Source organism: Clupea harengus, chromosome 19 (genome assembly GCF_900700415.2).
Source record: "Clupea harengus chromosome 19, Ch_v2.0.2, whole genome shotgun sequence".
Lineage (NCBI taxonomy): Eukaryota > Metazoa > Chordata > Actinopteri > Clupeiformes > Clupeidae > Clupea > Clupea harengus.
In genome coordinates this window covers 26858042-27130643 of record NC_045170.1, presented here as the reverse complement: position 1 = coordinate 27130643, position 272602 = coordinate 26858042, and the positions used below count along the sequence as shown (strand labels likewise).

Here is a 272602-nt window from a genome sequence, read left to right as displayed (position 1 = left end):
TAGTGAAAGCTCCCTCAGTGGCGAAATGCAAGGGGCTGGACTGACCTGATCCACCAATCAAAACGGAGTCTTATCATTTGAACGCGAGTTGCACCCAAGCTTCCGAGTATAAAAAAAAACCGCAGGCGCTCACCCTGAGACAACACTCTGCAGTTTGTTCAATTTCTCTTGTTTCCTCTATCATTCAGATATTCATTGCTTTATAAACAGTCTTTTTAAAGACTCACTCCTTCCTTAGTAATACCTTACTGCACTTGCAGTAGGTCTATTCGTAGCCTATTCTAAGGAGTAATTTGCTCCACAGTCTTTTGAAAAAGCTCGAAGCTAGCTACCTTCTTCCAACTGCAGCTAGCCCTTTTCTCCTTAACATCTACCTTTACATTTTTTGATCATCCACCGTGTTGCAACAAATAAAACACCAGCACTTGAATACTATTTTGTGCTGTCCCTGTCTACATTGTGTACAGTTCGTTTTGTTAGGAATCATTGCCTAGCACAGCCTTATCCATTATTCGTGTGCAAGTTGTTCACAACCACACATACAAGAACACGACGTTGAAATTAGAACTTTATTACCTTCACATACATTGTATCAGCAAACAAACACAACTATGGACACGTTTCTGATTCGTAAAAGTCAGAAAGAGAAGCCTGTGGACTTCTTTAAACATAAACGTGATGGCCTCCAGCAACAACGAACCACCATCTCCAAGCAGTGTCTGGAGGCATCTTATGTAGTTGCTCATAGAATTGCTAAGCTTGGCAAACCCCATACAATTGCCGAAACACTGATTTTGCCGGCCGCGCAAGACGTGTAGAATAATGACAGGAGCTAAACTCAGCTCAATACCTATGTCAATATCTCGCTGAATATCAGAAATCAGTTTGGGTCCTACAAAGAGGACTACCGTTCATTCGCCTGAGTTCGGGATCCATTTCTCTGCTCAGCAGACGAGCTGCCAATAGACATGAAAGAGCAGCTGAAGAGTGACAGTAGACTTAAGCATCTCGCCTCTTTCGTCATTCTGGGTAGCAATGATCAGCTTTGCGACATAGCCTTAAAAATGCTCCTCATTTTTGCGTCGACATATTTGTGCGAGGCAGGCTTTTCAAGACTGACTGCGCTCAAAACTAAATACCGCAACCGCACACAGATCGAGGATGACCTGAGGATATGTTGTTTGTCAAACATTGCCCCAAGATTTGAGGACCTTTGCAGTGCAAAGCAGGCTCATGTCTCACATTGACAGACCTGTAGTTTTTTTTTTTTGTAAAGTTCACAAGAGGCCCATAATAATAACAGTATCCTAATGAAAGCACTTATTATTATTATGATAATATGATAATAATAATTATAATACAATAATAATAATAATTGGTCGATAATCATTAATTATAATAATAACATAATGATGGGGATACTATTGAATAGCCTACTAATAGGCCTACTATTACTGATAATAATAATAACAATAATAATAATAATAAATAGTTATAATAATTGTCTGTTTGGGCCTAACAATAACAATAGCCTAACCTTGACATGTCAGGCCTATCAATAACAGTATGCTATCTACGGTATCTATCTATCTATATATGGTGGTGTAGTTGAGGGCGGTGGCGGCGGGCCGCGGGCGGCGCTGGGGATGGGGGGGCCCCAACTACCCCTAACCAGCTTTGGGGGGGCCCAGCTTGCAAAAGTTTGAGAACCCCTGGTTTAGATACATGATAATAAGATGTTTAATGTTTAGATACATGTAGTATATGATGATAAGATCTTTCATGTTTAGATACATGATGATAAGATGTTTAATATTTAGATACATGTAGTATATGATCATAAGATGTTTCATGTTTAGATACATGATTATAAGATGTTTATTGTTTAAATACATGTAGTATATGATGATAACATGTTTAATGTTATGATACATGTAGTATATGATGATAAGATGTTTCATGTTTAGATACATGATGATGAGATGTTTAATGTTTGTAGTATATGATGATAACATGTTTAATGTTTTGATACATGTAGTATATGATAAGATGTTTCATGTTTAGATACATGATGATAAGATGTTTAATGTTTAGATACATGTAGTATATGATGATAACATGTTTAATGTGATGATGATAACATGATTATAAGATGTTTAATGTTTAGATACATGTAGTATATGATAAGATGTTTCATGTTTAGATACATGAGTCAAGCTGCTGTTCCATCACATTTCAAGACCTCCATCATCATACCTGTGCCAAAGAAACCGGCTCCATCCTGCTTCAATGACTATCGCCATGTGGCACTGACCCCCATCATAATGAAGTGCTTTGAACGGCTAGTCATGTCTCACATCAAGTCCATCCTCCCCCCCACCCTGGACCCCTTTCAGTTCGCATACCGAACGTTCCACAGAGGACGCAATCTGCTCTGCTCTCCACCCAGCCCTCACCCACCTGGAAAAAGCAGACTCACATGTGAGAATGCTTTTTGTGAAGTCTGTATGCGTTACACGCTGGTTTGCCCCTAGCTGACTACGTACTCCGGTAAGAGAGTAGCCACAACCTTCAGGTGTAGTAGGTTTATTGGTGTTTAACCTCCAGCGGGTTAACCGAGTGCATTTGGTGCTTGCAAGAGAATAATCATACATTAAAAGAAGTATTTGTACATGTTTGTGTGGTTTCTGTAGAATAAACAAAATACAGAATGTAACATAAATATACATAATATATACAATATACTACACTATTCAAAAGTTAGACTTGCAAGAATATTTCCAGATATAAACCCTGTGTGTGACTGATGCAAACAGGCCCCTGCGACCAACGGCCATATGTTATGGTCTTGCCCAAAACTTACGGAGTTCTGGGATTCCTATTTCAAAACAATTTCCCAAATATATAACTATCATATTCAGCCATCATCTGCAACTGCCATCTTTGGTATCACACTGTGTTCAGAAGAATCCAATCCACCAGCAAACCTACAACGGGTCATTGCTTTCTCCTCATTATTGGCTAAGCGTGCCATTCTTTTTAAATGGAAAGATCCAAAGCCTCCAACACATAGTCAATGGATAAGAGACATGATGCAAAACATAAAACTAGAAAAAATAAGATGTACACTGAATGGCTCAATGAAGAAATTTCATAAAACATGGGATCCTTTTATACAACATGTAAATATGTTACCTGGCCTAGAACTGTAAATATATATTGTATTATATCTTGTCACTGTAGTATATCTTGTCACTATTGATCTGCCCTACTCATATACCGAAATATAGGGTTATGAATATATGAAATATATATATGAGAAATATATAATAATAATAATAATAAATAGTATATAATAATATTATATGAAATATATATATATATATATATATATATTTGAATATAAATAATAATAATAATATATAATAATAATAATAATAATAATAATAATAATAATAATATATGAAATACTGGGATGCTGTTTTGTTTTGTCTTGTTTTTTTTTTTTTTTTTTGTGTTCTTGCTCCCTTAGGTATGTCTGTCATTTGTCATGTGAGGTGTCAATTGTTGTTGTAATATAATTTTATATCATATAACTTCTAAAATGTATTGTCTGTAAAGTGGTAAAAAATCACAATAAATAAAGTGTTTAAAAAAAAAAAAAACATCTTATCATCATGTATCTAAACATTAAACATCTTATCATCATGTATCTAAACATTAAACATCTTATCATCATGTATCTAAACATTAAACATCTTATCATCATATACTACATTTATCTAAACATTAAACATCTTATCATCATATACTACATTTATCTAAACATTAAACATCTTATCATCATGTATCTAAACATGAAACATAAAACATCTTATCATGTATCTAAACATTAAACATCTTATCATCATATACTACATGTATCTAAACATTAAACATCTTATAATCATGTATCTAAACATTAAATATGTTATCATAATATACTACATGTATCTAAACATTAAACATCTTATAATCATGTATCTAAACATTAAACATGTTATCATCATATACTACATGTATCTAAACATTAAACATCTTATCATCATGTATCTAAACATTAAACATCTTATCATCATGTATCAAAACATTAAACATCTTATCATCATATACTACATTTATCTAAACATTAAACATCTTATCATCATGTATCTAAACATTAAACATCTTATCAACATGTATCTAATCATCATCATATATCTAAACATTAAACATCTTATCATCATATACTACATTAAACATCTTATTATCATGTATCTGAACATTAAACATCTTATCATCATATACCACATGTATCTAAACATTAAACATCTTATCATGTATCTAAACATTAAACATCTTATCATCATATACTACATGTATCTAAACATTAAACATCTTATCAACATGTATCTAATCTTATATATAATCTTATTATGTATCTAAACATTAAACATCTTATTATCATGTATCTAAACTAGTGCTGTCAAACGATTAAAATATTTAATCGCGATTAATCGCATTTATGTCATAGTTAACTCAAAATTAATCGCGATTAATCGCACATTTTTATCTATTCAAAATGTCCCTTCGTTTATTTATTTTTTCCATCATTTTATTTTTATTTTAATGCCCTTATCAACATGGAAAAGTTGATTGGCTTGCTTTATGCAAATGTTTTATTTTATTGAAAACCAATAGTGCCAAACAGGGCGGTACAAAATAAAATTATAAAGTGCACATTTCAGGTAAACAAGGACTCAGCCTATAGTGCAGTTAAACCATGGCTTAATATTTTCTTTTTTTCAAGTTTGCTGAGAACATAGCAGTCAGGCCTCTTATTTCAGAAACATTGCACCGTAACAGTTAGGTTACCAATAAAAGGTAAGCCTACTACTTCTTTGCTTTCAGCCAGCTGCCTGTTGACATTTTCAGACAACAGTGAAGCTCGCTTCTTTTGCACAACACAACTTTTAAAAGTAAACATTCCATTCAGAAGCTTTTTATCATCCATTTCGCCGTATCGCGCTCACCATTCACTCAAACCGTAACGTTAGCCTACTACACAGTTTGCGAGGCCAAAAAGAATGTAAATCTTAAAAAAAAAAAATTAAAAAAAAAAAAATCGCGTTAATCTCGCGATAAAAAAATTAACGGCATTAAAATGGGTTTGCGTTAACGCCGTTAATAACGCGTTAAACTGACAGCACTAATCTAAACATTAAACATGTTATCATCATATACTACATGTATCTAAACATTAAACATCTTATCATCATATACTACATGTATCTAAATATTAAACATCTTATCATCATGTATCTAAACATGAAACATCTTATCATCATGTACTACACGTTTCAAAACATGAAACATCTTATCATCATATACTACATGTATCTAAACATTAAACATCTTATCATGTATCTAAACATTAAACATCTTATCATCATATACTACATGTATCTAAACATTAAACATCTTATCATCATGTATCTAAACATTAAACATCTTATCATCATATACTACATGTATCTAAACATTAAACATCTTATAATCATGTATCTAAACATTAAACATGTTATCATCATATACTACATGTATCTAAACATTAAACATCTTACCATCATACACTACATGTATCTAAATATTAAACATCTTATCATCATGTATCTAAACATGAAACATCTTATCATCATTTACTACATGTATCTAAACATTAAACATCTTATCATCATATACTACATGTATCTAAACATTAAACATCTTATCATCATGTATCTAAACATGAAACATCTTATCATCATGTACTACACGTATCAAAACATGAAACATCTTATCATCATATACTACATGTATCTAAATATTAAACATCTTATCATCATGTATCTAAACATGAAACATCTTATCATCATGTACTACACGTATCAAAACATGAAACATCTTATCATCATATACTACATGTATCTAAACATTAAACATCTTATCATGTATCTAAACATTAAACATCTTATCATGTATCTAAACATTTAACATCTTATCATCATATACTACATGTATCTAAACATTAAACATCTTATAATCATGTATCTAAACATTAAACATCTTATCATCATATACTACATGTATCTAAACATTAAACATCTTATAATCATGTATCTAAACATTAAATATGTTATCATCATATACTACATGTATCTAAACATTAAACATCTTATCATGTATCTAAACATTAAACATCTTATCATCGTATACTACATGTATCTAAACATTAAACATCTTATCATCATGTATCTAAACATTAAACATATTTTAATCATGTATCTAAACATTAAACATGTTATCATCATATACTACATGTATCTAAACATTAAACATCTTATAATCATGTATCTAAACATGAAACATCTTATCATCATGTACTACATGTATCTAAATATTAAACATCTTATCATCATGTATCTAAACATGAAACATCTTATGATCATATACTACATGTATCTAAACATTAAACATCTTATCATCATATACTACATGTATCTAAACATTAAACATCTTATTATCATGTATCTAAACATTAAACATCTTATTATCATGTATCTAAACATTAAACATCTTATCATCATGTATCTAAACATTAAACATCTTATCATCATGTATCTAAACATGAAACATCTTATCATCATGTACTACACGTATCAAAACATGAAACATCTTATCATCATATACTACATGTATCTAAACATTAAACATCTTATCATCATATACTACATGTATCTAAACATTAAACATCTTATCATCATATACTACATGTATCTAAACATTAAACATCTTATTATCATGTATCTAAACATTAAACATCTTATTATCATGTATCTAAACATTAAACATCTTATCATCATGTATCTAAACATGAAACAGCTTATCATCATATACTACATGTATCTAAATTAGTGCTGTCAAACGATTAAAATATTTAATCGCGATTAATCGCATTTATGTCATAGTTAACTCAAAATTAATCGCGATTAATCGCAATTTTTTATCTATTCTAAATGTCCCTTCGTTTATTTATTTTTTCCATCATTTTATTTTTTGAATGCCCTTATCAACATGGAAAAGTTGATTGGCTTGCTTTATGCAAATGTTTTATTTTATTGAAAACCAATATTGCCAAACAGGGCGGTACAAAATAAAATTATAAAGTGCACATTTCAGGTAAACAAGGACTCAGCCTATAGTGCAGTTAAACCATGGCTTAATATTTTCTTTTTTTCAAGTTTGCTGGGAACATAGCAGTCAGGCCTCTTATTTCAGAAACATTGAACCGTAACAGTTAGGTTACCAATAAAAGGTAAGCCTACTACTTCTTTGCTTTCAGCCAGCTGCCTGTTGACATTTTCAGACAACAGTGAAGCTCGCTTATTTTGCCCAACACAACTTTTAAAAGTAAACTTTCCATTCAGAAGCTTTATATCATCCATTTCGCCGTATCGCTCTCACCATTCACTCAAACCGTAACGTTCGCCTACTACACAGTTTGCGAGGCCAAAAAGAATGTTTATCTTAAAAAAAAAAAAAAAAAAAAAAAAAAAAAAAAATTCGCGTTAATCTCGCGATAAAAAAATGAACGGCGTTAAAATGGGTTTGCGTTAACGCCGTTAATAACGCGTTAAACTGACAGCACTAATCTAAATATTAAACATCTTATCATCATGTATCTAAACATGAAACATCTTATGATCATATACTACATGTATCTAAACATTAAACATCTTATCAACATGTATCTAATCTTATATATAATCTTATTATGTATCTAAACATTAAACATCTTATTATCATGTATCTAAACATTAAACATCTTATCATCATATACTACATGTATCTAAACATTAAACATCTTATTATCATGTATCTAAACATTAAACATCTTATTATCATGTATCTAAACATTAAACATCCTATCATCATGTATCTAAACATGAAACAGCGTATCATCATAAACTACATGTATCAAAACATGAAACATCTTATCATCATATACTACATGTATCTAAACATTAAACATCTTATCATGTATCTAAACATTAAACATCTTATCATCATATACTACATGTATCTAAACATTAAACATCTTATCATCATGTATCTAAACATGAAACATCTTATCATATACTACATGTATCAAAACATTAAACATGTTATCATCATATACTACATGTATCTAAACATTAAACATCTTATCATCATATACTACATGTATCTAAACATTAAACATCTCATAATCATGTATCTAAACATGAAACATCTTATCATCATATACTACATGTATCTAAATATTAAACATCTTATCATCATGTATCTAAACATGAAACATCTTATGATCATATACTACATGTATCTAAACATTAAACATCTTATAATCATGTATCTAAACATGAAACATCTTATCATCATATACTACATGTATCTAAATATTAAACATCTTATCATCATGTATCTAAACATGAAACATCTTATGATCATATACTACATGTATCTAAACATTAAACATCTTATCAACATGTATCTAATCTTATATATAATCTTATTATGTATCTAAACATTAAACATCTTATTATCATGTATCTAAACATTAAACATCTTATCATCATATACTACATGTATCTAAACATTAAACATCTTATAATCATGTATCTAAACATGAAACATCTTATCATCATATACTACATGTATCTAAATATTAAACATCTTATCATCATGTATCTAAACATGAAACATCTTATGATCATATACTACATGTATCTAAACATTAAACATCTTATCAACATGTATCTAATCTTATATATAATCTTATTATGTATCTAAACATTAAACATCTTATTATCATGTATCTAAACATTAAACATCTTATCATCATATACTACATGTATCTAAACATTAAACATCTTATTATCATGTATCTAAACATTAAACATCTTATTATCATGTATCTAAACATTAAACATCTTATCATCATGTATCTAAACATTAAACATCTTATCATCATGTATCTAAACATGAAACATCTTATCATCATGTACTACACGTATCAAAACATGAAACATCTTGTCATCATATACTACATGTATCTAAACATTAAACATCTTATCATCATATACTACATGTATCTAAACATTAAACATCTTATCATCATATACTACATGTATCTAAACATTAAACATCTTATTATCATGTATCTAAACATTAAACATCTTATTATCATGTATCTAAACATTAAACATCTTATCATCATGTATCTAAACATGAAACAGCTTATCATCATATACTACATGTATCTAAATTAGTGCTGTCAAACGATTAAAATATTTAATCGCGATTAATCGCATTTATGTCATAGTTAACTCAAAATTAATCGCGATTAATCGCAATTTTTTATCTATTCTAAATGTCCCTTCGTTTATTTATTTTTTCCATCATTTTATTTTTTGAATGCCCTTATCAACATGGAAAAGTTGATTGGCTTGCTTTATGCAAATGTTTTATTTTATTGAAAACCAATATTGCCAAACAGGGCGGTACAAAATAAAATTATAAAGTGCACATTTCAGGTAAACAAGGACTCAGCCTATAGTGCAGTTAAACCATGGCTTAATATTTTCTTTTTTTCAAGTTTGCTGGGAACATAGCAGTCAGGCCTCTTATTTCAGAAACATTGAACCGTAACAGTTAGGTTACCAATAAAAGGTAAGCCTACTACTTCTTTGCTTTCAGCCAGCTGCCTGTTGACATTTTCAGACAACAGTGAAGCTCGCTTATTTTGCCCAACACAACTTTTAAAAGTAAACTTTCCATTCAGAAGCTTTATATCATCCATTTCGCCGTATCGCTCTCACCATTCACTCAAACCGTAACGTTCGCCTACTACACAGTTTGCGAGGCCAAAAAGAATGTTTATCTTAAAAAAAAATATAAAAAAAAATTCGCGTTAATCTCGCGATAAAAAAATGAACGGCGTTAAAATGGGTTTGCGTTAACGCCGTTAATAACGCGTTAAACTGACAGCACTAATCTAAATATTAAACATCTTCTCATCATGTATCTAAACATGAAACATCTTATGATCATATACTACATGTATCTAAACATTAAACATCTTATCAACATGTATCTAATCTTATATATAATCTTATTATGTATCTAAACATTAAACATCTTATTATCATGTATCTAAACATTAAACATCTTATCATCATATACTACATGTATCTAAACATTAAACATCTTATTATCATGTATCTAAACATTAAACATCTTATTATCATGTATCTAAACATTAAACATCCTATCATCATGTATCTAAACATGAAACAGCGTATCATCATAAACTACATGTATCAAAACATGAAACATCTTATCATCATATACTACATGTATCTAAACATTAAACATCTTATCATGTATCTAAACATTAAACATCTTATCATCATATACTACATGTATCTAAACATTAAACATCTTATCATCATGTATCTAAACATGAAACATCTTATCATATACTACATGTATCAAAACATTAAACATGTTATCATCATATACTACATGTATCTAAACATTAAACATCTTATCATCATATACTACATGTATCTAAACATTAAACATCTCATAATCATGTATCTAAACATGAAACATCTTATCATCATATACTACATGTATCTAAATATTAAACATCTTATCAACATGTATCTAAACATGAAACATCTTATGATCATATACTACATGTATCTAAACATTAAACATCTTATCAACATGTATCTAATCTTATATATAATCTTATTATGTATCTAAACATTAAACATCTTATGATCATATACTACATGTATCTAAACATTAAACATCTTATCAACATGTATCTAATCTTATATATAATCTTATTATGTATCTAAACATTAAACATCTTATTATCATGTATCTAAACATTAAACATCTTATCATCATATACTACATGTATCTAAACATTAAACATCTTATAATCATGTATCTAAACATGAAACATCTTATCATCATATACTACATGTATCTAAATATTAAACATCTTATCATCATGTATCTAAACATGAAACATCTTATGATCATATACTACATGTATCTAAACATTAAACATCTTATCAACATGTATCTAATCTTATATATAATCTTATTATGTATCTAAACATTAAACATCTTATTATCATGTATCTAAACATTAAACATCTTATCATCATGTATCTAAACATGAAACATCTTATCATATACTACATGTATCAAAACATTAAACATGTTATCATCATATACTACATGTATCTAAACATTAAACATCTTATCATCATGTATCTAAACATGAAACATCTTATCATATACTACATGTATCAAAACATTAAACATGTTATCATCATATACTACATGTATCTAAACATTAAACATCTTATCATCATATACTACATGTATCTAAACATTAAACATCTTATCATGTATCTAAACATTAAACATCTTATCATCATATACTACATGTATCTAAACATTAAACATCTTATCATCATGTATCTAAACATTAAACATCATCATGTATATAAACATGAAACATCTTATCATCATGTACTACACGTATCAAAACATGAAACATCTTATCATCATATACTACATGTATCTAAACATTAAACATCTTATCATCATATACTACATGTATCTAAACATTAAACATCTTATCATCATATACTACATGTATCTAAACATTAAACATCTTATCATCATGTATCTAAACATGAAACATCTTATCATCATATACTACATGTATCTAAACATTAAACATCTTATAATCATGTATCTAAACATGAAACATCTTATCATCATATACTACATGTATCTAAACATTAAACATCTTATCAACATGTATCTAATCTTATATATAATCTTATTATGTATCTAAACATTAAACATCTTATTATCATGTATCTAAACATTAAACATCTCATCATCATATACTACATGTATCTAAACATTAAACATCTTATTATCATGTATCTAAACATTAAACATCTTATTATCATGTATCTAAACATTAAACATCCTATCATCATGTATCTAAACATGAAACAGCGTATCATCATAAACTACATGTATCAAAACATGAAACATCTTATCATCATATACTACATGTATCTAAACATTAAACATCTTATCATGTATCTAAACATTAAACATCTTATCATCATATACTACATGTATCTAAACATTAAACATCTTATCATCATGTATCTAAACATGAAACATCTTATCATATACTACATGTATCAAAACATTAAACATGTTATCATCATATACTACATGTATCTAAATATTAAACATCTTATAATCATGTATCTAAACATTAAACATGTTATCATCATATACTACATGTATCTAAACATTAAACATCTTATAATCATGTATCTAAACATTAAACATGTTATCATCATATACTACATGTATCTAAACATTAAACATCTTATCATCATGTATCAAAACATGAAACATCTTATCATATACTACATGTATCTAAACATTAAACATCTTATCATCATGTATCTAATCTTATCATCATGTATCTAAACATTAAACATCTTATTATCATGTATCTAACCATTAAACATCTTATCATCATGTATCTAAACATTAAACATCTTATCATCATATACTACATGTATTTAAACATTAAACATCTAATCATCATGTATATAAACATGAAACATCTTATCATCATGTAACTTTGACCGGTTGAGCAAAAAGGGCGGGAAAGTCATTTGCTAGCCTTGTTAGATCCTGACTTAGACTGTAGATGAACCATAAAGTGTTTGAAGTTTTACAGGCAAAAATAGAAAAAAATACTATGAGGATATTGGTAACTTCGACCGGTTGAGCAAAAAAGGCGGGAAAGTAATTTGCTAGCCTTGTTAGATCCTGACTTAGACTGTAGATGAGCCATTAAGTGTTTGAAGTGTTACAGGCCAAAATAGAAAAAAATTGTATGAGCATATTGGTAACTTCGACCGGTGAAGCAAAAAAGGCAGGAAAGTCATTGGCTAGCCTTGTTAGATCCTGACTAAGACTGTAGATGAGCCATTAAGTGTTTGAAGTTTTACAGGCAAAAATAGAAAAAAATGATATGAGCATATTGGTAACTTCGACCAGTTAATCAAAAAAGGCAAGAAAGTCATTGGCTATTCTTGTTAGCTCCTGACTAAGACTGTAGATGAGCCATTAAGTGTTTGAAGTGTTACTGGCCAAAATAGAACAAAATTGTATGAGCATATTGGTAACTTCGACCGGTAAAGCAAAAAAGGCAGGAAAGTCATTGGCTAGCTTTGTTAGGTCCTGACTAAGACTGTAGATGAACCATTAAGTATATAATAAAGGAGGGAAAACTCACTGGAGGCTAGCCGGGCGCTGTCCTCTCGGTGTGTCTATCTGTCTGTCTGTCGCAGGCACTGGAACTGCGTAGGCGTGGCTTCTGGACACTGAACTAACAAGCAAACACACACAAAATCAGTTTTAAAAATGTTTTAAAAAAAGGTATTTATGCATGTATTTATTCATTTATTTATTTATATATATTTAAATATATAATAAAGGAGGGAAAACTCACTGGAGGTTAGCCGGGCGCGGTCCTCTCGGTTTGTCTATCTGTCTGTCTGTCGCAGGCACTGGAACTGCGTAAGCGTGGCTTCTGGACACTGAACTAACAAGCAAACACACACAAAATCAGTTTTAAAAAAAAATACAAAAAAAAAATAAAAAAAATGAAGGTATTTATGCATGTATTTATTAATTTATTTATTTATATATATTTAAATATATAATAAAGGAGGGAAAACTCACTGGAGGTTAGCCGGGCGCGGTCCTCTCGGTTTGTCTATCTGTCTGTCTGTCGCAGGCACTGGAACTGCGTAAGCGTGGCTTCTGGACACTGAACTAACAAGCAAACACACACAAAATCAGTTTAAAAAAAAAGGTATTTATGCATGTATTTATTCATTTATTTATTTATATATATTTAAATATATAATAAAGGAGGGAAAACTCACTGGAGGTTAGCCGGGCGCGGTCCTCTCGGTGTGTCTATCTGTCTGTCTGTCGCAGGCACTGGAACTGCGTAAGCGTGGCTTCTGGACACTGAACTAACAAGCAAACACACACAAAATCAGTTAAAAAAAAAATAAAAAAAATGAAGGTATTTATGCATGTATTTATTCATTTATTTATTTATATATATTTAAATATATAATAAAGGAGGGAAAACTCACTGGAGGTTAGCCGGGCGCGGTCCTCTCGGTTTGTCTATCTGTCTGTCTGTCGCAGGCACTGGAACTGCGTAAGCGTGGCTTCTGGACACTGAACTAACAAGCAAACACACACAAAATCAGTTTAAAAAAAAAGGTATTTATGCATGTATTTATTCATTTATTTATTTATATATATTTAAATATATAATAAAGGAGGGAAAACTCACTGGAGGTTAGCCGGGCGCGGTCCTCTCGGTGTGTCTATCTGTCTGTCTGTCGCAGGCACTGGAACTGCGTAAGCGTGGCTTCTGGACACTGAACTAACAAGCAAACACACACAAAATCAGTTAAAAAAAAAAGTAAAAAAAAAAAAAAAAAAATAGGTATTTATGCATGTATTTATTTATTTATTGATCGTTATTTAAATATATAATAAAGGAGGGAAAACTCACTGGAGGCTAGCCGGGTGCGGTCCTCTCGGTGTGTCTCTCTGTCTCAGGGGCGGTTTTTCCTACAGGCGGTATAGGCGGTCGCCTAGGGCGCCACTCAGAGGGGGGCGCAAAAAACTGCGCCCAGCAAAAAAAAAAAAAAAAAAAAGAATTGTGTTTTTTTTTTTGCTGGACAGAGTTTTTTTTGCGCCCCCTTCTATATTTCCAACCAAAATTTTGACATAAAAAAAATAATCTAACTGTTAAAATGAGCCAAAAATCGAAAACGGAAGAGGTACGTACGTCCTTTGTGTTGTCAGAACATGCGAGCACAGTGAGGCGTTTGGTTAGAGTGTGTGTGTGTTCAAGAAACTTTGAAGAACAAAATAATGAAGAGGCAAAAGCCATCCGGGGCGCAATTTATGAAGAAAAGAAAGGAAGAAGAAGAGAAACGTGCCAAGGAGAAAGGTAAATCCTTAAATCCTGTTCTAGCCTAGAATGAATTCCAGATAAGAAAACGTTCACGAATGCGTGAATTGCCCCGGCACTTTAGTGGAGTTAAGAAGAAAAGATGTACCTTATCATTGAAAGTTTTCCTACTCCCTGTCACATAGTTCTTTAAGGATTTTACAGAGGCGGTATATAAAAAATGATATGTCCATTTATTCTACATTATACAAAAAAGACATGATTAAAATAGGGGCGCACATATAAAGCCAATAGCCAATGCAACAACACTACACATATCTTACTCGTTGCATAGCACACCCATTAAGGAAGCCAAACACGGCAACTTCAGTGAGGAATACTGGTAAAAATCCAAGTGTTGTATTGTCAACTTTAGCTAACGCTAGCTAGCCAGTGACTTGTGACGTTCCTTGTTATTGTCATTCAGTCGAAACATCAGTTCAAGTTCAGCTGTACCGCAATTTGCGTAATTTTGCGTCATAAAAGTTTGAGTAATCAAATTTGGACAGCTTTAGTTTTGGTGGAGCGAGCTAGCCAGTTTAATTAGACATGATTAAACTAATCAAGAGCTATGCATCTTGGAATAAAAAAATGCCAGGCTGTCCAAATATACCAAAATGCTTAATAGCTTACATTTAACAAATGATGATAATACATACTTTTGTTATATCATTTTAGATTAACTTCTAGAAGACTAAGAAAACATTATTTGCAGGCGATTGGGAAGATGACGTGGAGGTGTGTGTGTGTGTGTCCATAAACATTTGAACAGGGGGCGTGGCCGGAGCGTAGTCCAGCACAGGCGTGACGTTTTCTCAGTGATTTGTTCTTGAATTAATGTTTGTTCATCGTCGCGATCGTTGTTGTGTTTATGTGAAAGAAATTCAGTCTTACAGGGCAAAATAGCGTTTGAAAGTTGCAATTCCGTTTTCGTGGGGGAAAAAAATATTTTTTATTTGGGGGGGGGGGCGCCAGGAGTGAAGCTCGCCTAGAGCGCCAAATGTGCTAGGGCCGCCCCTGCTCTGTCTGTCTGTCGCAGGCACTGGAACTGCGTAAGCGTGGCTTCTGGACACTGAACTAACAAGCAAACACACACAAAATCAGTTTAAACCGCCAAAGTTTTCTTAGCTGTGCACTGATTCTTAAATTGAACGCGCTTTCTCATGCACCTGAACTTGCATACAGAAACGCCCCGCCAGCTCCTTATAAGGGCATGCTATTGTAATGTGTGCACTCCACAGGCAACACGAAAGCAACTTCAGACTGATCAAAATCATGTCAAAGTGGAAAGCGAGCACCGGTAAACGAAGTAAACGCACACCTAATTTCACCTGTGCATAGGTGAAGGTACTGTTGCAGAATGTAGATGTGTCCATTCTATTCCACTATGGCTATATCCACGCGATTTAGTTTAGTGCTTATTTATTTATTCACTGCCATTTGCAGTGTTCGTATAGTTCTTTTATTTATTTTAGGACATCTACACTGACCGTGGTTACATGGATTCGAATAACTGCCTTAGTCGGACTGAAATCGCATTATCCGTTTCATGTAAGCACCTTAGTCGGATCGTAGTCGGACCGCACATAGTCGGACTAACACCCCTGGCAACTGATTTCACAGATTAAATCGGCTTTTTTGCCTTTACTCAGATAGGACAGTAGAGCGAGACAGGAAGCGAGCTGGAGGGAGGGATTGAGAGATGACCGCAAGTCAGACTTGAACCTGAACTCTTACCTGTGTTCCCGTCTTACCCATTCATGGTGCAGGGTTGCTGCCGTTTGCGCCACAGCTCCATCCCTAAAACAGTCATCTGTTGAGGATATTGCCATTTGTTTTGAAGTGAAATGCTCTTACCCGGTAGGAAGAAATATCTTGTCAAACTAAAAACAAGTATATATTGCCTTGATTTAAGATATTTCATCTTACTAAGATGGTGTATCCTAATAAGGTACTATAACCTGTTACTGAGATTTTATTATTGGTTCTGAGCAAGTTAGTGCTTGGAACTAGTTTCATCACCACTGGCAAGTACAAAACTGCTTTGTCAAAGTCAGAATCAAGACAAATGTACTTGAATTTGAGCTTAGATGCCCATTGTTTAAAGAAACAATGTTAAGACTCGAACCACATACACATATGTCTGACCATTGGACCCAATGATTTGATCTCTGATGGCAAATTAATCACTTAACAGCATTAAGTGATTAATTTGCCATTTAGGTGTAACACTGCGGTCTCTATTATCTCAATGATCAATTGCACATATGCATTGACTTCAAAACTCTCCAAAACAAATGGCAATATCCTCAACAGATGACTGTTTTAGAGATCGAGCTGTGGCACAAGCGGCAGCAACCCTGCACCATGAATGGGTAAGATGGGGATACAGGTAAGAGTTCAGGTTCGTCCGACTTGCGGTAATTTCTCAATCCCTCCCTCCAGCTCGCTTCCTGTCTCGCTCTACTGTCCTATCTGAGTAAAGGCAAAAAAGCCGAAAAAATAAAGCTTGAAAAATAATAATTAGAAATAAAAAAAATCGCTGAATTTAAGCAAATTGTCCAAGATATTGAGAAAATAATTCTTACAGTATCTAGGCAAATGTACTTGTTTTTATTGTAGCTTTACTGATTTCAAGATAAATTGCCTAGCATGTAGACTCATTTCAAGATGATGGTGCGAGCATCTGCTGAATATAAGAACTAGGGCTGTCAGCGTTAACGCGTTAATCTATGCGATTAATGCGGCCGCGATTAACGCGATGAAATATTTTAACGCAGTTAACGCAACTTAAAAAAAAAAAATAATAATTAATTTTTTTTTAAACTTTAGTTTAGTTAGGGCTGTGTAGGCTACGGTTAACTCGCCTTGCTCCTATATTGATGTCAGGTGAAAACTTATGAGTGAAACAATAATACACAAGAAACAAACACAGCAAGTTACTATTAGATTCATTACACCAAGAATCAGAGCAACAACAGATTACAACACAGCTGGCTAATAAGTGCTAACGTCTGCCACCAACTGGGTAATGATTGAATGGTGTGCTAACGGTCACATATTAGAAGGTAACGTATCTAAATTAATAAAAATTACATTTTACGTTACAACGAACTAACACAGTTCATAGAATTTAAACATAGGTCAGCATATTTATCACAGTGTGAGACAGCTAAATAACTTAGTCATCGTTTTTGAGCGTGCAAGGGAAAGCATCATTTAATAGAGGCTTACTAGACATGTGCGTTACTAACTGTCACAGTTGTCAAAGTAAAAGTCTGTCAACAGAAATAAATACAATAGTGTGTGCGTGCAGGGATGGATTACCGAACGGGCTGAACGGGCCCAGGCCCAAGGGCCCCTGAGCTCAGGGGGGCCCTAAACCAGAGCCTCTGCGTGAAGTCGCTGTTATTAACTTTGCTTGCTGTCAATTGTTTTTAGACTTTGTATTTGTTAATATCAGAAGTGGCTTAAATGTATCTCTTATTTGTGGTTGGAAGCGGTGTATTTTGTTACACGTCCTGACCAATGGTTTCATAATCCGTCCATGTGTGCGTGTCCATAGCAACAATACACTACAACATGAAACATTAAATCACTCCAAGCAATATACATTTGCTGACCTAAATAAGATGCTATTTGTTTTTACTTGAGGTTATTTCAATAATTGACAATTTTAAGCTTGGCCTACCATGTTATGGGAGCGATGAGGGACAGGTGGGGCTTGAAAAGCTCCCCTTGTTCAAAGTGGGGAATGACAGAAAAAGTTTGAGAACCACTGTGGTATTTGAAGATGGAAAGAGATGAGGGATTGTTGGGCGGAAAGTCTCTGTTTAAGAGCCAAAATCATCATCATCATCATCATCATTGTTTATTCAGGGAGAAATTGACTGAGCACAGGGCTCTTTTGCAGCAATGCCCTGATTGAGGGCACATAGTACAGAAGAACAATACACAAACAAACCACAACAAAACAAAACAGACAAAATAAATAAAAAATTTTTTTTTTAAAAACACCAAACAACTCAGAAATTAAGCATAAAAAATAAATAAATAAAATAACATAAAGTAAAAAAAATTAAATCAGAGAATCATTCAAAACAACAGCATTGAGGCACATCCTTATTATCTAAAAGGCTCTTAAATTGGTTGACAGACAAATACTTGGTTAATTTCAACTCCACTTGAATAGTGTTCCATTTATGGGAAGCAAAGAACTTAAAAGCTATTTTACCTATATTAGTTTTTGTAAGGGGGATTTCAAGGGAGATGAGGCTCTGTGACCGTGTATTATGACAGATGGATTTTAATTTTAAAAGTGACATGAGATAATTAGGCAGTTTTCCCACTAAGGCTTTATAAACAAATAAAAGACAGTGTTTTTCCCTCCTGTCCGCTAGAGGGGACCAACCAACATTCTTGTATAAGTTACAGTGGTGGGTCCTGAAAGCGTCTCCTGTAACAAAGCGAATAGCACTATGGTAAACAGAGTCCAGGAGTTTTAAGGAACGACGGAATGACGGAACAATCGACAAAACTGAAGTTGTATGTAGCATTTGTCAAGCTGAATTTAGCTATCACAGAAGCGGCTCGTCTTTAAGTTATCACCTTAATTCAAAGCACATTAACGATATTACGATTTACCGTCGAGGGGCATCATTGTGTTTATATTTTTATTGTATTTTTAAATACAATTAAACAACAGTGTCTAAAATTCACGCTGTATGAAGTGATTATTAGTTAATTTATAAGATTTAGTTTTAAGAAGAAAAACAAACTTTTAATCGCGATTAATCGCGATTAATTCATTTCAAAATGTGCGATTAATTAGTTAATTTTTTTTAATCTATTGACAGCCCTAATAAGAACATTTTCCTACATATTGAGAAAATAATTCTTAAATCTTTTGGGTATATAGGCAAATGTACTTGTTTTAGTGTAGCTGTACTGATTTCAAGATGATGGTGCTAGCATCTGCTGAATATAAGCACCGTTTTCTACATATTGAGAAAAAAATTCTTAATTTTTTTTGTATTCAGGCAAATGTACTTTTTTTAGTCAAGCTTTACTGATTTCAAGATAAATTGCCTAGCATGTAGACTCATTTCAAGATGATAGTGCTAGCATTTGCTGAATATAAGCACATTTTTCTACATATTGAGAAAAAAATTCTTAATTTTGTTTGTATTCAGGCAAATGTACTTGTTTTAGTGTAGCTGTACTGGTTTCAAGATAAATTGCCTAGTATGTTGACTCATTTCAAGATGATGGTGCTAGCATCTGCTGAATATAAGCACCGTTTTCTACATATTGAGAAAATAATTCTTAAATCTTTTGGGTATAGAGGCAAATTCACTTGTTTTAGTGTAGCTGTACTGATTTCAAGATAAATTGCCTAGCATGTAGCCTCATTTCAAGATGATGGTCCTAGCATTTGCTTAATATAAGCACATTTTCCTACATTTCGAGAAAATAATTCTTACATTTTTTTGTATTTAGGCAAATGTACTTGTTTTAGTGTAGCTGTACTGATTTCAAGATAAATTGCCTAGTTTGTAGACTCATTTCAAGATGATGGTGCTAGCATCTGCTGAATATAAGCACCGTTTTCTACATATTGAGAAAAAAATTCTTAATTTTTTTTGTATTCAGGCAAATGTACTTTTTTTAGTCAAGCTTTACTGATTTCAAGATAAATTGCCTAGCATGTAGACTCATTTCAAGATGATGGTGCTAGCATTTGCTGAATATAAGCACATTTTTCTACATATTGAGAAAATAATTCTTAAATATTTTGGTATATAGGCAAATGTACTTGTTTTTGGTGTAGCTGTACTGATTTCAAGATACATTGCCTAGCATGTAGCCTCATTTCAAGATGATCGTGCTAGCATTTGCTGAATATAAGCACGTTTTCCTACATACTGAGAAAATTGTTCTTAAATATTTTGACAAATGTACTTGTTTTGTACTTGTTTTTGTCTGGCCACACTAGTTTTAAGATATATTTGGGTTCTTTGAGGCTAGATATTTTTACTTTTTTCACAAAGTCTTGGTAAGTCAAATCTTCCTGTTCTGTTGGCAGATAATTTAGCTTATTTTAAGTGATATATACCCCATTTTTTAACTTTTTTTTCTTGTTTTTGAAGGCTGATTTTTTGCAGTGCATTCATACATTGGTTGTCATGGTGATGGTGCCTGGTATGACTGCCTCGGTGTGTTGGTGCACACTTCTGTGTTTGTTTTTAGTCTTTAATTAGTGTTTAATTCTGTTTATTGCGAATCAAATCGGATTATTTTGTCTTATTGTCACAAACTGTGTTAGTTTTAGTCTTTAATTCTGTTTATTACGACTCAACTCGGATTTTTTTTAGATTTTTCTTATTTTGTTATTGTGTTGCTATGGCGATGTCACAGATTATTTTTACGAGAGATGAGATACTTAACATCAGGGACTCAACACCATCTGATTTATGTCCCAATTTTCTCGCCTCTCCCGTGGATTTACTAGACCTACTAATCCAAGGCCTTGGCCACACAGTGAGAAGGAGACAGAGAGGAAAATGCGCAGGAGCCCTGGTGCGATTTAGGAAGAGAGGTGTGCGGTCGCCTCTACCGAGTATTCTTCTCTCCAACGTCCGCTCACTGTGCAACAAAATTGATGAACTACGCCTTCTCATCAGGACTAACAGGGACTTTTCTCTTTCTTCTGTCTTGTGTTTTACGGAATCCTGGCTGACTGAATCCACACCGGACTCTGCAGCACAGCTGACCGGCTTTCAGCTGTTACGTGCAGACCGCGATCCGATTCTTTCAGGCAAATGAAAAGGCGGAGGGATTTGTTTCTATATAAACCAGTGTTGGTGCAATGACGTGAAAGTGATATTACAATCCTGTTCTTCCGACTTAGAATCATTTTTCATCACCTGCAGACCGTTCTACTCTCCCCGTGAATTCACTTCTTTTATTCTAGCTGGAGTTTACATCCCACCGCAAGCTGACGTGCGAGAGGCTCAACGTCAACTATAGTATTAGGAGTGGAGAGTAGGAGAGATAATACATACTCTCCTGTTATTGTCATTGGAGATTTTAATAAGGGCAACCTCACTCACGAACTCCCGAAATACAAACAGTTAGTCAAATGCCCGACCAGGGAGGAGAATACTTTGGACCACTGCTACAGCACCATCAGCAGGGCTTATCATGCAGTTTCACACGCTGCTCTGGGGCTATCCGACCACGCTCTTATTCACCTGATCCCGGGTTAGAGACAAAAACTTAAAATGTCTAAACCTGCTGTGCGGAGAACAAAAAACTGGAACAACAGAGAAGCTGTGGAGGAGCTGCGTGGCTGCCTGGATGACACAGACTGGGACATTTTTAGAACTTCTTCCAGCAGTCTGGACGAATATACAGAGGCTGTGACGTCATACATTAGCTTCTGCGAGGACAGCTGTATTCCAACACGCACCAGGGTTATCTACAACAACGACAAGCCTTGGTTCACTGCAAGACTCAAACAGCTTCGTTTGGAGAAGGAGGAGGCTTTCAAGAGTGGGGACAAGGATAGGTACAGACTGGCGAAATACTCTTTTGGCAAAGCGATTAAGGAGGCCAAACGACAGTACTCTAAGAAGTTGGAACATCAATTTGCAGCCAATGACTCCTCGTCAGTCTGGAAAGGCCTTCAGGTGATCACAGGCTGCAAAACCAAATCCCCCCACTCTATGGAAGACCTTAGACTGGCAGATGATCTGAATGACTTCTACTGTAGATTCGACAGACAATGGACCAGTCCTAACCCTGTCCCCACCACAGCTATCACATCTACTCTTCCCAGCCTGGACAAAGACTCCACCCTCTCCCACAGAATTATCCCAGACAGCCCTCTCCCCCCCATCACACCTCTCTCCATTCAGGAGAGGGATGTCAATAAGCTCTTAAAAAGACAGAACCCCCGCAAAGCAGCTGGACCAGATGCTGTCTCTCCCTCCACACTAAGGTACTGTGCGGACCAGCTGTCTCCAGTGTTCACGGACATCTTTAACACCTCACTGGCTGAATGCGTGGTCCCTGCCTGCTTTAAAACCTCCACCATCATCCCCGTTCCCAAAAAGCAGAGGATCACAGGCCTTAATGACTATAGACCAGTCGCCCTGACCTCTGTGGTAATGAAGACCTTTGAGCGCCTCGTGCTGACCCACCTCAAGGCCATCACCAACCACCTCCTCGACCCACTGCAGTTTGCCTACAGAGCCAACAGGTCTGTAGATGACGCAATTAACATGGGACTCCACTTCATCCTCCAGCACCTTGATTCCCCCGGCACCTACGCCAGGATCCTGTTTGTGGATTTCAGCTCCGCATTCAACACCATCGCCCCAGCTCTCCTCCAAGACAAGCTAACACAGCTGAGCGTGCCTGAGCCCACCTGCAGGTGGATCACTGACTTCCTGTCAGACAGGAAGCAGCGTGTGAGGCTGGGCAAGCTTGTCTCGGAGCCCCGGACCATCAGCACTGGAGCCCCACAAGGCTGTGTGCTCTCTCCTTTACTCTTCTCCCTCTACACCAACAACTGCACCTCCAGCCACCCCTCTGTCAAACTCCTTACATTTGCGGATGACACAACCCTCATTGGACTAATCTCCAATGGGGACGAGGCAGCCTACAGAAAAGAAGTTGACAGCCTGGCTTTCTGGTGCAGCCAGAATCACCTGGAGCTGAACGCCTGTAAAACAGTAGAGATGGTAGCAGACTTCAGGAGGAGCCCAGCCCCAACCATCCCCCTCATCATGTGTGATTCCCCAGTTAACACTGTGGAGTCTTTCAGATTCCTGGGAACAATTATGGCACAGGACCTAAGGTGGGCGGAGAACATCACCTCCACAATCAAGAAGGCCCAGCAAAGGATGTTCTTCCTTCGGCAGCTAAAAAAATTCAACATGCCGCAGAAAGTGATGGTCGAGTTCTACACAGCCATCATTGAGTCAATCCTCACCTCATCAATTACCATCTGGTTCGCTGCCTCTACTGCAAAAGACAAAGGCAGACTGCAGCGGATCATTCGGTCAGCCGAGAAGGTCATCGGCTGCGACCTGCCGTCTCTCTTAGACCTGTTCCACTCCAGGACCAGCAAGAGAGCATGCAAGATCATCGCTGATCCTTCCCATCCCGGTCACCACCTATTCCAAAGACTCCCATCTGGCAGAAGGTTCCGGGCTATAAAGACCAAAACCTCGCGCCACCTGAACAGTTTTTTCCCCACGGCAGTGGTGCTCACAAACAAGCCCCCTGCATCACACTGACTCTGGGTTTGCCAATTCCAATTCACAATTATTTATTATTATTTAATATTCTGTATTTGTCTTTTATTCTTGTTTTTGCTATTTTGTTGTTATGTTATGTGTTTTATGTCCTATGCACCAACTACCAAGATAATTTCCTGTATATGTAAATATACTTGGCCATTAAAAGAGCTGTGATTAAAATGTGAATAACGACAGAATAGCGTTTTGCTGGCGTGTGGGTTTTATGGTCAAACGGGTATAAAACGCTGGAAAATCATATTGGATTCAGTTGATCTGAACAGTGAACATCATGCCGCCAAGACGACGAAAAGGTGTGAGGGGGGCTTCTGCTACTAGCGCTGCTGCAAGTAAGAAGATGATAAATGCTGCTGAAAGTAAGAAGAATACAAAGCCTCTTTCACTAGCAATGTCTTCGGACGAGGATTTACTGTTATTATTACTGTGATTTACGAAATAACGGGCGTTATTCCTGGGGGTTTGTTTTATTAAAATAAATGATTTAAATGTGACACTGAATTTGTGTTTCTCAATGTTTATTATTAGAAAACATCAACACATCCACACACATTGTCCATGTCACAAGAGTCTTCATATCATATCCATCTGCCATGGAACAGCACCAGCTATAACAGTGCTCAGCTATGTTCAAGTTCAGTACATCTACTTCATGCTGGGCTCAAGCAAGCATATATACCCTCCACTCCGCTTTTCGCTAGATTATGCAATGACCTTGCATGACATGATAGCATGGAATATGTAGATTTATAGTGCACAGAAAAACGTTTGCAATGATGTAAGTTGCGGTTGTTGATCACGTATGGTTAATAACATATTAATTGTAGAAGGGACATGATCTTCCCTTGGTGAAAAAACTTTCGCTGATATCTTCGTACGAGAGATGGGTTAGGTGCCCGGGATCAAAGAGGACGTTAGTAGGCATGTCCAAACTAAGAATCACGTCCCAGGATTGCTGCGCACATAAGTTATTTCGGGTGCATCAACTGTACTCAGTCTACCCTACCCACATGCATGGACGTTCGGGAAACGCTAAATGACGCTCATTGGACGCCATATGACGTTCATTTGACGTTAGTCACACGCTGCGTGCGCTAGGGGTCCGTTCAGTGGTCGTTGACAGGTCGCCAGTGAGTCGTTCACTGCAAGGCAAACGATTAATAACAACCAAGTAACGCTAGGGTAACAACTGACTACGATCGCCAAACGCGTGCAACGTTAATAAAACGCTCCACGAACGTTCTCCAGCGTTTAAATTAAACGTTGAGGAACGCTGGTCTCCATGAGAACTTTTGTGCATGATCAAAAAAAATAAATCGGACCAGCGTTCTCCGCCGATCACCGCCGATTACTGACGATTACAGCGTTCACCAGCTTTCACACAACGCTCTTCTGGCGCTATACCAGCGGCCATGGACGATTACCAACGTTTCCTCTAACGTCATAGAACGTTGACCAGAACATTATGGTGTGACGGGGCCTTTAATAGCAGTTGGCAAACAGCTTTTAGATGCGTTACCGCCCCCTTCTGACTGATGTAGAGCATTACTAACTACTAATTTCTTCTAATTTTAAACAGACACAAACACAGTGTGTCCATTTTTTTCTGTTGTCATACTTTCTGTTGTCCTACACTGTTGCTTGTTGAAAAGAGTGCTGACTATTGTTAAATGTATGCTGTACAATTATATATTAGAGTAGTATTTTAATATCATTAACTATGCCAAATGATGTTTCTTTGCAAAGTAACTTAAATGTATTTGTAAATTAAATGTTATCTAGATAGATACATGTGCACACACAAGCTCTCAGTTTTGCATTTCACAAGTAGTTTTGTGTAATTTCATATAACATATAATATCATTAACTCAATAATAATACAATCTGTCCAACTATAAAGAAAAATTTAGCTTTATGAATTTATCTTCTAGATTGAACCCACAAACCATTACACTGATGTGAAAGTCCCACTGCCATCCTATGGATTATCTTATGCCGAGGGCAAAACAAAAAGCTTTCATTTTTTATTTGACCTTAATTTCCACCTTTTATGATAAAGGAACATGGGTATGATGAAAAGGTACAGGTGAACAAAATATGTGAACTTCGCTGAATGACATCTGATATTTTCATTTTCAAGTGGAAAATTTGAGGTCAGGCTAAAACATTTAGATTTAAAGAGAAACATTTTCTTTAATTTTATCCAGCACATACATGTGGAGTTACGGTTAAAGGCACAGTCCTGATTCTAATCCAGTGCTCTATCAAATTGAGCAACTTGCTCCACGTGGTCCTTTAGCTGTCCATTCAGTGTGGGCACTCAAAAACACTGTACTGGCTCTGTAAATGGGAAGCTAACTAGTAGCCTGCACCAACAATGTAACGCCAAAGCTTGGTATAACAGTGTTTGGGGTGATGTCACTACCTCATCTACAGTCCTCCATGTTGAATTCTTGCATCTGGCTGAGTTTCATCTAAGCTGTGTTGAAGTATTCGCAACAAAAACATACAATATAATGTTGATTTTCATGTGTACACATCTGAATATATAGCCATATTCCTTTTTTTATTTCATCACTCATAATGACAGCTATAATTAAGGTCTTAAAATCTAGCTTCCACAGTCATGTTACAACAATAATACAAGCAGCAGTTATAGATCACTGTTAAACCTCTGTGTAAAATGGTTCATCACAAATAGACCTTTGATTAGATTGCATATAAAACAGACAAATTAAGCAAGTTACATTTACTGTTAGCACAATGCCCAGACAATATAGCTAAAGAAAAAACACAGAGCACCAAGCCATTAGACACCAGAACACCTCTGGGGTATGGGAATGACTCCTGTTTCAGTTATGCCCAGTTCCATACAGCCATTCTAAAAAGGGGTACATGGCAGCATGTGGATGAGCGTGACAACATGGGCAGACATTTCAGATACCTTTCTTGTGCAAGTCTTCTTAGGTCCTCCTCCCATGACTGAAAATTATCTGAAACAGTCCACATAGATTGAAAAACCTACAACCTAAATTGATTAAGCTGAAAATGTACATGTAGTGCTGAAGTCTCCCTCACTGTCTACACAACATTCTTTATATTTTATTAAGACTGTTTCGAGAGTTGGAATTGCCTATGTATGGAAAATGTTTCCTGTATGGAAAATGTTTCCTTTGAGTGAGGTGAACATGAAAGGTGCAGCACTGCAAAACAAACCATTGTGAACTGATGTCAAGTGATTGTTTAACATGTATTTGAACGTGGCAATGTCAGGTGTTTGGTGTGCTTGCTTCATTATTGCTTGTGATGAGATGTTCAGCTGTTTTACTCTCTCAGTGTGAACCACCAACCTTGCTTCAATGGATGTGGCCGGACATCTGTACCCAAAGGTGTCCACAAGGAGGCGTGTAATGCTGCTTGCTACTTGGCTCTGTGGGCGGCGAGTGTGGATGGGAAAGCTGCCTGCAAGAACCTGAACTGTTGTCAGAAAGGAATGTGTCTCTGTTGAAATTCAGGGCCATTTTCAAGGATTCAGTAGTATGCATGGGTTTTATCAGTCTGCATTGAATTCATTGGACCCTGCTGACAACACTCAGATCTGAGGAGTGTGTGTGTGTGTGTGTGTGAGATTAGTGAGTATGCGAAGGCCATGCTGAGGAGCATCTGATGCTGCGTCATGACTATGACCAATAACAATTATTTTGTATTTTTTTTGGGGGGGGGGGGGTAGGTATAATTGGGTATCATTAGCATAGCAATGGATGTTAATACCATGCTTCCATGCAGCACGTTAATAAGGACATTATGTTAAATGTATGTTGGAATTAAACATCAGTTAAATAATAAATATTCTGGGAAGATATCCCTGCTCGCTTGTGTTAGCACCCTACACGATAAACAGCAGAGTGTGAGATGTGAACTTGCAATGTTTATGTCTCTTTGTATTTCCTGGACTAAAAGACAGTGTGGCATCATGTGGCTGATTTTGCTACTGTTGTTGGTTTTGCATGAGAGATAAGTATAACATGTGTCCTGTTAACACTTTCCCCTTATAGCCCTGCATACATGACAAGTAGAGGCCTTTTTCTCATTTCCCCACGGAAGTGCACTCTTTGCCTTCTGCATTTGTTGAAAGACAAAGAGAGAGAGAGAGAAAGAGAGAGAGAGAGACCAGCACTGATCAGAGAGAGAGAGAGAGAGAAAGACAACAGCACAGATGGAGGCAACAGCCCACCCAGAAAGCAGACGCTCAGCTGGACTTCCTCAAAAATCCTAATGGCTCTTATTTACATTTATTAGTTTCAGTGAAAACTCTTTACAAATACAAACTAATAAAAATTCAGACTCCTATTTTACCCTCACAAGCATTAAAATGACTAATATTCATGACTTGTATAGTATGTGAATGCATTTCATTTATTGAGAGATATTCATTAGGCCACACAGTAAAGAAAAAAATGGTGGGTGGGGATTATTTTTTATTTCCTATTTATTCATTAATTTATGTATAATGTATTCAGTAAAGGCCACATGCACAAATATGTATTTATTTATTTTATTTAAACTGCACAAAGTATGGCAATATTTGGGTAGTAAGGAGTTAAGACATACATGATAACCAAAACTGGTTTTCAAATGGATAGGTTGTTGTGCAACATAGCTTCTTAAAGGCATAGTGTTTATTAAAATAACATCAGTTAGCATTTCATTCTATTGTTTGCGACCTTGTGACACTAAATTAACTGAAATTGAATTGACCACTGTCGTCATCTGTCTGTATTATGGTTTGTCCACGCACCGTAGTGTAGGTTTGAGTGCTCTCACCACCAATCTGAGAGGCAGCACATTAGTGAAAGTCTGGACGGAGTTGCAGTTGTGCAACAACTGTGCGGGAACAAAAATCCCGCCCACTTCCTTGTGTTCCTGGTGAAAAGTTTGTGCAGGCTACAACATGACTTCTCTCAACTTGACAGGGAAGACTTTTCTGTAAATGTGAAAGGACAGACCTTGCTTTTCCTACTGTGAACTGTGCATGTAAACTGTAAGTAGACATATGTGAACATTACTGCTTATTGTTATTATCTTCACTTTGTAATTAATATCTTCAGAAACTAACATGACCAAACAATTGTTAAAGTAGGCATATCCTGTATCTGTATTTTGGAGAACTTAGAGAATGGAACATAGCACTTGAAGTACAAACCCTACAAAGCAAGCTCCTTACTTCACTTCTATTTTATTTGTAATGGATGCAAAACAGTGTTTTAAGAAATACCAGCACATAGCGTAATATGAATATTACGAAATCTACAAATATTCTATACACCAATGATTGTCTTGGAGGGGTAGATCAAATTGATACAGTCATAAGCAAAGTAAATACCATTGACCTATGGTCGTGAGTGTAAACTTGAGATTGAGTTACTGAGACCAGAAATGAACTGTTATTTATTTAAGAAGTTATGCTTTGTTTGCAGTCATGTAGGCTGTTTATTATATTTGCATGTATGCATATATTTACAGTTGTTGATGTTCTTTTTACCATTAGTTAACTTTTTTGACCTTCTTGGCAGCTTTCCGCAGCAGTGTTCTGTATGTTGCCTCAGCCACCAGGTCCATTTGGCATATTTCACATGCGCACGCCCTCAAAACTATGTTACGCAAAGAAGTGTATCAAGTGTAACCTTTTTTTTGTTGCTTCTTCTCATCTCACCCCTTTTTGCTAAAATGTGCTGTGGTACATCACCAAAAGTACTCTTTACACCACTCTTCCATAGACCCACTTGTAATTAGTGTGGGCCCTCAGCATGGGAACACCAGGGGCCCAGAGTTAGGTTTGATCACTCTGGAGTGGCCCCAAAAGGGCACATGCATTTCAAAAGTATATAAAATATTGAATAATAACTCATATATATATATATATATATATATATACAATATATATATATACATATATATATATAGTTAAGGTATTTAAAGTAACACTATGTCAATTTGACACTTTTTGAGGTATGGTTTTATAGGCAACTAGTTTTTGTACCACCAATTAATTTTGATAGCATATGGGCATGTGAAGGACAGATAAACACCTGTGTCTTCCCCACTAGCCATCCAGGATACCGGTAAGCCTTATGAAGTGCTGTGTTCCGGGCTGGAACACCCTGCAAAAATGGAAGAAAAGCTTTCACAGCATGACATTATACTGCCAAAATACACCAGTTAGTGTGTTGGCAAGCTTCTATCAGTGTCAACTGGGCTGTTGGTGGTGTAAGGTTTTTGCATGCCTTTTGTGATCTTGCTCATTTTGGAACAGAACACCTTTAAGAGATGCTTTTTGACATTAGATAAAACAACAATCTTTAAATAGTAAGATTAAAACAAAGTGCAAATGTAAAATAAATAAAAAGACTTTCTGTGGCATTTAGTCCAGTGCTTCTGTGGCTTTCAGTTGTTCTTTAATGCACTTTCAGAAGATAACTCAAGTGTTAATCGCTTCTTTTCAATGTTTGTCCATATATTAAAGCAATAATTATTTAAAAAACATAAGAAAATAAGAAAATTAAAAAGTTGGCCATTACACTAGACACGTTTCAGTCCTCGCATATTTTTCAGAGGATTGAATCTTTCCCAAAAGTCGACGATTACTCATCAAGTAGGCATGAAAGTCCTTGCAGGTCATATACTTGAAATTGTACTGCGTATCGTACCAAAGCCTCAAAATGATCGTATTTGGAGGAAAATTACCGTACACTAGTCAAACGCATACAATACAGATATCTTTCTACACAAATAGACCGACATCAGCCATAACACTCGAGACATTTGCCTGTTCGTCCGCTCGCGACACACACCGAGTCACTTGAGACACACGCACACCGATACAGACACACACAGACAAACACACCTAGAAGCCGCTTTACAATAGAGACAGTAGCCGCGCCGGCTGATAAGATCATACTGAGTTGAGGTCATGGGTGACTTAAGCGTAAACTCCATGTTCACCTTCTAATATCAAGCATGATTGGCTCAAAGGATGTTAAATGAAAAGCATTAGATGTATGACTCAAATCTAGATCCTTGCTGGTTACAACGAACGACTATTTGTCACAAGTGTCACACAATTCTAAAATGATCGTACATTATATATGATTTTTTCCATTATTGATCGCACATCGTACAGAGGGCGTGGAAGTGAGCAGGGGGAGGACGTAATAACTAGTTTGTGAAAGACCCAGAGAAACGCAACACCAGGGGCGTTTCTAGGATTCAAAGAAAGGGGGGGCTTAGCCCCAAGGGGCATGTTTGCGCGCTGCAATTTTTTTTTTTAAGGCCCATTTGGGGCTGCGGATATCCATTGTTTCAGACAGTTCATAGATTGGTTTAATCAGAAAGAGTGTGATTTTGCTCTGTAGTTTTGCTTGCATTCAGTATAACACAAGAGACAGAATGACAGGGTCATAGTGAAATTTGACAACACAAATATACCAGCTGTGGTGAAATGACCTGTTCTGAGCACCAAAACTGTCCTGTGGGTAGCTCTTCAGCTTAACCGGTCTGGGCCCTGTGTCTTTTTCACCTAAATCATTAGTTGCTGCAGCTGCTTGGTCTGTCTCTTCCTCTCTCTGACTCTCTGCCTCAGCCTCTCCTTCTGCATGACCCTTTAAGATAAGTTCAAACATTGAAACATTAACTGATCGAAATCCAGAAGCCAATTTTATGACTTGGCATAAAAATATCATGTAATAATCTAGTTTAGGCTAACCCTTGGAGTAGCCTAGGCCTGACAACAAATGCCTATACATTTCTACCACAGTAGAAGAAAATTTAAAAAACTCCACTCATTTCCTTCTAGACCTGTAGACCACTAACCTCCATCACACCGGCTCCTTCAGCCCTGTCAATCTCCTGCTTCTCTCTCTCATCTGACTGGGCGGAGCTACCACCTCTCCTAAAGAATGTTCTTATATCCATCTGGTCAATGAATTGGATGATATACCGGTACAATAGCGTTATGAGGGACACTATGACATTTAGTTTTCACTAGCATTAACTGATTATAAATAACAACATTCTATAGGGACTGATAATATTGTTTTGAAATACTAGAGAGATATATCAATGCAAAGAATAGAGAGATAGTTATTTCTTGTATTTCGAATTCGCTCGTTCACACTCTTGCTAACTGGTGACAGTTTCTAACAAAGTAGCAAGCTAGCTTGGTTTTAACATAGCCCACTACAATATTCGCTTTCATTTGCCTCATATCAAGTAAACCTAAAGCAGGTAACACTCGTTAACAACTACAGATAGCCACATTCTATAACTTCTTGTACTTACAATTTCACTCCGTGCATAATTTACTTTGAACTCCTTGTATATAATACTGGCTGTCGTTGACGAGAGACGGTACTAGTGCCCGGGGTTTATATCGTAAAGTATGATGAAAGGCTGTTGGAGTATAATTTGAAGGGGGAGTAAACATACAAACCAGAACGCACGCATATAAGTAGCATGTTAGAGTTATAATTAACTTTTTTTATTAATTTTTTTTATTAAAATTTTTTTTAAGCCAATAATGCCAAATGATTTGGGGGGGCTGAAGAACATTTTAGGGGGGCTTCAGCATAAGAGGACATCTGGTCACCCTACCAGTGTATTAGCCCAGCATATCAGGCGATTAACGTTAGTAAGATCTAAGGTTAGAATTACTTGCAAAGTAAATTAATGTATTCACATTCAACATGACAACACAGGTCTTCTCCCTTGACCGCAATCAGAAATGTTATAAGGGATGTTACTATCCATGTTAATGTGGAGTATGTTTCCGTCACTCATTCATAACTAATACAAAATTCAGTCAAAGTAGAAACGTACATTAAGAGTTGTTTATTAGCTTACTAAACTTAATCTCACATTGCCGTCAGAGTATCAGTATCTGTGGCATGGCTCGAAACCGTATGAGCAACTCAGGAAACAAACAGGGGTTCTTATAGATTTAGCCGGTCAAATTAAGAGTCCCATAAGTGCATTTCCCCTAACTGACATAACACATAAAGTGAGTATAATTGACACAATAAGAATACAAATCAGCAACATAAAATAATACAAATAACAATGGATGAGAACACATAACTCAACACCCCCACTTGTTCTCATTATCTCAAGCCATGTTCAGTGTGACATATACACATTTAATTTCCAAACATACAACTTTTAAACTTGACAATTTTAACTTTTGATAAAGGCTTTGTTAGTATGTCTGCAACCATGTCTTCTGTTGGACAGTACTCAACATGTATTCTTCCCTCACTGAGTGCATCACGAATGAAGTGGTATTTAATATCAATGTGTTTGGACCTCAATCTATTCACTGGGTTTCTACTCATTGCAATAGCCCCCTGATTGTCACCATAGATCTTGGTACAAGTGTAAGCACTGTTGTCCGTACCATTTAGCAGTTGAGTTAGGTACATTCTTTCTTGAGTAGTGTTTGCTAGTGTTGTGTCTATTTTTAAGTCTTTTGCAACTTTCACAATCAGAAACTCAAACCCAGGACGTGTTGTTCCAACAGATTTACTGTAGTAATTAAGCCACAATAAAGAGATGAATTTCCAGGAAAAGATCTGCCAGATACACTCGGGCTAACATATTTCAAGTTACCTAACACCTCCCACCTTTACCCTGGTTGGTTGACACCTATAGCCTATTGGGTTTGACCCCTCATATGACCCCACACAAATATATTCAGCCTCACAGGTAGATAGTGCCACTGTTGGCTGTTTTCTAGACTTCCAGGAAATTGCGGGGCCTTGTTGAGTCAGGCTGAAACAGTACCCTGTTGTGCTGCGTCCATCCTTTACAGAGGAAGCCCAGTCAGAATCACTGAATGCTATTAGACTCAAAACCTCATCCGTTTTCCTAAAACAACTCGTAATCAAGTGTGCCCTTAAGGTATCTCAGGACATGTTTAGCAGCCACTAAGTCCTGTGTTTTAGGTTTTGCTAGACTTTGTGACAGTTTACTCACTGTCCAGCTGATGTCTGGTCTGGTACAGGTCATTGCATAGATCAGGCTACCAACAATTTCACGATAATCTTTGGGGTTTTCCTATTTCTGCTGTTGATGAACTTTCCCTCAGTACAAACATTACAGTCTAGTTTGGTAGTACTAGTCGCCTCACTTTAATGCTACGTTGATCATCCTGGTTCCGTCAGCCAGTTCCATGTAATGGGACTGGGTTGAAGCTCTCATCGAATCGAAAATGTTGCTGCACAGTCTACCATTAGTCCATTTCTTTTAATGTTGTCTGTGAGAAACGTTTGACTGACCTTGAACACAAAAGTTTCATAATTTTCATGATCTTCTTGTCTTTCTGCTGTTTGTTTCGCTATACAGGGCGATAATTCTGGGCTTACCCTGACTCACGTAGTGACTTTAAAGTTTTTGTAGAGCTTTCCTGCCGTCAACCATTGCCTCTCGCATCACCAGCAAAAGGCTTTTGTCATCGAGAAACTGGATAAGTTCGGCGTAGCACTTCTCATTCTTTCCTTTGTCGATATGCTCGTCAGTTGACACTATTGTCTCTTTTAAACCCATTATTCTCAGATGTCCAAGGAATTTTACCTCCCAAAGTCACCATCGAAGACTAGCCGTTGCCATCTCCCTCCAGAAATGTTGGCGCGCCTGGGCCCATAACCTGTTACAATCTTTTCTCCTCTATCCATGTTGATGTGGAGTATGTTTCTGTCATTCATTCATAATTAATAAAAAGGTCACTCAAAGTAGAAACATACATTAAGTTGTTTATTAGCTTACTAAACTTTATCTCACAGTACCGTCAGAGCATCAGTATCTGTGGCATGGCTCAAAACCATTAGAACAACAAAGGAAACAAACAGGGGGTATAGATTCTTATAGATTTAGCAGGGGTCAAATTAAGAGTCCCATAAGTGCATTTCCCCTTTAACTTACATAACACGTACAGTGGGTATAATTGAAAAGAAATAAGAATACAAGCCTTATATAGCCGACCAGATACTGTGTGTGGAACGGACTAACCTGGACTCTTTAGTTATTGTCCTCTGCGACTTTAACAAAGAAAATCTCCCCAAATACAGACAATGTATTAAATGCCCGACCAGAGAGGAGAACATTCTGGATCACTGTTACACCACAGTAAGCAGTGCCTATCACACCGTCCCCGGGCTGCACTGGGACACTCGCACTACGTTATGGTCCATGTGATTCCTGCATACAGGCAGAAACTAAAGCTCTGCAAACCTGTTGTGAGGACATCAAAGCAGTGGACCAGTGAAGCTGTGGAGGACCTTCAGGCTTGCTTGGACTGTACCGATTGGGAGGTTTTGAGGACAGCTACCAACAGTCTGGATGAGTATACAGAGGCTGTGACATCTTATATCAGCTTTTGTGAGGACAGCTTTGTTCCATCACGCACCAGGGTGAGTTATAACAATGACAAACCCTGGTTCACAGCCAACCTCAGAAAGTTAAGGTTGGAGAAGGAAGAGGCGTTCAGGAGTGGGGACAGAGACAGAGACAGAGACAGGTTTTTAGAGTCGAAATACAGGTTTAGCAAAGAGGTGAGAGAAGTTAAACGACTGTACTCTGAGAAACTCCAACACCAGTTCTCAGCCAATGACTGCCTCTGTCTGGAAAGGGCTTAGGCAGATTACAAATTGTAAGCCTAGAGTCCCCCATTCCACTAACGTCTCACGCCTGGCCAACGACTTGAATGAGTTTTACTGTCGCTTTGAAAGACAATGGGACAGTCCTGACACCATCCCCTGTGACACCACCCACCAGCTCCAGCCCTTCAACTGCACCTCCCCCACCATAGCAAAGGCCTGCACCTTTCCACAACTGCCCACCTCAGAGCCCCCTTCCTCTTCCCCTACCACAGTGACGACTCTCTCCATCCTCCTCCTCTTCAGGAGACAGAACCCCCGCAAAGCAGCCGTGCCAGACTCTGTCTCTCCATCCAGCCTGAAGTACTGTGCTGATCAGCAGTCTCTGGTGTTCACAGCCATTTTTAACACCTCACTGGAGACATGCCACATACCAGCCTGCTTCAAGACCTCCACCATCATCCCCATCCCCAAAAAACAAAGATCACTGGACTCAATGACTACAGACCAATCGGCCTGACCTCTGTGGTGATGAAGTCATTTGAGCGCCTTGTGCTGTTCCACCTCAAAGCCAACACTGACCCTCTCCTGGAGCCCCTGCAGTTTGCCTACAGAGCCAACAGGTCTGTAGACGATGCAGTAAACATGGCTCTTCACTTCATCCTCCAGCACCTGGACTCCTCAGGAACCTACGCCAGGATCCTGTTTGTGGACTTCAGCTCTGCCTTCAACACCATCATTGCTATAGGACAAGCTCTCCCAGCTGAGTGTGCCTGATTCCACCTGCAGGTGGATCACAGACTTCCTGTCTGACAGGAGGCAACACGTGAGGCTGGGGAAGCATGTCTCTGACTCCCAGACCATAAGCACCGGTTCCCCTCAGGGCTGCGTTCCTTCCCCTCTACTCTTCTCCCTGTATACCAACAGCTGCACCTCCAGTCACCAGTCCGTCAAACTCCTCAAGTTCCATGAGGCGTGCAGGTAAGATTGTGGCTGACCCCTCCCACCCTGGACACAAACTCTTTGAGGTACTTCCCTCACACTACAAGACCAGCTTCTTCCCTGCTGCAGTTGGCCTCATCAACAAGGCCCGGGACCCCCCGCCTGACATGGACTCTTATCCTGCCCCCGCGCCTCAAGTCTCAAGATCTAACTCATGTGTTACATTAACACACATTACCTTGCACATTGCACTCTTGTTTTGCACATTCCTGCATAGACTGCACAGCTCCTCCACTTCATATTCTGTAAATATCTTTTAATATTTTAATATATATACTTACTCGGCAATAAAAACAATTCTGATATTCTAATAATTTGTGTTGGAACATCCAGTGCGACAGCTGATCCATTGATAGATACATAATAAACATATAGGGTCCGTTCAAATTGGGTTAAAATGCAGTCTAACTGGGAATCTAACTGGACAGCGAGGCATCGAGGGTTGTTCGAATCGTTGTTTAATCTTTTCCAGTTTAATAAGATAACTTATTAAACAGCTCCTCAGAATCTTCCAAAAAGTTTTGTTGATTTGAATGGGCCACCCCAACATTCGGAGGTCTGATATTTCTTTATATTGACTGTTGCGAAAAATGTATGACTGTTGTCATTGGCAACGGGTTATGTGCTTCTAATTCACATCTTTCATATCATTCTACAAGTAGTCCGGTCATTTAAAGTATTGGAAAGTCATTGTAACTTGAAGTCAGCGAGTAATGGGTTGCTACGCAACACCTGAACCTTTAAAGTTATATTTGCGCGAAGAACAATTTTTTCTTTGCTGAAATCACGAAATGGCAACAAAAGGAATTTTGGAGGAATGTGATGCCTATTCATTCAATGCTGTAAAACATAATGCTACAACGCTAAACTAATATTATCCAATTTGTTACCCACATTAGAGAAGATTACATTTTGGACATAGGGAGGATGTTAAACTGTAGCACATTTAGTCATTTAGCAGACGCTTTTACCCAAAGCGACTTACATATGTGCGACTTACAATGTATACACATTTTACATTTTTACACTGATGGCACACTGCACATCAGGAGCAATTAGGGGTTCAGTGTCTTGCTCAAGGACGCTTCGACAGGGAATCGAACTAGCAACCTTCTGATTACTAAACGACTTCTCTACCACTGTACCACTGTCGCCACACTTTGCTAGCAACTTATCTGCAGAGTTAGCACTGTTTCTGGCTCTCAAAATAAATCCTTTCTACGAAAACAAACCATCCCATTTCAATCTACTACAAATCTTCTCACCTCAGTCTATCCACCAGTATTTTATTTATGTGACGACAAGTAAATGCAGTCCTCTTTTCTGGTGATGCCGCTTTTGCAGTCATCCACCTGCCAACCAGCACCCCATACGTTAGCTAATTTGTAATAATGCTTGTGAACACATATATGATGCCAACTAGTCGATGTGTCCCAATTACTACAACTGAAAAAAAGTTAAGACTAAATGTTAAAAAAATGCTTTTTTCACGTTAATGAACATAATGAAGCCCTGTGTTGGTGAGGTAGTGTGTGTGACTCTCACACAGTTGCAGTTGAACTCTCACACTCCTCTTTCACGAGGTGTCTGCTTTTAGTGTTTCCTATTTGTGGTCACAGTGGTCAAATATGTGAGTTTGTTTCTGATGACTATCATAGTTTCTGATTGATGTGAGCTAGCAGCAGTGGTTTCATACATTTTATGGTGAATCAGGTGGTGGTTAACTACTGAAACCGAGCACTATGTTGGATCGCATACTCAGATAGAGCACTAACCCTAGAACGAACATTCTGGAATAGTTCTGGACTCTGACCCGACACAGATGTCTGATCGCACATCCAGATAAAGGAATTATACTTGGACTTGGGTGGAGTTTTGTTTATTTTGTTTATCTCCTCCCATAAGCCTTCCGACATAATGTCAGTCTGTGTAGATCACATGTGTTTAGACCTCAAAGGTCAAGTGGTCAAATAGACTTATTTGATTATTTAAAAAAAAAAAATCATGTTGAAGTTATTTTGCAAAAACAAGCCCTGTGACATATGAAGGAGGCCAGTCTGTGTGCCCAACAGGAGTTTGGACCTCAAAAGGTCAGGTGGCTAAATAGATGTATTTGATTCAGAGTGAGCCCTTGCTCCATTGATGTTCCATTATTTCTCAGGATTGTTTAAAGGAATCGTTGTATGCCCATTTTCCCCCAAGTTGACAGTTGAGTTCCTTAGGGTCTTAATGAAATGTCTGTAACATACTTTGGTCAAAATACCACAATGATCAAGAAAAATAGCATCCTTCTCACCCTGTCTAAAACAGCCGTGGTCAGAGCAAATTGTACTCCATTGACATCCAAACCCATTACTGTACAAGTAAGCATTCATCCAATAGGCTAGCCTAAGGGCTGCAGTGGGCTGCAGATGTGTTGCGTGTTGTACTGTGTAGGAGGGCCTTTGGGAATACCGGGTATACCGGGTAGTGTGCTGTCCTCAGCCAGTTGTGCACCCTTGCTATCTAATAATACTAATTAACCAAACATAAATAAAATACCCCTTCGTCTCCTTCTATATCATATTATGCTAAGGCATTAATACTGATAAAGTGTACAAATTGCCTGACTTTCAAGCTGACAGTCAATTTTGATGGCCTTGATGGTTTTATTGGAAATCTGTTTTTCACAGGAGAGAATCTGTGTTCAAAGTTTAAAAGATGTGTAACAGATCCTTTGTGTTGATTCTACATGAATTCTGTGCTTGTACATTACATTTCCATTCATTTTAGATTAATAACAGGGTTAAACAAATATTGCAAATTGACAGACTCTGATGGTCCCCAGCACAGAAATTATTGAAATAAAATCAAATGAAATTGAAATGTAAATTTACAGTGATCATATCATAATACAGTAGATAGATAGATATATACTCTATTAATCCCGTGGGGAAATTCAGGTATCTTGCAGCTCTCATATTTACAAGAATTACAGACAATACGAAACAAACAGACAAACTATCTCGTAGATGGATAGATATATACTCTATTAATCCCGTGGGGAAATTCAGGTATCTTGCAGCTCTCATATTTACAAGAATTACAGACAATACGAAACAAACAGACAAATACAATACAATACGGTTATGTACAGTGTAGATAAGATATATGGTGCAAAACAGTCATATAGTTAGAGTTTTATGACAGCTGGGACAAAGGACCTCCTAAAACGCTCAGTCCGAGAACGTAGCTTATTGAGCCGCCCGCGCTACGGAGGCTGCTGGACTGTCCTGCCAGGACATGGGGAGGGGGTGGTTTGACATTGCCATGAGGTCCAAGAGCTTGCCCCGCATCCGGTTCTCCACCACAGACCCCAGTGAGTCCAGGCTCTGCCCCACCACTGAGCCCGCCTTTCTGACCAGCTTGTCCAGCCGCCCAGTGTCCCTCTTCGACATGTTGCCTCCCCAGCAGACTGCAGCATTGAAAAGGACGCTCACCATCACTGACTGATAAAACATGAGCAGCATCTCCTTGCAGACCTCAAAGGACCTAAGTTTCCTCAGGAAGAACAACCTGCTCTGTCCCTTTTTGTATAGTGCACCTGCGTTAGCCGACCAGTTCAGCTTGTCGTCCAGATGCACCCCCTGGACTGCGATGTCCTTGCCCTGGATGTTAACAGGCTGGAGATGTGGCTTAGTCATACGGTAGTCAATGACCAACTCCTTTGTCTTGCTTGTGTTCAGAAGAAGGCCGTTCCTCTCGCTTCAGTCGCACAAGGCTCTCGTCAGGTCCCTGTACTCCCCCTCCTGCTCCTCCCTCACACACGCCGCTATGATGATGATGAGGCCGCTGAGTCAAACCTGTTGTAGAAGTAGTTGAACTCATTGGCCTTGGCCACATCAGGGGCTGTAGCCAGACTGCCCTTCTACTTGTAGCCCGTGATGGTCTTCATTCCCCTCCACACCTCTCCGGTGTTGTTGTGCTGCAGCTTCCTTTCCACCTTCTTTTTATATTCCTCCTTGGCCTGCTTCAGGCTCCTCTTCAGCTCCCGTTGTACGAGCCTGCGCTTCTCCCTGTCACCCTCTCTGTATGCTGCCTTTTTCTGATTCAGGAGCCTCTTGAATGTCACAGGTGATCCAGGGTTTATTGTTTGGAAAACAGCGCACAGTCCTCGCTGGTACAATCATGTCCCTGCAGAATGTCATGTAGCCAGTGTAGCATTCAACCCTCCTGTCGACTTCCGTGACTCCCCTATTTCCCTCTGTGTCTTGCAGTACATTCCAGTCTGTGCATTCATAGCAAGCCCGCAGAGCTTCTTTAGCCTCTGGTGTCCACTTCCTGAATGTCCGGGTGGTGACAGGCTGCCTCACAACACAGGATTTATAGGAGGGCTGGAGGAGGACCAGGTTGTGATCTGATCTGTCGAGTGGTGGGAGGGCTGTAGAGGTGTACGCCTCCTTTACATTTGCATACAGTAGATCGAGGGTCTTATTTTCCCTGGTGGGACAGTCTACATACTGCACAAAGCCAGTTAGATGGGAGGAGAGACTGACGTGGTTAAAGTCTCACAATGGCTGCATCAGTGTGCTGGGTCTGTACTCTCGCGACAGTCTGGTGGATGACGTCACACGCCACTGCCGGCACAGCACGTGGCTGGATGTAAACAACAATGGCGGCCATGTGAGAGAATTCCCTCGGAACATAGTACGGTCTGAGCCCAACTACCAAGAGTTCAACGCCCTGACAGCAAATCATCTCCTTCACAGTGATGTGACCTGGGTTACACCACCGATTGTTCACATACAGAATCAGGCCCCCACCTTTGTTTTTGCTGCACGTTCTGGCGTCTCTGTCCGCTCGCACCGTAGTGAAGCCGGCTATTTCCAAACAGGAGTCGGCAATGTCATCGTTCAGCCAGCTCTCAGAAAAGCACAGACTGCACAACTGTACTGCCTCCAGCTCATCGCACTTGTTTGATAGGAGTTGACATTTCCCATAACTATCGAAGGTAAGGACGGCTTGTATCTCATCCTCTGTGTTGTTAGCTTAGCCTTCCGCTTAGCTCCAGCTCTGCACCCGCGGAAACGGCTTTCGAAGCTCCGTTGGGATAGGGAGCTGGTTTAAAAAAACACGTCTAGCTGGCCAAGTGAGACCATGCAAAAACCATTCACCTGTAGGTAGATCAGTACACTATCCCAATACAAACAAACTCATCACAGTAGAAAAAAGTTAAAGTCGAGAGAAAGGAGGAAAACAGTAAAAAAAATGAAGAGCTGCTAAGACAGCTGCCACTCACAGCGGCGCCACGTCACAAAAGACTAATCCGTTGAGAGAGAATATAGTAATGATAATCCCTATGACATAATGCCTATGGCATCATCATACTATAAGGAGCTAACATAATAAAAAAATTGGACCTCATTCTCGAAGATTTTTCTTAAATATCTTCTTACAGACTTCGAAAGACCAACCTAAGAAAAGATCTCCGCCGGATTCATAAACGCCTGGAAATGTGTTCTTAAACCACCAAAGTGTCCGTAGCTGTGCACTGATTCTTAAATTGAACGCGCATTCTCGTGAACCTGCATTTTCATACAGAAACACCCCTCCAGCTCCTTATAAGGGCATGCAACTGAACAGACGTCTGCACTATCCACTGACTCCAGAGGCAACGCAAAGGCAACTTCAGACTGATCAAAATCATGTCAAAGCGGAAAGCAAGCGCCGGTCGAGTGCAGACCTACCTTCACCGGTGCAGAGCTGGAGGTGCTGTTGCAGAATGTAGATGTGTCCATTCTATTGCACCATGGCTATATTAACGCGATTGAGTTTAGTGCTTATTTATTTATTCACTTACATTTGCAGTGTTCGTGTAGTGCTTTTATTTATTTTAGGACATCACGATGCTTCATAGAATGCCTCGATGCCTCGTAGAATCATGACTATACATGTGAAATGTTTGAAAAGCGTAATTGTTACGTAATTGTTAATGATACAAATATTCTCGTATTTATTATTATTATAATTATTTAAATCCAAGGATGTCTGTAGAGTTGATGTGAACGCAATCAACAACGATTTCTCAAAAATTCAGCCCTTAACCCTTTTATCACGGAGCGGCCCCGTGGGGCATCTGGTGTTTTTTTTAGGAATTGCATTTAAGAAAACTCTGGGCGATTTACGACTGCTATTTCGCGTTCTGAACTTCTTCTGAAGTTCAGAACGAATCCTGGATGAGAAAACTTTCATGAATGCCAAATTTGTTCTTAAAACAGCGGAAGTGGAGTTCAGAAGAAATTCCTTCTTAAATTCTTCTTAACTGCGCTCGAGAATGAGGCCCATTGTTAAAAATGTACCAACAGAAATAGACATTAACGTCAGACTGAGTTACAGACAACAAACAGGACGGATCCAAATAAATTTTTCATCGTACCGAATTCACTCTTGGTTTGTAAAGGGTAATAAGAACACATGTGCGTGACAAATTGGTGTGCAAGGGACTTATTGTCAAAGGAAGGAAGGTTTTTGTTGAGGAAATAAGTTATTGTAACAGTGTCCATTTTGCTGTGTTTAGGATGTGACTGAGATAATGACAGCTGAAAAGACCGAACAGAATCCATCAAACCAGGTTGGGAGGGCTCCCTCTCCACCTCGGGGTTTCTTCTACAACATAAAGGTAAAACACGAATACACAGGAAATCACAAGATATAAGTCCTACAGTAATATACATGTGATTTACTGTTTACAGATAAGGGTGCATGCACACAGTATGCATAGTGTACCATGAGATATTGATACTTTATATGCCTCGTTTATAATTGCTATTGCTACAGATATCTTAAATCTTGATAAGGAAGTAATTCTTAGATAAATCTCACCATTTGTACCCGTTATTCTGATTTGATACCAGGCTAGGTATAAAGGCAGAATATTCAGATAGGAATGTGCTATATCGGTGCAGTGTAGAGTAGAGTGTAGTGTAAGTAGAACTTATTTAGGATGGGTATTTACATGTTTTACTTTTCTATGATGCTTTTACTACAGTCTTATCTGGCCTTCAATTCAATACTTCTTTTTAACAGGAACAAATCTTGAACAGGACATTAGCTCAAAGGGGGGACCCATCTGCTTAGAGCTGACTGGGTAGAGAGATAGAGATAGAAAAGGGAGAGGATGGCAGAAGTGAATGGAGGAGAAGAGAGAATCAGGAGCAATCAGATGGATTCATACATGTATCAGAGGAGAAAACATATTGCGGCACGCGGCATATATACATGGTACATACATGAGTCCAAGAAACACAGAAAAAGGTATATGAAATATACAGAACAAATAGTGGATAAAAACGAAGAGAGCCAGTAGTCGTTTTGGTTGTAGAACAGTTTAGTGGATATAAAGTGTCCTCATAAGGTTACTATTATAATGATAGGCAGAGCAGTGAAGCAGAAACCGTGTCAATGATGTCATTTGTTTATATTACGTATAATGCTTTAATCACCACTGACCTTCCCAATGAGAAAGAGGAGCGAAACAGGTGGGTGTAAGCAGGAGAGCAGGCCTTGAGATTTAGGCCTAATTGGTGAATTAGTGAGTTTGGCGTAAGTTGTCACAGTGACCGGGAGTCACATGTGTTGCGTTCTCTATTAAAAGCCCTGGGTGTCAGGGGCCGGAGTCAGGAAACAAACCCGGGCCTGCTGGATTTCGGGTCCAGTGAGGAACTCACTGAGCAAAGTAGGAGGACCCAAGTGGATGTGCAAAAATGTGTTGTTTTTTTTTCTCCAAAAAGAATAGGATAATCCAAAAGTCAGAAGAAATTGGCAAAAGTCAGAAAGAGCTCAGAAGTTCAGAATCGGAAGGCAAAAACAAGACAGGCAAAAACAGCTAAGTTAACTTTAGCAAAACAAGAGGCTAGGAATTCACAAGACTTACAAAAACCACAAGGACTGCGGCTGGAGACTAGGCAGCTGGAGACAAGGGAACTCAAGACTAGAACAAGAAAACAAAACGCCAGAAAGCAATACGACAAAGACACAGCAATGAGCCTGAAAACCAGCCAGGTATTAACAAGCAGGTGGAACAAAACAATGGTGGGGAAACAGAGGCAGGAAGTACACACACACACACACACACACACACACACACACACACACACACACACACTAATCCTAACAAAATCACATGTACACACAAAAGGCAAAGAGTGTTTTTGTTGGCGGCCTCTAGAGGCCCGAAGGTCCCATATCATGACAGTCCTGAACTGCCCGCATTTCTTGCACGTGTTGTGCAGTACATTGCGGGTCCATTGTCCGACTGGAGCAGGAGCAGCAGAGGAGAGGCTGGCACCCAAAGCCTGTGGAGCAGCAACCAGCACAGGCCCCTATGAGGTCACCGGACCCAGCATGAACAGCTGAGGGCCCAAGGGTGGAGCAGGAAAGGGCTCCCGCTGGGGGCGCGACCTCACAGCCACCGGTGTCGCGACTGTGGACAATACCTTGATCTTCACCTGTGCCTGGCCCACGGTGCTGCCAGCCGGGTGGTGCTGGTGAACTGGGCCTGGTTGGGGGGGAGGTGCAAACAGTGGGCACACATTAGCAGGGAGGAGAGGGTCAGTCGCCACAGACAAGCGGCTGGGCAAGTCCAGTCCCTGTATCACCACCACGCGTGTTGCGGCTGTCTCCAGCCAGTTAAGCACTGTTGTGTATCCTGCCATCCCTGCCATCCTAACTCAAATCCGCATGCATCATGTCAGCCAACCTTAACTAAACATAACATAACAAAACTAAATGCTAATAATATTCCCACACACCTGCCAAGGCAGCCTCCCTCTCCCTTTCCCTCTCCTTATATATCCTATTGCTAATGCCTATATTGATACTGATAAAATGGCCATATTAACTAAGGTTAACTCCTAAAGGACTACCTAAAAGTATCTGTTTATAAAATTGATGTCTACTAAAGAAGTGCTTCTCTCTCTTATAGCATGATCCAGTTGCTGATGGATGTGGAAACATTGCTCCTCACCACCACTGCTCCTCATTTACGCATATGGACAGCCAAACTCGACCCACTCACTCTGTCTTCTTTTTTTCTCTCCTAGTCTAGACTATCTTCACTATGGGACGCTGCTGTAGTCTCTCCACCTGATCTACCTGTACCCTCGGCCCGCATGCACCCATCACCACCGTACACTTACTCTACCCCATACCCTATGCAAGCATTTATATGCCATATATATTATTGCCACCACCGACTTGTTTTTATGTTCCTCCTTTTCTTACCCCTGTAACAGTAACCCTATGAGCACACTGTATACCCACAAAGCTGTTTTTGTATGTATCATATATATACCATATGATGTTTCTATATATATTATGTACTTCTACCACATGCATGCTGTGTACGTCTACCACTTGCTGTTTCCCTTCCTCTTCTGCCACACAAGCCCCCCCTCCCCCCCCCCCCACACACACACACACGCCCTTCCTATCTCCTCCCAGCCGACCTCAAGCAGATGGGTACCCCCTTATGTGCGGTGGTTCTGCTTAAGGTTCCTTCCTGACAAACAGGGAGTTTTTCCTTGACCCTGTCGCCATTGTGCTTGCTCTAAGAGGGTTCAGGCACTGGGCTCTGTAAAGCGCCTTGAGACAATTTGATTGTTTTGGTGCTATATAAATAAAATGTAATGTAATTGAATTGAATTGAATTACATTGTAATCTCACCTGCCATATTCATTAAAAGGGATTGCTCGCCAGTGCTATTGCTCGGCCTTAACCAAACCTTTCACTTTGGCCCCGGCTCTGCCCATTTTGTGCCTTTGACCTTTGACCTTTCTCTCTGTATCATCGTTTTTTGTGCAACACTGCAGATGCATCTTTCTGCCGGCCATTTTCACCCTCAAACTAGGGGCCAATGTTTGTAATTGTAGTTCAACATAATTGGTACATTTATAAATGATTTGTAAGCTTTGGATAAGATCATCTGCCAAGTCTGTTAAGTGCTTAATGTACTTACTGTACTTACATCTGCTAAGTACTAACTCCTACTAAGGTCTAAGTAATAACTACTACTAAGGTCTAAGTAATAACTCCTACTAAGGTCTAAGTAATAACTACTACTAAGGTCTAAGTAATAACTCCTACTAAGGTCTAAGTAATAACTACTACTCAGGTCTAAGTAATAACTCCTACTAAGGTCTAAGTAATAACTCCTACTAAGGTCTAAGTAATAACTCCTACTAAGGTCTAAGTAGTAACTACTACTAAGGTCTAAGTAATAACTACTACTAAGGTCTTCTACTAAGTAGGTTTTTCTTGCCACCATCGCCTTAGTGTTTGCTCTAGGGAGCTCAGGTTCTGGGCTTTGTAAAGTGCCTTGAGATCATTTCAATTGTTATTGGCATTATATAAATAAAATGTAATTGACATGAATAAACTTGAAATAATATTTAGGGGTTGACGTGAAACATGGGCGATATCATTATTTCTACTACTTCTCCATGGCTTGGAGGGACTGATTTTAGTAAAGCTTGATATTCTTATAGTTTTAGCCATGTTTCAGTCAAAGTATGGCAATACATCTTTCATTCAATCCAATATATTTATCCAATATAGGTGAAATACTGTATATGTGCTGCTAAAATGTGGTTGAAGAAAGTTTGAAGGGTTCCAACTGCTGTGTCAAATGAATTGGAAGAAGACACAATTTCTCTGACATATCAAGATGAAATCCAGTGAAGATGAATATTAATGTTATAAAGCATACACATTGGCTCATGTTCAGTCAAGAACTGTTCAGATGTGTTCTTATGTACATTGAATTAGCTTTCAGCTGGTCCTATGCAGTGTGCCATGGGAATTGGAATACATTTTTAAGCTTTCATTGAGATATTCTTTTGTATTCATTTAATATTTATATTGATATTGAAGTTTGTGTGTTTTGATTATTTCACAGTTATTTGTGCTTTGTCATGGAATACTACAACTAGCTCAGCTTCTGGTATCTGGTTACCTAAAAGCCTCAATATCCACAATTGAGAGAAGATATGGTTTTACGAGTCAAAAATCAGGACTTCTTGCTGCTTTTAATGAGGTAAGCATTTGATGATCTGATGATGTACTTTGAAGACTGAAGAACATGTCATAATATTGATTTATTTTCCTCCAGAGTAAGTCAAAAAAGTCTTCAAAAACCCTATTCGCTCCCCTTTTAGTAGTTCAGGGACGTAGGTGTTAATGTTAAATAGTCGCTTTAGAACTACTTCCATTCTTGCATCTGACTGACACTTCTCTATCCCGAATCAGTACAGTTATCTGAAAGGACTGGCTCTTCAAAGCTTGAATTAATAACACAGCACTTTGCAGACACACATGCAGACATGTCAGCCCTACTGCTTACACAAAGAGTCAACCAAAGGCTTTTCACTCTGCTGCAAACCTTTGCTTATTCGCCAACCTAACCTATGAGACTGAGTTGTCAGGGTATATAGGATATTTTTATACACTCTCAAAAAGTGTCTATCAGAGACTGTTACCTCAACATTCTGAAATGGGGGTAATAAGAGACAATAATAACACCTTTCACTCAAACTCCAAGATCAAAGGGATAGGTCAAGAAGTCATGTGAAAGGTCAAGTAGTTTTGTGTCAAGCATGTTTTGAGCGTTTATGATTGATGGCTTTAGGCTTCAAGTTGATGTGTGTGGAGTGTGGCGAAGTGAGAGGTTTTGGCTGGTGTGATCCGATTGGAACTTTTTATTTGTTAGGTAGGGATTCCGGCTTCCCTATGTGTCTGAGAAAGAAAGCAGATGTGGAGGAGTCTGTTGCGAGGTTGTGTTTATGAACTTTGGGATACACTTTGAATGAATGCGCTTGTGTTTTTTGGTGAGCATGAGGAGGAGAGCTTGGGGAGTGTCTGAGACGTCAGGCTGCACTCTTGGAGGGAGATGGGGGCGGAGGTATTTTTTTTTAAGATTTAATTTCTGGCTTTAACCGGACAGGATAGTGAAGGTAGACAAGAAATGAGCAGGAGGGAGAAGGGGAGTGGCCGCAGGTCGGATTCAAACCCGGGTCCCTGTGGACGTTCAAGCCCATTCATGGTCGGCGATGCTGCCTCTTGCGCCACAGCTCCCCCCACCCCTCTCCCCGTGAGAACTTTTTGACCTGAGTTTCTGAATTATTAATATTATTATTTTTTGGGGCAGTTCAGCTTACAGAGCCAACAGACACTGACAGGTCTTTGGTGGATCCGGCGCCTACGTCCCGTCCCCCCTCCCCCCCAGTGGTACTGGAATGGTAAAGCTTCGCCCTGGTAACCCCATGGGTCCAGATTCACCCGGCATTAGAGTGTTCTGCTCGTTCGGGTATACCCAGAGCTCCCCCCAGGAACCAGGGCTGAAGGATCACCCTGTTCACATGCCCCTGAAGGTCCCCACCCATCACCTGGCACTACATGTCCAGCTCCTCCAGGCACAGAGCTCAGACAGTCTTTGACTGCCGTGTCATTGAGCCAACCAATCCTTTTTGGGGACCAACACGACCGGGGAGGCTCATGGGCCCTCAGACGGCTCTATCACTCCCCACTGCCTTCATTTATTTGAGGCACTGTTCTGCAGCCAGCTTCTGAGAATGTGTTGAGCACCGCACACGCTGACGAATAGGGGCTACGTCACCTCTGTCTATATTGTGCGCACTAATTGGGACTGACTGCCGCTATTGGGGTGGTCCAGTGGTACAGGAGATAAAGAAGTCGTTTAGTAATCAGAAGGTTGCTAGTTCGATTCCCTGTCGAAGTGTCCTTGAGCAAGGCACTGAACTCCTAATTGCTCCTGATGTGCAGTGTGCCATCAGTGTAAATGTAAAATGTGTATACATTGTAAGTCGCACATATGTAAGTCGCTTTGGATAAAAGCGTCTGCTAAATGACTAAATGTAAATGATCGCGAGAGGTGGCAAAGGCAGCAAGATGACACTCCAGGGCGACCCACAGCATCTGCTTTTCTGACTCATAGACTTGCATAGGAGCCTCACGCTCAGAGATCCTTGTGGAGGTATCCAGGACTTGCATAGGAGCCTCACGCTCAGAGACAGAGACAGCAGATGGTGACTGCTGCCAGTGTGAGGCTTTGGAACCAGAACATGCACTTGGGAAGACTGGACAGTGAGAGCCAGGGCAGCAGGAAGGGTCTTTTTGATTTTTTTCTAAAATAATTTCGATTTTTTAAAACTTTTTAGAATGATTACAGCCAGACTACTACTAGCATGTAAAAAAAAAGCAGTGGAACAGTCTTAAAAGCATGCCTATTAACAAGGTGACAGGATGTCTAACCAATCAAATCTATGATTTGCTGTGTGGGCGTCTGGAAAGGGGTAGGCTATGCAAAGTCAAGTTCTAGGTTGTTAAAGTCTAGATTCTGCGCCAGATGGCTCTCTATTGAGAGCAGTGCCAAACCATCAGTCCGTCTTGAGGTATGGTAGAGTGAAGATAGTTTTTTATGAGTTTCATCTTACTTTAATTAGCTAGCTATATTTTTTTAATATTTTGCCAGCTGGTAGATGTCAACTTAAAGTTACAAATAGCCTATTGTAGTGGCTAGCCAGCCAGTCAGGTCATGTTAACCTGTACAGTAGGAGAGTTTTTGTGAGTTGACATTTTGACTGTTCAGTTTTGTAAATAAGGGGGTGTGGACGAAATAATCTACGGTTAACCTTAAGACCAAACCATTTTACAATATAATGCAAATGTTTAGGCTACATATTTAAGCATGAAGATAAATTAATTGATGGCAAGCATCATACAAATATATGCAACAAATAATGAAAACACTTTTTAAAAACATATATGTTTGTCTAAATATTTCACTAATCAATGATCAACATTTATGAGTGAGGATCTCTCTCTCCACATTTTGTGTTTTTTTATATTGGCAAGTAAATGTAACATTAACAATCACATTATGTTCTTACAGTTACGGTTTAGAAACATAAACAAATATTTTTGGGTATTTCAAAACGTTTTCCATGAGCGTGTCTGAAGTCCTGGAATTCCCCTAACATCCTATTACCAACAGAGCCAAAACCATTGATGCAAGCTAGCGCAGTGGGAGAAAAACAACTATTGCAACACTGTTTTCCTGGAAGTTGCAGTGTACTGGCCTATTCACATGTTTGTGTTGAGCAGCACACATCAGTGATCAGTGTTATGAATATAACGATGGTATCCAACTTTGCAATAATTAAACATTACTAACAGCATAGTGTGTAGGCCAATTCCACTCTATTTTGCTATTTCAGCTAATTGTGGTGTATTTAATTTGGTGAGCATGGTAGTATTTGTGAGTGTTTTTTTTTTTGGGGGGGGGGGGGGGGGGGGGGGGGGGGGGGTCTTGAATGTCCATTGGTGGCTCTTGACTGAACTGAAAGGGAACCTCAGAACAATTATGTACCCCAGAACAGAAATTTGATTGTTATTATAGCAGAGTATTGTTGTATGTACAAATTTCATAAATTCATGAATATGTAAGGCTACATCAGTGTATACATGTTGCAGTAGATTCATGCCAACATGATGTTCAAGTCTCTGTAGCAAAATATGATGATCTATAGTGTCGAAGGCAGCACTAAGGTCAAGTACCAGCCAGCCAACCAGTATTGAAATGCACCCATGATCAGATGCGATTTGTAGGTCATTCAGAACTTTGACTAAGGCTGTTTCAGTGCTGTGATGAGCTCTAAAGCCATATTGGAGGTCTTCTTTGATATTGCTTTTATGTAGAAAGGAAATAAGTTGCTCTGCTACTACTTTTTCCACACTGCAGCAGACTTTCTATTATTCATGTCTAGATCTACTGCTCTGCCAGACATGTCAAATATTTAAGTAGATTCATAATGGGCAATTATGGGAAAGCAGTGCTCTGTCAAAAACCAAATGGTATAGCATATAGCAAATTGGTAATTTGAAAGCTTCTATCAAATGTCTAATCCCTTGTATTTTTGTAGGTGGGGAACACAGTTCTCATTGTGTTTGTGAGTTTCTTTGGTAGCCGTGTGCACAGGCCTCGTTGCATTGGTATTGGAGCAATGATAGCAAGTGCAGGTGTCTTTGTCATCGCACTACCTCATTTTCTCAGTGCACCATACAAACACTCAAACTTCATGAACAGTGAGTGACATGTACAAAGCACTAGATTTCATAGATTTTATAAACACATACTTGAGCTCAAAATCCTGCATATATAAACATATTCTTCTGTTTTGTAGGCACCAAAAACAACAGCTCTGAAATATGCCAAACAAAGGACCTTTTAAATTCTGACTGGCCACACCAGAACTGTAGCCAACAGGACACCATTGTTCATGAGGACGTTTTTCCCATACTCCTCCTGGGCCAGTTACTTTTGGGAGTTGGCGGTGTTCCAATTCAACCCTTTGGAATTTCATACATAGATGACTTTGCCAGTAGGAGAAACTCACCTTTCTATCTAGGTAAGAGCAACAATTCATTCCAGTGTCTGTCTAGGCAGTTACAAAATGTAGCAACTTACGAACATCCACAGTTTCACAGGGTTTCTCTTTGTTAGATAGCACATATTGCAGAGAGATAGATGGGTGTCAAGGGTGGAGAGAAATAGACCTGAAACTGACACGGAGACCTAATTTAGTTTCATAACTTTAACTGTACATTGGCTTGCTATACTGTGTATACAGTGTGTATGTGTTGATTTTACTAAATGCTATTCAACTTTAACGTAAGATTAGAGTCAGCAACAGGATGCCTCAAATCTTCAGATGCTGCCACCCACCGTGCAGTCTAGCCTCAAACCTTCAGATGCTGCCACCCACCGTGCAGTCTAGCCTCAAACCTTCAGATGCTGCCACCCACCGTGCAGTCTAGCCTCAAACCGCTGCTAACTTCATCTAGCCTCAAACCGCCGTTAACTTCATCTGAACTGAAGTATTCAGTATACTGTAACTGCGCTCACTACAACTGCCTTTAACATTACTTCGATTCTGGAAATACTTCCCTACCTGAATTCTCTATATATTCTCTGTCATCCCTTCACTCGTGTCACACTATATAGACCACCTGCCCCCCCACACGGAAATAATAGCCTAACAGCCGCATTCCAATCACCAATAGACTCTATTGGGTTTTCCCAACATGTAAACACACCAACTCATTGGCATAACCACATCATTGACCTTGTATTAACATATGGCTTAGAAATTCACCACCTAGAGTTCTACCTCAAAATGCTGCCCTTTCAGATCATCACCTAATAACATTCAATTTGCAATTAGAACTCTGCGCAACATCAGAATTAACTCACTTCTACAGCAGTTGTTTATCCGACAAGACTACACCTATTCCTGGCACTGAAAGGAAAAAATGGAATTCCAACTGGATAACAGCATGGTGACAATAGGCTGAAAAGCATCAACAGACTTAAGCCTCACCATAGTTTAACAGGCCTGTGATAAACTTTGAATAGGCATTTTGAAAAAAAACACCCCAACAGCTAATTTATGACAGCAGATTCAATATTTGACATGTCTGGCAGAGCAGTAGATCTAGACATGAATAATAGAAAGTCTGCTGCAGTGTGGAAAAAGTAGTAGCATACTCAAATTGAGACATTCCTCTTCAGTACATCTCATAGTCAAAAAAACTCATCAAAAACCTGTCACCTGCAACATTCTTCACTCCTCCTTGCTCGCCATGTTGTTGTGTTTAGCAGGAGTGGGATACCGACAGCGCATGTTGTACTGTATAGAAGGGCCTTTACGGATCCCAGGTACAGCATGCTGTCGCCAGGCAGTTGGGCACTGTTGTGTATCCTGCCACACTTACTATGCTTTTATAATTAAAAATCCCCATGCACCAAGCCCGCCAACACTGGGCGACAGTGGTACAGGGGGTAGAGAAGTCGTTTAGTAATCAGAAGGTTGCTAGTTCGATTCCCTGTCGAAGTGTCCTTGAGCAAGGCTCTGAACCCCTAATTGCTCCTGATGTGCAGTGTGCCATCAGTGAAAAATTTAAAATGTGTATACATTGTAAGTCGCACATATGTAAGTCGCTTTGGATAAAAGCGTCTGCTAAATGACTAAATGTAAACTAAACATAACTCATCACAACTAAACACAAATAAAATCTCTTTTCCCCCTCCTTCTATCTCTACCCGGCTGGCTTCTAGCAGATGGGCCCCCCTTATGTGCCGGGGAGCTGCTTAAGGTTTCTTTCTGATGAAAAGGGAGTTTTCCCTTGCCCCTGTCGCCATTGTGCTTGCTCTAAGGAGGTTCAGGCCCTGGGCTCTGTAAAACGCCCTAAGACAATTTTATTGTTTTGGTGCTATATCAATACAATTGTATTGAATTGAACAGATAACATGATTTGAGCAGAATATCAGATCAACAACTCAGACAACTTTTTCTGTCATTCCCCACTTTGAACAAGGGGGCCTTTTCAAGCCCCACCTGTCCTTCATCGCTCCCATAAAATGGTAGGCCAAGCTTAAAATGGTCAATTATTGAAATAACCTAAGTAATAACAAATAGCATCTTATTTAGGTCAGCAAATGTATATTGATTTCATGAGTGATTTCATGTTGTAGTGTATTGTTGTTATGGACACGCACACATGGACGGATTATGAAACCATGGATTAGATGGCTTAAATGTATCTCTTATTTGTGGTTAGAAGCGGTGCACTTTGTAACAAAGTGCACCGCTTCTAACCACAAATAAGAGATACATTTAAGCCACCTCTGATATTAACAAATACAAAGTCTAAAAACAATTGACAGCAAGCAAGTTAATAACGACTTCACGCAGAGGCTCTGGTTTAGCTGAGCTCATGGGCCCTTGGGCCTGGGCCCGTTCGGTAATCCATCCCTGCAAGCACACAGTATTGTATTTCTTTCTGTTGACGGACTTTTACTTTGACATCATACTCGTCTCGTGGGATAGGGAACAACTGTGACAGTTAGTAACGCACATATCTAGTAAGCCTCTATTAAATTATGCTTTTCCTCACACCTTCGAAAACAAAGACTACGTTTTTTCGCTCTCTCATACTGTGATAAATATGTTTAAGTGACCTATGTTTAAATTCTATGAACTGTGTTAGTTCGTTGAAACGTAAAATTTAATTATTATTTATTTAGATACGTTAATATGTGACCGTTAGCACACCATTCATTCATAACTCTGTTGGTGGCTAATAATAGCACTTATTAGCTAGCTGTGCTGTAATCTGTTGTTGCTCTAATTCTTGGTGTAATGAATCTAATAGTAACTTGCTGTGTTTAGTTAAGATACCTTCTAAGTATTTTCCGTTTCTTGTGTATTATTGTTTCACTCATAAGTTTTCACCTGACATCAATAAAGGAGCAAGACGCTCGCTACCTGGCTCATGAAATCAAGTTTGGCTGACTGTCAACACACTGGACGTGTAAAACATGTAGCGAGAACAGTACACAGCCCTAACTAAACTAAACTAAAGTTTTTTTTTAACTGTCGCGCTGCAATTAATACACCGACATCAATCAAAATCTATTGTCTATAAAGGAAAGCATTGCCATAGATCAGGGCGAAAAAAAAATAATCTCCTGTTCATCGCGCCCCACCTGTCACGTCTCTGCGCCCCACCAGTGGGGCGCGCCCCACACTTTGAGAAACGCTGGGCTACACCATGGCTAGGTAGCTTGATAACATCCTCTATAACATAATGATCTAAAAGGGCACTCAGAGAACACAGATGTAGTGGGTTCTTACTTGGCCCATGCCACACCCCAGATAGCAAGCATATATCGGTTCTCCGGTCGATTTTTTTTAACTTTTTGTAACTTACTAGCGGTGTGCAAAAGTCCAGCAGACCACCAGCTCTCCCAACAGTGGTCCATCAGCCTTTTGCTACCAGGGATCTTTTCACCAAATTTCATGGAAATCGGGCTGGTCATTTTTGCGTAATCCTGCTTACAGTCAGACAAACAAACAAAACTACCTTGGTTGAGTTAATTACTGTATTGTGTTTTTTTTTTTTTACAAAAACACCCAAACACAAAAGACACCAGACACAACTGTTGGAGTGTTATGTTGCCTACTCCAATAGAACACCAAGGAAGGAGGCTGCCCGTCTGACCACCTCTATGAAATGTTAACAAGGACAAGTTCATGTAGCCTGTGTCTGTTCTGTTGTGAAGAAGCCCTCTCAGGGCTGGTGTTGGTGTGTTTTACTACTGGTGAATGGTTGTTTTGTAGGTTCTTTTTGGCTGCCCACATGGTGTCCAGGGTTCGTATCCCAGTTTGTTGCCTTCATACTAAACCACCCAGGGACATGCACAGGAATTTTGAAGGGCCATTGCTCTGACCTAAAAAAAAGGGCACCCCCGGCAAAAAATTCAATCACATGAAGAACTGAGAAGAACAGGGTCTTTTATTAATAGTAATAAATAAAACACTCAAATACAGCAATTCATTTGAGCATGGCATCATTCTGTGGAGAACATTCCAGCCAGGGGTCATCATCATACTAGTGGGCTTGAAAAGAGCGACCTTCTGGAGTTTTTTGGGAACTTCACAATGGGACGGCAAGGCCCGACTGAATGTGAACATTTGATAAAGGCCTGGTTGTGTTTAAGATTATTGCTCTGTACATGAGCTGGATCTGTTGGATTACTCAATCTCAGCAAAAAATCTAAATCTGTATTCATGGATTCTGCCTCACTCTCCATCTCAATATCCTCCCTTGTTGGCATCCTGTCCTGACTTTCTGTGTCGTCTCTCCTTTCCCTGTTTTCCAAGACCAGTGGCGGTGCGTCAATACAGGGCGCAAGGGCGCCGCCCCTCCTAAAATTTTGAGATGAAAAAAAAAGAAAAAAAGTAAAAAAACATTATATACCAAACAATTAAAATAGGAACTGTACTGTGTTAACGCATTACATGTGTGTGTGAGACCGTAAGCCCCTGCCAACAACCACTTAAATGTGACCAAATATAATATATTGCCATTCGTTATCACTGAGATAAGCCCCTCCTCCCTGGAGGGGCGCCGGCCAAATGGAAGTCAATGGGAGCTCTCATACTTTTCTGCAACATTTGAGCAAGGACAGCTTCTCATTGGCGGATGAAAGTTCGATCCTGGGGCGCAAAATTTTGCGCCCTGACCAATGACATCATTTTTTATTTCAATGCGACTGGACTATTCGTCGAATCAGAGACCTTTATCATTCCCTCACATCCCATATACATCTCACGTATCTACGAGAGCAACATAGCTAGCAGAGACTTTGATTCTGTGAGTATGCCGACTGAAAACTTTCGAATCGACGATCAGATGTCGATAAGAAGAGACTGAAAGACATGGGACCCGAACGTCCGGATTTAAAAATGCAGCAGCAGAGCATCGACCGCGGGAGGACGTACACCCGTAGCTTCTCCTCAAGCCTGTATGCTAACCGGAGCTGGTTAGCTGGTTGTTCAGTGAGTGATGCGTTTTTTTGTTTTCCCTGCCTGTTGTTCCAAAGTCCTGGGACTGAAACAATCTGGACTGCAACGGGGATGAGGGATCTAAAGCACTTTAACGATAAATGTAAGAAGCACGAATCTTGCCGCAGCCATCTAACTAACAGCCTGAAGCTAAGCCTCTTTGGAAGACTGAGTATTGCAGAGCAGTTGGACGAAGGGTACCAAATTGGCATTCGAAAACATGTAGTATCATCCAGTGTTTCTGAATCTATTCTGCTCTAAACCTCTAGTATAATCCAGTATTTCTGAATCTATTCTGCTCTAAACTACTGGTATCATTCAATCTTTCTCACTCTATTCTGCTCTAAACCTCTACACCCTGTGTGTTTTTAAAAAAAAATGTTTTTATCTACTCTGTTTTAAACTTGTACACAATGTTTCTGAATCTAGTCTACTCTAAACCTCTACTACCCAATATTTAAACCTCTGGAACCCAACCCAATGTTTCTTAAACCATTCTGCTCTAAACCTCTCATGCCCAATTTTACAGTTTGTTGAGAGTTGTTAGTGGACAGTGTTGAGCACTGTGTTTTCATGAAATAAATCTTTTGTTTTTTAATATATTCTACTCAAAACCTCTCTTGTGTTTTTGTTTTCTCATTGTGGAGTGCTATTTAAATCGCACTGCCCAACTGCGCCTATAGTCTATATATGTCTATGATTGCGCCCCCCCCCCAAAAAAAAAATCACCAGCCGCCACTGTCCAAGACGGTTCTGTTCTCATCTGGGTCTGGCTCTTTGTCTTTGTCTGTCCAATTATATAATATTGTTATTACCATTATCATTACTTTTATAAGGCCCACTAGAAGTAGTGGTATGTTATTTCTGTTCTGCTCAGGCAAGATCTTTGAAAGGATCTCTTAAATAGCCTATACTTTTTTTAAGATTACAATTATTTAGCATATGGCTCTTTATCCCTGTACTTTCTAGCATGGTCATTTAATCCCATATTTGGTGATCAGTCTACCTGTCCTATGTGTCTCCTGGTCCACATTTGTCTCTGGTCTGGAGGCTTGTGATTGCTCCTCATCTTAAATGTAGTGTATTTATAATAAATTGCCATTAGTAGGCTTAAAATATTAGTTTGAAAATATGAGCCTGTTTCACATTAATGAATTAGCCTACACATTGTCATCTTTATCACATTGCAATGTCTCTGTCTCACCTGCTGGTTTGCTTTTTTGTAACCAACTCTGCAAAGATGTGCTCCCCTTTGCTGCCTCCTTTAGCTGATTCTCTCTCTCCTGAATCCTTATCTTTTCCATAGGCATTCTAGCTTCTACCGCACTCTACACTTAACAATACCCAAAACAGTGATAGGATTTAGGCATTTAACCATTTACCATCCACCCTTTACCCTGGATAGTGTGTGGCGTGCCATTGTATACATAAGATACATATATACAAAGGATAACAAGTTGAGTTGTTGAGTTACGGTATGTCAAGGAAAACAGAAAGCTTTGTGTATATTATTGTATGCCCCTAATGCACATACAAGAAGATTGTTAGGCATGGATTAGGAAAAACATGAGTATTATTTTCTCCCTTGTTTTTAGGCATCCTTTTTGCGGTGACTGTGATTGGCCCAGCTTTCGGGTTCATTTTGAGTGCACTCATGCTACGTTTCAATGTGGACATTGACAAGCTTTCACATGGTAAGTCTGTGCTATTTTACTGTAAGTAAGCAACTACCAGTATGTTCTGTTTTGTAAGCATAAGGGCAAAGATGCACCAAGCCAACTGTAGAAAACTAGCTTTGTTTGGTTCAAGTGTATATATACAGTATGTAACCCTTTGGGTGTATAAAGTTACAATTTTAAGCTTATTAATTTATAAATAGAATTAAAAGGTGTGAAATATATTGTATCGTATGTTGTAAAAATGCTTTGATTTAAATGTGTTTTATATTATTTGTATGCCACGGACCAATCAGAGCGTGAGGTAAAATGTTAAGGGGTTAGGCGAGAGTGGAGAAGAGAAGATGGAAGAGAGCGGACACGGTTAGTCCAATGTCATTATTTGCGAGAAGAGATTTCACTGTTAATAGCTCCATCTCTAGGCTATTGGAGTGGAAGTTTACTGACATAAGATGTCGGATAGATAACTACGTAGTGAATGACAGTGTGTATCTATGAGTTTAGTGAGTAGAAAGTAGTGTAGTAGTGCAGTCAAGCGCCAGAGCCATTTTAGCTAGCTGACCTGCATGAGGCTGCCTAGGCACAATTGAATGTTAAACGGTAATTCACCGTGTAAGTGCTTGGACTTTGCAAAACCGATTCGACTGGACACCGGTGAGTTAGCTGTTCGCTTGGATAAGGCGAACAGAAGAATGAGCTCGACTGAACAGCCAATAGTTCACTAGTGTGCACGAGGAGCAACGTGGCTGCTTGTTTCAAGCAACTCGATGGAACTCCGCTACAATTCCACTGCAACCAGGTAACTGGTCTTGCCATTATTTTGGTTTTGCTTGCTTGAGTGAAGCGGCCGTTTAGTTTGTGGTCTCAACGTACTCTTAACAGGCCTGCAACACATTTCTGTAGGGTGGTTTGCCGGCATAGGGTACATTTTCTGTTGCTTGACTAACAAAAAAGGTGTTTAGTGTTGGACTAATTACATGTTAAGGACACTTTGTAATGTGTTTGGTTTGCCATTGGGTATATTCTGTATAGTGTATGCTTGAGAGTACAAGGCTTGGTTTAAATAAGGTTTGCTGTTAGAAACTATTTTAATTGATATTTAATTGTATTGTAATAAAATGTATATTGTTGGAAAGTATTAACTTTTATGTTTATTATATTTGATGGAGTGCCATTACTCATTTCAGGAGTGTAAAGTTAGATTGTGCTTTAAAATAACTGACAGGCGCTATATGAAGAGAAGTGTATCTTCAAAAACATTGTACATTTATTGTAGTTAAAGGATCATACATTTGTGGGATGAGCATCACGGCTTATTATGTGGGTAGCACCCAAGTAAAATTTGCCAAAATGATCTGCCAATGCTAAACAGTGTATTCTCCTGTTGATATTGATTCTTGTTTTGAGTTGTTTGGTGGATTGGATGATTGTTCCTTGTTACTGATAGAGAGTTCAAACAAGACATATTGGCAATTTTACACTTTATTCATTCAATACACCGTCAGGAGCCTCAGCAGCGGGTGGAAGATCCATACGCAGCCACAACAGCCTGGCACCTCCACCTCTTGCTGGTCACCAACCTGGTCACACGTTGCTGTGGATGAGTCGGAGGACACTCTAACACGTACAGCACGCCCAAGCTGATCCCACAAGTGTTCACATGGCAGGCCATTCCATTCTCTCCCTGACAGTGTATTAAATGAATAAAGTGTAAAATTGCCAATATGTCTTGTTTGTTCCTTGTTACTGATCGAGAGTTCAATCATCCAATCCACCAAACAACTCAAAACAAGAGTGAATACCAACAGGAGAATAAAGAATTTTGAAGAATGTTACTTGGGCGCTACCCACATAACCAGCTGTGCTGCTTATCCCACAAATGCATGATCCTTACAAGTTGGGCATCATTGTAAAGGTAAATTGGCTTTCCAACGATATAAAATACAATGCCAATTAGCATTGTAACAACAGAGAAATAATCGACCGAACAAATTTCAAAACTTTTTTTGACGAGTTTATATAATATTATATATATATATATATAAATACTAGGGCTGTCAAAGTTAACACGTTAATCTATGAGATTATTGTGGCCGAGAAAATATTTTAACGCAGTTAACGCAACTTTGTTTACTTCCGGTGTGCGTTGACCCCTGACACGAAACCGCCACGTGCCTGCAGTCAGTTAGATAGGAGAGACCGATACGGTAGTTGAAGATGGAGAGAGCTGAGGGATTGTTGGGCGGAAAGTTTCTGTTTAAGAGGCAAAATTACGGAACAATCGACAAAACTAAAGTTGTATGTAGCATTTGTCAAGCTGAATTTAGCTACCATTTAGCTGAATTTAAGAACCATTTTATAAACACTGCAAATGTTCCACAAACGTTCTTACAACTAAACAAATCAGGAGTGCATCTGAACCTCCTGGGTGGTACACTTACTAGGGAATAAGCAAATTCAAGTCTGCACAACTCCCAGACTTACAAAATCTGTACAGTGGGTCAAATGGCTTCTTATCAGAGGACCTATCTGTAATCTTACACCAAAATACTTCCTTTGTTTGTATTCACAGCAACCCCCATGCATTGAGTGCTATCAGACACAGCATGGCCTGGCCAATGTTCAACTAATGACCATATCCTGCATTCCTTTAACGCTTGGTTGCTTGCTACAACCTCCCCCCTTGTCACAAAGAAAACACAAAGGATGTTTGTTTGATCTGACCCATCTTCTTGAGGTCGGCCGGGAAGAGATAGGATGGGGGGAGGGTTGTCTGGCAGAAGGGGAACGGAAACAACAAGTGTTGTACACAGCATGCATTTGGTAGATGTACATAATATATATACAAACATCATATGGTATATACATGATGCATACAAAAACAGCTTAGTGGGTATACACTGTGCTCATAGGGTTACTGTTACAGGGGTAAGGAGAGTAGGAACAGAAAAAACATGTCGGTGGTGGCAATAATATATATGGCCTATAAATGCCTGCATAGGGTATGGGGTAGAGTAAGTGTACGGTGGTGATGGGTGCATGCGGGCCGAGGGTTTCTACAGGTAGATCAGGTGAAGAGACTACAGCAGCGTCCCATAGCGAAGATAGTCTAGACTAGGAGAGAAAAAAGAAGACAGAGTGAGTGGGTATAGTGTGGCTGTCCATATGCGTAGATGAGAAGTAGTGGTGGTGAGGAGCAATGTTTCCACAGCCATCAGCAATTGGATCATGCTATAAGAGAGAGAGAACATTTTTGTTTTGTTTTAGGTAGTCAATTAACAGTAGGCAATATGGCCATTTTATCATTTAATATAGGCATTAGCAATGTGATATAAAAGGAGAGGGAGAGAGCTGCATGGGTAGGTGTATGGGAATATTATTTAGCATTTTGTTTTGTTATTGTTGTGGCGAGATTGAATCTCCCTACACCTTTCTTTCAATCAGAAGACCGGAGACTGCTTGCTGGAATCTGGAAGTTTATTATTGTAATCAATAAGCTACAACAAGGAGAGATCCATGGATTGTCTCCAAGTGTGAACGCTCTGCAGGCTCTTTTATACCCTTAAGCGTATGTGTGTCTTGTGGTTATTCTTGTATGGCTGTTTACCTGAACTACCTATCTAATATTAGCCTATATGTTTCCTTATATGAGCTCTTTTGTGAGCGTTATCCCCTCACGAGGGTTCTGTCTCCAAGGGCGCCTGGTGGGGCCCCTGCAAAGTCAATTATCTAGTTTTTATATCTTTCTCAGCTGTTCAGCCTATGTAATTGTTAAACAAGGCCTTCCATACTGCTGAATCAATCCATGTATCTCTTAGTTTAGTTTAAATATCCTACATATTGTTTAGTTATGTTGGCTGGCATGGTGCATGCAGATTTGAGTTAGGATGGCAGGTGCCTAACCGGCTGGAGACAGCCGCAACACGCGCCATATGCTGTAAAGGCCCTCCTTCATGATACAACATACGCTATCTGTAGCACAGTTTTATGGATTTGGGGGATTTTGTATGTGTTTAGTTGTGATGAGTTATGTTTAGTTATGTTGGCTGACTTGGTGCATGGGGAGTTTTAGTCATAAGCTTTGTAACGGTGGCAGGGTACACAACAGTGCCCAATTGGCTGGTGGCAGCCGCAACACACGCTGTATGCTGTACTCGGGATCCGTAAAGGCCCTCCTTCACGATACAACATACGCTGTCTGTAGCCCAGTTTTATAGATTTGTTTTTTTTTGTATGTGTTTAGTTATGTTTAGTTGTGCTGGCTGGCTGGCCCGACAGGTGATGGGGTTTTTTTGGTCGCAATTACTTGTGGCTATAGGATGCACTAAAGAGGATTGTCTTTAGTCTTGATTTGAATATGGAAAGGGTGTCTGCATCTTGGATGAGTGAGTGTACGAGCAGCAGCATTCTGCTGGAGGCTCTTTATTGAGTTGTTGCTGCATCCAGGCAGGAGAGCATTGCGGTAATCTAGTCACGATGTAATAAATGCGTGGATTCGTTATTCTGCACCTGGAGGGATAGGATCTGTTTTATGTGTGAGTCAAGTAGGAGGTCTTGGTTGATAGGTACAAGGTTTTTGATGCTAGTATTGGGTGTTAATGAGATGACATTTAGTGTCATTCTCAATTGATCGGGGCCTACAAGCATAACCTCAGTTTTATCAGAGTTAAGGAGCAGGGAGTTGTTAGCCATCCAAGATTTTACATCTTGTAGGCAGTTTTCTATCTTAGGTAGATGTACAGAGGTTAAGTAGGGTGGAAGAATTCGTGCCACTCCTGGGAAGGTTCACTACTGTTCCAATTTTTCTCCATTTGTAGATAATGGCTCTCACCGTTGTTGGCTGGAGTCCCAGAGCCTTAGAAATGGCCTTGTAACCCTTTCCAGACTGATACATGACAATGACTTTGTTTCTCATCTGTTCTGGAATTTCTTTAGATCACGGCACCACTGCTTTTGAGACCTTTTTGCCTACTTCACATTGCCAGACAGGTTCTATTTTAGTGATGTTTAGATTCAACAGGGCTGGCAGTAATCATGCCTGGGTGTGTCTAGTGAAATTGAAGCAAATTATCAATTCAATTTGGTTAATTGGTTGATTTAGTAACTAAGGGGGCAATTACTTTTTCACATAGGGCCAGATGGGGTTGGATAGCTATTTGTGTTCAATAAATGACATCATCATTTAAAAACTGTATTTTGTGTTTACTCGGGTTATCTTTGTCTAATATTAAAATGAGTTTGATCTTAAACATTTAAGTGTGACAAATATAAAAAAATAGAACAGATAATGGTCCTAATATATGAGAGAAAAAAGAGACGGGTAAGAAACAGAATATCAGAAGATTTGTCATACAAAATGAATAAAAAAACAATGCTCTGCCAATTATTTAAACATCTTATTAAAAAAAGAGATGGGTTAGAAACAGAATATCAGAAGATTTGTCATACAAAATCAATAAAAAAACAATGCTCTGCCAATTATTTAAACACCTTATTCTATGGCATGGCTAACCAGGGTGGTGGGTGGTCTGTTCCTACTCCCCTTACCCCTGTAACAGTAACCCTATGAGCACAGTGTATACCCACTAAACTGGTCTTGTCTGTATTATGTATTTACCACCGGATGTCTGTATATATATTATGTACATCTACCAAATTCAGGCTATGTACAACACCTGTTGTTTCCCTTCCCCTTCTGCCACACAACCCTCCCCCCATCCCCCCTTCCTATCTCCACCCGGCCAACCTCAAGCAGATGGGTTCCCCCTTATGTGCCGTGGTTCTGCTTAAGGTTCCTTCCTGACTAACGGGGAGTTTTTTCTTGCCCGTGTTGCCATTGTGCTTGCACTAAGGGGGTTTCAGGCTCTGGGCTCTGTAAAGCGCCTATAGACAATTGTATTGTTATGGCGCTATATAAATAAAATTGAATTGAATTGATCCCCTCTGGAGTACAAACCCAGTGATGGGGCATGGCCTTTGATACCAACATGGTGTCCAAGTCTCTGTAGTCAAATCAAATGTTCTACAGTGTCCAAATCAGCACTAAGAACTACAAGAACCAGTATTGAAATGCATCCATGATCAGATGCAATGAGTAGATCATTTGGAATTTTGACTAAGGCCGATTCAAATTGTGATGGGCTCTAAAGCCAGAATGGAGATCTTCTTGGATGTTGTTTTTATGTAAAAAGGAAGTGAGTTAATTTGCTATTACTTTTTCAAGTATTTTGACAGGAAAGGGAGGTTGAATATAGGCCTATAATTAGCCAGGTTATCGGGATCAAGGTTAGGTTACAGAGGGACTCACAGTGCTTCCTTCCAGGGTCATGGAGAGGGAGGAGATAACTGCGACAGGTTATAGGAACAGTGTTTGACTGCATTGTGGATTTTTGTATGTCTAGCGAAATTGTTGGAGATAATTTTTGAACACTGTTAATGACTTAAGAATATATTAATAAAGCTCCTTGTATTAATAATTACCTTGTATGAATCATGTGCTTATGTAAGCAGGAACATGGCTTTGATTATTTGGTGCTGACACCATATAGTCTGCATATGAGTAAAGGCTGAGATATGCTTCTACGACTGCGTCGAAGCAACTGTGTGGTCACAGTAACGGAGTCGAAAACCTTTTGAAGTTCTCCTTCGGTTGGTGGGTGTCGCAAAGTAGTTCACCACCAGAACCGTACCAGAAACGTTTTTTTTTTCCGAAGACCAGGCGACGCTGAAAAAAAAAGATGGCGGACCAAACTCCGTAGATGGTCGTATTTGTACATAAAAGTTGTTTGTTAGGGAGTTACCGAGAAGTAGACACTGTGCAATGTAAAAACCCCGTTTTTAGCTAATTGTATTTCTGACACTGACTTTTACTAGGTCAACATGAGATGGGGATGTGCCTTCTGTGCCTGGAGAATGAGGTGAGTGTGGCTGGTAGTTCAGACATGAACTTTATAGTAGTCTTGTCAAAACAACGGCTGTAGAAGTGGATTGACTCCAAATGTCTGCAGAGTTCTAATTGCATTTTGAAAGTTATTGAGTGATGGGACAGTATTTTGAGGTAGAAGTATTAGATGGTCGATTTCTAAACCATATGGTAATACAAGATCAATGGTGTGGTTGCAGTCATGAGTGGGCGTGTTTACATGTTGGGAAAACACAATGGAGTCTATCAGTGATTGGAATGCCATTGTAAGACTATTGTTTTCTTTGTCCCTCAGGATGTTAATATCTCCCTCTATAAAAACTTTATCGGAATCAATAACCACGGTTGATGGGAAGTCGGATAACTCTGATAGTAATTCAGTGTGGCCAGGGGGTCTGTGATTTTCCAGTTTGGGTATATAAGATGGATGAGAACTTAAAATTATTTAAATTTAAAGTCAGGTCTTGGGGAAATTCCTAGGTTGGCAAGGTAAATTGTTGTTATTCCACCTCCACATTCAATACTGCAGGGCATATGGTATTTAACATGACTTGGAGGTCTTTGACTCGTTCAAGGCAAAATATCCGTCTGGTTTTAGCCATGTTTCAGTTCGAAAAATTATTTGAAATTTGGTTGTCTGTCATCAACTCATTAACCAGTGCAGCTTATGATAAGTACCTTATATTAATAAGAACCAAGTTTAGGTTTGTATTGGTAGGGTTTTGTATCCATAAAGTCTGTATCTTTATCAGAGATTCCTGTCTTATGTCTGATTACTGTGATTGGAGTAGTTTGCTTAAATGCTCTGGGTATGGATACTGTTTGTATGTGACTAAGTATGGGCAATGATTCAATTGGGGCAGTTGTGATTTGTCCAGGGCTATAGTGTTACCTCCTGGTGTTCATTTTGGATTGTCAGCAACCTGCTTCGGCTGGGTATGGCGTTAGATTTCTAAAGAGAAACAGCACCCTACTGGGAAGTGTGAATGCCGTCTCTCTGTGGAGGCCCTCCAGAATATTTGCCAGTTGTCAATAAAGCTTGCATCATTACATGAACACCATTCTGATAACCAGGAATTGAGTGATGACAATCTGCTATACATCCCATCACCACGGTTAATGACTAAGGGAACAGAACATACAGAATCTGACATTTGCTGCTTGGCTAGAGTAAACGCTGACACGAAATTAAGCTTAGTGATCTCCGGTTGCTGCAAGCGGACATCGTTTGTGCTGGTGTGGATACGAATTTTGAAGTATCTGTTTAGAATTTGCAGTCAGTTTAAGGTATGGTTCGATGTTAAAAACTCTAGCTCCAAGAATACAGTTGACAGTGGCCATAAGAGTTTCCACCCTAATGTTTCTCTGAGCTGAACCGGCAACTACCAGAACTTTATCAGCATCAGTGTTGCTAAGGGGGGAGAATCTATTAGAGATGAGAGCTACACCGTAAATCATTCTTGTATTTCGTTGCCAAAGGCTTGCTAGTAGGCTGAGTTCTGTTGGTCGACTGCAACCGCATCTACTACCGGAGTTTCACTAACTAATGTTAGCGAGCTAATTTGGTCTACATTGTGAAAACACGATTCAAGCTAATTTGTCCTTATCTCCAGACTAGCCAATAATCTACATTTGTTATACGTATTATGACGCTAAAGGAGGCTGAGAATTAGGCAAACATATTTCACAGTCGGCTAACAGACAGACACAGGACGAGAGGGAGAAGCCATGGCACACACAGGTAAATTATCCAACCAGTGATAGCTAGCTAGCATCACTGATGGGGATTGGCAGGGAAGGAAGAAATTCAATAGAAATTCAGATATAGAAGTAATTACAATGTAATGTCACAAGCAATTGTGATAAGAATTGGCACCAAAACATTTTTGTTCAGAAGCACCTAGCAGCGTACAGCGTACTCTGTCGAAAAGGAAATGATGCAATGCGCCTGCTGCAGCCGAGGAGAGGAAATGATGCAAGCGTCTGCTGCAGCCGAGGAGAGGAAATGATGCAATGCGCCTGCTGCAGCTGAGGAGAGGAAATGATGCAATGCGCCTGCTGCAGCTGAGGAGAGGAAATGATGCAAGCGTCTGCTGCAGCCGAGGAGAGGAAATGATGCAATGCGTCTGCTGCAGCCGAGGACAGGAAATATTCTATTGTGACTAACTTCCACCTGTACAATCTGAATCTGGGTGCAGACTTATCTTCAACAATTAAACAAATACAAATATGTGATGTTGGGTTTTCATGCAATATGAATTTGTTCTTTCAGATTTCAGTGTACCATTGTAATAGGAATTTCTTCCACCAACAGTAAATATTGGTGTGCATAAAAGGTAGAAAGACTTCACAAATGCATTGGAATTTGGAGCTGTGGTGAAGATCTAAAATGTTGCCAGCAATAAAATATCACAAATTTTGTGTAAATTTAAAGGGTGAAATAGTTTACATGTACATATTGTTATATAAATGTGTCAAGTTTGTGCACTGATTATATGAATAAATATTGTATAAATATTTCTTTTGCACAATATGCTTTGCTTTTACCACACCATGTTGAGATTAGGGCAAGATTTCAAAAGAGCGCTTCTGTCGGAAACATCCCCTTCTGATTCTGACAACTACCATCTGATTTCCAACAGGCATACAGCAGTGGTTACTTTATGTTCATGTGGTTACAATATGAACTTTACTTTTATCATTTAGCTGATGCTTTTCTACAATGAGACTTACTGTGTAGCACACAATAACACTTTCCATCAGTGGGTGTGCTTCCTAAATATTGAACCCATGACTTTAGTTTTATCACACTAATAGTAACACTGATGCTTTACCAGGTGAGCTACAGGAACAAGAGCTACAGCTAGGAACCATAAGTCAACTTCATGAACAGGGCGTGTTTGGGGCAGTGTCTATGTGCTGGTCTTCACTCATGACAGCAGTTACACCATTAGTGGTATTATGGTATAGCAAGTATACCATTATCATTTGAAAACATTTTCTCTTTCCAGATGACATCAGAATAGATCGAGATGACCCAAGATGGATTGGTGCCTGGTGGTTGGGATTCCTAGTGGCTGCTTCGTTCCTCTTCCTCAGTTCCGTGCCTTATCTCTTCTTCCCGAGGACCATGCCAAAACAGGTAGATAAACAACTGGAAACATCTGTAAGCAACCTTGGCACCTGGGTTGACATTTGCAGTAACAAAACCTTGTTGACCTGCTGACACTGCTTCTCAGAATACGTAGGGCTTTATTGAAAGCAGAGATGGGGACTTGAGTTGCACTTGAGTCGTTCACACAGACTTGAGACTTGAAGGGTGAGGGTTACACAGACTTGAGACTCGACTGGAGATTTGGGACTTGTGAACAATCTTCATTTAGTTTTTTGTCTGATTGAAAGGGATATAGCCAACTATGTAAGAGTTAGATATTGATGGATTTTACATACCAAGCCATGCCAATAGACCCCCATGTCTACAGACATGGCCAGATGTTTGGAGCCAGGCATATTAGCATTTAGATAATCGTGGTCAACTAGACCCCTCTGCCTGGCATTCACACCCCACATTTCTCCCTCCTCTCATTCCCCCACCTCCTAGCTTGACCCCCAGACATGGATACCCCCCTTCCCCCAAGCAGACATTTCGCCCATGTCCTCTCCCCCACGGAAAGAGTGACATCAAGAACCCACACCACAGCATTTCATGAATTATGCCGTTGTGTTAATTCTACCCTATATAAACTACGTAGTTCTGTAAGGATGTTGAAGAGTATTCTCGTGACTTGTGACCGTGCAATCCAAGATTACTGTGCAGATATTCCGAAGCTAAAACTTTGTTCTTTCTCTAAGCCGCCTTCCCGGGTTCTCTTACTACTACCAGCTAACTTGAACCAAGGATACGACTTTGGCGTTTCATAAAAGATTTGCAAAGAACAGCATACTCTTTCATAAGGGATGCACCTTTTGCTTACAAAACTACTCAGACGAAACAATGTAAAAAGACGGAACAGAAACTTGTTAAGAAGCATCATGTAGTTGCTCTCTAAAGGAGAGGGGGCATGATGTAGCTTGTTACCAAGACCAATGCAATGGATTTTCAAGACCAAGACACACACACACACACACACACACACACACACACACAGAGTCTCTCTCTCTCACACATCACACATCACACACACACACTCACACACACACAGAGTCTCTCTCTCTCACACATCACACATCACACACAAACTCACACACACACACAGAGTCCCTCTCTCTCACACATCTCACACACACACACACACACACACACACACACACTATAGAGATATTACCTTGAAGTTATAGCATGGCTTGGTTGAGTCTATTGAGTGGTGGAAAGAAGTAGTTCTATAAACAAGTCACTTATCGTGATTAAAATGTATATGCAAATTAACATCAGTGTGGCAAATGTTTAAGGTGAATCAGTGTAACTTGGTAAGGTAACTCCGCTTTGTGTTGTGGTTGCAATACTAGCCATTTCTGCTACTTGAGCCCATGTTGTACCAACACCAGGGATAACCCTATCTCTCTACCATAGGTGCACAGTTTCTGGGGGAAAAACAAAAGGACTAGATCATTACTGAAATAAACCAGCCAACAAGAAACACACACACACAAAAAAAACTAATTTTAAAGTACAGAGTACCAAATACTGATAACTACTGGACACTGATAATCAGCAGCAGCATAAAAACACCAGTGACAACACAAAAAAAAACAAGCGAGCAGGCAAACAACAACAAAAATAAAGCTCAACTGCATAAACCAAATACTGATGATCACTGAAAATCAGCAGCAGAAAAATACCTTCCTGCTTGTACAAACAAATAAAGGAGGAAGTTACAGAACAGGAGCAAACAACTAGATGGGGTTTCCTACCAGATGTATGAGGTGGCAGATGCACTAACCAAGACACAATCAACCATAATCTCCAAAGAGATAACCAAATAAGTGAGGCCATGCCACAGATTATTAATCACACAGGGAAAAAACAAACAAACACCAGAGGAACAGATAACCAAGGTAAAGCCATCAGAGGAACAGATAAGTAAAACAGCACCAGAGTATATACCGATCAGGCAATGGCCATTGGAGTAGACAGGACAGAGAGAGCATCTTTTGTTTACTCGTGGTCTGGCTGCTACTGGGGATTACCTGTAGGCAGAGAAGGAATACTGGCAAGAATACAGGTAGACAGGACTCACCAATCTCTCACTATATTTAGACTGACGAACCAACACGAAACACAAGACTGAACTTAATGACCAAAAAGGGGAAACGGATAATAAGCCACAGGTGAACTAAACAAGGGGAATTAACAAGACGCAGGAGAAACCAATCAGGCAGACAAACAGGGTATTTAACAAAGCAGGGCCCTATTCTTCGTAGCTCGCTAAACGGTTTAGCGAGCTAATTTTCAGGCTAAGATGAAAAACGCCCCTCTTTTTGGTTCGTGGAAGCAACTTTCGATAAATCGCCATAGTTACATATCAATTAGCACTAACCTACTCCAGCGCAGGCTAACTTAAGTGTAGCTGGATAAGCTTGCCACACCCCCGGAAAAAGGAGGGATCCCATTGACCAAGGAGCCATATTAGATAGTTAGATTAGCGTAGGGAGAGAGTTCTTTGCAATCGCCAAGATCCATTATTCCATCATGATGAGTTCTTGTATGAGCGCTACCGATTCAGCCAACAAGGAATAATTAATTTACAAGACCTTCTCGAGTCATTTATTGCGAACACCACAGTCGAACATTGACTGATTTTTGCAGTGTCCGCGATGCGGAGAACAAAGCACTCATAATTATATGACAGTGTTATTAGTACACCATAGCATATCATTATTGTAGAAAATGATTAATGTGAACTCATGATAAGAAGAGAGAAATACACACAATTTATTTTCACTGCTTCAATTTATTGCATTTGTTATTAATACATTTACATTTAGTCATTTAACAGACGCTTTTATTCAAAGCGACTTACAAGGAAATGTAAAACTACACAGAGGTAGGAGGTGAGAGGAATCGAACTAGCAACCTGCTGTACCAGTTCACACTTGCCGTCATGTATTCATACATAGATATCATCCTATAGACATCCCAACACACCGCTTCTAGTCTTGCTCTCACAGCGGTGGCGGTGTTGAATTTTGCAATGATTATGGTCTTGTATTTTTCATAAGCGTTCATGTTCATCTCCTGCTCGCCAGCGGAGAAAAAAAGAGCCCTCTTCTTTGAGAACCATTAGAAAATCATTGTTTTGGTGATCGACCTTTCCTGCCTTTTGAAGTAGGACGTGCACGCGCAATTGCCATGATAAGTTTAGCCTGGTTGAAATTAGCCACATGATTTGGATGCGGACCAGCCTTTGAAGAGCCAATATATCCTGTTCTCAATCAGCTCGCTAATGTTAACGGGCTAAAAGGACAATTGATTAACTTAGCTTCAGCCCTACGACGAATGGGGCCCAGGTGAGACAGAAAGTGACTGAAAAAAACAGGACGTGGCAGAAAGCAGGTGGGGGCGGAACTCAAGATGACAACAAAGAAGCACATGGCATAAACAAACAAACACGGGAAAGCACATGGCGGGAACAAGGAAACACAAAACAAATACAGAGCACAATCCTGACATATATGAGGTCTTGATGAGTTATGGTTAGGGTTGTGCTTTTTGATATTCTTGGAATTACAAGGAGACCTGCACTCTGGGAACTAAGTGATATTTGTGGGCAATAGGGGACAACTAATCCCTTGAGGTAATTTGGAGCTAAAGCGTTGTATGTTAGAAGGAGTACTTTGAAATTAATTCTACTTTTGACAGGGAGCCAGTGCAGAGAGTACAGGTGAGATATGTTCATATTTCTTATGTCTAGTGAGTGTGTGAGCAGCAACAATGAAACCTCTGGTGTTGGTGAGTTTCATGTAGCTCGCTGTGCCATATCCTACCTCACTGGCATCACAGAAATGATGCAGCTGGGCATCGCAAACTTCTCCAAAGTCCTGTGGGTGGTAACATCTTCTGAAGTTCAGGCTTGTCAACTGGTTCAGACCACCGATCCATGTCTCCCATCTCTCGGCAACAGTGGGCAGAATCTCTGAGTCCCATCCATAGCTTCCTCTGCAGAGTTCTTGCATTATCCTCTTTGCTGAAAAGACCATAGGTGCGAGAAATCCCGAGAGGATCGTAACCAGAGTTGGCGACTAAGAGTATGCCCCGTCGTGTGTAAGGCTGTTGTTTCAGAGAGATATTAAAACATAAGGTGTCTGAAGCGATGTTCCACTGCATGGCAAAAGTGCGCTATAGTGGCAACTCACTATTCACCAGGTTAACATTCGCAATTTCCTTCAAGGCTCTGTCTTCTGGGATTGAGGCTAGCACAGATCTGCTGTTGCTCACCCATTTCGTTAATCTGAAACCTCGTGTAGCACATGCTTCTCTGAGTTTACTGACCAGACGAATGGCTTGTCTGTCAGAGGTAACAGATTTTAGACAGTCATCGACATACAAATTATTTCTGATGGTATTCAGAACATCCATGGCCACGTTGCCCTCATTGTCTATGGCTGTTCTCTTCAAAGCATAGTTGGCGCAGCTTGGTGAGGACACAGTGCCCAATAGATGCACTACCATTCCGTACTCTGTGTGGGGTTGGTCGACATTGCCATGAGGCCACCATAAGAACCGCAAGAAGTCAGCATCATTTTCAGGGACTCGGACTTGATAGAACATCCCCTCAATATCTGCCTAATAATATTTACGATCTCCTTCGGAATGTGTGGCTGGTGATTTGATTAAGGAAGTTGATGTTTCCGTAACTTCGGGGAATAAAGTTTTACTCACGGACCACAGCTCGTAGGATGCGTCAAACAATCCTTCCAATGCATTGTCTTTGTATTGGAAATTCAAAGCTGGCAAAGTCCTTTGTTTGCGAGGGTTGCCTGAGACTGATACGGATAGTTTTCCGGCTGATACAAACTGTTTGTTGACTGATACGGACAGTTGTTTGACTGATATTGCGGCATCCTACGCGATTTCGTTCGGATCCACTTTGGCGAGGGTAGACAGATGTTTAGAACGTGCGGGTGAAGTTAAGTAAGTTATGTTCGTAACGTAGGGTTTACATAATCTGGTTTAACGCCACCGTCAAAAAACTGTGTCCCTCTACTCCCGCCAGTTGATTCAAACCCACCACCTGTTTCCTGTGTGTAAAGGTAAATCTCCAAAAAAGGCGGAGCTTAGACACCCAATCCTACTTAACACTAAGCACCCCGTGACACAGGCTATACTAAACATCACAGTAGAGCTTAGATCATAATACTAATAATATTCATAATACTAGAAATGAGCAAATAACATAAATATCATAAAAAAAAAATATCATAATAAATATCATAAAAAAATCATAAACAGCAGAAATGGATCCAACATACACTATAAGGAGAGCATTGCAGTATTCTAGTGTAATAAAGCGAGGATTAGTTTTTCTGCATCTTGGAGGGATAGGACTTTTCTGGTTTTGGCAATATTGCGTAGATTAAATTATGTCTGAGATCTATTTTATGTGTCAAGAAGGAGGTCTTGGTTGATAATTACACCAAGATTTTTGATACTAGTGTTGGATGTTAATGAGATGCCATCGAGTGTGGGTAGATGGCTAGATAACCTCACCCAATTGTTTAGGGCCTGCAAGCATAATGTCAGATGTATCATTACTTAAAGTAGTGTCTCATTCAATAAGGCTAGTGCATGTTTAAGTGGTTTTGTGGAGATAGGGTCAAGTAGGCACATTGATGATTTAGATGAGATCAGGGAATTTAATTCAGGGAGGTCAATGGGTGTGAAGGATTCCAGGAGTGCACCAGGATGTGGGGGTGTTACAGAGGTAGTCATGGTGATTCTAGGAGTGCACCAGGATGTGGGGGTGTTACAGAGGTAGTCATACTGCATCCTGGAAGGGCTGTGGGGTCATGGAGACTGTCAATTTTTTTCTCTTATTGTTAAAATTGTATTATTGAAAAATGTCATGAAGTCGTTACTGGTACAGGTTATAGGAACAAAATGTTTGAAATTGTATTGTGGTTTTGTGTTAGTCTAGAGATGGTGTTATAGAGAAACCTTGGGTTGTTTTTATTATTGTCAATCAATGAAGAATAGTAGGCTGATTTCGCATCAAAAAGTGCTTGTTTATAGCTTACAAGACTATCCTTCCACGCCAGGTAATACCTCTATCAGTGTGATTTACAGTGTGCTTAGATGTTCTGGGTAGAAATACAGTTTGTCTGTGCTTGGGCAATGAGTCTATTGGGGCAGCAGAAGTTAGTATAGGGTAGTAGATCTTTTAGATTGTCAGCAATTAGCCTTGGCTAGGTGAGGAGCTAGATTCTTTTAAAGGAGACTGGTGACAGCACCTCTCTGCAGTAGCCCATGCTTCCTCCAGAATGTTGGCCAATCATCGCTGACGTCATTGCATGGGCACCACTCTGAAAGCCAGTTGCTTGTGATGTTATAAAAATGTTGGTGACATTTTTGGTCACCTTACAGACTAGAGACACTTCTCCTGTTAGTCAAGCGATCTGCTGGTCAATGAGCCTTGATTCTGGCATGCTGGGACCAAAACCTGTCTGCTTTATGCTGTCAGAGCACAAATGTAGCTTCTAACTGAGGGGTATCGTAATCCAGAACTGAAATGCCAACACTGAAAATAAAGAAAGGAGACAATGGTGCTTAATCTGTGGTGTGAAGAGTCTTTAGGTGTGAGGTAATACATGCAGACAGTACACCTTGATTGAATTTTCAGTTCTTAAATTTTGTTTTAACTAAATGCTAAATAATATTCCTATACACCTAGCCAGGCAGGGTTAGGCACAGTGATATCATTCAAATAGACTAATTTACTTGAATTGTTTCATGAAACGCCCTGACATGTTCTTGGATGCTGTAGATGAGTTGGCATGGAATGACCTATACTCTTAGGTCAGAACTGTTTTTGTAGAATGTGCTTGAAATGATGGTTAATTTCAAAATTACAGCTGTCCATAGCAACACTTTATTTTGACTACACAGGAATCCACATCAAATGAACACAACCCCAAACTGGAGGATGAACTCAAGGTTGAAAGACCAAAACCTGACCAGATGCAGAAACTCACCCTCGTGCAGTTCATTAAAAGTAAGTTGTTTTTTTATGTAAAAACCTACAGCCATAAAATCAATTGAAATTGTCCTTAGGGCGCTTTACAGAGCCCAGAGCTTGAACCTGAAAAAATGTGTTGTGTGAAAATTAAGCCTGTAAAGAAAAGTGTGTATATATATAATTGCAGTACATCAAAAAATCTCATATTGGTGACATGTAATCCATTAAGTAAGACAGTATTAGGCAGTATTCATGCTGGATTCATTGTACCAGGGAATGCTATGTCCTGCAATTTTCAGGTGATATGACTGGCCAGTTTGTGTTTGGGTTGAAAATGAGAATCACATTGTTTTGCACAAGGAACTTTCTGGACCAACTTATTTTGTTTTATCACCAAAATGATATGTGTTACATTTAGTTTTGGGAGATTTGGAAGACACAAGCCAATGCCTTTTTAGACGCCGCTGTCAAGCATGTTACAAAACATAAACATATTTTCTTCATCAATTGCGCTCATACATTTGCATGCCAGGGCAAAGTTTGCCCGCAGTAGAGTAGCATTAATAGCCAGCTAGCAGAACTATTCTCAAGTGGGCAAAGCAAGCAGCACCTGCTGTCAGCTGAGGCAGAGAATGAAGACAGGATTGATGAACCTCTACTCTCGTCTCAAGTCAACAATCTGCTATCGTAAGCGATTGTTTTGATTGTTATAAGAAACCCAACGTTAGTTACAAACGGTTGCATTTGCTAATGGGCTAGAGATTCAACAAGTGGGCTTACGATAACAGCAGCCCGAAAAACTAGCTTTAACGTTTTCAGCTTACCAACAAAGTTATAGGGAACAAATATTATGGGCTTCTAGCTAACATAATGTTTCTGCGCTTGTGTGCGTGTCTCTCTCCCTGTGTGTGTCAAAATTTGTGTTTGGTGGATTATTTCTCTGTTGTTACAATGCTAATTGGCATTGTATTTTATATCTTTGGAAAGCCTGTTTACATACCTTTACCTTACCTTATTTACCGTTTCACCCGCTAATGAGGCTCCTAGTGGTGTATTACATGAATAAAGTGTAAAATTGCCAATATGACTTGTTTGTTGCTTGTTACTGATCGAGAGTTCAATCATCCAATCCACCAAACAACTCAAAACAAGAGTGAATACCAACAGGAGAATACACTGTACCTTTAAATCAACATTATGCAGGCTTTTACAGTTGTAAATGTATGTTTTTGTAGGTAGCTAGATTTTATTACATCCTCAAATCATTTTGATGTTCACACCTGCCCTATGGTGTTTTGTGCGCTCATTGAAAAAATACATGAAAATGTAAAAAAACGCGTTTTCATCATGACGTTGCTGAACATACCATCAAGACACATCAGCAAGAATGCTCACAAGCTTTTCTCAGTGCTACTGGTTATGTTGCTGCTGATTGCAAGGCATGTCTGTTCACTTTAGAGACTTGGCTTACTTGTTTTAGACAAAAAACTCTGCCATGCCTCTTTAAAATCTCAAGAGTCTGCTTCTTTTAGGTTTCCCCAGTACTATGATGAGAACACTGCGGAACCCCATCTATCTCCTCGTGGTGCTGGGTCAGGTCAACCTTGCTGCCATGGTGGCTGGCCTGGCTACTTTCATGGCTAAGTTCATTGAAAAGCAGTTCACTCTAACAGCCTCATTCTCCAACATGATGATTGGTAAGTCTAACGGAACCATAATGTAACAATTTTTTGTGTCAGTGTACAATAGAAAAAAATGCATTTACATTTATACAGTTACATTTAGAAATACATCTGTACATTTGTAAAAAAAAGATAGGAATTGTATGGTAATACAAAACATGCTTTTGTAGATATAATCTCTACTTCCTTTCTTTTCCTCTCTTTGTTTATGTTAAGCATCTTGTCTCTTTTTAAAAGTACTCTTTGTGTTTTAGGAGGTGTGAATATTCCCGCAGCTACTCTGGGCATAATGACTGGAGGACTAATTATGCGCAGACTAAGCCTATCTGTTAGAGGCTCCGCCCTAATGTGCACCGTGTCTGTCCTGGTTTGCATCATGTTTGCTGTGCCCCTCCTTTTCATTGGTTGTCCCACACAACCAATTGCTGGACTGAATCTTTCCAAGTAAGTATCTCATTTAAATTGGGGTTTTGTAATCCTCCACAAATAAAATCTATGTCATATGGTGACATTGTTGTATCAAATACTTCTGCCTCTTAGTCCAAAAATATGAAAGTGTGACTGGACCTGCTGCCTACTGATCCCGTTAGGAGACAGGTCATTTATTTGCTCAGTGCGAGGATGTCTGGGATTTGTGTACTTTCTCCACTTGGATACAATATCACATGTGTCAGTGATCCATGCTCCTGTTTTCTGAAAACAATATTTTTTTTTCAGAACAGTTTAACATGTTTCCATTAGTCAGACATGTTTCTTTCCCTTTAAGAAAGGACGGGATAGGAAAGGGAAAGGGAAGACTGACTCAAATTACATTGATCCTCTAAGATGTCATCTGTTATAAAGTATACCTTTAAAGTTGGTAATAGATATGGCAGACTTTATCACAGAAATCAGCAATATGCTGAATCTATGCTCACAACCTTACACCTACTTGAAACTGTTCCCTTACACTTTTTCCAGACAAAAGGATTCCTCTGACTGCAGTGTGCAGTGCTCCTGCTCAGACGAAGCCTTTAATCCCGTTTGTGGATCCAATGGTGTGGAGTTTAGGTCTCCGTGTCATGCTGGCTGCAGAACGGCAATATTTGATGACAACGGCAGGAACATTGTAAGTGTATACCTTCTTTCCATCCATGATGAAAAGGTAGAAGCAACTTTCATTTTGTATTTTAAATGAATACATTAAGAATGTATTACTTTGAGGTGGGGGAGGGAAGGTAGAGTATGGGAGGTGTTAGGGGTTAAGAAAGAAGGTGATTTTGAGCTAGTACATCAAAAGGGTTTGTCATGTCAGAAATAGAAGCGGATCTTGCCCATGGTGTCCCTTGGAATTTCAGCATGTGGTAATTAACTAATGTTACTAAGTCAGAACATTCTTCAATGTAATTCAAGTTAGAACAAAAATGTCATATATTTATTTTGAACTCCACAGAACTACACGGACTGTGGATGCATTGGGATGCAAAACACTCCAAGTTCTGCTGCGCCCGGTGACTGTGGCAGCAATTGTACCCATCGTCTCCTTCCCTTTATGGTGTTGTCCTCCCTCACATGCGCCATCGCCTCTCTCTCCCAAACGCCATCCTTCATGATGATACTGAGGTACCACCAATACACCCTTGCATTCCATGTGTACAAAAAGTACCTTTACAAACCCACCAACACCACATCAACTTATTTAACATGTCTTTGGCCCCTTATTTATGTATCCTTTATATACAGTATACAACAAACCTGAGTACACCGCTGGTCAATATTCTATCACTAAAATGTGAAATGTAAATATAAATGTTAAAATACCCCAAAGGTCTTCTGTTTGATTCATATCGGGATGCATACTTGGCCAAGACAAAGTTTGCATTCTTTTCTTCTTCAAAAACTCCTATGTGATTTGTGTAGTGCCTTTTGCTGTTGAGACCCTCCTATTGAATAATCTTCTTATCTCCATCCGAGAAGTGTACATCCTTTCCATGTTTAAGCCAGGACTAAAACACTCCTCTTTGGTTAGGAAATACAGCACCCTGCAGCACCTACTGTATGTTGTGTTATGCTGTGGATGCTGATGAAGTGGCTGCATTACTTGTTGTTCCCTTTGGGTGCCTAAGGTGACCAGGGCTCATATCCCAGTTTCCTCCCTTACCCTTCTGGGTTTGTAACTCCGGGGGGGGTCATCTGACCCTAACCACTTCCCTTATCCTATCGAAAGGTTGCTGGTTGGATCCCGACTCCTCCTGACCAAGAGCCAAAGTGTCCAAGGTGACTCTGAACCCCACGCTGCTCCCGATGTGCAGGATGGCCGCTTGCACTGGAGCCTCCGCCATCGCTGTGGGTAGATGTCTGAGGCATTAACATGTAAAGTGCCTTGAGTGCTCTATGAGTCCAAATGCAGGCCATTTACCATTTAAGGAAGAAAATGTGAAAATGTTGCAGTGGCCAAGTATACCACGTGATTTCAAACCTATTGACCACTTATGGGGAGAAAAGAGTAGAGAAAAGTTGATTAACACTCCCCTTTAAACATCAAAGCTCTCAAGGTGGTCATCCTTCAGAAGTGGAACTGGATAGACATGACAGAGTATTGCAAACTTTAACACTGAATTTCAAGTAGGGTCAGTGCAGTACAGTCATACAGATGTTTCATTTTGTCCTACAAGGAGGCCAAACTTTCCCTAGCCTGCTCCCCAGCCACTTACAACCGGTGCTGAACCCATCAATGTCAATTAGTCAATCAGATTCCGAGAGGGTTTGGGCTGTGCCACTGGATAATATAGAAGAGCTAACGGCCAACAGATTGTATGCCCAAAATCAAGTTTGTTCGGGCTCAACCCGGTACTCTCTAACTTCTGTGGCAACCATGACCCTGTCGAACAGCTCACTAAGTGTTCAATTGGCTTGTTGCTGTGCCACCAAGTCGCTGTGAGAAACAGACAAGAGAGAGTCAAGTATTGACACAGAGGAGGCGCCACTCTCCTCTGTGCAACTCTGATCAGACTATGGTTCTGCTGCCCACCAGCTCCCTCCAGCTTTTACCAGGCAGAAATGGCACAGGGAGATATAGGCCTAACACGGGGAGAACTAACACCCAGAGAGCTGACAGGACTAACATTCTTGATAGAAACAGCAAGCGCAGCAGGCATAACCTGCAAACTACCGGCTACGTCCTCCTACCGCTTACCTGTTGTCCTACATTTTCTGCCCTCTCCCCTATAGCCAGAATTATCTCGAGCCCTGAACTCACAACCACCACGGTGCATCAACACAAACGTGTCTGCTATAGCAGCGGCCTCCGCAGAAGTCTTCCCTTTATGTTCCCTTATCGGTCACTAAGTAACTTGGAACAGAGTTTTTAAATTGCTCCAAAAAAGTCACACAACATCTGACAAAGTACGAACCTCCAGTGAATGTATAACTAACTCCCTGGCAATCTCCATGTGAGTGCCTACCAGATTTCTCCCAAGACCTAAACTTTAGGCAATAAGCTTCTGAAGGCAAGCTAAAAGATTTAAGCAGCGATTTGATAGTCAATACAGCTACTTTACTTCGACAGCAAAACTATCCTAATGTTACATACCATTGTAGACAATGTCTCCCAAAGAATCAGATACAGTCAATCACAAAAATGCTGCACCTGACTAACTACAATCACGTGCCCACGTGATGGCAATTCCACAACACTCGATACAGTTTTATTCATAAACTCGGGTCTTCGCCCATCAAATAATGGACCAGAAAAAGACGAGCCATCATTAGTCACAGCTAAGAGCAGGGTGGGTGTGGTAGAGCGAGAGTGAGAGAGAACGGGAATGTATACGAATATTTTGGATGTAGCGACTTGAGAAAAGTTATGTTGCTGTAACATTGAACCAGTGTGTGTTACGAATTGGTGGTGATGTACAGAACTCAAATGCACGACTCAGAACTCAGCAGTAGAATGAAAGGGTTAACGTTTTACTAAGCAGGATTCGGTACACAGGTAGGCAGTCCAAGAGCAGGCTAACAAATCCAAATAGGCATAGGCAATAGAGAAGTCGTCGTACAGGCAATGGGTCGAAAACACGAGTAAATTAAATAACAATGAGAAATCGCTAATCACTGGGAACACTAGGAAAAACACAAAACATACCACGTAACATACAATGACGAGAACGCAACGAGAAACAAGAATACATGGACTATATACACACACACAACAGATAACGAGGGACAGGTGAGGAATGGGGGAGGATTTAAAAAGGGCAAAGCACACCGGGCCCAGGTGTGTCTCATGCAGTAGACAGCCCTCCATTCACATTTACATTTAGTCATTTAGCAGACACTTTTGTCCAAAGTGACGAACAAGGGAGAGAACAGTCAAGCTACAAGCAATAGAGACCTAGTGTAACAATAAATACTACTTTACATAAGAAATAGAAAAACGAAATAGAAAAGAAAAAAAGAAGTGCAGGAATGTAACTGCTGTAAGTGCAAGTTAAGCACTAGTCGAAGTGCCAGTTAGGAAGGGAGGTGGTGGAGGGGCTGTCATAGCAAAGACATGCACAATTGATTCAAAACAAAGTTAGTGGGTAGAGTTCGGCTGCCAATGAGTAAATGTACTTAATGGATATGGTGATGAGGAGCAATGTTTCCACATCCATCAGCATTTGTGAGCAAAGGTCACGCTATAAGAGAGAGAAAATATTGTTAGTTAACATCAATTTGATGAGCAGATAAGGAGATACATTTAGGTAAGCAATTAACAGCAGGTATATGGCCATTTTATCAGTATTAGCAGTAGCAAAAGGATATAGAAGGAGAGGGAGAGGCTATCTGGCAAGGTGTATGGACATTTTATTTACATTTAGTTTGGATGAATTATGTTTAGTTATGGTTGGGTGTGAAAGAGTATGCTGTTCTTTTACTCTGTGAAGACTGGGTGGAAACGCCAACTGAAAGATGATTCTGTTCCTGGCGAATCCTTGATGAAACGCCAAAGTTGGTTCAAGTTAGCTTGCTCAGAATAAGGCACTTGGGAAGGTGGCTTAGCGAAAGAATACGTTTATTCCGATTATTTGGTTTCTATCTTCCGTGTCCAATCCAGAGGTCCAATCAGGAGCTGTAATAACAGCATCACTATGACAACTCACTCACTCAATGTTGGCCGCGAGCTCGCTGGCAACAACGCAGGCAGATCGATTTGTGAACGGTATCTGTTTCTCAGCAAACAAAAATCATGGCGTGCTCTAATCCCGACAAAAAACGAAAAGTTGATTCCAAAAATCGCGAAGTTAATAAGGATTGGACTGACAAGTATGCATTTGTGCTGCCAGTGGGGAGCACAAAACCAATGTGTTTTATCTTCAACGAGACGGTTGCCCTTGTCAAAACTGGTAACGTGAAACGTCACTATGAAACATAGCATGCACACACTTCGAACAACATTACCCCCAGAACTCTGAGGTAAGGTCCAGAAACCATCTGCAATCATCATACCAAGCAACATGCAGTGTAATAGTTAGATCAGCCACACAACAAGAGCGTGCATACCTCAACATACTGTTGTGAGTCCGCCTTTTCAACCATGAATATGGTCAAAAACATATACAGGAGCACACTCACTAATGAACACTTCATCAGTGCCTCTGCCTGGCCTTCACACCTTTTATGCCTAAGTTTAAAGCACACAAAGGGTGTCACCTTTCACACAAATAAAGCCAGACCACATCACCTTTTGTGCATAGTTTGAACGTTTTTGTAGGAGTTATGTTTTTGGATTTAGACCGTCACTGTTCCGGACCCTGGACTGAATGGAAATTTGGCGAATGGACCTTTTGGGTTTCTAATTGAGCACCCCTGCTTTAGAGGAAGTGGATGATATGTCTGCTTGGAGGGAGTTTGAGGTGGTATGTATGTCTGGGGGTCAAGGTGTGAATGTGGGGGCATGAGAGGTATTGCCAGGCAGAGGGGTCTAGTTGAAATGCTAATATGTCTGTCACCAACCATCTGGTGTGGCTGAAGCTAAAAGAGTGGGGGGTTTATTAATATTGTCTGAACAGTGCCCAGTGGCTGGCGGCAGCCTATCATGCCTGGCAATTGAACTGAAAAAGTTCGGATACAGGCCTATTTATTTTCGTGGGTAGGCCTGGAACAAAACAGACACAGCTAATGCCTTCGATACTAGTCGCGGAAATCCTCTATGATGGGCTATAAAGGTGTCTTCATTTTGTCAATTATTAATGTGCTACATTAAAGTGGCATTATGTAGGAATTGCTAATCGCTAACGAGATGCTACTAAACCTAGAGAAACCTCTTGAAATTTGCTTACTTTGACACTATGACAAACTAGTGAGTCAACAACTTTCCTAACACAATCAAACATCAAGCAAGTGCAACACAAGACAAAGCAAGACGGCAAATAAGCTACTTACTAGTTCGGCAGACAGTAGTAACCGGGCGGCTTCAGGCAATCCTACATAACGCAGTAATATGCCTACGGACCCTGGTATGGCAATGGCACGGAGGCGATTCTCCATATTAAACGTCATTGTAGCGCCCCAATTTTTTTTCAGCTGTTATTTTAAGGTAAAACTGCTAACCCTAACCCTGAAGTACAATTCCTACATAATGCCACTTTAATATAGCTCATTGCACCATTTGTTGATGTGGTGTGTTACGAGCCAGCTCAAGGCACGAAACAAGAAGGGGAGGCCACGCAGAATTTAGGATAATAATAATAATATATGTATTAATGGTTTACAAGTTATATAGTTATCTAATAATTATAGCAAACGTGTGGTGAAGATCAGTGTTGTGAAGAGAAACAAAAGATGTAATGTAAAGTCAGGTAAATGGTAATATAAACAAACAACGACGATAATCCACAACCAACGACACTCCAAAACCAACGACAATCCAAAACCAATCTCTATCCAACTCCGACGACCAACCCAACGCTCTCCCGACTTCAGTCTGATCAGGGCTTTTGTAGCCCAACCAATCATGGGTCACACCTGGGGTACACCTGCTTCCTATTACCTGCTAAGGAAACAGAGACAGAACAGATATGCAAATATCCTGGGGTGGGGCCTAGACCCTCCAGGGTCGTAACAGGTGCGACTCCTGTATGTGATCTACTCATATTAAATATGTCACGTAAGAACAGGGAGGTTGGACTTTTAGTTGCTTCTTGTACGTGCTGTACGTGCCCGGGTGTTGGAGGGCCAAGGAGGCTTTCTTGATGCCCAGGGGCCCTTCATTTCATAATCTGCCCATTCTTATTCCCTCACTTTGTGTTCATATTATGCACCACTATGCGGTATGTCTAGTTAATGACGCATCTTTCTATGTTGTCATTAACTACATGTTTAATATATTTCAATTTGATAATTTTTCAGTTAATTGTGGAAGTGATCATTGAAAAATAGAAATATATTGTTCGGTGTACTCATTTATGCTGTATACTATAGCCACATAAAGCCATTACATATGGCGTGCAGGGCAGAGTGCTTGTGACTTGTTTTCAAGCTTACATTGCTGTTGCCCTACTTGAGTATTGCTTCTAGATGTCTCTTTTTTATGTTTCAGGACAGTCACTCCAGAGTACAAATCTTTTGCCCTTGGAGTTCAGTTCATGCTCTTCCGAGTGCTAGGTGAGTAACAAACATTATTTTCTGGACATTTCCAGTAAACAACCAAACAAATATTAAAAGAAGCTGGTTCCATGGGTTGATGCAAAGCACTAGACCATTCAGATACACCAAAAATGTGTACACTTCGGGAGTCACGTGAGACCGCGGAACGAGATGGACGTGTGAAAAAGCTGCTCTGCACAAACCCCCGAAATTAATCTGAATATATGCGTCAACTGACCCCATAATAGTGTTTAATAGTATTTAATAGATGCGGGAATACTACTACACGTGAATTAAACGTTTAGTAAAAGTTAAAACAAGATAACTATGAGTGTAACTTCGAAACTGAGGGCTGCTAAGCAAGGCGTTAGCCATGCTAACACAGGGAGTGGAGTCAAGGACTCAATTGGGGCTGAGACCAAGCCAAAGGAGTCGAAAACCGTTACTGCCATGACACCGCCTGGGTTTGCTGAATTACAGGCAGCACTTGAGAAAGCGATGGATGAGATGGCCCGGTTCAGTGGCACCTTAACAACCTTGCAAGCTGATGTTACAAATGTCAAGACTACTCAAGGTAAAATGAAAACGGATGTTGTATCTATTTTTCAACGACTGAATGAGGCTGAAGGTCGTGTTTCTGTATTGGAAGACGAAAATGAAGGTCTGAAGCAGCTAGCTCAAACAAGTGCTAAAGAGTGCTCAGAGCTCCGTGGGATGATAACCGACATGGCCAACAGAGAGAGGCGCCACAATGTGCGAATCTTTGGACTGAAAGAAAATAAAGAAAGTCCGTCAAAACTTCGTGAGCGTGTGATGTCCTTTTTCTCTGAGGCCTTGGAAGTGGATTTAACAGACTCTGAGCTACAAATGGTACACCGAGCCTCATCCAAAATACCAACTGGAAATATGCCGCCTCGCCCGGTCATTATCCGCTTTCAGAATCTTTTGGAGAAGGAACGTGTTTGGGCAGCAGCGAAGGCAAAGGCTCGGGTAGGTGATGGAATTCATTGGAACGATTCTAACATCTCTGTATTTCCTGACATGACCAAGGAGGTCGCTGATAAAAGAAAGCAGTTTACCGAAGTCAGGAAGAAATTGCACGAGCTGAATGTTCGTTTCACATTGGCATTCCCGGCCGTTCTTCGTTTTACGTGGAAGGGAGAAAGGGTGAGCTTTACGGAACCCAGCGGAGCTTTGGAGCTGCTTAGCGAAGCGGGACTGCAGTCAGGGAAGGACGGCTCCGATTAAACCTAAGATGGAGTTGCAGGAGTGAGCGCGTCACTTTTGAATATGTTTCTATGGAGTTGTATCTGCTATGGCATATTGAGCTGAAGACAAAGGACAGAACAGGGATTTATTTTACTTCTGGCATGGACTTGGGTCTTGGATTCTATTTTCTTTTTTGGTCTAAAGGGAGCGCATATGTTGTGCTCAATGGTAGCCTTGGCTACAAAGACCAATGTGAGTATTAGGCTCGGTACATATAGCCCAATTTTGTTTTCATTTAGCTTATTTTCATTTGTTTTTCTGCTCGTGTTCGTATGGTTATAGGCCTAACAGCAGCATTTTGACATGAGAATGTGATGGCTTGCCAATGATAATGTCTGGACAAAATTTGAGTTGTATTAAGAGTGGTAGTATTTTGCAAATGTTTACTGCAGGGGTGACATATCAAGATAGGGGGTTGGGCAGAGTCTGGAGGCATCTGGTTGTTGCGCCTTACGGACCATGTGTGGGTGGGGATATTTCTTTGCAAAAGGAAGTTTTGAGGGATTGGGGTGGAGGGTCTTGGGGGTTGTTTTAAGTGTTAAGTGTTTTAAGTTTTGTTTTAAGTGTAGGATTAGGTTTTATGTAGCATGCACAGCACAGAAAGCAGATGGGCATTCTCCTCTTGTATGGTTACACATGCATCTAAATGATGTTAGCATTACCTAATGGCTAAAGTTATAAAGATCATTACATGGAATATCAATGGTTCCCAGAATCCTGTAAAAAGAAAAAAGTGGTTAAGCTATCTGAAAACCCATCAAACAGATATTGCTTTAATTCAGGAGACTCATATGGAGGGTAAAGAAGCAGATAAACTCAAACGAGACTGGGTAGGGCAGGTATTTCATAACTCCTACAGTAGTAAGAAAAATGGAGTGGCAATACTGGTGCACAAGAGGTTAAACTTAGTGATGCTCAATCAGAAAAAAGATGATGAGGGCAGGATGATTTGTATTCACGCTGCCATTGATGGTGTAAAGATTAATATCTGTAATGTTTATGCCCCAAACAGGGATGATAGCAACTTTTTTCACATGGTTAATAAGACCTTGGGAGAACTTGATGATGCTCAGACAGTTATAGGAGGTGACTTTAATCAGGTACAAGATGCTCATCTAGATCGAACAACTTATCATAAAACAGTGCCAAAAGATAGATTGGCTATACAGCTGATGATGAAGGACCATGGTCTGGTAGACATATGGAGGTTGGTCAATCCCAGAGAAAAAGAATACACCTTCTTTTCACATGTGCATAAATCGCACTCAAGGATTGACTATTTTCTAGTTTCAAGAAAATCGACTGAGATGGTAGGTGATTGTAAGATTGGAGCTATAGCTCTGTCTGACCATGCTCCAGTAGAGTTGATTGTAAAGCTGAAGTCAAGTAGGTCTACTGGAAACAGATGGAGACTAAATGCCTCTCTTCTCCAGGACCCCACATTTAAGACGTCTTTGGACATCTACCTTAGGGACTTTTTTGATCTAAATGTGGGGTCAACAAAGAGGATTGCAAGTGTGTGGGAAGCCTCAAAGGCATATATCAGGGGATATCTGATCTCGCAGTCCAGTTATAGGAAGAAAATGGCCAATTTAAAGATTAAAGATCTAGAATCTCAGATTAAGAATAAAGAAACTGAATTGGCACAATGTTATAGTGAACATAGATTTAAAGAAGTCTGTAATTTGAAATATCAGCTTAATGAGATTTTTAATAAGAAAGCAGAGTATGCCCTTTTCAGGTTAAAGACCAACTTTTATGAAAGTGGAGAGAAAGCTGGCAAGCTGTTAGCCACACAATTGAAGCGAAAGGATGCTAGCCTCTTAATTCCAGCCATCAATAATGATAAAGGGGAGGTGTTAACGGACAATGTGGAAATTAATAGGATATTTAAGGATTTCTATGAGAACTTATACAGATCAGAAATGTCTGTAGATCAAGCTAAATATGCAGATTTCTTTTCTAAAATAGATATTCCCGAGGTGTCCCAAACACAGGTAAACATGTTAGACGCACCTATAGATGAATCTGAGGTTAGAGCAGCTATCTTGACAATGAAATCTCAACGGTCACCTGGTTTGGACGGCTTTTGCGCGGAGTACTATAAGGTCAACATTGACCTGCTGGCACCTATTCTAACGAAGGTTTACACAGAAGCACTGGAGGTGGGGCTACTGCCCCCTACTTTCAATGATGCAGTAATAACTATATTACTGAAAAAGGAAAAGGACCCATATGAACCAAGTAGCTACAGGCCAATTAGCTTAGAAAACGTGGACTGTAAGATATTGTCTAAGGTGTTAGCAATGAGACTTGAGAAAGTTTTGCCAAAAATCATCAATGAGGACCAGGTTGGTTTCATTAAAGGCAGATCATCTGCTGATAACCTTAGACGCCTATTACATCTTATGTGGATAAATCACAAAAAGGAGGCTCCTATTGCTGCTTTTTCCCTTGACGCCATGAAAGCATTTGATAGGGTAGAGTGGGGGTATTTGATATATACTTTACAGGCCTTTGGCTTTGGGGAAGGATTTATCAAATGGGTAAAGGTTCTGTATTCTGCACCACGGGCAGCTGTTCTCACTAATGGTACCATGTCACCCTTCTTTCATTTAGGACGGGGGACTAGGCAGGGTGACCCTTTATCTCCCCTACTGTTTACCTTGTTTGTAGAACCACTGGCAGTGGCTATAAGAGACGATTTAAATATTAAAGGTGTGATGGCGGGAGGTCAAATGCATAAGATGTTTCTGTATGCAGATGACATATTATTGATATTGTCAGATCCAGCTTCTTCTATTCCAGGTGTTATGGATATTATTGAGAATTTCTCAAAAATGTCAGGTTACAAAATCAACTGGCAAAAATCAGAAGTAATGCCTGTCTCTGTTGGTTGTTCAATTGCAGATATTGGGGCATTTCCATTTACTTGGATACCATCAGGAATGAAATATCTGGGCATTAGATTAACCACAGACTTCCAGACGCTTGTACAAATTAACATGGATCCAGTCCTTCAAAATATCAAGACCAACTTTGCCAAGTGGAAAATGATAAATTTATCTCTATGGGGCAAAATAAATACAGTTAAAATGATGGTCTCTTCAAAGATTAACTATATATCTATGATGATTCCTTTGACTATTCCTGAATCGTTGTTCAAACAATACAATGATATAGTTAGGGATTACCTATGGGATGGGAAGAAGCCCAGGATCAGTTTGAATAAGTTGTTTACTACAAGGGACAGAGGTGGACTGGCTTTGCCAAATATAGAGCTGTATAATATCTCCTTTGAACTGGTCAGATTGTGTGAACACTGGTCGGAGAGGGACTCGACATTGGGGTGGCTGGAAATTGAGAAGTCGCTGACCTTCCCATTTAGTTATATAGATGCTTTGTCTCAAAAACTAGCAAATGCCCACCTAGTTAATCCTATTCTTCAGCATTCAAGGGATGTCTGGAACAAAATCCACAAATTGCTTCGTATGTCTCAATACAAACAGAGTTATTCATCCATTTGGGAAAACCCTGCGGTTAAGATAGGGAAGAAGACAGTCTTCTGGAGAACATGGTATACTAAGGGAATTGCCACCATCAGAGATGTATTTGAGGAGGGAATATTGTATTCATTTCAAGGGCTAAAAGAAAAATATAATCTAAATGATAAAGGGGACTTTTGGAAATATCTTCAGTTACGCAGTTGTGTATTATCTACAGGTTGTAATACAGCACAAGTTGAAAGTGTCCTGCAGAATTTCTTGAAGCTTCCCAAGATGGTGCAGTCATCTTCTGTTTTCTATAAAATGGCTGCTAATGCTCTGTATGGTGAAAGTGAAAATCTGAGGATTATATGGCAAAAGGATTTAGGCATTGAAATGGAACAAGAGGTTTGGGAGAATATTGTGCATAACATGGGTTGGCCAGTGAGAGATATAAAGACCAAATTTATACACTATAAAATAATTCATAAATATTACTGGACTCCAGTTAGACTTAAGAGGCTTGGTTTAATTCAAAGTAATGAGTGCTGGAAATGTAAGAGCTCCATGGGTACTTTTCTGCATCTCATGTGGGACTGTCCACTGGTCTCCCCTTTTTGGGCTCGAGTGATTGGGACTATGGAAGAGTGGCTGGAGCAGCCCTTGCCAAGTTCACCTCGTTTATTCCTACTTGGCGATAAAACGGTGCTAACAGCTGGACTTTCAAAGGCACAGTTGGGGCTAGCTCTCGCGGGCTCCCTTAACGCAGCCAAAGTTATTCTAAGGAAATGGAAGATTACAAGTGCGCCATGTTATAAGGACTGGATTGAGCTCATGACGAGTACAGCCTCTTATGAACTAATGCTGGCCAAGGTGGGAGACTCTGTGTCAAAGTTCTCTGCTATGTGGGATAGTTTCCTGACATATATTAAGGATGGGGGATAAGTAGGAATGATGTTAAGATAGACCTAATGTACTGTATATCATGGTATGTGTCATGGGAGGAGGAGGTATTGTGATCTGTATCGCGGTGCTGCTGTGTTGTGTTTGTGTGATTGTCTGTTTTTGTTTTTTTTGTGTTTGTTTTTTGTTTTGTGTTTGTGCTTTGTAACAATGTCCTTGTGGGATATGGTATTTGGAGAAAACATGGATACTTATGTCATTGTTATGTTGCATTGTGTGTCAAAATAAAATAAAAAAATGTGAATAAAAAAAAAAAAAAAAAAATGTGTACACTTCTTCTAATAATTGTGTCCAGCTGCCAAGAACAATATACAATCAACTGTACAAAATGACGCCATCATATTTCCATTGCCAGACTTTTGCAGTAGAATGGTTCATCCCAAGTCAGTTCAATCAGTGAGTTCAATGTCTGTGCTATGAGGTTCTGGTAATTGTACAGGTAAACCTCATTTCGTTTTGTAATATTTTTTCTTTCTTAAAATACAATTATATAATATATAACAACCATTATGTGGTAATATAGTGACCATTTATCCTGAGTGTCCCTTTGTTAGTCACGTTGTTGGCGTTGACTGGGGGTTCTTTGACACTTGCGGTGTTAAAATAAATGATATCCAAAGCGGTCCAAGTACAGTTCCAAGTGGTTGGTTTATTAACAAAATGGATGGTACAACTTGTGGGTAGTAAATAAATCAGTAAACAAAGTTTGAGAGCACAAAAAGCAGCGAGAATAATCAATCAGCAAGGTCAAAAGCTGTGTGCTCCTAGTCAGCCGCACCTCCCACAGGTCACTCTCCTATTTATTTGCCTTTTGACCTGTAGAGGGCACAAATTCTCAGACAATAGAAATAAATGCATTAAAATAACGTATAAAATAAATACAGAAATGGCTCCTACATAACCGGCCCCTAATTGTATTTGGTAAGCAAAACAATTACGAAATTAAATAAAAATGGGAGCCTTGAAGTCATTACTTTTCTATGTATCAAAATGTATTAAAGACAAAATAGAGTGTACTAGACCATTGTCATCTTGAGTCGTCAAGCTTTGTCTTCATCACCCTCTAGTATCAAACAGAGCTTTGTGATGGGTCTTTTCATGATGCTGCTTTGGGTCTGCTCCTGCTGCTCTCTGAAGTGCTTTAGCAGCTCGCCACGGTTACGGGACCTGACCAGCTCACGTGGGTACGCATATTCCGTCTTCTTGAGAGTCATACCAGTGGGCACGTCCTGCCTGAGCTCCTGCAGGAAGCCGTGGACCGTGGACCGTGTCCCCACCTGGGAGGACAGACTCTCCTTCTGCTGCTGCAGGGTGAGGCGATCATGGCCCAACCGCTCCTTATCAGCAGTCACAAGCACCTCCACGTCGGCGCACTGACTAACGAGGCACTCGCTCAGCTGCTGCAGCTCCTTCTCAGCACAGGAGATGTCATTCTGTTGAAGGCCCCGCTGGGCTTCCATGTTGGCCTGAATGAGGGTGACCTGCACCTGGGTCCTGGATTCAACCTCAGCCTTCACTGTGGAGCACCACTGGATGGTGCCATCTTCTAGAGTGGAGAGGGCTGTCTGGACGGAGTGGCAGTAGCCCTTGGACTCCTCTATAGTCTGGCTCAAGTCAGCAGTTGCTCTTTGGGTTCCAGAGATCAGCTCCTCGGCGCTCCCTTCCCTTCCCTGTGCCCCCCGCACCACTCCTTCAGCCTCAGAGCATTTCCTCTGCAGAGTACTCTGGAGCTCCTGCACAGGCAGCCCCAAAGCATTAGCTGAGCTCAGGAGGCCATCTGCGTCCTCCTGCACCTCCGCAGCCAGCAAACTAATTTGCTCATTCAGCTGCTCATTCAGCTGCTCATTCTGCTGCTCATTCTGCTGCTTCTGCTGCTTCAGCTGCTTCAGCATTGCGTTCTGTTTTTTTGAGCTTTGGCTGATCTTAGTCTTCATCCTGTCCAGCTCTGCTTGAAGAGAGTTGATTTCATCCACAGCAGTCTGTCTCATGGTAGCAATCGCTTGAATCTGGTCCTTGGAATTTGTCTTCAGGTCATTCCTCAGACACACCATCTTCTCAAGGAGCCCATGGAAGGCCTGTAGCTGCAGTTTAAAAACATCATGTCGCTCCAGAATTGCGCTGAACCCTGGCATTGATTGTGCCATCAGGACCTCTTGCAGATGGAGTCGGTGTTCATCCAGTGCGTTGTGCAGAACTTGTTTGGTCTCCTGACACAAGTTGGTCTGCTCCAGTATCTGGGCCTCGCACTGCTGAACGCTCTCCTCCACGGCACTCTTCACGTTGACCACGAGAGCCTCCGTGTCCAGAGCAGCCTGTGTGCAGGCCTCAGTCACCATCCCGTGAAGTTTGGATGTGGTGTTGTTGTAGTTATCCACCATAGCCAGGTGTTTGGCATTGTTCTCTTGAATGGACATCTGCATCTGGCTGCAGCAGGTGTTTATCCGCTGGGTGAAGCCCTGCTGCACAGTCGAGTTGTGCTCCTCAACCTCTCGCTTCCTGTCCAGTTTGGAGTGGAGGCCCGACACATCACTGACACTGACCTCCGCTGTGGTGAGGAGCTGATTAGCAGTGCTATGCAACGCTTCCTCTGCGCTTGCAAGCTCTGAGGCAATAAATTGCTCTTGACTGAGCTCGTCCCTTGCCTGCTGGAGGTCTTCATGGACCTCCTGGAGATTGTGACTAGCCTCTTGGAATTCCTCTGTGCACTGGTCAAGTTGCAGTTTGTTGACTGAAAACAGCCCAGTGACACTCTTCAGCTCTTCCTCTATGGCTTCAATTCTATCGGCATACTCAGTGATCTGTGACTCCTGAGAGGCCAGTCTACTGTTTAAGCTCTCAAAGTTCTCAGAAGACAGGTAAACTCCATGCTTGTCACGAGTGGCAGTTAGATCACGTTTCAAGCGTTTAATTTCCTCTGTATACTCCTTGATAAGAGCCCTCTTGGTCAGTTTCTGGTTAACTTCAGGTTTGTTCATAATGTTCTTTGCACGACATGCATAGTCCAGCGTGCTCATAGTTTCCTCTTGGTTGATGGAGGCCGGGGAGACGGTGGCGATGATGGACGTCCTAGTGTGACCACCCAGTGAATCCTGCAGGATGCGGGTGAGCTTAGACTCCCTATACGGCACGTGTGGCGTCTTCTCCACCAGCGCGGTGATCACCCGGCCCAGCGTCAGCAGAGACTGGTTAATGTTGCCCGCCTCACGGGCACGCTTGTCCACTGCCCCGGACCGGCCGACATTCTCACTGCTGGCCAGATCCACCAAGTTAAGTTTCCCAATCTTCACCAACTCCTCTCCCTCTGGGGTGACCTCCCTCATATGAATTGTGACCGTGAAGACAGAGTGTGAACGACTTGAAGTACGCATTAATTAAAGTGCAGGCTGTTTTCCTCTTGGCAGTACCCCTCTTCATAATTTGATAAACCTCGTTCTTATTGTGCACAGTGATCTCCTCCAGTCCCTTCACAATGACGGATCGCTTGTTTCGAGGATCGTCAAAGAGCTGAAGGCGCTCCGACATGTCAGAGCAACTCAGCAGGTCAAACAGTTCTTCATTGTAGATCTCGAGCAAGGACACCTTGACGGAAAACTCAATCCCACTAGCAGTCAGCTTCTCGAAGATCTGATGCAGAGTACGTGGAATAATCCCAGCAAGAGGATCCTCCTCCCATGTGAACTCTTCATCAGGAGATCTCTCCCCCTCCATCGTGAAGGTTTTTCCTGTACCAGTTTGACCATAGGTGAAAACGGTACAATTGTAGCCCAATATCACTTCGTCTAAAATAGGACACACGACACTTCTGTAAACATCAATCTGCTTTGCCGACGGTGCAAACACCATGTCAAATGTGTAGGTCTTCCTGGCACTTTTGTCTGCAAAACCTCCAGTTCGAACAGCTACTTCTTTTCTGTTTTGGTCGCAATCGAGAACTCCATGTGAGCCAGTCTTGCGATGCGTCTTCCGATGCGTTGAAAGGCCTGCATCGTACAACCACTTGGATGTTTTTGCCCTTTTCGTCCCGTTTGCTACAACACACTTGCGAACTCATTGTTAAAGAGTGCCTAGTATTATCCGGTTTCACGTGTCAAATGAACAAAAAAAAGTGAATTCGTGAGACCGGTATTTGCACCGGAATTGTAAGGTACCTAAGTACCCCCAAAGTAGTGGTGTAAATAGATGACTGACAGATGCTTCCCGGTCCCGTTAATTTACGGAGGAATGCTGATTAACTGAATGCTAATAACGTTCAACTAAGCACAAACAGCAGACAGCTGTTTAAAATGGTGTTCTGATTAACTGTCTCCAAGCGCCGTATTTGTTCGCTTCCGCAAAAGAAAACCGTTTTAAACAGCTGTTATTAGCATTCAGGAGCACACAGCTTTTGACTAATATAGTGACCATTTATCCTGAGTGTCCCTTTGTTAGTCACGTTGTTGGCGTTGACTGGGGGTTCTTTGACGCTTGCGGTGTTAAAATAAATGAAATCCAAAGCGGTCCAAGTACAGTTCCAAGTGGTTGGTTTATTAACAAAATGGATGGTACAACTTGTGGGTAGTAAATAAATCAGTAAACAAAGTTTGAGAGCACAAAAAGCAGCGAGGCCTATCCTCCAGCAAAATAATCAATCAGCAAGGTCAAAAGCTGTGTGCTCCTAGTCAGCCGCACCTCCCACAGGTCACTCTCCTATTTATTTGCCTTTTGACCTGTAGAGGGCACAAATTCTCAGACAATAGAAATAAATGCAAGCATTAAAATAACGTATAAAATAAATACAGAAATGGCTCCTACATGGTAATATAATAATCTTTTCATCTACCCTCTAAATATATTGTTATTTTAGTAAAAGATTTTCGCTACTAGCCATTGCAAAGATAAATATAATATTTAGTACACAATTTCCACTCAGTGTTATGTTGTGTGGGATTGGGCTCTAAATGTTTAAGATGAATTGTTAATCGATCCTCTGCTGACCTGGAACCATAAACGATAATCTGACACTATCTGAAACTATGCAGTCATCTGGCATATTAGTTTGAGGCTGCCCCCTAGTGGACATTATCTATTGGCAGTGTCCTCTCTATTTCACGGGATTACAAAATACCATACAAAGTCATACCTTATTTGACAGTTTTGTGACAGCATGAACTGAACCCTGCTTGCCTACAACTAAAAGTCGTGGCACGCCACTGATATATACATCATTCTCCATAACTCTGCTCCAGTTTTTCTATTTTGTCTTGGCATGTTGGTGATCTTCAGCTTCTCGAGAAAGTTAACCACAGAAGATATCATTATTGATAATGATTCTGGTTCTTCTAGAACTTAGTGTTGCGTTTGACGCCATAGATCATCACATTTCGCTACGACTTGAACGACATGTTGGTATCAAAAACTGTGCCCTATCCTGGTTTAGATCTTACCTTTCTGACCATCTTACAGTCTGTGCATGTCCACAATGAGCAATGAGCCACTCAAACACTCAAGAGTAAGTTATGGAGTTTCCCACGACTCTGCAATTGGACCTTGGCTCTCTCTTTTCTACATGCTACCCTGGCTCTAGGTGCTGTAATAAGGAAGCGTGCCATTAACTTCCATGGCTATGTTGATGAAACCCAACTTTACCTATACATGAAACCTGATGAAATTACACAACTAACTAAGATGGAAGCTTGCCTGAAAGATGACTAACAACTTCCTGCTCCTTAAAACTGAGGCCCTAAACAATTGAGAAGGAGTGCATTTGAGCAGGTAATAGAATTCATCTGAGAACAGATGGTCTTAAGTCTAGATTGAAACTGGCTGCAGTTGGAGTACCTTTGAACCTTTTGAGGTTCTTAAGCTTGAGCAGCAAAGCAGCTAAACGCTGCTACATCACGTTTAGTTCCGACAGATTTTTCCCTTGTGATCTAAGAGGTCTAGCAGGTGTGTACTGCTGAAACATATCTGAGTTCAGCCTAGTTCATTGATGAAATTCAGCTGACATGGTGGACGATAGATATAGATTGCCATCAGATGAGTTCCACCAACCACCTTAACTACTTTGAATACTATGCAGTCAAGGTGAATCATGACACCTGCCCCACCTCCAGTGAGAAGCTTGTGAGTTGGTCAAAGTGTGTCGCGCTGTTCTGTTCCCTGGCGTGATCCAGGTTTCAATGAGGGCTAGCATCTTAACAGGTGATGGGGTATAAAAGCTTAAATGAAGCAGACTTTGTTCTCTGCAAGTTGCCCATTTCAAAAACACACCACCCACTAACTATAGATGTACTCAACCCGTTATAATGGTTGTATTCTTTGTGTACTATACAACATAGCCTTTGGTGTGTGTGTGTGGTGTTCTATTCTAGTCATTTTTGAAAGCGGAATTGTTTAGGAATCTAGTCACTAGTCTACTAGGATGGTCACCAAATAATTGTAGTACTGACTACATTATTGTAGATATCCATTTTTCACTGTTAATGTTGCCAGATTTTGAGAATCCAGAAAAAAATGTGGACTTACATTCAGTAGAAGACTTCACCAGCATAGGCATGAAAATTGTTTTATGAAAATATAATGCACAAATATTTTGTCTCTTCACAGCCTTTCTGCCAGCTCCTGTCCTGTATGGAAAGGCCATTGATACGACTTGTATTCTGTGGGGGGAAAAGTGTGGGAAAGCAATGGCATGCCAGTACTACGATCTGGATACGTTCAGACACAGGTAAGCTTCTACCCATCTCTGCAAAACAGATGGAAAAACTTTTTTTAAACAATTACAAAATCTTACTGTAATATACAAGCAATTTAAGATATACTAAGATAAGACTACAATATATTGGATTTGATTTTAATAAGTACTAGCATGTACCCTCTCCATATAAACAGAGAGAAAAACCTGCCTGTGGAGAAAAGAGTAATCACAAAGAACCACACATGCAAACAAACACAGACTTGGCTGAACTTGAAACTCGTCGCCTTCGGCCAAATGATATGCATTGACACAATTCTGCTCACTAGCTAAACAAAACCAAGCTATTTGTAAATATACATTAAAATTCACTTACTATTACTGTTATTACAACAAGAAATGATCTTGTATAAACCAGAAATGGGCATGTGTGCACACACAAACACACACACACACACAAACAACTGAGGATGATGGGAGTTCTCGCTCCTCCTCGCCCAGTAGCTGCCTATCCAAAAAGCCCTCTTCTTTGAGGTCCATGCCTTCCTTGATGGTCCTCAAGGTCATGCTCTCCGATATGCCCAAACTCATCAGTAGTGAGCCTCTTCATCCATCTCAAATAATTAAAAAAACTAAACGCATAATTGTAAATTATTGACTTTGTTTTATTATACATCACATCCACATAATGTTTCTCATCACTAATCCTGACCCTTTTCACTAAAAGCTTGGTCACTGGAGGGATGACTGAATGCTTGGTTTGTGTTGAACACTTTGCGAGACTCTAGCAGGGGCGGAGATCCCATTTCGCTGTAGGGGGGGGACAATACACGGTTAATATTTCAGAGAGTAATTCCTGTGGGAGGGGGGGACACAGGAAAATTGCAGATTATTGTATATTATTTATACAGTAGAACCTTATAGTCCACACTTTATGCAACCCCTACTTACAGCACATATGAGATTTAAATAGTAACATGTAGGATTTAACCATTTAACCATTTTCCAACATAAGTGACATGTTTTTTTGGTGTTCTGTTTCAGATTCTTAGGACTTCAAATATTCTTTTTAGTCGGGGGTATGGTCTGCTTCTTCCTCTCGTTCATTGTCCTCAACAAGACTGCATCAGAGCAGCTACACATCAACCAACCAAAGAGTTCAATTGAGAGGGAAGATGACAAAGGAAATGAACTGAGTAATCAGCTATTATGTGAGCAGTCAGATATTCATCATAACTTGAAGACTAAAGAGTGATCATAAATTTGCATTTGAAAAAGAGATAAGAGACTGATGCTCAACAGTTTAACACCCGTAAAGAGTCCCCTAAGTCTCAAGCATATGATATAAGTGTTTGTTTGCTGACACATTGCTCACCAGAATTAAACCTAGGGATAATCAAGAACCAATGCATTCATGCTTTTCCCCACAATCTGTCTAATGCTGATGCTTAATTATGCTGTGCAGAATTAAAATAGATTTGCAATATGCATACATAACAGGCACACAACATCATTGCAAGAAGAATTGCTATTTAAATGTATTAAATTATCAGTGGTGGAGGAAGTACTGAAGTTTAGTACTTAAGTAAAAGTACAAGTACCCAGGAAAATAAAAGTAAAAGTAAAAGTACTACATCAACAATCCTACTTAAGTAAAAGTAAAAAGTACTTACTTTTAAATTTACTTTAAGTATTAAAAGTAGTAAAAGTACTCACGCAATGGGTTGTCTCTCAATGTCTAGGCTGTGCCATTTTGATAAAGAAATAGCTACTGGTAATAAATGCCTCTACAGATTTCACTACTAGTAATAATTATAAGCAACAACATTTGTTAATTGGAAAGGTTGGTGTACTTATTGTGCCTACCATCTGTAATACTGTTCACACTATATCTTACAATTCTGCGGATGACAAGTTATATACCAGGGATTATTTGAAAAGTTAATACCATTAAGCCAAACCAATAAAGACACCATGTGATCTTTAAATCTTTTATTTAATTGTAAAGGTGTAAAAAAGGGAAACATGGAACATGAAAAACAAATGTAACTGTAAAACTGGACAGAACAAGGCACGCTAGCTTGACATAGCTAACCTACCAGCTTTATTTACATTTACATTTACATTTAGTAATTTAGCAGACGCTTTTGTCCAAAGCGACGTACCTTTATCTTACCACTACGTTAAATATATAATGAAGATGAAGATACAATCATGTTTTTGATGCTATTGCTGTATGTCAACATGCATTTCGCTAGATATCATTATAATATCATGTCAGTAAACGAATTAAATACATATATCAATATTCAAAAGTCAGGGACAACTTAGCATAGCAATCACTCTGCTTACCTCGATATGCTACTTTAAATTTGAGGGCGAATAATTGAAGGCTAGCAACTCCTTTTTTTGAGGGAGACAGGAAACGCATTGACACCTCCAAGAGTCATTCATTCCGCTAGTGCTGCTGCCAAACGCGCACTCTGATATCATTGGAGTTGATAGAGCCACCTGATTGGTTTAAACTTCCAAAACAGCAACGCAATCCATAGTTTTGTGTAGGCAACATTTTGGCGAAACTGTTCATAAAATGTAACGAGTAACAACACATATTGTAGAAATGTAGCTGAGTAAAAGTATAGATAATAGCTAAAAAATGTAATGGAGTAAAAGTAAAAAGTATGCACTATTTTTTTTACTTAAGTAAAGTACAGATACGTGAAAATTTAGTTAAGTACAGTAACGAAGTAAAAATACTTCGTTACATTCCACCACTGTAAATTATAGGTTTGTATAGTGTATATGGGACGGGTAACATTATATTGATGCAAGGGTGTGTCGTTGAATTTGACAGACATCAATACATTCAATTGTTATTTTGAACTAATTAGAAATTAACCCAGCACAGTCTAAACCACCACAAACAGAAACACTCAGCATCCAGTTAATGTTGAAGTGGCAACCTAAAAATACAGACAATATTAATGTACTTCGATTGTTGTGAATTATTATCTGTGAAATTATTGTGTGTTTGTACTTAAAGCCCAACAACGGAGGATTTGGCATGGAGATCCCCTTAAGGTAGTTACGGTAGTTAACGTTTACGCTGCTGTCGCTGTCGTAGATGTTACTTGCCGCTTTTGATAGCTGGAAAAAGGACCAATTCAGTATGTTTGCAGCTACAGCTGTACAAATGTTTGCACAATCACAGCACACAAGTCAAGTAACACACAAGTATCATGCTAAGCTAACGAAACCTGAACCAGAGACAATATGCTGCTAACACCTGGCTGTAAGGGAATGCTAACGGACAGCTAGTCAACTATTGCTAAATTAATTACAAATCCTGGAATATCCTGACACTAGAGGAACTTGGGTGGCAGGCTAGCCAACATACTAGCTATCACAATAATAATACAAAGAAGCCGACGCGAAAGCAGTTATTACTAGCTTCGATATCCAAGCGTGTTACAACAAGCTTGCTAACATCGCTAATGAGATGTCTTGCTAGCGGCTAAACCTAGCGAAACCTGTTGAAATTTGCCTACTTTGTTTATGACAAACTAGCGAGTCAACAACTTTCCTAACACAGTCAAACATCAAGCAAGTGCAACACAAGACAAAGAAAGACAGCAAATAAGTTACTTACTAGTCCAACAGAAAGACAGCCAGCTCTGAATTTGACTTGTGTCTCCTACCTGGCGGCTCCAGAAACTTACATAGCGCAGTAATATGCCTACGGACCCTGGTATTGAAATGAAACAAAGGCCATTCTCGTTATTAAACGTCATTGTAGCGCCAAAAAAAAAATGTAAGCTGTTATTTTAAGGTCAAATTGCTCCATAGTGTTACTTTAAGAAAGCATTGCCTATGTATCAAGCTTACATTTATGTACATTCAATATTTTCACCTACAGGTAAATGTATAAAAACCTTCCTTATTTCAAGCTTTCAAGTCTGTCATTGGTGTTACTCATTTCATAGCCGTGGGGGTGAAATATTGGTCTGAGACATGGCAGCCAATATGTTACAATTACATTTTTCTCTCCAAATTGTCGCTGGTGTTACTCCTCTTCCTGATTAGACCGATAACACCAGTGACATTCCTGTATAATTGAACCACATAAAAGCTGCAAAAAGACATTAGGAGGAGAAAAAAAAGTTTATGAGTTGTTTAACTGTTTTCAGCTATTTCTTATGCTGACATTTGTGTCATTGGTCTTATATTGATCACGGTTGTTGCCACATGTTTTTTCAGTATTTTTTGTATTACTTTCTTCGATATTTTGTTTGTTGATTTATACTAACTCTAAAATATCAACTAATGATTACATAATTAAAAACGTTGTTTGTTTGACAGAAAAGAAAGATGGTGCAAATCAAATTAATTCACACAACGTTGTTTAAACATGTGCAATTGTATTAAAAATGTGAATAATCAAATATTTGTCTTGGTCTTATCATTCCACTACTCTGCCTTTAACTAAATATTCAGGATCTAAGGAGAAAAAATATTTTACACTATAGGAAACAAATAAACAGCAGATACATTCTTTAATTTTTTTTAAATACATTAAGCTCTACTTTTAGTGGATTCATCAAGTTTAGACGTTAGTTTTTGCTATTAAATAAGTTTTAGGTATGTAAGAAGGAATACATTTCAGCCGATTTGTATCACCCAGATTCCACCGTTTCTGTAGAACGACCCAGATAACAAATATTAGCACCCACACGGCATATGCACATGATTCCATGCAACATGGAGGTATATACATGAAGTATACAGAATGAATAATGGCTAACATGGAGAGAGACAGCATTCAAAGTGTTAAAACAGCTTAATGGGTATACATTGATGTCTTCATAAGGTTACTATTATAAGGATAAACAAGGATAGATAAAGGGAATGATCATTGCACATTTATGCCGGGCACCGCAACTTCTTTTTTAGGGTGGTAACGTGTTGATTACACATTTCAGCTAGCTAGCAGTTTTGAGGATGAAATAGCTTGAGTCCATTTTAGCCACCATAGTTTCATCACACTTCTAAAAACCTTAGAGAATATTTAAAATTGACAACTTGACACGGTCGCAAAATACTGCTTTGCCTGATTGGATTTCATTGAAGTGAGTTCACATATGGTGTGTTGCTGCCAGCTAAGCTTCACGCCAAGATGCTAGCTATCAATTAAAAAGAAATGGCGCTAGAATCCATGACATTGACAAAGGGAAACATAAGACAACTTGCTATACTACATTCAAAGTATTTAAATTAATGATAATAATAATACACTTTATTTGTATAGCACCTTTCATGCAAAACAATGTAGGTCAAAGTGCTTAACACCCAAGAAATTACATGTACAAAGAAATTACATGCATAGTGATCAACATAAAAATAGACATCAAATAAACATAAAACATAAAAACTAGGATAGAGTTCATAAAGATTTAAGATAAAAAATAGAATACATAAAATGCATAACATAGGATAGAAAATAAAAGATCAGAGTAAAACAATTCAATAAAAATATAATTAAAAAGATTTATATATATATAGTTTGAAGTCATAGCTAGTTAAAGGCTAAGGTTAAGAGATACGATTTTAGTTTTCTTTTTAAAATGTTTAGCGAGCTGGCTTCCCTCATGTCTATAGGCAGTATGTTCCATAGCGTTGGGGCGTAATTAACAAAGGCTGCATCACTAATTTTCTTACGGCTGTTGCTGGGAACCTCCAATAAACCAGCATTAGATGATCGCAGTGTTCTTGAAGGCAAGTATTTGACAAGGGAGTTTGCAATGTAACTTGGTCCTAGCCCATTGAGGGCTTTGTATATAAGATACCTTAAAATCAATTCTAAATGTTACCGGAAGCCAGTGCAGAGCAGCTAAAACTGGACTAATGTGCTCTCTCTTCTTGGTTCAGGTTAATACCCGAGCTGCAGAGTTTTGAATGAGCTGAAGTCTCTCCGTTGTTTTTTTTTTGGGAAACCAGTTAGAATTGCATTACAATAATCAAGCCGGCTTGAAATAAAGGCACAAATCAGTTTTTCAGCATCTTTTTTATTTATAAATGGTAGTACTTTAGCTGTTTCTAAGGTGGAAAAAATATGTTTTTGTCACATTGTTAATGTGAGACTTGAAGTTTAAATCTGAATCTAAGATAACACCCATATTTGTATCCTCAGATTTAATCCAGGGAGTTAATTTCCCCAGATTATTAAACAGCATTTCTCTTTTTGTTTAAGGGCCGACTAGTAGGATCTCAGTTTTGTCCTCGTTTAACTTTGAGAAATTATTACTCATCCACTTATTTATAACCATTAAGTTCAGTTCAGCTTGCAATTATAAGGGTGGCAGCCCTAGTTGTATCCTGTCATAATTTGATGATAAAGAAACATGCTATTTGATTCTTTGGGCCTCAGGACAAGACACAGGAACGCAGATTCCAGATTCATTTTTGTGGACAAACAGTCAAAAATGTGTTGGTCAGTCAAATGATTGGAAAGGCATGTCACCATCACTGAACGCCTTTTAGGGAGCTGTTGTCACACAATTCATTTAGGGAGCTGTTGTCACAGTTCTTTTAGGAAGCTGTTGTCACACAGTTCTTTTAGGAAGCTGTTGTCACACAGTTCTGTTTGATGAGGTAGGTTGGGTGTGGGAGGAGTTGGTGCATGGAGTTTCACCAACTACCACTGTCCCAAAGAGCTTTACAGAACCCAAGTTGCTAGGTCAAAAATCCAAATTCATTCATTCATTCAAAATTTGATGTCATCCACACATATTTTTTTCTCATATTACTGAGAAAGCAACACCTGCTAAGTGACAGAATAATAACTTGTAAGTGGTTAACGCTGTACTCCACTGAAGGTCACCATGGACAGCAATCTCCCATGGACAGCAACACAGCCTGCTGCCAGATAAAGAGCCAGTTGCTCAAACCAGCCAATCAGCTTCTCACAAAGAGGAGGTGGAGACACAGGCCACCCACCCACACATTCATTCTCACACATATAGATTTGCATTCCTTTGCCTTGCCTTTACTCTTATTATCTGTTTTCTTGATGAGATGAAAAAAGAGAAAGGGAAAGAAGTGAAGAGACTGACAGTAGCAGTGAGCAACCACAACATGCTCACTAACACTAGCATGTTAAACTCAAGTTTCTGTCTAGTTCCTTACGTATGACAGAGAATGTGTGTCAGGAGCAGGAAGCGACCATAAGGGTCACACAGTGTGGGAGAGGAGGGTGTATCATAAGGGTCACACAGTGTGGGAGAGGAGGGTGTATCATAAGGGTCACACAGTGTGGGAGAGGGGGGAGTATCATAAGGGTCACACAGTGTGGGAGAGGGGGGAGTATGTTGCCTTTCACCTAAAGAAGCAGACACATGACTCTCGGTCAGGAGTGCCCTTAAAATAGAACACACATTCTATGCACACCTTGTGTTAAACTCTTGCATTTAGTCAAATATCTAGATATCCTTCAAACCAACACATCAACTGCTAATCAACTCATGTACCATTTAGGTAATGGATGATTATTACCTCTACCAAGGAGGTTATATTTTCAGTTTGGTTTGTTTGTCTGACATGTCAGTGTGTTTGTCAGCAGGATTATGCGATAACTCCCGAGCCAATTTTAATGAAACTTGGTGGAGGGGTGTAGCAGGGGCCAAAGAAGAACATGTTGCATTTTGTAGTGGATCCAAATCACACTGTGGATCCACACATTATTTGTCACTTTTGTTAACATTGCATGCTAACATTTGACCTTGTCGGAGGTCTGTACTCTGCCTTTCTAGTTGGACATAAAATCAGTGGCTATTTATACACCCAGACATTGTTCTGAGGTATAATTTCCACACGTTGTCAGCCTTGTGAGAGGTATGCTTGTTTCTACTGAAAGACTGCCAAGACATTATAATTGTTACACACACACACACACACAAAGATATATTAAAAGCAGAAGTACTAGACAATATAACAGTTTTATGTAAAAATCGTCGTAATTTATTTATTAGAAATAAATGGACAGGTGTATAGGACAAGCATTAAATGTATTTTGAACAAGCTGAACAGTCGAGCCTGTTCAGTAGCGTCGGGAGGGACGAAGGTCTTCATCTACTCTGCTTTCACATAAGACCGCGTGCACACAACATCGCCCAGTGTCAATACCTGCAAGAATAACACAAAATAAATGTTCAAGAATCTGTGGGATACTGCAATAGCATTCAAATATGTTCATTAAAATGCTGGTAGATGAGATATTTATCAAAGTAGCATTATTTCTAGTACTGATATTTAGTCATTTGGCTGTGGAAAATGCGACACATTTGTTGCGTCATAGCCTAGAAGACAGGGAAGTGACGTGTAGTTCTTACAGGGCCCCTTAAATGATGAGAGATCACAGTATGGAGATAGCTCCTTGTAATTGTGAACTTGCATTCCTTTTGCATCTCTTTTCAATCCTCTTGTTTGTCTGGCCTTTGGGAGTGTTTGTGTATGTTTAGAAATGTCACATTCTATTTACCCTTCAGCAGGGAGTTTGGATCATTCCAGTAAAATAATGCATTCATCAACAATGTGAGATTCTAAAATTCCACTGTAGATATTCTTTAGAACGTGAATTCTACAACATTCTACACATCTACAAACGCCTGTGCCCCTTAATAAACACTTACCAGTGTGAGCGTCTGTACCCCTTACTAAACACTTACCAGTGTGAGCGAGTTTCCGCTGACCTCCCTCACTAAAGTCGTCTCCTTGCCATCCCATTTCTGAACATGGACCAGCTTGCCACCATCTAGTGTCAACAGGGACTAGAGACACAGTTACATACCTTCATTCATTTGGGGTTGAATAGAAAACATAGAAGTTCAATGTTGAATAGAAGTTCAAATATAAGTTCAAAAACATTATAAAACACACACATACATTTGATTACATCAATTTATTTCACAGCACAAACTTCAAACTTTCCGGCGCATGTTTCATTTTTGTCAATAACAATCTATGTTACAAATGCAAATATAATGTAGCCTATATAATGTACATCTAGGCTGACAAAATAATGAAAATGTCCACAAATCTGTGTGACTTATTAGGATATCATCCTGGGGTGGTCATTTGGATGGAAGGTGGGCAACTACATTGAATATGGAGATATCCAAATCCTACCCATCTACCATAGTTTAGGTTGCAATTGCAACTTTGCCTCATGATCGCGCTTGACACTACACTATTCTAATTGGATGCAACCCAAAATGTAAAAAAGCAACCATAGGTATGAAACTAAAGGAACTAAAGCTTAGTCAGGAAAACAAACATTATAGCTTTATAACATTACAGCTGTAGAAACGTGCACTTTTCAAATGTTCTGAGACTGGACTAAAGAAATGTATTGTTTACTGTTTTTAGCTAGGTTGCTCCCATACACTGATTTATGTTTAGCTATAAATAAGCAAATTTCAAGCCGATAACAATGAATTTCCATTACGAAAAGTGAATGCACTACTTGCAGAATTAGAAGCACAAAACTCCTTGCCAGTGGCAGTGGTCATTAATGTTTTGCAGTGGTCATTATATTCAATTCAACAGAACTTTTTGCAACATTCTGAGGAGCCGGATAATAACATTATTTAATTACCTCTGTGTGGTCTGGATTAGGCCAGGAAACAAAAGAAAATTGTAACTGCCTTTATATAGCTTTTGCTACCTAAATATTATGTAAATGTAAAACAATGGAATGAGCTTGAATACGTTGCATCTAGTGTGTAGGTTAATGGTCCTTAGTCTGCAGTCTTAAGTTGGTGGTTAGGGCTATAAGCCTGCATGGAAAAGTCTGTGTCAGTAATTTACTACTTCATCAAATCAAGACAGTGAGCTAATGCGTAGATACAGTCGGTTGATCTATAATGACATTTTAGCTCCTGATGAGAAACTAAGATACTTAGCTAAACTGGATGGGTTACTGGCTCTACGTTATATCTGCTTGGTGACTTTTCGTCACATTCTGCCACTTTCTCCGCAGAGTCCTCTAGTTGTCTATTCTGTTTGTGCACGCGGGTGTTTGTACACAGTCCCGGCTCTGTAAATGGGAAAGACACAACATGGCTCGGACCCAGTTCAATACACTATTTCCAGGCCATCAACAGTGATGCTTCAGGAGCACTGGAGAGAGAAGTGTACTTGATTAGAGGGGTATATCTGATTCAACCGCAGCAAAGTACAATTCAAAGGACATTTTAATTATCAGTTCATTCAATCAATCAATATACTATATTTCCTCTATTTGCATTTAAATATAATTTACAATCTGGTTATCAGCTTTCAGTGTCATGCTCCAAGTTGAATCTAGCTAGTGCACAACTATTTGAATTCTATAGTTGGAAATCCATCTAGTTCAGCTATGTTTTGCTTTAATAGAAGATCTTTGAGAAAAGTTATATTATTATTGCCAGGTCTGCAACAAAGTTTTGGGCTTGTAAGTCTCTAATGCCTAGCCATTGTTTAAAATATTAGGATATATTGATTTGCTTGTGCTCATACCTTAACTTTACGGTCATCTGCAGTGGTTTCATCAAACTCTTCTCCCAGTTTAAAGTTGACCTCTGTGCTCTTAAAGGTGCTTTCAGTCTTCAATGTGATGACATCACCCTCCATGGAGATGATGGTGGTAGGCTTGGTCATACCACCAACCTGCCGTGTGGCAAAGCCCACCCCTAACACAGAAAAGAAGTTGCTCACATTCTTCTCTAGGCTGTCTCTTTTAACACATTACCATGCAGGCCGAAGGCACATAGAATATGCTTACTTAGAACAAAAGACCGTGTTTAATTTGCATGTGTGTCCGTCCTGAACGATCATTACATGACACTGAAGTGACAGAGTTTGAACAATTTTTCAGTGGTGATGTGGACCAAAAATGTAATCAGGGCTAGGAAGAATGATGGATACTGTCTTTTTCACCCACACAAAACACGGCCTCTCCCTTACCCTATCTCCATTTCAGTCTAAAGTTGACTCTTTTTTCCCCTCTAAACATGTATACATGTTTGTACTAAACATTAAAAAGTCACTCAACACAGGCACTGCAAACCAGAGCAGGAAACTCTGCATGTGTGTGTCATGAACGTTAACAAGAACTAGGCATTGCAATTTTTAAAGGGAACCTCCGCTCACTTTATGCAGTTTCTCATGTTCTGTCACTTAAACTGGTTTTTTGGGGGTTCTTGAATTTCCTTACACATACGTACACACAGAGAATGCACAGAACATAGGCTTATAGACACACTTTGTCCACATGTGCTCACATACACCAGCAGGCATACACACATTTAGTCTTTTATCATGTCCACACACACACACAGAACCACATATATAAACACCCACACTCACCAAGTGCTTTCATGTAATCATCAAAATTCTTGCTTTCCTTAAGGTTCCATGTGCCAACAAAAGCTGCAGCCATGTTGTGACTTGTATCAAGAGTACGAGAGAAGAGAATGAGAGAGGAGAGGAGAGCGGGGGAGAGACAGCATCACAGAAATACTTGAACACCACTGGTTGGTTAATACCGGCTGTTTGTGATGTCATCTGCCTGGGTGTAAGGGCAGAGGGAGGAGCTAGAGAGAGGAAGAGCAGGAACAGGGGAGAGAAAACTGAACAACTGAACCGGGGGAGGGGAGAGAGACCTGTCAGAGTTTTAGAGGAGCTGAGGGGGAGAGAACAAGAAGACACACTGGAGCGGGGGAGGGGAGAGGGACCGGTCTAAGTCATATAAGAGAGGAGGGGGAGACAACAGGAAGAAAGTAAGAGAAAGGTATAGCAACGATGGGTCATTCAGTCACATACACACACACATTAAATACACTCAACCACAGTCACACCCCCACATAAAACATGCAATGTTGACACAATTGCCAAATATTAGTCATAGTTTTACAGATGCTTAAATGTATTCTTATTCTCTTCTCGGAGTTTGTCTTTGTACGTAAATAACACACACACACATACACACTCAGCATACAACATAATGTAAACATTTGCATACAAATTCATACATGGAAAAAGTAGACAAATGAATGTGAGATGTTAAGTTTATTTACCAGTGATTTTAGAACAAATACACACATGACATGGTAACTTGAGCTAAATGGGTCATTCTACAAAAGCAGTAAAAGTGTTGTCACTTACTTTTGCAGACACCAAAATCCTTTTAGTTGACCTAATGATCACATTAATTATATATTGTAATGATAGAGCAACTTAATTGCTTCTCTTTGGCGTCTTCATTTATTTAAGCGTACACAGGGGCGTAACTATAGGCGGTGCAGCCGGTGCCGTTGCACCTGGGCTCGTGGTGCGCAGGGACCTGTAGCAGGGCACATATATATATATATATATATTATTGCTGTCAGTTAAACGTGTTATTAACGGCGTTAACGCAAACCCATTTTAACGCCGTACATTTTTTTATTGCGAGATTAATGCGAGATGTTTTTTTTTTTTATACGGTTATCAATACGGTTTCAGTGAATGGTGAGCGCGATACGGCGAAATGGATGATAAAAAGCTTCTGAATGGAAAGTTTACTTTTAAAAGTTGTGTTGTGCAAAATAAGTGAGCTTCACTGTTGTCTGAAAATGTCAACAGGCAGCTGGCTGAAAGCAAAGAAGTAGTAGGCTTACCTTTTGATGGTAACCTAACTGTTACAGTTCATTGTTTCTGAAATAAGAGGGCTGACTGCTATGTTCCCAGCAAACTTGAAAAAAATAAAATATTAAGCCATGGTTTAACTGCATGGTTTAACTGAGTCCTTGTTTACCTGAAATGTGCATTTTATTTTGTACCGCCCTGTTTGGCAATGTTGGTTTTCAATTAAATAAAACATTTGCATAAAGCAAGCCAATCCACTTTTCCATGTTGATAAGGGCATTAAAATAAAAATAAAATGATGGAAAAAAAAGATGAAGGCACATTTAGAATAGATAAAAATTTGCGATTAATCGCGATTCATTTTGAATTAACTATGACATGAATGCGATTAATCGTGATTAAATATTTTAATCGTTTGACAGCACTAATATATATGTCTCAGGATGGGCATGGGTATTGCGTCTGACAGAAGTCTAAGGCTCATATTTTCGCCTCTCAGATACGCTTGTGTTCAAAAATGTACTGGTATTACACTATTGAAGGTGTCTAATGCTATATATGCCCTTAAAAAGGCAAACTTATCTCCGTCATGGTTTTTATGATTTTTGGGAAAAATTGTAGCAATCTATAACAAAATGATATGCTTATCCTACATACACTGTAGAAACTATTAAAAAACTATTAAATTAAATGAAAAATGTCTTATTTTCTTTGGTATTTTTGTCAGATTTGCAATGATGATTGCTGGGTAATATGTATGTTGTCTAATGTCAAGTCTTTATTTGATCATGTGACGATACAATACGATATAGCTAGTTTAGGCGCAAAATCTGAACGCCAAGACCAATTAGCTGACTGAGCACAAACAATGCCTTTCAAACATAAAAGTGGTGATGCGTGATTTACTTTTTCAATGGACAGGATAGCCAATCCATTCAGCCTCTCCTGCTCCTCAGGTAGGTCTTAATGAGTGTCAATTTGGAAAAGGATCGCTCGGCTGTTGCCACTGTCAGAAACAATAGCAGGGCAGTGCACACCTCAGCGAAGGTGAATTTTACGGAGTGATAATCCACAATCAGGATCTTGGCAAGTTGAGAGACTGAGGACTGCTGAGCAATCTATGCTTTAAAGCAGGCCCTGAATGATAGGAGTTGTGCACCAAACGTTATTCCTATGTCCCTGTTGTAGTGGTCAGACTGACGTTTTGCCTGGTCATATAGCTCATTAAGTCCATCATTTGTTTTACTCATTTCATAGCCATGGGGTGAAAAATGTACATACAATGTATTACACTTAACTATTAAATGATTTGGTATGATTGAGGACATGTGCTCAGACACACGGCAGCCATTCTGTTAACAAAAACTTTTTTCCAAATTGTAACAATGTGTGTAAATGTTTTATTTACATACAAAAATGATGGTGCAATGAAATAAATTCAATGTTATTTAAACATGTGGAATTGTATTTAAAAATGTAAATAATCTATGAATCTTTGATCATTCTTTTCATTCTACTTTGTCTTTAACTAAATATTGAGATTGTAATATTTATTTTTTGTAAACATTTAATGTTTTTTACATAATGGGTAACACCAACGACAAAGAAAAGACACATTAAGTCTTCAATAAAATGTATACAAATGTTGAATATCTTATTTTTATTCATAATAATTATGATAATAATATATTAATAATTCACTCATTTCTGATGCACCCTTACTCATTTTGTACTGGTCTAGCCAGCATGACACACATAGTTAATCAACAAACCCTGATTATCAGTTAGTCTTCCCCTATCTGATATAGTGATGTTAACTCCCCATATCTGTTGTTAATTAAAACACATAATTCCATGAGCTTTAACTAGCTATAACTGTTACACAACAATGAGACTACACGATTTTCAAACATGGAGCAACAAGCTAAAGTGCCAAAAACCTCCTTTATGGACAGCGTGAAAGGATCCATACATTCCACTACAGCTATCAAAGTTAAATCAGAGAAACAACAGATATTTTGAATATACTCTGCAAACTGCAAGAGACAAATATCATATAACTGTTATATTCTTAGACACCAACATGCATGACACATGACTCCAGTGAAACTGCAACATCTCAAATTATCCTGAATTATTTTGTGTTAAAAAAAATGCTTGTGACTATTGAGGAGTGTACAAAAACGTTTACATTTAATATGTGTATATGTAACTTCTGTTCAAAATGTTCTATCAATACACTGATGAAACGTATTTTTGTGTCTACGATTCAATCTGCCATATCCCCAGTTTTTTTTACTTAATTCTCTCCAGAGAATTTGTCACATAGGTTGATTTTGGCCAGAAAAGCCAACATTACCAGTTTCAACTCAAGTGCACTAATGCTTCCAGAGATACAGCACTTTCTTTTAACCATGGTTTTTTGGGGGGAAAGGGAAGAGTAGCACTGAATATGAAGTGACACAACTCAGCTACTAGCTGTCCATCAAATCAACTATATTGCATTTGAGGAGTAAATAAATTAGCATTTGATTCTTTCTGAGGATTTATTCTCCACACTGGTTCACGGTTACAGCAACATACATCTCTACATCTGATTCATCGTATACATCCAATCGATTCTTTAGCATCAGCGCTCTCTCTCACTCCTCCACCAGCTGTAATCCCACTGATCTGACCGTGGGTTCCTGTGGACAATGGCCCCTGCTGCACCCACCAGGCAGAACTTTAACTGAATGCCCTTGGTCTCTTCAGTCCAGCGGTTGGCCTTCGCACAGCTCTCAAACAGCTGCAGGAACGCCATCATGCTGGCCAGGACGCAGGGTGGGGATTCTTTCCCTGGAGTCATATTCATCCTCACTCTCAGAAGAAGCCTGGTGGCATATGGAACCGGGCTGGCGCGCACGTGATTTATGTGGCTCATATATGGGGAGAGGGGGCTGTAATGGATGAGCATATTTAACATTCTTGAGTGAATTGCCATAAGGGGTGTGTGACTGTGGGCCCGTGGGGTGTGGGGGATGACAGGTGACAGAAGTGCTATGAATGAAACTCCCTGAGTGAGCAGAGGCAAAGGGGTTAGTGCTGGGAGTTGCAACCGTGGCAATTAATGGCATTGCCGGTGTGTAACCACCATGACGATGTACTGTATGTGTGAACATAGTTCTTTACATCGCACATCAGCCCCATAGTCTCTTTCCTCATCGGCTTTAAACGGGTTAGTGTCTGATAACATAAATGGCCTGATGGGTACATAACATGTCTCACTTGCATTTCCTGTCAATGCATCAGTCTGTTCATCACATGAGAAAAGGTTATCGAGCCCCTCGTATTCATTTCAGTGCAAACAGTCAGTTTTTAATTCAACTTCCTCCATTCCAGTGGATGACATTGGACCGGTAGAGTGGCTGGTCACTTTCCCTTGTAAACTTTGTTTAACGTTCAGTCACAAAGCACTGACTGGGGGTCGCCATCTTGGCTAACGTTTTAACGTTGTATAGGAAAACGCCACTGTTATGCTAACTGCTCCGGTTTATCTCACCAGATACTTTCACAGTGTGCTCACCACAGCAGATATCGTTGTATTATTCAGTCCCTTCGTGGTCGCCCGTGTTAACCCTTCCTGCTCTGTCTGTCCCTGACCGTAGTCGGAGATTACAAAGGAGACTTAGTTCACTGCCCCAGGGCCGAAGTGTTGCATAGTCTTAACTCCGGGGTTAACTCCCTTTCCTAAATGAGCATTTGATTCTTTCTGAGGATTTATTCTCCACACTGGTTCACGGTTACAGCAACATAACTTTCTCTACATCTTATTCACCCGTATACATCCAATCTATTCATAAGCATCACCGTTCTCTCTCACTCGCTCTGCCACACCCACCCTGCTGCTCTGAAAGGGGCTGCACCATTATACACTTTACCTTTAACCCACTCCACATGAGAAGGCTAATATAGCTCTAATATGCTATTCGTGCCCCATCACCCACCTTTCAGACACACTGAAATATAGTTCAGCTATTGCCATTTCACACTCTTGCACAACAGGAACTGCTATCAAGCCCCCTTCGTGTGAAACGATCTTCCTGCCTCCATCCATAAATCTAGACTAAAGACATTCCACTTTCGTGCATCCTAAAGTCATGAATAATGCATCCAGATCTGGCACCTGTCGCAACACACTTCATTCTTCTTGTCAGCCATGTTGTTGTGTTTAGCAGCAGTTGGCTACAGACAGCGCATGTTGTACTGTGAGGGCCTTTACAGATCCTGGGTACAGCATGTGGTGCATCAGTACACTGTTGCTGTATCCTTGTACAACTAACATTTCCAAGCACCATGCCAGACAACATAACTAAACATAACTTTACAAATAAAATATACCCATATACCAAAATTCCCATATACCATGGTTCTTTTTACCTAGTTTAATGACTAGTACTTTTTTCTAAGTGAATTTATCTGTGTTAAACTCCCATAAAGGAGATTTGCTGGGAGAATTAAGCTATAAGGCTCTTCAATTAGTAACTTTACCACTTACTCTGATTTAAAGTAACACTATGGAGCAATTTCACCTTAAAATAACAGCTTCAAAAAGGAAGGTTTTTATACATTTTCCTGCAGGTGAAAATATTGTATGTACACAAATGTAAGCTTGATACATGCAAACAATGCTTAGGCATTGCTTTCTTAAAGTAACACTATAGAGCAATTTGACCTTAAAATAACAGCTTAAAAAAATGTTGCGCTACAATGACGTTTAATATGGAGAATGGCCTCTGTGCCATTGCCATACCAGGGTCCGTAGGCATATTACTGCGCTATGTAAGTTTCTGGGGCCGCCAGGTAGGAGACACAAGGGGATAAGTCAAATTCAGAGCTGGCTGTCTTTCTGCTGGACTAGTAAGTAACTTATTTGCTGTCTTGCTTTGTCTTGTACCCGCTCACTTGCTTGATGTTTGACTGTGTTAGGAAGGTTGTTGACTCACTAGTTTATCATAAACAAGGTAAGCAAATTTCAACAGGTTTCGCTAGGTTTAGCCGCTAGAAAGACATCTCGTTAGCGATGTTAAGGCCCCGTCACACCATAACGTTCTGGTCAACTTTCTCTGAACGTTCTAATTGTTCAATTTTCGAGCGTTCTAGGGTGAGGTGGACACATCTCGCGTGTGACTAACGCATGACTAGCGTGTGACTAATGCATGAGGAGCGTGTAACAGCGACCAATTAAGACACCCCTGAAAACTATTAGCGTGTGACGACGTGTCACTGGCGCGTGACGAACGATTAGTCAATGTTAGACGAGCGTGTGGAGCGTGTGACTAACGTGTGAATAACGACAGAATAGCATTTTGCTGGCGTGTGGGTTTTATGGTCAAACGGGTATAAAACGCTGGAAAATCAGTGGATTCAGTTGTTCTGAACAGTGAACATCATGCCGCCAAGACGACGCAAAAAAGGTGTGAGGGGGGCTTCTGCTACTCGCGCTGCAAGGAAGAAGAATGCAAACACCACAGACGAAGAACACCACCACGAGGAAGAGCCCATCCGAGGTGTGACACACCAGAAATACTGACTTATTCATATAATTATACTATGATATTGAATAACAAGTGAAAGTTAATTGTTTAATGCTTATTGTTTACCTGTGTAATTCCAGTTGAAGGCAATCATAGCCAAAACTCAGGGGGACCTGGATGAGGCCGAGCAGGCATTAATACTTGTGTGAATGTGTGATTATTGTAAGGTCTGTGTTCTGTCCGTCTGTAATTTCTGAGTTTGTCTCCCTTGTGTTGTCACTTGTTTGTTCCCGCCATGTGCTTTCCTATGTTTGTTTGTCTAGGCCATGTGCCCTCTTGTTGTTGTCCGTGTCTCCACCCCTCACCTGTTCCCAATCTCCCGGTTTGTTTGTATTATTGGTTTCACCTGTGTCCTGTTAATTCCCCTTGTTTAGTCCACCTGTGTCTTTGTCTGCCCCGCCTTGATTGTTCTCACCTGTCCCTCGTTATCTGTTGCCTGTGTGTATATAAAGTCCTTGTTTTCTTGTTTCTCGTTGTGTCTTCGTAAATTGTTGTTACCTGGTATGTTCCTTGTTCCCCCCCCCCCCCCCCGCCCCCGCCCCCGCCCCCGCCCCCGCCCCGCCCCGCCCCGCCCCGCTGTTCCTCGTGTTCCTAGCGATTAGCGCTTCCTCCTGGTTAATGTGATTACTCGTGCTTCTGACCTCTGCCTGTACTACGACTATTCTCCTGCCTTTTCCCTGTTTGGATTGTTTGCCACTCTTGGACTGCCTACCTGTGTACCGAACCCGGCTAGTAAAACGTTTAACCCTTTCAACCTACCCCTGTGCTGAGTCGTGCATTTGAGTCCTTCACATCACCCACCATTCGTGACAATTATGATTATTATTTCCTTTAATTATTTAATGTTATATTGATTTACTGTTATTATGACTGTGATTTATGAAATAACAGGTGTTATTCCTGGGGTTTTATGTAATTCAAATAAATGATTTAAATGAATTTGTGTTTCTTAATGTTTATTATTAGAAAACATCAACACATCCACACACATTGTCCATGTCACAAGAGTCTTCATATCATATCCATCTGCCATGGAACAGCACCAGCTATAACAGTGCTCAGTTATGTTCAAGTTCAGTACATCTACATGCTGGGCTATAGCAAGCATATATACCCTCCTTAGTCTTTCTGGATCCTCCATAGTGGGTGTTCTCTACGGTAGCCCAAAATCAACTGAACCCTGCTTAAAGAGCATCGGTTTGTATAGGATAGACTGAGTACAGTTGAGACACCCATTTAAACCCATTGATAGTGGATTGAAAATCCAGGTTATATCACAATCAAGCTGTATCAACTGTACCCGATCTCCCACCTTGCTTATTTAGACCCCAAGATAAATCATTCTTATTACTTTCATGTTTGAAAAGACACCCATTAATATAGGACAGTTCTAATATCAAAAATATAACATTTTATTTTCATTTGCTTTGTTTGCTTTGACTTCTAACCTGCTTATCACGGGTACAGTTGAGACATTCCCTTGATTTTGGATACATTTAAGTTTTTCTAGGTCTTATTTGATTTTCTAAGTATATTTATTTGATTCATTAAATGTTTTATAGAAATTGCAGAACAGCTGGATACATATTTGTACATTATTTTCGATTTGAACATTTTCTATTTGAACATTTTGTGTAGGGGAAATTTCAAAGTTCTCAGTTACAAAGTGTTTTTTTGGAGAGAAATGCTGAATAAATGCATCAAGTTTTCCAAATTAATTGTTTGAATAGTCGTGATTTCAATATTGACCAAAATAATCGTGATTATGATTTTTTTCCATAATCGAGCAGACCTACAATGTAGGCAAAGAACTCAATAGTCTGTTCAGAAGATCTTAACGCAGGGCGATTGATCTCGGCAACACAATGCTAACGGATTTCGAACAATACACCAGGGATTTCTCAACAAACTGTAGGCTACTAGCCACCGGCTTGCCTGTTCAGCTGTGCATGAGAGGGCTTTGATGTCTTGGCGTTGGGCTTGGCCTGTAATTCCCAAATCCTTAAGCAGCCTGGTAGTTGTTTTACCCACAAAGCCTCTGCAGCCGACTTCCACCGGGCAATACTTGGCTTTCCAGCCACGTTGCTCAGCATCAGCGTACTTAAGGCTCTTTCGTTCGTAGGCCTCCTCAACAGCATCCTCCCAGGGCATGGTCAGCTCCATTGTGTACGTCTTCTGAATTGAGGAGGACCAGAGCACGAGGTCTGGTCTGAGGTTCGTAGTGGTGATCTCTGGTGGGAAGCAGAGACTTTGAATCAGATCCATCACGAGCCTTCAGTCTTGCCCTCCTCCCAACTGACCAAGGTCTGATGTTGTACTGGCCTTGGTCTTGGTTGGCTTTGCACCTTCACAGACGATGGTCTGCTCTCTCCAAGGCCAAAGCCTCCTCTCCCCTGTTGCACAAGGCCAATGATGTCACAGTGCCTTAGGTCTGCCTTTGCCTGCTGTGTAGCTGTGCTTGCGGTCCATTTCCTTCCGGTCGCCAGAGTAGGAGCTGTTTGGGCTACACATGGGTCAAAGGAATCAGTCAGTGTCATTTCCAGCCTTACTTTGGAGCACTTGAATTCCTCTATAAGACTGGACACAGGAAGCTCCAGAATGCCTCTTCCATACAGCCCTATGTTGCTGAAGCACCTGGGAAGACCAAGCCACTTTTTGGCAAACAAGCTGATCAACCTCTCCAGTTTTTCAACCTTTGAGATAGGGACCTCATGGATGGTAAGCCGGAGTGGAAGACCGAATTGAAGGCACCAGAACTTTAACCTGCCAGGGAGTAGGGACTAGGTTGATACTCTCAAGGCCGCAGATTGTGTCCTGCCTAAGTTGTTCCACTTGATCTTTGTCCTTGAGGTTGGCATCGTACCAATGCCCTAGACTCTTCACTGGCTTCTCCGACACTGTTGGTATGGGTTCCTCGCCGATGTTAAAGCACTGCTCTGACAGCTAGCCCTTGACAACTGCTCCTGGATTTGCTCTGCGTTATCTTCATCTGGGCCCACTCAATGTTCTCCTGGAGCTTTTTCAGAAGTCATCTAGTGCATGGCATGATTGTTGTGAGTGTGGTCATGTCATCCATGTACGCTCTGATGGGAGAGAGACGAAGACCAGCTTTGAGCTGCTGACCTCTTGCCACCCATCTTGAGGCTCGGATAATGACCTCCATTGCCATGGTGAAGGCCAGAAGGGAGATGTGAGCTACTACGCTGAAGAAGATCTTGGCTTCAATGTTTAAGAGGGTGACGTGGCGAAACTGGCTGATGTCAGCAGCGTCCTTCTCCTTAGGGAAGTTTTGGAACGGTTTGGAAAATGCAAATAAAAAAAGAAAGCAGTGATTTATAAATTTACCTTGACTTGTATTTCATTGCAGACAGTATGAACACAATATATTTCATGTTTTGTCTGGTCAACTTAATTTGATTTGTAAATATACATCCATTCCTGCCATTCAGGCCAGCAACACAATCCAAAACATTTTGGGACGGGGGCAATTTAGGGGTAGTAATGAGGTAGAATAATTAAATAATGATGTGATTTGAAACTAGTGATGTCAACAAGTCATTGTAATCATGATTTGGTACAGAAGCAGCATCCAGGAAAGGCCTAGTCCTTTAGGAGCAAAGATGGGTCGAGGATCGCCAGTTTGCCAACAAATGCATGAGCAAATTATTGAAATGTTTAAAAACAATGTTTCTCAAAGAAAGAAGGAAGGGATTTGGATATTTCACCCTCCATGGTGCATAAGATAATAAAAAGATTCCTTGAATCTGGAGGAGTTTCAGTGCGTAAAGGGCAAGGACGCAAGCCTAAGCTGAATAACCGTGATCTCCGATCCCTCAGACAGCACTGCATCAAGAACCGTCATTAATCTACGTATATATATTCATATATAACCACATGGGCTCAGGATTACTTTGGCGAACCTGTCAAGCACTTCAATACGTAGTAACATCCACAAATGGCAGTTAAAATGTGACTGTGCCAAAAGGAAGCCTTTTGTTAACCATGTCCAGAAGTGCCGTCGACTTCTCTGGGCTCTGAGGCATCTGGGATGGTGTGAGAAGGTGAAATCCCTCCCCCTTCTCACTGTGGCTCTAACCTGTCATTCACACGTACGCGTTGGAATGCGTTGATCCAACGGATGGCGGAGGCGGAGTCTGGCGCATGGGGTTGTGTTGATAACAGAGACGTTATAGTGAGATTGACAGGTCAACAAACCAATCACGCCACTAGCAAGCTGTTTACCTTGTGAGTAGTAGCATGCTAACATTAGATAGGTGGCTCAGACACCTCGCAAATCCTATCAGACGTATTTTTCCGTTACAATAAAGGGTTTTTTACATTGTACAGTGTTTATTTCTCGGTAACTTAAAAAAAAACTAAGCAAAAAAAAGTCTAACAAACAACTTTTAGGTACAAATACGACCACGAGTTTGGGCCGCCATCTTTTTTTTTGAGCTTCCCGCTCTTTAGACGTGGGCATAAACGCGATCTGATTTGCTAGCGCCTGTGCTGTCAGTTATGCATGAAAGGCAATTTGATTGGCTGACGCATGCGTTGCCTCTCGAAAAGTTGAAAATGTTTCAACTCCATGCCTGCAGGGCATGAAACGCAACACAACGGAACCCAACGGAACCCAACGGAGCCACAATTCAGTTTGGCTAAGGATGACATCACCCCATTCAAAGTGAATTGGCGCATTCCAACGCGTACGTGTGAATGGCAGGGAAGGGGGAAGAAGGAATGGACCCCCCTTCCTAAATGGTTGGGTCTGGGTTCCCCCACCCCTGTGGAGGGGTCCAATTAACTTCAATTGGACCAATTTAGCCCAATGGGCGGCCTTACTTAAGGTGCAGAGGAGAGGACAGACTGAACATGCTGGAAGGAAGCTTGGACAAGGTACTAAACGAAACCTGAGCAAAGAGTGGTATCTTGTCTGGTATAGGGCTTTAGTTTGTTCAGTCTGAGTTTATTTGTTTTGCGGTTTTGAATTACCCGGCTGTGTAAATAAATATAGCTATTTTTAAGAAAGCCACTGTCTCCTGCGCCGTGTGTTCCTACCTACCAGCCTACACCCCACATCGTGAGATGGCCGGCTCGGGCCGTTCTCACAGCTGGACCATCACACAGTGGAAACGTGTATTGTGGTCAGACGAATCAGTATTTCAGGTTCAGTCATACATTAAAGTCTGTTAAACTGTTGCACAACAGACCTTAGCAACCAAAGTAAGGAATAAAACTTAAGGTACCTCTGTCTATCTTAACATGGCCGAGTTTATGGCAATAAATGAAGCAAATGAACACATCCCACAAAGTGTTCCACGACCAGGATTACGATGAGCAATTGATTTGACTGGCAGTCTATTCATGATTTGGCTGACTGTCTACTGTTAGATCACCCAATTAAATTAGTTGTTTTTTTATTTTTTATTAAGCAAGCGAAATACCTCCGGAAATCAGTGCATTACAAAGACAACAAACAGCTTGGCAGTGGCATGGAAAGCACACTTGTTTTGTCACCCGCGGAAGAGGGGGATGGGATGAGAATTGGCTCATCATCATTTTAAGGAACCAGGGGCCAGTTGTACAAAACACGTTAAGTTTTCCCCTTAAGTATGAGACTTAAGGCTTAATTTTTTTAGTAACATCCACAAATGGCAGTTAAAATGTGACTGTGCCAAAAGGAAGCCTTTTTTAACCATGTCCAGAAGTGCCGTCGACTTCTCTGGGCTCTGAGGCATCTGGGATGGTGTGAGAAGGTGAAATCCCTCCCCCTTCTCACTGTGGCTCTAACCTGCCATTCACACGTACGCGTTGGAATGCGTTGATCCAACGGATGGCGGAGGCGGAGTCTGGCGCATGGGGTTGTGTTGATAACAGAGACGTTATAGTGAGATTGACAGGTCAACAAACCAATCACGCCACTAGCAAGCTGTTTACCTTGTGAGTAGTAGCATGCTAACATTAGATAGGTGGCTCAGACACCTCGCAAATCCTATCAGACGTATTTTTCCGTTACAATAAAGGGTTTTTTACATTGTACAGTGTTTATTTCTCGGTAACTTAAAAAAAAACTAAGCAAAAAAAAGTCTAACAAACAACTTTTAGGTACAAATACGACCACGAGTTTGGGCCGCCATCTTTTTTTTTGAGCTTCCCGCTCTTTAGACGTGAGCATAAACGCGATCTGATTTGCTAGCGCCTGTGCTGTCAGTTATGCATGAAAGGCAATTTGATTGGCTGACGCATGCGTTGCCTCTCGAAAAGTTGAAAATGTTTCAACTCCATGCCTGCAGGGCATGAAACGCAACACAACGGAACCCAACGGAACCCAACGGAGCCACAATTCAGTTTGGCTAAGGATGACATCACCCCATTCAAAGTGAATTGGCGCATTCCAACGCGTACGTGTGAATGGCAGGGAAGGGGGAAGAAGGAATGGACCCCCCTTCCTAAATGGTTGGGTCTGGGTTCCCCCCCCCTGTGGAGGGGTCCAATTAACTTCAATTGGACCAATTTAGCCCAATGGGCGGCCTTACTTAAGGTGCAGAGGAGAGGACAGACTGAACATGCTGGAAGGAAGCTTGGACAAGGTACTAAACGAAACCTGAGCAAAGAGTGGTATCTTGTCTGGTATAGGGCTTTAGTTTGTTCAGTCTGAGTTTATTTGTTTTGCGGTTTTGAATTACCCGGCTGTATAAATAAATATAGCTATTTTTAAGAAAGCCACTGTCTCCTGCGCCGTGTGTTCCTACCTACCAGCCTACACCCCACATCGTGAGATGGCCGGCTCGGGCCGTTCTCACAGCTGGACCATCACACAGTGGAAACGTGTATTGTGGTCAGACGAATCAGTATTTCAGGTTCAGTCATACATTAAAGTCTGTTAAACTGTTGCACAACAGACCTTAGCAACCAAAGTAAGGAATAAAACTTAAGGTACCTCTGTCTATCTTAACATGGCCGAGTTTATGGCAATAAATGAAGCAAATGAACACATCCCACAAAGTGTTCCACGACCAGGATTACGATGAGCAATTGATTTGACTGGCAGTCTATTCATGATTTGGCTGACTGTCTACTGTTAGATCACCCAATTAAATTAGTTGTTTTTTTATTTTTTATTAAGCAAGCGAAATACCTCCGGAAATCAGTGCATTACAAAGACAACAAACAGCTTGGCAGTGGCATGGAAAGCACACTTGTTTTGTCACCCGCGGAAGAGGGGGATGGGATGAGAATTGGCTCATCATCATTTTAAGGAACCAGGGGCCAGTTGTACAAAACACGTTAAGTTTTCCCCTTAAGTATGAGACTTAAGGCTTAATTTCTTACTAGTTGAGGGATTTTTCTTTTGGGTGTTGCAGAGTTCCTTACAGCCGTAAAACTCTACAGTTACATGGGGAAGATCTCACTAAGGCATTTAGCTAGCATGCTTAGTATCAAACAAGCTCCAAAAACATATTTTGTTACCTTGGCTAATTGTGGTGTTGTGTGAATTTGGTGGCTGTCAGGGATGAAGTTTGACAAACTTTTCGGATACAAACATACTGGACAAGGTGCAGAAACTTCTTAGATGCTTTTCACTATGCATTTTAAGTTAGCCAATGCAGGATGAGGTTTAGCCTAATGCCATGATCAACAGCATCATCTCAATGTATATCGACCATTGGCCGCCCTGTTCTCTAAATATCGGCATCGGCCATTGAAAAACGCATATTGGTCGACCACTACTATATAGCCTACCTCCTTAAGTTACCCGACACAACCAGAACATCATCTGCAGTACTGGCATTATTTAATCCACAGGTGTGCTGATATCTTCATCTGACAATTACAGCTGTATTGTCCTGAAGACTACATATGAGCAGATATTTACACACAGACTTGCAATCAGATAACTTAGCTGGCTAGCAGGTGGTTTGCTAGCTTTGCTATACTAGCTAACTAGCAGTTGCTTGAGTCAATTCACCTTGAGTTATCTTGTCATCTAGAATCTCCACAACATGATGTTATGTAGAACTTATTATACGGCTCCTCAGAATATTCCAAAAAGTACCGTTGATTTGAATGGGCCATCCCAACGTTCGCAGGTGAATATTGCTTGATATTCACCGCTGCGAAAAGATATTGACCGCTGTCATTGGCAACGGGTTTTGTGCTTATAATTCACATCTTTCATATTATTCCGCAAGTATTTAACGTAACAGACTCATTGTAATTTGAAGCTGCGCGTCGGGGTGCTGTTCGCCCCGTCGGAATTTATTTTTGGATAATGACCTCCGGACAATACATTATCCCACACTGTAACGTCATAAACTATAATTTGTCAGACCTCCATTGTATTTACTGTCGGCTTTCCAGGTTAATTTATAATACCTTATGTTAGCTTGCCAGCTTGCCAAGGTTAGAATAGCATGCAATCTAAGGATAGAATGCAAAGGCAGTAACTTGTTAGCTGACATCCTTACTTACATGAATGGACACAATCAAAACATCAACTGAAATATAAACTTTAATAAATCCACAAGCATGCTCATATTTTCATCAAACAAATACAACTACAATTAAGCAATTTCGTCAAGTGTCCACAAATGGAATTTAAGTCACTGCCACTGTGTTTCCTGGTCGGGCAAAATAAGCTTCCACTGGACAAATGACGATACTTCAACGCTAGACTTTCATTCATTTTTCAATGGCAAAATCAACGATTGAAAACACCAGTTCAAACAAAACAGCGGACCTATCATTTGGCTTAGTACAATCATCCACAGGCATTAAGACGGACCTGTTAGTGCTGAAGTGGAATTGATACAGTGAAAACCGTGAGAGTTGAAATGGTTCCAAGAAAACGGAATTAAAATTATAAGGACAATGTGTGATTGCTAGCACAGCCACATAATTACTATTATTATTATTGTTAAGAACCATTAGCTATACTAAATAGGTATACGAAAGCCCATTTTCTGCAACTAACACTTCTGCGTTTCAGTGGGACAAAATGTTAGCTAGTCATGTTATCATGTTTTAAAAAGTTAATTCAATCCTATTGCGATTATGTTTGTGCTGCTGAAAAAAAAGTTGTGCTGTTGAAGGACGCAATAAAATTGGCCTTCTTTGGGCTACTTGAGTATCTGGAGCAGCGCAAGGCAACTGTGCAGGAGGATAAAAACATTGGAATCTCTGGTTTGAAAGATAAATGCCTCCCAGGTCCTCAACTGTGATTATAGGGTAAGTCGCTGTGATTCTAGGGAGGGAAAGTGAAAACCTACGCCCCTAGTGGTTGCATTCCTAATCCTTAGTTGCATGTATCGGTTGAAACAAAAGGAGCAATTTCAAAATTAAAAAAGGCAAAATATCCCTTGAAATGTTCACAGTTATATTATTACTGTACAAATACTAAAAAATATTTGTTTTCGATAACTTAACTGCTATGGTTTGGCAGTACTTTTTTGAAAATCCAGTCTATTGGGTTTTTCACTATACAAATCAGCATTTTGATCAGCTCAGTGAGGCATGCAAACCAGTTGCGTCACCTATACGACATATTCATTGTAGTTCCTTCTCACCTCGTTACAAAAATTTTGAAAAATATACTATTATCACCAGAATCAATAAGGTGTATTTCAAAGCATATGTCATGGAAGTCATTCCACTGACATTTTGATGTGGAACGAGATGTATGTTTTCTAAAACGTTTCTATGGAAAATCCTATTCATTTCGTAAAGCGTTAGAAATGCCACCCACAAGGGGAGACTCAATTGTTTTTTCATCTGTATAGTCTGGAACTTATTCAATTCAATTTTATTTATATAGCGCCATAACAATACAATTGTCTCTAGGCGCTTTATGTCTACTTATGTTTGCAAGATGGAACAATCGGCCATTCTAAAGGGCCCACATCAGAAACCTAAGTGCGATGACATTAAAAGGGACCATTTGTTTGAAGTGTAGTGCTAGAGATAGATGAAGCAATACAAACAGTGGTAGCAATGCTAACAAATCTAAAATAATTAAAGCAGGAGCAAGAAGAATTATTAATTGACAAAGACAATGTTGTCTTATTATTATCAGGTTTTGGGGGAATGCCTAATATATCAGCTTGCATCGTTAATAGCAAAGTACAACGATAAGTGGTAGGAGTGTAAAAAATAACCGATACGTATCGATATCCGTTTTTAGCGTGTAAGATACGACTACATCGATGCGTGTCGGGTATCGGTATTAAAATGACATGAACCGGTCTTTGCCCAATTTAAAAGTTATGAACCGGTTCACAAGCGTTTGTCTCTCCGTTAAATTGCTACGCAAAACACTCACTCGCTGAACTGGTGCATTTTATCTCAGTCAGAACAATGACAGCCTGTCATTGGCCAAAGCCCGCATAGCATAACCCTATCAGGCTGTATTCTCACAAATAACGCCCGAGGTACATGGAGGTATTATATAGACCTGGAGAGAATGACAGATTACAACTCCCATTCATTTCAATGGCCAATGCTATGCTAGCTACTTCAGCCAAGGAAGAGAAATCGTTGTTGATTGCGTTCACATCAATTCTACAGACATCCTCAGATTTAAACAGTTATAATAATAATAAATAGTAGAATATTTGTATCATTAACAATGATGTTTAACATTTAAAGTCATGATACCGAGACCGAGGCATCGTGATGTCCTAAAATAAATAAAAGAACTATATGAACACTGCAAATGGCAGTGAATAGATAAATAAGCACTAAACTCAATCGCGTGGATATAGCCATAGTGGCAATAGACACATCTACATTCTGCAACAGTACCTCCACCTCTGAACCGGTGAAATTAGGTCTGCGTTTACTTCGTTTACCGGTGTTCGCTTTCCGCTTTGACATGATTTTGATCAGTCTGAAGTTGCTTCCGTGTTGCCTGTGGAGTGTGCACACATTGCAATTGCATGCCCTTATAAGGGACGCAGGGCGTTTCTGTATGCAAGTTCAGGTGCATGAGAACGCACGTTCAATTTAAGAATCAGTGCACAGCTAAGAAGACTTTGGCGGTTTAAGAACACATTTCCAGGCATTCATGAATCCGGCGGAGATCTTTTCTTAGGTTGGTCTTTCGAAGTTGGTAAGAAGATATTTAAGAAGACACTTGTTCGAGAATGAGGTCCATTGTTTCCTCACAACGCAGTGTTTTCAATTATTGAACTGCATCGAATCGCACTGAATCGTTTTTTTATCAACATGCATCTTTTCTTGTATAGATAGATAGATAGATAGATAGATAAATACTTTATTAATCCTGTGGGGAAATTCTGGTGTCGTATCGTGCCCATGTATCGAGATACGAATCGGATTTACTTTTTCATGAGAGATTCACACCGCTAATAAGTGGTCAATGCTGGTTGGTTTAAGGCTAGTTCAATGTCTACACACTAAAAACAACACCAAATGGAGTGAGGCCTATTCATGAAGTGAATTTAGGGTGTGGTTATACCCTAAGGCTACTTCAATAGGCTCTGCCTCCCCTGACCGCACGTCTGTGGTTCGTCGGTGTTGTGGTAGTTGTCAGGGTACGACTACTGGCTACTTTTCTAGCTCTGTTGAGTTGATTAGGCCTACTTCAGATAGATTTTTCAAAGCTGGTCAAGTGTGTAGCCTAGGCCTACTGCTACATCGCAGTGCAGACCAGTAAGCCAAAAAAGTTAATTTCGAGCCCTGTATGTGTGTGTATATATATATATATCTATATATATAGATATATATATATATATATAAACCTTATACACACTTGGAATGAATGTTATGCTGATCAGCTCTGCTCTGCTCAGACGCACCTCTGTGGGTTACAGCCAGACTTTTGGCAGAAATGTGTAATGTGTGTGTGTGTATTGGAGCCTAAAGGCTTCCACACTCATTCAGAGACACCATTGGATGAGATAGGATAAACATCCTTCCTTATTTTGAAGGCATACGGGCAATATGATTGTACAGCAGCATCTATCTGCAGACAGCTGTAAGTTCCTGGTAAGGCGGTGGTGTTGAAGTGTCAAAGGACAGCAGCCTGCGGTTGGTGAATTCGCTTTCTTTTATTTCTTTTAGACTGAAGACTTGGATAATCAGTTCAACTGTAGTCCACGCTTATGAGACAGCACGGTGCCTGAGAAGGGCAGTCTACAGCTCATGCAAACGTAGGATACAGAGAGAATCATCTGGTTATCCAGGGAAGAATTCATCGCAAAATGCGTCCTGGATTCTCTATTCGCGTGGCAGATATACAGACGGAGGCAGCGACTCTGGTATAACCAGGTCTTTACGGCAACCAGTATAGCTCAATGTTAGCAGTTTGTGTTAGCAGCGAACGTGGAAAAAACGGCGGATCTCTACAGATGGATTAACATACTGTGAAAAATATGTCTACCTATAATCGAGTGGCAACGTCCAAACAAATCGACAACAAACTTTCAGGACTGTTTTTTGCATTGGGACTGAAATAAGAACAGCAGGACCTCTCCGGCTTAAAGCATTTCAAGCTTTGCTTGATTGACTTTCCTTGCAAATGCTGTAATTCAAAAATTAAACCCGCATTGCCCCTAGCCATTTTGACTGCGTCGACTTCAGACTCAGAGGTTGTAGCAATCTCCTTATCTGACTTTGGTCGGATGCGTGCCAACAATCGTTACTTTGCTATCAAGGGTGCAACATCCTGTGCAAGCCGAGACGTTGTTTAGTTAGCAACCCCCATATTGGATGACTGATATGTGTTGCTACTGTTGTAATAGCTGGTAACCTATCGGACGTCCCTATGTCTAACATTAATGCATCTGACATAGAAGGTGTAAATGTACATCTTATGTCCGTGTATAGACCTAAATATATGATCTGGTAGAAATATCATATCGAAACGGATGGCCTTCGGATTCCGGGTTCGGTTGAAGAAGTGTGGAATATCTTGGATTCATTCAAACGTATGATTCATAGCCGTTCATAGCCGGTCATAGCTTAAGAGGATTGCTTATTTTCAGCGTCGAGTGGGCATTTTGGTTTGGATGACACTGCAATCTGTCACCATTTCTACATTTGGAGTTAACACGTAAACTAAGCTAGGTGTTTGACACAACAGGGAAGGTGGAGCATTGTCCGTCGAACGTGTTGACGCAGTGGGATTTGTACGTCTGGTCGGCCTTCCCTCCCGCCCTTCCCGCGGTGACGGTGATGGGTCGGAAGCGGTGTGTCGGTGCAGATTGTTCCAAGATGGCGGCCGGGTGCTGCGGGGTGAAGAAGCAGAAGTTGTCGGGATCCCCTGGGTCTGGAGGTCCCGGCGGGACGGCTAGTGGGGTAGCTGGAAGCGGGCACTGTGGATCGGACTTGGGGATTGGCTCGTCTTCTGCTGTTGCGGCAGGGAACGTGAACCGAGTCAACGGCCTAAACGGCCTAGGGGGGCCAGGGAGTAGTAGTAGTAGCAGCAACAGCAACACTCTGTCCCCTTCCTCGGGAAGCTACAACTCAACTGCCCTCTCTCCTCACCTCAGCCCCGGCTCTAGTGGATCTGGGAGCGGGGGTAGGAAAATGGTCGTTTCAGCTGAGATGTGTTGCTTCTGTTTCGACGTCCTTTATTGTCATCTCTACGGATACCAACCTCCTCGGACACCCAGGTTTACAAACGACCCCTAGTAAGTATGCTAACAGTTCGTTAGCTTTCCCCTGTTACGTGTAGACTTCACTGCCAGTTTCAATTCGGGTAGCTAATTTTTATTTTTACTTACCTGACCAACCTTACGGTCCTTTACCAGTTATGCTTAATTTCTGTATGCTTCCTTTCTTTCAGCAAAGGTAACGTGGCTGATATGCTAGCTCGATAGTTAAATTCACCATTAAGCCTTTTCGTGTTAGCAGTGAGTTAGCGGCAATCATGCAGTGTTTCAGGTTAGTGTGTGTTTTTGCTCTGTGTGGATACCATAGCCATCTGTGAAATTGTAAGAATCAATATAATTTATTGGTGCCTAGAGAACGGGCGATATGGTTAAACACTTCGCTACCGTCTTACTGAGGGGATTAACGTCAAAATGTATCTAATGAAAAAAGCTAACCAGTTCCAATAATTGATTGTTGCCCAGCTTTTGGCCTAGCGGGTTGTAGTTGAGAACACCACTGTTCAAGATTGTCCTTGTAATGGTTGCTCGCAAGCTAATTAAACCAGGGCGACACTAAGATTATGTTATGTTGATGTAACCGTGATATGATATTATCGGATGTTAACTAGAAAATTACAATTAGCTCCTAAAACTAGCCTTGTAAACGAAGTTGTTCTATGATAGCTAAGCGGCTACACTGCTGCTGTGCTATCTTGCCCGCTAGAAGCTATATGCTATAAGCTATACATTTAAGTAGAACTTTCCCCTATCAACCTTAAACCAAAAGAGGCCGACTTTCGTCCAATCGGTGGAAAATAAAAGCATTTAGCCATCTGCCTATATTAGTGTTCTGTATTAGTAATGTGGGTTTCTGATTTGACTCTGACATGTTAGCTAGCTGCTTAGCTAACTTTTGTTATGTTCTTGGTTAGCTTGCTAGCGCCATTGTTTTCACAGAGAGAGATTAGAAACAAGACCCCCTCCCCCCATGAATAGTTTCACATTTCTATGAGGAAATGTTTTCTGGTGTTCAGGTTGGGGGTCAATAAAGAACTGTCAGCCCATTGTTTACAGTTGTATTTTAATAACTTAAGTGTCGCCAAAGTTAATTCCCGGACAAAGCGATTTTTAAAAGTGCATCTAAAAATGACCACATACCGTTGTTCTGGTTTTGCCGTAAATGCATTCCTTAATTTATGATCTATTCATCTCCAAAATACTACACAATCTGTAAATATGACTTCTGCCATACCTTTTTGACAAGGAATGATTCATTTTTTCGGTCGGACACCTGTTTTAGCAGAACAGAAGTTTTCCATTTTTCTGGGCCTGATCACTTCATGTGTGATACCGCGATTCACCTCTTCAAGAGCTCCTCATGAATATTCACTCAGAATTTGAAGATAATAAGATTTTAGCCAAAAGCTTTTTAGAGGGTTATAAATAGTAAACAAAGTACACATACCATCGTCAGGGAAGAGTTAACTTATAACATTTTCATGGGGATTGGACCATTTTTATCAGATGGTAAAAATCAAACAACTTTGTTGCCCGGAGAGTTTATGTTTTCAAGAAATCGAAGTGGTGTACATTGAGAGGTCTCCATAACATTTTCAGTGCTCATACCATCTCACCTGTTTTTTCGATGCGCCTCAACCACCCATTTACGTTTATAGGTCTTTCGTTGTTAACTTATTCTGGTAGTGAATCCATCGCACATATGGAGCAGAATCCTCCTCATGAAGAAGCCACTGACATTACACCGAGCAGAGCTGACCTCTTTGGACTAAAAGTGTTGAGGAAAAGACAGCTATAACTTTCGCAGTTGATTTCTCTGGACAGTATAGAGGATGACCACTATACTTTTCATATTTCAGTTCAAGAATAGGATCCGTGTGTAGTACAACTTTAAGAATTTCAGTTTCTAAATAGATTATGTAGGACTACAGCAGATACAATTAGTATTTCCATACCTTCAAATAAATTGTCCAAACATTAAACACTAAATGTTTTTTTTGTAATGTTCTTTCAAACTTGTATCTTTAGAATATCCAATAAAACACTAATATCCAATACCCTGCTTGTTTTTAATTTAAATTCTTGGGGGGGGGGGCGGCATAGTGACACAATACTATGTGCACCTATGAAAACATACATTATAATGGTGGCGAAAAAAATAGAGTATGGGGGTCTGCTGGAAGTTTTTAGTGTTTGCATTTTAACACTTCCTGGTTCCAAAGAAAAAATCCCTATGGTATAAATGAATGGGTTTTCACAGTATCGGCGATACAATGGCAGTAGAAAACCTAGCCAGTCTCAGTCTGTCTCTTAAAAATGAAGAGAGTGCTACCTAAATGCTAAAGCAGAAAAAGAATGTACTACATGGTATCCATGGTTACAGACAACTCTTAACTCACACCCCACGGTTTCTTATGAAACTTAACGTTATAGTTCTACCGCCTCAAACTTCTAATTTAGTCTCCACTTTAAGCTGAGGTGGTTGTAGTGAGAATACTTGCATTCCCTGATCGGTAAAGCTAGCTATGGTTAGCTTCAGCTCACCTTATGAAATTGGTGATGCAGTCTGTTATTTGCTTGTAGCAGAGGGATAGCAGCAGACTTATTTCAGAGCTATACTGTGTCTACGGTCTGTACAGAGATGACATACACATTTAATGAACATAATCAAATGAATGGTCTCGAATGCAATTATTTAACTGCCTTGGGTGTTATTTCATTGATTTTTCCAAAACCCCCTTAATTTTCTAATCGTGATTTTATTTTTAAAACTGCAAAAACATGCAAAAACGCTAGTCCACTGCATACAAAATGACGGTCACTCCCACATCCTATTGTCACGACTATCAGTGCGGCAAGCACTATAGGGAGAGAGAGAGAGGAGAGACTGTGACCAGACAAATTAAAAACAACATGTTATAGTAGTCAGACATCAAAGATAGCAGAGGCACGAGAAGTTGTACAGCATGTCATACGAGAGGCCCTTGGGAACATAGACCTATAGCAGCATCATGAGGGTGGTCTGGATAAGGGTTCGGGCATGTCTATTGAATTGGCAGATGACATGGAGGGGGGGCATCTTATAGGCTATATCTATAAAGGTACTGTAATGTTTTCTTTAGGCTCTACTTTCTTTGATATTTGAGAATAAAGCCTTTTTGGCTCTGTGGCTGACACTCCTTCCAATACACAGGCATATTCATCAGTTTTACGGCTCAACTTAATCTCTGGGGAAATCCCTGCAAATAAGCAATGACCGTGGTTACATGGATTCGAATAACTGCCTTAGTCGGACTGAAATCACATTATCCGTTTCATGTAAGCACCTTAGTCGGATCGTAGTCGGACCGCACATAGTCGGACTAACACCCCTGGATAATTCGATCCGATCCAGTTGATAGTTCGACTATTGCGGCATGTAACGGTGAATTGGATAAGGAACTGGACTTTGCGTCTTTGCGCATGCGCCCTCTCTCCCTGCCAGGTCGTGACCCGGAAGACAAAAGAGGGATAAGTTGTCTCAACTCACAAGCTTATTCTTGTTGATTATGAACAAACATAACAGAAGAGGTCCGAAGATATGAGCACCTTTACAACCCCTCCCTGTATAAGGACGTTCCACATTGTATTTGCTTAAAACAACAGCAGTACTGTCAAATCAGCTGTCACTCGGCTATTACCTGACCAAGGTTCCATGGCAATGTTCCGAAAGCCCATTTTTCCGACAGCCCGCTGTTCCGAAATTGTGAGTACAGCAACGTGAACCACTATAGCCCACATGCACATCCCAATGAATCACACAATCATAAACATATAAATGCCTTTATTTCACAAGCATTAACTTGAATTCAGAATATTATTATACACACATGCATTTGCATCGCGATGATACAAATATTTATGATTGCCAACGCATGCATGCTTTGTCAGTGCTTGACAAGATCTGCGTAATGTCCTGCGACAATCTGCCGGTGATTTCCTTCGCATGAGTGGTAGCCTACCCCATATTCAAAACCAGAGTAGGCTGTTAACAAATATTGCCTAGGAAAAGTTATATGCGTGATAGCCCGGTGAGTGTCTCCGCTCTGCTGTGCAAACGAAATGCTGTGTGTGTTTTGTGCCACTAAATTTTGCCAGGGGGACTATTTTTCGGAATATTGAGATTTCGGAATATCGGGCTTTCGGAACACTGGGCCGTCTCCCCTGACCAATACCTGTCAAACTCGGTGATACTATTCACAACTAATATGTCCTTCATTTTATCAAATATGATGAAATTTGGTATTGTGCCCGCGAGGCACGCGTGAGTTTAGTTTTGTTCAGTTATCTGGCGCTGAAAAAAACCACGAATAAGTACTGTCAAATCAGAAAGCAAATCAGCTGTCACTCGGCTATTACCTGACCAATACCTGTCAAACTCGGTGATACTATTCACAACTAATTTGTCCTTCATTTTATCAAATATGATGAAATTTGGTATTGTGCCCGTGAGGCAAGCGTGAGTTGAGTTTTGTTCGGTTATTTGGCGCTGCCCTCTAAAGACAGAGACGTGACAGGTGGATCGAGATATTTTCCCGTAAATACCTTTACCTAAATACCTTTATAGACAACATCGATCATACACTCCCATTGCACTCAAACAACCACACTCAAACGAGGAGATATTGTATCAATTAGCCTATTATGTATTGTATTAATTGCACAGAGTTCCAGTGGCGCATGCAGCCGTACGCACTGTGCGTACCTTCTGCTACGCGAGAAGAAGAAGAAGAAGAAGAAGAAGAAGAAGAAGAAGAAGAAGAAGAAGAAGAAGGAAAAAAAAAAAAAAAAAAAAATTATATATATATATATATATATATATATATATATATATATATATATATATATATATATCTCATGAACACATATTTATTACAATGGGGAAACTATAAAATCGGAGTACAGACAACTAATGCCCAGCGTTGACGATGCAGATACAGAGCTGGAAACGGCTAAATGAGTTTCGCAGTGAACTTTATCAAGCCCTGGAAACTTCGGCAAATTTCTACCCAAACATTCATTGCGTCCTGAAGGTCTTGTATCTATCTACGAAAAGACTGACTGGACTTGCTCTCATGAATATTCACACAGATTTGGAAATCGACAGCGAAGAAGTACTAAAACAATTTGATGCAACTGGCAGAAGGGCAATGAGTTTAGGCTGTAACCCATTATTTGCGCGCGTGTGTGAAGGTGTGTGCGTTTCTCTCGCCTTTTATCTTTCACCTTTGAATAATGTAACTTATAAACACATCGGCCCGGCAGAAACAAACAAACAAACAACCCAAGAGGCAACACACATTTCTGGACCGATGAACAGATGCGATTCATGCTCAATCAACTGTTGTTGTTATTGGTAGTGGTGAAGAGGTCAAGCGGAAAGGGCTGTATCACCACTAGTTGTAATGAAAACAGCGCCACCTATCGTATCGGATATGACATGCTTTCGGCCAATGATTCGATTTATTCACTGCCATGTATATTGGGATAATAGCACTTGCCCCAAAAGATAGCATAGTCCGACTAAGCAAAGATTCGAATTATACCATCATGTAAACACACTGAATGACAAAGAAAGCACAGGATCGTTGCTAGAACAAATACACAAGGCTCACAACAGGGGGCCACCAAATGACTGGCCACATAGTGGTGCATAGTGAAAGTGTAATGGGGGTATGCTCCCCGGGCATACAGTTTATTGAAAATGCTGTAGTCCAAATCCAAACATGCAGTGGCATTTATTATAATTATTTAAAAAAGAAGTTGGCTCACATTTACAGAATTAGTTGCCTAGATCTGATATTGCTGGCTGTAGCAATTAAGGTAGAGTAACATTTCAATTGGTTTTATTTGCTGCCTATACAGCCTAAAACAATCTAAGTCTACCCGGAATGCCCATGTCAAAGAATAGGAAACGCACACATTTCGCTGATCGTTTTTACAGGCATAAAAGGGATACACTTAAGAAATAAAAACTGTATTTCAAAAATTAGTTATTGTGCCATATACAGGCCGCAATCGTATGCCACTGAAATATATATATAAATATATGTATATGTGTGTGTTATATTAGGGATGGGCATAATTAATCGACGATCGATTAATTGATCATTAAGAATTTCCTCGATGAAATTATTTTTTCATCGATTAAAACTAATGCATGTTCTGTTGCGTAGTGTGCGTGTAATTTATTTATTTTAGGGCTGTCAAAGTTAACGCGTTATTCTATGAGATTATTGTGGCGAGATTAATGCAATAAAATATTTGAACGCAGTTAACGCAACTTTGTTTACTTCCGGTGCGCGTTGACCCATGGCACGAAACCGCCCGTGTCTGCAGTCAGTTAGATAGAAGAGACCGAGACGGTAGTTGAAGATGGAGAGAGCTGAGGGATTGTTGGGCGGAAAGTTTCTGTTTAAGAGGCAAAATGACAGAACAATCGACAAAACTAAAGTTGTATGTAGCATTTGTCAAGCTGAATGTAGCTATCACAGAAGCAGCTCGTCTTTAAGTTATCACCTTAATGCAAAGCACCCGACAGAAAGCAGTCCCAGGTTAGATGGTCGCCAACCCACACTCCACGACTTCTCTAGGAAATTAACTAGACCAGTCCGTGAAAAGGTTACCAACGCTGTAGCAGTTTAGGTTGCCGGTGACTGTCGGCCCATCAACATAGTTGAAGACGGTGGGCTGACTGAGGTGATTCGAATTGCTTCAGGGGACAATTCTTACGATTTACCGTCGAGGGGCACCATTGTGTCTCGCATACATTCCTTGTATGACGGCGAGAGAGCACGAAAAAATACAATTAAACAACTGTCTAGAAATACACGCTGTCTGAAGTGATTACTCGTTAATTTATAAGATTTAGTCTTTAGAAGAAAACAAACTTTTAATCACGATGAATCTAGATGAATGAATTTCAAAATGTGAGATTAATTAGTTAGAGAGAAAAAAATAGTTGTGTTTATGAGCACCGGCTTCTAGCTGTTGGCTCCGCTGCTTAAGAGTACAGCAGCGCATATTTTCAAGTGTAACCATTGAACGGATCACCGTTTAAACTGGCCACAAGAGTGTCCATCTTGTAAGTTTAACTGCCACAAGAGTTGTTCATCTTGTAATAAAGATCTCAATGAGGAAACACGGCTGTGTTTTCTTATTTTCACTGCATTTTAATATAGCCTATAAATAGTGAATTTTAATATAAAAATATTAATGATTAATCGAAAATCGATCGTTAATTCTCCCGACGATCGATTAAGACAATTTATCGAATGCCCATCCTTAATATATATATATATATATATATATATATAAAATTCATATATTTGTATTCACTTCATATTACAATGAGTTCATATTGGACACGATAGCAACTATGAACCGTTAAGATGGTTCCCTTAGCTAGACATAGCCAGGATAACTGGCATGTGACCTCACACACCTCTTGCGGAGTTTCGCGCTCCATAGCATCCCGTTAACTACAGTTTGGTATACGTACACTTAGACCCATTTGCTCACATTTCCAAAACTGCCAGTTAACTCACTCAACAAAATATCTGCCAACAACCAATCAAATTTCTGCAGTCAGTATTTGCCAGTGTTAATGGCAGTTCATCATAACTTCATAGACTCCTTCATAATGGCACATGGAAGCTTTGTACCAAAAGTGAACCAAATCGGCCTCATTTGGGTACTTTAGCTTTATCTCTCTCGAACTGCATTGGAACAAAAATAATTTTTCCTTCTGATTGTCCCAAATCAATTGGGACCATTCCTGCCAACTTCTGACCCTGAAATGTCTTGCCATTTCAAGTTCATGAAAGGGGCACGAAAACAAACTTGACGGCGGCCCTTCATATGATTGACATTTGGTGTACATCATCTCTATACCATTCTGACAAAAATCCTGATCCATCAATCTGTTTCAAAGTGTGGCCCATAATGACTCTGTTCAATATCTTGTAAAGGTACAATCTAAACAAAACGTGGTACTCCGATCACTATGCTATTCTTTGGATGTATGCCCAATTCCATCTATTTTGTCCATAGGGGGCGCTGCAACTGACACATTTCAATATCTCAAGAAGTGTGATCTAAAATTTTGAAATTTGGTATGGTTATACTGGGCATGTTTGTTTTTCAGTGCCAATTAGCCTGCTCAACAAATTGGCTGCCAACAACCAATACAATTTCAGCAGTCAGTATTTGTGAACAAGCTAATCAACACTGCAGTATCCTCAAGCACCTGCCAGATTGCTTATTTGCATTATTAACGTTAGGAGTTTACACAGACTTGAAAGTATCCTTGCGCGGACACAAGATTGCTTACAGCTGTTCATACAAGTGAAATGGTGGAATGATTCCAACTTTGGCTACTTGGGGTGCTTTGCACATGCTATCTGGCCCGGAGCTGCTTGTGGCTATTATTGTAATGTTTTCTTATTATTATTCTTGATATTTTAGTAATAAAATCTTGGCACTTATTTTTGTCAATTTTCGCCTAAATTTACATACCCAAATTCCAAGGCCTACTTTTCAGTCTTACCATAGGATGGCGGTAGATTGCAGAGGTCACGTTACAGATAACCCCATAAAATATGAAGAATTACTACTTGCATACCTTAGATGCTATCTAAATTGTCTGAAAGATGTCGATAACCTTCCTAAAATTAAGGCGCTCCTTGTTTTTTTTTTTTTTTTTTTAGATCTAGATTACTGTGGATGGAAGTGGGTAACGGTACGGCCAGGTTTTTCATAGAAATGTCTCAATCAAAAGTGGTTTAAGTTGAAATGGAGGAATGACAATGTTTATATTATTTTTGAATGATTTATCATGTGCATATTGTGCAAAATTGAGGATTACCGTCAAATCTTGGAGTGGTACAAAGACCACATAACCAGTGTTTTCCGCATAAGGAATGATTGTAGCGGCCATGGCAACAGCACTTGGTGCATATTTTCGTTGTGACAGACTGACAGGACAGTTTACCAATCCAATTGGAGTCTTTAGTTCCACATAGATGTATCTCGCTGTCTGGTTGGGTTTTCGTGATGACTGAGGTGTCACTCTAAAGCAGAGATGACGGGCGTACTATCAAGTTGCGGTCAACCGGGACCAATTTATATTTAATTGCTGTGCATGAAATGCCCTGTACTGTTATTCCTAGGCTGCTTGTCCGTGTTCGTCTGACCAATTTCTGCCATTAATTCAGCTCGAAACCGCTTAGCGTAGTAACTTTGTTCAAATGTTGTCGCGTAGGTCTTGTGAAGGACACTTCAGCTATTTTTTTCTGAATCTATACACTAAGATATAAAAGAAAAACTAATGAAACTTCTCCCATAGACTTACTTTGGGCCATTGTGATTATAATAGCACCTGTGCTTCACTGATGGTTGTGCAAATTCCAACGCTCCTGTTCTCTCTGTCCCTCTCCATTTAGCTGTATAACTAGGAATATTGAGACACCTTCCATTAGCTTTATCCATAGCCACGCTTGTTCATTCTTTTCTCCTTTCTTGTTATGATCACTCTGTCCATCAATTCCCACAATTTTTTTCAGCTTTTTGTGACGTCCTTTTCACCAACATGACTACACTAGTTACCGGCATAGCAACCACCTTAATTACCATAGCAACAACCTAGCGACCACTACTGTAATGACAACCTAGCAACAACCATAGCAACCACCAGGACTACCCTAGCAACCACCTATCAACCGCCACTATAATGACAATCTAACAACCACCATAGCAACGACATGACATCCTTAGCAATATCCTAGCAACCACTTCTACTTTTCCTTTGCTTGCACTGATATTTCCTTCAGGAAATCCATATCTAGTTTTTAAATGTCCCTTGATTTTCTTGGTTTGTGTGGATTCATTATAGATAAAAATATGGATTATTTGAAAAAGAAATATCTCAAAAAAGTGATTACGATCTTACTTTACAGTGGATATTTAAGGGTAGTAATTTAAGTAATTTCTACCGTTTGTTTCTACCGAACTAATTTTACTGCACATCAAGATACATGACTCCTATAAACTTCTATTAAACTTTGAAAAAATATATAAAAAAAAAGTTATTTTGAGAACAGTGTTTTGACATGCAGAGTCATAAAGCCAATGGTGTTGCCATTCGATTGACATTAAGTTTGTGAAGTGAAAAATGCAAATGCCCATAGTCATATTTAATTCTTGGAGCATTATTGTTTAATTTAAGGAGGAATATTATTCCAATACCTTGGTGTCAGATATAGATCGAAAGAGGTTCTAAGGAAGTTTGACAGTGATTACATTTAAAATATCATATGAAAACTGTGGCAGGCCAAGCCTTTATAACAGGTTAATGCAGGTATATTTAATATTGTACACGTTTTATGGTTTTATGCTTACTGCTTCATTTTCTAATTTTGTTATTATAAAACATTTAAAAAATATAAAAGGAGTAAACAGCTTTGGACAAAAGGGTCTGCTAAACACCTGAACTATAACTCTGTACATGGGAAGCAGATTAGTAGCTTGATAGTTTTTTCCTTTGTATGTCGCTTTGGATAAAAGTGTCTGCTAAATTATGAAATGTAATGTAAATGTAGATTATAGGAAATAGGTCCAAATAAGTGATCCCATCCAGCGATACATTGAGGAATTGCTCCAGGCGCCATTTCCAAGTGGTTTATTACCAGCCTATTACCAAGTCCATGAATGTAGGCAAAGTTACAAAAATGATTAGGATGCACTCCCCAAATTTCACATAATGACAACCGGTCATAGTTAAAACAGATAAAGGTTGCATTGACTGACATCAATGGAACCAATTTTTTCAGTATTTCAGCGCATGAAGCAGCTCAAAAGCTCAAAAACACTGAAGTCAACCGGAGAGGCGCTACTCTCTTTCTATACAGCTCTGGATAAAACAGGTTTGTTGCATTCCTGTCTTGGTCTTGTTGTCTTGGTCGAAACTGTTACACTCCTACACAATTTCCTCACAACTGATCTGATCTCATCAAACTTTCAAAAACTGCAATACTGGCGAGCTGACCTGTGTTCTTTTTTCATCTTCACTCTCATTCTACGCTGCTTATATTATACAACTTAACAATACAGCTGATAAATGATTGCCTGTTTGGCACAGAGCATAATCAAGGTATGCGATTCGTTATTTCAGGGACGAGCCAGGGTCGGAGCAAGCTTGGGGTTTGTAAATGCAACTGAACCGAACGTGTTGGCTATTCATTAGGTGCTTTTCTGACGAATTTGCAATTAACTAAATAAACCTAGCTTTAATCTAACAATGTATTAACAATCTTACTGATATTGAGGAAGTGTCTATCATAATTTGTATTACTATTTTTTTTTTTATCGCCCGAGCTTTCCATCTAACTTACAGTTGAATATTTATCCCACCAGAAACAACAAAGATCTCCTACTTTGCCCTTTAAAGCTGTCCTTTCACCCAATTCAATACCATAGCCTTTTCAAATGTTTGTTTACCTGCTGAAAAGCCATTGTGAAGGGTCTTTAAATGATCCTTCAATCATATTGTGTGATCATTCTTTTCTATGATACTATTGTGACACTTGAGCGGCCTGCACTGGAGGTGCCAAAACTCCAGAATTTAGGGCCAATGATTTTCCGCGATAACGGAAAACGGACGGAATTCGCGGAATGACTCTTTGAAACGGAATTGCAGCTTTCAAACGGAAACACCATTTTGTGCATCAAAATCGCCCAAATTCCCCTGTATTTTGTCCTGCAAGACTATTTATTTCAAATAAGCACAACAACGATTGCAAGGATAAACAAACATTAATTAAAAAAAAAAAAACATTGAGAAAATGTCACGTCTGTGTTGAACTCCGCTCCGGCCACGCCCCCCTGTTCAACGGTTGACGCTACAGCCTGTCGCATTAATTCGCTCATCTTCCCAGTCACCTGCAAATAATGTTTTTTTTACATTTACATTACATTTGGTCATTTAGCAGACGCTTTTTTCCAAAGTCTTCTGTTCTGTTGATGACTGGCAAACAACAATCTTAGAAGGTTTGGGTCACCTGTGGCACATATTATTTACTCATTTTAAGCTATCAATCTACCTCAAGGTGAACAAAATCAGCTGAAACGGAAAAAACGGAATTCACTAAGTGCATTTACTACTTTTTAAGGCATTTGTGGCTCTTGGAAACTAAACAAATTTGGCGCACACATCATACCTGCGAAAAATCGAAGAGTAACGTGCATGGGCTTGGCCATGGTCAAGGAGTTCCATAGTGCCCCCGGACATGAGCAGTGGTGGGGAAGAAGTTGCTAGGATATCCATGAGATTTAGTATGGTTATTGCTCTCAACATATCAGACAATGTTCACAACCGGAACTCAGCCATGTTGGATGGTATGCAGGATTTTAACGTGGTGTTTTAAGGGTCTTATGATGTATACGAATGACACACTTCACATGCATTTTTCTTAGGACAGCTTTTGATTTGATATTGCAATTCAGCATAGGTGTGCCTAATTGATTCCACAGCGCCCCCTTGGTTTGAAATTGGATATATGACTCTTTTTGACACCCTTGGAATGCTCAAACTCTGTCATCAAAATTTGGCAAAATTCTTTAGTCATTTGCCTTTGGTGTGGCCAGTGGACTCTATAATTTAAGACTCTTTTGAAACCATTTACATAGTTCATTAAATTCCTTTGAAATTTGGTTGGTATTAATTCCAGACATATTGTGAAGTAATAATGGGTACCTCAAATGAAGACGTACTGGCGTAAATTGATCCGCTTGGGACACAACACCAATCCAGAGGCAATAGTCTCCATGATCAGGACACAGTTGCTTTGACATTCATTCATTTTGGCATGAGCATGGCTGTTATCATTTTGGTAATTTTTTACCAGTTTTGAGTTTGAGTGACTCAACCCAACATGTAGTCATGTGTGTGAGGATGGTTTGCCAGAATGTATCAGATCGGAATAAGTAATTGGCAAAGCTCTGCTATGACCACAATACTGCTATGTAATGCAGTCCTGCTTACCGAAACATTTTATTCTCCTATTTTAACTAGTATATAAATAAATTACTATGGCGATCATATTTTAGTACACTAGCCATTTAGGCCAGAAGCACAATTTATGGGATTTTCGATCACAACACAAAGGTTTCCATGTACAACATGAGATTTTCCATGTCATCAAATTTAAAAAGATAAGTAGGTGATGTACAATCTTTACTTGTGTCTGTGAGTGTATTTATATTAAACACTATTGCAAATGTAACCGTTAAAACATCATAAATCTATCTGGGTATAAAAAACGTCAATATAGCTGCAAGCGGCAATAATCGGGCTCCAAGGAGAAAGCTAATGGTGGAATTAAAAGATGTTTAGTGGCCTCCACAGGAGCAATAAGCCATGGAATTGTAGGATATGTAAAAAAAAATTGGTCAAATAGACACAATTTCAATATGGAAGAGTAAACCGTTCTGGATACACAGCAATGCATTTGTTAGTGCGCCCCCTATTTACAAAATGTGGTTGTCTGAAATTTGATTGCTCCTTTGCAGCCATTTTTGTTGAGTGATCCAATTAGTAGTTCAGGTTATGCTAGCATAAGTTGGCAAGTACAACTACACTAAATTTCAAATTTATAGCTGAAGTGTTTTTTGAGATACTGCAGTGTTTCAGTTACAGCGCCCCCTTTGGTCGTTTAAGTGTAGTACATTTAATGAAATATGAACTTTAACACAAGATATTGGTCAGAGTCAATAGGGGCCACAACTTAAAGTTTAATTGGTCCACTTTAAAAACGGGTTGAAATAAAATCTTTTTAACAACTTTTTATCAGCATGGTCTGGCGATTAGACACCAAATCTTGTGAGTTTGACATGTCACTTTCTTGCCCTTTTCACAAAGTTAAAATGGTGGGAAATGTTGGGGGGTGGAAATTGGCAGTTATAGGCCCGTTTCATTTGTGAGAATGGGTTGCCGAGATGAGACCAAATGTAAAAATACGTACTGCAGCAACCTCTTGCGGCTGATTTGGGTCCTATTTGGTGCTGTTATGAATGAGTCTATAAAGTTCCATATTGATTCGCCCTCACGCTGTCAAATATAGGCTGCTGAATTGGCTGTATATGAGTAGAAGTATACCAGATCTCAAGATTTTGAGCTCAACGGAAACGGAATGGCACATCAAATTTTTTTTTTTTTTTTTAATTTGAAAATGACGATAAAAATGTGGTGGGCTGAAATTGGCAGGCACTTCTACGGCAGAAAAAGGAGTGAAAAATAATCACACAAGCAAAAGGGTTTCAGCACCTTTTCTGCGTTGACCCCATAAGAAACCCTTACGCTAAACTCAAGTGCATATTGAAACAACAGACATATTCACAGGTTTTGTTATCATTCACATCGAGAGACTAGAGCACCAGTTCCTCTCTCACGATGCCCTGGTGTCGGTCTTCACTACTACACTTTGCCCCTGAAACCATTGATGTCAGGCCTCTCCCATCTGCCCCATGTCTGGTTTATCCTGGCTGTAACAGGGGAACCCTTAGTTTATTAGTATTATTATTATTATTATTATTATTATTATTGTTATTATTACAATCCTTCACAGTCCACAACATTTAACATGGATTCTGCATTCTTACCTCCTGAGCCAAAAAACATCCAATTTCACATTGATGTTGGACTATAACACCGTTATAGTGGGTCATTTCTCAATGGCCTTCACTGACTGTAGACTTCAGTAGTCATCTGAAAGTTACATTTGAAAAGAATGATATACCTGTGCAATTGAAGAGCATTTCCCCAAATTTGAAATATATGGATTCAATTTGCAATATTTTATGAAGTGACTAATGTTCTCTTTCCCATCCCCGCAGTCCACTGTTCGTCACTTGGAAAATTGGCAGAGACAAAAGGTTGAGGGGTTGTATAGGTACATTTTCTGCCATGAACCTGCACTCAGGACTCAGGGAGTACACCCTTACTAGGTAAGTATCCTCCTCAAATCATTTATACTGACAGCCTCTGGCATACAAAAAGTTTGACATGTGCTTCCTTTAGATGTGTTCACAGCAGACCTGTCAGAGGCACTTTTGTATGAGCAACTATGCAAACTTCCTCTGCAGTGAATGTGTCTATCTTGCACATTGAGCATTTTATTCTTAAATTAATTCTGGCCATTTGCTATGGTTTCAAAGCAACCTTGTCCAGCCATGATTAAAACCTGTACTAGCTGCACAGGTCCGTAGTATTTCGATTACAAACTTGTCTACTTAGCAAAAGGACATTATTACTAGCTTTTTTGTCGGTGAAATAAACTGTTGGTGGAATCAATCACTATTGTGTAATGTGAGAATTTAAATGATTTGCATGCCCTGAAGATGGTGTCCCATGAATGTGCAATACACAAAATAGCTCAGGTGCTGTGGGCTATTGGACTTAACTGCTTGAATGTAATATTAACTTTTGAAAACAATGCATAAAGAAGGTTTAGGGAATGGTATATACTGAACATGTTTACCACAGGCTATTCTTGAGCTCTGATTAATAACTCTTAAAACAACAATGAAGTGGAAATGTTCTTTTTCAATACTTTTGCCTTAAAGATCCTTGATTTTAACCCATTACACTTTGAATTCAACAAAATTCTCCTCTCATATCTCTAGCTGGCCATACAGTGCGTTCTCTCAAAATACTCTGCTGGTGTTCGTGCATGGTCCTGGCTCTTTAAATGGAAAATAAAACAGTGGGTCAGACTGAGCCGTACAGTATTCCAGCCAGTTAACAATGTTACTGGAGGAGTACAGAAGGAAGGGCGTTTGATTGGCAACAACCAGGATCGAGTGCTGTACCTTTTAAAATGAAATATTTCATGGCAGATCTAGGTTGACACAAGAGGGAGGTGTGTATTGGATTTTGTGTAGTTAATAGCTACAATGGGTACATTCAATGTTTTTGACATTATTATACTGTAACTAAAACAATGATTATTGTAATGATATTATAATGAATTTCAAAATAGAAGTGGTTGACAAATAATTTTGTTGGTTGGATTTGTTAGAGGATCCATATGCAATGGTTTCCGAAAACAAAGATGTTTTAACGCAATGGCAAACCCATGTCAAAATGGATGGTAGGAGTGCATAATATTACAACTGAAGTACCACTTTCTTACAAAAATCTCAGCTCTTCAGTAGAACAAGTAGATTGTAGCATGCGGGACGTAGCTACTACAAATTAAAAGGCAATGCGTCTAAACGATGGGGTTGGTCTTAGGACAGAGATCAAAGCATAAAATGAATGATGCAAATAGAGCAAAATACAGAGATATCCTTCATGAAAACTTGGTCCTGAGCACTTAAGACCTCAGACTGGGCCGAAAGGTTCACCTTCCAACAGGACAATGACCCTAAGCACACAGCCAAGACAATGCACCCCTGCTTGGGGACAACTCTGAATGTCTGAGTGGCCCAGCCAGACCCTTACTTAAACCCTGAAGATGGCTGTCCACTGACTGTCCCCATCCAACTTGACAGCGCTTGAGAGGATCTGCAGAAAATAATGGCAGACAATCCCCACATTCAGGTGTGCAAAGCTTGTCTCGTTATTCCCCAGAAGACTCAAGGCTCTAATCAATGGCACTTTAGCGAAGTACTGAGCAAAGGGTATGAGTCTATGATATTCCATTTTTTTCCTTTTCAATACATTTGCATAATTAATTTATACTCATATTTATTGCGTGTAGATTGCTAAGGGAGAATCTATGCTTTTAGCATAGGGTTGCCACAATAACAAAATGTTAAATAAAAATGGGCACTTTATTTTGAAGATCTGTTGGGGAAAACTGCAGCCCCATCCCACAGTAGAAATTAGCCTTGATGTTCAGTTAAGGTATCATGTTTTATATTCTGGGTGCCAAGCACCTACTAACTACTACTAGTTCCCTCATACCTCACCAGATACAACACTCCTTTCTGGTCCTTGATGCAATCCACTACAGCGAGCGTGCCTATGCACAACACAGTGAACTGTGAGAAGGCCAGGGTAAAGGTCTTGAAGATGATCAGGTTATTAACTAAACATGGTTAACTGCTTATTTTCATCAGTAGATTTATTCAATAAACAGAATCCCTGACGAGTACCAATCATTGCTGAGGCAACATAACTGGCAAAGGAAGTGAATGTATCCATTAGCAGCACTGCTGTGGCCTCCATAATTGCCTCTGTGATGGTAGAGAAGTCCCCTCCTCATGCTCAGAACCTTAACATACTTTACTTCTGCTTAAAAACTGGAGAAAAACTATAGTGACAATTGGGCATACCCCTAAACTAGGACTGCAATGTTATGCTGAAGTCCTACAGTGCACACAGCAAGTCCATCACAATTCAGTTAGAGCAAACATAGGCTAGAGATCTTACCTTGTATCTTTCACCTTTGGTTGTCAGACCTGTTTTAAAATACCACACCACATCCCTTCAAACTGACTGTTATATTGTTTATCAGGATTGCCGATGATTTTGAGCCTGTAAAGAAAAAAGAAAAGGTTTTGCTCAATTGGATTCCATGACAATCTAGTGTTATTTCTATTGAGATTGATATAGCCAACCACACAAAGACCTACATTCTGGTGAATTTATTTTGGACTAGAATGTACGAGATGCGATCAAAAGGTTCAGAGACGGCATCTATAAAAAGCAAAAACAGTACTTGATTTAAATTTGGCCCACATCATCTTCGAGGTGGTCACCCTGTACAGCAATACATTGCTCCGAGTGCTCCTGCCATGCTTAGAACACTCCTTGGATATCCAGCACCTTCTGCAATGCACTTTGGATCTTCTCCAGTACATATTTATGTAGCTAGGTTAGCAATTTCTTTAGTTGTTTAATAGGCTTAATTTATTATGTCCTCTCTCTATCTGCTTTCACTATTGTTAACACTATGAACATGTTAAGAATGACTCCCTTGCTACATACATACATATATATAAAATACAGTTTATACTTTAATTTATTCTTTGTTGAGGCTTAGCTTGCCGATGGCTTGCAACTAGCTTTTCCAAGTCAATGGCTGAACTACCATCCTGAGTTGACATTACAGAGATATATCCAATCAGCTGTTTCATTAGCTTCTATTCGCATCTGTCACACACCATTCACGCAAATGTTCATGAAGGCACTGAATTTTAATTGGCAGGTCATTCCAGTTGCTAGCTTATCTTTCCGTTGGAGATGAAGCTACCTCTCCGTCCCCCATAGAACTCTTACCGTTTATTTACATTTACTCTGGTCGGACGGCCAAATGCCTTTTAATGTTAATTTGGCTTTGCAGAAGTGCTTAGACGCTGGGAAACCCAGACCAAAGTACTCCAGACCATCTTTTCCTCGTGCCTCACAAAGTTTCTTTTCAGATCCTGTGTTGCACACCTCTTCAGTTTCTTCGCGATTTCTTGCATGAAATATCCTCAACTTCTTAGAATAATAATGTATTTCTGAAGAAAGCCCTTTTTTTGACCATGATCAAATCCACATTTGGTACTTCAGGTACTCAAGTAAGGCAAATAAAGATGGTTTTATTGCTTCCTTAAACAGCATAAGAGTGTTCAGATGAACAAACATGATTGGGTTTTTTAATGAAGTAGTCTTTTAAACACGATGATAATTTATGATCTATGGCACTGTATGCCATTGCAATACAGGAGTGAGGATGGCAGAAAATAGGCCTATTACGCCTCTGTAAATATTTTATTCAGAAACAGCAGTTTCCAGAGGTAATAGTCCTTTACAACATTATCAATGTATACTCAATATTCCAGTCAATGTTACTGTACTTGAAAGGACAAGAGAACCCGTCTAATGAGGTGGCGTACGCAGAAACGAGGGGTCCAAATACTGAGCCCTGAGGTACAGTGCATTCAGAAAGTTATTAGACCCCCTTTGATTTTGTTAAAATTGATTATGAATTTGTTCCCTCATCAGCCTACTCTTAATACCCCATAATGCATAAACAGGATTTTAGGCATTTGTGCAAATTTATGGATAAACTGAACTATCACACTGACATAAGAATTCAGACCATTTACTCTGTATTTAGTTGAAGCATCTTTGGCAGCAATTGTGAAAGTGAAGGGGTCTGAATACCTTCTGAATGCACTTTACTTAACTGGAGAGGTGATGAGATCTAGACACGTGTCCCTGCCAGAGACGATTCAAGCACACTTGAATGTGCCGTTGAATGTTGAAACTTCCTGAGGACCACTGCCCACTGTGGTTGAACTTAAATCAAGCAGATTCAGTACAGCATTACATCTGTATAACACATTTTTATTTTCCATTGCAAGCAAATTGTTTTACTCTCCCTTATTTACAAAAAGACAGTGAGGTACACCTAAACTTAAAACACCTTCAAACATTGGCACAGTTATTTTAGCCCTTTCATGCCCAACACATTGTTACTGTGTTCATTTCAGCTGTCCCACCTGCAACAGCCAGTTGAATTTGACATAGTATTGAACATGGATCAAGTCATTGATTCTCAGTTTGGGACTAAAATGTTGACCATGTACCGTATGAACAGATCAGATGGCACTTTAGTCATTGTTCGTATTGAAACACTAGCCAGTTGAGGAGTCTTTGACTGAAGCTCCTGTCATCCATGCCCGAACAATGAACCCTCTTCCAAAGTCACTTGGATCTTTTCTTGGTCCAAAATAATGACCTGGGTAGAGATCAGGTATTTAGCAAACGCTTTTGTCTAAAGTGACTTGCAGTGGTCAGGGATTGCTTAGAGCAGGGGTTCTCAAACTATATGGGGCCAGGGACCCTTCATAGGGCAGAACATTCTCATAGAACAACTTCATAATCGCATCCCAAATTAGACCATATAGGCTTATAGGTATTTGTAATGTTATATGCTTTTGGACTCTTTTACTCTAAGATCATATAGTACTTTATCTAAAACTCGTGCGATATGTCATTTTACTTCGAGGATGGCTGCGTAGCATCCTTGGATGGAGAGGTTGACACCGAATATGTCGACCAGATAGGCCAATTTGGCAACGTACTCAGGGTCGGAAAAAAACTTTGCGATGACGGACTTTTCCGTTCTCAGAAATGTTGACACCTTGCTGCTTAGCTCGAACATCCGCTGAAGCACCTTTCCACGGGAGAGCCACCTCACTTCAGAGTGATAAAGTGTGTCGTGGCCCGCATCCATTTCCCGACAAAGTTGCCCAAACAGACGTGACTGCATTTCCCTCGACTTCACAAAATGAACTGCAGCCACAGCTGTATTCAACACAGAGTGCAGGTCTGGTTCCATACCTTTGGAGGCGAGCGCTTGCCAGTGTAGCATACAGTGCACAGACTTGACGTTAGGGTTGACAGCCTTAATCCGAGCGATAACTCCACTCTCGACCCGTCATCGCTGCCGCTCCTTCAGAATTTTCCCTTCCCATGGGTAGCGGACAAGAGCGATCAGTTGAGCTGCACTAGCTATGTCTGTAGATTCGCCCAGCTAAATGGAAAAGTGATCACTGGATCGAATACTATCCAGAAGCTGTGACGGGATATCAGCTGAGAGGTCATCAATCCTCCGTCTCACGGTGTCGTTGGAGAGAGGTACGCTTTTCAACTTATTAGCCGCCTTTGTTCCGAGGATAGCCTCACATATCCACTACTGCTGGAAAAATCAGTTCTGGTGCTATGGTATGTGCCTTTTTGAACTTAGGGATCCGCTGGGCTACCAAATAGGAAGCCCTCTGTGCCCTCTCTGATGTAGTTGCCAGGTTGGTTAGCCTTGTTCGCTGATGGAAATATTCCTCGCCTTTTCTGATGAAGAAATCCTTGGGATTGTTGCTGTATTCAGGGTGCTTTGTTAGCAGATGCCGCTTTAGCTTGGCCAGTTTCATAGCCTCGTTTGCTAGCACCTGGAGACAGATCACACACATTGGCTTCGCCCCGCTGCTTTCAATGAAGTGAAATTCTATATATTTTGTGACATATTTTCTAATTTTGCTTGGTTTGGGAGTGTCGCTACTTGACAGTTTCCAATATCTATACATTTTTATCACTGATAGCCTAGGCTACTCACTGCCTTTCATTCACGTAACCAAAAGTTAGCTTCTGAGTAGATGGGTCCCCCCTTATGTGCCGTGGTTCTGCTTAAGGTTCCTTCCTGACTAACAGGGAGTTTTTCCTTGCCCCTGTTGCCATTGTGCTTGCACTAAGGGGGTCCAGGCTCTGGGCTCTGTAAAACGCCTTGAGACAATAGTATTGTTATGGCGCTATATAAATAAAATGTAATTGAATTGAAATTGAATAGTGTTTTGACAGATTGACGTAATGTAATAACAGTTTCTATTGGCCCAAAAATAAAGCAGGTGACAACGCGTTTGTTTTATTGGAACTGTCCATGACTTTTATTAATTACATTTGCAGTTGATGCCTGAGGAAAGAGTTTTGATAAATTGACGTAATGTTACAACACAGTCTATATGTCCACCGTTAGCGTGCGGGCGTAATGAGCACAATGAGTTTGCGCAAACAATACTGGTCTGTAACTTTTTTTCTCTACATAGGCTACCGGTACATAAGTTAAATATTTTGTTGCAAACTATTTCAAGGAACCCCAGGCAATGTGTCCCCTGGGGGTCCGTGGACCCCACTTTGAGATCCACTGGCTTAGAGCACAGCAACACTAACCACTCTACCACCAACAACACATCATTGTTCCATGTAAGGATGAATAAGACTGGTATGCTGTAGACTTGATTGTTATGTTGAGGTGATTATTATTATTATTATTATTATTATTATTATTATTATTATTATTATTAATAACCCAAAAACATTAGGGGCTATGTCCGATTTAAACGATGATTCCTGCTATGTAAAGTTTTACAATGCAGTTAGGAGATGTGAGTATATTTTCATTTAGATAGGAGCCTTATCTGGCTGCCATGAGGCTACCAACTGACGCGGCATATAAGGATTTTTTTTTTATATTCTCAGGAAAATGGGGCTTTTGTGTCATCATGGCTAGACTCAGTGGCTAGGCCATCAGTTGTATGTTCAGGCAGACCAAAAGTGACAACATTATCAGAGGAGCAGTATATCAAGTTGTGTTCACTGAGAGATAGAAAAGCAACTATATAGAAGGGAAACAAGGACAGGCTTATAGGGCTGAACGATTTGGGGAAATAATCTAATTGTGATGTTTCCCCCCAATATTACGATTACGATTTAATATATTAATATATATATATTTTTTTATCCAAATTTTTAATTTAACAAATCGTAATGAATGATTTCAATATGACCAACACAATATTAGATACATTTAGTGTAAAATATTATTTCCCACAATTCATTTTTTTATTTAACTGCTCATTACAGAATCAAGAACAACAAATCGGTGGCTTTGCCACTGTGCATTTAAGTAATTTAAACAAAGTCATTGTAAGAATAAACACAAGGCATGCACTTTTTAAACACTGCAAAATTTACCATCTTAAGAAAAGAAAAACAAATATTATAATATTTACATTTTTTTAGATCACGTTTTTAATCGCGAACGTTGCGGTTAGAAAAGCGCATTCTATCATATCGCGATTAAATCGCAAATGCAATTAATCTTTCAGCCCTACAGGCTTAGGTATTTCACAGTGGCCTTTTTACTGATGAATCCAAGTTTAAGTTTTAAAGAGAGATTTAAAACAGGAAAGTGATTCCACGGGTTATCAAAACAATCGTGAGACATGGTGGTGGGAATGTCCAAGTTTACACCCTGGCAAAGGGGAAATACCACTCCAATCTTATAAAAATGCAATACTCTCTACCTTGCGTCCCTTTGGAAAAGGGATTCATTACAACAGCAGGATACAAAAACACCTAGTCTAAGTCTACTTTGAGAAACCTGAATGCATGCTAAACATTCAACTTTTTACCCTATTTTCGCTAGTGGTCTGGGACTTTGGACCCCACTGTGTGTGTGTATGTGTGTGTGTGTGTGTGTGTGTGTGTGTGTGTGTGTGTACACTGTAGGTCAAATGTTTGGAATGACGCATATCTTTGTTTTTGAAAGGAAATTACATATTCTTTTAAATGGATCAGAAATATAGTGAAGACATTTCTAAGAAAACAGTATATCCTGTGCGAGAACACGAGATGTATGATCAAGCAACTGCTGTGACCACCAAAGGTTGGCCAGCATAATCTCCAAAATGGTAATTTTATCATGGTAACAAAGGAAAGGTCCCCACATTGGTATTGCTCAGACACCTGGGATCAGAAAGCAAACTGAGGTGTGAGTGACTGCAACCAGTCATAATATGGGAATGGGGTAGGCCATTGAGAACCATCTCAGGCAATGGTCTCAGAGAAACCTGATAATCATACAGAACAACTAAAGGTTGCCAGGTTTGCATTAGAACCCTAGCTCATTTACATTAGAAGCCTAGGAGTTGTCTTAAACAGTATATATGACTAGAGTTGGAGATGCTTGTTAAGATTTGCACAGCTGAATCCTGAGTGATCCATGTGCTTCGTTACTACACTTTACTGGAATAAAGACAGATTGCTGAATCAACCACAAAAAAAACTTCCTTAAACTTACACATTTTTGATGTTGTAATTTTCTATTACAGCTGGAAATTGATGATTATTTTTGGAATATTATAGATTTTCTGCAACCATCCCTCCTGTGTTTCAGTGGCACATAACCTAGCTATCATTATCATGTTAAGGCTAATTTTGTAAATGTTTGTGCAACTGGAGATTTAGCTCAAGAAGCATTGGCCTTTAAAGCCCAGCTTGTCTGGATTTGATTACGGTCTAAAAATAGGTTTCCTACAAATACGTCTATAGAGAGTATCAGCACTGCAAACAGTTGTATGCAAAAGTGTGGGCACTCCTTTTTTTTGTGTGAAAATAAGTCAATAAAAGGTGCCTGACAAGCCTCAGTCCCCAAAGAGACCGTAAAGTGGAAGGGTAAAAGTACAGAACATTAATATTGAAATATATTTTAATTTTTAAATGTTTTAGTTTTAACATTAGGTTTTTTGAGGTGCCTTGTAGACAGGGCTCGAAATTGGCACCCGCCAAGCGCCAATGGCGTGTAGATTTTTGGGCTGGCGACTAAATTGTGTCCGATGCCCCGCCACTTGGCGAGTGACATTGCGGAGTACAGCTCCCGACTACCGCGCCCGTCATGGTTAAAAATAGCTTGCAACGCCAACACGAACGGTGGGAGAGGGGCAAGGGTTACATAAAGTTCTTAGAATTTTTATACAACTATAACAATTTGCGCACGAAAACAATGTTCTATTATTTTGCCATCGAATACAAAGTTATAATATTTTGCCCGCGAATACAACGTTTATAAAGTTCTAATATTTTGAGTGCGAATCAAAAGTTGAAACAGACTTAGTTGACCACACGCAAGTTAACGCAGATAAACGAAAGCTAAAATAATGTGGCGATTCATTGCCGGTGCATCACCTCCAGCAAAGGTGCCGCGAACATCTAGGGAGGAAGAAACAACAGCCACAACAGCAGCTACAGCTACCAAGGAAATGTTGCAGTAGGTGGCTCATTGCGATTAATGGGAAGCCAGAGCAGTGGCTGTCGCTACACGATGGTAGTCCTTTGGGGGATCGTAGTCCCTCACATTGCGCACGCGTCATTTTGCATGACCATTTATTTAAAAACAAAGAAGATGTCACAGTGGACAAAACAGATGAGGTGGAGGATCAAAAAGTCTCTCCCCAGTTTCGTTTCATATGTTGACGTAGAGCCTTATGCTGTTAGCCGTTTACAACATAATTAAATATAAAATTAAATATACCCACATTATGCGTTAAGACAAGCCCCATATGTTGACTTTTAAACCGTTTACAACATTATTAAATATTACGTTAAATAAACCTACATTATGCGTTAAGACAAGCCAGATATGTTGATGTTGATGTTGAGCCTTATGCCGTAAACCGTTTGTGTCTGAGCATGCGCAATGTGAGGGACTACGATCCCCCAAAGGACTACCATCGTGTAGCGACAGTGGCTGAAATATGTTGACGGTGATAAGCGTAGAAGAAGAGCAACGGCAGAACAAGCATAGCCCCGACCGGTGGGCTCTCGCACGCCCCCTTCATTGAGGCAGAGGTACTTTTTGTCTCCCCTCTGTTTTTTTAATGCGGTTTTATGTCAGATCAGCAAGACTATGGTGGCTATAATCTTCTTTTGAATATGTTTGCTATATTGTTAGTTGGACAATATTTATCTATCATATAGGTGTCATTTTAAAGCTTAATTTTGATTTTTTTTGTAGGCCTAATGCCACGCTTCTTATGAGGTTAAATTAATTAATCTGAAGTATATTTCTAATAGCCAACTCTTGAATGTGCTTTGATAAATTGTGGTCATGTAAAAGTTAATTAAATAATGTATCTCTATAGTTTGGATGAGAAGAACAGACTACATCAACGCCAGCCAGCCAGCCACCCACCCAGCATAACCAAACACATACCAAAAACCCCAAATCTATAAAACTGGGCTTCAGACAGCGTATGTTGTATCGTGAAGGAGGGCCTTTACGGATCCCGGGTACAGCATACAGCGCGTGTTGCGGCTGTCACCAGCCAATTGGGCAATATTGGTTGATTTTGTTTAATCCATTCTGAGAGTGATTTACAATGATACTAAAATCATAGGTAAAGGTTGTTTATGTCAAACAATGTCAGAGTAGGTCTGAAATACCAGGTTTAATTTTGGCCGGTAAAAAATATGATTGGCTGGTAATTTTTTTCATCTACCAGCCATGTTGGCTGGTAAGCCAAAAAGTTAATTTCGAGCCCTGCTTGTAGGGCTAAACGATTTGGGGAAATAATCTAATTGGTGGCTTTGCCACTGTGCATTTAAGTTATTTAAACAAAGTCATTGTAAGAATAAACACAAGGCATGCACTTTTTAAACACTGTGTGCAAAATTTACCATCTTAAGAAAAGAAAATATAAAAAGAAATAGTATAATTTTTTTTTTTTTAGATCACGTTTTTAATCGCGAACGTTGCGGTTAGAAAATCGCGTTCTATCATATCGCGATTAAATCGCAAATGCAATGAATTGTTCAGCCCTAGTGCCTTGACATTTTTATATTTTCCCCCCATCTTTAAACATGGATCCCAAAGTGCTACATATGCTATCATTTAGCACAAACTCTGCAACAATAATTTGAGTCATACTCCGTTACAGGTTGGTAGAATAGACAAGGTGCGAGTCCCCACTGTCAAAGGTAATGGCCCATCCGTCTGGAGTCATTGTGGCCCTCTCTGCCCCATACACAACAATTATGCAAAGTAAGTGTGAATTGTAGTAGCAATAAAGGCCTTTTGAGTTTATTGAAAAAATGCTGTTGTTAAAATCCAAACATGCAGTTGATCGAATTATAGATTAAAGTTGTAGCTCCATATTCCAAATAAATCCCATTGTCCTTTGGAATTTAAAGAAAAAAAGTTCTCCCCATGTCTAGGCTTCCACGTTAGCACCTCTCCTTCAATGGAATTTCTCATCTTCTATCATGTACTTCCGAATGGCAGGGTTTGCCTCAAAATGTGCCTCAATTATACTTGAGTAGTTTTGTTTACAATGGACATTCTGCTGCGTGGTCTGTCCCTCTTTCCTCAAAGGCACATGGAATGCCAGTTTTGCATGTGAATACTTTCCTACTGGTGCTATGACAGAGATGTTTAGGGACTTTTCAATTATTGTATTTGTCAGTTTATTAATCTGTTTATTAATCGGGAGGAAAAGCCTTTAAGATTTATTGCAACGCTGTTGCCACTTTGGTGTGATAATGTGGTCTGAAGATTGGATTTGAGGTTCCAGATAAAACATCCCAAAGTAATGTAGCAGATTGAAGGATTCACAAAAAGAAACTTGTGAACATTGTACCCACAAACTGATTTAGAACTATGTTGGGTTCTTTTTATATTGCATTACTACTTCGTGTCTAGTGATTTAGCTGACTCATACATTTCCAAACCATCCACACTAAAAACATCAAGAAAGTATTTTTTTTATAAATATTTGGTAATGAAAGATCGTCTGTTATCCTGAAAAGATCACATCAAATTTGTCTGTAGAAAGACAAAGTAAACAATTATTTCCTTTGTACCTTTTGGGCTGAGTAGACAAATTAATGTTCTGTTTTTACTTCTAAAATTATGAGTTCTACACTACTTCAGACAGATATGTAACAAAGACAAGCATTTCTATGATTTCAAAAGCACAAACCTTTTTATCAAGCCTCTCTCAAATGATCACCCAGTGTTCAGTCTGTGTTAGTGAGCCAAACTATGGCTGTCCTGTTCTTAGACTTTCATAAATCGTTCCTTATAGCCTCATGTAGCATGCTGACCATTGTGTTTTCCAATTGGCAGACAGGTTCAACGTTTTAAAATTAGAATTTTCCATTTTTAGCAGGGTTTGTAGCAGTTTTGTAATGGTAGAATTGTATGAGTGGTAAAAAAAAAGCCTTAAAATGACACCAGTTACATGCTGTTCAGATCAGTGTAGCCAAAGAAGGGTTTTGAGGCGTAGCGTCAAATGGGACATTTTGATTGTATGGGATTGATGGGTCATGGGTGTTTGACAACAAAATCTTAACTTTTAGAAGTTATTGCTGGAAAAATTAATCAGATTGCAGAATTAAAATGGGATCTCCAACATCGAGGTCAGGATCGAAAAGACAGGATTTTGGTACCAGTTTGAGATGGAATGTCTCAAGACTCAAACAACATCAAGATTTAGCTGATTTATTTTAGGTGTGGCGGTGCACTATTTCACTGTGCAGTGCTCTTGTACAAACAGAGTCTACCTAAAAGGGCCATCAATGGGAAACTTTACCAGCTACCTACGCCTAAAAGTCAATGTCATAAGTATGCAGAGCCAAATTGAAATAAGCTTATTATTTAGGAAATATGTACTGTGAACAGATGAAGTTAAAATGCTAAATGACATGTAAATGTAAAATTGTGTTGGTTTGGAGGAAAAAGAAACGGCATTTGATAAAAAGAACCTCTTGCCAAGTGTGGGTAAATCGTAAACATGATGTGCATGAAAGACACCCTCAGGTGGTATTCACAGTGAAATCCTTTTTTCATTCCAGGCTCTTGATTTCAATGGTTTCTCTATGGGAAATGTGACTAGGGGAAAACTAGACTATTGCAATGTGCCTCCATTTCTTTAGAGCAAGGCACAAGCAGGACAAGACGCAAGGTGCCTGGTGCTCAAAGTTAAAAACGGTTTAAATGTATCTCAGGACTTGAAGTGAACTGTAAGAAAGAGTTAGTGTAAATAAATACATCAAGAATAAAGTCACTTGGCTGTGATATCTGACAGTGGAGTGTTACTTATTTCTCACTTGGGGTGCCCAGATTTTTGCACATGCTAAAAGTGTGTTTAAATTGTCTATTTTAAAGTGACCTAAAAAAAAAACAGCACTTAAATGTGAAAGCTTTACTTTAATGGTTGTTTGTTTATTTACTTTTCGCATCAAAAATCTGCAAAAACTGTGATTTCCACAGGGGTGCCCAAACAGCTGTATTGCCTGAGACTCAAGGAATGAATGTGACGCATCATATTTCTTATAACCCTGCCATTGTAGCATCTCAAGGTTTTAATGGGAGGGCTAATGGTGTTGAACCATGCACCCCTCCCCCTCCTAACAAATGAACACCGCACACGGAAGGACAAGCCTTTGAATCAACTCTGTTATTGTATTTTTTGTGGTAATGTGGTGGGAAGATTAGATTTGAGATTAAAGAAAACTGATCTAATTTTTCTATGCTTTCGTGGCGATGCATCCGACTTCAGGGGAAACCCATCAATACATTATAAATATTCTGGTGCAAATGTTGCGCCCATGGCTGTGCCATGAATCGGGAGGAAATAGTCTTTACCAAAAATAAAATAAAGGATAAAACCCAATTGCTGCTCAACTCTACCAAGTTTGTAATTTTTTTTTTTGGTCTGTTGCTTTCAGTGCCCTTAAAGACAGCCGCTTTCCCCCCATGACGAGGGATGAGCTGCCACGTCTCTTCTGCTCAGTATCTCTGCTCACCAACTTTGAAGATGTTGGTGATTACCTTGACTGGGAGGTAAGACCATATCTTAAACAAAAAACAGAAAAGCTCATGCACAAATGTTTTTATTGAAACTTATTATTGCACACACCGACTGATACTTGGAATTGAAAAACTCACTCATTGTCATGTTTTATGTGGTTACAATTTGTCACATAAGATTCTTCTGTAGCACCAGATGACACTTGAAAGGATTTTTCCCCCTGAATTCTTATATTGCTCATTGATATGACATTGATCATTGATATGAGCCTACTCCATATTAACACATCATTACAGAACAAGATTATTTTTAGCTTTCTGATAGTGATGCATACTAAACCATGGGCACACTCTACTGTTGCATCACGGTTTTTGGGCCACGGTAATGGTTTCGGTATCTCTATATTTAAGAAAAAAAGAAAATCACAAAAAAAAACATTCTATTCTGAAAAATTGCAGCCTAACTGACTAGGCCTGGTCTCTGTCTCTACTGCAGTGAGATAGCGTTCCCTTGCTATCCAACTATCAGTGGAAAGAGTGGTAGGGTGTCTGAAACATCATATTTGCTTCTCTCTGTCTAGCTAGTGTCCGCCATTGTCAAGTTGGAGCTGAGAGAATTTCGTTTTTAGTCTCCCCTCTCTCAAGCACCTAGTTGCTGTGCTCTAACAGGCTCCAGAGATGTTCTGTGCATCTGAATGTAAATGTGTGTGTGGTCTGTAGTGCAGTCAGCAGTGCAGGCAGTTGAAAATAATGGGAAATTGACAGGCGTATTGTAATGCAGCAGTTCACATGTGTGTATTGAACTGTAGGGGGCGTACCGAACGGTTTTGACAATATACACGTCCCTACTTTCTGAACACTTGAATCATGACATAACGACATAACATACAAGCCAACATATGCAAAGAAGTACCTCTCCAACAGGTGAATGTAGCGCTGGCTAGCTAATTGAAACCGTATTGAACTCTGCTTCGGTCCCCAAATATTGCCGCAAGCAGTTCAGCAGTGTGCTGTTAAAGTGGAGACTTTATGTCAAAATGTCAAGGGCCTGGCTGTAAGAAAGCATGCTTAATGGCGATTGGCCAAAGATAGGTTGCGAAACAGCATCTCTTAGACACCAAGTTTGATTGTCTGTCACAGACAAATGGTTATAAAAACAACCATCCGTAAAAAGATCCGTCTGATAACTTTTTTGAAGCTTTGTCTAATCATAAATTGTGCCAAATTTGGTCAACATTGTACAAATTGTATGGCTTGTGAAAATGTTTTAAACCTTGCTAAAAAAATTACATCTAATATGCTGGCGCATCATTAAGGTTGATAACGTACAAACGCTTCCGTATGTCAAAAATCTGACCATCTGATAACTTTTGCTTAGTCTGAAGATCATTTGTGTCAAATTTGGTGAAGATGGGTAGTCTGGACCATTTTACAACTGTTCAATGAAATTCAATATGGCAATTAGGTTAACATGATAAATTGTCATGTCACAAGACATTTTTTTTTTTTTTTTTGAAGGCGATCACATCAACAGTTATTAGCTAGAGTCGATTGACTAAACACTTCTGTCTCAGTGCTGTCTCTCTCTCTCTCTCTCTTTTTTTAAATAAGGAAGGGCTCCAGAGTCCATGTACCCAGTTTGGTATCAACACATCAAAGCGTTGCTGAGAGGTTACTTAATTTCCTTTGTGACAGCTTTGCTGCAGATTACAATTAGCTACAATCCATCTGATACATTTTGTGAGGCCTTGTCTGAAGGTTATTTATACCAGATGTGGTGAAAATATTGTGCCATGAGATTTTTTTTTAAACCTGTCCTGCATCTAATATGGTGGAAAATCCAATATGGCCGAAATGTATGTCATGAGATGCGTTGAACTCTGTTTGATCCAGGGAATCCAGTGGTACCTCATGTTTGAAAATGGGGCATATAGTTCAAAAGTTACATGGGTAAATCACATCCAAATTTGACCTATTGGTCGCACTAGAATATTTGAGGTGGGGACATGAAACGTTGTGAAAAGACTCATGGGACTGCAGCCAATCAGTGTCACACTTTATCATATATATTAAATCATATAGGGGGGGGGGGAGGGTAAATATAGCGGCGATGTGGGGACCAAGCAGTTCAGGCGGCCAGAATTGCCATGGAAACCTGATGTCACTAGCTCAAGAGCATGGTCATAAGGGTCATAGGGTGCGTTAAAGTCAGCATACCCCAAAGAGGTGCATGGTACCTCAAATTTGAAAATCGGCATATGGTTAAAAAGTTAGGTGCTTAAATGGACCTCCAACTTCAACCCATTGGTGGCGCCAGAGTGCTTGAAGCACAGACATGTAACTTGGTGAAAATAATCGGTACGTCCCCAATCAGTGCGTGAAATTTCCAATCCTATTACTAGATGGTTCTAGAGGCTGCCATAGACACCCTAGCTGGAAGAAGATGATGCATAATAATAAGGACAGGTAGAAACACATTGGGGGCCTACGCAGCCTTCCTTCTTGGGACCCAATAAATGGCAGTCCTGTTTTGCAGAAAAATCAAATATACCATGGAATTTGTGAATCTGTCATTGTTGATGAATGCATCCTTTTAATATAATTTTTTATAGCACCAGCTATACAACTTGGGTCATTATACAGATTATCTTTGAGTAATTAATTAAATCCATAACAGAATCTAATCATGTATTGATTGGACAAAATTACATCTTTCTTTTGTTTCGACTTAAATTGCCCTCGGTACAGCTTGTTTGGATTACTTTAGTCAACAGCTACACTGAGTAAGGTTGTAAGCACTTGAAATTCACTGGCAGAGGGAATCCAGGATTATTCAGTGGAGTCATATTTGGGTTGATCCATTAGGATTAGGAGGATCACATTGTGTATTTTGAGTATCCTTATGGTAATGAAATAAAAAATGGGGTGTATATACACCATTGTTCAAATATTTGGAATCACCCAGAAAATATAATTTTCTCAAGGAAAATGTATGTTTTTATCCATCAAATGAGGAGCAAAACGAATCGAAAATAGTCGACGTTGACAAATTCAGAAATTTCTTGAAATGCCAATTTTGTGCTTGAAATTTTGCTTTCGTCAAATAATCCTTCATTTGCATCTATTGCAAACTTTGCAGTACTACTGCTTGACTGCTGCTTTCCTAAATATGTGATGTTCACATATTATGAAGTGTCATAACAAATCATAGGTGCTGAAAAAGAAGTCAGTAACTTCTATATGATGGCTGGATATAATAAAATCTGGTCATATGATATTCCCATATCCCACTGATCGAAATACTGACGGGACAAAAATTAGCGATGACCTAGGCATGCACAACAGGGTTGCGGTTACTTTAAATAGGTACGCTACCAGGTTGTAGGGTGACAGGTGAACGCATCAAAAGGGGGAGGTTTTCTTTTCTCATGGTGGTGTGTTATATGGAGATGAGGCAGTAAGCTAGAGTTCAAACTGATTATAACCCAGGCAGCCAAAAGCCTACATTTAGACACACACGTTTTTATGTTGTTTCATGTATGATTATTGCTTAAATCGCGAAGCTTTCTCTGGACTGTTCGAAATCCGGGGTTAAGGATTACCGACATACGGAGGATCCATTCAACTGGTGAGAAGTGCAGTGTTTTTGTTCACGTTGCAATGCATTGCTATTTTTGTTTTTGAGGAGGACCGTTTATTTGGATTACGTTTTACGCACAGGATTTTTCTTGATTCTAAAATCGGAACTCTTCACGTTGGGACTTTAAATCTTTTTTTCTAAGGACTTTATGTTGAGGAACTCTGATCATTTTTGATACGTAAATAACCACACTGAATACGAACAACACTGGCAGTATATGTACTGTATTATTTCTGTGTATGTGTTTCTGTTATGTTTATTTGGCCTATTGGCGTTTAATACAGATCTTCTGAGTTAAGATAACGGCGAAATGTAACGAGTTCTGCTTTGGATCAAAATAGAATTTGTTCTAAATATATGGAGCAGTGCTTTGTCTTGTAAGATGAAAGTGGCTCCATTCAAGTGCCGTCCACAGGGTGTGGCATTGCGATATCAAATTGTTATAGCCTTCTCTGTTAGACTTCTTTTACAATGTTCAAATGTCATACTTGACCATCATCAAAGTGCTCCAAAATATCACAGTTCCTCTTCTGTGCTTGACAGATGGTCAAGCATCTTTTCATTTGTAGTGATGACAGCCTGGAGTCTTCTTGGGTATGACGTGACAAGCTTTGCACACCTTGAATTGGGGATTTTCTGCCCTTCTCTGCAGATCCTCTCAAGATCTGTCAGGTTTGGTGCGGACCATAGGTGGACCCATTTTCAGGTCTCAAGACACTGACACATGTGTTGAGTTTTATAATGAGGGAAAATAATATGATTATGTATTATTAACAATATATAATTTTTTTTATATATGGATGTCTTAAACTAAAAAACAACAACTCAAAAACCATAAATAATTAATATATATATATATATATATATATATATAAAATTAATTTGATTTACAACACTATCATTTATAAAAATCTTATTAAATATCTTGAATATACCCTCTCCACATGAACAGAGCCTGTGGAGAAGAGAGTAACCACAAAGAACCATACAGACAGGAACATACAATTCAATTTTATTCATATAGTGCTAAAACAATACAATTGTCTCAAGGTGCTTTACAGAGCCAAGTGCCTGAACCCCCCTCAGAGCAAGCACTATGACGGCAGGGGCAAGAAAAAAAATCCCTGTTAATCAGGAAGAAACCTTAAGCCAAACCACGGCACATAAGGGGGGGCCCCATCTGCTTGACGCCGGCCGGTTAGAGATAGAAAGAAAGATGGGGGTAACACGTTGTAAATGTACACAACATACATGTGGTAAATGTACATAATACATACAAACATTATAGGGTATATACATGATGCATACAAAACTGCGTAGAGGGTAAACAGTGTGCTCATAGGGTTACTATTACAAGGGTAAGTGGAGTAGGAAAAGAAAAACATGTTGATGGTGGCAATTATGAACATTGCAGGGAAATGCTAGCCTAGAGGGTAGAATAAGTGTATGACGGTATGGTGGGGATTGGTACGTGTAGGCCGAGGGTTTCTACAAATAGATCAGGTGGAGCGACTACATCAGCATCCCACAGCGAAGATAGTCTAGACTAGGAGGGGAGGATAGAAACAAAGTGAGTGGGTAGAGTTCGGCTGCCAACATGCATAGATTTACTTATATTGTGATGGTCACACTACATAACATTTTGTTATTAGACATCAATTTGATGAACAGAAAGGAGTTACATTAAGGTAGGCAAATTAACAGTAGGTAATATAGTCACTTTATCAGTATCAATATAAGCATTAGCTATAATATATAGAAGGAGAGAGAGACGCTGCCTGGCCAGGTGTATGGGAATTGTATTTGTTTTGGTGAGTTATGTTTAGTTATGGTTGGCTGACATGGTGCATGCAGATTTTAGGATAGCAAGGGTGGAAATTAACAGACTGAGAGGAGAACACATCATTGACACTGACGGCTGCAAATACTTCAGGAGTCTGGCACGGCTAGTTTGCTATATCATAACCTGACACAATATTTCTTAGTCTTAGTAGCTAGTAGTCTCAGTCGGCTAATCTGGCTTGACATACAGTAACCTCAAATAAATAACAGATGAGTACTGATAAGTGAGTGAAGTTTATAGCTTGCAGTTCCCTGCTATCTGCTGAATTGAAAATGCTATACAGTCTAAATAACTATATAAGACTGCTTTTCAAGTAATAACCTGGTTAAACGGTAATAATGACGAATAAAATAAAGTTGATCCAGTAGTTTTCCCCTAAGATGACATCAAGTTGAACTGTTTCCTGGTGCTCCTCCTTCCAACATAGTGAGCAGAGTGATTGGTCAAATCTGTTTTGTCTTCAAGTATTAAAAACAAACCTCATGCCCATCGTGTGGTGTTAACAAGGACGGTTTCAGAGATATAAGATTGAACGTCATCGGTATTCAGGTACCAAAGACCGACTGCAAAGGGTAAAAGGGTAATTAATTCTTGCTGTTCCTGTCGTGCGCTGCGACATGTGCAAATAATGATGCCATTTCCGTCGGCACGTGGTGCACTTTGGTATCGTTTAGGCTGGTTGCACACCTCCCAAGTTTTGTAAACTTGTTGCGGCTGGCGCATTCAATATGAACAAACTGGAGATATGAGTTGCAGGTCCGTCTGTACTGGCATCGCCATGACTATAGGGATTCCCAGATGGCACAGAACTCGTGGAGGTAGATACTGCAACAATTGTACAAAAGTCTGTGTGGTTTACTAATCTTCCAGTATTGCCTGATGAAGACCATGCATTTATCCTAATAGAATGGATGCATAGCGCACTCTAGAGATGAGGACAAACCTAGCTAACTCTGCTAAACCCGCCTTTGACTGCCTTAAGCACAATTTGGCCTTAGTTGGTCCAAGGATAGTTGGCAGGCTATTAGCACATGGTTGCTAACCCAAGGATAGTTGGCAGGCTATTAGCCCATGGTTGCTAACCCAAGGATAGTTGGCAGGCTATTAGCACATGGTTGCTAACCCAAGGATAGTTGGCAGGCTATTAGCACATGGTTGCTAACCCCCAAGGACACATTCAAGCACCATTGGAAGAGCACTTATGTTCAAACACTCATTACATCATCCTGACTATTTTGAAGTGTTTACCGGTAGGCCTATATGTGCCAAAAAATAAATAAATAAATCTAAAAAATCTCTACAAAAATCATATTGCACCATGATCAACTTGAGAATTGTGTACCTTTATTCAAATATGTTTCTTTTGTCAGTCCATTGTGTGGATTGATGCTGACAAGGTTTGTCGTCAGTAGAGATTTGACATATTGTAAGGTGATTGACAATGGCCAAACAGAGGTAGGGGCTCATTTACTCTGTCATACCATGGTGTCAGACTGTTGGCATAGCTACCAGACAAATCACACATGGACTGAATGGTGTCGGACTTATTAAATGTATTGTAATGTATTGTCATAGGGTGTAATGATTCCTAATGGATCCAGATTGTGGGGGGAAAACACAATGGTTACAGCACTTGGAGACAAGTTCTCTAGATGTTGTTGTTGAACTAGTGCAAGAGGTAATGCAAACTAACCTGGGTTCTCTCCTTAAAAGCCACCCACAACTTGACATAAAGACTTCCCGCCATTGCATTCTTCACTTTGAATCTACTTTGTACTCCAACTTCAGAGGCATTGGGGTTGTTTTGAATGTTTCAAATTTACAAAACGTAAACATTTCCTTTCATATTTAAAAAAATTCCCTCATGAACTTTGGACATGTTTTGTGATCCGGCTTTGCAAGACTACAAATATAAAATGAGGAAACCCTCCTGAACTGTGCACGTGCATAAGAACTTCCGAATCTCAGCTTCTCTCAGCTCTTCAGCTGGCATTTTTATGAAATAGTACTCATGAAACACCACTCGCATCATCACTAGTGAAGAGGCTCTGGAATGCTGGCCCTCAAGGTGACTAAGAAAGTCATAGTCAAGAAAGTCATATGGTGACTGGTGTTTTATGGGTAAAGTCATATCCGAGACTGGGCCTATGAAGGGAACAGACTAATATGGGCAAAAGGAAACTGGATAGAAGATCATTGAAATAACACTATACGCTTGTAAAAATGACTGTTTCTGTAAAACTACAGGTAAGACACACAACTTATGTGGAGGATATCAATTTAGAAAATAAATTGTATCTTTTTAGCCAATGATGTCTATATACAATATATATTATTGTAGCTCTTGACTTAACTGTACAAAAATCGAATTAACAATGACCATCTTTGTCCCCTTGAATGTTTACAACCAGTACATGTCAATATAATTGTAGTGTTTTTTTTTTTTTTTTTTCCTCTCTCTCTCTCTCACTCTCTACCCCCTTACCTAGCTATAGTTGAAGCTGGTTGTGTAACTCTATCTGCACCCTCCTGCAATGACCCATTGTCCCTTACAGGTTGGTGTGCACGGCATTAGGATAGAGTTTTTCAATGAAAAAGGATCAAAACGCACAGCCACCTACCTTCCGGAGGTTGCAAAAGAACAAGGTAAGTGAAGCTTTTCTTTTCTTCTTTTATTGTGCATTTCTCTCCTACTTAACATATCTTTTCCTCTGTTCAGGATGGGACCACATTCAGACCATAGATTCCTTACTTCGCAAGGGAGGGTATAAAGCTCCCATCACAAATGACTTCAGGAAGAGCATTAAATTGACCAGGTAAAAAAATCTAAAACATTTAAGTATTACTTTAATTTTTCATTTCATAAGAGAAATCAGCAGAAGACAATTTTGTTGTACAATACAGGTTTCCTTAATGGCTTTCTAAACAAACAAAAACCCTACATTGTATGGTGGCTCCCACATGTCAGGCACCTGAATGTCCTTGTGGTAGAAGTAATGTTCCATTTGTGTCCAGCTGTCTATACTACACTGGGTTGCAAATACTCATCCCCCTGTGTCCAGCTAGCATTAGCACACCAGGCCAAAACAGCGTCCTCAATGGTTTATCATTTGTGCTTAGACACAGTCGGAAAAGCAGTGCAAGTATATAACCTCATCTAGTATTATTGACGGTTACAAATCTTACTAAACCCTGTGTGGAGTTTGCATGTTCTCCCCGTGTTCACAAGGGGTTTCCTCCACTAAGGACCCCAACAGAAAAAACATTCAAAATAACAGAACACATGTCCATCCCTGACCAAAGATGGACAGTTCACTTTACTTGGTCCCCGGGCGCTAAAAGCTGCCCACTGCTCCTGGGGGGGTCCTTGAGAAGGACGGTCCAGGATGGGGAAAAAGCAGAAAATAAATTCACTGCGACCTCAGGCCTACCTGCGTGTGTGTGTGTGTGTGTGTGTGTGTGTCCTGTGTCGCCTCCATATATGCACGTGTGTGTTCCAGTGTGTCGTGTGTGCCATTAAAAACCTGACAAAGGTCTTAATTATTATTAGTCCACAGCCACCATCTTCATTTGGGAAGAACAACAGTATCATTTGGAAAGTGTAGCCCTGGTGTAGTTTTGGTTTTCTCAGGCTACACGTATGAATACATATATCATGGTAACTGATTGACAGTTATTCAGAGGTTATTCAGCCTGGTGTGCTTGTCATGTCAGTTTTGGCCTTATGTTAATGAACAACTCAGGGTCCTTAGCCCAGCAGCTGGATTGACTTGTTTTCACAAATATCTTATTGTTTCCTAGGTATTTGTGTTTTTTTGTTTTATGTTTTTGTGACTTTTTTAATGGTCATTTTTCCTGACATTGGGCAAAGATTACAGATTGTAATCAAAGATTATCGGTACACACTTATACGTATCAAATGAGTTGTTGTTGTTATTTGTTGGCAGTGCAAATCTGGCTTGTCTTGTGGTGGAAACATGGACGACCATGGACATGCTCATTATCTGAAGGGACTGATTTAGTCATCACAGGGGTGACAACCCAGCTCCACATAGTGGCCTTGTGTTAAACCTCCTCTCCTCTCCTCTTTTTGTCTCCTCTCTTTCCTCCATGCAGGTATCGTAGTGAAAAGATGACTATGAGCTACGCAGAATATATTGCTCATCGCCAACACCATCACTACCAGAATGGCATTGGGCACCCTCTCCCACCTTACAACCATTATTCCTGACACCGAGCCGCATGACCAGTCACTGGACCTATCAGCAGACCTCTTCCCAGGAGAGCCCGCCCCCTCATGGTCTAGCTATCTTTACTACTGTACCATTTTATGATGATAGTTTCCGTTGCCGTGGTGACCATCTTTTGATGGCTCATGGCAACGGGGTTGGCAAATTAAGTCTAATTTTGATTTACTAAAGAAGCAAAAATTCCTATTTTTCCTTTCATATATTTTAGTTTTTGCAGCATATATTTCCATTACCCCTTTTCCTAATTAAATGAGATGAAAGTAAAAAGAAAACGACCCCTTATCAGGTTTAGATTCTGTGGATGGAATTGTTAATGTGTGATCGCCCAAATCCATTCAAGTTGATGAGTTTCATTTTGAGTATGCAAAATTCAAATATTTTCATGACTTTTGTTTTGTTCTTTTTTTTCCTCCCTGGCAAGTTTTTCTTCCTGTGTGTCACCATGTGTGTCGGGTGTAAACATTTTCTCTACCCCTAGTTTTTCCTCCTGAAATCAGTGGACCATCAAGAATTTTGGTGGGTTTAAATGATTGGGGGTGTGTTTCAGTTGTTGTATGCCTCATGACCCCTCATACATCGTCTAGTTGTTATGTTAGGGGTCTTCCCTGGTCTGTTTCTCTTTGTCTAGTTTTGGAAAGGTTTAACTCTTATTAAAATGCTAAATTGAATTAGTTAAGAAAATATTTCCCCTAAATATTTCTGAATATCATTAGATGCATTGTTGTTCACCTGACTGAATTCTCTTAAGCTGAGATGTAACACTCCCTCTTTGCGTGAAGTTTTGGGGATTTTTTTTCTGAATATAAATTCAAACCACAGGGACATGCCATAGTAAAGACTATAAGCCATATTTATTTTCTTATTGCATGCTTCAGAGTAGGTTCTGGATGTCTCTCTCTCCCTTCAGTTTTGACATCTGGGCACCACTCTGTTTACCTGAATTTATTGGCTAATGGCTGTGTAGTCAAGGTTTTTCCCTTGATGGTAAAGCTGGTATCTGATTTTCTCTGCCATTTCTTTACTATGAGTCTTACCCTTGTGTGATCTGTGTTAGCAGTGTTGGTTTGGGTCACATTTTGTGACGGTTTTGTAAAGTCTTGATAAATTGTGGTTGTAGCCTCCTAAGAGCACCATGACGGTGTGAATAATGTTTACATCTATCTACAAAAACAAATAAACGATAACATTGCTATTTAATGGTTGATAAGATGAGAAAATCATTTAAAGAACACTCACAATAGACCTATGGGGCTGGTACAGAGGAGAAGGAATTTGTCAACACTTAAAGGTCACATTTAATGGCTTTTGTTCACAAGGGTTTTACAGGTTACAGATGTGTGTGTTGTAGTTTGGTGCAATCATGTGAGGCCACACGAGTGATGTATGAACTCCTTTTTTATGTTTTTAAACAGAGGTGAAGTGCTTTGCACTTTGCTTGTTGCAGTGCTGTGGTTTATTATGGAACCGGCTAATGGAGAATTGGGAAGGGGCAGCAAGCTTTTCTGAGCAAACCACAGGATCAGTACTCTATGTCCAAGAAGAATCTTGGAAGTCATACTGTGTTGTGGCATAGCTTTTTTTCACGTAAGTACTTAGCAGTACTGTTTTCTGGAGAAGAAACTGACGTTTTTCGAGGTGCTCAGTTGTGATGAGGCCTATACATGTCACTATAAGGACATTGCGGTTTCTTCCGTTGTGCACAATATTAAGGGCTTTTGGTGTTCCATCCACAGTTACCCTATTATTCCCAGAGATGACCCTGATTTCAGTTGTGTTGCCTTAAAAATGTATTACTTGACACACATGGACCAGTAAATAGGCAGCCTGACTTTACCTCTTCTCTCTATCCTTAAGACATCCGGAAGATTTTTCAAGCATCAGGATAGATCACCACTCACCACACATTGAAATCATACACTTGATTTGTTTTACCTAACTTATTTGATCTGATGGTATGCCCAGCAGTATTTGCTGAAATGTTTTACTTCAGTAGACGGAAGATGTTTTAAGCCAGCTTCAGTGTATCTGAATACAAGCATTTTTAGGACACTGTGATGGTTAGCCATTTGGAAATTGTGAATTAGATACTGCTAATATAGCTCAAATTTCACATTAACTTTGATGTTTGGTGTATGTCATGTAAAGCATCACCAGCATTTCGACTTGTCCTTGTCATATGACAGTTCTTATGCTGAGCAGTCAAATGCCTTTTTTCTGGTCCACTGATGAGTACAACACAAACTGAATAGTTTCTTCGCTGCTGCAAAGTCTAGTAAGTTAGTTCTGTACGTACAGAAGTCAACTAAATGTATTCACATATGCAATACATTTCTGTTGCATGTATAAACATGAACATCTGTTCATCCATGGCATGCATATTATGCTGCTAGACACTGGACATGAGAAACAAAAGGAACATAAAATGGTGCTATCAGGCCTCATTTTGGGGCGGTCAACATAAACATGACTGGTCATGCGGACTCATTGTTCATATCAATAGATTATTGATTCTTCATATGCACACACATTTTGCAGGGTTTTTTTTTTTGTTTTGTTTTGTTTCATACCAGTGTAACTAAGATTGAATCCAATGAACCTGCAGGTTTGAAAGGACATGGAGTCACAAGTCTAACCCATGCACATCACCTTCCCTTCGTCATGGCCTGGGGGTCGTGGACATATGCCCTTCATCTTGTGTGTTACAGTCAAATAGTCTCCCCCCCCCCCCCCCCCCCCACTCCCTCTGGGGCAGAGAAAACATCGCTCACATTAGTTTGCTTTCTGCAACCCCTCCCCCTTTAAGATTTTATAGTTCCAACTTTTGTCACAAGATAAATACTATGCAAAAAGCTAGATTACGTGCGTAGAACATCATATTGAAAGATGGGTATGCTTCACTGCCTAGTACATGTAACTCTCATAATTGGCTTTTTTTTTCAGTTCAATGCTTGTGTGAATTTGTTTACACTAACTCCATGTGGGACTTCAAGCAGAATGCATAAACTTACATTTCTGTAATATGCTCCTTTTTTGCAGTTATAAAAAAAAATATGACTTCTTTGTTAGCATTTCACAGAACTGGGATCAGTTGAAAAGGAATTGTAACCGTTCCTTTCAGAAAATGTATTTGTCAACTTCAGAAAGTTTCTTTTTTTTTTGTCAACTTAAAAGGGTTAGCGTGTATGTGCTCCCACTCGTCCCACCATTTTCCTGCTCCCTCCACTACAGTATCCATTTGGAAATGTGTAGGCTCACATCACCTTTGTTCACCTGAACCAAAGACGCCTCCAGCCATGTCCAAATGCTGCTCTTCAGACCTGCCACCTTGTCCTTCCAACCACTCCTGCAAGAAAATGTCTATTTTTGTCTTCTTTTTTTACCAATTTTGTACAATTTCTAATGTTTTTTTTCTTTTTGGGTTTGCAACCTCTGTTAAATAAAAATATTGTTATCTGAAAGTACCTTGACCGGAGACAAGGTCAATGTAATGCTTTTTCAATGTTTTTTTTGTTTGTTTTTGTTGAAATACCCCATAGCGTGCCTCTTAGAATTATGGTTTTTCTTAATGTGTTTTCCTAAAGACCAGCAGTTATACTTTATACAGAAGAAACATTAATCTTTATTTTTTAATGCCATCAAAATAAAAAGCCTGTTTTCTTTACTCTGGACCCAGTAGCTGCACCAGTATACAATCGCACTGATAGATAAACAGTAGTAGAATAGCAGTAACGACTGATAATGACACCGTGAATATGAACAGTAACATTATGTAAGAAAACTATTTGTAGAAAAAAAGCACTGTAAAAAGGAGGAAAAAGACAACATGACTGTTTTGTACATCATAAAAGACAACTTTTTGAAAATATTTTGGATCTAGTTTCTAAATTATTTTAGTGGTTTTCTATTTTCTGCAACGTAGAAATGCTGACTTCGGAATGCTCCATCTACTTAATGGATTGCTTGAATTGGGGTTGTCAGGCATAGCCTTGTATACCCATTGTTTTCATTTTCTCTTTCTGAGCTGTTCGTAACGGATGAAATATGACATGTTGATTATCCTCCCCTTGCCCAACTGTTGTTGGTGTGGTGATCGTTTAATTGGGCATTTAATATAATAGTATGGCGAAAAATACTCAATCCTCACTCGAAAAGGAAAAGGAAAAAAAAAACTGATGGGGATGAATTATCATGCATAGATGGGGGCGTATGTGACTATGGCAATGGTGTAGTTTTAAATAATATTGTTATCTTTCAACTCATTTATTCAATAAAAAAATAAACTATGAATTGAGAGATTTCACTTGTGTGATTCACTTGACGGCTCGTGTCTGAGCTAGGTTTTCATTGAGACTTGGGAAGTATGACCTGTGGAAAATCGGTACTCAATTCCTCTTATGGAAAGTATCCTCCGCTGATATTTGCCCCCTAACTAAATACAAGCAAACAAACCTGGACAAAAGTTCTTAAATAATGTGGCCTTTAATGTAAATAAACAAACCTGGACAAAAGTTCTTAAATAATGTGGCCTTTAATGTAAATAAACGAACCTGGACAAAAGTTCTTAAATAATGTGGCCTTTAATGTAAATAAACAAACCTGGACAAAAGTTCTTAAATAATGTGGCCTTTAATGTAAATAAACGAACCTGGACAAAAGTTCTTAAATAATGTGGCCTTTAATGTAAGTAAATGAAGCCAAAGGCATGTACATGCCCCTCCCACTAGTGTGTTAAGTGTCCACAGTAAAGAGGAGCATAGTGAGTAAAACATGCCTCTGTCATTAGAAGTCTCCACAGTAAAGAGGAGCATAGTGAGTAAAACATGCCTATTATTGCTCTTAGCTTGACTGTTCTCTCCCTTTGGACAAAAGCGTCTGCTAAATGACTAAATGTAAATGTAGTAAGGGAAAACTGGTGGAAGAAAACGTTTATATTGATGGTGAAGTGCTTCCTTCTATTTTAGAGAAACTGGTGAACAGCTTAGGCAGGTGGTACAATTCCACCTTGACTGACCAAGGACCGGTAGCAGAACAACCCTTTTTCTTGGTAAATGATGGTCCTTACAGTTTACTTTTGTCATGTGTACGTACGGTGGCCTTTGTTTACGAAGGTGGAGCAATTCAATAAGGCAGTTAGAAAATGGCCACACGTTCAAAGTTATGTGGCGTTGTATGGAAAATGTATTTTGGAATTGGAACCGATGACTATCTTGGTGGAAGAATTCAAATGTGCCAAGACAAGCCGGGAGATGACCGTCACAGTCTAAGAATTCAACAGTCTAGAGCGCTGCTCCAACGTTAACGCAAAGCTTAGACTTGGGGTTAGCATTTCAACAAATACGTTTATTGTAACACCCTGTATCAAGTGATATGTTAATTTGCGTAATAATGACATGACCCCTACTAAGTGGCCTGCCTGACCCAATGATTCAGACACAATTGTAATTTTAGATTTAGGATTAAAGTTTTTTAGAAGCTGCTTTACCTTTGGAGTAGTGCTGTAGAATGTTGAATTCTTAGACACACATACACACACACACACACACACACACTGTTCAGAGCCACAGGAAAGAGTTTTTCGCTGCATGGAGGTACATTTCTTTTTCAATTACTGAACTGTGTGTGTAAGTCATCAAATCCAGTCTTATATTAGCATTAATGCAGGGCCCTCTCCTGCATTCAGCCCTGCTGTGGCCAGGCTCTTCCCAAAGGACACATTGGTTAAGTGTGTTTTTTGTGAGGGTTGGGCACATGAATTGAGCACTGAGGATATACACATTATGTGTGTCATGACTGTGACAAACGGAATGAACGAGTGAGTGAAATGAATAAACAAATAAGATTACACATAGCAGAGAAATGTGTTTATATTGTTTTTTGTTAAATTAATGAACAGATCAGTTTACATACGAGGTGCAATCAAAAAGTTGAGAGACTATAAAAAGCAAAAACCGTACCTAAATTCAAATTTGGCCGCCATCTCTTTTGAGATACTCACTTTGTGCAGCGATATAGGACTCCCAGTGCTCCTGCCACGCTTGGAACATTCCATAGAAGGTTCGCTTCGCTGCTTGGACCCCTACATGTAATGACTGACAAAAATCTATGCCTTTTCCAATGAAACAAACGATACTGACTTTGGCCCATCACTCTAGTCATCTGATGGTCTGAATCCGCTTTTCTTTCGACCGTTTTCACAATTCTGTGTTTGTTACAGAAATGGCATAAAAATGGCTATTTAGTCTGCATAGATTATTTCTGTTCTACAGGTATATGCAGCTTGCCAGGTGAGGATTCTCACCAATATATTTATGAGGACATATTTCATGTCTTGTAATTGGCATTGTAGTCATAGTCTACATGGTCTACAAAAATCAAAGAAGGCTAAATCACAATTTTGGTGGCCACGTTCAATATCCACATGTTCTCAGTCAAAATACGCTATCAGATTGTTTTAAAATGATATGGAATGCAACTGACTTCGAAAAAAATCTTTAAAATCTTTACATTTACATTTGTTCGTTTGTAAGGTGATTATCTGAAGTGACAATCAGTCTGCCTACTCTACTAGTTTGGTATACTGTAACCTACGTAAACAGTCTGCCTACTCTACTAGTTTAGTCTACTGTAACCTGATGCCACTCTGACCATGCCCCCTGAACTGGACAAAAGTCACGTACCCACAGACTTTCTTCTTTTTGTATCCCTCACTCCTGGAGTTGGACTCTCTCCACCAGCGTTGACCGGTGAACATCTTTCTACGCCGCACTACAAAGAGTGCAGACACCGGCCTTGCCTGGGAACAGACGTCCTCTTCTCTGCTCCAGCACACTGAAGAAAGCATACTGCTTTCTTCACCCTCACTCTCACCTGAGTCTTACGGCAACGAATGCCTAAAGCCTAATTTATGGTCGACCTTTACGCGCAGACACATAGAGCCCTCTGCATGGTTGCGAACCCCCTCCGAGCACCTCTCCGTGGCCTGACGTGCACCTCCCAAATTTTGTAACTATCCGTCGAGATGACGGAGACCGCACGGAGACCGCAGGGCTGTGATTGGTCCGCTAACTACATCATTTTGGAAATCTCACTTTTCCAGTTTCATTCCCTCATCTCACAACAAAATGAAATGTTTAAAAGTAAAAATTGAAATATTTAAAAGTGTTGGCAGTGCGCCAGGCAATCACATTTTCACCATGGACCAAATAGAAGAACGTTTGGCAAAAGAAGTAAGGAAATATGAGCACCTCTACAACTCATCGTTGAAGGAATATAAAGATTCCCACCAACCGACGGTTCACGACTGTGTGGCCACACAGTAACGCAGTCGTAGAAGCATAACGGAGCCTTAAGATTAAACATGAGCCAGGAATGCACTGCCAATCAAGACTAAGTAAGTTTAGCGTGAACAGCTACCAGAAGGCCTGCTATCTAACTCTGTGACGGGAGGAAGCAAAGCACGAAATCGCCAAGACAAACTGCAAACGGAACAAACAGAGTGACAAAGTCCTCCGATCTACACTGTGACAACTTTCTTCATCTACGGATATCTTCATCATCTCTTCTCTTTGCCTCATCAACATTGAATCTGCCAGCACAACCCCTTTTCCCTAAAGACTGGTAAATTCCAATGTAACTGGGCATTTAGCTATCCTAGCATACTCACCACCTGGCTCAGCACACGACTGTTTTAACTTTGCTGTTGTACATGTATTTGTTTTGTTCACCGAACATGACTGTGATTTACATATTCAGGGTTATTTGGTAGCTGGATTTGCCACACCATCCAAGGGTTATTTGTTAGTATTGCTTCTCAGAGACCTAGGGTCTTGCATGCATCATTAACCATTTCCCTCTTCTAACTTGGCACCGTGATCACATGGAGTACACATACATTGGCCTCGACATAGCCACACACGTGAAGGGAACACTTAAACTTCGCGCTTCACATAGACTCGTCCTTTGTTCATATCACATGTATGTTCACGAACGTGCATACACATGCACGCGGAACTACAGTGACCGAACAAAGGAACACACACATACACATTCTTTCTGGTGCGCACCCGACAGTGCACACTCGAGCACACAAGCTCACACACACACACACTCCCTCTCGTTCACACACACACACTCCCTTTAATTCATTAGTTAGTAACATTTAGTTAGATTATATATATTGTGTGTTTTATTTCTGATCATTGTGTAAATAAATACTTTGATTATATACGCTGGTCTATTTAATGTTACACAAGAATGAATGCTGCCAACCTCTTCTATTCAGAGCTCTAATGCCCTTCAACCTTGCTATTAATAAGGTAACTTTGGTTGTAGTTATTAATTTAATTATTAATCAGAGTTCCATATTGATAGTATAATATGTGTTAAGAGACTGATATATTACATTGAGACTGATTTGTGGTTCATCACTTTGTGTGGTGACCCCTATGTTTTCAATTTAATTGATCTGCCTTTGTGTTGAATGGTTGATGCCTGTCCCATCGAGTGAGATTACCAATATATTGGTGCTGTTGTCAGGATAGTACCAATGTTGTCATGGTGGCCCTCGTGAAGACGGTATTAATATTTATTGCACAATTGTACCCATTGTACCTACAGTATGTATATATACACGTATATGATCCATACCAAATGAATAGTGGATAAGATGGGGAGAGAGCATTCAATTATTGTAAAACAGCTTAGTGGGTATATAGTGTGCTTGTACTGTAAGGTTACTATTACAAGAGTAAGTAGAGCAATGAAACAGAAAACTATGTCGATGGTGGCAATTATTTACATCACAGGGTAAATAGCCTAGAACAGATCATGAGCGGGGTAGAAATAATGCAGGACTTGTAGCTTCCGTCTTCACCCACCCACTGACTAAGGTTCTGCAGAGTTGGGAGAACATCATAGGTAGCTCCAACAATTAATGTGATACGGTTAGCGTTATAGCCCAAATTCTCTCCAGATGATCTTTCTCGTCTCAACACCATGCAAGTTCATCCATTGCCATCACTTTGCTTGAGAAGCCGCTGCTACTCGCTTCGTTTCCTCCTCTTGCTCTCCTCTACTATGCTGTAATGCGCCTTGTGCATGTTGAACTGCTTCTCGTGGATTCCATTGAATTAAGTTAAATCATTAAATGTACAGTGTGCACTTTTGGAGGAGAGGGATTGACAGCCTGCTGAGGGCGCCTATAGTCAGAACTGTCAACAAACTGGGAAATGCTGGCAATGCTAACATATTTCTCAGTTTAATATTCGGAACAACCGTTTTGTACTTTGTGTGGTCTATAGGTGAGCCAAAAGGTTGTGGCCAAAAGTTAACGGCTTGGTGAAATGCTAGCCAAGTAGAACCAGACATTCACAATTTGAGCAAAAATTGTAGAAATAGGCGTGCAGAACCAGGCTAGACAATATCTAAAGATATCAAGTAATTGTGTTCTCTTCTCACATGATAGTAGACAGAATTCCGCTTAGTCAATACTTTATTTTGTGTTGAAATGTCACTGACTTTCACTGGTTTCTAAAAGCAGGGTTTTACAGGTTGTATGATAGTATGTATGTATGGTGAACTTCTACTGCTGCACCATTGAGAGCATCCTCACCAACTGCATCTCAGTCTGGTATGGCAGCTGCTCTGTTGCAGACCGCAAAACTCTCCAGAGGGTAGTGAAAACTGCCCAACGCATCACTGGTTCCCCACTCCCCTCCATCGAGGCTGTCCAGCGCAAAAGATGTCTGCGGAAAGTGCGCAGCATCGAGAAGGACAGCTCCCATCCCAACCACAGACTGTTTGCCCTCCTCCCCTCAGGGAGGCGCTACAGGGTCCTCCGTTCCCGGACCAGCAGGCTCAGGAACAGCTTCTTCCCTGCGGCTGTCACCCTGCTGAACTCTGCATCACGGTGACCCCCCCTGGCTACCCCCTCACATTCCTTCCTACAGTGACTGTATCCCCCTCTCTACCCTGGCCTGACTGCCACACACCTCCCCTAGCCACTGAACATTTGCACTAAAACTGTTCATTTGTTTATATCTATTTATTTAAAATTGTTGTCCATATCCATATTCACCGTACTTATATCTTATGTCTCCTACCTCATTTATAACTTCTACTGCCACTTTCACCTGTACTTCACCTGTACTTTACATACTGTATATCTATATCATATATCTATATCACATCTGCACTAACCACCACTATTGCTGCTTACTGTTCATATTACTTATGTCTTATACCATACTGTATATATTCTATTTATCTATTTTTATATTACCACTTTGCACATACTCTGCACTCTTCTGATTTTGCACTTCTGGTTAGATGCTAACTGCATTTCGTTGCCTCAGTACTTGTACTCTGTGCAATGACAATAAAGTTGAATCTAATCTAATCTAATCTAATAGGTGATTCCCTGGTCAACCACTTTATGTATGCAGACGACCTAGCTTTACTATCCCTGAGTACAGGTGGGTTTCAACAGCTGCTTAACATCTGCACTAATTATGGGGTCGATTTTGATGTTAAATATAATGCCAAAAAGATTGTGGTAATGGTCTGTAGAACTAAGGAGGACATGGATATTAAGTTCCCTGCCTCATCTTTCTGGGCAAGCTCTGGGGGTGTCCAATAGTACCAAATACTTAGGGCACATTATCACAGACACGTTGGAAGATGATGCCGACATGTTCAGACAGAGGAGATTGCTCTATGTCCAAGCTAACATGTTGGTTAGAAAATTCCACCACTGTACATACAGTATGATGTTAAAATTAATTTGTTTAGAGCCCACTGCACCCCTCTCTATACAGCTCCACTCTGGGTGAATTACAAGGAGAGCTTGCGTAAATTGAAAGTAGCCTATAATGACTGTCTTAGGATATTCCTGAAGAAACCCAGGAGTACTAGAGCCAGTCAGCTGTTCTGTAATATGGGTCTAACCACCTTCATGGCCTTGCTGAGGAACCTTACTTTTAAGTTTATGAGTCGGCTAGACTGCTCTACAAATTTAAAAATTGATCTGATGACAGACCCTGGCCGCAGCTCTGTCAAGTACACATCTAAGATCTGGGAACACTGGCATGAGTGCCTTTTTAGCCCTTCTTTCCTTGTATATTTATATGTATTTATGATTGTATGTATTTATATGTAATTTATTGATTATATGTATTGTGCATCTTCCATGTGGGCCTTGAGCCTGTAATAAAGTTTAATATATAAACAAAATAAACAAACCAGGGTACTTTAAACCCCAAAGCATATAAACAAAACCAGGGTAATCACAACCCCAAGGACTTCACCTTTTCACAGTGGCCCATGAGGGTAAAAGGGCTGGACTGGGATGGGTCCAATTGGGACTGATTGGGCCAATTTAGCCCCTGGACTGCCTTGTTAAAAGGTGCACCTCATTGTTGAGGGAGAGACAGACTGAACAGCCTGGAAGAAAGCTGGGGCAGGCACATAGACATAAACCTGTTGTGAGTACCCTGGTTTGTTTAATTTGTTTATATGTTTTGGGGTTGTGATTACCCTGTGTTAATAAATATATGGCTATTTTTATAAGAAAGCCACTGTCTCCACATTCCAGCAGCCTACATCCCACATTTTGAGATGGCCGGCTCGGGTCGTTCTCACATTTGGTGGCAGCGGTGGGATGGTAAGCTAGGGTGGAGACACTGGGTGGAAGCAAGCTGAAAGGAGACCGGCACCGGCAGGAGAGGGCCTACTGGCGGCTCAGCTGGAGCAGCAGCAGGAGGTGGAGCAGGAGCAGGAGGAGGAGGAGCAGGAGGAGGAGCAGCAGGAGGAGCAGGGAGAGAACAGGAGCAGGAGGAGGAGGTGGAGCCAGAACGGGGTGGCCAACTGGTCCCGCCACTCGTGTGGCGAGACTCCAGAAGGGGAGGGAAGCCCCATAGATGGGTGAAGCACTTGTGTGTGGGGCGCTCTGGATAGGAGAGGTACGGTTGGTGGATGGGAGAGGACTGCCTGTGTGCGTGAAGATGAGGCCAGTGTGACGATGTGCCTTCACTACACATGAGTATGTGCTCTGACTGCCATACCAACGAGCCTGGCTCTTTGGCGTTGCGGTCAGAGTGTATGTTTGGCACCCTGTAGACCCAGTTCAAGTCTGGGTGGGGTGACTATACTCTCCCTTCTCTACACTACCGTTAGTTTCTAGTTGCCCTAACTTAAATGAAATGATGTATCCAATAATGGCATCTATGTTCATTATACTTGAAAAATATTGCAAATTAAACCAGCATCAAAACACCCATGCAGAAGGATAGGATCGGAAGGCAGAGGCACGACATGTAACACCTTCAAATGGTTTGCTTGGAATTCATGAGAAAACAAGGAGGTCAGAGGCTGTCTTTTGGGAAGAGTAGTATTGGACAGGGAGAACCATGACCAGATATCACATGGTTTTGAACACCAAGCCCCTTAAAACGTCACAACTTGGCAACTCTTAATAATAGTAATTATTTTTAATTGCATAATGACATGTCCTAAGGCCAATTAAAAAGAGTAATTTAACATTAATACAGAACACAAACATTCCAAACACAACTTTATTTTTTCCCACTGATGTGTTCAGTTGTAAGCAGTGCAGTTCATGGTATATTCAAGATGAACATGCTACTGACACTCACACAAGTGCCCAGGGCTCACCTCAAAGAACCCAGGAATCTGACACATTTTACACTCGTCATGAAATAAAAAAATAATTTTTTGAAATTCACTTTTGCGATACCTTTACCACAATTTCTGTAGGCGTTTGTTATCATGAACAATATAAAACAGATAAACATGTTTTAAAAAACAAGTAACAACTGTTCATTTGAGGAAAAAATAAAAGTTGCACAAAAACCGCACACTTGTAAATGATTGTAACCATGATCAGTCAACATAATGAGCCTCTACACATGACCAAGCCAGAACTGCTCTTAATAAAGGCAACAAGAAGATAACGGAACAAAAGAGTTCACAACTTGAACTTCAAAAGAATGTATGAAAAAGACTAAATGTATTTGGCAAGCTTTGTACCATCAGTGGAGCACAAACTCCCAGAAACAGACATTTGCCTATTTTCTTTTAATTCCAGCTGTTATGTAAAAAAGGACCTGCTCAATAAAACATGATATGACATCTAGGAACATGTTCAGTCTATGGGTTAAAAGGTATAGATTACATGTGATTTAGGGATGAAGAACATGTGTTGACAGGGGTGCTCAAACAACCTTCTTGCTGCGAGGGCAGGTGCTGTCCATGAAGTAACGACACATGGGGGCTGTGTGCTGAGCAAACAATGTGAGCACCTTGCCGTGAACCAAAGTCAGAAGGGTCTGATGCCCAGTGGCCCAAACTCTGTACCATGGCCCGTAGAAAGGGTCTGACACAGCTGGGCAGAGCATGTTGTTCAAGTTGACTTCAGTCATCTGTGAACAGGGGCAGGGAAGGAGTTGGAGAGAGAAAGAAGACAGTGCACAACTGCATTAGTGAATAGTTAGAAAGAAATATGGTTGAAGTCCAACAGACTATAGTAAATTGTACACTAAATTCCTCCAGTCCAGATTTCTGTCAAGTTCCAATATTCCATGCAACAGTGCCTTAGAGCTAATCATCACATATCAACAAATCCTTAGTAATGGCAAAAATGGTGAGAAGTTGTGCGGTCAGGTGTAACCCTAATAAGAAACAACATCCCAATGTCAAGTTTTATGTCTCATCTAAGGCTACAGAAAATTGTAGAATGAAAACGTTTTTGAATAAGGATGAGATGATCGTGAATGTTGAATCTGTGGCGGGTGGGGTAGCTTTCCCCCATAGTACACATGACCATCCTTTTATTACATATACATTGTTTCTAAACAGTCTGAAGATAATTACATTTTTATTATATACATTTTTTATTTAATGTGTTCTACTCTGATCTTCATCGTGATATAACGTGATATTAAGGGGTTAGATGAAATATATCTCTGCAGAGTTTTATTTTCTATCTTATGTTATGCATTTTTTGTATTCAATTTGTTTTAATCTTAAATCTTTATGCACTCTATCACTGTTTTTATGTTAATTTTAATTATTATTATTTATTTATTTATTTGTATGCACTCTATCCTAGTTTTTAATAAAAATAATAATAGTCAGGTTTTATTGGCACACGACACACTGTGAGACACACACGTGAATATATGGAGGCGACACAGGACACACACACACACACACACACACACACACACACACACACACACAGGCCTGAGGACCCAGGACCCCCCAGGAGCAGTGGGCAGCTTGTAAGCACCCGGGGACCAAGTGAAGTGAACTGTCCATCTTTGGTGTGATGTGTTCTGTTCTTTTTGCATGTTTTTCTGTTGGGGTTCTTAGTGGAGGAAACCCCTTGTGAACACGGGGAGAACATGCAAACTCCACACAGAAAGGCCCGGGAGATAGCCCACCTGAGCACCTTGTACATTAGAAGCCTGCCTGCAAGATGTAAAAGCTTGGATGACTGTATTATTTATTGAAAATGTCTTGCATTACCATATGTATGTTTTATTGCATGCCTTGACTGCCTTCAAGACCATATAGGGCTATGAAATATCCAGTTAGCAATTGGCTAGATTTGTATAGTGAACAGACACCATGGTAAGGAACATAAATTCCAGGTTGGTCCCCTAAAGCAGTGGTTCCCAAACTTTTTACAGTCCCGTACCCACCCCTTCAGACATTCAATCTCCAGCTACGTACACCTAACCCCCCCCCCCCCTCCGTTTAAAAAAAAAAAAAGTTTTCCTTTTCACCGTTTTGGCTTCATTTTGTTCACCCAGAGGTAGATTGATGGCTTAAAATGAGTGAATAATATGTGCCACAAGTGACCCAAACCTTCTAAGGTTGTTGTTTGCCAGCCATCAACAGAACATAAGACTAAAAAAAACTTTATTTGCAGGCGATTGGGAAGATGAGCAAATTAATTTTACAGGCTGTAGCGGAGGTGTGTGTGTCGACCGTTGAACAGGGGGGCGTGGCCGGAGCGGAGTTCAGCACAGACTTGACATTTTCTCAGTGGTTTTGTTTTTTAATTAATGCTTGTTCATCGTTGCGATCGTTGTTGTGTTTATTAGAAAGAAATACAGCCTTGCAGGGCAAAATACAGGGGAATTTGGGCGATTTTGATGCACAAAAAATGATATTTCTGTCTGAAAGTTGCAATTCTGTTTCAAAGGGTACATTCCGCGAATTCCGTCCGTTTTTCCGTCCGCGGAAATTTTCTCCCCGCGTACCCCCTGAACCACTTCGGGAACCCCAGTTTGGGAACCGAAGCCCTAAAGGTTCCTGTAATGTTATTAAAGGTCCTAAAAACTTTCTGGGAACTAAATGGAAAGACCTAAATAGGCACACAAAAGAACACTCTAGGTTGGGTCCCTAAGGGTTCCTGTATTGTTACTAAAACTATTTCAAAATAATGTTAATAGTGCTTATGTTATTATCAGAAATTCAAGATTATTTTGTTGATTATTGAATTCAATGTAATACCATTTACATCCTAAAGTTGTGTAACCACACATTTGTGCATAAGCAATAATTTGAGGGAAGATGATTATGATCAACATCTCTTACAATTAATGACACAACCACAAACTACACACGTGGAATAAATAACTTTCTAAATTTCGCAAATCAGCACATTCATTTCATATGTTATTTGTTGGCACTGGTTGAGACAAATTTCTATCAGGTATAACAGGCTATTCATAAAAACGTTCGCCACATTGTAGTAATTGTTCATTAACTTGAAGCAAATTCATGATAGACCACTAAACTTATGTCCAGATTTTACCTCACATCATGTTCATGCATATTTTGATGTTTTAAAATTGTAATTGTAAACTATTATCTGTCCCTATGAGAGGACTTAGTAACAGTTTAGGGAGACCTTACCATGCCAAGGCCTTGCAGAAACACAAAGTGATAGAGGAACAAGATGCCAGTTGATAGTAGAGCCCACCACATATCCCCAAGTGGTTCAGGTGTGTACACACCTGTCATGGGAAAACAGAACGAAAGAGTGAGTAGGAATCTTTTTTGTGAAGTCATCAAAAATTGAAATGCAATCTGTTTGTGTAGTGTACTTAAAACTTAAAATTACAATAAATTGTATATTCGAAGTGACCGTGCTATAGGCCTATAACTCTGAGACAACATTAACCCAGTCCAATTCACCTTGCGACATTTCATTCCCACAAACTTGTTAATAACCACATTATCCAACTCGATGGTTGTAGCTCACTCTTATGATCAACAGTCGAGCACGCTGTGAGTGAGAGGCGCTCCTCGCCCAATGGTAGCATGCAATACGTTTAGAATGGTTTAAAGTGAAGTATTTTAAATGCCAAAGTAGCTGGTAGATAAAATAATTACAGACCGGGGGGGGATGTTAGACTATTTCTTGCAGCTGATAAAGCATGCGTTGGCTTAAATGGCTAACATAAAGGCCAGGTGTGCATTGCAAGTTTTTTTCTCTACTAGAGTTGGCTGAACTGCCTGATCTGAGTGCTTACTTTTTGCGCTCTGCAAATTTATTAAGCAGGAAGCTGGCCAGACTGCAATTTGACTAAATCAAGCTTACCGATTTGGTAACAGCAAATCTCAGACATGTTTTTAAAAAAGGTCAGTTTAAATGAAAAATGCTATGGGCTAAATGCTAAAAATGTCTTTCTTTTGCACTATAGTAACTATATAACTAGATATAAACACTACAATACTGCCTTTGGCTGATAAAAACATTATCTACATTTAGGTGTTTCCCCTGTATCTCAGTAGGTCTACGTCCTTCTACCAGTCAAATCTCAGACATTCGGTTAGTTTTAAATTTAAACTCCACCCCATTTTTCACACTAATGTGTTAAAAGTCATCTTTTGCCATTTGAGTTGTCCTTGTTATTTGTTAATGCCAACTTGTTCATCACATCATTTAAGTCAGCTTGGGAGTTGCCCTCTATCCTAACAACAGAAGCTCCTGTAGTCACATTCTCAGCTGTAATATTTCTAGGATTTTTTTTATGTGAGGATCCTGTAAAATCCAATATGCTGCAGTCAAACCTTTTCATTTTTCTTTCATTTGACTAGCGATCAGTAGTATTCACACAGAATTCAGTGATGGTTTGGGCTGCAATATCATGGCTACTAGAACCACTAGTAGATATGCGCATCACTGACACCCAATGGTTCAAACATTGTACCCTGTATCAGGGTGATAATGCACCGATACACACAGCAGGACTGGTGACAGAGTGGTTTGATGAACATGAAGTGAAGTCCCATGGCCTGCAGTCACTAGATCTGAATATTACATATACAGTATCACATATTTTTTTTAATCTTATTTAATTTAATATTCCCCACCCTAGAAACTGCCCTTCTTGTATTTCAAACTGTTGTTACTTGTTATATGTTATATGTTATTTCTGATATATGTTATTTTGGTATATGTTATTTTTGTTACCTGTTGTATGCCGTCTACTGCGTAGATGTTGGCTGCCAAGTCGTAAGAATTTCGCTGCGCTGAAGAAATTTGGTGTATGCGATAATAAAAACTTTGACTTGACTTGACTTGATTATTTAGCCACTTTGGGCTGTTTTGGAGGAGCAAGGCAGGGAATGTTTGTGTCCACCAGCATCACGTAGTAAACTAGCCACTGTTCTGCAAGAGGAATGCCTCAAAATCCCTCTGGCCACTGTGCAGGACTCTGCAGGTCATTCCCAAGACGAATTGATGCCCTATTGGTGCAAGGCCCTATTGTTTCCGTAAGGATTATTATTATTATTATTATTATTATTATTATTATACTCCAAATTAGAGGTGGTTCCCATGGGCAAAAACAAATTGAACAATGCTCGCGAAAGTTACACAGGGACAGAGACTGTGTCCAGGGTGTGGCCTAGGGTCTCCATAAGACCCCCATATGTCGGGAGTCTTGTGGCTGGCATATAGTTTCACCTACACAAATTTGGCCGAAATGTGAGGCTCCCCAAGATGAACAACTTTTGTATGTACATTGCATTAGCCACCGCCAACAGAAATTGAGTTGTTTAAGGTTTTGTGTGTTTTGACGTGTTACATTTTGAGGTTCACCTAGACGGTTCCTCGGATTCATGTCAGGTGTGGTACACGTCATGTCAAGATGTTGCTGATTTTGAATCGGCAAGGGATTTGTGATGCCTTGGAAGGTGTTGAAATGGTGAAGTGATGAATTATATATAAATATAATATATAAATATATATAATTTAATATATAATATATAATATAAATATATGTCTTGCCATGCAAGCAGCAAATGGGTCATAACGTCCCCATGCATTGCTAGATACAGCTCAAACTGCACAGGTTATGGGCTATGATATTATGATGATATTCACATGCCACCATAATGCCATCATAAGTCACCTTCTGGTGTAGTGCCACCATTTGTCAACAGAGTGTGTGTTTCTTTTTCTTTGATCTCAACTATAGTGCTCCTATACAGTTTATCAGATTGATATCAGATTTGGTGTATATGAAGTCACAGGTGTTTTGACTTTATATAGGAAAGGGATTTTTGATATGTTGAACAGTTGAGCCATGGGGAAAGGATGAATTTGGGTACCTCTGAAATTCAAGTACAAATTAGTCATATTACTTCCAGAGAGTTGAGGAAGAATTACACAGCAAGTGATATAGTTTGTTAAGAATTGAACAAACTTGCAAACATATCTGTGTGTTACAACCTTACACAGTCAAACCCTGAGGGCTCAAATGAAGAGCATCTGTATGAATGTTTAAACAACAACAAAGTTAGAATAAATGACCTATACGTGGGGAAACAGGAGCACCCAACGTGGAGGCATGCTCAACTTGGAATACGTTACCTACAATTTAAAATGAGATTTATGAACGAAAAATAAATGACCAGACAAAACTGAAAGTACCTTCATATGTTTGAATTATCATGAATTATTATACGGCTCTTCAGAATGTTCCAAAAAGTTCCGTTGATTTGAATGGGCCACCCCAACGTTCGCAGGTCCGTAATTTCTTGATATTCACTGCTGCGAAAAGATATTGACCGCTGTCATTGGCAACAGGTTTTGTGCTTCTAATTCACATCTTTCATATCATTTCGCAAGTAGTCCCGTCATTTAACGTAACAGACTCATTGTAATTTGAAGTCAGCAAGTAATGGGTTGCTACGCAACACCTGAAATTTAAAAGTTCTATTTGCGTGAAGAACTATTTTTTTCTTAGCGGAAATCACGAAAGGGCAACAAAATCATTAAAAAGAGGTATTTTGGAGGAATGTCTTCTACCGTTTTGGCAAGTGACCGTATAATAAGCGGGATAATGTATAGTCCGGCGGTCATTATCTAAAAATCTCACAGTTCGTGAGCAGGGATAGATTATCTCATGCCATAGTGGATTTGAACAGCTGTGGAATGGTGGCCAAGTCTGTCTGGAAATTGCAGACAAGACTGACCTAGATAGACAAAGACATGAAGTAGACCAATACAATTCAGGGTTTGTTTAAAATAACTGAAGCTTCTCGTTATCATGCTGTTTTTAAAAAAGGTCAGTTTAAATGAAAAATGCTATGGGCTAAATGCTAAAAATGTCTTTCTTTTGCACTATTGTAACTATATAACTAGATATAAACACTACAATACTGCCTTTGGCTGATAAAAACATTATCTACATTTCGGTGTTTCCCCTGTATCTCAGTAGGTCTACGTCCTTCTACCAGTCAAAAGAGCACTTTGGCCCGTAACACTTCAAATGTTATTATACACTTGGTTGTTAGGAACACTGGCCTAAAACTAATGCACCAGTAATGCTATAAATCATAGTGTCATGAAGGTTACTGTATTCAGTATTTGGAGAGCTGTTGATTCTGTGTGTTCATTTTGGAGGCTGCAGTTTGAAGCGCTGTTAAATTATATGGGAATGTAGGCCTACTTACACTTGTTTCAATTTTGACCACAGACCACAGGCTCAAAAACAGGAACACCTTTGTGTTTAATTCAAAACAGTTTACCAACACCACAAACTACATCCTCCAAAATGTATCTGTACTGGTTCTTCACATCTCTTCCTCCATTCTCAAAATATACTGAAATAATTATTAATTAATGAGTACAGCATGTAAAAATACTGAACACTATACAATGTTGATACAAATTACATAACCATTTTATAAGGCCCATCAAATACAAATGACAAAATACTATTCCTTATTTCAAATACATCTTTTACATACATGTATTAGAAATACTGCCCACACCTGGTATATTCCCATATCAGCCTCTATGATAAGGGATCACCTAAATTGCTCTATTAACCAATAAACTGTCTAACCTATTAGAATTGCTTCAAAGTAACCCCTCTGATTTGTGGAAGTGTAGTGTACAGATACACTTACCTGTTATAAACCCATACTGACTGGTGAAAACACTGACAAATGACCTCTTAGCAGTTTTCACTGCCTTAATACTGTACTCAATCGTGCATATATGCATATCCCATCAATTGTTTGGGTGTCTGAATTGGCTGATATGAACCTGATCTGAGCAAGTGTAAATCAGTTGCTAAATGTATCTGTCTCAGTCCCAGAGATGTCTTCTGCTTATACACAGGTGCTAAATGTATCTGTCTCAGTCCGAGAGATGTGTTCTGCTTATACACAGGTGCTAGAACCCTTCATCGCCGCTTAGGGCCAGATTTATTTTCAGTATCGGTGAGATAGTAATCACTAGGGGATATACATTTTGTCCCCACCGGAGATAAAAATAGTTCAGCAGAGGAAGGGATATATATAGAGCTGAGGGGGGAAATAACCCCACCCCCCCACACACACACACACAGTAAATCAGTTAAAAATGAGTTTGCTCTGACATGCACTGTCAACTGTGGGACCTTATATAGGCAGGTGTTGAACTCAATCTATTGCAGTAGAATCCTGTCACGTAATAAAACGTGGAGAAGGTGAAAGGGGTGTGCAGACTTTCCGGCTTCACTGTACATTGAGAAAGCTAGATTGAAAGAGAGTATTTAGTGAAAGAGAGACTGTATAGAGTGTGGAGGGAAAGAAAATGCGAGATTGGAAGGTGATAACGACAAAGACGGAGGGAGGGAGTTTTGGGCCGTGGCAGTAAAAAGGCCCAGGTGTCAAGAACACAAAAATATTTTCACCTTAGGCAGCACCGCACACTCGCTCTCTCTTACACACATACACACTCCCCTTTCATTCATTTGTTAGGTCCATCTAGTTAGATTACATACCGTGTGTTTTCATTTGGATCATTTTGTCAATAAATGCTTTTGATTATACGTATATATTGGTTGCACAAGAGGGAGTGCTGCCAACCTCTACTATTCAGAACAGATCTTCAACCTTTCATAGCTATTGATTGGTCATTTTGTGTACTGATGACTTTAATTGTTAATCAGAGTTCCAAATTGATAGTTTAGTATATTTTATGAGACTGATGAATGAGACTGATTTGTGACTGAGCTTTCATTTTGACCACTATGGGAATGCGTTCTATTTAACGGAATTGCTGTTGTGTTGAATAGTTTATGCCTATCCAGTCGGGTGAAATGAACATTGGATTTGTGCCGTTGTCCAGACAGCCGGCTCTCATGAGGGGAGTATTACCGCTAATGCACAACTGGACCCACATTTATTTGGCGCCTGTCCACAGGTAATGTACCTACATTAATTGGAGCCATATATCTTATTATTATTATTAATATTATTATTAATATATATATATATATATATATATATATACACACACACTTACAGGAATATTGCATATTATTATTATTATTATTATTATTATTATTATTATTATTATTAATAATAATAATAATAAGATACCTGATAAAAATGCAGTGCTTTGCTATGTAAGCACTATAAGAAGCAACTGGACAACAACAATATATTGCTAGGCTTGTCAGTCGGGTTTGGGGAATGTGCTCTGTGTGTTCAGTCAGTAATCCAATCTAATATATTGGCAAAGCGTCTAACTTGTTAATAAGGATTATACAGTCACAGAAATAATATAGTTCTGCAGATACATGTTGGGCTTACCACCTTTCCTGAAGAGATAAATGGGGACCAAGTATAGCATGGAGTGCTGGATGTAGTAAATCTCCTTTTCAAAGGGCAACTGGAAAGGGAAACAAATAAACGAAAACATTTTTTACAAAATGATATACATCTTTCCAATGGTCCATTTCATTTAAAACTCCTAGTTCTAGACACTGTAAGGAAAACAACTTGCAGCATACAGAGGTTAGTCATGTCTGAAGAAGAAGTTTCAGGTTAAAAAAAATAGAGAGATGATTATCACTCCCTCTACCTACGAGGAGAGCCCATAGGAGGGGATCCATGAACAGAAGATAAGAGTAAGATGATGATTCTGATAAATCCCCTAAAGGAAAACTAGAAATGCATTTCCACAAGAAAATGCATAGTGATTGCTCTGCAGCAACACAGGATCACTAACCATAACCCAGTGTATCCAGAAAAGAATGAAAGCAATGCCATCACAATGTCATCACGAAGGATCTTAATGCCTCTACAACAGTCAAGGGTCTGGCCTTATTTGATGATTTCTGTGTGTTCTGAGCGTCAAGCTATATGTGCGGGTCGGGAATTCCACAGACAGACACTGTCCACTTCGATCTAAATTTCCCTCGGGATCAATAAAGTATCCATCTATCTATCTATCTATCTATCTTTTATAGAGACAAAAAACGACTGAGTTTTTTTTTTTATCTAACAATACAATCAGATCATGTCTCTTTCCATGGCTATGATTCAGATATCCTCAAAAGCAGTTGAGACGCCTGAGTTTAGAACTTAGTTCTTTTTAATGGGGCATCGCCCACTGGCGGCATCCCAAGCTTTCTTGAGCGGTCCATAGACACGGCTTGGTTTTCAAGTCTTCAACAATTTGAGCCAACTTCTATGGCATTGTGGGTTAAAGCATGACTTTTCTTCCCTTAGCAGCTTATAGCAAGCAGTTGGCTAATAAAGAGGATGACAATGGTATAGTAATATTGATCTGGCCATTGTAAATTTAAAGTGCCCCGAAACACTGTTTCTGCCATTGATATACTTTAAACTATTGCTAAATAATGTCTAGTTGTCACTGTTTTGATGAAACCAGGTACAGAAATGTACTCCAGTTAAGGCATAACCTTGTAACGTTAGATAGTCCATAACAAGCTAATGATAGCCTATACTAGATAGATGAGTAAAGGGCATTTAGCATAAAATTTAAGGCAATCTTTCACACAATGTCGACACACTAATCCATCCTTAAAGTGACCAGTGTGGTAGTTTTTCATCAGGTGTTATATTATTGATGCAGACGTCTCCCTTGAACTGCATGGCCTGGCTATGGCTTCTTTGGGATTTTGTCTTCTTTTCCCCGGACATGCCCACATTCAGAGATGCATTGCCCACAGGATCTATGCAAAACATGTATTTCTTGCCCCTCCAAACACCACCCCTTCTACGCCAAAATAGAGAGAGTAAGTTGACATAAAAAAACAGACTTGCAGAGTAAACAAAATACCGCACTGGAAAATGCTTTTTTTAAATCAATGGCTATTTAGTTTTGTCCAATGCCAAACGTAAAGTTTTAGCTCAATAGTTTTCAACTAACCGCCTTCATAAGGTCAAATGGCTATTTTAATATCTTTCGGTCAGATTTCTATGATAATCATAACACTTAAACAGATCTCCTTAAGGTTTTAAATGACATACACCTCAATACTGTTACAGGCAAAACATCAATTCTAGTGTTATTGCACCTTAGTGCAGTCTTTGACACTGTTAATCATAACATATTACTACACAGACCGGGGCACCGGGTTGGATTTTCTTGGATTACTTATCAAGTGGCTTTGTGAAAATGGCCCGAGCCAGCCATCTCACGATGTGGGATTTAGGCTGCTGGAATGGGGTTTCAGGTAGGAAGCAAGCACAGCACAGGAGACAGTGGCTTTCTTATAAAAATAGCTATATTTATTTACACAGGGTAATCACAACCCCAAAACATATAAACAAATTGAACAAACCACAAGAAGACTAGGCACAAATCTGTAGCTACGCAACTAGCTTTAGAGCTTGGTCTATTTGCCAGTCTCTTGCTCTCCAGCCTGTCCAGTTATCTCCCCCCCTCAACAATGAGGTGCACCTTTTAATAAGGCAGCCCATGGGGCTAAATTGGCCCAATCAGTCCCAATTGGACCCCTGCCACCGATGTGGGGGAACCCAGACCCAACCATTCTGGTGGGGTAGTCCAGCCCTTCTCCCCTCTTGGGCCACAGTGAGAAGGGGGAGGGACTTCACCTTATCACAGGCTTAGATCATACTTTCAAGACAAGAGCTTTTTTGTTGCCATTGGAAACTAAACCTCAACATCCTTGACCAGTGGTGTCCCCCAGGGATCGATCATGGGGCCTTTATTATTCAACTTTTATAAGCTCCCACTTGGGCAAATCATTAAAGACAATAAGACTTGTTATCATAGCTATGCTGATGACACCGACATTTACCTAGCCCTCTCACCTAGCAACTATAGTCCCTCCGAATGTTTTCTCAATGCATTAACCAAAGGACAAAAGTGAGGAGAGACTTGTGAAGGCAATAAATAGATCAGCTATTTACCATCTCAAAAACATGGCCAAATTTAACATAAGAGGCCTTATGTCAAAACATAGAAGTCATTCATGCCTTTATCTCTATGACTACTGGAATGGTCTTTTCACTTTTCACTTTCTAAAAAGACTATCAAACAGCTTCAGCTTATAAAAAAGCAGCTGCCAGAGAACTGACCACACAATAATGTAATAGATGTACTCCAATATGTAATAAATGTACTGTACTAAATCATAACATGACCATGATGTGTCATCAGAGATTAAGGACACATGTGACAGCTTGATTGGTAGAGGGGGCAGAACCACAGTCATACTGAGTTTCCATACAACATTTGGGAGACAAAGAGCCAAAAGCCAGGGCTGCTCTCAAGCTGCTCTTTCAAGATGCACTTTCAATCGAGTTTCAAGTTTTAAGCTCATGTTCATTTCACCTATGCACCTATTGCTGCAACTTGTACGATACTTCTTGATGTAGTAAAGGAGTATTTTTGCCATTTCTCCAGTTTTGCAATTTTCTACTCAAATTTTATAGTCAGCTTTGAGGGGTGATACAAAAAAATTAAAAATATGCAGAGATACTCCACCATCCTGTTTGAAAACCAAACATTAGAAAAACAAAATCACAAATCAAGAATTTAGCACAAACTGTAATGACTTAATAGAAGACTTATATGATAAAAAATATGAATTTCATTTTGATCCCTAAAACCAAACTTCAAAAATGTCAGTTATATTCTGAACATCTGAAACTGAACGTGTTTACGGAGAGGATTCTTATGGATCTAACTGGCTCAAGTACATGTAGAGACAGGTTTCGACTCACCAGCCTGGTGTTCACCACTGGAAAGACAAGGGCAAGCAGGGCTCCATTAAGCATGTGGACCTGTAGTCTGCAAAAAGGGTAAATTCCAGAGATCTTATTATTAAAAACGTACAAGATGTACTAAAGATTTCCAAAGAATGCATTTAAGAAAATGGGATATCCTTTGGGAATGCTAAATTGTAGGAAAAATGTGACTATACATAAGAAATAAATCAAACATTTCTAAAATCCTGTTTTTGGGGTATTGAGTATAGATTGTGGTCAGGGAAAACGTATCTAGATGCATGGGTTACGATTCAGGGACAATACTATTTAGCGTGAAACTATTTGGTGTGATTTGATTTGATGCAATGTGTCAATGCAATCTGATGCAGCTCTTAACAATTGGTTAATGTAGACATTCATTTTCCTTTATAAATTAAAATAAGCCAATTCTATAAAAGTGGCATTGCTTACCTTCAAATATTTCATAAAAGACCAGGCAATCCCAAGTATTTTTGTTACTTTACGGCGCGGGGAAAAAATGGAAGACAAACGTAGCCTATCATTTTCACATGTCATTGTGTTTATTTATTTTCCAATTGACACAGTTAGACAAAAAAAAAAAAAAACACAGTGTGAACAAACACTTTAGCATTACAAATATAAACTGAAGTCTGTATCACACAGGTGTCTCACTTCACGTTAACTAGGGCGAGAAAGATGATACAATATGAGTCCTTCAGTGCACTGCAAAGCCCCTCTAACACTGAAAACAAAATCAATAGTTATATCTAACGAGCTAAAGTCAATCACAACAGTTCCTCCGTAGCCTGTCCTGCATGTGCACACTACTCCAAAAGCAACTTTGATAAGATGAAAAGAATCTATGATCTGCTGTCCAGGGTTGGTCTGGAGGGTTGTACGTCATGCAATATCAGCCTGTGTCCCCAGTTAACAGATAAGTTAGCACACAACCTTGCTAATAACATATGTTGCAGCCTAAGAAGCAAATATTAGCTGCCTTCTGTAACATTACCTGTTGTATGTGTTAGATGGTTACGGCGCATAGACTGAAAACATGACAAAACATGTTTGTGTTTAGCAGCACACTCAAGTTTAACCGGTAATGCAAAAGATTGTTGCATCTTCGACGACTGGAGATAGAGTAGTGTCAGAGAATGTCTAATAGGGGGAGAACTTCCGGGTTTGCTAGGGGGTGCTATAAAGCTTTGGACCAAAATTCTCATTTTTATAGAGTTTACATGTTTTTCCTGGGGATTTCAGTTCTGTTTTAGACATATTGCACCATACAAATAGGATTTTTAAGGCTGTTGGTTAGTTTTAAAGAGTTCGATTTAAAGAGATAGAGTAAGTGTGGAGGTGGTGACATCACTCATTGCGAGCCACTTTATGGCATGTGACCAAAGAGCTAAAGTTACAGACTCTGGTTAGAAGCAAAGTCATGCTCGTCTCAGTGTTAGTCTGAGCAAGTTCGACGTGTTTAAATGACAACATAATTGCATTTTAACTTGAAAGCTTTTTCGCAACTGATGTCTTCCCAAATCTTGAACTAGTAGAATCTACTTTAATAGTTTTTAGTAATTTTAGGCTTGGCATAATGTGTCTGGTTTGGAGTACACTGGGGAGCTAATGTTAGCATGCTGTTGTTGAGAAGACAAGACAGGCAGCTGCTGTTGGTTTGCAAGCTAACAAAACCTAGTAATACATCTCATGGGTTATTGCACTGTTGCACTTGTGTAGTTTACTTAATTTGTTATTGGATACACAGACATTGACTGGTTGGGGTGTCCATGCCATGTAATCTCCAGGGTATGGGGTAGGGGTAGGTAGCATTTAGGCTAGCTACTTTATATGTGGGCAAACTATCTATGGTTCTCACCATGCAAAACACTGTATCCAATAACTCAAACACAAATGGTATGCTTTTATTCATAACTGGCGAATAAGGCATATCATCTGTGTCGACCGATCCAGGGGTCTGTGCACCACCAATGTAGTCGCATCTAATGTTAAAACTGGTTTCCGATTCCTATCGGAGCCCACTACTATACTCCTTGTACATTAATGACTGTACTCCGACCCATCCCACCAACACCATCATCAAATTTGCTGATAACACCACTGTGATCGGACTCATCTCGGGAGACGACGAATCAGCGTACAGAGATGAAGTACAGAAACTGACACTGATCTGTCACTGAACACCACAAAAACAAAATAATTCATTCTGGACTACAGAAGGCAAAGTGCAGATCCGGCCCTACTACATCAACGGGGACTGTGTGGAGAGGGTCCACACCTTCAAGTTCCTAGGAGCCCACTTATCAGATGACCTCTCATGGTCTGCCAACACCTCAGAGACAGTCAAAAAGGCACAGCAGCGACTACACTTCCTGAGAGTACTCAGGAAAAACAACCTAGAGTGCAAACTGATGGTGGCCTTCTACCGCACCACTATCGAAAGTGTACTAACCTACTGCATCTCGGTGTGGTACTCCGGTTGCACTGCGGCAGACAAGCGAGCCCTCCAAAGGGTCACCAACTCAGCCCAAACAAATCATTGCCCGCTCCTGCTACCTCGGCACAGCCAATAACATCTCTAAAGACTTCTCTCACCCAGGCCACCACTTGTTTACTCTCCTGCCCTCGGCCAATAACATCTCTAAAGACTTCTCTCACCCAGGCCACCACCTGTTTACTCTCCTGCCCTCGGCCAATAACATCTCTAAAGACTTCTCTCACCCAGGCCACCACCTGTTTACTCTCCTGCCCTCGGCCAATAACATCTCTAAAGACTTCTCTCACCCAGGCCACCACCTGTTTACTCTCCTGCCCTCTGCCAATAACATCTTGAAAGACTCCTCTCACCCAGGCCACCACTTGTTTACTCTCCTGCCCTCGGCCAATAACATCTTGAAAGACTTCTCTCACCCAGGCCACCACTTGTTTACTCTCCTGCCCGAGGGCAGATGGTACAGGTCCTCTAGAGCAAGGACCACGCGTCTAAAAGACAGTTTTTTCCCGACGCCCATCAGAACATTGGCACTCTGAGATTCTTTTGAATGAAGAGTGCATTACAAATAAAATAAATTATTATTATTATTAAAAACAGAAATGTACCAAACATAGAATTTCATTGTGCCATATTAATACACTAATCACTTTACTGACTGCAAGTCACATATCTCAGTCACCTTACACATGTATAAACTAGTGCTGTCAAACGGTTAAAATATTTAATCGCGATTAATCGCATTTATGTCATAGTTAACTCAAACTTAATCGCGATTAATCGCAAATTTGTATCTATTCTAAATGTCCCTTCATTTATTTATTTTTTCCATCATTTTATTTTTATTTTAATGCCCTTATCAACATGGAAAAGATTGGCTTGCTATATACAAATGTTTTATTTTATTAAAAACCAACATTGCCAAATGTACAAAATAAAATACAATTATAAAGTGCACATTTCAGATAAACAAGGACTCAGCCTATAGTGGCTTAATATTTTCTTTTTTTCAAGTTTGCTGGGAACATAGCAGTCAAGCCTATTATTTCAGAAACAATGAACCGTAACAGTTAGGTTACCAATAAAAGCCTACTACTTCTTTGCTTTCAGCCAGCTGCCTGTTGACATTTTCAGACAACAGTGAAGCTCGCTTCTTTTGCACAACACAACTTTTAAAAGTAAACTTTCCATTCAGAAGCTTTTTATGATTCATTTCGCCGTATCGCGCTCACCATTCACTCAAACCGTAACGTTAGCCTACAACACAGTTTGCGAGGCCAAAAAGAACGTTAATCTAAAAAATATATATATATATATATATATATATATATATATTGCGTTCATCTCGCAATCCAAAAAATGACGGCGTTAAAATGGGTTTGCGTTAACGCCGTTAATAACGCGTTTAACTGACAGCACTAGTATAAACAAAACTGTTACTGTATTTTTTGTAAAGCACCTCAGGGAAGTACTTTTACTGTATTTATTGTTCCTCAGGGAGGTACTTTAATCTATCGCACCGCACTTTGTTGAACTCTTAATATATTTATTTATATATATATATATATATGTATATCAAGACATGCCCCCAGGCCTTCAGTGCTCAGGTGGACTATCTCCCGGGCCTTTCTGTGTGGAGTTTGCATGTTCTCCCCGTGTTCACAAGAGGTTTCCTCCACTAAGAACCCCAACAGAAAAACATGCAGAAGAACAGAACACTCTCCTGTCCATCCCCGACCAAGACAGACGGATCACTTGACTTGGTCCCCGGGCGCCATAAAGGCTGCCCACTGCTCCTGGGGTTCTGGAGGAAGGACAGTCCAGGATGGGAAAAATGCAGAGGAAAAATTCACTGCAACCTCGGGATGCGTGTGTGTGTGTGTGTGTGTCCCGTGTCGCCACCCTAAAATGCACGTGTGTGTTGCTGTGTCGTTTGTGCCAATAAAACTGACTTTGACAACACAAAAATAGTACAATAGCACAAATAATGATAAAATAAAATAAATATAAATATTTCTCTACTGATCTGTGCTATAAATGTAATTTCTGTATGATTCCAATCATTTTAAGCATAACCAAGCAAAATCGCTGAATTTGCGCGTGTCCTGTTCAAACAGAGAGGAGACACGAGAGGTCTGGCCGCTGCCAGAGCTGCGCCTCATCTCAGATTGTGCAATCCCTCACAGACTGGGTTGAGCGCATGCCTTTTGCCTTCTCATTGTTTGTCACCACTGTAATATTTGAAGACACTTTTATTATATGTCCTTTCTATCCATAGAATAGGTCATGTATTTCACGTATGTGTAGAACCTATTTAGTCTGGAAAAAGCACAGAGGGGAGGCAAACAGTACCTCTGCCTCATAGAAGGGGATGTGCGAGAGCCTGGAAACTGGACTTCGAAACGTGAAGTGATAAATAATGGGAGATCAATGCCGGAGCTAAAAGGTTTGTTTCAAACGACGGGACAGAAGTGAACTCGTACTTACGATAGTGAGGCGATTGGCCGCTGTGGGAAGTCCCCAACCAATTGCACAAGGAATTTAACATATTTTGCAGTGCATAACTACATTTTTTGAAAAAGCTTCTTATATCCATAGCCTTCAAGTCTTTCCTTAGTGAATTAGCTAGCTAGCTGCCAACAATGACAAGCCCTGTAACTGGTGTGCTCGATATCTCTCTGGTGCTCACACAACATGCACATGTGCCAAGTAGTGTGAAGTAGGTCTTCTGCTTGAATGACACACACACACACACACACACACACGACATATGCGTTTTTGCTCCGGGGCTATTTGGGGAATTGGGCCATCGGCAGCAAATTGGAATGGTAAGTTGTACAACACTGAGAAAAGGTGTAAAGCAGGTATAAAGATGTTGGATTGTGATTAAATAGATAATTCATATGGTGGCATTTCTAGCTGAAAAATGTGGTGGTGGGGAGAGTCTACGATTTGATTAGGCCCGAGCCTAATAAAACAAGGCAAACATGGGATAAAACTCATTTGCATTCACACTCAGTCTTCCATAATGAGAAAGCAACAGGTGTGTGTACCTTCTCACCTAACTGTAGCCTATTTAACGGGATGCTAGGGCTCGAACCTCCAAAAGAGGTTTATAAAACACGCAAGGTCTCACACAAGTTATGACCTATACTTATCTCTAGCTTAGTGAACCATTGGCGCCTACTCCCAAGACCAAACAACCCCAATCTTATCTGCTTTCGGCCCCCTCCACCAGCACGGGCCTTGGCCAAGGCCGTTGCTGGAACAACAACTCTCCTGAAGATCGCTGCAGTGAGACTCTCTTGCATTCCCTTCCCCCTTTCCACAGACACCTGTGGATTGTTGTCTCTGTCCAGGACCTTTTCAAGGCTGTCTCCATAGCAACGACAATCTTGCGAACTGAGAATCTGTCTGATTGGGCCTAGGGGAAGGCGACAATCCAGGCCTACTCATACACGAACTTTCTACATGCATACATACACACGTACATATTACAGATATGCATTCATTCACCACCCCATGACCCCCATCCCACGCCTTCGCCTGCTTCGTACCCCCAGTGTGACAGGCGGGTCTGTGACCAGCGCCTAACATGGCTGTTGGACCAGATGGCTGCTTCTTTGCGCTGGCTTGCCTCCATCCCCCCCCTCCCTCCCCCTCCCCGTTGCAAGTCTTGAGTTTTGTCATGTTGTAAAATGTATGTGCTTATGTGCTGAGGTGTTTTTTTCCTGCTCCCACACTGTACTCCTCTAGGAGCATAGTCTGGGGGTCGCCTTTTTTTCTCTGCTCCCTTTCCTCATGTTATGCTGCAATTCTTCCCTTAACCTTGTCTTCCCGTCCTGTCTACCCCCTTGTCAGATGTATGTGTATATGTATGGAGGGGTGGATTGCCATTTTCGCTAGTTTACTATGCGAAAGGCTATGTTGCTGGTACTTGTATACTTGTGTGCTTGTGCTGTAACAATAAAAGACTACTACTACATCTATAAAGTTGGTAGTTGCTAGTAATATGATCTCATTTTAATATGATGTGAATATGAACTTGTGTTAAAAGCTGCAAAGGCACTATTTAATGTTTATATACTGTACTGTTTATAGTCTTTTTTACTGTTTACCGTTTCTTTTTTTCAAGACTAGGCCAATTTAGATTGGTTCCCATGGGCAAAAAATCATTGAACTTGGTACACACATCAACGCTTGGTATAGTTACTCAGGGACCGGGGCTTTGGCTCCATAGCGCCCCCATCCGCAGAGAGTCTTGTGGCTGGCACACAGTTACAACTAAATTTTCCAAATTTGGCAGGAATGTGGGGTTCTTATGGTCTTATATTGGGAATGTTGAACAGTGTAGCCGTGGAAAAGGTTGAACTTGTGTAACTCTGCTGGGATGAAACCAGCTCTGCATGTGATCTTGGTTACTTCTGGTGTTGCATTAAGTTGGTGATTGTCAGAGATGGAAGTAGATGAATACTGGAAGGGGCAGGGAAATTTGGGGTTAACCCAGCTCTGACAACATTTCAACCTTTCTTTACTAGCAGTATAGACACTAGCAGTTCGCTGGTTAGCTTGCTAGGTTTACTAAACCACATAATTTATGCCATCATGCCACCTGACAAAACGAAGATACACGTTTTTTCCCCCGTTGTTGGTTTGCTTACCTAAACTCGCTATTGGTTTGCTTATCTGTAAAGCACGTTAGCGAAGTTGTTAATTCACAGATGTTTTGGTCCGGCTTTAAAGTGCAGTGCAGCGAGGAGGCACCCATTCAACCTTAAAGTGCTTACCACACAAGGGCCTCTTGACCACACAAGGGCCACTCCAGAGGGAGGAGACAGACCAGTCAGGATGGAACAAGAAGATCCATATATCAGCGAGTATAAAGTTCCGATATGATGTGGTTGACCGGGCTAACGCTAAAGCGCAAGTTGCAAAAAAGAGCCGTTTTCCCCGATGTATGCGGAGCGGATGTAGAATTTGCCTTTGTTAATAGAATTCATTCTCAATGTTCAAATTATCTGTGATGAAGAAATGCTACTTCTGATTCAACTCTTGATTCATTTATCCTAAGCTGACAGGATGCGCAATAATTCGATTTTTATTGATTTATTAATTAATTCGATTTTTAAATTAATTTTAAATTTAAATGTTTTAATTTATGTGTGCAGTTATTTTTAAATATTCTTCAACTGCCCATCAAAACACTATGGAAATAAAAAAGGACTGCTAAACCCCCAGGCTGACGTGGCATAAGCCTATTTGTATTCATAAATCACATATCTAAATCTGTTGTTCTAACTAGATTTGTGTTCTATACCTTCACAACAATGTAAATGAAGAGAAAATAATAATAACACAACTTTAAACACTGCAGATTTAAAGTTAAGTATTACACTTAATGGTATTCAAAGATTTCAAAAGGTTTTTTCTATACAAAAGAACATAGGAATGACTGGATGATACTGACCTGAAAACTATCATGGCTGTTTTACAAGGTGGACAGGCTAGGAGGAAGATCTGTGGAATGAAGAGCAGAGATGAAGTTTTAAATATGTGGCAAAAGATCCAATGGGAAAGAGCAGACACTGTGCTCTTTTTAACGATAGATCAGAAGGGAAGGGAGGAGAGAGGGAGGGAGGGAGGGGAAAAACATGGCAGATGAATTCATACACGTATCAGGATAAGCATGCTAGCATACATGTGGCAAATGCACACAATACATACAAACAAAGATGGTATGTACATGATACGTACAAAATGAATAGTGGATCAAATGGGGAGAGAGCTGGTGGCAATTATTTACATTCTGGGTAAATAGGCCTGCACAGAGTATGTAGATGTTTAATGAGTGGGGTAGAATGAATGAATGACAGGGTGGTGGGGATGGGTAGGTGTAGGCAGTGAGCTAGCAAAGACACAAGGCCTAAAAAGCAGTAGCTCTTGCCTGATGCCAACATCGCACTGAGCACTCTGATCGTGGGTGATTCCCAACACTGACCACTCTGATCGTGGGTGATTCCCACTGAGCACTCTGATCGTGGGTGACTCCCACTTTGCACTCTGATCGTGGGTGATTCCCAACACCGCACTGACCACTCTGATCGTGGGTGATTCCCAACACCGCACTCTGATCGTGGGTGATTCCCAACACCACACTGAGCACTCTGATCGCGGGTGATTCCCAACACCACACTGAGCACTCTGATCGCGGGTGATTCCCAACACCACACTGAGCACTCTGATCGTGGGTGATTCCCACTGAGCACTCTGATCGTGGGTGATTCCCAACACCACACTGAGCACTCTGATCGTGGGTGATACCAGCATCTGGAACTTAGACAGCAGATCAGTGCGAATATGCTGTCTCCCCAACGCAACAGTCTCGGAATTAAACGAGCAACTTCCCAACATTCTCTCCCAACACTGGGCGGTCGATCAAATGATCCAGTACATTCACAGAAAAGAAAAAAGGACTTTACTGAACTGTTTAATACACTTGAGAAGCTGACAGAGCAAAAGTTCATCAGTGGGCCTCAGTCCAGCCTGAGGAAGTAATATGTTTCCCCGACTGCACAGCCTCAACACATGGCTGAGCAGAACCTGTAGCCCAAGAGCTCTCAATATTTCCTTTGATATATTCTGGTGGCCTGATGGTGCAGGACTAGAAGGAAAGCACTGAAAGACAACCTTCTCTTTGCCCTTCGCCACCCATTTGCCCCTTGCACTGACTCAACACTACAGTACAGGTGCAGCCACAGCCTCTTCCAACTGCCCTCAATGAGACACCTCACCACAGGTAGACACACAGAGCACAGACACGCACAGAGCAACCACTATCCCCACCACTGGAGAACATAACGCTGACCAGCAGTCACCAGGGACACTACAGTAACCTTTATCCCCACCACTGGAGAACATAACGCTGGCCAGCAGTCACCAGGGACACTACAGTAACCCATGGGTCGGCAACAGGCGGCACGCGGGCAAATTGTGGCCCGCCAGTTAATTTTTGAGCCCGTCAAATTATTCCGATCGTAGCAGTTTTTTTTTTAAAAGAGACAGTTTTTATACTACAACATTAATTCATGAAATAATACCCCGCTAATGGTTAGATTAATATTTTACTTTTATTTTGAAACCGGAAACAGGGTTTCCTGTCATTGACTTTTCTGAAGTTTTTTATCGCTACATCTCACTACTGACAGATCGCCTGAGGAGAAACAGTGTGTTTTACAGTTATGGCTAGTAATCCTAAACGCCCGCGTCTATTCTCACTGGATGAGACAGTATTTATGTGCACCAACGATGACGAGCCACCACGTTTGGATGACAGACCATGTTGATGTCAAATTTCAAAAACGTATTAGAAATAGTAATATTATCTAGCATCCTCCTGTTTGTTCTGGCAAGGCAACCCTCTCGTAACGTCTTCGTATGGCTGTCACAGAGAAGTGTCGGTTGGTTTATAACTAGCATCTCTGAATTGACATCGCTAGATCAATGAAATTTTAATGGATCGTAAACTTATGACACCTTTATTGGGGGACTTTTGTAGGACGTTCAATAAAGCTAATTTTAACGTTACCTCACTCGAAATGACAAGTCACTTTGTTACTTCAAAGCAAGCACCAGTGTCAGTCAGTGAGAGCTGTTTTTGTGCACCAATAATGACAACGTGGGTAATCGGCTGTGTTTTCTGTTTGTGGAAGTCAGAAAAAACGTCTTTTAAAATTTGTATCGTCATCTCGTTTTGTAAGACTATTTTGCCAGCTAACCTGCTAGCTAGCTACCTTGTCTGAGGTAATGTTAGTCGATAGCGAGCTATTGAGTGCACCAGCCTCATCACTCCTTAAATTGAAGACATAGCTAGATCATTGACATTGTACCCTTTGCAAACCACAACAACTTTGTTGCAGACGAGACACATGGGCTTTCCATTAGTGAAGCCGGGTAAGATAAAGGCAAAGTTTAATAGGCTCTGTTGTCGTTGTCAACTTTCCTCTTCAGACTTTTTGACAAAGACATTGGGAAAATAGCGTGCAGAGAGAAATTAGCAAACAATAAACATTGTAAAGAGGTGCATCAACCAACTATTTCGAAATAAAAGTAGTCTAAGATGGCCTCTAAGTAGTAGCCTAAGTCTAATTAGGAGGCTCAATGTTGAAAAAACTTTGTCATTGCTATTATTCACAATAGGCAAGGCTATATTGACAGGGGATAAGACAGAGTTCGTTAAAATAATTAAATTATTCAAACAGACAACCAATGGGCTCATTCACATGGTTTATTATCATTAGTTATTTGTAGTAGACCTATCCATTCTCCATGTAGGCCTAGTTGTTGCGAGTGCACCTATTGCAGCGTCTTAATATGCAGTAACCCAGACTTTGACCCGCCACCTAGTGGCGAGGAAAAATACTGGCCCGCCGCCCAAGTTACTTGCCGACCCCTGCAGTAACCCTTATCCCTCTCAATCTCAACACACATACGGAATTCCTTCAGAAAATTGAGTAACTGGTACGTGCTGGGACTAAACTCACTCTCCATCTCAGCCAGCCCAGTCCTACCCAAAAAGATTTAACCCCAAAAAAGCAGGGCAACCCTTTCCCCCATTCCCTTCCTTGTTCAGAGAGAAATGAGGCCACTTCAATCCAGTCAGCAGCAGCCTTGTCCTTCAGCTGTCCTGACAGCACAGAGCACTGAATGTTCAGCAGGCGCTAATAATAGCGGTAGCAGGGTACAAAACATTGGTTGGATTTTGTGATGTGTTCAGTGTCCCTGTCCTGTCCTGAGAACAAGCTGGGACACAATATGCCTAGAATGTTCCTTATTGGGGTGACGATTTTGTCTGAATACATCAGTTTCATATTGAAGGGTGCTCCAAATATTTTAACTTTTAACCATTTACAGACCTTCAAGATGCTCTCTGCAAATTGTATTGATGACTTTGCTAAACTACTGTCAGTTATCTCCATTGATTACAACGGTCATAACAGGGGATGTAATCATCCATATAGATAATAACATGGGCATTAATGCCAAATAACTTTTTGCAAAACTTGACATTTTGTCTTTTGCAGCATGTGAAGGAGCCTACGTCCATCTGAGGCCACACTTAGGATCTGGTTACTTCTAAAAGGCCTCAACATGTTCTTCCGTCTTCTGTTATGGTTAAAGACCTGATCCTTTCTGTGTCTTCTTTGACTTACTGATGATCACTCCGGATGTTCAAATAAGTGGTTTCCACCTGGCCATCATGCCACCTGACAAAACAAGTCAGTGGTGATTGTCAGATGGAAGTTGACAGAGGTACCTTGATACGCAAATATTGGAGGAGGCGGGGAAACTTAGCTTTGAGTCATTGAACATGTAAGTTCTCCCAGCTCTGTTCATGCATTTCACCGTTTAAGCCTGCATGCTTCTTGTGCTAACACTTTATAAACTCATTTAATTCTTGGATGTTGGGAAGCATTAGCATTTCACTGGCGAAATTGTAACTTAGGTTTCTGTTCTCACTCGGTTTACACCAATATGAAGCAATGAAATTCGAGTACAAAGACGTCATGCTACTTTCAGAAAGTTGAGGAAGAATTACACAGTATGCGGTATAGTTTGTTAAGAATTCAACAAAACAGCAAACATATCCATGAACAGCAGTAAGGTTGTGGATCAAAACACTGTGGGCTCAAATGAAGACAATCTGTAAGAATGTTTAAATCAACAACAAAAGTTAGAATATATGACCTATAAGCCTCTGTCTCCAGGTCCACCACTTTGCGCTATCCAACTTCCACAAAATCAGGCTGTACCTAACCAAGTATGCCACCCAGCTGCTGGTGCAAACCTTGGTGAGTTCCCGCCTTGACTACTGCAACGCCCTCTTAACGGGCCTGCCGGCATGCGTGGTGAAACCACTACAGATGATCCAGAGCGCAACGGCATGTCTGGTGTTCAACCAACCGAAGAGGGCACACGTCACCCCGCTACTGATTGAGCTCCATGGGCTGCCTGTAGCTGCTCACATTAAGTTCAAGTCACTTATGCTTGCTTACAGAGTGATTGCTGGTTCTGCTCCCACCTACTTAAATGCTCTTGTAAGGGCAAATGTTACCCCAAGATGCTGCGCTCGTCTAATGAGCGTCGTTTAGCACTGCCGTCTGTGCAAGTACGGCAATCTAGACTATTCTCATTCGTAGTTCCACGTTGGTGCTAGCACTACCTCTCTACCTTTAAGAAGCTCTTGAAGACCCAACTCTTTAGAGAGCACCTCCCTTCCTTACTTGCACTTCTACTAGTACTTAACTTGCACTTACAGCAGTTACAAAAAATTATTCAAAGGTGTCACACTGCCACATTCCTGTGAAGCTATAGCCAACAACCTTATTATGGTGATAAAGCATGTCAGGATGGTGATATAGCATGTCAGGACGCAAACTTATGGAAGTAGGCCTTATAAGCGAAGATATGTTAGGGAGGAAACATGCATGTCAAGTGTGGGGGTATTTCGAATTTCATAATGATAGCAGTTTAAGGGCATGCTTGATAAATTTCATAATGAAAGCAGTTCAAGGGCGTGCTTGGTAAATTTCATAATGAAAGCAGTTCAAGTGCATGCTGGGTAAAGTCCGGTAACAGCTTCTGTGGCGTAGATGTTTAGCTGGAACTCGACCTGGAGCAACCTGGAGGAGCAGAAGCTGATTCTGATCTGTGCAGCATCCTAAGAGACACAGCGGACATTCACCCAAAAATTCACAAAATAATTAAAGTTCCACTGACTACACCAGTCTCGACTGCTTCAGCGGAAAGGTCATTCAGCTGCTTGAGACGTTTAAAGACATAGACCTACCTGAGGAACAGTATGACTGAGACATCGGCTCTACTAACAGGACTGTATCATTGATAAGCTGTCCTTAAAGGAAAACTGTAAAGGGAATATTAAAGGGAAATTTTCTACACTGGACCCTATTTTCCCATCTTTGTGAGTCCCGATTTTTACTTAAGACAAAAACAATCGAAATCAGTCCTATAATTAGTTAGAATGCTAAAACCGTCAACCGCAAAATTGCTATACAATGTAATCCTATGCGGCATGCATCCACGTCAAAGTAAATTGCTCATAATTTAGTTCTCAAAAAAATGGAGGAATCCAAAGAATGATCATTTTTCATCGTTCTTTGAGTGAAGATTCCTAACAAAAGGTAAAACAAGTTTTTATTAGCTTTTTCATAACATTGGGGATGTAACTTTCATAAAGCTGAGGCTATGTGCCTGATTTCTTATTAAAGAAGTTAAAGGTTGACTAACTAAGCTTTGCTAGGCCTGGTTTTGATCTTTGTTAGGTTAAATGATGATCTTACCTGATGATTTGATCAAATAGTAAATATCAATGTATTCACTTATGGCCATTCAGTGGGATCATTTCTCCAAGAAAAGCAAGGTAAGGAGAAAGGGCACTGAGAAAGATTGACAATATTGAGTTTGTCTATATACTTTTTCCTCTGGTAGACATAGGGCGTTAAAATAATCCTTTGACATAGTGGAATTTGGTGTTTTTTGGATGCTTTTGCTAGCGTTTCAGCCCTTGGTTCCATATTGTGGCGCTGATTGTTTCCTCCTCCTGTGGGCATGGTTTTCAGAAATGATGTCACCTCTGCCTAGGGTTGGGCGGTATGATGGTATACGTGCACCAGTAGAAATGTGCCTACCGATAGAGATTTGGCAATACCATTTCAACCACGATATACTCTTATTTTGAAATCCAATCGATTTATTTGTAGATAATGACCGCCGAACTATACATCACCCCGCTTATTATATGGTTTCTTGCCAAAACGATAGAAGACATTCCTCCAAAATACCTCTTTAACGATTTTGTTGCCGTTTTGTGATTTCCGCTTAGAAAAAATTGTTCTTCAGGCAAATAGAACTTTAAAGTTTCAGGGGTTGCATAGCAACCCATTACTTGCTGACTTCAAGTTACAATGACTTTCTGTTACGTTAAATGACCGGACTACTTGCGGAATGATATGAAAGATGTGAATTAGAAGCACAATGACAGTGGTCATAACTTTTTATCAGCGGTGAATATGTCCTTGGAATATGTGCTTAAAAATTGTACTGGGTATCGTACCAAAGACTCAAGGACATGTCCTCTTTTTGAGACCTAAAAAATGGGTCCGGAAGGGATTCCAAAATCGTCCGGGATTTTTTGAGGCAATTTTCACCTCTAAAAAAGAACTATGTGAATAAACTAAGCTTTGTTTCCATAGGTAAGCTTTATTTCCATAGCTTCAATTAAGCCAGCTGACTAGCCACAACGAGGATGAACTGGCGAATGTCTTGAGTGTTGTGCGTCTATTTTGTAGAAAGATAGCTGTATCTATTGTGTAGAAAGATAGCTGTATTTTATGCGTTTGTCTCGTGTACGATCATTTTCCTCTAAATACGATCATTTTGAGCCTTTGGTACGATACCCAGTACAATTTGAGCACATGACCTGCAAGGACTTTCATGCCTTCATGTTGAATAATCCTCGACGGTTGGGAAAGATTCAATCTACCGAAAAATATGGACTGAAAAGTGTCTAGTGTAATGGCCAACTTCTTAATTTTCTTATTTTAATATGTGGCTATATAAAGAAAATGTTCTCATCATTATTGCTTTACAGTTTTTCCTCGATTGCTTACACACATTTAGCGAATCATGGGTCAACTTAATCTAATGCTCACATCTTCTTTGCACAGCAAGAGTTTTCTCTGGCGAATGGGTTAACTATTTCTCATTGCTTTCACACACATTCCTTTGAGTTTTAACACACTTTTCAAAACAGTTAACACACTTCTCGGAGAAAGCTAATTAAATAACCACGTCAACACATTGCAGACACTTAGTAGCAGCCTACTGAAACTGCTCTCTATATTCTAAATATCGTCAGCACCTGTGTGAACTCTCTGTGCACAACTAATCTAGTAGTTCTCAACCTCTAAAAGAGGTCAATAGATTGATTTTGATACCAAGCATGTATCGAGGAGGCCGCCACCAACAACCTCAGCAAGGACTAGGACGAGGACGAGGACGAGGAAGAGGCCGTTGTAGAGATAGAGGGGCCCGTCAGGGGACGTGGCATTCGTGTAAGATGCTCTAATGAAATTAGGGCGTAGTCAATCATGACCTCTCCATGAGAGAGGCTGGCCAAAGGGTTCAGCCAAACCTGAGCCGTAATACTGTGGCATCAATTGTTTGTACGTTCGGCAATGACAATGACACTTTGCTGGCCTTTACAGTCAATTTACTGTACTGTGTTTCATTGTATTTGCACTCTTAGCAACAACCATTTCTTTACTTTTGTAAAGTGTGTTGCCACAATACAATGTAGTACTATATTTTCAGTAAAGTTATTAACAACATATACGGTAGAATTCTGATTACTGCATATTTACAGTATTTACAGCCTATTGCACTATTTTTACAGAATCAACACACTGGCCCACACTTGTGGCAGGGGGAGACTGTTCACTGCAGAACAGATTTGACCTTTTTACTGTATATTGAAACCTGTCATTTTGACTTTTTACAGTATCCATGTAATGTGGAAAAATGATTGCAATAAATATTTTTGTGTCACAATCTTTGCCATTTTGTACACAGTAGAACAAATGTAAAATCAATGGTGTTGACAGGTTCTTGTTTAGAATATATTTTATAGTATTTAGCAATACAAAAACAGAACAATATTTTACTGTATACAAATTTTCAGATTTTAAATACTTTGACAGTATATTCCCTAAGTAAGAGTGCTCAGTACAAAACCCAAATTGTAGTATGTTCTCAGTGGTAAAACAGTCAATACTGTGAGGGTGTTGCACAAAAGTGATGGTTTCAGAGGTTGATATTGATAGCTGTAGTTTGAATTTTGTTATCCATTGTTAAATAAATGAGAAAACATACATTTTCAATTGAGCACAAATTGTAGGTTTTGATGCAAATGTTTGGTTTTGATGGGTGTGTGATACGTTGAGAAGGTGGTGTCATTCTGCAAACATCAAATAGTGTTTTGGGCTGTGTGTGAGCTGTTTTGAAAAAGTAAACAGTGAATGGAAAAATGTGCCAAAGCAGTCGAGAAAAACTGTAACATATGGACAAACATTGAAAAGAAAGTGACACTTTGAGTTATCTTCTGAAAGTACATTAAATAACCACTGGAAGCCACAGAAGCACTGGACTAAATGCCACAGAAAGATTTAAAAAAATGTTTTACATACACTGTTTTAATTTTACTATTTAAAGATTAAATGGAAAAGTTCAGTACAAAGTAGGCCCATACTGGCCACCATTAGCCTATTGAGGCAGTATTGTGTCTGCACCTCATGGGGCCGTCACACCATAACGTTCTGGTCAGCATTCTATGACGTTTGAGGAAACGTTGGTAATCGTCCATGGTCGCTGGTATAGCGCCAGAAGAGCATTGTGTGAACGCTGGTAATCGTCTGTGATCGGCAGAGAACGCTGGTCTGAATTTTTTTTTCTGAACATGCACAAAAGTTCTCATGGAGACCAGCGGTCTTCAACGTTTAATTTTTAATTTAAATGCTGGAGAACGCTGAAGAATGTTCGTGGAACGTTTTACTAACGGCTATCGTTAGTCAGTCGTTACCCTAGCGTTACTTGGTCGTTATTAATCGTTTGCTTTGCAGTGAACGACTCACTTGCGACCTGTCAACGACCACTGAACGGACCCCTAACGCACGCAGCGTGTGACTAACGTCAAACGAACGTCATATGACGTCCAATGAGCGTCATTTGAGCGTTTCCCGAACGTCCATGCAGGTGGGTATATTTATAAACCGATGCTTTTTAAGCAGGGTTCAGTTCATTGCACCCCTCTGGCATAATTTAGAAATATTTTAAGTGGCACAAAACACACTCAGCATTTAGTTTGCGCAACGGAGCGGAGACGCTTACCAGGCTATCACGCATATAACTTTTCCTAGGCAATATTTGTTAACTTAGCCTACTCTGGTTTCGAATATAGGGTACCACTTGTGCGAAGGAAATCACCGGCAGATTGTCGCAAGACATACGCAGATCTTGTCAAGCACTGACAAAGCATGCATGCGCAATGCACATCATAGGCCTGATTTCTTCAATCCAATGCCATTTTGGATAGTGTTGTGTGTTCTGCTGGTAACAAGAGGTAGGCTAATCAGTGAATGTTGCATTTGTTTCACCAACTTTATTAGGAAACGGCCAAACACCTGTCTCTGCGCTTAAGCTGCGTTTTTTTTTTTCACCCCCTGGCACAAATCTCAAACTCCGTCCATGGGCCTATGTGTTTATGTTGTGATGCCCAAAATAATAAAGACTATACTATAAAACAAACACATGTGATGTGGTCAGATAACTAAGGCCATTTGAGCGCCTAACTAAAAGTGGCACAATTAAGGCGGAAATTGTAAGATAGGCCTAGCCTACTCTATGGCCCTCTCTTCAAATCATTTTTAAGTGTCAGACTCAAAGTTCAATAAAGTGAGGCTCCTTCTCGTAAGTTGGAGGCGGCAGGCTACTGATTCAATGCGCAGGCACACACAAGAGAAAGTGGAGGCGCCTGGAGAGGAGAATTGCGCGTCTCAAATGCGACTACAATCACACACGCTGCCGGAATACTGGGCAGCAGTTCAGTTCTTGGTCCACAACTTTGTTTGACTTTTTTGACGTAGGCCTATTATTATTATTATTATTATTATTATTATTATTATTATTAATAACCTAGGCTATTTAGAATGATGCAGGTTTTTTGCTCTGAAAGTTGGCCATCATAAAAGTTTTTTTTTATCATCGCGATGCAAATGCCATGTAATATTCTGAATTAAAGTTCATAGTTATAAAATAAATGCATTTATATGTTTATGATTGTGTAATCAATTAATTGGGATGTGCATGTGGGCTATAGTTGTTGTTTTATGAACCTGTATTATTGATTACTAAAATGGTTAATCTGTTGTCTCTGACACCTTATCTGAGATCTGATAGATACCTTCAGATATGAGGTGGCATTTTGTAATGTTAATATAGTCCCATTCAGATAAACAATAGGGTAGTTAATATGTTCATAGATTTCAAATTCATGGATGAATATCATTTATTAGGAAGAATAAAATAAAGTGAAAATTTTCTTCAGAGTACGCAAAGGTGCATTTAATTGTTGAAACTGTGAAAATGTATCCCAGGGGAGAATGCCCAGGACCCCCTTACAAAGTGAAAAAGTGGTCTTAACCTACAGTTCCAGCAAGAAATACAATCTAGCCTATGTTCATTAGTACTGGGCGGTTAATAGGAATGGCAGGTGTGTTTAACTGTCCAGTCCTTACATCAAAATGAATAACACCAATAACAACAATGACACGTTAACACCAAAATCATTTCCCCATAAAAAAAAACATACCACATAAAACTGAAACATTGCTGCTTTCATACACATCCTATCCTGATGCTTTTCTGTCAAGAATTTATAGAGTTTAGCATGTGTCACCCCTAAGTAGCTTATAGTAGCAACAAATATTAAATCTCACCTGCACCATGGTGACAACGTGGCAAGGATTTAGTAGGTATATGACCGTCTTGGTTGCAAACTTAAATCCGACTTCCACTCCAAACGTCATACAGAGTGCCACCAAGAGGAGATTCTTGACCAGGCTGTCTTCCTTATTGTTCCGCCCATTTTTGATTTCTTTATGTTCTTTTGAAAAGTTTATCTTTTTGAGAGCCAAGACGACTTCTGCAATGGAAATAAGAACTACAGCCATGCTCTCATTTAAACGTTGTTGACGCGTGATGAAGGCTGCACACTCTGGGCCTCCATTGCCTTCAAACTTCGGGTCCACACCGCCATACACCCAATCCAGTAGACTATAAATATTGTATCGGGACATATTCCTCTTCTCGTATTGGAAAAGTTCAGAACACGACGGAATGAAAGCCAATACGCCAATTTCTTGTCGAAACATGAACTGCTGTATGGCTGTTGCTTCACAATGTACATTAATATTTGCTAGTTAAACTCAGTGATATTCGGCACGAAATTCCGAAGTTCCGACCATGCTGACCATCAGCGTGCGTTACACAAGCACACAGGTTGGGAAGTGATTGGCTAGGCTAAAGGCATGCAATTATGCATATAATCGGAATATCGTTATCTCCCTGACCAAAAAGAAAGCAATCTACCTCGCCCATTTATCACAAAGCAAACGTAGGTTAGCCTAACCGATAGGCCTACATAGACAAATGGTTGCTATACCCTGCACGCCTTTTTTCATAAAATGTTAACGGATCCCCAGCTGTTATAATTAGGACTTGGAATCAAAATGCTTAATGCGTTTAAAAAAAAAAAGAGTCAGCAATCAAGCATGTCTCACTAATGCTAATTAGTTAACCGTGGCTTACTCTCAGATCCGGCAGTCCAAAATATATCTTATATATAAGTAGCAAGATAGCCAAATTGCACAGGAAGCAGTAGTCTTTCAGGTTGGATAGGTATGGATTCCTGTATGTTTCCGTTATGTTTGAGTTGAAGACGCATTTCCTTGTTGTCGTGTTTATTTGGACCCAAGCATAAAAAATGAAAAGAACTTCCTGGATAGAATAATATTGACCCCGCCCCCTTTTGCACTTGTACAGTTAACTCCTTCATTGCTAATTTGCGCCACTGCAAAATTTCAGGCTAAATAAGGTTCCATAATATATCCATCAAATATCCAACAACGCAAATAGAAAATCGGAACTGCCACAGCAAAACCAACATAATGCTAAACAAAATTGAATCGAGTTAGCCTATTCAAAGATTCTCCAAAATAATCTGTCTTAACCTACATTTTAAATCAGAAATAGTTCCTGTCTTGGCTACACTATCAAGTCCGATTGACTTCATCTATGCATTAATGCTAATTTATTGAGCTCTGTGGGTTTGACAGACATATGTAGTGAGTTGTCCTCAGCATAGCTGTGAAAAGAAATATTGTATCACAAATAATGCCCCTCGCCGTCTCACTACTGAACAACTAACCCACTGTAGCACATATATTTATATTTATATATTTATCCCTGCACTTCTCGCACTCTCCACTTCTTCTTTGCACTACTGTTGTGCAACATTTCACAGCTACTGTATATAGCCATTCCGCCTTGTACATACTTTCTTAAACTCCTTAGTGCATTGCACTGTTGCACTGTTATGTTTGTTTGTTTGTATTGTATTGTATTGTATTGTATTGTATTGTGTTGTATATTTTGTGTAAGCACACTGAGAGTCACTTTACCAAGTCAAATTCCTTGTTTGTGCAAACTTACTTGGCCAATAAAACCTGATTCTGATTCTGATTCAAAAGGGAGGTGATGCATATATACCCATACCCATCCCCATCATATATACCCATCATATTGTTTTACATGACATGTATACATCTGCTGTCAAGAAAGAACTGAGGTACACACAGAGTTGAAAGAGGCAACTAGCTCATCAATGTCTGACTGAGAGTAAGGATTTCTTGAGTTTATTTCAGCGTGGAGACACCTTCTAAGTGTGTTGCTCAGAGAATGGCCTATCTGATTGTAGAATGTGTTGGCATTTATAAAAACATCAATGTACGGGATGTGTTTGACTCCCATTCAATATTTAGCCTAGACTTTAAGATGAAAAGGGAGTCCACGAGAGGTCCTCTAAACCCCAAATCTGGATCTAAGATGTTCCACTGACAGGGGTCAGCTGGACGCAAACACACCCAGGTTTCTGCTAATTACATAACTAACTACTTTTAACAAGCAACCTAACAAGACCAAAAATATTTTGAAACAAGCTGATTTAAGTGGATAGCTTGACCAAATAATTTGTGCAAATAGGGCTTTAAGCCACTGACTTGCATTAAGTAATCTGTTCTTTCCTAAACTATACATTTTTGATGGCGAGCATAGTTCCTGCCCATTGCCAAGACAGAATAAAGATTTGTCATCTTGGGTCAAATTGGATACATTTTTCTAGTAATCTCTTGGGTTGGAGTCTGACTGTTGTCGGGACAGTCTCGGGTTGGGTTTTATATTTGTCAAGCTCATCTTGGGTCAGCGCATACAAAAAAGTGCATTAGAACAGTTCAAAGAACACAGAAAAATAAAAGATTAAAAAGGAAGAGTGGATTAGGGAAATGGTAAAAATGTCCTTCTGCAGACACCTAATGAAGGCCTCAGCAGTGGCGTTGCACAGTGTGAACAGTTCAATCCAACTGGTATAGTAATCCAGAGCTCTTTGGCAAAGGACCCATGAGATAAAGTCCAAGTATCTCCCATGGCTACGAGACTTCAATCTACTACAAGTAACCAGCAGGCTTTACAGACTCAGGCTGGAGCGTGTCAGGTCTGGACATGGTCTCCCACATCCTTCCACATCTTTGGACAGTAAGCCAATGATATACCATTTTCTTTTCGGTGTTTCATAGTGTACATCATAGTATAGGCCCTGAGCACTGTGTCACGCAAAGCCCAGGGAACAAATATTTGATCATGTGTACCACACTGTGGATGTTCAGTTTTGCAATACACTTTATCCTGTAGAATTCTAATTCTAATCCAACATATGTTAATGTACACTTTATCCTTTAGAATTTGAATCTAACATATGTTAATGTACACTTACTAGGAGTGTTCTTGCTTTTGTTACATTGTGTCTAGACTTCTGCAATGAAATCATTCTTTCCGGATGTAGCAAAAACTCCAAAAAAGAGCCTCCAGCTAATACAGAATGCTGCCGCTCGCACACTTCAAAATATTAAAATATCTCACCTGTACTTGCCTCTCTGCACTGGCTCCCTGTCAAAAGTAGTGCTGATTCATTCTAACATGCAAAGCTCGAAATGGCTTAGCTCCAAATTACCACTGAAAATGCAATAAACTTGTATTTTTCTATAACGTTACTTTCACGTGCACAACTGGCAAAACAGCAGTAAGTAAAATGGAGGACAAAGGCTCAGGCCAGTGGACATCTACCGAGGTGACCTTTGTGGACCTCTAAAGATGCTTCCGAAAGCAATACATTGTACGATTACTTCGTTTGTGTCTCTTGCAATGCTGGCTTTTGTTCCGGGCGGTAATCAATCTCTTTTGTGCATATGCAGGTTGATTCAAGTGTGAAGCAAGTGTAAACACAGGTGTCAGATATGGGTCACTTTTAAAAGTAGATGTTAACAGGCAGTCAAAAAAATCAGACATAGACAACAGATCAGAACAGGGCGTGAAGACCTGCAGTGTAAACACAGAAGAATGACTAAACAGTTCCCTTGGCAGTGTTAGCTTGATGAGGAGCAGAACAGTTCCCTTGGCAGTGTTAGCTTGATGAGGAGCAGAACAGTTCCCTTGGCAGTGTTAGCTTGATGAGGAGCAGAACAGTTCCCTTGGCAGTGTTAGCTTGATGAGGAGCAGAATTTTTCAGACTGATTTCAAGTTTGGGAGTGGAACTATGGACAGCTCACAGGAAGGATGGCTTCTCTGCTTGCAGAGTCCAGGGGCTTGAAGATGAAGTGGGGGGCCATGTTTTGGTCCTCTTGCTCAAATGACTTCATTACCACCAAGGTCAGATCTGTAGTCATAATGTCACCATGCAAGATAATATTAAATATTGAACTGCCTGGTATGTCTGTAGAGGATTGGTCTGGTTCGGGGAGCCATCTGTTTAACCAATCCAACTTGTGGAAGGTGCTTCAAGAAACATAGGGCTGAAAAGTCTGCAGCTCACCGCAACAGGTTGTCAAGGCTGCAATTGCTACAAAAGCAGAGTTGTTTCACGGAAGCTGTCAAGCACAAAATCGAAGAGAAAACCATTGTCTCCATACTCGTCAATGCCTTGCATATATTTGTTATTCTTTTTGCAACTTATTTGATGGATATAAGTATGTGTTTTCATTGAAAATATTTGACCAGCTACATGAGAGCAACAAAGCTGAATCTGATGCAAATAAGCCATCAATTTCACCCTGCGACAGCAAATTAATATGCTACACAACTCCTTGTGCAGCCCTGGAGACACAACTCATTGTTGCCCTGGAGACACAACTCCTTGTGCAGCCCTGGAGACACAACTCCTTGTTGCCCTGGAGACACAAGTCCTTATTGCCCTGGAGATTTCTAGACTAGACTTGCAGAATTGCATGCGCATGTGTGTTTGCAGATGATCTAGAATGCAGCGGCCCGTTTGGTCTTTCAAACAAAGAGGGCACATGTGACTCCTATCCTAGTCACCCTTCCCTGCCTCTCTGTATCTGCCAGGATTAAAATTAAATCTTTTACTCTCTCCTTAAGGAGAGCCATTAGATCGGCATCAGCCTATTTGAATGTATTCAGCTTGTGACGGGGCACCTGAGTGACTGGGCACCTGAGTATACTCCCCTTACCCCTGTAACAGTAACCCTATGAGCACAGTGTATACCCACTAAACTGGTCTTGTCTGTATCATGTGTTTACCACCGGATGTCTGTATATATATATTATATACATCTACCAAATGCAGGCTATGTACAACACCTGTTGTTTCCCATCCCCTTCTGCCACACAACCCTCCCCCATCCCCCTTTCCTATCTCCACCCGGCCGACCTCAAGCAGATGGGTGAGGCATCTTATGTGCCGTGGTTCTGCTTAAGGTTCCTTCCTGACTAACAGGGAGTTTTTTCTGTGAGATTCTTGCCCGGGTTGCCATTGTGCTTGCACTAAGGGGGTTCAGGCTCTGGGCTCTGTGAAGCGCCTAGAGACAATTGTATTGTTATGGCGCTATATAAATAAAATTGAATTGAAATTGAATTGAATAAACAATTGAAATTGTCTCAAGGTGCTTTACAGACCCAGGCTGTTTTAGCTTTGTGCTCTTTAGACATGAGCATAAACGCGATCTGATTGGCTAGAGCCTGAGCTGCCGTATTTGCATGAAATGCTATTTGATTGGCTGACGCATGTGTTGCCTCTCGAAAAGTTGAACATTTCTCAACTTTCGCCGCAAGCAACGGAACACAACGGAACCACAATTCAGTTCGGCAACGGATGACGGATCCACGCATAGCAACGCAACCGTGTGAGCCAGGTATAACTAGGGTTGGGTACCGAGAACCGGTACCAATATGGAACCGGTTCCAATACAACCGGTACCTACCCGGACCGAAATGCAACGCAGATTTCGGTGCTTCATTTCGGTGCCTGAGCCAATTGAAAACGGTTGCTAGGCAGATTCCGCGGGGCACATGTAAAACTGCCCCAGCTCCCAATGTAAACTTTGTCCTGTGTCGCTCACGCTCATTGGTGTTTTCATAGCGAAAGTCTTATGACAGTGAAGAGCATGCAGCATTTCACAGAGCAAGCACAAACAGAACTAGCCATCAACCTTTTAACAGAGAAAATACCGAAAGGTAAACGGTCAAAAGTGTGGCTGTATTTCGCACCAAAATATTCAAACATCGCGACGTGCAGCAAATGCAACAAAAAAATTGCGTGAAAAGAGTGGAGAGAAGGCAAAGAGTCAACGGCAGATCAGCAACTGAAGACTGAAAAATAAACGGAGATGACAGCTAAACTACCAACGGTAGTCTCTTAAAGGGGCAGTACACATTTTCTCGTACTCAGTGTGTTCAAGTAACAAGATTAACTATAAACAAGATAGAAAAGATAGGTATAAACAAATCATAAAATGGTGAAATTTCATGAAATAAATGCAAACAAAATAATACATTTTTGACTCCAAAGGCAAATATGCTCATATTTTTGCAAAAGAAGTTTGAAGCTGTTTTTTGTATTTATTTATATTTATTTAAGTATACTATAAACTGTTGTTTACAGTTAATATAATGTTCATAGTTTGAAGTTAAAAAGTTTGAAGCCAAGTGTTTTGTATGTATTTATATTTATAATATACTTTAAACAGTTAATATATTGTTCAATTTGAAGAAAAAAAATGTAATTGAACAAAAGAATTGCTGAAGTATTGAAGCTGTAGTGTGTGTACAGAGTGTGTGTGTGTGTGTGTTTTGTATATATTTGTATTTATTTAATTATAATCTAAACTTTTGTTAACAGTTCATATATTATTTAAGTTTGAAGTTAAAAGGTGTTTTGTATTTATTTATATATATAATCTACTTTAAACAGTTCATATATTTGGCAATAAAGCCTTTCTTAAATGTCGTCAATCGTAAACATTTTTTTTTTTTTTTATAAAAGTATCGGTTCCGGCACCGTTTAGGCACCGGTATCGTTTTAAAAGTATCGGTTATGTACCGGTATCGGATAAAAACCAAACGATACCCATCCCTAGGTATAACTCCCACTCCAACTCAAGCTCCGGACTATTCGCCCCCCGTGTTTGTTCCTGCTCCATTGCATTCCAAGGCTAGGTATTTGTTCCGTAGTATTTGCCAGGTTTAGATATTTCTGAGTTTCTAGTTTTGTAGTTCCTAAGTTTGAATTCTTCCCTGGACTGTTTTTGTCACTTACAAAAATTGCATTGTGTTTTTGTTCCTAGTACGATTAAGTTTGCTCATCAGTCGTTTTCAGTTTACCTTTTTACCAGTTTACCGTTTGCCTGTTATCTGTTTCTGGCTGTCTCTGAACAAACTCCGCTAAAAAGACTGTGTCTCGCCTGAAGTCCCTGTCCACCAAGCAAGCACTTGATGGTGATGGTGGCAAAGAAAAACTCCCTTTTAATAGGAAGAAACCTTGAGCAGAACCCAGCTCATATCCAACCCATCTGCTTGGGGCTGGCCGCCGGGTAGAGGGATAGAGAACAGAGGGGTGGGGTGAGAGGCAGAAGAAGGGAGGAGAAGAAGAGAGAATCAGAAGCAGGGGAAGACATATTAACGTACATGCAGCATGTGCACACTAGGGACGCAACGGTACATGCCGTTATGTCCAACTGTCTTTCAAATCCGCTGGATGGGAACATTTTGGAATCAGCGTTCAATACGATGATGAGAGTCTACACCTTTCCACCAAGTTTCATGGAAAGAGTAAAAGTAGAAGAAGAACAGCTTAGCCTTACAGTGTTCTCATAAGGTTACTATTATAGGGATAAGCAAAGCTATGAAACAGACAACTGTCAATGATGGCATTAGCTTATGCTTAACAGTTTGAAGAGAATGGGCAGCAGAGGGATTCTGATAGTGGATCAGGTGGAACAGAGGAGAAAGTCTAGAATAGGAGGGGAAGAAAAGAGACAAATATGCAAACTTATATGAAAACGTGCCTTATAAGCAAACGTGTAATTATAGGTTATAGTGGTGAGCATCAGCATTTACAGAGAATAGTCCTACTATATCATCATCATCATTGTTTATTCAGGGAGAATTGACTGAGCACAGGGCTCAGAAGAGAAGAGAGACAGGTTAGTAAAATATCAAATATTCCAGTTCCATATCAGTTGAATATGGGTTAAAAACAGACAATAGACAATGAGTTTCTGTTCTGTTTATTTGAAGTTTTGAGTTTTGTTATCTGACAGCCTTTGAAAGGAGATGCAATGTGTGGGCATACAAATGATTCCATTATCTGCTTTGATATATGACACTGATGATGCACTGGCTAGGTGGCTAAATGGAGAATTCTAGTATGGGAAATATAGTATACTTTCTAAAGAGATTATATTCATTTGTGTACATGCATAACTGTGGATTTACAACTGTGAAAGCAAACACTTATGCTTTCTTTTCCTGTGGGTTCAGCACTTTCCCAATGAATAGGAGTGTGCCTGTTGGCTCATCACGCACTAAGAACAGGAATGGGCGGTCCACCCTGTAGGTCAGATGTGGCTGGACAGTAGTGGCCATGGCGTACTGTGAGCCCTCTGGGGCCATCTCCATGACAACCTTGTGATGAACTGCAGAGAGTTTGGCTGGTAGAGCAGTGATCTTGACGAGATCTGTGTTAGCCAGCCATTCAGAAAGACCTGCAATCATTGACATGTTATTTTGATTTTGATCCCAAATCCCTGTTCATGGTACAAAACAAAACAAAAAAAGAAAGAAACAAATAGAAAATGAGAAAGGATACATATGGGGGTACAGAGATGGGGGGTAGAGGTAGAGTTTGAATTTAAAAGTTTGAATTCATTTCTGTTTGTCTCATGAATGTGGACTGTGTCCCTCTGATTAACGTTGGTTGTCTTTTTCTTCTCACCTCTGCAGGAGATCGCTATTGAGACTTTTTTTCCCCATTTTTGTGCCATCAGAGTGCAGTCTGAATCAAACTGTTTTAGAAATGTTTTATTCATATGTTATTCATTAAACGCTTTCAATAATTGTAGACTTACCCAAATCAGGTAGTAAGGGTAGGAAGTCAGTGGTGTAGCTGAGCTTCAGGACAGGCAGTATAAGCTCTGCGTCAGCGGGGTGAAGGGTCATGGATAGATCCTGCACAAACTCTGCTGACAGACTTTCCACTATTTGTGTGAGATTCTGCGTGACCTCATCTGGTAGGAAGAAGAACACGCTGACCCCTTCTTCCATCTGAACTTGTGCTATCTGTAGACAAATGAATGCAATTAATCAGCAATGTAGGACACATGCAGTACAGACACACAGACAAGAATACACCCCATTCTACGTATATACAGTATACTACATACCATTATTGATATCTCAGTTTGGACGACTGTCACCTTCAACTCAATCTTTCGAAGAATGAGATCCTGATATTCCCAGCCAGTCTGGCTATCCCCCATAATACAACATGCCACTTTGCTCATCATCATTGAAACCAACTAAAGTAGCAAGAAACTGGTGACTCTTGCCAGTTCATTCTCTCTAACATTTGGCAGATCATCTCACCCAATATACCACACAGCTCCTTGTACAGGACCTTTTCGAGACTAGACTCCTTCAATGCTATTCTAGCCTGCATGTGTGGTGAGACTATTGCAGATGATCCAGCACGCGCTGGTGCATTTAGTCCTAGATCCGCCATGTAAGTCCCCTGCTGTTTTACCCTTCACTGGCTCCATGTGACTGATTTAATTGTATATTCACAAGGCACCATACCGTACCGGGACAAAATTGGGCAGGTTACAGAATGGAAGAACAAGATGTGGTTAAGGTGACGCATGGAGAGCCTAGCGTAAGAGAGGTGGCAGACGGTAACTAGCTTTGCTCATGACTAAGAGACAGAATTAGATGAGTAGCAACGGCTTCTTTAGCGAAACAAGGACAATCCATGAACTGGCATAATCTTCAGAAGAGAAAAGGTTGGCTAAGCGTTCATAGCGACGTCGCTTTTTGATCCTTCGATGTCGGCTCTTCCTATCATTGTGAAGCAGAATTCACCAAGCGTTGGATTGTTCACCCACTAATAGGGAACGTGAGCTGGGTTTAGACCGTCGTGAGACAGGTTCGTTTTACCCTACTGATGATGTGTTGTTGCAATGGTAATCCTGCTCAGTACGAGAGGAACCGCAGGTTCAGACATTTGGTTTGTGCGCTTGGCCAAGAGCATCACTGTTCATAACATATTCATAATCATATGATTATCAGAAAAAAAGATAAAGAGTGCACCATTTCCAAATGCACCTAAAAATGTTTTTTACCCCTTTGGTTACTTCTGAACAAGCAACATTTCTTATAACAACACTTAAATAGTTACTTTTAATCACTGAGACACATTAGTGCAAAACAGGTTGTATCTCAACAATGGCATGGAAGTCTATTGGTTAGATGGGTTATTGGGTTTTTAAAGAATAACCTTTTTTATCAGAAACTCATTACAAAACCCATGGAGTGCTTTTCAGATTGTACTGCAAGGAAACCGTGTATGTCATTCGTGTAAAATCATGGGACACAAACAAATATTGGGCTGTAAAGAGAAATAATGCCTTACCGTGCAACCAATATCTGAGTCCTTTCCCATTTTAATAGGGTAGTTAGTCTGGTGCATCATGGGAACATGGACAGGCTCTTCTCCATCTAGGTGGAAGTTTTCCTTTTGACTGGTCTGGCTAAACCTTGTAATCCACTTACCTGTGTTCAAACCACAAAGGAAAAGAATAATTACCCAAGATGACATCTTTTTATCTGCAGCGTACATAAATAGCATTTTTTTCTACCTGTTGAATCAGTATGGTAAAGTATTTCGGATGCACAGACATGAGCCAGCTAACAGAACACCCAATGACATAAAAATGTTACTTTCCTGAGCTTTTAGCATCTGATTCATGTCTTGAATAACACTTTACATTGACTTAAAATAATTACATTTTCATGTTTTTTATCTCCTGCACCCAAACCTTCCATTTTAGGCATTTCATAAGGACTCCATTAGCTCGCTGTTTTTGGGCTTACCCTGTGTGTTTATTTTCGTTGTCCCTGTGCTTCAGACCCGACCTCTCACCTTTTGTGTCTACTTCCTGTCTTTGTTTGTTTTCCCGACATTTTCTGCACTCACCTGTTCATTAGGAAACATTGTTCCTCAACACCATATCCATTAAGTACATATACGCGTATTGGCAGCCAAACTCTACCCACTCACTTTATCTTTTTTTTCTCCTCCTAGTCTAGACTATCTTCATTGTGGGATGCTGCTGTAGTCTCTCCACCCGATCTACATGCAGAAACCCTCGGCCTACACGTACCCACCCCCACCACACTGTCATACACTTACTCTACCACATTCTCTGTTAGCATTTTCCTGCAATATAAATACTTGCCTCCATCAACATAGTTTTCTGTTCCATTACTCTGGTTACCCTTGTAATAGAAGCAGAAGCAGACTGTATACCCACTTAGCTGTTCTACAATACCTTTCCCCACCTTATCCTCTACCAATTTCGCATGTATATACTATGTTATGTTTGTATGTATTATGTAGATTAACTACATGTATGCTGTGTACATTCACCACATATGATTTCTTCTGCTATGTTTCTGATTGTTTCCCCTCCCCTTCTTCTCCCTCCCCTCCCCTGTCAGGCTGCTTCAATTATGATCATCAGGGATCAGATTAAGTTCATGTAACATAGAAACAACAATCAGTGTTCATGCTATATGTGGCCTTTAGGCTTCGCCATCCTGTAGTTACTAGCAAGTGTTGTAGTGGTGCCAGATGACGTTATTGGTTAGCCTTTCAGCTAGCTCAAACACCAAGTACTGAAATGAAGATCTACAGGGGTCGGTTTGGCCCGACTAAGGGGTTCAGTTTGACTCCCTTGTGGATGCGCACACAGACAACTGCGGACACCAGGGATGCATAGCTGTTCTTTTTATACTACTTTCTTGTCTGCTTGGAGGTTGGTACCCTTGTAATGTAGTGGAGAGAGCCTCACGGTATACCCTCTGATAACGATATTTATGTCACTCTGACCCTAGCGGACCCCTGCATACTTGTGGATGCTGAAAGTACTATAACTATACAATATATATAACTATAACTTCCACTTAAGTTGACGTTACATAGAAGCACCTGCACTTGCACGATAAGAGCCATGAATGTCTGGTGTTATGGCGAACACCATAGATTTAGAAACAGTAGAATGGACATTCCTATTCAAAAATCGGCCATGTTCTGTGTGAAACCCACTGATGGGCGACAGACAGGGGCCAATGACACAATGATGTTCAGCCGTTCCAAAACCGTTAAATAAACAGACACGATAACTTGGGTTTGTGCATTTCTTAGTATCCATAATAATAAGCAAAACCAAAGTCCCCAGTAAAGTAGAAAGGGTCTTTAATATACAGGGGTAATGTCTAAGATGGATAACACTACCTTGAAATTGAGACAATTCCGGGATGCAATTACATGCAAATACAAGAGGCATTCTCAAGGTAAAACAGGGTTGTTTCTTTGTCTATTTTAGGAAAATAAATATCTATATACACACTACACTATATCTATATGCAAGTGTAGTTAGTGTAATTAGAGATCTATATAAAAGTGTAGTTAGTGTAATTAGAGATCTATATGCAAGTGTAATTAGTGTAATTAGAGATCTATATGCAAGTGTAATTAGAGTAATTAGAGATCTATATGCAAGTGGAGTTCGAGTAATTAGAGATCTGTATGCAAGTGTAATTAGAGATCTATATGCAAGTGGAGTTAGAGATCTATATGCAAGTGTAATTAGAGTAATTAGAGATCTATATGCAAGTGGAGTTCGAGTAATTAGAGATCTGTATGCAAGTGTAATTAGAGATCTATATGCAAGTGGAGTTAGAGATCTATATGCAAGTGTAATTAGAGTAATTAGAGATCTATATGCAAGTGTAATTAGAGATCTATATGCAAGTGGAGTTAGAGCTCTATATGCAAGTGGAGTTAGAGATCTATATGCAAGTGTAATTAGTGTAATTAGAGATCTATATGCAAGTGTAATTAGAGATCTATATGCAAGTGGAGTTAGAGATCTATATGCAAGTGTAATTAGAGTAATTAGAGATCTATATGCACACTACACTATATCTATATGCAAGTGGAGTTCGAGTAATTAGAGATCTATATGCAAGTGTAATTAGAGATCTATATGCAAGTGTAGTTAGAGTAATTAGAGGAAAGTGGCTAGGCTAACCCTAACCCCAAAAACACTTAAGGAGAGCCTTGTTATAGTTTCCTACACATCTCTAATTAGTTTATATATATATATATATTGTTTATATAAGTATATATATTTATATAATATATAAATATATATACTTGTTATAGTTTCCTACACATCTCTAGTTAGTTTCTTAGATGCAGCATGCACACAATCATGCACATGTCCAAACTGAATTACCTTCTGCCCAAAGATATATGACTGAAACATGGTTTGGAAAGAAGGGATACTACCTTTTAAGTATGCCGCTCCTACAGAGCCGATACCTCCATTTCGTGGCAGAGGTGTAGACATGACTGGATTAATCTTGCCACCCGTTTCTTTCTTAAACCAGTCATTGATTGTCTTCATATCACGAGCTCCTCCAGAGAGTGTTAGAGGTTTAACACCATAATGCTTTTCCACATCACTCAGATAGCCAGCCTTAAGCCGTAACCCTGTGCACATACACACACACAGACACACAGACACACACACACACACAAACACACACACACACACACACACACACACACACACACAAACATATGAAATGATGTCAAGGCCTCAGTGACCACTAATAATACAAAACGTTTTTTTCTCTCTCACACACAAATACTTACTCCTGGCTAGTAAGACACGTGCAGCAGAGCGGAAGCCCTTTCCAGGGGCTTTCAGAGAAACCAGCAGATCTCTCAGGGTGTTGTGCAATTTCGTATCTTGAAGAGTGTGATACCGTAAAGCCCTGTATAGCTGTCTTTCAGCTTGCTCTGAGGCACCTGTATGTGGAAAAAATTAAGAAAACGGTAATCTACACAGTCTATATACATGGGCACAAATTAAACATCATGAGAAGTTATCTTCCTTAGCCACACTGCCACTCTGTGTTAAATCTAAAATAAAATAAAATGCTACAATATAAAGCATTTCTTACAGATGTCTGCATTATGAAAATAAGACAAGATAAAACATCCCAAATGATCAACAACAACCCCCACCCTCTCTCTTTTGTAACCAGTGGTTTGATGCACTGCCTAGCTCTAACCGAGAGTAAGCAAGTTTAGCATTAGCAGCTAACAGAAAGCCTGCTAGCTAACTCTGCAACGCGAGCAAGCCAAGCAAGTAAACGTGAGAAGACGACCGTGATATCTGCAGACGGAACAAACGGAGCGGCCGGATCCTCCACTTACACTGCACAACAACGGCGACATCACAGCTGTGACCTCCTTCATCCAAGGACAGTCTTGCCTCATCAAATCATCAGAAACCCCTTTCCACCAAGCACTGGTCACTTCAATAATTGGGCATTTAGCTATCCTAGCATACTCACTACCATGCTAAGCATAACACCGGTTTACCTTTGCCATTGTACATGTATTTTATAGAAAGGGAAAGTGACAGACAAGTTACGCTTCTCCCTAGGTAAAGTTCAAAATCCGTCTGTGTAGTGGTAGGATCAATTACAGGAGGGCAGACAGGGATTGGCTGTAGCCCAGGACCATGCACTGACAAGGTGGAACCCCTTCAGGGGCCGGGAGGGAGGCCGGAAGCAAAGGCGGAACCCCTCAAGGGGCTGGGCATGGACATTGGCATGGAAGGCGGAATTTCTCCGGGGCGCAGGCAGGAGGAACCCTTTGGAGGCAGGAACCCTTTGGAGGCAGGCCAGGTGGCGGCCTTCATCCGACAATCGAGCAGACTTGGACTCAGGAACAGTTATGGCGTTGGCCAACTCAGGACCAGACTCGGGACCAGACCTGAGACCAGACCCAAGCTCAGAAACAAACTCAGGCTCAGAAACATGAACGAACTTAGGAATAGGAACTGACTCAGGAACAAGAACCATCTCAGGAACAGGAACAGAGACCACCAGATTGGAGGCTGTCTGGCCGGCCACTAGGAGCCTGGGAAGTTGACTGGGACAGACTGGAATGCTGCCTGGAGGCAAACCACCTGAGGTGCCCAGCCACAAGTTGGTTGGCCTAAAAATTAGATCAGGCAGGGAGCTAGCATGGTAGTGGCTAGCTGACACAGGAACTGAATCAGGCAGGGGGTTTGCAGGCCGGAGGCTTGCCGATTCAGTAACTGGATCAGGCAGAGGGTTAGTAGGCTGGAAGCAAGCAATTTGAGAGACAAACTCAGAAACGCCTGAAAGAGGCGGGGGCAGGCGTGCTAGCAAGGAGGCTAAAACCCATGAGCGCTAGCATCTGTCACGAGCACGTCTCTTAAGGTGTCAGGGAGTGAGGTCTACAAATGACACAGGCAATGGACCAAATCATCTCGTGGCCACAGCTCTTCAGTGCTGGGCCACTCATCATAAAGTTCTTAATTCAGTCTACAATGTCCTCCCCAGCCCATCTAACCTCTTCTGCTTGGGCCTGGCAGAAACTCCATCACGCTCGCTGTGCCAGAAAAGACTGTCCCTGGAACACACTCTGAGCTATTCTCCAAAGGCCCTGAGAGAAGGGTGCTACCACTGGTGTCATGACCAGGGGCTGAGAGTAATAGCAGACGTCATCAGCACAGGGGTCACTCTGAGCAGGTAACAACCAGCAGAGCAGACCATCGCCTCTGTCAAGGTTGGAAAAGGTTGGAGCTACTTAGACACAGGCCGAGGACTGATCGCCCAGTCCGATGTTGACCCGAAACACCCGATGACCCCAGTTTAAATCACTGATGATGTGTCCAATTTAAACACCAGTGAATTGATTAAACTAACTACACATAGTACACATTTGTAGTGTACACACATAATATGTGTGTTCTCATCAGTTGTCTAATAAAGGCATTTGCTGAGAGTTTTATGGTAGCTTTGAAGTATGCTTCAGATCATTGCATTGAGACATGATGGAGTTTGCACCAATCAAACAGAGAGAATCAAAAGGCAAGCAGGTAATTGATACCTACAACAGTTGAGGAGTGTAAATTTCAGCATACATGTAGTGTATACATCCAAGGATACGTAGAACATGTCGTTTAGTAATCAGAAGGTTGCTAGTTCGATTCCCTGTCGAAGCGTCCTTGAGCAAGACACTGAACCCCTAATTGCTCCTGATGTGCAGTGTGCCATCAGTGTAAATGTAAAAAATGTAAAATGTGTATTCATTGTAAGTCGCACATATGTAAGTCGCTTTGGATAAAAGCGTCTGCTAAATGACTAAATGTAAATGAATGTAAATGTCAGTGGATGTAGGTAGAGGGGAGTGAGTGAACTGATATGTAGGTCCAAAACTTTGAACTACTTCATGGTGTGCAAATATTCTGGGGTCAATTGTAAACCACCAACGGCTAATGCTTCTTGTTCTCTTTTAATGGAGTGACATCATGTGGTGCTTTGCTGTTTTGCTTTTCAAGTTCAAGCACAGGCGCCAACCAACCAAAATGCTTGTATTCCAAACATATCGGCATTATCAAAATTAAAATTACCATTTTCCTGCCTAACATAATTGACATTGTGAAAAATTCATTACAATGGGAAATACAACATATCTATGTTATAAACATTTTATCATTTCAAACTAGGCACTAGTATCTGATCAGTACTCAGTGTCAGATAATATCCTAAATATATCAAGGGACAGAAAGTAGGATAGGTGCATCCCTTGTATGTATTACAATTTCATATCCATGGTTTCCTTACCTACTGCCAGTTGTGTGAGTGCAAGAGATACACTTATCGGAGACATAAAGACGTTGGCTGTGGGGTGATGTGATGACAACTGGCGGAATAAGTTATATCCAAAATCTGAGATCGCTGCAGCCATCTTGGTAGTGGGTGTTGTGAATAGGTCAACAACTTCCTCCTCACCTTCACCCTCCTCAGGTTGTGTCTAAACCAGGAGGAATACATTTTTAAAGACTATGGACAAAATTACTGAAATATGCTGAAAGGTTTGATTATATATAAAAGGAAACTACGTAGAAAAGATAAAATAGATATGGGTCTAACCATCTGTGCTGAGCAGAGAGAGAGGAGCACTCCAAGACAAAACAGCAGACATTTCTTCTTCATCCTGAAACCAGTAGAATAGAAACTCTACAGTCAGACTTTTAAAGAAGTCAATTTAAAAACAGTTCTTCCATATTTATTGCAGTTAGGAGAGACTGGGTACAGTATACCAATGGCAATATGCTTAATTTCTCAAATCATGTCAAACAATGTGATGAAACTCACAGACAACATGTGTGATTTCATCACCAAATTATGTTCAGTTAAGTACAATTTCAACTTGTTTCCATCTCTGTCAAAAGTTAACAGAAGTCTGTTTGTGAGGCAAGTTTGTAACTTTTGCACAAGATTCACAGTTCGAGAGGAACACAAGTAACCGGTTGTTGTGAACAGTATTTTTCTAGATGCTAGTATAATTATTAGCGCCGTACTATAAGCACCTTTCCACTGCAGAAACTCATGGGACTTTCTGTCCCTTTTGTGCTGTTTGACCTACAAGGTGATGTAGTGTAGTAATATAGCTCTTTGATAGTGATGTCAATTCTGAGCAAGACAAAGTAACGATAACGCTTGATTACCCCAAAGTTGAGTCAACAGTTGAATTCTGCTATAAAGTTGCTAACACTTAATGAAATGGCTTCATGGCAGCTGTAATGACTTGACACTAGCACCACCGTTGTTTAATTAAAGCCTTAATTTCAGCTGACGTTTTGCTCGTGTTCATTCAGTGACAGGTGGTAACTCCGTAAACTATAATTCCTTTTGCGGTAAAAAAATATTCTTGCTAATTTATAAAATGGCGCTTGTTCAATTAAATGTAATTCAATTCAATTCAATTTAATTTATACGGTGTCAAAACAATACAATTGTGTCAAGGCGCTTTACAGAGCCCAGTGCCTAGACAGGGGCAAGGAAAAACTCCCTGTTAATCAGGAAGGAACCTTAAGCAGAACCACGGCACATAAGGAGGGACCAATCTGCTTGAGGCCGTCCAGGAGGAGATTGTTGTTGTCTTCCACTCAGATTGCGTTTAACCAATAAACATCCACCATCACTGCATGCCCCACCCAGCCATCATGTTTAACCAATAAACATCCACCATCACTGCATGCCCCACCCAACAGTCATGTTTAACCAATAAACATCCACCATCACTGCATGCCCCACCCAACAGTCATGTTTAACCAATAAACATCCACCATCACTGCATGCCCCACCCAACAGTCATGTTTAACCAATAAACATCCACCATCACTGCATGCCCCACCCAGACGTTTCATGGCCGCACACACAGTCCCCTTCACAATTATTGCCACCCCTGGTAAAGATGAGTCAAATTCACCTTTTGATGAATAAGCTTAGTCTCACACTGAATTTTTTGGAAAAAATCCAACCTTTAATTGAAAAAATATCTCATCAAGCACGTTCCATGTGCACCTCTAAAGATTCTTATAAACAAAATGCAACTCAAGCGTTTTGTCCATGTCCATTTTACTTTTGTAAGTTGATCAGAGTTTAGAAACTTTCAAGCAGTAATCCATGACTTCCTGTTCTAGAGGTGCAGAGGGACTTCATTATCTGTATTTGTATTCGCAACGGAAGTGGGCATGGTCTATACCGGAAGTCATGTTAACTCCGGCAAATGTAGTATTTTCTAACCTAATATTCTTTGGCAATGCAATTGTTGTGCCTTCCAAGCATGTAACGGTCAGTGTTGTGACAGATAGCAGAACTCAATCGTACGACTCAGAGACAGGGGTAAGGAATAAGCAATATTGTTTACTAGCAGAGTTCAGTACACGGAAAGACAGTCCAAAGGGGGGCAAACAAATCCAACAAGGAGAAGGCGACGACAGGGTTCCGTGTGGGTCAGGTCAGGGTTCAGTACACAGGCAGGCATTTGAAGAGCAGGCAGGCAATCCAGTAAGGAGAAGGCAAAAGCAGGGTTTGTTAGACAGGCAGAGGTCTGCAACACTAGGGAATCAAATGCTAGAAAAAATTGCTGGGACCCTAGAAACATGGAAGTGACTAAGACGAACTGGCAACGAGACACAGGAACACACAGACTTAATAGACTAGGTGATGAGGGACAGGTGACAACAATCAAGGCGGGGCAGACAATCAACAAGGCGGAGCACACACAAGGGCAGGGCGTGAGGAGTCTGAAACGAGAGGAGAGATGAGTAGACAAACACAACACAGAACTGAAGAGTAAATGATAAAATAAGGAAAACATAACTAGGAAACAGGACGGGACTAAACAAAGCATCACTGATTTAATGTTGTTCTATAAATCTGTTTTGCATTGGAAATAGAAACTTTGTTCTGCTGAAGGGAATACAAATGTATTTGTGATTCAAAAAGTATAACACAAGGTCATTCTGAACAAGGACATTCTTAGATTGTTAAAGAGTCACAATAAGAGCAAGAATGGAAATAATAATAATAATAATAATAATAATTAGCCCTTTCAGGGCTGTTTTCGTGAAAGAGTTATAGAAAGTTCACCTTTTGGTTAATTAGCTTAGTGTCACACTAATTAAAATTAGAAAAATCTGACCTTTAATTGAAGTAAATTTATTTAGAGAAAAACTTTTTAACAAAACCATATGTGCCATAATTATTGGCACCCCTGCATTAAATACTTTGTACAATCTCTGTTTGCCAGTAAAGTAGCACTGCGTCTTCTCCTATAACATCTCATAAGGTTGGAGAAGACAGAGCAGGGAATTTGAGACCATTCCTCTCTACAGAATCTCTCCAGATGGTCCAGAGTCCTAGGTCCTCTCTTCTGCACTCTCCTCTTTAGCTCACCCTACAGGTTATTAGGAATGCAACGGTACGCGGTATTATGCCAAACTGTTCAGTACACCCCCTACGGTTCAATATGTTTGTGTGGCTATGAAAATATAGGTTATAAATGACTATATGACTATATATAAAACGTCCTGAATGGAAATTATGACGATCGGAATTTGTAAGCGTTACATCATTTGATTACAGTATGTAGAAAATGTATGTATCAACAGTGCTTTGGCATTTATAAGCTGCGATTACCTAGTTCATCGAACAATAATCAAACAGTTGCATAAAGCCCACTACCTAAACATCAGCCTACTTTATTATGTTCATGTATTCTGCCTCAGCACACTAAATGTGCTATGTAGGTAGGCCCTCACATCATTCACATCATTTCTATTTAGGTAATCTTCCCCTTCTGCCACACAACCCTCCCCATCGCCCCCCTTCCTATCTCAACCCGGCCAACCTCAAGCAGAAGTGTCTCCCCTTATGTGCCGTGGTTCTGCTTAATGTTCCTTCCTGACTCACAGGGAGTTTTTTTCTTGCCCGTGTTGCCATTGTGCTTGCACTAAGGGGGTCCAGGCTCTGGGCTCTGTAAAGCATCTTGAGACAATTGTATTGTTATGGCGCTAAATAAATAAAATTGAATTGAATTGAATATCTCAACAGAGTTTAAACACAAAGGTATATTGATGATTATATTCATCGTGTGGACCAAGCATTGGTTCACAGCGATGCTTCTCAATCACGAGGAAGGCGGGTGAAACGCATTCATTCACATGGTTCTATTAACTATCACATCACAAACAAACTGGGTAACAGTCAGAGCAACGAAATGCAGACACTGGTCGTGACGCCTTCTGAATCCTTTTTTTAGAATGTCAGTGTGGTGACAAAATGCTCAGCCAATGACACATAAGCGTTAACATTTCTGATTGCATGTGCCAAAAAAAGGGAAAAGGTGCCGTTCGCATTCAACACTATGCAGGGAGTCTGTGTTACTGCCACTGTTGGAGAACAAAGTCTAGTCAGTTTTACCTATTGTTTGTTTTTACATTTGTTTTACTGTGGTTATTTTTTATCCATTTTAAATGTTTTGGTTCACCTTACAATTGACTGTTTTATATCAAAATAATGAGTCTTTCTCTTTTGTTACCAAACAGACAGACACCTCCAGAAGCCTCTGCTAATGTTTCCTTGCAGATCTGTCACAGTGACATTATTCCCTTGATTTCAACACTAACGTCACATCTTTCCTACAGCATGCAAGAGGCCTATGTGTAAAAGCACTTCATGTAATATTTTATTTTAGACAACTGTATTGCATTAAAATAGTCAGATGTCAGTCATGGAGCATGGAAGTAGTTCTATAGTACATATTGAATACCTACCTAACACCTGCTTCTATTAACTACAAATGGGGGAGGAAGAGAGGCAGGCTTTAGGACCCAGCCCCACCTAGACCATTGATCATTGTTATCAGTCTTTGAAAGGCCAAGCTATCAACTAACAACTGTGGTCAGGTGGATTCCTGAAAAGCTCCGCCTAACAGCGGAGGAGCGTTTTCTGATGACTGCATGAGAGATTTAATCAGGCATCCGACAAGCACATTTGTTTGTAATAATGTTTGTATTATTTAAAACTGTGAGCTGCGTTTCCTCCTGTTCATTAAGAGTTTTTTGATTCTAGGGGGGATTTCAACATGGTCCAAAACACCACTCTTGATAGGTCATCCACCAAAGACACAGTCCTTTCTGGCTCTGCTAAGGTTATGGCCTCTTATGCCGAGCAGCTGGGCCTGTCTGACCCCTGGAGGTTCAACTTCCCATCACCCAAAGCATACATACACCATACATACTCTCTAACCCTAACCCTAACCTGCACCATACATACTCTCTAACCCTAACCCTAACCTACACCATACATACTCTCGGATAGATTTATTTTTTTGTAAATGATGGGCTTTTATCAAAGGTTAAGTCATCAAAGGTTAAGCATTGTTATATCGGACCACGTCCCCACTTCTATGGAGATCCACTTATCTAGAAGCTATGTTCCTTCAAGGCAGTGGCGCTTTAATTCCTCACTGCTGTCTGATAATACTTTTAAAGAGTTAATCACTTTCTCAAATTGGATTCTTTTTTTTTATTTAATAAAACCCCCGATATCTCTCAGTGTACTGTGTGGGAAGCATTTAAAGCTTGTTTACCGGGTCAGATAATCTCGTATGTGTCTCAGAAGCAGTTAACCCTTGGGACACTGAGGCCTGTTAGTTCTCTTTTAGATAGTCTGCCTGTTAAACCGTTCGTTTTCCTTGTGTTGTCATGTGTTCTTGGGTTTTGTGTTGTGTTTGTTTGTTTACTTGTGTCTCCTAGTGTCAGACACCTCACACCTTGCCCTTTATGTTTATTGGACTACCACAGTCTAAGCAGAATAAACTTTTACCGAACCCCTCGTCAGTAAAAGTTTATTCCGCTTGTCTTTATCTCTATGTCCGAGTCGTGCGTGTGAGTTCCGTACATCATCACTACTCCGTCTCACTGCCATGCCTTGATATTTTTGTATATTTCATCAAACTAAAAACATTGATGCAGAAGTGGCATAGATGATTATATTCTAGAATTTTCTTAATTACTATTGGGCATGCAATATTCAGAAGCTTCTCTACTGGTCAGACTGGTCTACTGGACAGACATTTTTAAATCCTTTAAGGATAAATCTGGTGTGGAAATTCCGCCTGATCCTCTTACGGCCCTGTTTGGCGCTCCCCCCAGAACTAATGTTCCCCCGTATCTTAATGTAATGATGTTTACTTCTTTTACTTCTCTTTTAGCTAGACGTCACATACTTATTAAATGGAAACATGTATCACCATCTACCCACAATAGATGGATCAAGGATGTACTACATTACATTAAGATAGAGAAGATTAGATTTTCCCTGAAAGGTTCATTGAGAAGCTTTGAAAAAACATGGACACCTTTTCTGGACTTTGGAAAGACCGTAATAATTGCTCCAGAGGATGGGGATAACTAAAGCCATCAGATAGAATGTTCCACACACATACAGTCACGCCGGCACTGAGCCCTACTCCTGCCACGCCCCATCTGGATTCAACTCACCTCACCTGCCTCCGTCACATTCCCAGTCACCTGAGCTCTAATGACGGACACCTGTCACTCCCTCCACCACGCTACCTAAACTCCTCACTCCCCTCGCTTATTGTCTGGCCTTGGCGTGAATGAACACAACTCCTGTTCTAGCTCATGCACCGATCTATTCGCCATATTTTGTATTTATGTATTCACATTAGGGGTTCATGAACAGTGCAGGAACCCTTGTACCTCAATGACTTTTATTATTACTTTCCTACTGCCCTTTTAATTTTCATTATTTATCTCTATCTTTCTTGTGAAATTGTAAAAATTTGTGAAATTGTTTATCTCTACTGTGGGGACGGGAAGGAGGTGGGTGGGAGGGGATGCATGCGTACAATTGTTTGTGCCATGTTGGAAAAACTGCAAAACCTTATAAACAGATCTAAAAAAAAAATAATAATAATAAAGACAGCACCAAAAACGCCTGGGAAGAATCCATCAAAATCCATTTCCCGCCTAGAAGTTACTGGAAGTCTCCAAAATTTGCTTCCTCAAAGGAGCAGTCTGGTAAGTATTGAGATAATCAACTGGTATCATCCTCTTGTGTAATGTAGATTATATTTTATGTTGCAAATAGGGATTGGAGGAAAACATTATTCGGCTGCGAATCAATACAGCATAGGCAGAATAACAGTCTAGGCGCTACGATATGTTGTGATCACACAACTAAATAAAGAAATGGAAGTCCCCCCCCCCCTTTCACCATAGTGACCAAAACATCGACTACCCTACCTTCTAAGGAAACACGTGTTTACCAGAATGTATCAATTGATTGGGTGCCAACTGTCCACCCTCATTCTTGTTTTGAGTAACATCACTTGAGCTTTCCTTTGTTTATCCTACTTCTCAAATGATTCTCAATTAATCTTCATTTGTCCAGAGAGGTCTAATTCGATCATCTCTTTACTGTTCCTAAGGGACCATTAAGAGAAGTAACTCAGACACAAATGATCACAGAATGATTAAAAAATGAGAAGCTCCTGTAAGTCTCAAGAGATCAGAATGAACAACAGATTTGCAACGGATTGTTTTCCTATGGGCGCCTACAGAATTGAAGCTCAGTGTTCACCCTATTAAAAATATTTGGTTCAATGATCAGTTAGCACCTGATTGAGAGGATGAGGAACGAATTGTACAAATAATTTTAGTTATATTATATATTTTAGTGTACATGTATCTGTTCTCTTTGTGTTTTATGAAGCAGTGAGTTGAAGTCTGTCTATCATGGATAGACATTAGCTGTGAGAGTAGCGTGCGTCCAGTTCCATTTTGTGATCGAAATTAAGTTCACTGTCAGTAATGTTAGTGTCAAACTGCTATGATTTTGTTTCCTTTCTCAAGCTATGAACGGATTTAGTTGAATTGTATATGAAGCATCCATTTATGGACCATTATTCAAGGTTAGTCATATAGCCACTGCAGAATTTTTTTTATATAAACAATTCAGTATTTTACAACCCTGATACCATGTAACTGTCATGAAAGCAAGTAATTTGTTTCTGAGTAATTACCAGAAAAAATACTTACCACCTCATTACTACATTTAAAACATCACCATTAAATCTCACCATTACTACTACATTTAAAAAGTAATTTCATATGATATTACCATTTTGTTATAGACCACAATAAATGGTGGATTCTTGTTTAGAAAGCACTTGGAAACTATTAAGTAACTTGTGGGTTCTGAGTTACCATAGTTTTACACACTTATTACTATGATACTTCTACCGCTATTCTAAACTATTACCGCTTGCTGCCACAAGAGAGTTCACATTTCCCAAAGTGTGATTGGTCTCATGTTATCATGGGGTCATTTGATTCCCAGGGAGCACACATACTGATGAAAATGTATATCTGTAACACAAGTGCTATAAATGTGAGTATAAATGTACTTGTTTTTTTTTTAAACTTGCATGGACATAAAAATCCATGGAGCAGACAGTCCAACAACAGTCCACAGCGGCTAGTATACCGTTATACTTGTATAAAAGCATGTATTTACAATTTGTGAGAAGTTGTACTAAGTATGCAGCCTATTATAAGCTAATGTTATAATAATAATAATACACTTTAATTGTATAGCACTTTTCAAACAAAACAATGCAGCTCAAACGGCTTAACAGCAAAGAAATACATGCACAGTGATTCACATAAAAATAGACATAAAATAAACTGGGATAGAGTGCATAAAATAAAATAAAATGAACATAAAAACAGGGATATAGTGCATAAAGATTTAAGATAAAAAATGGAATACATAAAATGCATAACATAGAAGATAGAAAATAAACGTCTGCAGAAATATATAGTTTATCTATCCCTTTAGTATCACGTTATAGCACCCTGAAGATCAACGTAAAATACATTTATTTTTTAAATTGATAAAATGTGGCCGTAAGACAGTGCGAAGTCGTAGCTAGTTAAAGGTTAAGAGATTTTTAGCTTTCTTTTTAAAATGTTTAGTGAGCTGGATTCACTGATATCTATAGGCAGTGTGTTTCATAGCTTTGGGGCGTAATTGACAAAGGCTGCATCCCCGATTTTCTTACGGCTGTTACTGGGAACCTCCAATAAACCAGCATTCGATGATCGCAGTGTTCTTGAAGGCAAGTATTAGACATGGGAGATTGCAATGTAATGTCCCAGCCCATTACGGGCTTTGTATATAAGGAGAAGGACCTTAAAATCAATTCTAAATGTCACCGGAAGCCAGTGCAGAGTAGTTAAAACTAGACAAATGTGTTTTATCCTCTTGGTTCTGGTTAAAAGCCGAGCTGCAGAGTTTTGAATGAGCTGAAGTCTCTCAGTTTTTTTTTTATTGGGAGGCCAGTAAGAATTGCATTACAATAATCGAGCCGGCTTGAAATAAAGGCATGAATCAGTTTTTCAGCATCTTTTTGATTTATAAATGGTAGTACTTTAGCGTATGTAGTCAGAAAAGAGTAGAGAAGAGAAAAGAGTATTTAAATTGGGCTATTCCAGTTCGTTTCAGCCTACTGAATATCTATCGTGCCCTTTCCAGTAACAGGCAATTTGATTCCATCACTCTCTCCACATCTGGTTTCACTCAGAGTAGGCTCGCCAACAGTTTCCCAAATTCCTCACCTCTCAGACGTCACACTGCTATATTCAAGCCCATATCCAAAGGTGCATTATGAAGTAATGATAATTTATTATTACATTCAATTATTTAAATGATTACTCTTTGTGTTTGCCCACATCGCGGGGCACACTTTCGCAAAGTAAGAAAACTGTAGCCTACAAAACACATTTAACATCAGACTATGCCCTGATATCAGACATCATACGCCAAGCACGGACACAAAATAAACCAACCCGCGAAATATCGAATGCTCCTATATCATTGATACCGCATAGGCTACCCTCTTCGAAAGTCGATTTAAGTTTCAAAACGTCTTAAGATTTCCCCACACAATTAGCCTTTACAGGAGCTGGGATCACTGAGGTACCGGAATTGTACTTAGAAAAAGTACGCACGTGAGTTAATATACATTCTAGGCTCAAACCCATGACCAACTACTTATTCGAGTCTGGAGAAAACTAAAATAAGTTAAGATGGCTTTATTTACTGTAGAATTTCCGATTATCCTTCTGGAATATCAATCGCATATGCTGCAAAATCGTGCATACGCGCACAGAAACCTGGTAGGAACTCTGAGAAAATATAAATTAATTGACAACATTTCACAAATGACTGACCTGATACCACTAGAGGTGAGTTACGAGATTCGCCTTTTCACAGCACGCAGCAAGTTTTCAGACAGCATAAAGCCAGGGTGGACTAAAAAAAGCCCCTCGACTATTGTGCTATGAGCCACGTTTCAAGTGACTGTCACGTGATCTGTGGATATTGTGCTTATTTCAAACCGATTGTTGGGACAGCTGTCTGGCTAGCATACTTCACGACTCACGCTAATGTCAGAATGGCAACCCAAACCAGTTAACCAGTTCACAAATACAACCAGGAGTGTAACCAGGTTTTGAAGATTAGTGAGGTCCAGGACGGGGTGTCAAGACTACCAAAAATCACACCTACATTCTATAGGCTACACTACAGTTAATAGAAACAGTGGAAACAGAAACAATTACTGTTTGCAAACAAATATTTGACATTTTACTAGATGAAACCTGAATAGAAATGCAACACCATATCATTTGTAGAATTCGACCAGCTGAACAAGCCAAACGGCTGTACCCTGTGATCCCATGGAACATGCATCTGCGCCAGAACAAACCCCTTTTTTCCTGCCACTGACAGGTTCATAATGTAATTAGTGTATGACTACATGGAAAGGGTCCCTACAGAGATAAACCTGTGTCTGTTTACTTCAAAAACTATAAAGAAACTGTAAAAAAAACTAACCCTATTTTCTGCAGAAACTGAAACTACAGAAACTCTATAAACTAGACCCCCTACACCAGTGGCGTAACGTAGTAGGGACGGGCCCAAAAATGTACGCTATACTGACGGTGGGCCCGTCGAGCGATGTACTTGGAGGGGGGGCCCGGTGACAGGCCCCCACACCCCACAGGCCCAGGTGCAACCGCACCTGCTGCACCCCCTATAGTTACGCCCCTGCCCTACACCATGTTACTTTAAAGTGTGCATTTGTGATGGCTAAGATGCGGTTCATCTCTCCTATGTTAAATTACTGTTTTTTTCTTTTTAGCAAAAAGCATACAAAGGCATATTATTTTAACTAATACGGCTCTGCAGTAAACTACAAAAGTTTGACTGGCTGGATCAAATAGAAACCAATACACACACTGATTAATGTGTCTGAGATAAACAAGCAAACGTGTTAATTGGCCAAAGATATCAATCAAACTATCAGTCAAATTCAATAATTATTCAAATAAAAATTCAAAACACAACAAAGTTGTTAAAATAGATATAGTTGCACTGACTGACATTAATGTCTGGAGCTTTTAAGATGCTCCATGTGCATGTGCCTTCAGCTATCGTGGAATAATCTTCCTGCTTCCATCCAAGAAGCAGACACCCTTTCCATCTTCAAATCGAGACTAAATTCAATTCAATTTCAATTCAATTTTATTTATATACCGCCATAACAACGCTTTACAGAGCCCAGAGCCTGAAACCCCCTTAGTGCAAGCACAATGGCAACACGGGCAAGAAAAATCTCCCTGTTAGTCAGGAAGGAACCTTAAGCAGAACCACGGCACATAAGGGGGAACCCATCTGCTTGAGGTCGGCCGGGTGGAGATAGGAAGGGGGGATGGGGGAGGGTTGTGTGGCAGAAGGGGAAGGGAAACAACAGGTGTTGTACATAGCCTGCATTTGGTAGATGTACATAATATATATACAGACATCCGGTGGTAAATACATAATACAGACAAGACCAGTTTAGTGGGTATACACTGTGCTCATAGGGTTACTGTTACAGGGGTAAGGGGAGTAGGAACAGAGAAACATGTCGATGGTGGCAATAATATATATTGTATATAAATGCTAGCATAGGGTATGAGGTAGAGTAAGTGTACGGCAGTGCGGTGGCGGTGGGTGCAATTGGCCGAGGGTTTCTAAAGGTAGACCGGGTGGAGAGACTACAGCAGCATCCCATAGCGAAGATAGTCTAGACTAGGAGAGAAAGAAAAAGAACAGTGAGTGGGTTATTATAGGCATTAGCAATGTGATAAGAAAGGAGAGGCGGAGGGAGAGAGAGAGAGAGAGAGGCTGCCTGGCTAGGTGTATGGGAATTTTATTTAGTATTTAGTTGGCTGGTGACAGTCGCAAAAGGCGCCGTGTGCTGTACCCGGGATCTGTCGCACTCCTTCACGGTACAACATACGCTGTCTGTAGCCCATTCATCTTCAGTGCATCCCATAGTCAAGAACATTCTTCATGTCTTCTTGTTAGCCATGATGTTCAGGGGTGGGCTTGTTGACAGCACATGTAGTACATTTACATTTACATTTAGTCATTTAGCAGACGCTTTTATCCAAAGCGACTTACATATGTGCGACTTACAATGTATACACATTTTACATTTTACATTTACACTGATGGCACACTGCACATCAGGAGCAATTAGGGGTTCAGTGTCTTGCTCAAGGACGCTTCGACAGGGAATCGAACTAGCAACCTTCTGATTACTAAACGACTTCTCTACCACTGTACCACTGTCGCCCCATGACAGGGCCTTTACGGATCCCAGGTACATCATGTGTTGCGTGGTACGGCTGTCGCCAGCCGGTTGTGCACTGTTATTGTATCCTGCCCCCCTTACTATGCTTGTGTAACTAAAAATCCCCATGCACCAAGCCAGCCAACATAACCAAACATAACTCATCACAACTAAACACATATCAAATTCCCAACATCAATACAACTGGGCTACAGATAGTGCATGTTGTATGTGAAGGAGGGCCTTTACGGATCCCGGGTACAGCATACATAATTATGACCTTTGTCAGGTTTTTAATGGCACACACGACACACTGGAACACACACGTGCATATATGGAGGCGACACAGGACACACACACACGCAGTTAGGCCTGAGGTCGCGGTGAATTTATTTTCTGCTTTTTCCCATCCTGGGGAGTCCTTCCTCAAGGACCCCCCAGGAGCAGTGGGCAGCTTGTAGCGCCCGGGGACCAAGTGAAGTGAACTGTCCATCTTTGGGCAGGGATGGACATGTGTTCTGTTATTTTATACGGTGGGTGTTGCGGCTGTCTCCAGCCAGTCCAACCATAACTGAACATAACATAACAAAACTAAATTCTAATACAATTCCTTGTTTCTGTTCCATTACTCTACTTACCCTTGTAATAGTACCCTTACGAGTACACTGTGTACCCACTAAGCTGTTCTACACACACACACACACACACACACACACACACACACACACACACACACACACACACACACACTGTGTACCCACTAAGCTGACTGACAGTTTATAAAACTTAGTTTAGTTAAAAATAAAAAAAGAGAGTGATGGAACAAACAGTATGAGGATGTGGAAATATATTTCATTACTATTTATAAGCCAACATTAAATCAATTTGTATTGCCAATGAATATTAGGTTAGAAAATACATTTGCCTGATCTAAATCAATTTCCTGTATAAACCACACCCATTTCCAATCTTCTATGCAAATACAGAGACAGATAATTAAAAATGTTGATTGAACAGATACAAATACAGATACAAGTAAAGTACAAGTTTACATTTTTTCTATGTTACTATAAACTCAAGAGGCCATAATTATGTGTGTTAATACACTGTTATCTGATATAGAAATGAACATGTATTAATGACTTTTTCCATATGGGATAATCGACTAATCGTTTAAAGCTGGGATACCCTGGGGACAGGTGAGGGCTTCTCTCCAATGTATAGGGAATTATAAAAGACACAGGATTAGGCAATCGGTTATAGATTATTGGTGCTGCTTTTGGGCCTGTGGAAGGACATATGGGCCCAAACTAGCAGAGGTGCTGAACACGCACTGCCACATGGCATCATGAATTGTACTGGCCTGGAGGTCAAGGTGCAATACATTAGGTTTTTAAAAGATGTAGTTGTTATTAGGAATAATATTATAATCATTGCCTAATTTATCTTGCCTGGGTCCCGCGTGCAAAGGACTCACCACATATGTAGGTCGTCCAATTATACAGTAGGTGGCAGTAATGCTCAAATAGAGTTGGCTACCAAGAAGAAAAAAATTAAGAAGAAATGCTCTGACGTAACTTCCAGCTTTCAATGTGAAGCATGCGCATTGAACCTCATCATCAAAGCCCGGTCTCAGTACTGTCGTACTTTCGTAGTGCTAAATCTGCAGAAGGCCGTAATTTATTTTTAACCGAGTGAAATACCTGTATTCCATCTGAAATTCGCCTTACTGTACAAGTGAAGAATCGCAGATAGATACGTAACACTCACTTACCAAGGGTAAGTTCCCAAGATATTGCTTTATGGATCTAACACTTGTCTCGTTGTTGGTAGCCTTTAGCAAGCTAACATTAACTAGTTGACCAGATGTTATCAGTAACGTGTTGAGCTCAAGTAAACGTTAAGTTAAGATAAATATTTTGCTGCCAGAATAGACTGTGAGCGGATCGGCCTAACCTCATTCTCTCTACGTTGAAGTGAGATGTGTGTTATCTGGACTTGGGTTGTGTATAGATGGCAAATAACTTATAAACGTTACGTGAAATTAACTGCATGTGTCAGAGAAAGTGTGTGACACCACGTCTCGTAACTAGCTGGATAATAGTAAATTAGGCATTCAGAGGGGGCTAACTTAATTTCCATCAGCTAATGTCCACACCTAGCTAACATAGCTACATTAGTGAAGTTGTCTAAGTTTTCGGTTGACTGTATAACCTAAGCTGCAAACCAACGTTCAGTTGCACCGTCGATTAATTGATTCTTGCGTAGTTACCGAACTATCTTATTTAAACTACTGCCTCCTCCATTACTTATGATAAGATACGAAAATGAGAGCATGGTGCAACTAACGATTAATTTGAAGGCACGGATAGCTATGTCACTGTTACATAGATTGTTTGTGGCTAGCAAAGGACATGCGACCGACTTGCAACCAACATTCAAATGTTAGCCTGTAGTTTGCTAGGAAGCTAACGTTGACATAAACGTAGAATTTCAACGTCGGACCATGAGAGGTGAAGTCAGCATTAGCTAGGTAACCAGTCGTTCGTGCTAACCGCTCGCTGTCATTCATTGAGTCTGACTGTTATTATTGGTGGAATGTATGAGATTCTCACATTAACTGTTCATTTAGTATTAAACCGCAAGAGTACCTACCTACCAACGCCTGGGTCAAGCAGGTAGATAACGCTGGACGACACAGAAATCCTTGTTAAATTGTCCGACATTAAACCTTGTGTCTGTAACGTCTACGCGCCTTGAGTCCTATGATGCTTGCCGGTACAATGCTGAAGTAAGCCATCCTCTCTCGACAGTATAACTTCATCCACCACAATCCAGGTTTTCCAAGTCCAAAAACAGACTAAAGGTCCTGATTTTACGGTGAATGTTGTAAATGTGCCAAAGTACATCCCTCTTCCCCTTCCCGCTCTTGGACACAAACTACTGACGTCAGTAACCCATCATCATATGGCCAATCCGCATGTAGTGGTTTCAGAGAATTTGCAGACTTGAGCTTTTCCCCCCGCAAGACCGAAAACTATAGTTCGGATTCGTTTCTCACTTCGTCTTTCCTTTATAGTCAACGAGTACAGCCGATGTCAGTCGGGGAAGAACTTAAAAGACGGTCGTCGTTTGTGCAACTGACATGATCTTGCAGAATCGTGTCTCTTATGTTGTTTACAGTGGAAGTAGTCAAAATTACCATTTTCTTGTCATGAAGATGGACATGGATTGACGAAACAAATCTGGTGTTCCTCTAATAGATTATTAGGGGCATGCAATCGAGTTAGAATAGCAGCTCACATGAATTCAGTGATTTCGTGTTTAAATTTTTTTTTTATATATATAATAACTAATATAAGTACTAAAGTTGCAGAAATGACATCAGATCCTGGGATTTCTTTATCTTAAGACCCATTGGTGCTCTAAACCGAATGCACTTTGTGTACATTCAGTGGCATATACACTCACTCACAGCATCAAATAGGGGCGGATTAAGTTTGTAGATTAACCCCAGAAGATGTATAATTAAACAGACTGAAGGTGGAGGGCAGTGGGGCAATTAGACATGTAGGCAGTAATACGCCACCACGTCCTTTAACTTTGCTCCGGCAATCAAGTGGCCTTACTGTACTGAGTGACAATGGGTGCATTTGTGTGTAAATTGTGATACCGGGGCCACCAAGACACGTTGGTACTATCCTAACAACAGCACCAATATGTTGGTAATCTCATACGGTTGGGCATCAACCATTCAACACAAAGGCAGATCAATTAATTTGAACACCTAGGGTGCGCCACACAAAGAGTAGTGGCATACAATATATTAAACTATCAATTTGGAACTCTGTTTGTAGTTATTAATTTAATTATTAATCAAAGTTACCTTATTAATAGCAAGGTTGAAGGGCATTAGAGTTCTGAATAGAAGAGGTTGGCAGCATTCATTCTTGTGTAACATTCAAGTGACATAGGGAAACAGCTCCCCAACCCGAGTAAATGGTCCTTGTTCAACCACATAGAAGTGAATGAAATGACAGTTGACTGTCATTCTGTCTGGGCTGTTATGTAATTCATGAAGGATCAAATGGTAACATTAGGGATACATACATTTAGTTCGTTCTCTCACCGTCAATTACTGCCGTCAATGCAGAAGGACTTCATGTCAACATAGTAGTTTATGTGTATGATGGGGACATAGCAGATAGCATTTAGATACAGAACCGTTATGTAGACAAGCTGGCTGGGTTGCCATTGCTAGCTAACGTTAGTCTAACTTACATAACGTGCCATTTTGATTATTTATTAAATAAAAGACCATACAAGCAACATTAAAAACGCTTTTAATTATTGTTTCTATCTAAAAATCAAAATTAACAGTTAGTTTGCTCACCACAATTTACAGTGAACTTAAATAGTAATGTCTTCTTGGTTGCTGTCCCTCCCAGTTTTCTGGACAGTGTGGCGCTACAGTAAGAGCCTCTCTAGAGCAGGGGTTCTCAAACTTTTTGGGGACAGGGACCCCTCAAAGGGTAAAAAAAATTTCCGAGGACCCCCTCATAATCGCATCCCAAATTAAACCATATAGGCTTATAGCTATTTGTAATGTTATATGCTTTTGGACTCTTTTACTCTAAAATCATATAGTACTAATATTACAAGAGTTTTAGATAATCATTGTGTTACATTTGGCATTACTTGACAGTATGTAGGATAGATTTGTAAATTATCTTTTGGAAAATGTGCTGAGAAGCTAAATAATGTTTACCTTACATAAAAACCAAATATTGATGGAATAACATTTTTTATCAAAGCAGATTGTAGGGTTTTCCAATACAACTCAGATTGTAGGGTTTTCCAACGGAGATGATTCTGAAGATTTATTTTTAACAAAGACATTAACAAACATGAAATATCCACCTAATGTTATCAAAAACTGGTATCCCCGACTGACACTCCGTACAAATGGTTGTCACTGAACGATGGCAACCTTTGGAAGCCAGATATCTGCAGTTGTTTTATGGCAAATGTCATGAGCACTTGTCTTTATTAGCGTTGTCACGAACACTTAACAAATGGCATTCATATTAGTACTAGCCTCCAGCAAGATACTAATGAAAACAACATGGTGACATCACTGCATTGATTATACACGTATAGCGTTTTCTTTCTAGAGGTTAATTTTGACAATGAACTGGGCTACGTTCTTGCAGCCAAATTGAAAGCTAGATCAACGTCTTAAACGAGAATAGCTACATGCAATAGGGCCACCCGATATGCCTTCGGCGAACCTATCTTTAATAAAGGGCCTTCTGCAACGATAAACACGATCCGTACTGATAGAAGATTAAATGCATCACTTGCAGATTATGGCAGTTAATATTACTAGCCTGAAAAGTACGGTTTAGTTACGTTAACCACACTGCATTATGATCATTGTACTACGCATAGTCAAAATTCTGTGATGGGGAAAATCGCTTGTCGCTAAACCAGGCTAAGGCTACTCGTGTTAGGCTGTAAATGGGTGACCTTGGGGGTGTTCATGTTTATAATCACATTTGCTAACCTGTCATTCTTTGAACTCTCTGAAAAGTTATGGGTGTCTGTCTGGGAGGTGCTTAGCCATATTTGACGTGTTACCTCCCTTTGCCTGAGTGGCTTTGAAGCATGTTTTACAGACGGGTCTCTGTGTGTCGATGGGCTTTCCTTCACAGTCTGCTTCGTGTCCGAAGTACTTCCAGATATCACTTATTTTTTTAAAACAAGCCGAGGACGGTCGGCCAGAGCTCCTGCACATGAGGCCATGTCTCCCCTGAGATCACTCGCTGTGAGTGAAGGCTGTCTGTTGCATGTGTGAGAGCTGGGCAGCCCCGCCCTTGCAGTCAATGCGTGCAGGCAGCCTGACAGGGAGCAGAACAAAGAGTGCGCTCTGATTGCGTGCTATTTTAATGAAGTAACTATACTTATACCTTTCAAAACTTTTCTAGTACCGGTAAACCGTGTAACATTAGTCTATGTTTTGTATTCTGTATTGCAATAAATAAATAAAAAATTAAATACATTTAAAAAAAAAAAAAACTTTGGAAGCCAGACTTTTTCGCGGACCCCCAGGCAAGGCGTCGCGGACCCCAGTTTGAGAACCGCTGCTCTAGAGAAACACAGACCTTTTATTTACTCAGCCTCGTTGCCATAAGCTTAGTTAACATTAGCTATTCTAATGACAGAGACCGAAAATAAGTGCACCAGTAGATTAGTTATTGAAAACCCATTGTGTGTTTTTTTTTTTTTTTAAACTTAGTTCTAGGGACATTTTTATAGAGTAATAACTGAAAGGGAACCAAACAGGAGTGCTGACCGTAGACCAATCCTATGTTTACAAACATTGTGGTGCGTGCAGACTAGTTGGTGGCAGATAGCCACCGGGTTGGAACCAGTACCCGTAGAAAATGGATTCTCCACATTTTTTTTTAAATTTTTTATTGTGTCATCATATCATCTTACACTTTACAATGCTGATGTGATCTGTCTCATGAATATTAGATAATATCTTTCTCAATAATGGTTCTGGGTGCCTGGAAAGTGTCCGATTCGGAAAAAAAACCATATGACTTAAGTCTTTGGGGAAGCAGTAGATTAGTAATGTTAGCTAGCTTTAGCAGTTAGGTACTAGTTTAGCCATATAGCAACCGATCCCCAATAATGGCAATAGTGAAGAGTTGTGCTCTCGTGTGTAAGAGACAAAATCCCAATGTGAAGTTTTATCTAATACTAAAGATTGTCAATACGTTTATTTGCCTTGAAAGTATAGCCATGACGGATAAGTCGGTCACTGTTAGGAATTTGAAGTGCCTTCTGATACACGCTTTCGGTCAGCTGTCTTTATGGGGGGGAAACCTGTGTTAAAGTAAATCTTTAAAGGGACTTCTAATCATGTTGTTGGGAATATAGTTTGTAGTATATGACTGCTACATTGTAAAACAAATATACTGACATTATAGAAATAGGGTGACGTTGAGAAAGATGTGCATTTTGAATGTTAGTCTATCCTTCAGACCAACCTCTGCACTGCAGATCATAGATTCTTCTCATCCTGTCACATGGTGAACCCTTAATGTTGTCAGGGGTAGTGTACACAAGCAGCACAGGCTACAACTATTCAAAACAATAACTACTTGATTGGCTTTGGCTCAGCAGCTGCGTAAAAGGGCAACACTAATATATAGTTAATCGTTAAATATCATTAAATATATATTTTTTATTTTTAGTGTTAGAAGGGCTTTGCCGAAGATCATAAATTGCAATGTACTGAAGGGCTAAGACTGCCAAAGTGATACCTGTAGGCATGGGTGTGTGAGGCGTACTTCATTTTATATTCTTAATGTGAAAATGACTGTTCATGCAGCAAGTGTTTTTTGTCAAAGTTTACTACCTGTGCAAGTGGTATTTCCTGTCTGCTTACTCATACCGGTAATGTGTTTGCACGGTTATGGAATGTAGTTTATGGAGTTTTTTTTTTTTTGTCAAAATATATTATAGGCTACTGCTAATAGTGTGTAGATTTCTGTAAAATGGTAGTCTTCTCTTCTCCAAAAGACATTCCCTTGTGAAAAGGCTTTGTATTAGGATGGGGAGGGGTGTTGGGCCTAACAGTACCCCTCTGCATATGCATGGTTCAAGGGCATTAGTTTCATAGAGCTGTGCGGCTGAAATGTGTGTAGGAGGGACATTGTAACGCGGTTAATTTTTGGTGAAATCATCCCGATTCACTTTGAATGCTCCCACTGCTTTCGTCATTACCTCCGTCAAGGAGTTCGTATAGTGCTTTTATTTATGTTAGGACATCACGATGTCTCGGAATCATGACTATAAATGTTAAACATAATTGTTAATGATACAAATATTCTCCTATTTATTATTAATATTATAATTATTCAAATCCGAGGATGTCTGTAGAATCACGCAATCAACAACGATTTATCTTCCTTGGCTGAAGTAGCTAGCATAGCATTGGCCATTGAAATGAATAGCGTAGCTAGCATAGCATTGGCCATTGAAATGAATAGCGTAGCTAGCATAGCATTGGCCATTGAAATAAATGGGAGTTGTAATCTGTCATTCTCTCCAGGTCTATATAATACCTCCATGTACCTCGGGGCATTATTTGTGAGAATACAGCCTGATTGGCTTATGCTATGCGGGCTTTGGCCAATGACAGGCTGTCATTGTTCTGACTGAGATCAAATGTAACAGGTCAGCGAGTGAGAGTTTTGCGTAGCAATTTAACGGAGAGACAAACGCTTGTGAACCGGTTCATAACTTTTAAATTGGGCAAAGACCGGTTCATGTCATTTTAATACCGATACGGGACTTCACGCATCGATGTAGTCGTAACTTACACGCTAAAAACAGATATCGATACGTATCAGTTATTTTTTACACCCCTAATATATGTGATATAACATCTTTGTTTTGTCACCCTTTTGTTCGATTAGATAATGTGTACAGCTGTTCTGTTGAAAGACACTGACCCGCACGAAGCAAACTTTCGATCAAAGTAGTTTTTTTTTTTTTTTTTCATGTGTTCTCATTGTGTTTATGAAGAGCGGCTCTTTTTTTGTAAATTCAGTGAAACCTTGTCATCATTAGTAAGCCCAACCAAATTTGATTGAATTAGTCATATTTACCTGTATCTATTTTTTATCATCTTACCTTTTTAATTTCGTCTGTTAATTAATGAATAAAAACAGGTGTAGCTTTTGTAGGATGTCAGAGTGCCATATGCAAAGTTTTCGAGTTTGTGATTATTTTTTTTTTGCACAATTCTGAGAAATTGGTGCATGTCATTTTCAGGTCACCTTCAAGACGTGTCCAAAGGTCAAAAAGCATGCTGACTGATATGTTTGTCTTTTTCAGAGGTCTAGGCCTATGCAGTAGGCTTCACTTGAAGATGTTTAACAAGTCGTTTGGTGCTCCCTTCGGAGGTGGAGGTACTGGAGGATTTGGTACAACATCTGCTTTTGGCCAACAAAGTAAGTGATTTTTGAATCCACTTATCAAGTGAATTACTGCTGTGCTTTGGCCTTCATCAGTTGCTCGTGCCTCTGCACGTGCTGTTTGTGAGGTGAGACACCTCCACTGGTGTTCCTCGGCACCCCACCTGCTGTTGAAGGAGGGAGCCCATTTTGATCACCCTGTGTGAAAGAGCGCACATGGGTGCTTCATTTAGGCCAATTGTTTTTGTGTATTAGTGTCTTTTTTATTGGACAATCTTGCCAGTGGTCTGTGTCTGTTATTTGTTAGTGAATGAACATTTATTGGTCAGTGTTTTTACTCAGGACACATCCATAGTCAAATCTTGCTGAAATGGTGTTGTGATGGTTTTACAGCCACAAGTTTTGGAGCAACGGGTGGTTTTGGATCGTCAGCCTTTGGGGCCTCAAACGCTACAGGTGGTCTTTTTGGAGCTGCACAGACTAAACCAGGTTATCTTTTTCTCTTGACTATCATTAAATTCCTTGTCATAGACCTGCCACAGTCCGTCGAGATAAGGGGTAGACTAAACAAAACAGTTTATCTTCGCTTGTTAGGAAAGAAAGATAAAAAAGAGATGGAGGATGCATGATAGATGGATTGAATATGTAGAAATGAGATGCTTACACATTTTTAAAAACTATCATTCAAATCAGAACTACAAGAAATTGATTGTTGATTTTGAATTTAAGCAACCAACATTGTTAGTGAAATGAAGCTAAATTGATAAGTAAATAAATTGTTTAAACTGGAACACAATAAAATATACATCTTTTTGAGAAGTCCTCAGAACTCAACTTTTGCTACATTTCATTGGTCTGCAATTTATGTTCTTGGTCGACTGTTTCATGTAATTGGGACCAGGGTGTGAATGAGCATGGTTGACTCTTTGGTTCAAATTTAAAGGAAGGTGTATGTGTGAATACTTCTAATTCTTTTCATTTATATGACTGAACTATATCTAGGTGACCACTAGTGTCTCCATTTACAACGATTGATATTTGTGTTACATTAACCAAGTTGATGCAAATAGATCTTCAGTTAAGCACTCAAGCTTTTGAGCGAGCTGATGGGGGTTACCGTTCATGTTAACTGATGGGCTTGCTACTACATACAGGATAGTCTGGTATGGCTAGAAAGGTTGGGCAGACGCTAGCTGGTTAGCAGGAAAGATCTCGGCAACTGTACACAGGTAGTTTTGATATTAGGTCACTGATATTACTTCACCCTTGGTTGACATTTGGGGGGCCAAAGCGAGAACCTGCCCATTGTGTTTCTGCCTTTTACCATGGGCACCAAGCAGGTGTAGGTATCATTTGGACCATACCTCACACGGGAGTTCCAGAATATGTAGGTACCTTACCTTGTGAGCAGGTGTAGGTATCATTTGGACCAGCCTCACACGGGAGTTCCAGAATATGTAGGTACCTTACCTTGTGAGCAGGTGCTGGGTAAATGTGGGGTGCATTTGTGTGTAAATTGTGATACCGGGGCCACCAAGACACGTTGGTACTATCCTAACAACAGCACCAATAGGTTGGTAATCTCATACGGTTGGGCATCAAAGGGTAGTGGCATAAAAATATATTAAACTATCAATTTGGAACTCTGTTTGTAGTTATTAATTTAATTATTAATCAAAGTTACCTTATTAATAGCAAGGTTGAAGGGCATTAGAGTTCTGAATAGAAGAGGTTGGCAGCATTCATTCTTGTGTAACATTCAATAGACCAGCCTATATAATCAAAGTATTTATTTACACAATGATAAGAAATAACACACAATATGTAATCTAGCTAAATGTAACTAACTAATTAATTGAAGGAGTGTGTGTATGTGTAAGAGAGAGGGAATGTGTGTGTGCGCTTGTGGGCTCGGGATGGCACTTTTAGGTGCGCGCCAGAAAGAATGTGTGTGTTCCTTTGATCAGTCACCGTAGTTCTGTATGCATGTGTGTCTACGTTCTTGAATGTGACTTGAACAAAGAACGAGCCTATGTGCAGCGCAAAGTTCAAGTGTTCCCTTCGCGTGTTTGGCTACGTGAAGGCCAATGTATATGTAATCTTGTGTGATTACGATGCCATGTTAGAAGAGGGAAATGGTTAGTGATGCATGCAAGACCCTATGTCTCTGAGGAGCAATCCTAACAAAAACCCTTAGATGGTTTGGTGAAGCCAACTACCAAATAACCATAGAAATATACATCAATAGTAATGTTCAGTAAACAAAACGGATCAAGTACGTAAACAATGGCAAATGTAAACAGTTCTATGCTAGGTTGTGAGTAGCTAGAATAGCTAAATAGCCAGTCAAATTGGAAGTTACCAGTCCTTGGGGGGAAAAAAGGGTTTCCGTTGTTCTGATTAGATTAGATTAGATTCAACTTTATTTTCATTGCACAGAGTACAAGTACTGAGGAAACGAAATGCAGTTAGCATCTAACCAGAAGTGCAAAATCAGAAGAGTGCAGAGTATGTGCAAAGTGGTAATCTAAAAATAGATAAATAGAATATATACAGTATGGTATAAGGTGAGGCAGAGAGAAGAGATGATGTCCATAGATGGAGAAAGTTGTCATAGTTGTGATGTCGTCTTTGTTTCACTGCAGTTTAGGTCAGAGGATTCGATCGCTCGTTCCGTTGCATGGCTACGAGATTTCGTGCTTGGCTTTGTTCGCTCCCGTTGCAGAGTTAGCTAGCAGGTCTTCCGTTAGCTGCTCACGCTAAACTTGCTTAATCTCTTGCCAGTTTTTCCAGTCGACGTACAATTTCTGCCAAAGTGGATTTTCCACCATATTGGATTTCATGGAAAACTAAATGTTTTTCTCTTCCAAGAAAATATTGTTCAGTTGTCACCAAATGTGTTACAGATGCTTTTCAGACCAAGTTTTTTGATTGTTTGAATGGACTGTCTGTTCCAGTTCATTGAAATCGGCTGCAAAGCCGCCGAATAGATAGAGGTTATGTCTCAGAAGGGCTTTGAGATATTGACAAACTTGGTACATTGACACGGGACTCCTTTCTGAGGATATCCATAAATGTTTGCGTCATTTAACCTCTGGGGTACGCTGCAATTGGCAAAAACAGGTTTGCCTTAAAGTTATTCTTGTGTCTTCTGATGTCCTTAGAGATCCCAATATCGAGTTAGAATAGTTTAAAAACTCACAAATGTCAGGCAATTCACAAATGTAAACACTGTTACATTTATTTGCAGACAAACAAAGGTGCATTTAGCGCTTGCCATTTGTGAACATCCCTGCATTTATTTGAGGATTGCTGGGTAAATTGGATCGACCCAATGCTGGGTTAACCCAATCCTGACAGATAAGGTTTAGTTCACCCAGTAAAGGCTTTTTTATGCTACTCCGTTTTCACGGAGACGGACACAGGGAACGCCCTCTCCTACGTGGAACGCCCTCTCCGAGCACCTCTGAGAGGCTGACGTGCACCTCCTGATTTTTCTGACTATCCGTCCGAATGTTGGATAAATGAAAAAGAGTCCGTTGAATCCGTCCGTCTGTAACGGAGTCGTAGAAGTATATTTCACTCTTAACTTCAAACCATATGCTAATTCATGTTAAAACACAATACTTTGTCTGTACAAACATTTTCGTACCAGCTCAATTTACATGCTAATATAGCCCTGATTTATGTAAGCTAATATTTAAATTACAGGTAGCCTGCACAGTCAAGGGGGGAAAGGGGGCTGTGGGAGCGAAGGTATCAATACATCTGGCCCATGCTAATGCACTGGACTATACGCGTGGTCAAGAAGGAGAGATGACTGAGAACATGGCCCAAGAGGATAAGGTCTGAAGAGCACAAATTGAAAAATAAGTTGTACGAACAGGCAAGGGCAAAGAGCTGTGTTCACATCGGTGTTGGTGTTTCAGTTGAAAGGCATGAAAACCAATGCCGAGGTTGCTCTGTTTCTGCTTGACAAGTGGGTAACATTCGTTTTGCTGTTTTAGCAAAACCAGTAGTGCAGTTTTGTCTTGTTTGCTAATGTTTGTGATGGCTAATGCCATCTGGTTAGCTAGCAAGCGGGTACCTGTGTCACATTTTGTGTCGGGTAATGTTAAAGGTGAATTGTGTAGGATTTAGTGGCATCTACTGGAGAGGTTGCCGATTGCAAACCAACTGAAAACCCCTCCGCCACATAGACCGAAAAACGTACATTTGCTAGCACAGTGGGATTATTTGATATGATTCATAATTTGAAATGCTGTGCTAGGTGATGTTACCTTCTTACCTTCCTTAACTCTTGCTAGTTTTTACTCCGGTGTGTTGGATACTGTGTTTGTGTGTTGTACTTTGTCCTTTGTTTGATGTTTTATATTATAATGTTTGTTTTGCTTCAACTGTGAGACATCCACTTCTACGCAGTTTAAGGCTGGAAAGTGTAGACCTTCTCAACCGCCCGCGCCAAGTGTCGGCTTGGGCAGGAGACGCTCTGGATCGCTGGCTTGGCAATATGCGTTTGTGAACTTGGAGGGTGGAGCTTCTGAAGGAGCACTGTAGGGAAGGGTGTATTTGTTTGACTGTGGTGTTCAAATATCAACAATCTTGCTCCAGCATCGCTGGCTCCCCCTTAAGAACATTTTCACAGGCCCCAAATGTTGTCTAATCTTCACCAAATTCGACACATGTTCTGACCAAGCCTAAAAAAAAAAAATCCACCTTTACAGCCAATAAAATGATGATGAAACTGCCAAACAGGAAGTGAACCAAGTTGTCATGAAACTTGCTGTGAGTGCTTTCACCCATGCCTTTGACCTGAGAACATCACAGTGCAATGGTAACTATGAGCTGCTGAACTGCTTGCCTCACTCAGTGCTGCTTGCAGCTCTATAGTTCATTTTTAAAGGTTGTAAACTAAAATTATTCTATACAGTACCTTTAACCTAACCATTCTACAACTGACTTTAGTGACCTAAAATGGCAGTTCAGCTCTATCTGATCGGGATATCAAATGTTTGTTGTACACCGAACCTACGGTTCTTTTAATGACGTGATGCCCTCAATACACAAAATAGAAGTTAAGTTCTAAAACTAGTGTTATGATATTATGATCCAGTGGCATGAGCTAATATTTTGATAGATTTTTATGTGGTTATCCATTTTGGACAATTTCTGACCCATTCTTTCACACTGACCCATTATAGCATGTATTCGATATGACGGTCATGGTACTTTTCACTGCTTCAGAGAAGTCCACTCAATTAGCAATGGTGATCAATCAGGGGTCAAGGTTTTTTTTTTCTTGCAAAAAAAAAAAAACATTGGCATCCTTTAATCGTATAGATGTTTTCATGCTACATGTAGCCTTTAGCCTTCTCCATCTTGGTCAGACTTTTGTTTCTGCTGCCCCTCTAAAAAATGTCAAAAATGTAAACGCTTCACAGTGCAAACTGACTGGTTCTCACATGCAACTAATTTGCATAGGATTGTGAATCGGCCAACTTTCTCACTTCTCTGCTTTTGTTAGTGGGAAAGTCAGTTGTTACTTTGTCTTAAGAATCTATGTTGTAAATGCCATCTGTTCTGATTAGTTAAAGTAACACTATGCAAAAATGTGATACTTTTTGAGATATGGTTTTATAGGCAACTAGTTTAGCTACCATCCTCAAATTCATTTTGATAGCATATAGGGATGGGACTCTACAGGAGTTTCCATGTTCGACTATTAATAACGTTATTGAACAATTAATCGATTATTTGCTAAGGCATGACATCACCCCCCCCCCAAGGTTTTTCCCCCACCTATCAACCCCACACGCATTAAGGTCAAACACGCGCACAATAGGACTGATATTTCTCAAAAATAGCTTTATTAAGGATATACGCCATTTTGTAGTCAAGTTTAGTTTTCACAGCGCATTCCGACGGATTTTAACAGGTAGCGATTGCAACGCATCACTGCCTGGCTACAGCATAGACCTTTGAAAAATGAATGAATAAATAATAATAACATTGGAAAATAATTTTAAAAAGAAATAAACACGGTCTAATGACTTACATCCATCCTTTTAAACGTCAGGCTTCTCGACGCTGGCGGAAGCCCTTATTATTTGACAATGAGTTTTAACTTAGCCTACGCTACTTAACGTAAAACTATGTAGGCTCTACCTTACAGGCTAGCCTACTGTAGGCTCTGAGAAATGGCAAACAAACATCAGGCTATTAAACAACTGCCTGCATGGACTGCCTGGGCATACATTACCTATCACAGGCCCATCTATGTGTTCTTGTTCATGAAAATCAGCATATTCCTCAATGTAGTGGCATGTCACTGTAATGTAGCTCTCCGTAGTCAAGACAGTCCAGCAGTCAGTGGTTAAAGCGACGTCAACAGTAGCTAGCTTCCTTTTTAACTCAGCCTTCTTCTCAGCAAACTGTTGCTCCAAACAGTTGGTCAATGTTTTTCTGGATGGAATACGATATCCTGGCTCAATAAATCCCATTACTTCTCGGAAACCCTCGCCGTCAGCCAGACTTAAAGGCAACATGTCTTTGACAATCATATTAACTATGCGTTTGGTAATTTTGTTAGCTCGCTTGTCATCACATGTCCTCCTAGCTAGTGTAGCCTGAATGGTTTGCTGCTGGAGCCCTCCGCTGGTGGTGGCTTCGCTGGAATTTACGTTCAGATGTATATTTCTTAAATGATATACGGTGGGGAAAATAAGTATTTGAACCCCTGCCGATTTCGCAAGTGTGCCCACTTGCAAAGAAATGCGTGATCTATAATTGTAATGGTAGGTCTATTTTGACAGTGAGACAGAATATCAACAAAAACATCCAGAAAACTGCATTTTATAACGGTTATGAATTGATTTTTGCATTTGATCGCAGCAAATATGTATTTGAACCCCTGAGACGTTGTACTATGGTAAGTAAATACAGCGTCACTGTAACTGCAGTGGACTTTATCCTCTTTTCTTGAGTAATGGTCCCACACTGCACTTCTCCTAGGCCTCTTCATCTTTGCTCGTCTGCTGTAGGAAGTCGTGCTCGCGCAAGATACCGGAAGATGTTGTTCTCATAATGCGCGGGACTAGAACAATTATTCATTAGGCTTGGATTTTTATTCAAATGAATTCTTAATGACGAATAATCGATCATCGATTATTCATTACCAACCCTAATAGCATATGGTCCTTTTGAAGGTCGGATAAACACCTGTGTCTTCCCCACTAGCCATCCGGTATATGCCCTATGTAGTTCTGTGTAACGGGCTGGTACACCCTGCAAAAATGGAAGAAAAGCTTTCACACGCATGACTGCCAGTTATACTGCCAAAAGACACCAGTTAGTGTGTTGGCAAGCTTCTATCAGTGTCAGCTGTTGGTGGTGTTTGCAAGGTTTTTGCATGCCTTTTAGGTAGTTAGCTTACTAGTTTTGGAACAGAACTCCGTATTGCTGCTCTAACATCAGGGTAACCGCAACATAATTACAATTGTAATGAAACCTTAGTGTTTATTACCTTACTGTATTCTTCATGTTATTCAGATCAGGACAGTTAAACATACCTGTCTACCTGCCTGTTATTTACCTCTCTCCCATCTTTGGTTTTTATTGTAAATCAACCTGTGGAATATGTGAACAGAAACAGAAAATAAGAAAATGCACAAATTACTAACTGATTCTTCTTTGGTGATTTTTCTAGGTGGGCTCTTTGGATCTAGCACTTTCAGTCAGCCAGTTCCTCCAGCCACCAGTAGTGGTTTTGGCTTTGGTACTGCAAGTGGAACGTCCAGCAGTCTATTTGGAAACACCAACACTGCAGGAAGTGGTCTCTTTTCCCAGCCAAGCAATGCCTTCGGTGCCACCAAACCAGCCTCCTTTGGCAGTAAGTATCCATTTGGTCTCTCATTATACTTTAATACAATGTACTTGCATTTATCACTATTATTTATAAAACTTAAGTTGTCTTATTTCACTGGACTCTCTGGTATTCTAGTAAGTTTTGGTTTTAGTTGGATTTCTTTTGTAGAAGTAATGAACATTGAGGCCAGTATAATTCATTGAAGCTTGAGTGTATTGTAAGACCCCTACCATATATTATTTCATCCTCAACAGAGTAAAAGCTAGATTTGAGATGATGCAATGTGATATTCAAAAAAAAAAGGATGTTGAAGGGGTGATTTTAAGACTTGTGTGAAGCATGCCAAGGATAGATGATGGCCTATGACATTTTGAAGTTTTCTAGGTAGAAGTTAGGTAGATTTACAATACCAAAATATATGACTTCAATATGATACCATGTCTTAATTTCTCGATACCGATACTGAAACAATACAACAGCAAAAACCTAAAACCTCAGGAAAAATTTTATAATAGAAGACGTGTGGAATGTAAAATTAATTGTTTTTAATGAATAAAGTAAAGGCAGGGTCTCTATGAAATCAAGGTCTTCGTGTTAAAACTTTTACATGATATGCAGTAATCTGATGTCCCCTAGACTTTAGACTGGAGTTTTTTTTTTTTAATTGCCCCTTCAGATTCCGATGGTGAAAAATGTATCATTTTGTTACAAAATAAATCCTACTCCTTTGACGTATACTCTTTATACAGGTTGGCATGCCTGTCCGCTAGATGGGTAGCCATTGGATGTGTTGCTACCCTTGGTCTGTGTGGGTTTAGGTTCATGGCTTTCTGGTGTCTCTGGGCTTTCCCTTACTGTAGAGACACAAGAAAAATAATCCCATGTTTCGCTACTCGATGCAGATACAGCACAATGGTATAGTAGCCTGTTTGTACATGTACCAGGTTTGATTTAATCATATAGCCTACCTAGCAAGAGGTAAGTAAGTTGGCTACACCAAACTTTTAAAGCTCTTCCTTTGTTTGTAAATATCTGCCTACCGTCACAAATCATATTTTAGATGGAAAATCGCACAGGTACTCACCCACCCTGAGTGAACCGTACTTTATCTTACTGCGCAAGCAACTTGGAGTAGGGCTGCAAATCTCCATTTGAAAATGCATACAGGTTATGAACACGCAAGTGCCAATTAACACTTTATATCTCATGATGTCCTATGTTATGTTACAACATGACTGTATATGTTGATATATATTTATTCAAATCAGTTTGCCTTTTAATGGGATCATTTGCTGCAGGCATCTTTACAACCGTTTCATTGTTTCTCAGCTTTTGGAACCAGTACCGCAAGTGGTGGACTATTTGGTGCAACCCAGACCCAGAACGCAAACCCATTTGGAGGTACCTCAGGGTCACTCTTTGGGGCGTCAAGTTTCACCGCACAACCGCAACAACAACAACAACCGGGAACAACGGTGAAATTTAATGTAAGTGGAGATATTTAATCTTTGGTTGCATATCACAAAACTTGTGTTGGTATTGAACTTGTACTTTGTATTGAAAAGTTAGAAATTCCACATCTTTGACTGTGACGGGCATTTTTGTTCTTTAATTCTTTTTTGCATGCTATTTTAGTATCCTAATCAATTCTGATTGGTCAATAGTCATTTTACCGGAGTTGGGAAAGGTTTATCATTCTTGAACCAGTATTACTATGGGCTGAGATGAAAACAGAGACAGAATTGCCCTCACTGGTTGAAGATTGATTAAAGAAATTATATTCTTTAACTGATAGCTGTTGTTTTGATCTTTGCTGACTACCTATCATTGGTTGCTGAGAAAAATTAGCGCATTTTGTTTTAGGACTATTCCAATTTCCGCACCACATTATCATACCAATATGATAATATAATTAACATAAACCATTAAGATAAAACACATTTAAATAATAAAAATCTTCATGTATGCACCTCTGTCACAGCACCAGGAGGAAAGCAGGAACAACCACCCCTTTGATTAGTGGATGCTAAATACTTAAGTAGGGCCAATGATTTTCCGTTTAAAAAAAAATGAATTTTCCGTTTCACATTTTGGGGAATTCCGTTTTATTCCATTTCGGCTAATTTGGTTCACCCTGAGGTAGATTGATGGCTTAAAATAAGTGAATAATATGTGCCACAAGTGACCCAGACCTTCTAAGTTGTTTGCCAGCCATCAACAGAACAGAAGCCTAAAAAAACATTGGGCCTCATTCTCGAACGTAGTTGAGAAGAATTTAAGAAGGAATTTCTTCTGAACTCCACTTCCAGTGGATTTATGAACAACTTTGGCATTCATGAAAGTTTTCTCATCTGGGATTTGTTCTGAACTTCAGAAGACTTTCAGAACGCGAAATAGCAGTCGTAAATCAGCCAGAGTTTTCTCAAATGCGATTCCTCAAAAAACCACAAGATGCCCCACTGGGCCTCTCCGTGTTAGAAGTGTTAAGGGCTGAATTGGTGAGAAATTGTTGGTGATTGCGTTCACATCCACTCTACAGACATCCTCGGATTAAAATAATTCTAATAATAATAAATACGAGAATATTTGTATCATTTAACAATTACGTTTCACATTTATAGTCATGATTCTACGAGGCATCGTGATGTCCTAAAATAAATAAAAGGACTAAACGAACACTGCAAATGTAAGTGAATAAATAAATAAGCACTTAACTCAATCGCGTTGATCTAGCCATTGTGGAATAGAATGGACACATCTACATCCTGCAACAGTACCTCCACCTCAGCTCCGGTGAAGTTAGATCTACGATACCTTTCTGGCTTAACCTATGTGAAGCTATACTACTTGGCTGTGCAATCCAGTGTTATTTGGACATAGATTAAAGACCTAGAACACCCTCCGGCATGAACACAAACTATTCCAATTATTTATTTGTATCAGGCAGTGGAACGTGACTCAAAAGCCAATGATAAATCATACATCTGAGGTGTGTCTGCATTGAGAGAGCACATTCCTAAAGACTGGTGCAATAGTGGTATATGTACAAGCGGATATACATCAACGATTTAAAGTTCCAAAGGCTAAATGGAAAATTGATATTGACTACCAGTAGCTGTATGAAGTAGTATGTTTAGATTTGATTTAAATAAAAATAGTTTTTACTACATTCCTTTTACTCATGTTTTTATTGCTGAGGTCTTCTAAAATATAATCATACATTTTGCCTCAATGTTTTTAGTTAGGGGAACTATACAAAAACAGACTACCTAAAGGAGTCTTGGACTCCCAAGTTCAGCTAATAAATATACAGCCATTCTCAAAAAAGTCAAGACCCCTCTCCTAGTGTATCTTTGTGACTTAAAGAGCTTTCATCATACTCACCCTCATAAAATATTATGTTTAATCTCAGGAAAAAGAAAACATTACCTCCAGTAAATGCTGAGGAGGCTTTGTAACCATTTTACAAAATAGAACTTCTTTTAATTGTGACGTCCATGGTCAGACTGAAGCTGCACTACAGTCCTCTGCTGGAGATCTCCGCTTGCTATATGTATTGTATTGTGTATATAACTAGCCAGATAACTGCTAGCAGCAAGCTTGGATCAGCCAGGAGTATTATCGATAGATTAGGCTGGCAATGGAGTCTCCCACACTTATTGAATCCATTACTGGCTTTGCTGCTCTTTGCTGGCTTTAGGAATACCTGCTATCTAACTTAAAGGAATTTGCCGTTTTGGAATACTGCTCTGTCAAAAGCCTGACAGACTTCTCTTTAGGGCTGAACGATTAATTGCATTTGCGATTAAATCGCGATATGGTAAAACGCGATTTTGTAACCGCAACGTCCGCGATTACAACGTGGTCTAAAAAAAAAAAAAAAAAAATGTTTTTTTTAACATTTAAAAAATTTTTTTTTTTTTTTTTTTTTAAGATGGTAAATCTTGCGCACAGTGTTTAAAAAGTGCATGCCTAGTGTTTATATTTACCATGACTTTGTTTAAATTACTTAAATGCACAGTGGCAAAGCCACCGATTTGTTGTTCTTGTTTCTGTAATGAGCAGTTCAATAAAAATGTAAAATGTGGGAAAGAATATTTTACACTAAATGTATCTAATATTGTGTTGGTCATATTTAAATCATTCATTACGTTTTGTTGGGGAAAAAAAAGAGGATAAAAAAAAAAATCGCATATTAAATCGCAATCGCAATATTTTGGTAAAAAATCGCAATTAGATTATTTTCCCAAATCGTTCAGCCCTACTTCTCTTACATAGAAAACCATTGCGGTGTTAGAATTGGACAACAACCGTTTTGGGGCAGGACTCTGTGAAAGGTCCATTGGAGATATGTTCTGCTCTTTATAAAATGTTTTTAATTACTGGTTTTGTGCTTTCCTCAGCCACCAACAGGAAGTGACACCATGGTAAAGGGTGGAGTGACAACCAGTATCAACACAAAACACCAGTGCATCACAGCCATGAAGGAGTATGAAAACAAATCTTTAGAGGTAAGAAATGCTCATTTTCTACCCATTAAACTCAGATCTTTGATTTCTAAGTCAAGTTCATTACTGCATCTAAATTCTGTCAGTTTGAATTTGAGACGATTTTTATACTGCTTGCAAAGTACTTTATTGGTATTCCTAGAATTATTCATATTTTTCTGTGAATAAATTCTCAAGAACTACTTAATATAACAACTTTGTTCAAACTTTGTTGGGTAGGTTACTTGGGTAATGACACTTGGTGTAGAAAAAAAAAAAAAAAAACGTAGCCTAAGATAGACCTACATTGAGCCATTGTGACATCATTATTAGGTAACTATATTTGTATTTCCTGAAGGAAATACCAGTGCATTCAAAATAAATATAAAGTAAAAGATTAGAACATTTAATTAAATTCAATGCATACAGTGTCTCAATGTGGTTGCTATGGTGTTGTTAGGGCAGTTGGGGTTGTTGCTATGTTGGTTGCTTTGGTGTCGCGAGGGTAGTGCTGGAGGTTACTAAGGTGTCACTTTAGTGTTTTAGGTAGTTGCTAGGGTGGCCCTAGAGTAGTTGTCAGATTATGTCAGTTATGTTATGTAATCAGAGTGGTTGCTAGAGTCTTTGATAGTGGTTGAGGTCATTGCTAAGGTTGTTGCTAGGGTGTCTCTGCTGTAGTCAAGGTAGTTGTTACAGTGGTTATGGCATCATTTAACTCTTCCCCTCTTTCTAACTGCAGCATTCCAGTCCCTCTTTCTATTCCTCTTCTCTCTCTCTTTATTTCTCTCATCTCTTTCTCAGACTCTCTTTGTATCTGTTTCCTTTCCTTCCCGTATTCACTCTCTTAACTCTTTTATTCCACGTCTTTGCTGCATCATCTCTTCCCATTTTCTATCCCTTTTATGTACCATGGCTGTCACTTGATTGAAAAGCACTAGGTAGGTCTTTCCACCACGAGATACCACTAATGACAAGAATCTTGATAGCCATATCTTGCTGTGTAGAGAAGGCAAAGACAACAGACGTTCTTCAGAGCATGAAAGTGATCGTTCTTCCTAGATCTCAATAAGATGCATTGTACACAATGAGGGGAGACCAAGTCATTTTGAACATTAACAGATTCATATTTTAGCAGCAGAGCGGGTTGATCAGTGAGTCATTGGTGTTGGAGTTTATTGCTCATCCAACAGGTGGTAGGAGAATCAAACTTTTCTTTCGTAGGGTCAAGTGTTTGCATCCAGGTAATTGCATAGGTTACAATGTGCAACAGTTGACCGCAGTTGTGGCGCAATCACATTTGCATGTTCTTGTGGAAATGCATTTCCACTTTAGAGTTGCCAGACAGAGAGATTTCAAAGCTTTCCCCAATGTTTTCAGCGTAAGTGACTGCCTCGTATTGTAATAAAAGCATATGAGCAAAATTGTGGGAGTGGACATTTAAGCATTTGGTTTGAGTGTTTGGTTGTATTTGGTTCTGTTGCCACTGACCCATGAGTGAACCTGATCATGCTGTGTGTCTTTCTTACCATGTTTATTGTAGGAACTCAGAATGGAGGATTACCAGGCGGGCAGGAAGGGTCCCTCCAACCCCATGGCAGCTGCGACGGGAGGTCTCTTTGGGACGGCTGCCGCTGCTGCGCCGCCCAGCACAGCTGCTGGCCTATTTGGCGCCACTGCAAACAATACAGGCTTCTCTTTCGGACAGAATAAGACCACATTTGGAACCAGTTAGTATTCCTTTTCCCTTTTTGCACATCTAAGAGAATTCTCCATATGTGACGTGTCCCTAAAGCTGTGATTTAACATGTACTTTGGAAGTTAAAACAGTTTGACTTAATGTACTCTTGGCAGGCGCTGGGGGATTCGGTGCAGCAACAGGCGGTCTTTTTGGTCCGCAGCAACCTGCGCAGCAACAAGCTGCCAGTCTCTTCAAGCCCTTTGGCCAGCCTACAACAACGCAAACTACAGGCTTTTCTTTTGGCAACACCAACACTTTGGGCCAACCCCAAACCAGCAGCATGGTGAGCAGGCACTGGAAACTTACAACTTGGGGACTTGCAGTTGGTATGCTGTAGTATGCAAGTACCTGTCACTTTTACACTAGATACTAAAACTGAGGTCTTTATTTATTTATTTATTTATTTATTTTTGACAATAGGTCTCTATTTTAGTTTCTACATGATCATCTACTTAGAACTGAGCCACCTCAGAGGCTTCCTCCTATGAAATGGGGGATCCTCCCATAGACCGTCACCTTGTGCTTAGGTTCAGGCCTTGGGCTCTGTAAAGTGCTTTGAGACCATGTCTATTGTTAATATCGCTCTATAAATGCGTTTCAATTGAAACTAAATCCATTAGTTGGATGCATTCTCCAAGTAGTTCTTATCAGTATTATATAGCAGTATTCAGAGGCCACACTCTTATTTTAGGGAATAGAAAGTTCTGTTCATGTGAAAATGCTCAGGAAATGCTCACCATTAGCAATTATAACCGCTGAATATACTTCTTATTCTAGTGCTGAAGGACCAAAACACTTAAGACATAATAATAATAATAATAATAATAATAATGGATTTTATTTGTATAGCACACTTTAAAATACAAAGAAATCTCAAGGTGCTTAAAATAGACAGTCACAACAACAATAATACAAAGTAATAGAAGTGCTAATGAAGTTCAGAAAATAGGATAATATAATATACCAAAAAAGATAATAAATGAATTTAAAATAATTAATAAGATTATAATGAGATCGAATAATATGTATTAAAAACAGAGTAGTTTTGGACAGAGCAATTAATACAATGCATTCTAAAAACAACACAGAAAAGAAACTAAGACAAAGACCAGGACTTTAGGTTACATAGTGATTGATTGATTTGGCTTAAGTAATGCCTGTGTTATCTGAGGATTTTCTTGTTGAGATATGTAATATACATGATTATGAATGGACAAACTGCAGTTGACATATTATGATGCCATGAGGAGTTGGGTATTCGGTATGAACTTCAAATTAGATGTCTGAAGACCCTCTTACTCCAGAGGGTCTAAGCAGCAGGAATTCAGCTTTGCTCTATGTACTTCTGTGCTCCGGGACGGACCAATTCACAATAATGTAAGAAACGCTTATATAGAATGTCATCAACAACTATATATACAACAAAGAGGTTTGAAAACAGAATAGTTTCAGTCGTACACAAGAACAGATTCAGATTTCAGATGTATATATCAATATCAAAGCAAATCATTGCCTTCCTGTCTTAACTTCTCACTCTACTTTGATATAGGGAAGAATAAGTAGAAGGGTATATTTTCACATGGTGTATGGGACATCGTTTAGCTTTGGGCTATAGCAATGTAAGTTAACCCTTACGGCATTCACCAGGGAGAAGATTCTGGTAGAGATGGTGCATTTTGGAACAACAGTTGAGGCAGCTCTTTCAGTCAGGGAACGTTTTTAGTTTAGACTTGATGGAAAGAGTGTCTGTTTCTTGAATAGAGATTAGAGATTCTTCCGTAGGAGAGGGGCTAGATGGCAAAAGGCTGTGCCTCCTATTGTGCTTTCTTTTTTTTTTTCTCTTGGAACTCTGCGAATGAAGGTCTTGGCTCGGCGGTAGAGGACGGCTAATTCTTTGAGTGATTTTGTGCTAGACCATTTTGAGCTTTATATGTTTGAAGTACTTTGAAATCAGTTCTACTTTTGATAGGGATCCAGTGTAAAGAGTCAAGTACAGTTAAGATGTTCGTACTTTTAGTGCTAGGAAGTGTACCAGTTTGTATGAGTTGGAGGCTCTTTAGTGAGTTGTTAGATCCAGACAGAAGAGCATTGCAGTAGTCTAGTCTCAAGTGATAAATGTTTGGATTAGTTTGTCTGCATCTTGAAGGGATGTTACTTTTCTGATCTTGGCAATATTACTTAGATGAAGAAAAAAAGAACGTGTTTTCAATAGGGAAATAAAAATTGGGGTTTAATTTAATTTAATTTAATTTAATTTAATTTAATGTCAGGTCATATGTATGTAAAGCCTGATGTCAAAAGCCAGTAATGTGTAAAACTGAGTTTGACCGATTTTAGGAATGTTAATCTGCTTACCGTAATTTCCGGACTATAAGCCGCTACTTTTTTCCCACGCTTTGAACCTCGCGGCTTAAACAACGATGCGGCTAATTTATGGATTATGATACCTGTGACTGTATAAGGTGGCTTTGTGGAGCTAGGATGCTAGCATGGATGCAGCCGCATGGATGCTTAGCTCCACGCGATTTCTCAGTATCTCTCAATAACTTAACTAATGTCAAAATAACCACAGTCTACCGGCGTAGACAGAACACAACTCAAAACACTTTACACAACTCAACAAGTTTACAACAATACAAATCCAGTCTTCAAGTTCTTTAGCTCACTGGTTTCAAACTAGCGTCTGTCTTCAATCTAACGCTCTTAAAGCAACAGTGCACTTATCGTAACTGGCTAAACTAACTATTATATTACTTTTGATATTCATTTTAGCCTGTGTAAAGTTAATTGGTTTCAATGTACCGGTATGCACCTGCGGCTTATAGACATGTGCGGCTTATTTATGTTAAAAATAATTATTTAAAAAAAAATTAGTGCGTGAGGCTTATATTCAGGTGCGCTCAATAGTCCGGAAATTACGGTACATTTTTTTCCTCTTTTTAAACATCTGGGCCAAACAGGAGGTAGTGTACTCATTCAAAAATGTGGTTTTGTTGTAGTAATTCAGTGTTCAAGTGAAGCAGTCATAGAAATTCTAGACCCCAAATGACGTTGAAGTTAGACATAACAATTTGTATTAACGTGATGGGGTCGGTGTGGTGAGGCCCGAATGATCCGTTAACTCATCACCCTTCTATTGGTTAATACCATACGTCAGTTTGGAACACCTCGTTAAGGGATAACATATTTGTATTTACAAAATGTTTCAGAGAACCTTTGTAATGGAACTTTGGTGATGAACAGGAATCAGTAGTCAGACAGTGCTGCTAGCTTGGCCCTCCTGGAACATTGTTTTTTTGATTATGGATCTCGTACCAAAGCACTAGTGTCGCATGTGTCACATGTTTGTGGCGTTACATTTTCGACTTCTGCATCCAAAATGAGAAATGAAATTATTAAAGTTAATGGATAGTAACTAAAAATGTTGCTGCAGTTTGTCCATAATAAAAAAAAAATGTAGTTAAACTATTTTTGTGTGACATTATTAATGGATAGTGCTCATACGAAGGGTAAAACAAAAGGTAGCCAACGGGATGTCAAAATAAATCATTTGTAAAACTACATTTTTGTACATTGACTCCTAATCCTCTGTGTATCTCTTTGGTAGGGCTTGTTTGGTAACACAGCTGTGTCTCAGGCTGGAGGTCTGTTCGGGAACACGGCAAACACCAGCACAGCTGCAGGGTTTGGTGCAGCTTCAGGGCTCTTCGGCCAACCCAACACTGGCTTTGGTGCCGTGGGTGCACAGGTAACCAGTAAACGTTGATGTGCACCTCGGATTGGAATGCTTCTAAATGGTGGCTTAATGTTGATTTTTAAAAAAAATTTTTTTTTTAATGCCTGGGGTTTTTGTTTGTCACAGAATTTGTTTGGAAACAAACCTGGTGGTTTCGGGACAACCACAACGAGTGCTCCATCCTTTGGAACTGGAACGGGCCTGTTTGGAAACAAGCCTACCCTTACACTGGGCGCTAATACACAAACAGCCAATTTTGGTAAGTCTGATATCCTATCGTCTTGGTTTTGAAAAATTAGTTTGGGTTTTTGTTTACAGAATCATATTTCCTTAGTGCATATAGTCCTACCTTAAAATCTGAATTTGGCTCAACAAAACTGTCGTAGGAATAGTTTGGACTTGGCATGGAACCAATCTTATATTCCAAATAAGTAAAGCGGCAAGAGCTTCTGTTTGGTGTGGTTCGGTCTGCCTGAGAATGAAGAGGCAATGTAAAGATTTAATGGCAGACACACACAACAGTATGATGTCCCTCACTTATCTGATGATTTGATAGGAATTTATGCCATCATATTTTGAAAAGTGGAAATACTATTTGTTTTTGTCTACTTTGTGTTCATGGTGTTCTGGTTAGCTATGCTAGTCAGCTATCTGGCTAATGTCACCAATTTAGTTTTTCTAATTCATTCAATTCAATGTATTTATATATCGCCCAAACAATAAAAATAGTCTCAAGGTGCTATATAAAGCCCAGGGCCTGAACCCCCTGAGAACAAGCACAATGCAGACAGGGGCAATGAAAAACTCCCTGTTGATCAGGAAGAAACTTCAAGCAAAACTACGGCATATAAAGGGGGCGGGGGCATCTGCAGTGATGGAAAAAGAAGGGGAGGGAGGAGAAGGAGGAAGAGAAGGAGGAAGGAGGAAGGGGAGGGAGGAGAAGGAGGTCGGAGGAGAAGGAGGTCGGAGGAGGAGGAGGGGAGGGGAAACAATTCGAAACTTTGCAAATGAAAGCATGCACGTATCAGGATTCCCATGCTAGCATACATGTGGTAAATGTACACAATATATACAAACATAACGTGTTATATACATGCTGCACACACAATTGATCGAGGATAAGGTGGGGAGAGCGCATTCAGGTATTGGAGAACAGCTTGGTGGGTAGTTAGAGTTATGAAACAGAAAACTATGTCAATGGTGGCAAAGGTTTCTCTGAGGTTTATTCCAGCGTGCTCCTGTAGAGTCAAAGGTTTCTCTGAAGTTTATTCCAGCGTGCTCCTGCAGGGAGTCAAAGGTTTCTCTTTTCTCTGAGGTTTAATCCAGCGTGCTCCTGCAGGGAGTCAAAGGTTTCTCTGAGGTTTAATCCAGCGTGCTCCTGCAGGGAGTCAAAGGTTTCTCTGAGGTTTAATCCAGCGTGCTCCTGCAGGGAGTCAAAGGTTTCTCTGAGGTTTAATCCAGCGTGCTCCTGCAGGGAGTCAAAGGTTTCTCTGAGGTTTAATCCAGCGTGCTCCTGCAGGGAGTCAAAGGTTTCTCTGAGGTTTAATCCAGCGTGCTCCTGCAGGGAGTCAAAGGTTTCTCTGAGGTTTAATCCAGCGTGCTCCTGCAGGGAGTCAAAGGTTTCAGAGGAGGTCTATTCCAGCGTGCTCCTGCAGAGTCAATTCCAGCAACACAGAAGCAAGAAAGTGACGTTCAAGAAGCAAGAAAGTAACGTTCCAGTGTTCTAGTTTAAATGGAGTTATTGGATTGAATTTTCACAGGAGTGAGACAAAACATTTCCAAAATTCCAATTCCGTTGTATGCAAATACAAGATGTGTGCGGGTGGGAGTAGGACCCAAATGGAAAAGATCCTGGCAGGAGCGGGACAAAATATGACATAGCATTACATATATACCATTTATGTATACCATTGTCTACTGCCATCAGTTGCACCACAGATCATTTTCAGCAATATACCAAGTTTACAATTTACATTAAAGTAAATTATTTATTTTAGTTTACACTTACATTTACTTTTAGGAATTGCCTAGAAAGTATCTTGGAGCTGTGTGTCTAGTTTGTTTTTCTGACCTAATGTGCTCTTTGTTTCAATGTGTCAAGGCTTTGGTGCCAACCCCGCTGGAGGAGGCCTGTTTGGGAACAAAACTGCTGCCACTGGGCTGGGCACGACCCTGGGTGCTGGCTTCGGGGCAGGTTTGTGCCCCACATTCCATACATGCATGTTTTTAAATTGTTCTTTTTCTGTTTGCAGTGAAAACATCCAGTGTAAAAAAAGAAAAGCACAAATATCTCAGATATATAAATAATACAATACAAATACATAATTAAGACAGGTTCAAGCTGTCTTACTGAGCTAATATGAGTGCTTTTTTTATTTTCACTCAATGCTTTCACTGTAAACAGAAGACCTGTTTTTTGTACTTTTCTACATTATGTGCCCACATATTTTGTCATTTCTGTTCATTCTTTGATCTGAAGAATCTTCATGATTGATGAAGAGGTATTGATGATGAGAAGGTACAATACATGTACACTGCAACTGGCCATCGAGGCAAATGTGTTCATTTTTCTGACTGGTATTGGTGCCAAAAAGGACTGTACTTGCCGTAGGTAGCGCAGTTGGCACCCTATGGAGGTCAAATCTGGGTGTTGCTTACATGAAAAAGAAATTGATGAAGCCACCAATATGGATATGGGTAGCCACACTTCATTAACGCAGGCCTCCGTTACTCAATCAAATAACATACACACAAGTTTATGCCATTTCTATCTACCCCTCACTTGGTTATGGTGTCAATCCGTTGTCATGGTAATGCAGTAGACTCAGAGGTTCGTTATCGCGCTTATTCCGCCGATCCCTTTAGAAAAAGAATGCGTTTAGCACTGGTGTGATTGTATTTAATGAAGGCACGCCTCCTGCAGTTGCGGACGAAAAAGCAAATCTGTGCGATTGTATTTCAGCAAACACCTCAGTTAGCCTCTAGGAAATGCAATAGAGACCATTACTTTCATGTAACGGCCCTTTTTCCAATCAGGACCTTAGTCAATTGGTGGGTGAAGATGGAAGCTGTTTTATGTGGCTGTTGGTTTATTAAAAAAAAAATCTGTCTGATTGTAAAACTAGCTTGACCCAGGGTCGCTATATGTTGAGACGTAATCTGATTTAAAATCATTGGTGAATTGAGGTTTACTCTTTGCTGGTTAATGACCGG

General features: G+C 39.9%; 6 protein-coding genes and 1 pseudogene across 8 annotated transcripts in view; 3 read left to right on the top strand and 4 right to left on the bottom strand.

Moving 5' to 3' along the window:
• The first annotated feature begins 29261 nt into the window (after nucleotides 1–29261).
• On the top strand, nucleotides 29262–99728 carry slco2b1 (solute carrier organic anion transporter family, member 2B1). The gene is made up of 15 exons (XM_012818516.3): nucleotides 29262–29578; nucleotides 43741–43842; nucleotides 48119–48256; nucleotides 52161–52323; nucleotides 52422–52646; nucleotides 59243–59341; nucleotides 69257–69387; nucleotides 76348–76453; nucleotides 77950–78114; nucleotides 78354–78543; nucleotides 79060–79207; nucleotides 79532–79701; nucleotides 85661–85725; nucleotides 98010–98130; nucleotides 99142–99728. Exons 2-15 carry the CDS (start codon nucleotides 43756–43758, stop codon nucleotides 99350–99352), a joined length of 2019 nt encoding a protein of 672 aa, XP_012673970.1. The 5' UTR covers nucleotides 29262–29578; nucleotides 43741–43755; the 3' UTR covers nucleotides 99353–99728.
• Nucleotides 92465–95846, bottom strand: LOC116225053 (annotated as a pseudogene).
• Nucleotides 99729–106087: 6359 nt separating the features above from the next.
• fabp3 (fatty acid binding protein 3, muscle and heart) lies at nucleotides 106088–109655 on the bottom strand. Its single transcript, XM_012818494.3, has 4 exons — nucleotides 109498–109655; nucleotides 108649–108821; nucleotides 106818–106919; nucleotides 106088–106275 (listed from the first exon to the last, which is right to left on the bottom strand). The coding sequence occupies exons 1-4, from the start codon at nucleotides 109568–109570 to the stop codon at nucleotides 106222–106224; spliced, it is 402 nt and encodes a 133-aa protein (XP_012673948.1). The 5' UTR covers nucleotides 109571–109655; the 3' UTR covers nucleotides 106088–106221.
• Nucleotides 109656–128235: 18580 nt separating this feature from the next.
• ammecr1 (AMMECR nuclear protein 1) lies at nucleotides 128236–173158 on the top strand. Its single transcript, XM_012818508.3, has 6 exons — nucleotides 128236–129985; nucleotides 144893–145003; nucleotides 159057–159171; nucleotides 167177–167267; nucleotides 167341–167437; nucleotides 168738–173158. The coding sequence occupies exons 1-6, from the start codon at nucleotides 129528–129530 to the stop codon at nucleotides 168850–168852; spliced, it is 987 nt and encodes a 328-aa protein (XP_012673962.1). The 5' UTR covers nucleotides 128236–129527; the 3' UTR covers nucleotides 168853–173158.
• An 8264-nt stretch (nucleotides 173159–181422) lies between these two features.
• On the bottom strand, nucleotides 181423–214573 carry LOC105892262 (transmembrane protein 164). Of its 2 annotated transcripts, none has more exons than XM_031585693.2 (6): nucleotides 213491–214573; nucleotides 202390–202439; nucleotides 194408–194474; nucleotides 191000–191078; nucleotides 184814–184914; nucleotides 181423–182307 (listed from the first exon to the last, which is right to left on the bottom strand). In XM_031585693.2, the coding sequence occupies exons 1-6, from the start codon at nucleotides 213923–213925 to the stop codon at nucleotides 182101–182103; spliced, it is 939 nt and encodes a 312-aa protein (XP_031441553.1). In that variant the 5' UTR covers nucleotides 213926–214573; the 3' UTR covers nucleotides 181423–182100. The 2 variants fall into 2 exon arrangements, with proteins under 2 accessions (XP_031441553.1, XP_012673963.1); XM_012818509.3 differs by having other exon boundaries at nucleotides 191003–191078; nucleotides 213491–214572.
• A 6815-nt stretch (nucleotides 214574–221388) lies between these two features.
• serpinf1 (serpin peptidase inhibitor, clade F (alpha-2 antiplasmin, pigment epithelium derived factor), member 1) lies at nucleotides 221389–240262 on the bottom strand. The gene is made up of 8 exons (XM_012818515.3): nucleotides 240122–240262; nucleotides 230439–230502; nucleotides 230130–230319; nucleotides 227116–227271; nucleotides 226747–226950; nucleotides 223804–223943; nucleotides 222245–222455; nucleotides 221389–221881 (listed from the first exon to the last, which is right to left on the bottom strand). The coding sequence occupies exons 2-8, from the start codon at nucleotides 230499–230501 to the stop codon at nucleotides 221631–221633; spliced, it is 1215 nt and encodes a 404-aa protein (XP_012673969.2). The 5' UTR covers nucleotide 230502; nucleotides 240122–240262; the 3' UTR covers nucleotides 221389–221630.
• Nucleotides 240263–244162: 3900 nt separating this feature from the next.
• The window catches only part of nup98 (nucleoporin 98 and 96 precursor), a 60061-nt gene continuing 31621 nt past the window's right edge, over nucleotides 244163–272602 (top strand). The window contains exons 1-11 of one of the 2 annotated variants that reach the window (XM_031586004.2): nucleotides 244163–244350; nucleotides 251485–251600; nucleotides 251958–252053; nucleotides 259270–259452; nucleotides 260758–260915; nucleotides 263832–263939; nucleotides 265456–265642; nucleotides 265767–265936; nucleotides 269261–269401; nucleotides 269516–269648; nucleotides 271491–271583. In XM_031586004.2, coding sequence (XP_031441864.1) covers nucleotides 251519–251600; nucleotides 251958–252053; nucleotides 259270–259452; nucleotides 260758–260915; nucleotides 263832–263939; nucleotides 265456–265642; nucleotides 265767–265936; nucleotides 269261–269401; nucleotides 269516–269648; nucleotides 271491–271583 — 1351 coding nt within the window. In that variant the 5' untranslated portion in view covers nucleotides 244163–244350; nucleotides 251485–251518. The remainder of the gene's footprint in view (nucleotides 244351–251484; nucleotides 251601–251957; nucleotides 252054–259269; nucleotides 259453–260757; nucleotides 260916–263831; nucleotides 263940–265455; nucleotides 265643–265766; nucleotides 265937–269260; nucleotides 269402–269515; nucleotides 269649–271490; nucleotides 271584–272602) is intronic. The other variant, XM_012818512.3, reaches the window with a different exon arrangement.

Bases quoted from the DNA above. Each gene is read 5' to 3' on its own strand.
- slco2b1 (XM_012818516.3), top strand. From the start codon at position 43,756: ATGACAGCTGAAAAGACCGAACAGAATCCATCAAACCAGGTTGGGAGG. The intron at 69,388-76,347 runs GTAGATAAACAA...TTGACTACACAG, and splicing joins CGAGGACCATGCCAAAACAG to GAATCCACATCAAATGAACA. The intron at 78,115-78,353 runs GTAAGTCTAACG...TTTGTGTTTTAG, and splicing joins ATTCTCCAACATGATGATTG to GAGGTGTGAATATTCCCGCA.
- fabp3 (XM_012818494.3), bottom strand. From the start codon at position 109,570: ATGGCTGCAGCTTTTGTTGGCACATGGAACCTTAAGGAAAGCAAGAAT. The intron at 108,822-109,497 runs GTGAGTGTGGGT...TTTCTGTGTTAG, and splicing joins TGATTACATGAAAGCACTTG to GGGTGGGCTTTGCCACACGG. The intron at 106,920-108,648 runs GTATGAGCACAA...CTGTGTCTCTAG, and splicing joins CAGATGACCGTAAAGTTAAG to TCCCTGTTGACACTAGATGG.
- ammecr1 (XM_012818508.3), top strand. From the start codon at position 129,528: ATGGGTCGGAAGCGGTGTGTCGGTGCAGATTGTTCCAAGATGGCGGCC. The intron at 167,268-167,340 runs GTAAGTGAAGCT...TCCTCTGTTCAG, and splicing joins GGAGGTTGCAAAAGAACAAG to GATGGGACCACATTCAGACC. The intron at 167,438-168,737 runs GTAAAAAAATCT...TCCTCCATGCAG, and splicing joins AAGAGCATTAAATTGACCAG to GTATCGTAGTGAAAAGATGA.
- LOC105892262 (XM_031585693.2), bottom strand. From the start codon at position 213,925: ATGTTTCGACAAGAAATTGGCGTATTGGCTTTCATTCCGTCGTGTTCT. The intron at 194,475-202,389 runs GTCAGTATCATC...CCCTTTTTGCAG, and splicing joins ACAGCCATGATAGTTTTCAG to ACTACAGGTCCACATGCTTA. The intron at 182,308-184,813 runs GTAAGGTCTCCC...CCCTGTTCACAG, and splicing joins TTCTGCAAGGCCTTGGCATG to ATGACTGAAGTCAACTTGAA.
- serpinf1 (XM_012818515.3), bottom strand. From the start codon at position 230,501: ATGAAGAAGAAATGTCTGCTGTTTTGTCTTGGAGTGCTCCTCTCTCTC. The intron at 227,272-230,129 runs GTAAGGAAACCA...TTCCACATACAG, and splicing joins ACTCACACAACTGGCAGTAG to GTGCCTCAGAGCAAGCTGAA. The intron at 221,882-222,244 runs GTAAGTCTACAA...CAATGATTGCAG, and splicing joins ACCCTTACTACCTGATTTGG to GTCTTTCTGAATGGCTGGCT.